This window comes from Ambystoma mexicanum, chromosome 11 (assembly GCF_040938575.1).
Source record: "Ambystoma mexicanum isolate Mex_15411 chromosome 11, UKY_AmexF1_1, whole genome shotgun sequence".
Taxonomy (NCBI): Eukaryota; Metazoa; Chordata; class Amphibia; order Caudata; family Ambystomatidae; genus Ambystoma; species Ambystoma mexicanum.
Window position 1 is genome coordinate 32,064,429 of NC_090934.1, and position 288,358 is coordinate 32,352,786.

General features: G+C 47.0%; 1 protein-coding gene across 2 annotated transcripts; it reads left to right on the forward strand.

Moving 5' to 3' along the window:
• Positions 1–14,075: 14,075 nt before the first annotated feature.
• BSDC1 (BSD domain containing 1) lies at positions 14,076–231,496 on the forward strand. 2 transcript variants are annotated; one of them, XM_069622470.1, is made up of 11 exons: positions 14,076–14,125; positions 32,438–32,498; positions 33,171–33,287; positions 49,920–50,087; positions 50,545–50,599; positions 55,554–55,669; positions 92,125–92,193; positions 92,352–92,433; positions 113,119–113,604; positions 176,762–176,865; positions 228,449–231,496. In XM_069622470.1, exons 1-11 carry the CDS (start codon positions 14,115–14,117, stop codon positions 228,476–228,478), a joined length of 1,299 nt encoding a protein of 432 aa, XP_069478571.1. In that variant the 5' UTR covers positions 14,076–14,114; the 3' UTR covers positions 228,479–231,496. The 2 variants fall into 2 exon arrangements, with proteins under 2 accessions (XP_069478571.1, XP_069478572.1); XM_069622471.1 differs by lacking the exon at positions 113,119–113,604 and having other exon boundaries at positions 228,449–228,618.
• The last annotated feature ends 56,862 nt before the right edge of the window (positions 231,497–288,358 follow it).

The following is a 288,358-nucleotide window of genomic DNA, read 5'->3' on the forward strand; positions in this document are numbered from 1 at the left end:
TGGAGGCCTGTACGAAGTGTCAGGCGGTGACGGGGAAGGCCTTGCGAGAAAGGAGGGGAAAACTACAGGTAGGTCGCAAACCCGACCGTAAAGCCTCTAGTGTCGAGGTCCCGTGAGGAGAAATCTCCTCGACGCGAAAGGCATCGGTCCAGGTACCGAAGCGATTCCCATTGCTCGTCGTCTGTGACGACAAAAATTGGAGAAACAACGCCACAGGTCCCCCTCCACCTCGTCCTCAGACGAGTCACCAAAAAGGATGAAATGCCCCACGAAACATTCGTCCTCCGAAGAGTGGGAAGCATTCAGGGTCAAAATGATGGAGGTGTTTGAGAAAGCGAAGCCTCGCTCTGCTCCTTCTTCGGAAGCCAGCCGGGAGCGTCATCGCTCTGACACTCGCGCGCCCTCGAGTCCGGGTGATCGAAAAAGGAAGGGTAGAGATCCTTCCAGGACGCCGAGCGAAAAGGACCGCTCGAGTCGAGTCGATCGCTCGAGGTCACTGACGCCGTCCGAGACCCAATGCACCTCGAAGGGCAAATCTTCGAAGAGTGCCTCGACGCCCTCGAAGCAGGCTCTGTCGACGACCACTATTTCGTCGATGCCATCGATGCCTTTGTCGACCCCGAAGCCCTCGGCGCCAAAGGCTCCAGCCAAGCCAGGCCAGCCAGAAAAAGGGAAAGACAGGGTTACAAGACCTGTAATACCCTCAGAGCCTGTAATACACCTCTTCCTCCTCCTCTCCCAGAGAAGGTTTTCAAGCCTCTCCCTAGGAAGGAGTTTTTCAAGTCCCTGACCTCAATTTTTGAGGAACAGGAAAGATCTGATGAGGAGAATGTACCTTTTGGGCTAGAATATGGCACCCCAAATGACCCAGAATGCCTGATTTCAGAAGAAAGCAGAATGAGGGACTTGGTGGAATCATTACACAATGCAAGTGGCATTGACACATCTCCTGAAAATGACTTTGGCAGACCAGAACCAGGAGAGCATGCCAGTCCATCATACCGTCAGTTAATGACGAAGGTAGTAGATTACTTAGGATGAGCTAGACCATCAGCCCAATTCATCCAGGGTGATTTGACAGATATATTGGACCATGGTCCCACCGAAGACCCAGTACTACCCTTTCATGTAGCCCTGCAAAATAGGGTGGCCAAGAATTGGGAAACTCCGGATTCTATTCCTCCGGTAAATAAATCCCTCACCTCAAAATACCACCCTGCCAGTAGCGACCCCGGCTATCTTTCCAAATATCCCACTCCCGAGAGTCTGGTCATACAGGCAGCCGCATCTTCTAACAAACTTGCATACCCTTCTATCCCTCCAGACAGGGACGATAAGCGTGTGGATGGCTGGGCACGGAAGGTATTTTCAGCTGGGAGTATGGCTTTAAAATCTGCCAATTCCATATGTGCCTTGGCAAAGTTTTCGTACACTGTGGGAGTGCATCGCAATGGCGGCAGAGCACATACCAGAAGGGGACGAAAGGGAAGGGTTCCTAGCCATCGTTAGAGATGGAAAGGAAGCCATGCAGGAATCCCTTCAATCTGGATTGGACACTGCGGATAGTGTAGGCAGGTCCATGGGCACTAGCACGGTAATGCACAGATTTGCGTGGTTACAGAAGTCGGGTTTCGCACCGGTCTTACAGAAACACCTTATGAACATGCCCTTTGACGGGTCTCACCCTTTTGGCAGCAAGGCTGACAAGAGCCTTCAGAGGTTGCAGACCTCAGAAGCAGCTGCCAAATCTTTAGGGGCTGCTATTAGGCAACCTCAGCCTTTTAGTGCGCCTGGACAATCGTGGAGGGGACGATCCTATTGTTACTACTCCTCATATGGAAAAGCGAGAGGAATGGCCAGTCAAAGGGGCCAGAGAAAGGCCACTCGCGGTGGACGAGCAAAACGTGAAAAGCCAGCTCCAGCTGCAGCCTCTTTGCCATCAACGGATGCAACAACCGCCACAAAACCACTTTGAGGACTTGCATCACAAGACACCAGTGGGAGGCAGGCTGTCACAGCATCTGCAAGAATGGCGAGCCATTACTTCAGATGTTTGGGCTCTAGAAATAATACCCCATGGTTACTGCCTTCCTTTTCTAACACAACCTCAAAGCAATCCACCAGGGAGACACCCTTTGAAGTTTTCAGACCTGCTCCTACAGCAGGAAGTTCTAACCCTGCTGGAGAAAGGTGCTATAGAACCAGTACCTGCAGCGGAGAAGAACAAGGGATCGTACTCCCCGTATTTTTTGATCCCCAAAAAGGACGGAGGACTGAGACCCATCTTGGACTTAAGAGACTTGAAAAAGTTCCTCAGGAAGGACAAGTTCAAGATGGTTACCCTTTCTCAGATCCTTCAGGGCTCTTCAACTTCAGGACTGGTTGGTGTCATTGGACCTCCAGGATGCTTATTTTCATGTGCCAATCCATCTCAAGCACAGAAAATACCTGAGGTTCGTAGTTAGCGACTCACAGTATTAGTTTTGAGTCCTTCCATTCGGATTGACCTCCGCCCAGAGGGTCTTCACCAAGTTAATGGTAGTGGTGGCAGCGCACCTCAGGAGAGGGGGATTCATGTCTACCCCTATCTGGACGATTGGTTGATCAGGGCACGTTCTGCCGAACAAGCACTGGATCATCTGAAAGTCACCTGCCACTTCCTCCACAGACTGGGCTTCTCCCTCAATTTCAAGAAGTCGCAAATGACACCTTCCCAACAGCTCCAGTACATAGGAACTGTATAAAGCACATCCTTGGGAAAGAGCTTGCCTCCCAAGTCGAGGGCTCAAGACTTTCTTCAGATGGTTTCCAAATTCCAAAATGCCCAAAATCTCCAGGCTTACGACTTTTTAAGATTGCTCGGCCTCATGGCATCCTGCATCTTCCTGGTGCCAGAGGCACGCTTGAGGATGAGATCTCTTCAATGGGCTCTAAAGACTCAGTGGTCCCAGTTCTTAGGTCAAATGACGGATCTTCTCCAGATTCCGAACAAGGTCCGACAAGATCTTCTATGGTGGACTTGTACAGAGAACATCCTAAAGGGAGAACCTTTTTGGCAACCATGGCAGGAGATCACAGTAGTGACGGACGCCTCACTCATGGGGTGGGGAGCTCATGCCAACGATCTGACAATCAGCGGCCGTTGGTCTCCATCGGAGTCCAAACTACAAATCAACCTTTTAGAGCTGAGAGCAATCAGACTAACACTGAAAGCTTTCCTGCCATCTGTCAGGGGAAAGAATGTCCTGATAATGACGGACAACACAGTGGCCATGCATTATCTAAACAAAAGAGGATGTGTGGGGTCACTACCTCTGTGCAGAGAGGCAATGCAGCTCTGGTATTGGGCAATTCAAGAAGGAATTTCTTTAACGGCAGTTCATCTAGCCGGGAAGGAGAATATGACGGCAGATGCTCTGAGCAGGCAGAGCACGGTGTCCCACGAATGGGAACTGGCTCAGGAAGTCATTCAAGAGATCTTCGCCCTTTGGGGAACCCCTCAAGTAGACCTATTTGCGACCGGAATCAACCGGAAGTGCGAAAGGTATTGCTCAAGGGAATTTCCTCCAAGAGGAGCCCTGGGAGACGCGTTCATGTGGAGTGTAATTTCCGACTATTGTACGCGTTCCCTCCGATTCCTGTCATTCCTCAGGTCATCAGGAGACTGAGACGGTTCGGGAACCAATTATCCTAATTGCCCCGGATTGGGCCAGGAGAACGTGGTATTCGGACCTTCTAGACATGTTCATCTTCCCCCAGTACGTCTTCCTCAGAGAGAGGACCTTCTCTCACAAATGGAGGGTCAGGTTCTCCACCCAGAGGTCAAAACTCTCAACCTTCACACTTTGTATCTGAAAGGCTGAGATACAAGGATTGAGACCTTCCAGATGACGTCATGGAGATGTTGCTTTCGGCAAGAAGGCCAGCAACAAAATCTCTATACCATTGCCGTTGGAGGAAGTTTTGTAACTGGTGCAGAGAAAAGAATGTCAATCCTTTTCTATGTTCTATTCCGGAAGCACTGTCCTCCCTCTTGTCCCTAGTGCATAGAGGTCTAAATGTTGGTATCATTAAAGGTTATCTTGCAGCGCTTTCCATCTTCAAACGCTCGTCGGAAGAATGCTCCTATTTCAAAATTCCTTTGGTAGTGCAATTGTTAAAGGGACTCACTAATGTGTTTCCTCCTTACCCATTCCAAGTGCCAATTTGGGATCTCAATCTGGTTCTAAAATTCTTAATGCGTGCTCCTTTTGAGCCTTTGAAAACTTGTCCATTAAGATTACTGACATGGAAAACTGCTTTCCTAGTTGCTTTAACATCTGCAAGAAAAGTGAGCGAATTGCAGGCACTGTCTTCTGGGCCACCCTATACTGTGTTCCATAAGGACAGAGTTGTGTTGAGGGTTAAACCCTCATTTTTCCCTAAAGTAGCATCTGATTTTCATTTAAGTCAGAAAATTGTTTTACCCGCATTCTATCCTCCACCTCATCTTAGTAAGGAGGTGGAAAGATTACACAGATTGGATCCAAGAAGAGCTTTAAGCTTTTACATCTCTAGGCTTTCCAACTTAGAGTGGACAACCAACTGTTTATCGGCTACACCGGAAGAAAATTGGTTCAATCAGTAACAAAACAGACAATATCATGCTGTATTGTGCTTTGCATTTCAGAATGCTACAGATTAGCACAAAAAGACCCACCAGAAGGCTTAAGGGCTCATTCCACCAGAAGCATCGCCTCTTCGACTGCCCTTCAAAGAGGTGTTACAGTAAGGTCCATTTGTGAAGCAGCAACTTGGTCTTCACTGCACACATTTTCAAAATTCTATAGTCTGGATGCTTCACCGTCTAAGGAGCTGAATTTTGGTAAAGCAGTACTATATTCAGCCATCTAAGGGCATTGAAAATTCTAACCCCTCTTCCAGAGAAATTATCCGTACTGCTTTGGAAGTCTATCTAAGATGAGGAATACGTTAGAGGACACAATCCACTCGAAGAACAAGTTACTTGCCAACTGGTAACGTTCTTTCGATTGGATGTTCCTCCAACGTATTCATCATCGCCCTCCCAGCCTACCCCTCTATAGATTTTTCTGGGTTATTGCCAACTCAACTCTCGCAAGGCTGATACCTGTCTACCAGCACAATCTACAAAGTACAAAATCAAAGGTGAAAAGGGAAAAACAGAACTGAGGCCAACGGGCGCCGCGCGTGCTACTTATATCCCCGATGACGTCACCCTCGACGGAAGCCTTCGAGGGACCATCGACTCGACGACATTGACGCACGGCACCCTCTGCCGAAAAAATTTCCGAAGAGCAACAAAGCTGGATGGAATACATCTAAGATGAGGAATACGTTGGAGGAACATCCAATCGAAAGAATGTTACCAGTTGGTAAGTAACTTGTTCATCTAACCCTAAAGCTAAAGATGAGGGCAAGCTATGACCATCAAATAATAATTACACGGTCCTAGTGGTGTCTTGTCAATATAAAAGGGCCTACACTAGTAACCCTATTGTCAATTCTTACTTCTAAATACAAATAGTGTGGGAAACAATGTTATGCAAAAGAAAAGTGTTCAAGAAATGATATGTCAGGATAGTCAAGGCGTTGGCTTCCCTTCCCCACATTTTCAGCATGAGACAAGGGTACACTCTCGAGCTTAGCAAAGTTTCTCTACCACGAGGGTGCAGTTCAAAACTTCAACATCATTGCCTTCTGGGCCAAAGTTTCTTTGCCATTCAAAGTCTCTTTTCCAGATGGTCTGATGCAATACGACAAACAAAGTTCCTTCCTCCTTAGGGTTTCACATGTACACATTCTGAGGTGATTTTCTGTTTACCCCGGATCCCCCGCCGGGCTCAGACCCACTTCAACACAAAATCTTCTCGGGTGATTTTCGCTTCACCCCGGGTCCCCCTCAGTCGGCTACGACCCACTTCAACACAAAGCTTTCAATTGATCTCCCTCTGCCTGGCTCAGACCAACTTTATGAACTTTGCCACAAATGTTCTTTACTGTATCAGCATCCAAGTCTTTCAATTGTGCACAGGGTTTTGCTTGACCCGTCACAGCACCACTTTGATCCATGATTCTCTACAACTTTTTCACTTTTCAGCTGGATAGCTTACAGACACCTTCGATTGAGCACCCACGTGGTGCCAGACCAATCTGTAAAAGGTATCTTATCTTTGTTTCAAAGGTCAATCACTCATTAGCAATTCAACTTTACTTGCGTCTTTCATTACACATATTTAAAACAATGTTTATTCCAGTGCTCGCCATTCAATGTTCCCGTTTGCAACCTTGGCTTAAACACAGACCAGTCTTGTATCGGTCTCCCCAACTCACCGGCTGTGTTGACTTCACTGACGCTGCTTTGTTTTTGGAGCCAAGGAGTTTACCACGGCAGGTAATTCTCCCGCATTGATTCTTGACACGGGACGGTCTCGGGTACTTCTGATACACAATGTAGGATTCTTCAGCCTGGTTTCCTGGTTTTACGCTTTCCAATCTTGAGGGCTCATGAAAGCAACGGTCCCTTGTCGAAAAAGGTCAAGGGAACTTCCCTCCATGCAATACCCTTCTGTTTCGTTGTATTTCTCCTCTTGTTAAACTGCCATCTTGAAACTGATGTTTCCTCGTGTGCTTTGCCTTGCTCAGAGCGTGCTCTCATGCTCTGTCTTTTATCCATGTAGGGAAGCTTAATGGAAGTCAAGTGTGTGTGATGATCAGTACCTGCCTGACCATGCCTGACCATTGTATTGGGACACATCAGGTATTTGACTCGGGTGTTAGTCAGTTTTCTCTCATAGCCGGCTGTCTGTGAGAAAGTGTTGGTGTTGTAAGGGGGGTGGGTGGTTGGAGTTCCTAAATATCCTACTTGGTAGGATGGGGTAAATGTGTTACAAAGAAGGGGATACAGAGTCTCACCATCCGGTGTCCCAATCACACTCTCCGAAGAGACCTCAGCCAGATGATCCTCCCGCACTGGTCCACCCCCAGGAACTGGATCCCAAAGTGATGGCCGTGTGGTGGTCACCTGGATGACAGATCCCAGGGGACTACTGGGTGAGCCACCTTCTGGCTTCTCACAATAGGGAGTTAATAAGGGTAGTGGAAACCCACATTTACAAATACAATTGTCAGCAAAGGGGCTAATTTTCACATTTTAGGGTGTTTGTAAAGACCTAGAAATCACCAAAGTCTCAAGCAACGCTGTGGACAGACAAAATTTCTGGGTGTTTTCACAACAGCCGTTCAAATTAGACGATTGTAGTTTAGACTTTAGTATAGGAACATTTTAAAATAAACATCAGCACTAGATATTTGCCAGTGACGACACCAATAAAAACTTTTAGATCGTTTCTACATCTAAACTTCGGTGGCATACTGCAGTGGACTGTAAAGGACCTACAAAAGTTGGTAAACCGGGAGGACTGTCTCTGAGGTAGGGTCTGAGAGCCCTAAAGCAGCCCAGCACACTGCCATGTTTACCGTGCTGATGGACTTGGGCAGGAAGAGATGGGGTGTATGTAGTCTCTGAGGATATTTCAAGGCTAAGCAGGGTCCTGTCAATGGACTGTTGAAAGGTGCAAAACGCTGAGTTGTGCTCCTGTAGAATCTGCTTGTTGTGGTTTTTGTCCTCTTGAACTGAACAAGTACAACCATACGTTCTTACAAAAACCACGACAAGCAACCTGCAAAAATGATAACTGACTTTGGCAAAAAGAAGCCCAAAGTCACTTATAATAAGCGGACCTTTAGTGAAAGAAGATAATCAGCCATTCCCAGTGACAGAGCTGTTGGTCAGGGTCTATCCGCGTGGCCACGCTGTATTTTAATTTCCATGCTGTATTTATGGCTCTAAGCATCTGTGGCTGGGTGGGGCTACCCTGTTACCCTATAGGCCAGTCCGAGCCTGGTCCCTGTCTGCAGCAGAAAGTGGTTTACCATTCAACATTGTCCGGAAGGCGAATTGCAGAACCGCTGGATTCCAGTCATGGTGGAATGTGCTCCCTTGCCAGCTGTAGTTTGGGAGTGAAGGTGGGGTACAGCAGGCGAGCCCAGGGCTTTGGATGCCATGCGCTGCAAGGCACACTTGTTCGCACAGCAGGATTTCTTTTTCCCATGTGAACTTCTGTCTGGCTGCTTGTAAGCTACTTTCATTGTCACACTATCATCTAGGGTTGCGCATTAAAGGGAGTTTTCTTTGGATTCCAACCACTTTTTGGGAAAGAAGTTCGCCAAGGGCAAGGTTTAATCCTATTAGGGAGAATTCTCATTCTATGGCTAATTTCCCTTACCTAGTGAGTCCCTCAGCAGCTTTGCTGGATTTCTGGATTTTATTCTTTGCACTTGGTAAGAGTGTGAGCTTTTCCCCCACTCTTACTTGTGTTTTGCCATGTGTATTTCATCTGTTTTTGTGATTGTGGACTCTGGAGTACACCACTTCAGTAGCCCCACTCTTTTGTGTGTTACACAGCACCTTCAGTGTAGTGACACAGGGTTGTCATTTTGACTTCCCACCGACTCCATTTCTGGGGCTGACTACTGTCCCCCGGAAAAGGGTGAAGTTGCCATTAACTTTACATAGTCATTTAACCACAGATCCAGTACACCCCATCTTATATAGAGTATTGGAAAGGGTTAATTCTTACCCCTTTTTATCTGTACCTCTTGGAGCATTGTTTCGCTCCCTTAACATTAAGACTTGGCTGGTGGCAGTGGTATCTACCCTTCAGTTAGAGAATCCTCTCCTGGGTCGAAATCACTGCTGTGCTGTAGTGGTCCAGATAGCCACCAGAAGAGCCCTCTCCTGATTTAAAGGAGTGCACCTTTTATTCATTGTTGTCTTTCTCGCTGCTGCTGGCCTCATCCCTGTGTAGCGCAGATCACTCCAGACGTCCTCCTTCTTATCCCCCCGACTGAAGCCGCAGGAACCATGAGTCTGCAGGAACTACCAGGAACAACTACCGTGGCACCAGCTCTTCTCCAACAGAATAAGGTACTGTGCACACTTGTCTTTCTCTCCGTCTGACCAGCCGGAATCGGGGTGAACCCTTTTCCTCCACGAAGATTTGTTCTTTCTTCCCTCCTTCTTATAACTTTTCCTTCCATCTGACAATCTTTACGAACTCTTGGCATCTCGAATCTCGAACTGTTCAACGTATGATCCTCGACAACTGAGCCTCTGCTCCATTGAAACTGGCGTAGGCCTATTGACTTTAATCTGTATCTTTGAACTGGTCCTTGAGTCTCCTTGCCTTGAAAAAGTTTTGCCTTTGGTTTTTATTCACTTTTCCCTTGTTTTAAATTCTTAAGTACAAAGTGTTGTTTAACTTCGTGAGCATTTCTATCCGCGAGTACACGTTAGTATCGCAACACCGGTCTGTCAAATCCTAATGTACTTACCTTGAATTTACTGGCACAAGTGGAATTGGTTGTGTGTGGTGTATTTTTCGTGTGGTTTCAAATCTATAGAAGGGAAATGTTTTATAACAGATGATTTAAAAATGAATGTACTTTTTTACTTGAAACCTTGAGTCAGTGTTTGCTTGAGTCACAGTGATTGTGGTTCCTTTGTGTAATCTCTGCTACTGCTCATATACTCTTGAGATAAGTCTGGCTGCTCCGTTACTGCTACCACTTTAACATAGTGGTACAGGCTTGTACCAAAGGTGAACTTGTATTACCTCTTGTAGTCTTAATTGTGTGTAGTGGTCCCTAAGGGCACTGCACAGGATTCTGCCTAACAAACCCTTAGGCCAGAAGCCTGTAAATGAAATCTTGTTAAAAAGGCACGCAGGACTGACATGATATGATATATGTTGCACTGTTCTTATTAAACTTGCTGCATGTGGCTAGTAAAGCGCACAGGATATGTGTGTGCTCTGTTACATGTGTAGAATGCATTTTAAAATGATGGAAACCGGATTCCCGTGGGGGTGAGGACCACAAGTAAGCTGTGCAGTCCCCATATTTGAGTCCTTCGAACAGCGGAGTTGTACAGGGGCGCTATGAAACCTACATTTCGGGGTGGGCTAAGTGGTGATGGGAGGGGCCACTTCAGAAAATAGGTGGGGCAAACTTGGAGGCTCCGTCCCCACTGTGCTACCCCCACACTCCCCATGGTCTGGTGTGGGGACCAACTATCAAATAGTATATTTTAAAGCGCAATATGCAAAGAGGTGACAGAAGTCTTTCTTGAAAGTGTCAGCTTTAAAGTTTTACTGCGTTTGTTGAAGTACATTTTTCTGAACAAATACAGTAACACTTTAACACTGTCAGTTTCGGGAAAGGCTTCCCTCACCTTGCTGCCTAACAAAATGCAAGTGCGCACATCCAGGGGTGCACTGAGGCTAAAATTTAGGCTGGGGCTAACAATACAAATGTTGGGAGAGGCGCTAACTTCATAGACAGTTGAGGAGTGACAAACATACTTGTGTAGGGGCAACTAACTTCATTACTCATTGTAATGAGACTATTCTAATGCAGCTTAAATGTGACAGTCAGTTAACTCTCTCCTTTAAGTCTGAAAACATCCACTTTTTGCAGATACTGAAGGTACTATAAAGTGTGAAAATGGCAGATGGTGTGCAATGAAAGACTCAATATCATAGCATAACATGACATAGCAGAGTGTGGGGCAGTACTCTGGATAGCCCATGAAACTTGAGTGGCTTGGAGCAACAGGGGAGAAAATGTAATGTTGGTTCTACCACAGTTAGTGCGCTGGACTAGAATCTCTGGTGCACTGACTGGATGGTGAGACTATGTCTGCTTTTCAAATCAAGTGTTAAGAGAGTGGTGCACGGCCAGTGCTGCAATAATGCAATTCTTTGTGAGAGTATTGGAACCACTAGCAGAGGAGAACCAGCGTACACTAATTTTGCACTAGACTCATAAAAACTGTCCCATTGTTCGGGTGTAAACATAATCACTTATAAGCACTCCAATTTTTGCAGCTGAAAGTCAGCATGAGATTACATTATTTGCATGGGATCACACACTTGCGCTAAACAGCGAAGCAGGGATTTTAACACACTCTGCAATTTGGGCACAGCCACCTTCTTCCACGCTTTACTTGGAACAAATATTTATGTTTTTGGTGTCAAGACCTACAATAATACTGTCCAATAGAGTTTATTTGCAAAATCCACAAATTGCACAATAAGGCATCGTGACAACATGTAACTACTTATAGCAGCAGCATGTTGGGCTAAAATAATATCAGTGTACCTTTATTTTCCACATTCTGAATGGAAAAATATAAAATTGCGAAAGGCAAAATATCAATATACCAACTATTTTCAGCACTTTAAGACACACAATAAAAGAGGTGTAAAAACTCACATAGGTTTGGAGATTTGTTGTTATGTGTGGATTTAAGAACATTCAACTAAGGACATCAAAACACATTTTCAATGGGTGCTTTATTGTGTTGCTCGCTTTAACTGTTGCATATTTGCAGGGTGACTGGAAAGGGATGACAAAGGAAACGAGTTGTCAAGTTAATTGCAGCCTGAGTTTCCCATGGGGGCTGTGAATCGGGGAGGGAAATGTGTAGTGCTTGATGAGCCGAGCATATAGCAGAATTGCCTGGAAGAAACAAAATGTGCCAAGAAGCATGTTCCTTTGAACTGCTAAAGAGTTCAGGGGCAAGGAAGCCCCCTTTCGCTCCTGGCTTCCATGATATTTTGCATCCCCCACAAATGAGGGAATGGGCAGGGGCAGAGCTACAAAGACATCACTGGCCAATCCCAGGAAGAGAGCTGTGCGAGGGCAGGGCTATCAAGCTGTATTTCCATGTTCTTATTTTTACGCTGTTGTATGGCTGTAGCCATCTGTGGGTGGGCGGGATATCCAAGTGGGCGTGGCTCCGGAGATTGCCAAACACTGCCTCCCACAAGCTGCCATGAGGATGCAGGATAGCATACAACACCCGTACAACCCTTAGGTGAACCAGCAGTGAAAGCAAGTGGCAGAGTGTAACCATAGCTCTCAACTCACACGCTATTAGCGGGTGTCACCCGCCTTATAAACAGCTGACTCACCCGCCAAGCCGCCTGCATGCCCATTTGTTTCAATGGGCCTCTCACCAGCCAAAAATAAAATCGGGTGTTTTCACCCGCCTTTGCGACATAAATGGTTGAGAGCTATGGTGTAACACCATCGCCAAGCTGCCATGGGGCTGCAGGATAGCATACAACACCCGTACAGCCCTTAGGTGAACCAGCAGTGAAGGCAAATGGCAGAGTGGTACACCAGTGCCAAGCTGCCGTGGGGATGCAGGATAGTATACAACACTGGTACAAGCCTCAGTTGAACCAGCAGTGAAAGCAAGTGGCAGAGTGTAACACCATCGCCAGGCTTCCGTGGGGATGCAGGATAGCATACAACACCCGTACAACTCTCAGGTGAACCAGCAGTGAAAGCAAGTGGCGGAGTGTAAAACCATCGCCAAGCTGCCGTGGGGATGCAGGATAGCATACAACACCTGTATAACCCTTAGGTGAACCAGCAGTGAAAGAAAGTGGCAGAGTGTAACACCATTGCCAAGCTGCCGTGGGGATGCAGGATAGCATACAACACCCGTACAACCCTTAGGTGAACCAGCAGTGAAAGCAAGTGGCAGAGTGTAACACCATCGCCAAGCTGTCATGGGGATGCAGGATAGTATATAACACCCGTACAACCCTTAGGTGAAGCAGCAGTGAAGACAAGTGGCAGAGTGTAACACCATCGCCAAGCTGCCATGGGGATGGAGGATACCATACAACACCCGTACAACCCTCAGGTGAACCAGCAGTGAAAGCAAGTGGCAGAGTGTAAGACCATCGCCAACTGCCGTGGGGATGCAGGATAGCATACAACACCCGTACAACCCTCAGATGAACCAGCAGTGAAGGCATTAGAAAACCATCACACAGCATCTGCCCACAATTTGGTGTTAGTAGTCAGAATCAGGGACGTCATTTAGGGGTCGCCAGAGGTCGCAACTGCGACCTCTGAGGTCTCCCTTGCGACCTCTGTGGTCTGCCTTGCGACCTCTAAAAAAAAAGAAACCACAAAATAAACGTTTTTTTTTGTGTGTAATGCAAGCTCCTGGGCTGTGGCCAGCACTATGTGGCTCTTTACTTCTGGAGTGGCTGGAAAATAAGACCAGGAGTGCGACAAGTCTAACACTTTCGGCACTGACCCTAAATAAGAAAGACTAGGAATACTAAATAATGTGTCTTCTGGAATTCTATACAATAATTGCTAGACTCATTAAAGGTTTATTTCAGGCACACTTCAGGGGGTGAGTCACTGATTTAGTCTGTTCTTAAACACCTCAACTCAGCCTTTCATCCTTCTGAGGTTGATAAATGAGTACTAACACAGGTTGGGTGATATTGGGTGTATATGACACATCATTATCATTTGGTTATGGAGGTCTGCTTGCATTTACAGTAATTTGACAATATGGGCCTATACACACTGATCTTAACGATAGATAAGGCGATATTTTTTGTAGTGTACAATGCTATGTGATGCCACCTCCTGTTTTGTCAAAGGGTGAAAGGTTGCGTTCCATCTTTCTGCAATATCACTTCAGGGTGGGGTCAAATGACATCACTTCCTGTGATGTCATCAGGGGGGTCAAGGGGTGTGTGATGTCACTTCTGCTACACCTGGCATTTTGGTGAAATGACTCCCTGATCAGAATGATACATCTTTAACATGTGCTGTTTGTATGTTTTGTATTTTCCTGTGACGTCATTGTTATGGGAATTATTATTTTTCAAACTTGAAAAATCCTACATCTTTTTGGTCACAGAATGTTGCCAAGTATGCATATCTATCACTTTTAGCTAACTTCCTCATTCCATGTCCCTCCCCCCCCAATCTTCTCCCTCGGTATATTATCTCTATGTACGCCTCTCTTTTAGCCCCGCCATCCCCCTCTGACTCCGCCCCCGCCCCTCTCCCCTCCTACAGGGTTTCAAGCGAATCCCTCCGTCCCAACCCAAGATGGCGCCTTGCCTAGTCTCTCGTCTCTGTCTATGATGACACGCATCCCAGCTCGGCGGGTCAAAGTTGAGTAAATATTGTGATGTCACGCTGGCAAGATGGCGGAAGGGTGAGAGGAGCTGAACTGGGGGGACCCCGGCGGGCGTCACCCTAAGAGGGGGCGGGGCAGTAGGCACCACCCAGCCTGGAAGGGGTGCCGCTGGTGATACGCACTGTGCCCAGGCCACGCTGGATGCAGAGGGGCAAAGACTGTTACCCACAAGGGGGCGCGGGGGGGGGGTAACAGCCACTGGACGCGGAGGGCAACGGCTGTCACCAGAGAGATGGGGCTGCAGACTGGGAGTGGGGGTAGCAGCTACTGGAGGAGAGTGGGAGCGCCAGCTGTCAGTCACCAGCCAGCGTGGGGGATCAGCCACCTGAGGAAGGGGTGGGGGCTGCAGCTGTCATCCACTGGATGGGGCGGGGCAGGGTCTTTCAGCCACAGGGGAGAAGTGCCATCAGCCACAGGATGAGAGGGGGGGGGGGGTGCAGCAGCTGCTGCCAGCCTCTGGATGGAGAGACAGTCAGCCATCTGGGACAGGGAGTTACTGGATGATGACTGTGGGGGTAGCAGCCACTGGAGGAGAGTAGGAACGTCACCTGTCAGTCACCAGCGTGGGGTATCAGCCACCTGAGGAAGGGGTGGGGGCTGGAGCTGTCATCCACTGGATGGGGCGGGGCAGGGTCTTTCAGCCACAGGGGAGAAGTGCCATCAGCCACAGGATGAGAGGGGGGTGCAGCAGCTGCTGCCAGCCTCTGGATGGAGAGACAGTCAGCCATCTGGCACAGGGAGTTACTGGATGATGACTGTGGGGTAGCAGCCACTGGAGGAGAGTGGGAGCGCCATCTGTCAGTCACCAGCGTGGGGTATCAGCCACCTGAGGAAGGGATGGGGGCTGGAGCTGTCATCCACTGGATGGGGCGGGGCAGGGTCTTTCAGCCACAGGGGAGAAGTGCCATCAGCCACAGGATGAGAGGGGGGTGCAGCAGCAGCTGCTGCCAGCCTCTGGATGGAGAGACAGTCAGCCATCTGGCACAGGGAGTTACTGGATGACTGTGGGGTAGCAGCCACTGGAGGAGAGTGGGAGCGTCACCTGTCAGTCACCAGCGTGGGGTATCAGCCACCTGAGGAAGGGGTGGGGGCTGGAGCTGTCATCCACTGGATGGGGCGGGCAGGGTCTTTCAGCCACAGGGGAGAAGTGCCATCAGCCACAGGATGAGAGGGGAGGGGGGTGCAGCAGCTGCTGCCAGCCTCTGGATGGAGAGACAGTCAGCCATCTGGGACAGGGAGTTACTGGATGATGACTGTGGGGGTAGCAGCCACTGGAGGAGAGTAGGAACGCCACCTGTCAGTCACCAGCGTGGGGTATCAGCCACCTGAGGAAGGGGTGGGGGCTGGAGCTGTCATCCACTGGATGGGGCGGGGCGGGCTCATTCAGCCACAGGGGAGAAGTGCCATCAGCCACAGGATGAGAGGGGGGTGCAGCGGCTGCTGCCAGCCTCTGGATGGAGAGACAGTCAGCCATCTGGCACAGGGAGTTACTGGATGATGACTGTGGGGTAGCAGCCACTGGAGGAGAGTGGGAGCGCCAGCTGTCAGTCACCAGCCAGCGTGGGGTATCAGCCACCTGAGGAAGGGGTGGGGGCTGCAGCTTTCATCCACAGGGGAGTGGTGCTATCAGCCACGGGATGAGGGGGAGGGGAATGCAGCAGCTGCCAGCCTCTGGATGGAGAGACAGTCAGCCATCTGGGACAGGGAGTTACTGGATGATGACTGTGGGGGTAGCAGCCACTGGAGGAGAGTGGGAGCGCCAGCTGTCAGTCACCAGCCAACGTGGGGTATCAGCCACCTGAGGCTGCAGCTGTCATCCAGAGGGGAGCGGTGCTATCAGCCACGGGATGAGGGGGGGAGGGGTGCAGCAGCTGCTGCCAGCCTCTGGATGGAGACTCTCTCAGCCATCTGGGACAGGGAGTTACTGGATGATGACTGTGGGGGTAGCAGCCACTGGAGGAGAGTGGGAGCGCCAGCTGTCAGTCACCAGCGTGGGGTTTCAGCCACCTGAGGAAGGGGTGGGGGCTGCAGCTGTCATCCACAGGGGAGCGGTGCTATCAGGCACGGGATGGGGGGGGGAATGCAGCAGCAGCTGCTGCCAGCCTCTGAATGGAGAGACAGTCAGCCATCTGAGACAGGTAGTTACTGGATAATGATTGTGAGAGTATCGGCCATTAGAGGAGAGTGGAAGCGCCACCTGTCAGTCCAGAGTGGGGTATGGGCCACCCCAGGAAGGGGTGGGGGCTGGAGCTGTCAGCCACTTCCTGGGGCGTGGTAGGGTCTGTCAGCCACAGGGGAGAGGTGCTATCAGCCACTGGATGGGGGTGGGGGGCAGCATTTGGCAGCCTCTGGATGGAGAGACTGTTAGCCATCTGGGACATTGCGTTACTGGATGATGACTGTGGGGTTATTGGCCATTAGAGGGGAGTGGGAGCGCCACCTGTCAATCACCGAGTGGGGTATCACCCGCTTGATGAAGGGGAGCGGCCGGGATCAAAATTAAGATGAGATGAGCAGGAGGTAAAATCAGCTCCTGGGTATCCAGCATTAGCCAGTGAGCAGGGGGAACGAGGAGCTAGTACATAGTGTCCGCATATCAAACTTGAACTCTTCACATTGCGTACTTTATGACCCATTGGCCCAGGGTTCTGCAATGTTGGGCTCTCCGGATGTTTTTGACTACAACTCCCATCAGCCCTAGCCACATTAGTCAATGGCAAAGGATCCTGTGAGTTTTAGTCCAAAACATGTGGCCAGCCGCAGGTTCAAGATTCCTGCCTTATGCTTTCCATGTCATGTAGATGGGCCGTATTGCTTATTTATAGATTGTCCCAAACCAACAAAGCTAATGTTTATCCAGCATAAATTGACCTGGGGAACCAAAAGTAGCGTCTGGTAGCTATTGGGGTCAAGCAAACCACGCGCATCTGGGCCATAAACAGGTGTTAAATAGCTCCCAGCTCCCCTCAATTTCGAACCCTGTGGGTGCGGGAGCTGCTAGCTATTAGATGTGGAGGGGCTACTTATTTCATCCACTGGTGAGAGGGAGGTGCCAATGCATGGAGGAAGGGATCGGGGCAGGAGCTGCCAGCCACTGGTTGGTAAGATGGCAGAGGCTGGCAGCCACCAGGAAGAGGTGGAGGTTTTGGCCACTGGATGAAGTGGTGGGGGCCAGAAGCTGCCAGCCTCGAGGATGGGGAGGGGGCATAGGCTTCTTCACATAGGGAGATGTCCACAGTCTGTACTGGGGGTTGTCCGTGTACACTCCAGTTTATTCATCCCTTTTCCTTTCTGTTTCGGTTTTCAGTTTGAGTCTGTGGTGTTCAAGAGCCAGATTTTTAGTAATTTCCTAAATTTTAGGTGATTTTTGGTGTTTCTTATATCTTTTGGGATGTTGTTCCAAGTGTTTGTGGCTAAGTGGTAGAAGGAGGTGCCTCCTAGTTTCTTCTTGAGGTATGGTTTAGGTTCCAGGCGGATTTCGTTGCTTGACCTGAGGGGTCTTGTTGGCTTGTAGATTATTTTCTTTTGCAGGAATTCTGCTCCCTGTCCACTGATTGCCCTGTGCGTTATGCATATTGTTTTGAAGGTGATGCAATGTTTTACTGGGAGCCAGTGTAGCGTTTTTAGGGCAGGAGTGATGTGTTCTCTTCTTGATAGTTTGAGGAGTGGTCTGGCTGCTGCATTTGGGATCCGTTGTAGTTCCTTCAGGAGGTATTCTGGAATTCCGAAGTAGAGGCTGTTTGCGTAGTCGATACTTGACATGATGAGGGCGACGATAGTGAGTGTTTTGTGTTTTGTGAGTGAAGGAGAGGAAGGTAGGATTCTTCTTGCCGTGTGGAGGAGGAAAAAACATTTCTTGACTGTTGCATTTACTTGTGGTTCTAAGATTAGGGTGTTGTACATCAGGACTCCCAGATTTTTTACTACCTTAGATGGTGATGGTGCGGTTCCCATTTCCATTGGCCATGAGATGGCGGTTTCGTTCTCTTGGTCTTTGGATATGATCATGATTTCATTCTTTACTGGATTGATTTTCAGGTTGTTGGCGGTCATCCAGTTAACGACTTCTTTTAGAAACTTGATTAGGGTTGAATGATCAGCTTGGGCGTCATCGATTTTGTAGATGATTTGGGTATCATCTGCGTAGTTGTAGCATGTGATGCTGTACCTTTTTGAAGATTCGGATAACCAGAGTCTGGTAGATGTTGAAGTACACTGGTGATAGTGAGGCTCCTTGTGGCACTCCACAGTCATTAACTCTTGGAGTGGATTTGAAGGGTTTAATCCATACGGTTTCTGTTCTGTCTGCTAGGAATGATTTAGTCCAGAGTAGTGCTGTTTCTGTTATGCCTATGTCTTCTAGTCTTTGGTTAGGGTGTCATAACTAACTGTGTCAAAGGCTGCGGAGAGGTCGAGTAGAATGAGGGCTGAGGTTGTGTTTGAGTCTGTTTGTTTGTTTATTTTATTTGTCGCGCGTGCCAGACCCGAAGGTATCGGGGCGCGGAGACAAAGGATATTTTCGGCTTACAAGTTTACATAATGTGGTACAGTAGAATATACAAATTTACATCTTACAGTATTTACATTTTACAAAATGTTCATCTTACATGTTAAGGTGTGTGGCTAACAAAGATTCATGGTATAGTACAGATGAGTTTGCAGGAATGCAAATTTACATATTGCAAGTTGCTGAAGAGGGCTTTCAAGGTTACATAGTAAGACATAGAGGAGTTCACAGCATTACATATTCCCGGTATGGCATATCGGATTTGCCTGGAATATCTAAAAAGTGAGGTGAGAATCATGAGGTAAGGGCTGTTGGGAGGGGTGAGAGGCCCTTAATCCCTTGCCCGGATTTAGATATCGTTTGATTTAAGCCAGTTAATAGTTGTTGGTTTTTAGGTCATCCCAGATGGATAGTAGTGCTGTTTCTGTTCCTCTTGCGGGTCTGAAACCGACTTGAGCTTAGTCTGGCAGGTGGTGTTTTTCTACGTATTCTTGGGTTAGTTTTCCAGGAGTTTTGCCAAGTAGGGAATGTTTGAAATCGGCCTGTAGTTGGAGATATCTTCTGCGTCACCACTTGTGTTTTTCTGAAGTGGTTTGATATATGTTGATTTGGAGGTCTTTGGTACAGTTCCTGTTGCTCAAGAAAGGTTCATAAGGTTTCTATAGTATTCTGCTGGCGTTCCTTGTGCAAGGATTGATTTGTAGATGACCGGGGGACAGTGATCCATGGGTGATCCAGCTTTCTTGCTGTGTTTTACCAGTAATGCGAATGCCTCTGCTGATATTTCAGGAAAGTTTTTGACTTTGTGCTGAGGTTCTGTGATGGGGTCGCTTTGTAGTATGGTGTGGTCGGTTGGTATGTTTTGAATGGATTGTCGTGTGTCGTAGATTTTTTTTCTTGAAGCTCTCTGCCAGGTCGTTGCATAGTTTCTCCGAGGGGTTTGGGTTGTTGCAGCCTGGTGGGTTTCTCATCTCTTTAATGTTAAACATTTCTTTTTGTGTGTTGGCGGCATTGGTGATTCTGTTATCATAATGCCTTCTCTTCGTCTTTTGAATTTCCTTCTTGTATACACGGATTTGTCTCAGGAACAGTTTTTTCTTGTTTTTTTTCGGGTTGTATTCTTTTCTCCATTCCAGTTAAATTTTTTTGTTTTCCTTTTTCATGTTGCTTAATTGTGGGGTGAACCATTTTGCCATTGCTCCTTTTTTTTGTTGATGGGGTGAATGGTTTTTCTGGGGCGATCTTGTTGATTGCGCCTGTGATCCATTTGTGTAGAAGCGCCGCTTTCCTATCTAGGTCAGTTGGCTCCAGTTCTGTAGTTGAGGGTTTGGTAGTTGCTCTTTGACGTGTTTCCAGTTTCTTTTTGGGGTGGTTGTGAGTTTTGGGGGTTGGATGCAGACTTGAGTAGGCAGAGTGATCACGAATGGGATGATGAGATGGTCACTCCCCAGTATTTGTATCGGCGGTGCCGTGGTGATGAGTTTTTCCTCTGTGAAAATTGCGTCGAGGGTGTGTCCTGCTGAGTGTGTTGCCCCTTTGACTAGTTGCCGTAGTTTCATGGTAGTGAGTTGTTTAGGGAGTTGACGTGACTGTCTTCAAACCAGATGTTGAAGTCCCCCAGGATGACTGGGTGTTCATGGTTGATGGCTATGTTGGTGATGGCTTCTATGAAGTTGTCGACGAAGGTTGCATCATATGTTGGTGGTCTGTACACCAGGATGAATGCGACGTTGGTTTTTGGGCTTGCTGTTAGGTGTATTACCATGATTTCACAGTTGGGGATGTTGAGCGGTTTGTTTGTTTTTTATTTTCAGGTGTCCTTTGAATGCTATTGCATTGCCTCCTCCTTTTTTGATTTTCCTGTTTATTTGAAGTTGGTTGGAAGGCAGCTTTGGAGTGTGATTTTGTAGTTGTCGTGCAGCCATGTTTCTGTGATGAACAGGATGTCAATGCCGTTGTCATCGAGTAGGTCGAAGATCTCTTTAGAGTGTTTTGACATGGATCTTGCGTTTATAAGATTGCAGTAGAGTTTGGAGGTGTCGTTTGGCTTGGACTTTCTTGTTGAGGTCGTCTTCTGATCGGTTTTGGGGTTTCCTTCCTGTCAATCTCTTGCTGAGGTGTGGGTTTTGGGGTGTCAGCGTCTTGGAAAAGTTCTTCGATCAGTAATAACAGTAGTTTCTTCCCCTGGCGCTGTGTGTACTACTGGTCCAAACATTTCCAGAGCCGGGGAATGGGCCCTTGTGTCTATTCCTATTTTGTTGGGAGTGTTTTTATTCTCTATTTTTTTAGGAGTATTTGCATGTTTTTAGGGAATAAAAGTGGCCGATACACCCTTTATCTGTAGAGCTCGCAGTAGAGCTTAGGAGACTTTGTTTGTTTGTTTGTTTGTTTGTTTATTTATATAGCGCTCCGGAACCGGGAGTAAAAGGGCGCTAGTACAAGTCACAAGGCACAGTACATGATAATTAGCAGCAATACTTTAACATGGGTTATATACAGCAAGTACAGGCAATGATGGTAAAGAACATCCAGTAGTGACATAAGTGCATGTACAAAATATGCAGAATATAACTAGGTCTGGCTTAAAGGTAGACTTTTAGTCAATAGCCATCCAATGGCAAGTTTCCTGAAAGACTAGAAGGATTTGGCCGACTTGATGTTCAGTGGCAGGGAGTTCCAAAGTTGGGAGGCGAGGACAGTGAAGCTCGAGCCCCCGGCTCTTTTGGAGGTGAATCTGGGCACCGTGAGATATAAAGTGTTGGAAGATCTAGTAGTTCTGATGGAAGGCTTCCTAGTGAATTTGTTAGTGAGGTAAGAGGGGGGGGGGCTAGGTAGTTGATGGATTTATAAGTGAGGCAAGAGAGTTTTTAGATCTATTTATTTATTTTTAAAAATTTTTTTTTGAATGGATAGCCATTTGCATGTGATTCTGGTGGCAGAGATATGCTCTCGCCTTGGGATGTTTAGTCTGCTTGTAGCGCATTGTTTTGAAGGACTTGGAGTTTGCTGGTAATAGCTTGGTTGGCCCTTAGGTAAAGGCTATTGCAGTAGTCTAACTTAGATTGTATGAGAGCTCTAGCTAACGTAATGCAGCTGTCAGTAGATAGAAATGGTCTGCAGGCTCTAATTAATTTTCCTGTATAGGCGGTGGCTGAGGCGGTCGAATTGACTTGTTTAGTGAGGTTGATATTGTCATCGAGATAAAAGCCAAGTGTTTTTACATTTTTGGCGACAGTGATGGTGTTGCCATCAATGATGATTTTGGAATAGTTAGGGCTCAGTTTTTGTAAGTTATTCGGTGAACCAACAATGAGCAATTCAGTCTTCTCGTCATTCAGGCAGAGGCCATGTGTGGCCATCCATGCCTGAATGATAGAGATTATTTCATTGATCCTGTTAACATTAATGTTGTAATTGCCGGAGATGGTAAGGAGTATCTGGGTGTCATCCGCGTAGTTTGTGTAGGTGACACCCAGACGATCCAGTTGATCAAAGAGAGGCTTTGTAAAGATATTATATAGGGTAGGGGAAACACATGAGCCTTGTAGAACACCACAAGTGATGGGGATGGGGTCTGCTGCTGCGACAGGGGAGAAGACCCTCATGGTTCTGTTGGTCAAGAAGGACTGTATCCACGTGACAGCAGAGGGGGAGAAATGGGCGGCAGAAGAGAGGTGGTTACAGAGTATTTTATGGTCGACCAGGTCAAGGCTGCTGAGAGGTCTAGGAGGAGTAGGATGGCAGCCTTACCCTTGTCTTTAATGTCGTCAATCTGACTTTTGAGGTCAACAAGGGCAGTTTCTGTTCCATGTTGAGGTCGAAAGCCAGATTGACGCAGACCGAGAAGTTGGTTGGACTCTAAGTAATTCTGAATTTGCACGTAAGCAACTCTGTCAAGGATTTTTAGCAGGAAGGGAACAGTGGTAATGGGCTGTAATTAGTAGGAATGGCTGGGTCCAGGGTCTGTTTTTTCAGGAGAGGGAGCACCCATGACTGTTTCAAGTTGTTGGGTACTGAGTTAGTGGTGAATGATACGTTTATAAGTTTGGAAATGAATGGGCAGAGGTCTCTAGCTGCATCTTTTATAATCCATGCTCTGCAGCTATCCCCTTTGCAATTTGACGGTTTGAGATAAGTTATAATTTTTTGCACTTCAAGTGCCGTTACCTTTTTAAAGGTGAAGCCAAGGTTAGTATTGGCGGTAGTGGGTAAGCTGGGGATGGGGGTGTTACTATTGGAGAGTTGTAGTCTTTTGTTTTCAATTTTCGTATGCAGGCTGGTGATTTTGTTTGCAAGGGCATTTTGGATGTTTGTGCACCATAGATGTTCCTTCACGGACGTGTCTGTCGGTGGATTGGGGTTTTCTAACTCCTTCAGGATGGTGAATAGTTCTTTAGCACTGGAACTAGCATTACTTATTCTTACATTGTAGGCTTCCTTTTTTGTACAAATTATTTCTTTTTTATATAGGGTGGATGCATTCATAAGATTAATTTTATGTTCCTCCTAGGGATTCGTTTTCCAAAGGGTTTCCATTTTCATTTTCTTGTTTCTTTGTATTTTAAGTTCTGGTGTGTACCACAAATTAAGATGGGCTCTAGGTTTACCTCTACGTAGTTTAAGGGGGGCAACAGTGTCCATAGCTTTAGACAAAGCATCGTTGTAGGTGTCTACTAGTAGGTTAGGGTCCGATGTGTCAGGGATCGAGTTAAGGGTAGGTAGAACCAATGGAATGAGGGCTTCTACAGTAATGTTGCGCTTATTTCTAGTCAGACATGCTGGTGTAGGGGGGCAGTGTATGTAGTGCGGATTGTTGGTGCTAATGTCAAATACTAGTAGGTGGTGGTCGGTCCATATCAGTGGTTGGGGGTCTTTGCAGATGATGTTGCAATTATGTGCAACGAGCCAGTCTAAGGTTCTGCCTTTCTGATGTGTAGGTAAGGTGTTCAGTTGAGTGTAGTTGTGTTTGCAGAGGGCGTTGGCAAGGGAGGATGCAGGAGTGTCGTGAGGGTCATTGTATCCCAAGTTGAAATCACCGAGAATAATATTTTGTGAGAGAGATTTGGATTTCTCTGCTATGAGGGAGGTTATATCTTCCTCAAAGGTACCTGTGGGTCCAGGGGGTCTGTATATTAGTTCCAAGGTGATAGTATTCTTAGGGGTAGTTTGTATTTTAATGGAAAGGCGTTTGCATGAGTAATAGTAGAGGGGAGGTAACAGATCTAATGTCAAGCGAGGATTTAAATATGAGAGCTACACCTCCTCCGCGAGCATTATGTCTGTCGGCCCTGAGGATGGAATAGTTGTCAGGGTTAGATGGGGACCTTCTGCAGCGTGAAGCCAAGTTTCTGTGGTGGCAAGGAAGTCCAGATCTTCTGAGCAGATGTCAGCGATTTCAGTGGGGTGAGCAACAAGGGATCTGACATTGAGTAGGGTTCCTTTGAGTGACCCGGTGTTTACATTAGTCTTTTTATTGGTGTCTTTGATCGTGGGAGTGGTAGGTATTTTACTAGGTAGGGTGAGAAGTCTGCAACCTAGTCTATTGTTACGGGTAATGATGTTAGGGTATGCTGTGGGGTGATGTTCTGTTGTTTTGAGTGAGTTCTGGTTGGTGTCAGGGTAGGCCTCTGTGGTGAGGATAACGCGGTTGGGTGGTAGGTTACCTGGAATGACGCTAGTTCTAGCAGTGTGGTCTGTAAGGGCACTGTGGGAGAAGGGGGGGTAGGGTGGGCAGGAAGGGCGTGGGGCAGGGAATAGGGTGGCGTCTGGGGCAGCCAAGCTTAGCTAGACCATTACTAAATGGGATGTAGCTGTTTCTACTGCATGGCGTGCAAATGGGCATGACACAGAAGGAGAGCATGATGAGGATGAGCCAGGCTGACATAATCCAGAGGCAATGTTTGGGCGTGAGTACACCAGCTAGGTTCTAGAGTTTTGTGTAAACTTGCAAAATCGCTTATGGATGGGACAGTCAACAGGCGAGTTAAGGTAACGGCTAGATTCGAATTTTGTGCAATCTGGCAAAGTGACTTGTAAATGGATCGATCAGCAAGCTAGTTAAAGTAACAGCTAAACGCAGCACAATTGCACAGTGGTCTGTGAGCGACCTTAAGGCACAACCCTATTTCACAGTGGTCTCCAAGCGACCATAAGGCACAATACAATTACAGAGTGGTCTCTAAGCGACCATAAGGCACAACACAATTGCACATGGGTCAGTGAGCGACCATGAGGCACAACACAATTGCACAGTGAACCATGAGCAGCCGTAGGGGGGCACCTGAATTAAATGATTTCCAGTGAGGGCTTGCATAGCATTTTCAGTCAGATGTCTCAATGGACTGGGCCACCTAGATTCGAAGGTTCACAGTGAAGGCTAAAGTGGCAATTTTTCAAACTTATGCAGATGTTCCCCTAGGTACCTACGTTGCAAGAAGAGGACTAGAATGCAGTATACAGACAGTAGTTCCATGCGACATGAGGGCACAGCTAGCATGTATGTGAGTTTAATGGTAGTTCTTATTGGAAGAGAGTGCCGTTTTGCAGTGCCTATAATCCTAAGTGAGGTAGAGGTGCAAACCAGAGCGGCATCCTGTCTTAAACCAAACCAAGTGACGGTATTTCTGTATGGTTTCAAGACCCTATAAACGTGCATATTGCTGCAGCTGTTTAAAAAAAAAAAAAAGTGTGCCAATTTTGTGATTTCAGATTTTTCACATATTTCATAGTCTGTGATGGTGATTTTAAACAAATGTTTTATTTGTCCTGCTAATGTTTTTTGTTTTACTCAAGTATAAAACGACCCTATCGAGATGATCATTACAAATTAGAGGTATCTCTTTGCGGACTAGTTGTGATTCATGCCGGTTGGTCTATTTACCGCGCAAAGAGCTTATGCCACCAGCTATGTGTTGGTTAGCTTCCAGGTACGCTGGTGTGCTACTTGTGACTGCTTTGTAGATGATACTTGAAGAGCCTCCTGGTCTGGAGCGGAAGCCAAAGTTGTTCACGTAGAATGGAGGTGATTCAGTCACATTTCGGCACACCCATAATAAGACGTGCTGCAGCATGGTGGACTGATTTTAGGGGATTGAAGTGAGCGTCAGGGAGCCCTGTCAGGAGGGCTTTTCCCCCCCCATCGATGAGTGAGACTACAAGGGTCTGCACTACGGTCTGGTAGTCCCGCAGCAGGATGAAGAGCTTGGTTTTGTAAGGCAGGGAGATTTGGAGCGAGGCTGTTTGACCCTTCTTGGCTATGTGTTTGTGCAAGTAAAGGCTGCTGTCAACGGTGAAGCCTACAGATTTTGCTCAATCCGAGAGTTGCTGATTGAATCCTTCTATGCTCATTTCCTTTTATCCTAATGTGATGCTGGAAATGTATCGGGGGGGGGGGGGCAGGGCCTCCTAATCCTTGTCCTTAGTGCTTTTTATCTTGTGTTCTGTTGTGTTTTCCGCACAGAAGTTCATGTGGGACTCCTGGCGGTGCAGCTCTCTCCTTTGGTTTTGGTGAACAGACCCATAGGCTATCCTTATGGCACCCATGGGTAGGGGTGTAACCCTGTGCCCCTAGTGTATGTTTTTGGGCACCTGTGGGTGACCCACAGAGCAGGGTACGGGCTGGTGGCAGCTACGTGCTGAATTGACTGGTGCCCTGAGCGTCCTCCATTTTGGGATGCCCAGGCCCTGTCATTGGAATCGGTAGATTCCTGATGGAGATATAATGGCTCCCATGGCCTCTTGCCTTCCATCACCTGTTACCTTGATCTTCCCGAAGTCCTGGGAAGCCCTGACTCTGTCCCTTCCCCCTGACTGGCTGTTGGGTGTAAGTGCCATATATGGTAGTGTGGGGAAGTGCTGACCAGACTGGCCCGAGCCTTCCCAACGACTGTATGTTGTGGGTACGCCTGTGGGTGGGACCTGGTGAATGGAGTGTGTGACGAATACGCATTCCATGTTGTGGGTGTCTAGTATCTGGTGGTTGACACAATGACTGAGACAGCCCTTCCCGGAACCGGTATGAATGCAGTGTGGAGTGTTGAATGGCTTGGTACTTGTCCCAATACACATAACTTGTTGTGAGTGTCTGGAAAGAAGTGAATGGCCTGAATGCACTGTGTGCCTGATTGGCTGGCTGCCTGCATGCATGCATGCATGCCCTTCGCCGTGATTGGATGCTTGAGTATGACCCAGCGGAATTAATGGGAGACCAACAGTATATCTGGGGACCTCTCGCTGCTAGGAATCGTGTTCAGAAGCTGAAGTCCACTACGACGAGTAACTGAAGCTTGACCTTGAAGCCCTGCTGGACGAGAAGAATTGCTGTTGCTCTCCTTCACAATCTGAAAGCTGCTGTGCCTCCAAGGACTGACCCAGAGAGGACCTGGTAAGGCGCCCTCTTCCCAAGCTACTAGGGACCATCGTGCACCAGCAGATCTTTGCCAAAGCTCCCTGGTATACGGACCTTCGACAGGCTGCCGACCCGAGATGGGGACCGCCGCGGAATCCCAAAGAGAAGCACACGGACTGTTGTCTGCCACTGTTGACGACCGCCGTCGCCGACTGGAGCCACCGTGGTCCCGTTTTGTCTAAGAACTTCATTTGATCCAAGGACGCTCTCGTCTGCATCGCCGCCCGCTTTATCCCGCTGGAGAAGGCCCGACCGTCGACGCTCCGAGGAGCATCCGCCGGTGGGTTTCCTGCCACCTAACGACCACAGAGACGCAGACGACTCGACGCCCTTGCTGGGCCACAGTTCTTCATCATCTCTTTGCGGTCCAGAACTATTGCCACCGAGGTCCCCCGCACGCCTCTTCATTGCAGGACGCCAACGCTTCGTTGTGGATGAGCACCGCTAGGAATGAAGCTGCCACTTCACCGCCGTAGTTCACCCTGTTCTCCATCGGACGTTCGACCCGTGACTCCTGCCTTATTTCCCGACGACGAACGCTACAATTCCAGGTACATTGGGGCTGCAGAACTATTGTAGAAGGAAATAAGACTCATAGAACAATATATGGACTGGGCTTGTGCCATATCTTGATCTTACAGGTTGCCCAAGTGGGAGGATCTCCACACAGAGCTGTGTTTAACGGTAGTGACCGGTATTCTGCCAATTGTTCAACCATCTTGCTTTCCTTCCTCTCTCGCTACTTCTGGTTTCCTCTTTATTGATCTGTGTGACATTCTGACAGCAGTATAGTTGATGCACTTTAATGAGATCTGATAATATTTGTGGTACCACTTTAGAACTGTATATATTTACCATTATTGATTTTCTGAGCACAAAGTGAGTTATTGTGATAGTGTACATAACCTTGAATATTAATTATATAAAGACTGTGTTTTAACTAATACAGTGTGCGGACATTCCCTTGTGAGGGCTTGTGGACTACACTGTACTTAAGAACCAGCCTGCATCACCTCCTGAGAAGCTAGGCCTTGATTGTTCGTCCATTGCTACCACAATAGAGAATCTTGGCTGGGGTCCTCTGTGCCTCTCATCTACCATATAGAGAGTGGAAGTACAGACCACCCCTTCAGTCTTCACACCTATGATAAGTTGTTGTTCGGGGGTCTAGCCTTCAGTAACTCAGTTTCATCCCTACGACTTGCGGCATACTCACCCTGGATCCAAAGTCCTCTTGTTACAGTTGAGCTTTAACAAATATATTTTGAATAATCACAACCTCCCTATGCCATATATGACCGCCTTCAAGATAGGTATTGGTTATAACCCTAGCCATAAGAAAGGGTGTTGGTAGATGCTATTCAGGTCTAGTCTGTATGGCAACACCATGGTAGAACTGTGAATATTAGAATGTCCACACTTAGATAGCATTGTGAACGTTAGCATGTCCACACCTAGATAGAATTGTGAACATTAGCCTGCGTCGCATCTAGATAGAATTGTGGATATTAGCATGTCCACACTTAGATAGAATTGTGAATATTAGCATTTCCACACTTGGGTAGAACTGTGAACATTAGCATGTCCACACCTAGATAGAATTCTGAACAGTGGCCTGCGCCGTAGCTAGATAGGATTATGAAGGCCAACAAGTGCCACACTTAGACAATACTGTGCATGTTAGCATGCTAAAGGTCAGGTAACCCACTAACCAATATAACCTCAAACTCTGCATACTTATCTCACTCAAAAACTCACACAACCATCTCTCGCACCACAAGCCGCACGCACTTAACAACACATAAGCCGGAGCAACAGCACACGCGGACTGACACCGATCCAATACCCGCACCTAAGCTCAGCATCCGGTGTATACCGAGTTGAAGCTGCCAACAGAACACCACTCCTCTCATTATCCTACTCCCTCTTCACCTTACTAACCCACCCCCCCCTTATCGTTTACAGATCCGCCAGAGCGCATGGGGACCAATTCCGTTGGTGACGGTGCGCGGTACAAATACCTTTTAACATTTAACATGGGTCCCCTGAGCAGTTACAAGAACATCTGAAAGAAGTGCTCATTCTCTTTCTGGAAAATGATTGGTGACTTTGTCCAAGCTTTAGTCCTCAAACTGGTATTGCCTTAGCCCCTGAGGTAGTCCTTGGTATGATGGGCAAGCTTTTTTATTTTATGAAAACCTTTTTATTTCAGGAACCTTCCCATGAACTCAACTCTACAGGTAAGGGGTGTATCAGCCACTTTTACTCCCTAAAAATGGCAAATAACCCCAAAGAAAGAATTGAGAGTAAAAATACTTCCAACAAAATATAGAAAACGGGCACATAGAATCTTGTGCCCCCGTTTTCACTCAAGCAGCTCCATGGATATGCTTGGACCAGTAGTGCACGTACTACCACTAGAACACACTACTATTATATGTGCCTGATTGAAAGAAGCAAACTTGTATCTTTTAATGAGCCTGAAGAACTTGGTGCAAATAAAACATTATTACAAAAACATTTCCGTTTTTCCAGTTGAAACATATTTGTACACTTTTATATAAAATACTCCCATTGGGAATTGGACTTATATCTTTACTCCCATAAAAATCTTTTTATTCCAAACTTTAAAAAATAGGGAGCAAAATACCCCTACTTCCAAATCTTATCTGGAGTACTGCATGAACTAAATATATCTACAGTGGTTTCGGGTGAATTTACCTATTTACACAGATTAAAAGGCAGATTTAAAAACACATCTAAAAGAGAATCTGAATTAATAAAACAATTGGAAATATGAAGGTTTTTAACTGGCGTTTGAGCTATCGAGAGCTCAAGGCTACAGGTCCATGAACTCATAGGCTCTGATCGTGTGATCCTGCAGACTTTATCCCTCACACCGTAGGTTCCCTGGTTTTTAATCCCAGGCCACAATAGGTTCATTGTGTTTTCTGACTGGTTACATGGGTGCAATATTAACATTCAATTCACTAAGAAACGGGGGCATTCCATTATCAGTTTCTTGGACGTCTCAAACATCAGAATGGCCTTCTGCTGTGTGAATTATATAGAAAACCAACTGACGGGAACAGGCTATTGCAGTACAGTATAGTACAGTATTTCTCTGACGAGTGACCTTTGAATAATTGTGATAATTGTTATGACCCCTTAATCTATCAAGTTAAACATATGATATCTGGATGGTTGGCCATACAAGTAACTGTATAAATGATTAAGTCTGTTAAATGGATCTGACTACAAGGATTATTGTAAATGGATAATGTACACTTGGGGTTATTTGGCACGTCTATTAATTTATTATGTGTATGAATAGTGAACGTTAAAGGGGAATTTTGCTCAGAAATTTGTTTGGTCCAATGGATGGGGCATGTATGTTTTTTTGTGTGGTTTATTTTAGCATATTTCGATCGATCGGAAAAAAATTTCCTATGCGTCATACCTTAGATTTTCTCACATTTACACATGTGAAACGTGCGCGTTGGATGCCGCCATCATGTGCTAATCTTATCCGTTGCTCTGTTGGCCTAGTTTAAGTGCCCTTGCGGAAGTAAATCATAAGACGGCCCCTAAAGCTGACATCATTGGAAGCTTATGCCCCTTGTCTCAAGGCCAGTGCATGTCTCATGTCTCCCATCCACAAACCAACCAAGGCTGATCCTGCTTAACTTCACGTGGCGACAGGGTCGAGCTCATACAGGCTGTAAAGCCGAATACAAGCAGTGCTTCATCCTAGGACCCAGAATGCTACTAATTTGCCAACCCTGCCCTGTGAAGCTAAGCAGGATCACCCTCAGTTGGTTTACAGATTGGAGGCACCATGGTAATATACATTTTTATCATGCCCAACATTTTTAAATCGTAACATTTTTGATTGAACTTAATGAAACATGCACCCTGCCCCTGATAAATCCGGCGAAGCAAAGCCGGATCAGCCTGGGTTGGTTTGCGGATGGGAGACTGCAGGGAAATACCAAGCTTAGTGATGCTGCACATGGATTGTGTTTATACTTTTTCATTTAATTTGATCACGGCTTTCTCGAGATACCCACTAGCTGATTGGTTAGAGCCTGGGCAGGTACAGGATGCAGGTTTCAGTAAGTTCAATCAAATATTTTATGATTTGAAAATGTGGCCATAATAAAAAATATATATTACCATGTCTCCCATTCATAAACCAACTGCGAGTGATCCTGCTTAGCTGCACGGGACAGGGTCGGCAAGTGATTAGTAGCATTCAGGATGCTAGGATGAAGCTCTGATTGTTATTTCAAGTGTTGAATTGATTAAATGGCAAAATCCAATCCAATGTATTGTTGCATGAACTTTATTTTTTTTTCATTAGTCTGTGTTGTCAATAGAAGAACAAGGGCCAATGTAATTGGCACTGATAGGCATTCCAACTAGGACACCCCCTTTTTTGAGAATACCCAAGTCCTTATTTGTAGTATGGGTCCCCCTATGTACATCATGATCGCAGGGCCACCACATTGCGACTCATCAGTGCTGTGCTTTGGACTCCCCTTGTGGCTGTTTGTCAACATGTGCCCCTTGTCCACTGCACCGCTCTGCGCCATAATGTGGGGCAGATGGATCAGCACCAGTATTGGTAACACCGAGTAGTGTTCACTACCGCAGTTCAATACATTAATGAATACATAAGTCTGGATGTTTAATTTTAGTGTCTTTTATTGGTGCGTCCTTTCACCATTACTTGAGTGGCAGAACCTCATGCCAATGCATTTCAGTGTCTGTCCATCGTCGGGGCTGATTCTACAATCGATGTAAACAAAAAAATTCCATAATCTAAGGATACCATTATAAGTCTAAGACATCTCATGCATACCTATCAACGGTAAAAACAATGGCTCTGGTGAACGCACCAAGGGATAAAATTAAATGCATGTATGTATAAAGCCTACTAGCACTTGTTTGCTCATGTGCAAAACATCCATGATTCTCAATTTGCAGTCAAAAATTAAAAAGTACCTGCATTGTGGTAGTGAACACTTCTAAGGTGACTCCTGAAACAGTACAATTCAGGTCTGTGGGATACACCAAATACTTATCAGGATTTACACTTAAACATATTTTGAACTATTTGTGCCCACTGAACACATTGTTATTGAGCAGATGGTGTTGACCTTTGGTGTTGGAAGGAGGATGGATATGGTTTTAGCTCAAGTTGCAGGCATGCTATTGAGGTATTGGTTCTTGGTCGTCCACTCCTGGTGCGGGTGATTGGTATCAGCCCTTGTAATGCTGGCCCGGTATAGGGAAGTGTGCAGTCTCTCATTATGGCGAGAGGAAGATAAGTCATGATAGGCAGGAGGTGGTGGTTCTTAGATTATGGAAGGACATACTGCCATTCCTGCTAACACTCTACCTTCCTCTGCAGGGAGGATGGCGGCTGGTGGAGGAGCTGGCTGCAGCACAGCTACCAGAATGTGCGCGAGAAGGTGAGAGAAGGTGTTGCCCTTGCTCCTCAATTGGTGTGTGGTCTGCTTTCTGTGCAGTTGTGTTGGACACAAGCTTCCTTTATCCACGTACCCAGTTAATGCAGCTGTTTCCTGCATGACCTTATCTGGAAACTACCCTTTTGTCTTTGCTTAGCCCCATCATAGTTTTTGGGCACCCCACCTTGCCTCTTGATTCCCAAGAACAGATATACTGCTCTAGCCCCATAATGTGTGTACTTCACCTACAGCAGTGCCATGCTCTCCTCCTATTTAACTTTGAAGGACGAGTTGACCTGCTGGAATTTGAGTATTTCACTGCATTTTACCTACAGATCTTAGCAGTGAGCACTCCGTCCAATAAGATATACTACTGGCTAAGTAACTGACCAGTTCTGTGGGAGTCGCTTATCAAGTTGCCAACAGAAGCACACCAGGGTACAGTATTACCATCTTTTCTGACAGCTGGAAAGGCCCCCAGGACTTGTCGACTCATGTCGGGGGAATTTTGTGAACACTTGCGTTGGAGTACATACACCTCCCTGCCCCTCCCGTCCCCAAGTCCTTTCACAATACAAGTCGACAGAACCTGATAGGCTGCCTAGTTTGTGCCAGTCATGGACTCTGCAACCTTACTGATTGATCACAAGCTTAGATGTTTCTATTATTTTTCAGTCTGTTGAAGCTTTCGAGTTCATCAAAAGAGACCTGACTGAGTTTTCACAGGTGGTGCAGCATGACACGGCTTGCACCATCGCTGCCACTGCAAGTGTGGTGAAGGAGAAACTGGCTGTGAGTATTTGGGACCAAGAGGGACCCAAGGTATGTGGGAGACTGCGTGCCTGTTGACCTGTTTTAAAGCCGTCTGCCCATAACGCAGGGCTTTGTGCAATAGAGTGATCTGGTAAGTATGTCAAACGAGCGAGGTGCGATAGCTCGAGGTTTGCAGACTCCTGCTATTATTGTTTTGTGCCTTCTGAGGGGGGCCTTGTAGTTTGGCTTTTGGGGTGGCTACTAGTTGGGTTTCTAGCAGGCTTGTAACTACTTCCTTTGAGATCTTAAAATCTGAACGTTCAGTGTGCTGCAAGGTTTCTGCAGGGTTTGTTGCAGCAAATGATGTGTCACTATCTGCCTTGAATTCTGTGAGGGATGTGATGAATCCTACGGACTCCTCACTGATCCCCCGCCTAAAGTCTCCTCCCAGGTGCCCAGGCAAAGGCAGATGCTTTCTGATCCTGACCTTGTTCCTCACTGATCCCCCGCCTAAAGTCTCCTCCTAGGTGCCCAGGCAAAGGCAGATGCTTTCTGATCCTGACCTTGTTCCTCACTGATCCCCCGCCTAAAGTCTCCTCCCAGGTGCCCAGGCAAAGGCAGATGCTTTCTGATCCTGACCTTGTTCCTCACTGATCCCCCGCCTAAAGTCTCCTCCCAGGTGCCCAGGCAAAGGCAGATGCTTTCTGATCCTGACCTTGTTCCTCACTGATCCCCCGCCTAAAGTCTCCTCCCAGGTGCCCCGGCAAAGGCAGATGCTTTCTGATCCTGACCTTGTTCCTCACTGATCCCCCGCCTAAAGTCTCCTCCCAGGTGCCCAGGCAAAGGCAGATGCTTTCTGATCCTGACCTTGTTCCTCACTGATCCCCGCCTAAAGTCTCCTCCCAGGTGCCCAGGCAAAGGCAGATGCTTTCTGATCCTGACCTTGTTCCTCACTGATCCCCCGCCTAAAGTCTCCTCTCAGGTGCCCAGGCAAAGGCAGATGCTTTCTGATCCTGACCTTGTTCCTCACTGATCCCCCGCCTAAAGTCTCCTCTCAGGTGCCCAGGCAAAGGCAGATGCTTTCTGATCCTGACCTTGTTCCTCACTGATCCCCCGCCTAAAGTGAGTAGAAGTGATCGACAAAGGCAATTACTGTTGCTATTAATGAACTGAGAAATACATTCTTGATGCAAAGAGGATAATTCAGAATCTTACTCTTGCTCAAGAAAGAAAAAAGTTTTATTTTCTTTGTTGAATCACTGGATTTGTGGAACTTTCTGTTATCAAGTTGGAGTTACAAAGAACTGTGTTGGACCTCTGTTGCAAACCAGAATTTCTTTTGGAACCGTGGAACAGAATTCTACTTGAATCTGGGGAAGGGTAATCGCCAAGATTATAAGGAGAGACTGTTGTCCTATTTCAGATAAAATTCTTATATTTTTATTGCCTTTGAAATGCCATGCATTACCTTACTGAATTACTGTATCTGAGTGTGAGGGACAGATCTCTTTTGTTGAAGTGTTTCCTTTAGTTAATTTTAGACTGGGAAATCCTCGCCAGGGTAGGAATAGTGAGGCGTTTATCCAAACTTTTCATTTAATAAAATGGCATCTTTTGAAAAACCTTCCCAAAGTGGTCCGCCTCACATTTCTGACCCCTCACAGGGATCTGTATTGATGTTCCTCTGTATGGTCATTACATGTGCCCTCTGCTTTGTGAGGGAAATTGTAGCCGTTTTATTTTGCTAGTCCCATATATTGGCCAGTGGGCCCTCAAGCCTGTGAAACGGTCGTTAGCAGTTCTTTAGTGACTGTTTTGTAGTATGGCCAACGTGTATTCATCTTGACCAATATGTGTGGTCTCATACTATGGCCTGTAGCATCTCTGTGAGATGGTCTGTAACAATGTCCGTTCTATTGGTCCTAGTATGTACAGTGTGCCTCAGAGTTGCGTGTGGCATAGCAGTTCTGTTGCAGTGGTCTCACAGTATGGACCTCCATGCTTTTAGGTTTGTGTGGTGTTCGTTGCATTTTCTGTAGTGACGTTTGAAGGCAAGCGTCCCCAACCAGCACGATCCTCCCCGCAATGAGAGACAGTGATGGACTCTCCCAGAGTATGAATAAGGCTAAGACAAAGTGCGGGTGAGCGTAAATGGGAGTTTATCAATCAGAATAGGGCATGCAAAGAACTCTGCAAACTCCGAGAGCGCTCTGCCTGATAATAGCAAAGACAGGCGTATATATTTACAAAAACGTCATCAAAACCTACACACTATAGGGGGCACAAGTTCAATGGGATTGGGTGGCGACGACTAGCTATAGGTGCTGCTGTGATGTGGTTGGTCTTGGCTGGAGGACGTCACTGGTCAGCCTCGTGGGATGGGCTGGGCCTGGCGGGTCAGCTGGGTTCATCTGGGCGGTGTCGTTGTGCCACTGTGGCCAGTTTCAGAGATGAATGTCTTTTCCTGACTTCTTTGCCCTAGGCCATGCACACCGCAGTCATTCAGTCATTTGCAATATTATTCTCTTTAGTAAATCTCCCAATAGGTTATACTACAGGTTAATGCAACACAGGAGGAATGCACCTTGAGAGGGGTTTGGTGGCGATTCATCAGTACATGGTTACCAGTGTCCTGTTGACCGGGTACCATAGGTCGTGGGGCTGGGTCTCAGGGCATGGGACAGACGGTACATGTCCTCCTGTCTTGTTAGAAGTCGTTATGAATGTGTTGCTGTAATGTTACCATAATATTGGGTGTCCTAATTTTACAGGGGCCATTAACCTAAGGTGATCCGGTGGGTTGTGGGGTGTAAGTTGTGTATTCAGGCGGAGGTTTACTGCTGGGCTGTAAATAATGCAGGTGGCGGGTCGTGGCCTTGGGTGCTGCAGAGGGAACTACAAATCTTTGAAGCGACTCCAGCCTAGTTGGGGGAGGCGGAGATGTGCGGAGCTGGCCTCTGCTCTCTCGTCTGGCAGGCTTCTCAGGGAGGGAGGGGGAATGGCCTTGCACACATTCACAAAGGTATCTTCCTCGTGTGTTGCCGATTTTAGGTGAAAGCATCATAAACATTTGAATACTATACAATACTCATTGAATCATTCCAAAGCTTACATTTTAACTTTGCTAAATGCCTCTCAAATATAGCCAGTCCGAGCACATTATTTGTACACTATGTTTTAACAACTACAACATTTTGGTATATGCATATACATTTGCAGTAAGTGAGGTAGTAGTGAGGTTGGTGGAGCGCATAGAAAACGACTCGCCACCGTACGTGACGGTAGTGGCACATAAGGGGCTTGGACATACACACATGAAGGGTGCATTCTCGCACGTCCTTCACACGAGCCCTCAGTATGGTTGCATTTGTCTTTCTTTGCACTCTAGCAGCATTAGTTCGGTTATGGCGCGGGACCGTGGGGTGTAAACTTTTCAATGATACGCATAACAAATAACCCCCGGGACGCTTCTACTATTTGTACATAACTGCAGTGGTGTGGGTGCTTCATTGCTAATGCCATGTGAACATGTATTCTGTCATATCTATACGTTTTACAGGTTTTCTAATCAAAGAGGTTTGTGGAGAAAATGCGCCCATCGCAGGTAGTTTTGGCATTAGTATTTGGGAACTTTTGCTTTTATCCGAGGGCCATTTTACAGTTCTTTTTCCACCCAGGCTCTGCTGGCCGGGTCATGTTGGGAGCAGTGATGCACTGCGGAAGGTGAAATGTTACAGTGTTGGTATCTTACACTAGCTCATGTCCGTCTTGTTCGTGGGAACGGGCTCACAGCGGATCTGCCAGGGAGCTGTGGCCACAGGGATAATTGAAACTCTCCAAAGGTGGGGGGCGCGCTGCAGTGCGCCGAGCTCACACCATCTTTATTAGACAAAATGGTTCCTGAGGCCTAGCTAAATTCAATATGTTTGGGCAATGTTTTCAGCAGGTGAGCCATCCACCACCTGGGCCCTGGTGGTAAGGAGGGGACGCCTGATGAGCCATGGCCCTCACCGGGGGAGGAGATGTAGGCAAGGGGGGGTCTTTTTGGACCAATCCTCCCCTACATTTCCCCCCTTTCGTTACTTAAGTAACAAATTCTTTATATCCTCCAATCTCCTGCACTCTTCCTCGTCCATTATTGCGTCATCCCATGCAGGTGTGCCTTTTATGGGCATCCATGCTCTGCATACCCCCCTAAAGCTCACACCTCTCCTAGCATATTCATCTGGGGTACAAGTGAGATATATACATCCGCTCTCTCCTTCCAAGTCTACCCGTACCTCCTTGTACCATTCTAGTATACGGGGCTCTCTAATGGTGGTGTGCCATAATTTATCTACTATATCCTTGTCGTGATACCTAGGCACTAGCTGATATCTTAGTGTGTCATCTGTTCCTGTTTGTACCTGCACTTCCTGCATAGCTTGTATTGTACCACGGGTGTTGCCCATTGTCACCATCATCATTGCACCATTCGGTACTGCGTTAGCACAACATCGAAGACCCACCTGGCACAGGCAAAAAATAAAGAGGAGGAACACCACAACCGGCATCAAAAATTTCACAGTCATTCCCAGCCATGATGGAACCCAGGAGAAAATATTGTCGAACCAAGTGCTTTCTTCCGCTCCACCTTCCATTCTCATTCTTTCTCCTAGATTATGTACTGCTTCTATCACATGGGACAGGGAGCCGTTGTCTGCGTCTTCGGAAGGTACGGAAGTGCAGCAGGCACTTCCGATTTTTCGGCAAACACCTCCATCCATCGCTGTCAACAGGTCCAAGACATACCTGTTTTGCATGGTCATCAGCCGTAATGCTCTTAGTTCCACTTTTATTACGTTGAACCCTTCTTCAGTGTCATTTGCCAGCTGGATCAGTTCCCAACGTGTTATCTGGAGCCATTTTGCGTTTGCTCTTGCCTGGATACTTGGGATGAGTGAGGCGAAGAATGTTTCTGCCGAGCTGAATAATCGATATCTGTCTGGGATCTGTGCCAGCAACTCTGACGATGCCTTTGATATGTAGTTTGATGCTCGTCTGTTTCGGGACAGCACCTCTTCCTTGTTCCCGGATGACAGGACATAGATTTGTGACTCTGCAGTTGGCTGGGCCGCGCTCTGTTGGGTGTTTTCTCGCGTCCTTTTGCTCCCATCAATGTGGCTTTCTGGGATTACCATTAGTGCTGAGTGCAGAGTGGCCATTGAGCAGCTGCCACTCCATGATTGTGGGAGGTGCAGGTATGCCTGGTTGCCACATACCCAATACGTGTCCATCAGGGCCGCTGTCCCTTTTCGTAAGTCTGGGATGGTGAGGGTCTTGTTACAGTTCTTGTTTGTCCCCATGGAGGCTTTCCCCTCTCCTTTTTAAAACACAGTTCATAGTCTATTTCTTTCTGCAGCTTGAAGTGTTTTTCAATGGCTGTTACCCAAGTTAGTTTTGAAATGTGTTCCTTCCACACTGGTGTGCACGTTTCTTCTATCCATTGCAATTTCTCTGGTGCCACACCCCTCAGTGCTTCAGCTTTACACATTACTTCTTCGTCCTTCCACTTGTTGTTTGAAAAAAGTGTCCCTTGTATTATAAAAAATGGTTCTTCCAGACATACCACTCCTACTGTCTTTGGATAGCAAGTTTTCTCGTTCTGCAGCATCCTAAAAGTAACTTCATGTGCCTGGAAGGTGTTCTTAATTCTGCACAACGTGAGATGAAGGAGACATTGGGCATCTACAATAGGTAACTCTTTGGGTAACAATACTTTGGGCGTGCCTGAAGCATGGGGAATGAGGGAGCAGACATAACAGCTTTCATTTGTTGTTTGTTTAGCTGTTGCACTCATGTCTGCATACCATTTATTAGTCTGGTGGGGGTGTCGCGGGTCTTCCATTTTATCTAGTCCTAACCCATAATACTCATCATACTTCCTCCTTCCCGTCTCCCTTTTTCATCTGTTATTTTTGTTCCTAATGTACTTCCCAACTTCATGGGCGATGGACAAAGTGGGCCCCCCTTTCTCCTTCCCGCCCCCCTTTGCCCAATCATCATATAATATTTCATGTGTTGCTGTCATTCTTTCATTTTCCCCCTTCATGTTATCTGACAGTGTGTTTTTGGCTATGGGGGCAGGCTGGCTGGTGGGGGTGTTATACAACCAGGATATGGCGGAGGGGTTTCGGTCATTTAAACTGCGGGCATTGTTATTAGATACTTTTGGCGGAGACACTGTGTTGTTTTGCATTTCTCCCTGTAGCCCTTCATTTTTCGAGATGACGGCATTGGATGGTGTGGTGTAATATCCCCATACAAGTTTAGTTCCGTCCCATACCAAAAAATCACCTTCTTTAGTATTTACACTTGCTGTTGCATTGGTCACATTAGTGCTGTTAATCCCTCCCCCCTCGTTCATCTCGATAGAGATGAACGCTATGAACCAATATGTAACCAGGCCAAACATTATTGTGAAAAACAATGTAATGCACACAGACAATCCACACTCATACGAATATCTGCATCTCTCAGCTAACAATTCTCTATATCTAATAAATATATCCGTTGCAGGCTGCCCGTTAGATGCCATGGTAGCTCCTGTTTGAGATATATAAGTGCATTAAGTGCATGAATGTAAACATTTTGTTGGCAATACCAGTGCCAGTATATACTGAAAGGGAATGGAAGCGGGTAGGGCAGTAGGGTTGGGGATTCACAGACAAGGGAGTCGACACTACGTACTTTTATCACATCATTATTTACATATAAGTTCATAACATTATTATTCTTTTTTTTTTTTTTAAATACTCTTAAATGTAATTATACTTGTCAGCAACTTTCTCAATCAGGTGCATTTCTGTCACACACAAGTTCATATTCACACATTCTTTTCATTTGCATTGTTTGCTGTTGTCTGTGCCCCCTCATCCACCTCTTCCTGCACATTATTATATGCTCTTCGTACATCCGTCAAATGTATCCAATACTTGAGGCCCTTCACTTTTACAGCCGTAGGGGTGCAAAACACCACTTCGTATGGGCCATGGAACCGTGGTGCATTCCACCGGCGCACAAAGCTCCGGACATAAATGAATTCACCCGGCGTCAGTTGTACCTGGGCTTCAGGCTCTGTAACTGACCCTGTTGTGTTCCCCTCTTCTCTCGTGAACGGTGGTGAAAGCTGCTTTGATATTGCGCGCGCTGCCCTTGTTAATTTTTTCAAGTAGTCCGTGAACTCATCTCCCAATATCGCAGCGCTTCTGTATGCATCCGAGTGTTGGCGCAGTGGGGAGTGTGCTGTGTGCATTCGTCTCCCAGTCACAATTTCGTGCGGGGACAAATGGTGGTCCTTTCTTGGCTGATTCCTCAGCTCAAACAGTGCAAGGGGTAAACAGTAAATCCAGTTCTTTTTTTAATGAAAAGCATAGTTTCGATAATCTTCCTTTTAACAGGCCGTTCATCTTTTCTACCACGCCATTACTTTGAGGATGATAAATGGAGCACAACTTATGCTTTATTCCCAATAGCGTTGTTACTTCCTTGAAGAGTTCGTTTACAAAGTGAGTGCCGTTGTCTGAGCGAATCACGTCACAAATTCCCCAGCGCGGAAATACTTCTCTCACTAGGAATTTCACAGCGCTTTTAGCATCAGGTCGTGCACATGGGCCTGCTTCCACCCATCTTGAAAATGGGCACACAACCACAATCATGTAACGTGCCCCATTACACCTCTCTCCCATGTCCGCATAATCAATATGTAGCTCTCTGAATGGCCCAATCGGTTTTGGAATTGTTCCTCTTAGTGTACGTAATGTCATTCCTGAACTGTATATCTGGCATGTTGTGCACTCCAATGTCAATCTAGATACGTGCTCCTGAAGACAGGGCACGAACCACTCTTCCTGTATCTCTGCTGCAATGTGTTGTTTCGCGTTGTGTGCTTGGAAGTGTAGTTGTTGAAACGCTATTTCTAATAATTTTACTGGCATTACCACTTTTCCTGAATTATTTTGTCGCCACAGCAAGTCTGTTGCTGATTGGCTGCACCCTCGTTTTACCCACATCGCCTTTTCATCTGCACTTGCTCCTTCCTGCAACTCTAGTATTTGTGATATAGGCATTGTATTGTACCCTTCTGGAAGCTCCTCGTTTGTCTTCTGCTGTAGCATGTACTCACCTGCTTCACATTTCTCAAAGTATGAGGCTTCTTTGGCAGCCGCGTCCGCTGCCGCTTTTCCCAAAGACACAACATCTGTGTTGGACGTATGTGCTTGGCACTTCACTATTGCTACCATGGTGGGATCTCGTAGGGCTTCAATTAACTCCTTCAGTAATTCTGCATGTTGCACTGGAGTCCCATCTGCTCGTCGAAACCCCCTCCGCCCCCATCTTGCCAGACCTCCATGTACTGTTGTCATATAAGCTGAATCCGTGTAAATTGTCACTGCGCACCCTTTAGCTGCGTGCAAGGCTTCTATTAGGGCAATGAGTTCTGCTGCTTGTGCTGAGAAATGTGATGGAAGGCGGTACTGCACTAGTGTCTCATACTCACCGTCTTCTAATCTCACCACTGCCAGTCCCACATGTTTTTCTCCTGTGTCCACATCAATTGATGCTGATACGTCTACAAAGTACACTTCCCCCTCCGTCAGGGCATTCTCGCACACCACTGTGTCCTCCCCTCTTTCTCCTGTGTAAGTTGCACAATCGTGTTCCTGCATGTCCTCCAGTGTGCATGCTTCTGTAATGAATGTTGCCGGATTCACTGTCCTGCATCGCACCACATGGATATTGGCGCTGGACAATATTATTTCATAGGCGGTTGCCCACTGTGTGGTCAGTGTACTCTTTGACCTTTCGAGTATTGCAAATAATGAATGCTCCACAAACAATGTCACAGGGCATCCCATTACTATTGTGGCACTTTTCTCAATTGCGAACGCGGCTGCAGCGAGCGAATGCTCGCACGCGAAGTGTCCTTCCATCACAGCATCCAAAGTGCCACTATAGTAAGCCAACGGTTTGTGTCCTAGGGATGTCTTTTGTGTCAGCACAGCTGTCATGAGTGTCCCCTTGCAGTGTGAGAACAGGTAAAATTCGTGCCCATAATCAGGATTTGCGAGCACTGGAGCGCTTGAAATCAACTCTTTTAATGATTTGAAGGAGGTGCTCATTTCTTCTGACCATTCTATTTTCTTGTTCTCCTGTTGGGCCTCCTTGAGCGCTTGCAGTAAGGGTCTGGTGTATGCTGCATAATCTAATATCCATGCTCGGCAATAGTTGCACATTCCCAAGAATTTCTGCATCTCCTTCACTGTTGTGGGTTCTCTTACTGATCTTATTGCTTCTACCCTGTCGGGGATTATTCTTTTTCCATCTTTTGATATTAGCTGTCCCAAGTATAGCACTTCTGTCAGACAATATTGTAGCTTTTCCTTGTCTACTTTGTACCCCTTATTGGCCAACAGGGTTAGGAGTGTTATTGAATCTTTTCTGCATGTTTCTTCATCCTGTGCACAGACCAGTAAATCGTCTACGTACTGAATAATTGTGCTTTCAACTGATAAGTTTCCTAAGTCTTCATGTAGTATGCGGTTGAATATGCTCGGGCTCTCACAGTATCCCTGTGGTAATCTGCAATGTTCATATCTCTACCCCCCTAGTGTAAATGCTGTCAGGTATCTGCTCTCTTCAGCCAACGGGATGGAGAAAAATGCGTTTTTCAAATCGACCACCGTGAAATGTGATGCCGTTTTTGGGATGCTGCATAATATTGATGCAGGGTTCGGGACCAAAGGGAACTCTTTCTGTATTACATCATTTAGGGGGCGTAAATCCTGGATCATCCTCCAAGACCCTCCCTTTGCTTTTTTAATTGGGTAAATGCATGTGTTACATGGGAAGTTTGAAGGCACTATTCTCCCTTGTGCTAGTAGTGCATTTATTGTCTCTTTTATCCCTTCTTCAGCTTCACGGTACAATGGATATTGTTTCACTCTGGGTAGAATCGCTCCTTGTTTGAGCTTTATTATCACTGGTTGCACTCCATGCAATAACCCTACGTCATGGGGGCCTGTTGTCCACAAATTATTTGGTACTAGCCTCATGTCATCATTGAAGAATGACGGTGGTGCTCCCACCACTGCCATCAGCTGGACAGGGATTTCTCTAGCCTGAATCAAAATGTCACAGGGCATTGCTATTTCCATTACTATTTCACCATCCCCTTCCGAATCTGAAAAGAGATCCTCATCAGTTAAGTCTCTCAGGGCAATATTGGCATTGGTACACAGTACTGTACGCCACTCACACCCTTCTATATCCATTCCCATCACCAAGATCCTTTTCGCAGATACCTGTACAGCCTGCAAGTCTAATGATACTACTGATCCTGGTGCTATGTCAGGGTGCACTATTGGGCGGAAGAGGAACTCCGCTGGTATTCTCCAATCCATTCTTTTTAGCTCAGGAACTATGAGGGCCAGCGTCTTTAGTCCTTCAATAAACATTCTCTCGTCCACTGGCAAACCACGTATTTCTTGTGCGGTTGTGTGAGCCTGTACTACCAGCATTACATGTAATGAGCATATTCCTGGTGTTGAACACACTATACCTCTCTCAGTGAATGATATTGTCATATTGAGTTTGCTAAGAAGATCCCTTCCTAGTAAATTTATTGGCGAATGTTCATAATACAGTAAGGGTGTTTTTACAGTTTTACCCCCTACCGTTACATCCAATGCTTCTGTATAAGGAACTTCAATTACAGCCCCAGAGAACCCCTGCGTCTCTAACTTCCGGATAGATGACGGGAACCGGCCCTCCCTAATACATGATTTCTCCGCTCCCGAATCCACCATGAATATGAACTGCTTGTCTCCTATCTGCGCCCCTACCAATGGTTCCTCTGCTGCATCGTAGGTGGTAGATAGAACTGGACACGCAAGTGTTCTCTGTGGGCTGTCCTATGCGGTGTGTCTCATTGACCCCCTTGGTTGAACACGCTCCCTGAAACCACTGATAGGCCATTATAGGGGGCTGGTGCTGGGGCTCCGTTGGCTGTTGTCGCGAAAGGGTTGCCTGGCGTGTAGTGCATGGTGTCATTGTTTTGTGGGTGATTTTGTGTTCTGCATTGATGTCCCTGTTGTTGCTCATTGTACCCCTGCCCTGCGTTTCTTTGTTGTTGTCCCATGGGGAGACCATATGGGTTCCCCGGATGGGGATGGCCATAATGTTCTACCTCTGGAAATCCGCTGTTTGGTCTGCTTCTGCACTCCCTAGAGTAATGTCCCCACCTCCCGCAGTTCCAACAACTCCCTTGCGCGCCTCTGGGACCCTGCCATCCATTTCCTCCCATTCCCCCGTATCCTTGTCCACCTCCTCTTCGGCCCCTGTACCCACCTCGTCCCCCTCGAGGGGCCCACTCTTGCCACTGCGGAACTCCGCCCTGCTCCTGCTCGTTCCACTGCCGCTGTCCTGCTCCTGCCCAATTAGTTGCCATCCTTCCTTGTATTGCTACCAGCCCCTCCTCTTCTTCATCTCCCTCCCTGCTGTGTGGGAGTGCGGCTACTGCTGCTGCGACCATCACCAACTTTGTTTGCACTAGTTTCGCTTCGTCTGCCAATCTTTTCTGCGCCACCTCCTTCTCCCTTTCTTTTATTCGCTTACAGTGGTGCATTATTATGCTCTGAATTTCAGGCCATCCTTTCGCCTCAATACCTGCTATCTTGTCGAGCGCTTTTTGCACCTCTTTTGGGAGCCCCCCTCTTTATAATAAAGTAAAATAACGATGTCGATTGATACCAGGGCGTGCCCGTTTCTGCTCTCCACATCTCTTGGACCCGAAAAATGTAATCCATAGCATCTTCCCCCGTCATTCATTGTACACTGCATTACTGACTGTAAGTCTGGGGTATCTGGAAACTTTTCCCGCAAAGCATCCCACACCCTTGCACGCACTGTGTTAAAGGAGGCCCCATCATGGCGATCGCAGTTTAATGTTACTCCCGGGAAACCAGCCTTGACCCATACTCTGTCGGCCTGATTCCCCCACTGCTGATACAAGCAAGCTCTTCACATCCCCTATTGCTAGGGGTACCCCGGCAGTGTGTTTCTCAAAGGCGTATATCCACTTGCTCGCCCTTCCGGATAACGGGGGGCAATAACTTTAGTAAGTTGGCCTTATCCATCTGAGCCCAGGCTATGTAATTCGGCCTCCCTCCTCCCCTATGTATTAGCGGGAGCTGCAACTTTCCCTTCGTTGTCGTATCTGTACCCGTCTTCACTCCTGATTTTCCTAATGATGCCATTTTCCCCACCCGGTTCCTTAATCGCCCCGTCCACTCATCATCCAGTGTCCTCATTGAGCATGCACCATCAACCCCTTCGCTTCCCCCTCCCATTGCCATACTCAACCTGTCGCTTTCTTCCAAATCATCCCTTATATCACATAGTAGCTCCTCCCTGTCTCCTGTAGGCCTCTCTTTATTTTCAGTACATCCCTCTCTTGCCTCGAGTTCAATTTTACGTGTTGGTTCTTCCTGGATTCTGAACAGTATCTCGCCTTTTTTCCACCCTTCTTCAAATGTTCTACCCTCGCTCTGTGCTCTAGACGCGTGCTCTGATCTGGCTGTATTAAGTGCGGTCTGCTCACATATGCTTTTTATCCTCGAGAGCTCGTCTTTCGCTATGGAGAGCCTTGATTCTAGATCGTCTCTTAGTTTTTCTATGTTCACCCTTGGTGTGCTCACCTGAGCTCGGTCCCTATGACTCTCGTATGGAGGGAGTGCTGTTGGCCCTTGCGTTGTGATAGTTGTCTGTGGGGGCACATAAGTCGGGTCACTGTATCCCTCTGCGGGCACTGGCTTGTTTAGTATTGGGTACAACCTGGTTACTTCTATCGGTGGCTCTTCCTCTGGCAATACCTTATCATCTTTTTGTATCATTAACGGATTGTCAGTGGTAGATGGTAGATCAGGATCTAATTCCCTTACCTTAGGCAGCGGTATTTCTTCAAACAGTCTCCAGAGGTCTAATATTTCTCTCCTATTATGCAACTGCTTCCCCTTGTATTTCAAACAAAGGCATGTGGCTACCACATCGAGGACACTCTTGTCAAATGAACCCCCTTCGGGCCATATCTGAGGCAACCCCTCTCCCTTCAACTCTGTGATCCATTGGTCATGATATTTCTTAATCCGTTCCGCGTACCCAGGTAGGTTCTTGCAAATATGTGATAAGGGTATTTCTGCCCCCATACCTTGTGCCCACCTGGTACTTGTGTATCTCTATGTATCTCGATATGTCAATACAAACGTATCACCATGTGAGTTGGTGTATTTTATGTCTTACTGAATCGTGGGGGCCTTCGTGTTCCTCCCTCCGCCTGCACACCATGAGATTGGCTGCGCACAGTCTCTATTCTGTTCTCTTTGGGGGGCACGTACAAGAGCAAACCATCAGTAATCTCAACAATGTTAACCCAAAAATCAGAAAGGTACACACTCACTTCACCTTATTACTCTTGTCTTTATAATGCTTTGTCTGGTCACACTTACCATGACCACTCAATGGCTATACATTTGTGACCATTTTTACACCACCATTACACCAAATTATCTCCTGACACATACTCTATTCACAGCTCAATTTGTCCTCCCTTTCCTCCCTGGCCGGCTGTCCCTGTCCGTCTTATGCAGATATATGTGTGTGTATATATATATATATAGCTTTGATCTTCAATTTTAGAGTAAAACTCTGTCTCTTTACTTTGTCTCTTTGGTTTTGTACTGACCCACTTTTATTTTTCCCGTAACCCTAAAGAAAAGAATAGAAAGAATAGCAGTCACTAATATATTCTCCGTGTCTCCCTTTGCCAGACACTTTTTTATCTTATTTTTCACTTCTTCATATATTCCCAGTACTAGTCGAGATAGCACTATGCCGCGCCGCCTTCCACCCCCTCTCGGAGCTAGGTTAACGTCACTTTTATCTCTTAATCACCTCTTAATCCTAATGGCCATATGCAAAGAAAAAGCAAAGAAAGTTTAAGATGGTCTTTAGTAGACCCAACGTGTCCCTTTTTACCCCGCCTCGTTCCCTGTCCTAAATCTCCTCCTCTACTCCCTTTATGATCGCTCGCACTCAATACTCATGTGCCCGTCTTGAACCGAGAGTCTCCGAAAACTGGGTCCGTTCAGGCAGTGTTGCCGTACGCTCAACAGTCAGCCCCGGCTCCGGCGAGCGGTACTCAAAGGGGATTTTTCAACCGGGATCCCGTACCCTCTCTCTGTTGAGTGCGCACTTCTGAGCGTACCGGTCGGCGTTGGCGGGCAGCCTCCCGGAGCCGGCGCACCGTGCGTATCCCTTTTCGACCAGAGATTTTCATGCCAAAAGGGGACAGTAGGGATATGTTGGGGAAAAAAATAATAATCACGCTTTCGGGGTCACCACTGAAGGCAAGCGTCCCCAACCAGCACGATCCTCCCCGCAATGAGAGACAGTGATGGACTCTCCCAGAGTGGGAATAAGGCTAAGACAAAGTGCGGGTGAGCGTAAATGGGAGTTTATCAATCAGAATAGGGCATGCAAAGAACTCTGCAAACTCCGAGAGCGCTCTGCCTGATAATAGCAAAGACAGGCGTATATATTTACAAAAACGTCATCAAAACCTACACACTATAGGGGGCACAAGTTCAATGGGATTGGGTGGCGACGACTAGCTATAGGTGCTGCTGTGATGTGGTTGGTCTTGGCTGGAGGACGTCACTGGTCAGCCTCGTGGGATGGGCTGGGCCTGGCGGGTCAGCTGGGTTCATCTGGGCGGTGTCGTTGTGCCACTGTGGCCAGTTTCAGAGATGAATGTCTTTTCCTGACTTCTTTGCCCTAGGCCATGCACACCGCAGTCATTCAGTCATTTGCAATATTATTCTCTTTAGTAAATCTCCCAATAGGTTATACTACAGGTTAATGCAACACAGGAGGAATGCACCTTGAGAGGGGTTTGGTGGCGATTCATCAGTACATGGTTACCAGTGTCCTGTTGACCGGGTACCATAGGTCGTGGGGCTGGGTCTCAGGGCATGGGACAGACGGTACATGTCCTCCTGTCTTGTTAGAAGTCGTTATGAATGTGTTGCTGTAATGTTACCATAATATTGGGTGTCCTAATTTTACAGGGGCCATTAACCTAAGGTGATCCGGTGGGTTGTGGGGTGTAAGTTGTGTATTCAGGCGGAGGTTTACTGCTGGGCTGTAAATAATGCAGGTGGCGGGTCGTGGCCTTGGGTGCTGCAGAGGGAACTACAAATCTTTGAAGCGACTCCAGCCTAGTTGGGGGAGGCGGAGATGTGCGGAGCTGGCCTCTGCTCTCTCGTCTGGCAGGCTTCTCAGGGAGGGAGGGGGAATGGCCTTGCACACATTCACAAAGGTATCTTCCTCGTGTGTTGCCGATTTTAGGTGAAAGCATCATAAACATTTGAATACTATACAATACTCATTGAATCATTCCAAAGCTTACATTTTAACTTTGCTAAATGCCTCTCAAATATAGCCAGTCCGAGCACATTATTTGTACACTATGTTTTAACAACTACAACATTTTGGTATATGCATATACATTTGCAGTAAGTGAGGTAGTAGTGAGGTTGGTGGAGCGCATAGAAAACGACTCGCCACCGTACGTGACGGTAGTGGCACATAAGGGGCTTGGACATACACACATGAAGGGTGCATTCTCGCACGTCCTTCACACGAGCCCTCAGTATGGTTGCATTTGTCTTTCTTTGCACTCTAGCAGCATTAGTTCGGTTATGGCGCGGGACCGTGGGGTGTAAACCTTTCAATGATACGCATAACAAATAACCCCCGGGACGCTTCTACTATTTGTACATAACTGTAGTGGTGTGGGTGCTTCATTGCTAATGCCATGTGAACATGCATTCTGTCATATCTATACGTTTTACAGGTTTTCTAATCAAAGAGGTTTGTGGAGAAAAAGCGCCCATTCGCAGGTAGTTTTGGCATTAGTATTTGGGAACTTTTGCTTTTATCCGAGGGCCATTTTACAGTTCTTTTACCACCCAGGCTCTGCTGGCAGGGTCATGTTGGGAGCAGTGATACACTGCGGAAGGTGAAATGTTACAGTGTTGGTATCTTACACTAGCTCATGTCCGTCTTGTTCGTGGGAACGGGCTCACAGCGGATCTGCCAGGGAGCTGTGGCCACAGGGATAATTGAAACTCTCCAAAGGTGGGGGCCGCGCTGCAGTGCGCCGAGCTCACACCATCTTTATTAGACAACATGTTCGTGAGGCCTAGCTAAATTCAATATGTTTGGGCAATGTTTTCAGCAGGTGAGCCATCCACCACCTGGGCCCTGGTGGTAAGGAGGGGACGCCCGATGAGCCATGGCCCTCACCGGGGTAGGGGATGTAGGCAAGGGGGGTCTTTTTGGACCAATCCTCCCCTACACGTTCTTGAAGTATGGATGTTGTCTTTTTATTTGTGGTATGGTCTGTAGTGGCTTTATTTCGTCTAGAAGGCGACTGAAGAGGGTTTTGTACTCTTGATAGATTCTGTGTTGGACAGATGATCTTGCTGTCCTTTCACTTGGGACCTTGCCAATCGATAATTACTTTTGTACACCATTCAATAAATCCATCTTGTTTTCACTTTTTTTCTAAAGGTGGAGAACTCTGCTGGCCCGACAGAGAAAGTGAAGAAAGGCCTCTCCGACTTCCTTGGTGCCATCTCCGACACATTTGCCCCTTCGCCTGACAAAACGATTGACTGTGATGTTATAACTTTGATGGCTACACCTTCTGGCACGACAGAGCCCTACGACAGCACCAAGGTAGGCCCCCTCCAGGGATCCAAAGTAAGATTTGATGAGCAGGAGCAGCTCCTTAGTATCGGCCATCACCTAGTAGAGAGGAGCTGGCCCGAGAGCACCAGGAGCTAGTTCATAGCGTGAAGCAAATCTAACTTTTTGCGTGAGATGCAACTTGAAATTTTTGTCAATTATATACAATACCATGCTTTTTATGCTGGATGTCTCTAATGGTTCTTTATACGATTTCCAGATACAGAAAGTAAATGACTCGTAGGTATGTTTGTGTGGCACCGATTTGCCTCAGGATCCAAAGTAGATCCTCGTAGCTGTTGGCCTCACAGCAATTTCAAACCCCCTCCTTGCGACAGCTACTACCCCAAGTGTCCCCTTTTTGTGGCATTAATTATGTCCCTGAATGATGTCTGCCTCACCATCAGACTGGGAATTTCAGTTTCTGTTCCTTTCTTTTCTAATGCAGGCGCGTCTGTACAGTCTTCAGTCTGACCCGGCCACTTACTGCAACGAACCAGATGGTAAGGCAAGCTCAGGGTGTGCCTTCTCATTTACACATTGGGATGGGGAGAGAGCTTGTGAAGTGGAGTTAAGTGGGAAAGAGGGTTCTACTCTAGCATCTATGGTGTTCATGTTTCCAGTATTGTGAGTTGCATGCATTGTTGTCCATTAAGCAGTTTATTTCAACGACTGTCACTCTGTGCACTGATCGAGCTGGCACACATCCTGGGGACACCTACTGTAAACAGTGCTTGATGTACACTGTTTGCAGTGAATGCTCAGTGTACACACTGAGCGCTGTTTGCATCGAGCCTTGGTGCAGTGTGCTGCAACTGTCACCCTGGCCACTGATAAGAGGTTGCTCTAATTGTCTCAAGTTATTGTTTCCTTGTTTCTTTGAGTGTCTCTGCACTCTAGGTGGGTTACTGTCAGCGGTTCCGGTCACTGGAGCAGGATTGCTTTGCATTTCTGACATTCTGTGTTGCGTTTGATGTCTGTGGAGGAAAGCTGCGTGTTGCTCCCAATGTTTGGGTGCCAAGACTGGGATTCCCTGAGCATTCCTGGAAACTGTTTCTGGGTTGCAGTTAATGTATATGCAGAAAGGAAGGATGCTCTGCAGGCCAAGACTGGGATTCCCTGAGCATTCTTGGAAACCGATTCTGGGTTGCAGTTAATGTATATGCAGAAAGGATGGTCTGCAGGCCCAGAGTGGGATTCCCTGAGCATTCCTGGAAACCGATTCTGGGTTGCAGTTAATGTATATGCAGAAAGGAAGGATGCTCTGCAGGCCAAGACTGGGATTCCCTGAGCATTCCTGGAAACTGATTCTGGGTTGCAGTTAATGTATATGCAGAAAGGATGGTCTGCAGTACCTGCCTGGGATTCCCTGAGCATTCCTGGAAACTGATTCTGGGTTGCAGTTAATGTATATGCAGAAAGGATGGTCTGTAGACCCTGACTGGTATACTCTGCGTCTTCATGGGCCTGGCCCCATGGTTTTGCTCCTTGGCAAAAGCAGCAAGTTGTCTTGAATTAACGGTGGTTGCTCTGTGTGTGCCCTGACTCTGTGTGTTTGTGAGTGTGCGCGCATGCCCAGACATGGGTAGTGAGTTGGGTTGATGTGTGTTGATTCACAGACACTGGTGCTGGGTTGGTGTATGTGCGTGCCCAGCCACTGATGGTGGGCAGCAGTATGTGCTGTAATAGCCCCCTTCATGATTTTGGGCACTGGAACCGATGGCCTGTCCATGTCGGTGGATAATTTCCCCTGGGGGCGGTATGGAGGAGATCCTTTAGCGCTCGATATGCGGCTGGGGACAGTCGCGCCACCTTAGACCCTCCTTATACCCCTAGATCTTCCAGAGGACCCTGTGGAGACTATGACAGGGAGTTATTCAGCTCGCAGAAGCGGGCACAGAAAATCTCAGCTTCTCCCCTGGGGACCTCAGGCGAGCTACAAATGCATATATAATTTCCCTGCAGAGGATCTTCACAGAGCTCAAATAGCCTGTGGAAGCAAATAACGAAAATGTGCACGATTCTCCTGGAGACCACCGACTAGTCCTGGGTGCACCCAGGTAACTGGCTGGACTCTGGGACCTCGCGAAACCCAAAGGGTCGCAAACGTCCCACCCCGAAAAGTCAACGTGGGCGGGAACTAAACGGTTAGAGCTTCCTTTTTATTTTGTGAGAAGTCACCCATTGTTTCCTCACATTTTGGCCTCTCTGGCAGAATTCCTGGATGGTGGAAGGTCACTCTGTTTTTTAAAAGCATCCTACCTCGCTAGGATTTCAACCTGGGTCCTGCAGGCAATCTACTGGTGAATGGCTTGCTGAGCTATCGATGGCCTGCTTTGGATATAAAGCCTGTATCGAATCACCACACCAAAACCTCTCTCGAGGTGAGCAGCAATTAAACACGATTAGTATTGGATTGCTGCAGGCACAGCTGTTTCTGGGTATTTGACCCTAATTCAGCAATACACCTGCCAGCAAACCCTCACAGAGAGGCGGCTAACCATCTGTATACAAGCTCTGATGCTCATTCCATCAGTATGGGTTGTTTGAAATTGGTGAGGGAGAGTGGAGGTTGGGGGGTGAGAGGAGTAGAGCGGGAGCGACTGTTGGTGAGCGAGTTTGGAGGAGGGACACTAGTATTGAGGAAGATGTGGTAACTATCAGAGGCAGAAGTGCTAATGAGGAGGTGGTAACATGTGAAGGTGGCATCGAGAAGGTGGCAATGTCAGTACATTAAGGTGGTATTGAAGAGTTGGAAGGTCAGGAAGTGAAGGTGGTATGGAGGAGATGCTGTCTACAGGAAGTGAAGGTGGTATTGAAGAGGAAATGGGACATAAGGATGTGAAGGTGGTGTTTAGGAAGAAGGGGGTAACAGCTGGGAGAAGAACTTCACAGAGAGGAAGATGGAAGCAGTCCCTCAAAGAGAGGCAGGATTGTCAGTGGGTGCAGAAGGACAAGCGAGTAGTAATGAGCCCCAGGAGGTGCTGACAAACTACAACAGACTAGCCAGTCGTCTGGATCGGAAGGTTCTGGCTGGTCAAGTTAGCCCTAAGAAGGCCCGAAGAAGGGCGGGAGGGAAGCACCAGTGGGACAGGGCGACTATGTTAGAGGTTGAGAAAGCAATTCTACTCCAGTACCAAGAACTACTCCCCATAAACACCAAGAGTGTGCAGACACAGAGTGGCTAAGAGGAAGAAGCAAAAGGGGCCCACGATAAGGCAGAACCAAAGGAACTTCTTTCCGCCTGTCCCCGAGTCTTTCTGGGAAGACTATATGCTGGTGTTGATATTGATATTTTATTTCTATTGTGCTCGTACACACGTGTTTCATAGCGCATCAAGGCAAGGGAGGGGAACAGGGGAGAACAAAACGAGGATCTTACTAGGCCCAGTAACATTGAGAACCGCAAGTGCATGGGAAAGGGGAGGGGAAAAGTGCATGGAAGGGGGGAGAAGTGGAAAGTGCAAAGCAAAGGAGAAACAGATAAATAATAATAAATCAATAAATAATAAAGGCAACAAACAGGGGTAGTGCAGCCAGCCAGTGGCAAGTGCTAGGTTTAAGACGGCAGACTGGGAAGGTCTGAGGAAAAAAGGGGGGGGCTGTATGGGTAAAGATACAGACCCCAGTGCAAGGGGTGGCCCGGAGGCAGTGCGGGATGGTGGCAGGGTGAGCAGGTACCTGGGCCAGGATGACAGAGGGTGGCTGGGTGCACGGTGCAGAGAGAGAGCAGATCAGCAGCAGAGAGGGGGAGCGAAGGCAGAAGAAAAGAGGAAGGCCTTGAGGTGCTTCCGGAACCGGAGATGGTTCTCCTCAAGTTTTAGAGTGGCAGGGAGGCTGTTGCAGAGGGAGGACCCAGCTGAAGACAGAGATCTACCCCCAGCTTGTTTCTTTGAAAAACGACTGACACGACTGACCCGGAGTGAGTTAGAGGACCGAAGAGCTCGAGAGGGGAGGTATTTGTGGAGGGATAGCTGAAGGTATTTTGGACCCAGGCCCCAGAAAGCCTTGTGGACAATGCAGAGGGTTTTGAATTTAATCCGTGCATTCACTGGGAGCCAATGGAAGGATTTCAGAGCTGGAGAGATACGATCCCAGGGAGTGGGGGAGGTGGGGGGGAGGAGAGAGGAGAGAACACACACCAAAGAACCAATGTTATTTTGATATCTATCATCCTGTTTAGTTTAACCCTAATAAACCAATTGAAAGGAATATGTTGATCTTGGCCCCAGTCACCTTTTGATAGCGCCCAGTCACTGGGGGTTGGCTGCTGTGCCTGTGCCCTTGGACAATGGTGGTGGGTTGTCTTGCGCCCCCCCCCCACCCCCGTACATTAGTGGCAAGTTGTGGTGTGGGTTGCTTTGTGTGCTAAAGACTGTAAAGTGGCTAAGCACACCACATCTCAATAACAAAAGTAAAGGTCAAAGTACAAGGGACTCCATTCCCAACAAGGAAGCCTTAAGCATGTTTAGCGTGCACGGGAGAAATGTGTGGCTCTGGCATCAGAAGTCACTACATAAACTACAAAACAAGTAGGCGTCCATAACTTCTGGACACTCCTGTCCCATGCACGCCTCTATATACTGACATTTCAGTCAATATTTAGGTCTTATTAATGTGTATTCAGGACATTTATGACCAAGATATTTCTACACGAATGTGCTTTACACACTCTCACTTAATGTGTTTCATCGTTAGTATGCTTAATGTACACATGAACGACTGGCCAACTCAGTAAAGTCTCATGTATACATAAATCACAACAATATAAAAAAAGACAAGCCATTAACAAGAATATTCACGCAATACATTTCTCACAGCAGTTCTTTAAAATAAGAGCTCAATGCGTTTCGAGAACTGATTCTCTTCTTTAGGAGCAAAATTACATTTTGTCTCCAATTTTCACTTTGCAACAACATTTCTACAAAATAAATAAATTCACAATATAGATGTCAGGAGTATTGTATCAGTTAATTAAGATCAATGCCTCGAAGGTCAAGGAGTGTGAGATTTTAAGTCTTAATACTTCACCTAGATTTACGGGTCACAGTGGATGGCCTTGGAGCTCTGCATACGTTTCCTTTTATTCACAGGAGGTTTGGGGGAGATTATTAGATGTTTTTCTTTTCATTAGTAGCAGTGGCTTTGGTCTACTGTGGTTTAATCTGGCTACTGGCATTGCTATGCTGCGTCTCCTCTGGCAATTGAAGTGTCTTCAGACGCTGGTGGTGAGCTGCTGTGTGGGTGCTAGTTGCTGTTGACAGGTTGCTCTATATTCCTGGATGCCGGGGCCATGTTATTGTGAGTTTCCACCGTTGTTGACAGTTAGGCATTCTTAGGGTGTTAAGTCAAAGCATACTTTCCACCTTGCAGGGACGTTTGTGCTTTGAAATGTATATCTTGGTTTCTGTCTGCGCACTACAGCCCTGATGTTGCCCTTGACTTTTTGTTGCTCAGGCCCTTCGGAGCTGTTTGAATCCTGGCTTTCTCAGTGGAGACTGCAAGACGTGAAAGGAGAGATATCCGAGTTGCTGGTTAACAGCCCTTCCATCCGCGCCCTTTACACCAAGATGGTAATGAACTGGCTATTTGCTCTTCACAGCATCTCTTTTTCCCTGCAGTGTATCACAGGCATTGGGGTGGAGTGTGCTGGTTCTGCCTGTAGAAGAGAAATGGTGATCTGGCCTACTTGGCAAAAGCCTGCATGGGAAAGTATTTGGTGACGTTACTAACCCATCCTCTTATGCCTGTCTGCTATTCGTTGGTCTGTTGGTACAGGCGCCCAACTGAATGGCACCCTGCCATGTGCCACAAATCAGATACATGGCATATTTATCCTGGCCACTCATGTGTGTATGGGATGTCTAACAATGTGAAGAGTGGATGACTGCACAGATATTTCTCCCATCTCCAGACAGTCCTCGTTTTGGGGTAAATAAGAAACCAAGTGCAGTCTCAGGCAACATAGTCTGGGATGAACCCCACTGCCCCACCCCACCAGTGCTTTCTGCTTGCATTCAGAACAGGGGGGATGGACTTGTTTGTATTTGTCTAGACCCCAAGTTAAAGTACAGGAAGATCACTCCACACCTCGGATGCAGGGGTGCTCAGTATATTGCCTTGATCTCCCTGGGGTAAGAGTGGCTAAGCAGTCAAGGCTATCGTCTCAAGAGGGGGAGCAGGATGGAGACCAGGTACAGGGTACCATACAACAATGCTCAATAAGTGTACATATGTTTAGCGAAAGCATGTGTTTAATGTGTTACAGGTGAGTTGCTTTTTAGGAGGTTTTTTTGAAGGTAGTGACTTCTGCAGGAGTCCTTAAATGTTCAGGAAACCGTTCAGCATTTGAGTTTGTGGTGTTATTTAGGTAGTTGAAGAACTCCCCAGAAATTCAATGTAATTCAATGGTAGGAACCCCAAAATAATCGTGTGGTTATAGTGAAAAGGGGATGCCAAACTGTAAGCCAAGTCTGCACTATTTATGATTGTTCTCGGTTTGCACCTTGTACTTTTCTATAGGCCCAGTGCCACTCCGTGACAAAGTCCAGCGGCAAGCCTCTGGTTAGGGGGGAAGCAAGGGCCTTCCTCTGGGAGATGTCTGTTTAAATCGTAGGCCATGTCATGCCTGTTTTGGAAAAACATATATGCACTGAAGACCTAGGACATCTTACTTACACATTGCATTATCTAGATTATTACACGTTGCATTATCTGCAGTTATTACATAATTACGAATATGGTTTACCTCAGTTGCTGACTGTATCCAAGGGTTAATATTTGATGTTCCTGTTCCTAGTGTTCGCCTAACCTTCAATCGTTCAGGGTGGACCTGTGGGTAAAAGATTAAACGCCATACTGGTTTCCCCACAGAGAATCTCACAACAGTGACTGCTGTTTGTCAAAATAAGGGGTAGTTGGACCTCAATATGTTTTCTATGTTGAACCTGCATCGCTTAGTTTGTCTCGTCACCCACAGGTCCACTCTGAATTATTCAAGAGTAGGCGAACACTAGGGCAAATGATCCCAATACTAACCATCGTGCACATAAGTCAGTAGCGAAGGTAAACTCTTCTCGTAATTATGCAAAGTACAGATCATGCAACTTGTAAGTAAGGTGGCCTATGTCTCTTATATTTATCAGCTTTTCTCTGTGTTTTCCACACGGGCATGGGGTGACCACCCACTTGCATACAAATCCCCAAAAGGAATGCCTGGTGACTGGCATTGAGTCGAAACATGTTGGAGAGCTGTTTCACACTACAGATATAAGAGGGCACACACTTAATGAAATATGAAATTAAACCAATGTAAAATCTTATTTGACCCACATGTGCACCCAAATATGAATGTAGTTTTAGAGAGGGTCAGTACACTCATTTACACTCTATATTATACATACAGGATCTGCATCAATGATATCTTGCATATATGTGTTGAATCTATGAGCACAACTATAGACTGGATATGTGAGACTAGAGGGTTTGGTGTTTGGAGGTATTGAAAAATCTGCAAGACCAACACCTGAAAAAGGCCATCTTTGTATTTCATTTATGTCAGTGGGATGTCCCATTATTCGTGAGGTCAGGTCCCTTGTGTTCAAGTGCGCTCATTGACTAGTCCAGTCTTTTTAGCTGGTGTGAAGAAGGAGCTAGTGAATGAAGGGTTTGCGTACGCTATGGGGAGGATCTCAGTTAGTCCTCACTTAGTCCCTGCCAGTGGGCACAGGCCTGCCACATGTTTCATTAAAATGCTACTAAACCGTTAAAAGATGTACATTTGCTTGGGATGGGTCTGTGGTTCCCATGTACACTCATAAACTGCCCCGCAAAGCAGTATGCTCGTGCAGAGAAAGCACACAATACTGCTAACCAGTGTCCTGTGTGCATTGAAAGACGGGATTTGACTGCATCTTTCCAAAAGATAGTGTCAGAGAACCTTCACCACACATAGAGAAGCAGATGCAGCTCCACTACTGGGAGCCGAATACTTGCACGTATGCACGGAAACATTCACTGCTGCGGTCCACATAGCAATACAGGAACGCGATCAAACCTGATCTAAGAATCGTAATTCAGGGAAGCCAATTCAAATCCCTGCACAACCCGGCTGCTCATCTACACACACCCGATCCAAGCCGAATCTAGGGTCAGGGGGGGCTTCAAGCTATTTAGAGCTTGACCAGTAGAGTGGTGTGGGTCTTTGCTGAAGTGAGAGAAGAATGCCAAAGGAAGAGGGGAAGAAGCAGAGAGTTTGCCGGTGTCGGGAGGAGAACATCAGGAGGTGTCTAGGGGGAGATGGCCGCAGAGGAGAATCGGGTGGTGTCCGATGGAGAGCACATCGGGGGGTGTCTGAGGGAGAGCACATCGGGGGGTGTCTGAGGGAGAGCACATCGGGGGGTGTCTGAGGGAGAGCACATCGGGGGGTGTCTGAGGGAGAGCACATCGGGGGGTGTCGGAGGGAGAGCACATTGGGGTGTGTCGGAAGGAGAGCCCATCGGCGGGTGTCGGAGAGAGAGCCCATCGGGAGGGGGGTGTCGGAGGGAGAGCCCATTGGGGGGGGGTCGGAGGGAGAGTGTTTGGGAGATGTATCATTTTTATGTTTCATCCCCTCTCCTAGTGAGACCCCCAACACATTTTGCTGGACGTCTGGACCTTTTTTCTTTCAACCCTGAATGAGTGGAGCCTTTTTCTCTCATTCATTCCTGTGGGCTCAGTCCTTTGGAACTTTATTCTTTGTATCCTACCTGTAACTATGGAGTCTGTCTGATTCATAGCTCTTAAAGGCATCTGCGTTTTTACTACTGCAGCACACAGCTCCTTATGGACAGTGTTGCTGTGGACCCTTAGGATCCTCCTTTTAAGATTATTTTTCTATATCCTCGAGCAACTACAGTTCTCAAGGATAGACATATAATTAGTATCTCCCCCACAACTCTATAGTCTGAGATTGGCACACACCACCTTCAGTGGAGTGCCAAAGGGATACCTAGTATCCCCCTTCCCTCTGCTCCTGTGACTTTTTACTCACATAGACAATATCCTAGTTACAGCTGGTGGCAGTGTATGTGCTCTTCAACTGTTGTGTAGTTTCTATTCCACAGGCTATGTCCATAGCCCCGGTGGTGCATAGTAAGGGCACCCAATTGCCAACTTGGGACCCTCCTTTCTTTTTTTTTTTGCCAATTCTAGTGTGGTTCTTCTTTGTTAGCCCTTCTTCTACCATTCCGGGAGGGGGGAGTTCAGTGTGTGTGTTTTGCCTTTGGCAGGAACTCTTTGGTATACCCGCCTAGGCTCCACAGTGTCTGGGTAAGCAGGAAGTGGGGAACCAGCTCCCACAGGGGGACTGGCTATCTTGATTGGACAGCCAAATGCCACTTTCTGTAAAATGCTGATAGAGATTGCAGAGGAGTGTGTGCTGGAACTGTATAAAAGGCGAGACTGCTGGAGAGAAAACAAGTCGACCACTGGAAGCTGAAGTAACTGAAGAAGACGATGACCAGAGACGCCTGCAGACCCTTTGAAACACTGAAGCGACCACTGCTGTCCTCGACCCCGTTTTCTGTGTGACAGAGGAGCTCTGAAGAGGACGACTCTTTCCCTTTGGCTGGTGGGAGCAGCCGTCCCAAGGCAAACTTTGAATTGAGCCATCTGCCGAGGTCTTAGGAGTTTCCAGAGCTGTGGAACCTCAATACCAGGAGGCCTGCTGCCCATTTCAAGTGCATTGTGGTGGAAAGGCCAAATCCATCCAAATCTTTGCCGAAACCGTGGACACTCCAGAGATCCAATCCAACTCACCCAGACCACCTCATCAGTGTGGGACTCCAGGAAGCCAATAAGATTGACCGGGCGATCTGTGTCCTTTGTTGGTGCTGCAGAAACCGCGGCAAAACCGCAGAATGAACCAAGAAGTTGCTGAAAGTCGTGCCCCATGTCCTCCCTCGAGACTGCTGCTGAGAAATTCCGTCCATTGTCAAGCTTTCCGTGATCAGACCAAGGAATCCGGTGGTCGGGTCCTAAGCTGCAACATCGCAGAGCAACCAGCACAAACATTTTCTTCTAACCTAAGGTACTGTGGGTAAAAGGGATATTGCTTACCTGATTCCAAGAAGTCGCTCCAGAGTGTTGGAGTGCACCTAGAGGTGTCCAGGGTCATCCTCTCTTACCTCCGACTCAGGCTGCTGCTTGTGTCCCTTCATCAAGTCCTTAACAGATCTCTCTCGTTAGTTGTTATCTTGCTACTTCTATAACACTAGAGACTGGAAGAAATCCACAGGAACTCTCTGTATTCTGCTGCTTGTAAAGACTTTGAGCCCTCTCTGAACTGCCTTTAGCTAGGGTTGCATTTTAGGACTTAAAAGACTTACTGGGCGAAGAAACCCTCTCTAGAACCTTGAACCAAGCTAATGTTACTCTAAGTAAATATTTTCCTCCCTTTAAGTGACTTTACTATGTGTTTGCAGAGAAAATGTATTGCGGTATGAACTGTTAGAATCCGCAGGTGCGCGTAATAACCGATACTACGATAACATTGCCTTTTCCCTTTCTAACTTTGCTACAAATGTAACTGTGAGCAAACACAAAAGCGAAAGTGCCCTTTGAAGTGTATTCTCAAGTATTCCGAAGTGTTCTTGTATAAAAGTCTAAAGTATTTAAAGTGATCACATCTTCCTCTTCAGATGAGCCTGGCTGCTCTGCCACTCTACCAAGGTCCTGAGTTCGTAGACTGATACTAAAAGTTGCAGATCTACAAACCACTGTGATGGCTTATTAAAGTCTTACTTACCAGTAGGCCTTTAGGAAAACTTCCCCTAACAGAGAGCACTTCAGGAGGTGTCCGAGGGAGAGCGCATCGGGCGGTGTCCGAGGGAGAGCGCATCGGGCGGTGTCCGAGGGAGAGCACATCGGGTGGTGGACAGAGGGGAGGTGGCCACAGAGGAGAATTGGGTGGTGGAAGGAGAGCACTTTGGGGGTGGCAGAGGAGAGCGCACCAGGAGGCGGAATGGGGAGAGACAGTAGTGGTAGGAAAAAAGGCAAGGGGATTCCTCCACTAGTGATCCACTCGATGGATCCATCCAGAAAAGTTTGTACTGTGTCTATGGTTTGCCAGAGAACCTACAGAGAAGAGCTTTATATTCCAACGTCCAAAAGAACCAAAAAGACTTTGTCAGGGAGGAACCCCATTTTTGGTGAGACCGGACAAAGGGCTGACCAGAGACTAACGTTGTAAGTTGTGAAGTAGGACATTTTATTGTTTTCAAAAGGGGGATGTGGCTGAAGCAAAATCAAAGGATTATCTCAGGAGGAGTATGTGTAGTTTGGAGTTCTACTCAATTACTACAGTTCTATTTTGTACTGTCTAGTAATTGGTAGAAAAGCTCAAATATGTTCTTAAAATTACCCTTCCGACACCATTTCTCTGTGGCTGGACACTGGTAAATGTTATATAGTTGAATCTTTAAGATTCTATCACTTTACAGAGAAGTTATATTTACATAAATGCTTTGTTGTTAACTTATAGTTTATCAGTGCATTGTTATAGGTATGTCACAGGTGCAGTGCACAGTAGCTTAGTCAGATAGGGAACCCATACATGCTACCTAAAGAGGCAACATTCTATATGATTGTGATGTACCCGTTTATGTTCATCTAAGATACCACGTTTGTTTGTTGCTGGATTGAGATGTACATGGTAGCAGCTTTATAGCTGGAGGTCCTTGTTTATACTGTTATGCTTAAATAAATACTTCATATCGTTTCCTAAGATGACTGAAGAGTGTCACTTAACATTGGCGATGAGGATCTGCGTTGTCCGAGGACCTCCAGCAGGCAACATTGCCTGAAGCGGCCGTTCCGTTCCGCGGAACGTAGTAGCGACCGGGAAGTAAGTCCTGAGCCTGCCCTGTCCGTTGCGCTTTGATCCCGTGTCCCTTCTCGTCCTTTTCAGCGCTGCTTTGGGTTTTCTTGTTCCCGAAACTTTGAGCGCAGCTGAAGTCCCCTCCTCCCTTGTGCGAACGCTTTTTGTTAAGGAGTTGTGTCCCTGCTGCCTGCTCTGAAGGAGCTACCGTACTCATACTGATACGGGCGCAAGCTAAAATGGCTTCTCCAACACGTGCAAGCTATCAGTGAGGTTACCATTTACGAGAGGAGGGGTGAAGTTTACCAAGGTACGGGAGGACAGATGCTGAACATAAGGCAGTGAAGGAAACATTCTGAACTGTAACAGAGAGTCTGCAGTGGGGCACCAAGCGGCATATGGAACGCTTATGAGGTAGTGGGCTGTAAGAGCGCAAGGACAATATTTGAAGCTGCAAAGGAGAAAATAAGGAGATTGAAGCAACCGTGTGAGGAGGAAGACACTTGTCAAGAGGAGTTTTGCATAAACCCTGAACATTTGAGCTGTATAAAATGGCTATGTCAAACCTCAGTGGTCCTCCCATGTTTATGGCGATTCCAGGCCCAGCAAAAAATCAAATGGGCCCAATGGAAATAAGGATTCTTGCATTACCTAAAGGCAGTCGGGGGGAAATATCATTTTCCGCTGACAGGAAACTTGCTGTGCTGATGCATCATTTGGGCTATGAGGGTCAGAGAATTTGTTAAACCCTTCCGCAGTTGGCGAGTGTGGGTGAAGGAGACGAGATGTCTGAATTGGGGAGTACTTTGGCTAGATTGGATTTACATTTTAATCCGAAAACTAATATTGACCTCTAGAGAGATAATTTCCGCATGAGGATTCAGGAACCAGGTGAATCAGTGGAAGAATATATCACCGCTCTTCGTCAATTAGCATCACATGCAAATTTCAGGGTTCGCATGATGAACATTTACGTGATCAGTTTATGACGCACTGTAGTGCCGACCGCATACGCGAAGAAATATGGTTAAAGGACGAACCTAGTTTGGATGAGGTGTTAGTTATCACCCGCAGGGTGGAACATTCTTTGGCATGCATTGCTAAATTGGCTAAAAAGGAGTTAACTGATGCGAAAGTCGGATATTGTAAACGTCAATGAGCATAAGAAAAAGAAAAAAGGGTAAAGAGAAAGAGAAGAAGTCGCAGTTAAGGCGGCGATAACAGGTCATGGAAACAGAAGAGTGAAGAAAAAGGAGAGAAGGGAGAAAAGGAGGAACGTTTATGCTACCGATGTGCAAGCAATTCTAATTTTGCTGCGTCTATGGTTTGTCCTGGGAGGAGAGTGATTTGTAATAAATGCAAAAGATGCAGACATTTTGCGAACTGCTGCCAAAACTACCAGAGTAGCCTGAAAAAAGTCCTATATGTGAATGAAGAGGAAGGAAGGAAATCTTCGGATGATGAAAATGAATTTTCTTTAGAAAATGTCATTGTGAACACTATAACTAATGTTGTGGGTGATGTGGACGATGAATGTGAACGCCCGTATGCTGATATTACAGTAAATGGGAGGCAAGTGCGTATGATGGCTGATTCAGGGTCAAAGATTACCTTAATGTCAAAGGATGTATATGAAAAGGAGGTGAAGGGTGACATTCGCAATCTGAGCAAACCTGACATCAGTCCAGGAGTTTATAACCAAGAGCCCATTGAGTTGTTGGGATATAGCATAAATAAGTTTGAATTTAAGAATCAAATGTGTGAAGGAAAAATATATGTTGCTAAGAAAGGTCTCACTTTGTTGGGGGGGAGGGAACAAAAGAAACTTAAAATCAAACTTGACCCAAACGCATGTGAGCAGGTTTTGCAAGTTAGTGATTCTATCATAAGCAAACACCCCAAAGTTTTCAAGAAAGGGATTGGAAAAATTAAAGGTATCCAACATCAAATCGTGTTGAGAAAAGGAAGCATGCCTGTAGCGGCAAAGCTAAGGCCTGTGCCACTGGCAGTAAGAGAAAGGGTTAAAGAGGAGCTTTCCAAGATATTGTCTGATGGTGTTATTGAAAAAGCAGGAGGTGTAGATTGGGTATCGTCATTAGTGGTAGTGAAAAAGAGTTCAGGGGATCTTCGATTGTGTGTGGATCTACGACAACTAAATAAATGTGTGATGGTGGACCGGCATCCGTTACCCAACATGGCAAAAATGCTATCGAGGATTGGTCAGGGCAGAATTTTTTCTAAGTTGGATATGGCATCTGCATACCACCAAGTAAAACTAGAGGAGTGATGCCGCAAATTGACAGGTTTTATATCGCATGAAGGAGTTCTCCAATTCAGGCGTATGCCATTTGGTCTAGTGTCTGCTTCAGCTGTTTTTCAAAAGATTATGCATAGACTTTTGGGTCACATTGACGGTGTGTACTGTTTCCAGGATGATGTGTTAGTATGTGGGGAAAAGTGTCGAGGAGCATGACTGAATTTTGGATAGAGTACTCAAAACATAATGGAATTGGACTGAAAGAGGAGAAATGTAAGTTGGGTGTTGAGAAAGTTGAATAATTAGGACATGAGATAACAGCCGAAGGGGTAAGACCAAAGGAAAGCCTTGCGGATGCCATAAGAAAAATTAAGAGTCCAGAGAATGAAGCCCAGTTAAGGTTATTTTTGGGAATGACCGAATTCTATCAGAAGTTTGTACGGAATTATTTCGAAAAGGTGATTGAGTTAAGAAAAATGTTAAAGAAAGGATGTGATTTTGTTTGGAATCTTGAATGTGAGAAGGAATTTAAGAATTTTAAGTAGGAAATAAACTTAGCCCAACCATTAGGACATTTTAATACATGTCGCCAAAGTAAACTTACAGTTGATGCGTCTGAGATGGGGATTGGTGCAGTGTTATCCCAAGTGGATGATGAAGGGAAGGAGCACATCGTAGCTCATGCGTCGCGAGGCCGGAGAGGGGCAGAATATCGCTACTCTGTACTGGAAAAGGAGGTGTTAGCGTGCCATTGGGCCATAGATTTAGGAATTTTATTTGGGGCACGCATGTTGTGTTGTGTACGGATCATAAACCATTAAAAGAAATCCTAGAAAACAAAGGTTTGGATAAGGTTTCCAGAAGAGTTGCGGGTTGGATTACTCGAATGCAAGGTCACGAATTTTCAGTCAAGGTGATACCTGGAAAAGAAAATGTGTTGGCAGATTGTCAAGATTAAGAAGTGAGGAAGGAGTGGAATCGAGCTTTGAGAGTAATGAAATGGAAATGGTGTTTGTCAACATAGATGGCTGACTGAAGAGTGGCACATTGGCGACGAGGATCTGCGTTGTCGGAGGACCTCCAGCAGCCAGCATTGCCTGAAGCGGCCGCTCCATTCCACGGAACGTAGATGGCTGGATGAGTTGTGCAAGGATGAAAAGTTAACATTGGTGAAAACATATGTTCAGTCAGGTGTATGGCCCAGAAAAGCGGAAATAGAGAATGGTACAGAACCATTTTGGGAAGTAAGGAATGAACTCTGTGTGGTGGATAGTATTTTATTCAGATGGGAGCGGGCTGTTGTACCGAAGTCTTTGCGCAATAGGGTTGTTGATCTAGCACATGTGGGACACATAGGCATCACCAAAACAAAGGGAGTCTTAAGAAATGATTACTGGTGGCCAGGATTCGAGAAGGCTATTGGAATTTGTTATGTGCAGGAAAGATGGAAAAGGAGAGATTGCCAAACAACAACCAACGGTGGAAGTTAAGGTACCTAATGGAGTATGGAAGGATGTTGCCATGGATATCTTGGGTCCGGTCGAGTTGGGATGTGGACGAGTAAAATTTGTTGTAGTAATCGTAGACTTATTTTCACGGTGCTGTGAATTCGATGTGGTTAGAGACACATCGAGGGGAAGCTATGGTGAAATTTATGCAGAAAATAGTTTCAAGGGATGGTGTTCCCGAAGGTGTGATGGATAATGGACCGCAATTTACCAGTGAATGTTTCAAGAGATATTTGAGAGTGTGTGGAATCAATCACAAGAGGACATCGTTGTATCATCCAGAGTCGAATGGTTGTGTAGAGAGAATGAATAGGTGTATTATGGAAAGCATTTGAATGGCGAATGAGACAGGTTGTGATAAGAAGGTTGCCTTTCAGGACAGGATATTCGGTCTTTGCATGTCACCACACTCTGTTACAGGCATATCACCTTTCAAACTGATGAGAGGTCGTAAACCCAATACAGTGGTTAGCCCACCTTGGCTGGCTAGAAGTAGAGAGAGTGAGTATGTAATGGATGGTGTGAGAAGAGAAATGAAAGGAAAGAAGAAGTGGATGGAACGGGTGAATGCGAGGAGTGAAAAGAAACCTTTAAGTATTAAACGTGGAGATCTAGTCAGAATAAAGAAAGGTGTTTTAAAGAAGAAGGGAGAACCTCTCTATTCTGATCCTGTGAGAGTGGTGTCTGTTTTACCAGGTGCGATACGGGTAACTGGAGGACAAGTATGGAATCTGAATCGTGTTGCTATGGTGAGGAAGCTTAAACAGTAAATGGAATGAAGAAGAAAGGAGGGGGATGTTATATAGTTGAATCTTTAAGATTCTATCACTTTACAGAGAAGTTTATATTTACATAAATGCTTTGTTAACTTATAGTTTATCAGTGCATTGTTATAGGTATGTCACAGGTGCAGTTCACAGTAGCTTAGTCAGATAGGGAACCCATACATGCTACCTAAAGAAGCAACATTTATATATGATTGTGATGTACCTGTTTATGTTCATCTAAGATTCCAAGTTTGTTGCTGGATTGAGATGTACATGGAAGCAGTTTTATAGCTGGAGGTCCTTGTTTATACTGTTATGCTTAAATAATTACTTCGTATCGTTTCCTAAGCTGAGTGAAGAGTGTCACTTAACAGTAAAGTTGTACCCTCTCACTCGACCCCCCCCCCCCCAGCCCCCAACCCCTGTTCCTCTAACTAGTGTCTTTTGTATGTCACTTGGTCTATGTGTAAGCAGAGAGGAAATCCCTGTTTCTCTAACCAGTGTCTCCTGCTCTATGTGTAAGGTGTAAGCAGAGAGGGAATCCCTATTCCTGTAACAGTGTCTCTTCACTGTCACTTCTGGGTGTAAGCAGAACAGGAATCCCTGTTCCTGTAATCGGTGTCTATTGACTGTCACTTGCTCTCCTTGTAAGCAGAGAGGTGATGGGAGCGTTCCTGTTCAAGGCTATTGCTTATGGAATACCCTTCCTCCGAACATCCAAATTCTTTTGGCCCTAGCAAGGCAGCGGACAAGGTAGCTCTTGCTCTTAGACCTCTTCCTCTGTTGACTGCTGCTTCACAACTACATTTATTGTTAACACAGTACTTGTGCCTAGATGCAATTTAGTTTGTGGTTTTGAGCATGTAGTGCTCTGAGGCTGGTGAGTGAGTGGAGCACTTAAAATATCCCCAAGCAAATAAATATTATAGTACCCAAACTATTGCCAGGTTCCATCTCATACAGCAGACATTTTAAGTCTCACTCGACGAGGTTCGAGGCTCACACCTTGGAGTTCAGAGTGTCTCTAGATTTCCACATACAAATTAAACCTTTTTTGAGCTAATTACCCTAATAATGCTATAGTATGCTTGCAAGAAACCAGATTAGTATAATAATGCCCGCCCAAATAATTAAGAGCTGACTGAGACAAAGTTCCATTTTTTGAGGTTGCAAAGTGGGTTTAGAAAGGTTTAGCAATGGTTGGAGTTAAGTTGTCGGGACTCCCTCTCTCCTGCGCACCTGCTTGTTGCTTTTTACTAGATCTACCTGCAGCATTAATCCTGGTTTGTCTAGGGACCAACTCCAAGGTTCCTGTTTGGTTAGATGCTTTGTGGGGATGACAAATCCATGGATCGGTTTGGCGCTGGTTGGATATGTTAGTCCATAGTGTCCCAGTTTGTGCGAGTTCGTAGAATCAATGATTACGTCTTATTGTTTCGTCATTACAAGCTTTGTTTATTTCTTGGTTGGTTGGCACCAAAAAGAACATCATTGTATTAATGAATGACAATTTTTTGACATGGTGAAAAAACAACAACACAGCCGACGCGCGTTTCAACCTTAGTCTTTTTCAAGGCCAATTAAGTTTGAAGGTGACTTCTGAAAAAGTTGAGGGCTGATCCTCCCAGGTAAGGGCGTCAGGGTGGCTGGATAGCCAGACGGTGCCGAGTTCGGCCTGAGCTTCTTAGACGGGGTCTAGGGACTAAGGTTGAAACGCGCGTCGGCTGTGTTGTTGTTTTTTCACCATGTCAAAAAATGTGTTTGTGATTAGGGATTCTTCGACTAGAACTAGAGTGGGGGCAGGGAAATGTTACAAGTCAATCCTTGAGGCCAATCCTTGAGCTTCTGAAGCTGTGCCTGAGCCACCACTTAGCAACACTTCAACCCATGGGTCAGGATATAAAAGCAGGCCAAACTTGGGTTTGGCGAGGGAGTTTGGAGGGGTGTGCAAGATTGGAGTGGGTAGAGGGAACATTTGAGAAACGCATAATCTGCAGTAAAGAGTAGAGAAATTAGGAGGAGTGGAGGAAGACTAGAAAACCATCACGATAAATGAGGCAGTGAAGACCAGTTAAAGGTAGAGACTGTGAGGAAGGAAGGCAACCAGAGAGGAGGAAGAGCACTAGTGCCATCAGGAGCGGGTGGGTGGATAAAGCAGTTGGCTGTAAGGTTAGGAGATGGGTGGAGTCAGAGGAACTGAAGGTGGAGAGAAGCCAAGGCAGCTGGGTGAAAGTCTTATTGGTCTGCGGGCCAGAGCTTGCAGAACGCCGACCTAAACTACCTTGAACAAGCGAGGCAAGCGTAAGGCTACCCTATAGCTATAGACGCGATCTGGTGTCATTGGCAATTCCACAACCAACACAAAACCACACTTGGCCAACAACTGCTAATCCTGAGGCTTCTTTGGGTTTTTGAGACCAATGGGTATTTCAGAGGTGTTGAACCCAGAACAAAAGACCGAATGGCGAACCGTCCCTGTGAAGGGATCCTAAGACCAAGAAGAAATGGCCTTTCCACACCAAAGTGACATCCACTGCCCCTGTGGATGCTTTTATAGGGTTTATTTGAAAAAGTTTGTAAACAACTTTCATTATTGTGTGTGTTTTTATATTGCGCACTGATCCCCAACGTGTATCTCGTGTCACCCTCCAGAGATCCACATGCTGTTGAATATTTGTCGACTTATTGTGTAGGTACCCGTGCAGTGGACCAAAATGCAAGGGTTAGAAGTTGCAGATGTACTAGAACATAGAACCCATGTTCTTGTTTATCACATTAGGTGGTTGGGTAGTCTTATGGGGGTGGGTGGAGTCATTGTAGGTGCATCTTGAGGCTTCAGAGGGCCCCATGAGGACCATCGCTATTGATATCTGAAGCAACATCCATCTCTTGCATCACCCACACTACCTGGGCTGTGGGGGTGTGCAATGCACATGCAAATAGTGAGGGGTGAATGAATAGAACCCGAGAACAGAAATCGGGCCTGCTTGGCAAGCCTAGTGAAGTCTCTACGCCTGTTGCTCTAATTGGCAGTAAACCACCCAGTGGTCACCTGTGCCAAATCTCTTGGGTTCGATATTGACACCTCTCCTTCAAACAGCACTTGGAAGACACCCCCTGGGCCTGGTGCGCTATAGAAATAAATAAAATACTAAAATACTAAATACTAAAATACAAACGGTGTGGAACCAACATTCTCTCCAGCGCAAAATCAAGCCCTTCATCCTAGAAAACAACTTCAGATCGGCTGTCCAAGATTTGCTCCTTCCATCTCAATCGTGGCAATCCCCTTTGGAAGGCCTTCTGATGACTACCCTGGCACCCTTGTGATGTGTTCGAATGGTGCAGCATGACGATCAAAGCCTCCACAAATTCGACCACCTTATCCCGACCCTCATCGAACTACGCTGGGCCCCACTGCAAGCATGTATCCTCATCAAACCTGCTTCATCACCTACAAGGCTGTCTCTCTGAAGACCCGAAGCTACCTTACTGAGAAACTCCTCACCAGAGGCCTACAATCCGCTAGACGTAAGGACACGTGCAGACTTGAACTCTGCCGGTGCAGGAATGAAAGACACAGAAGACCAGCGTTTCGGTCTACGGCCCCAAACTCATGAACCTCCTCCCCATCAACATCAGGCCCTTCCCCTCGGTTTTACATTTCAGGAAGGAACTCCAGTCCCTCCTCTTCAAGGAATGCCTCTCCCAAACGCATGGAACCCCACACCCTCCTCTCCCCACCCAACCAGAGACTGAGTGATTTGCTCCACGCCGTTTCCTCTCCTTGTTGCTTGAAGAACGTTTGCTGCCAAATTTCCTGTCCTTCCCCTCCTCTTCCCCCGTTGTTAGTTCCCCGCTGCCTTGTATCTGCTTCTTTCAATGTGCCCTTCCCCCTGTGATGGGTAAAGCACTCTGTTGCTTCCTCAATAAATACCCTAAGAATAATAAAACTGGCTGGAGTAGTTATGTAGACACTGCTGTGTATATATATATATATATATATATATATATATATTTTATTTATTTGAACTTTTACTTATTTACAATAAGTTTTATCAAAATTTCGCCTCATCTTCAGCGAAAGAAAAGAGATAAAGCTTCACCAACTACATAAACATCCCACACTAACTGGTATGTAGCCGTGGCTGTTATATGAGAACAAGGAACTAAGACATAGCCTTTGAAATTGACGCCCTACGCCACACCACCCTTGGGCCCTTGGCGATTTATCTGTTCGAATGCGAGTTCGAGTAGTTTGACCAGTGCAATGGTCCATCTTGTTTTTTCGCCAGAGATCAGTCTGTTCCACAAATCGTATCCATAGGTTTTCCACCAGCGATGGGAGGTAGATGTTTCTGTTTGCGTTGGTTTTAGAACAGTCACTCACCATGTGTTTAAGTGTTTCAACAGATAAATCCTCCTTACATAGGCAACATCTCTTGCCGGTTGTGGTTCCTCGAGTTGCTATGATATCTCGGGTCAACAAAAGGTTCAATCTCGCTTTCATAGCATATATTCTCATCTTCTTGTCTGGAAATTTTTGGCAGTAGATCATCAGTGTTCTCAGTTTATTAAAAGCCGGTGGCAGGTGGCTTAAGAGTTTGTTCCCCACCGCTTTCTCTATTGTCAGGATCCAGTCCATCTCTTCCATTTTTCTTTTGATTCGATCTGGGTTTTCCTTCAGCTCTACTTCTGTGCATGCTATTAGTGCTAGATCGGCCTTTCTGGCCTTGACCCATTTTTTGAAAACCTCACAATTGCCTGTTTCGATTTCCTTCTTCATGAAGTTAAAAATGGGTAAAGTATCCAACATGATTATTCTCCTGTACAGTCTCATGGCGCTTTGATCTACCATCGACGCTAGTGAGACTAGCCCCAGCTCTCTCCTAATGGCCGGCATGCCAGTTGATTTCGGAAGGCCCAAAAGTGTTTTCCAAACATAGCCCTCTAGTTTGCTCCAGAGATGGCGTGGTATATACAGAGAGGCTTCCATTCCATATGTCATCGCGGGAATAACTTTAGCCTTGTAGAAGGTTATCGCTGGTACTAAGGAGACCTTTCCAAACTTGGAGTCAACCGCTCTTGTCTGGGAGGTTAGACATCTCACTTTTTCCCACAGTTGGTTTTGCGCACTCATGTCTGTTCTTGAACTGTCCATCTGGACCCCTAGATATTTGATATTTTTGTCAATTTCAATTTTGGTCTTGTCGAGAAACCAATTTAGTTTTTTCGTTGCTTTGTTGGTTACTTTTTCAATTCCCAAAATTTTGGTTGTTGTTTTATTTATCTCCAATTGGTTTTCAGCGATGTATTTCTCCAGGTTTGCTAGTTTTCTTTGAAGCCCCACTTTGGTCTGATCTATTTAGATGACGTCATCGGCATACAGAAGACGTGGAATTTCCATTTTCCTGATTTTTGGAGGAAAAGCTCTTATTTTACTTTCAGAGAGCTGGTAATCGCCTAGAAACGCTATGAACAAGGCCGGGGCCAAAGGGCACCCCTGCTTGACCCCTCTGTTCACCACTATCTCCTCGGAAAGTGCGCCTTGGAGGTTTAGTTTAACTCAGATTTTTGTGTGCGAGTGAAGAGCTTTTATGGGGTCGAGTATTTTTTTCGGACAATTCCAACCTTGAAGTTTCAACCACAATCTGTTCCTGTTGATCCTATCAAAAGCTTTCGAAAGGTCAACAAAAGCCACGTAGATCTTTGGTGCACCTTCTTTGACTTTGGCTTTCAAGATGTTTATTATCATTAGGTTGATTGTTGTACAGCCATTTTTTTGAAAGCCAGTTTGTTGATGGTCTTTTGAAGGGCCTTCTTTTTCCCAAATTCTGAAGCGAGCTAGCAGGAGGGTTGCATAGATTTATCCCTATTATGTCCAATAGGGCTATTGGCCTGTAGTTCTCCGGTTCGTTTCTAGCTCCTTTTTTGTAAATCGGGACTATCACCGCTTTCTGCCATGACTCGGGGATCCTCTTTGTTCTACCGCATTCGACGAAAATCTTGCTGATCATTTCCGACCATTGTGTTGGGAACATTTTTAAGTCCACATTCGTCAACCCATCAGGACCTGGGGCTCTCAATGTTTTAAGTTTCCTTATGGCTGCTTCGATGTTTTCTGCATTCGAGAGGTCTTCCCAGGGTGTGTTGAAAACCTGGTTGATCATTGCTGGGCCTTGATTTACGCCTTCGAATTTCATTGTAAAATAGTTGATCCACCTTACTTCCGCCACGGCATTACACTGGGCTGCACTTTGAGGGCTATTCTTTGCTTTTATCAGAGTCCAAAATTTGTTGGATTTTTGTGTTTGAAGTTTGCTCATCATGTTCTCGGCATCGTTTTGATATTGAGCTGCTCTGCGTGGTTTGCGCCAGGTGTTATAGCTTTTCATTTCCAGTTGCCATTTTTCCCAATCCTCAGGGGCATTTGATTTCTTCGCTATTCTTTTCAATCTGCGGCCCACCTTTCTTTTCACAACCAAGTCTTTGTCATAGGTATGGTTCGTATGCTCAGGTTTCGTTAATTTCTTCTTGCCCCTTACTTGGAATGACAATAGTAGAGGCAGGTAGTTCGGTCTATCCTTCGTTGCGTTCAAGACGTCGCCGTTGACCCTCTGCTCCCAGGCCTGTTTAATTTGCACGATATCTTGTTCAGTCAATCGTAGCCGGGTCTGTTGGAGATTTGTTTCAATGGCCAGATCGTAAGAGCTTGGCTTCAAAATTCCTGTTTGCCATGTACACATCAATAAGTTATGATCACTGTGCACCGTTTTTTGCACCTCGAAGCCCATCCGGTCTTGAATCAACCCATTAGAGACAAAAATATAATCAAGAGTTGCTTTTGAAGAATCACGCTCCCATGTCGGTATGTTCACTTGGTTTGGGAACAAGGAGGCGGCGTTTTGGATGTTTCTTGAGGCAATAACTCGTTCCACGCCTTGCCTCTCTCGATGGTACGATCAGAGCCTCCCAGTGGTTGGACGGGTCTTTGTTGGTCGACCGCCGTCACCGAGCATTTGGCGTTGAAATCACCACAGATGATAAGCTCAATTTTGTAAAATTCAACGTAAAGCTGGTCTATCATTGCACTCATGTTGGAACAGAATGTTTTTATCGACATCCGCTGTGGATTCCAATAGCAATTAGCTATAGCCAAGGGATTTCGCAGACCATTTTGGTTCTTGTCATTCAATTCTGGCCGCGAGGTCAGAATGACCAGCATTTCATAGGACTCTTTCCACTTTATGGGTTCACTCAGACCTGTTCCTGTTTTGAAGGCAGTTAAAAGACCCGATGATGGTCTACCTAACAGGCCTTTCAATGCTGGTGATATCGTCACTGTGAAGCCATCGAGAGCCGATGGGTTCAGCAACCAGGTCTCTTGCAGGTCTCTTGCAGACAAACTGTCAAAGACCCAGATTGACGTCTCCAGCTGTTGTGAGATGAACATGTCCACGCTTCATTACAAGTTTCACCTAGCCTGGGGCCTGCTAACCCCAGACATGATTGCACTTGGTTTACAAGGAAACTTCAAACAATATGGGGAGAGGGAGAATAAACAAGTTTCCTTTGAACTGATGATAATTCTCACCCGCCCAAATTTGCTGCCATCCTTGTTTCACCATAATCTAAACGACTACCAATTCATCACACATTGCCTCCAGTCGCAATCTGAGCAAATTATTGAAATCCATAAAGTAACGGTCAATTGCCCTTAGGTGTCGCTTCGCCCCAGGTGTATTACTCAGCTGCGAACAGATGACCGAATTCTCCTGGCCAATAAATAAAACCTCCCATGCACTTAAAAAGATTGCATCTCCTTTCCACAATCCTGCCAAGTCCTATAAACCCAGTTTAGCTGTAATGGACCATCTGGTAATGGTGTTGCCTTCCCCCAAATTCCAACCTTGAAGAAATAATGTTTTTCCCAGTCACACACAGTTTACCTCGCAAACCCTGACTGCAAGGCTTGGCCAAACTAGAACAACACATGGCATACAGATCTGTACATTCCCCATGTACCCCAAACTGTCTTCAACATGTATCCCTTGAGACCCCCATGTATGTATGTTGGTACATGCATGTTTTAAAACTACTGCGTCCCCTTCACAGTGGTTCCTTCATGACAAATCGCCTTTCTCGCATGCGCATTATGAAGCTTCTTGCCCAGTTTCTAGGTGCTTCGTGGCACACCATATCCATATTGTATTTTACAGACGATTTGATATTTATCTTGCTGCGCGCGGGAAATCTAAAATGTATCAACTTAAACACAAAGAATCAATAAAGTAACACAGATCCATTCACATTAACTATGCTAGATGCATATAAAATTCCACCGCTCACTCGGTCACCAATATGGCACGCACAACGTGAACCCATCTTTCTCATTGTGACCTTTGCTGACCACCCCAGCATATGCTTCTGAACTCTTTTTACTGGCCTCGTGTCTCACAAATTGCATGTTTAAGGACTGGAGGGGGGAGTATCGTTGCTTCTGCCTCCTATATGGTAGGTTAAAGGCACAGAACAACCCCAGCAGACCTCTCAATGTGGTAGCTATGGATGAGCAGGCCAGCCTTAACCTTTCAGGAGGTGATGCAGGCAGCTTCTTAAGTACAGTGTTTCGCCAAAGCCCCCACAAAGGCATGTCTACACACTGTTGGGTGATAACACAGCTTTGTTATATAAAATAAGGTTGCTATCTCTACCAACGGTATACACATATAAATAATAACACTTTGTACATGGAACGACTTATTCAGAGAATGCTAAATATATACACTCTATGTAGTAACACACACAATTCAGTAAGAACTGCACTAATTGCAGACAGTTTTAAATGGCAGGTGAATTCTTAAATAAGGTGTAACCAGCATAGACTAGGAAAGAAAGGCAGAATTATTCTGAACAGTGGCAGAATGTTATCTTTAGACAAGACGAGTAATTCTGAGTGAGGATCCTCCCCCACCTGGACAACCTGTAATGGAAAAGTTTAGGAGTAACTTAAGTTGTCTTTTCCAGCCCAGTTCAATACCGTTTGTACCTTCTCTTAAAAAAGTTTGTATCACCCCATAGTACCTGAGAGGCCACAGGAAAACGTGATCCAAGACGAATCTAGGACCCCTGAACGACTCCTGAGGCTAGAAGATGCTCTTCCTCGTCCTTTGGTGCCTTGGCAGGTGAAGTGGCAAAGTTTCTTGGCTTTACTCGACGATTCCCTCTGAGGATGGGACTCCCTTTGGAAGAAGAAGCCTCTGGGATGCAGAGTCCAAGAACAAAAAGGAACTAGTCTTTCACAATGGCAGAAGTATGGCTCTTTGCAGTGCTCTCCTTTGGTCGACGATTTCTCTGACTGTAGAAGGCCTGTGAAGAAGAAAGCTGCGGTGTTCTCCTTAAAGGCTTGGTGGATGAAGATGAGACCCCTGTGACCCTTCGATGACTTCGGGCGGCGATGGTTGCATAGGTCACTTTTGGTGTCGGGTTTCTAAATATCGCGGTGGTTCGACTTTTGGTTCTTCGGTGCTGCAGCGGCAACATGGACCTCTGGATGGCTTCTGGCGACCTGGACTCCACCACTGGAGTGGACCGCGGACCTTGCTAAGTATGGACCCTTGGGACGACTTTGTTAGCTTCTGGTGGCGGGAAACCCACCGGTGGACCTTCCACGGCACTCCACAACTCTGGGCTTTCTTCGGCGGGAAAAAGTGGTCAGTGGTTACTGCAAGGATGTCCTTTCAAATGTTCCTAGGCAGTGTGGAACTTTCACAGCTCTGGGTGTCCAGCAGCACCAAGCCAGGTTACCCCCTCTTCTGGACGGTAGACAGCAGAGACTTCCAGCAGTCACGAAACACACCTTTAGACCCCAGGCAACACCAATGGACTGCTCTGGCTCAAGATGTCCGGCACTCCTCTTCTGGACTTCGAAGACCCCATTCTCCGGGTTTGCAGGCACACAGGACTGGCTTCCAGGATACTTCAATGAAGAGTAGCAGTTTTGCACGATGGTCCCTTGTAGCTCGGGTGGAGGTCCTCTCTGGATTAGTCCTTGGGAGACACGACAGCTCTCATATTGGTGAAGAAATGCAGCAGCAGACTATTCTTCCAGCTGGGCTTCAAGGAGCAGCTTCTTCTTGCTAAGCTTCAAATTCAGCTACTGAACAAATTGCTGGCCTTCCATCAACTGAGGCCATTGACCCTGAGGCCGTTCACCCTATTGACCGTATTATTGCTAACTAGGAAATCTGCATAGAAAACATCATGATTTGCACATAGGCCAAACCCGCTGACTGTTTGCGTGTCGGTATTGCCCGCAATAAATTACATCGCCATTACTTCGATAAGTTTATTAAGGTAAAGAAAAGTGCTATGCGCAAAGAATTACAGAGGCTTGCACCAGTGGAATCGCATGCGACTGGGTATGCTCTTGGGGTTAAGGACACTAAAAATGCCTACTGTAAATGGTTGAAGTGGCACAAGTATCCAATCCAGTGTGCTCACAGGCGGGCCTTAGTACATCATCCCTTGTTAATGACACCAACAAGTTTTGGAGTGTTATTAACGGAACTCAATCACAAGCTAGTGACGTGCATGGGGTCTCTGAACAGGATCGGAATTCTTATATTGAACTTACAATTTGGGTTTGGGGGATGGGGGTTGAAACTGGGGACGTAGAGGCTGAAAACCTAACAGTGGCCTGATCTTTTTAAAAATATTCCAACTTCTTGGTGGGATTGAATTATTGTCCCTGTCCACAAAAAGGGTAGTCGCACAGAACCACGTAACTATCGAATGTTGACTATGCCTGATGTTCCAGCCAAGATCTTTATTATAAGAAACTGGAGTATGGGCTGAGAGCAAGAATGTCATTCCGTACAATCAAACTGGGTTCCGTAAAGGACTAGATACCACCACTAATGCCTTGGTCACTATTAGCCAAAAGGCTTCGCTCATGCATAAGATACCCGTCTACGTGGTGTACATCGATTTTTAGCGCTGCTTTTGATACCGTAGACAGGGGCAGGCTATGGGGGGAAACTTCACTCAAGAGACATCCCCCCCCTTGGTCTGCTAAAAATGATCATTGCCTTACATCAGCAAACTCGGATCAAAGTTTGCATAGACCAACGTGGCCTGGCCAGCTGGCTTCCAACTCGGAAGGGGGTTAAGCTGGCACCAATGCGTTTTAACCTTTATTGGATTTGGGCGGAGCCCTTGCTAACATCTCCTCTTTAGCACCTAAGTTAGGAGTTTCAATACAATGGATGGGTTATGCAGATAACCTCGTCCTCTTTGATCTTTCACCTGGTGGGTTGCAATCCTCATTGAGTGCCTTACGAACATACTCCAAAGTAAATTCCCTTAAAGTGAACATCGACAAAACCACGATAATGATCTTCAGTCCACCCAATAAGAGGTCAAAGGGATTTGAGTGGCAGATGGCTGGGAATGTAGTCGCGGTAGTCAATGACTACAAATATCTGGGTTAGAATTCCAAATTGCGTGTTGACATACATTTCGACCGCACTAAGACTAAGGCTAGCCAAATAGCTGGAGCCATCGACTCATTTGCTTATAAGGGAGGTGGATATGCTGTTGGAGCCCTATACAAACTACCAAACGACAATCCTGCCCATTATGTTATATGGCTCTGTGATCTGGGCCCACCTGAATGCGATTGAGCTCTCTAAATTGGAATCCCTCATCCTAAAAAGATTGCTGAGGCTGCCTTCCTATACTGGAATTTGAGCTTGTGCCAATTCTTGTTCGCTACCATTTGATTGTTCTTATAACTTACTGGAAGCTTGTAAACTCCCCAGCTGCTTTGTTGAACAACATAATGCATGGTGTATCATTGCCCAGAGCAAGTCCTGTCTGCCAGTTCATTCTGAACATCAGGTTCACGGCAGCTAGGTGGCTTGGGATGGCTCCGGAAAATGCACATACTATGTCACTGAGCCAGTTTAAGAACACAATGAAAGCAATTTGTTATCCACTAACTAACTTGGCCTGTAAGGGCAATGCTGCTGTCTTTATGGAATATATCCAGGCAAGGAGTGTCTCTCCAAGTTACATTAATCTTTTCCTGGGCAACTCACTGCTGTGGGATTACCTTAAAATCAAATTTAACGTTGTCAAGTCTTGGGGAAATTATGGGAGCTTGGGAAAACATTCCAAGGAGCTCCCGATATTGTCGATTGTGTGGGGAGATGGCTTTGGAATCTGCTAAGCATTATTTAATGGCATGTCCCTCTGTTTGAATGTTACGACAATCCGCGATGAGGTCGGCAGGTATGGATTTGAATTTCTCGGATGAGGCAGTATGGACGGTTTTTATGAATGGGCGAGACCAAGCCTGTATTGTCTGTTTCATTCTTTTATGGAAAAAGATTGCTAATGTTATGGCCATGTTGACTAATTGATCCTGTTGACTTGCTGTAATGTATGGGGGCGGGGGCATGCAGGATGTAGCACTGCAATGAGTTTAATTATGATCTGCATATACCTTTACTGGTACATGTAAGGAATAGGTTGGTGGTAGCTAGGGTGCAAGGGATTGTACTGCATTGGTGGCCCAATAAAGCTTTCTGGTGGCCATTGGAGTACCAATAGGTTTTATTTAAACCCTGCTCCTGGCCATTTTGTTTTTTAGCACTTCCTTTTGTCTAGGTGACCACGTGGTGGCTTCAAAATGACCGTACTGACCATGTGGGATCTTTGTGAGCTCATTGTGGCTGCCTCAATATTGGTCCTAATTGTTTTAGGCTTGTAGTGACACCTAAACTATCCCTACACATTTCTGTTGGGGTGGCTTTGGCTGAGTGGCAGTCCCAGTGACCAACCAGAATGGTTGGTCACCTGAGCCTCCGCCCCTTTTTGTGATTGGCTCGCTAGCCTGAGCCCATGCCCTCTTCACTGGTGGTATTTAAGTTCTGCTCTGTCCCCAACTCGCTCTTTTTTTGCTGATTTGTCCTTGTAACTTGGAGGTGGCTGGTCTGCCGACCTGCTGGGGGAGTTTTCCCACAGATTCCCACCATTTTGGCCGTTTTTAAAGCCCTCACTTGGCGATATTTGCTCAGTACAGTGGCTGGGCCTTTTTCAGTTTGTGTTTTATGCAGCCAGAAGTCCAGTCCGGATTTCTTGAAGACTCCAGGTGACTCCCCACATCTGTTGGTTTACGTCCTTCACTTTGGGGACCATTTCTGGGCCCTTTTAACACTGGGATATTCTGCTTGGCTGCGGGGTGCTGTGGGCGCTCAGAGAATGCAAATTCATTTTTGTGTTGGATCATCGGTCTGGGCCTTCTGAGAGTGCCACTAGCCATTGTCCTCGTCCTGGGTCTGTTGCTTTCATACTGCTGCCTTTGTTCCCTGTTCTCCAAGGGGACTGCCTCGCCCGATCTTTCACTCCTGGCTTGCAGGTAGAGACCCTGGGAGGAGCTTCTGCATTGCAGAGGCTTTCGTTGGCTGAGGATTCAAGTCCTCGTGAGGCAAATCCTACACACCGCACCAGTGGAGAAGAGCTGCCTGCTTATGGGGTTGTTTTGGGTCCCTAGAGCACTTTCCGCCAAAACTGCTGTCTTGAGTACTTACCTTTGGGTCGTAAGAAGGGCGATTATTCCCGATACTCAATGCTTGGCCTCCAGCTGGCCTGTGGTAGGCACTCCTGGGAGGTGAGTCCTAGCCGCTATTCCCTATAGACTTGATTTGGGGGTGGGGGATCCTCCTGATCTGCGTCTTCTTTATTTGGTGTCCCTCTTCTGACTTTTGGAGCACTTCCTGGGGTTTGATTGTTGTAGCCTCTGCACCTGTGGGGTAGAAATGTACTTCCTTCAGTGTGGATGGTCCTTTAATCTTTACCATTCTCTCTTATGGAAGTTTGAGCTCGACTGTAACTCTCCTTTAAAGTGACTCTGGTGTACTAACTGCTCCTGGACATTTACTGGATCCCCCAGGGGTTAATTGAGCTCTAGAGTAAAACTCACAATTTCAATACATGCCTTTTGATTTTCTATCCATGTTTAAAGTCCTCCCTTGCATTTCTGCACTGGTAAATGTATCTGAAACACTGTAACTGGTAAAACTGAGTATATTTTTCCAGGCTATATAGAGGTAACTTTAGTTGAAATGTTAATTTAAGCTTAGTAGCTTTAGGTAATGTTCACTTCTGTTTCATCCTCTCTGAGGCCTTAAAGTATTGTACTGGGCATTAATACTGTAATAAATCTTCTTAGCCTTCAAGTAGTTGGAAAACAATGCGGTCAGAACAATGTGCAATCTGGGCCTGTGCAACCATGACACTCAGTCAAGATGAGAATTGCACTGGCTGCCTATTTGCCATCACATTTCTCATAAAGTTTTGACTTGGTCATATAAATGCCTTACCAACCATGCCCCCAGCTACCTAGCTAACGCTACTACACGCATTCTGAGGTCCAGCGAGCAATTTAGACTGTCTGTCCCCTCCCATAAAATGAAACATTTTAGTGGCCAGTGTTTTTTCCGTTCAGACCCTGCTCCTTTGGAACTCTTGCAGGCTTCCGAAAGGCTGTGAAGACGTTATTTTTTAATTCTAATGATTAGATTGGCATTGCTTTTGGTTTTCTGTGCTGGTCCTGACCCCTAGTAGTGGCCCTCTTTCTTGCAGCGCACTGAGTCCTTTGGGCATGTTGCGCCTTATACAAATTCAATAACATAACATAACATAACATAGGAGGTTTAAATTAATGGTGTTGTGTTTTGGGCCTATGGATTGTGAATCTATTTTTCCTTTGGGTTGAATTGTTTCCCTTTTAAATCCCACCCCCTGCTCGGTGTTGGGTGCTGGCTACCAGGCCTTGGGCCTTTCACACCTGCTAGGTGTTGGGAGATTTTACCAAAGTACTGCCTGGGGCAGGACTTGGGAAAGCCCACCTTGGGTGAACAGGGTTATACCTCTCAGCTTTGATCTGAACTACTCAACAGTGGGCTTCCCTAAATTCTGCCAAAGGCAGTACTTTGGTAAAATCCCCGAACAAGTGGGGTTACACCGTTGGGGTCACATTGAGGCTTTGGGACACCAGTGTTCAAGAAAGATATCTTCTATTTGTATTTATTTATTGGACATTTGTATGGCGTGTATACAACAAAGTGCTTCCAAGACAAAATGAGGGGGTGAACAGGGGAGGATAAAACAAGAAAACGGTCCTCCTAGACCTTGTGACATTCGGATCGTGCAAGTGCAGTAAGTGAGGGCATGGGGGGGGGGGAGAGGAGGCCCTGGGGTTGAGGCAGGGTTAGTGCCAAGGGAGCCCATGGAGGACGAGTGTGCAGGGAGGCAGTGTTAAGGGTAAAGCGTGAGGAAAAGGGAAGGACCAATCTCTAGGTAGGCTGTTTAGGGCGAGGTGCCTGAAGGCAAGTGCAGGTAGTGGGGTACTACAGAAGATTGGTAGATTGGTAGGAGTAGGACCCGATCACCCTAATGCTGGTTGAAGAAAGTTTGTAAGTGTAAAATAAAACTTAACAAAACAGTGTGGAAAACTATAAGCAAGGAGGCCCTTGTTCAACTCCAGTTAGAAACACTTAAAGAATTGTGTAAAAAGAAAGGCCTCCCTTGTAAAGGTAACAAATCAGAATTGATTTAATTGTTAATGGACTTTCGGAAATCCCCAAGTAAATCTATATCCACTAGATCCAACATTGACTTCGATGAGGACTTTGAGGAAGATTGTGAAATGAATCTTGATCTGGAGGATGAGGATATAGACTTGGATGTAGATGCAGCACCAGCTGGAAATGTACCTCCAACCTGTGACCTCACAAGCCATTCCTCCTGAAATACGTTTGGAACTGGAGAAACAAAAAGCCAGGATTATTTATTTATTTATTATTATTATTATTATGCTTGTATTTGAGCATGGAACGAGCTTCGAGAAGCAACAGAGCGCTTTAGAGGTATACGCCAATACAGATACATAACTATGCTTTACAGAGATGTACAATATTACAGATGCATAACCGAGTGCTTTTCAGTGGTAATAGCTGAACAGGTATCCAGCTGGGGGTAGGATACAGAGGAGGACAAGGAGGGGTACCGCTGTACCGGAGAGGAGGCGGGCGGGCAGTATCTAACAAGTCAGGGGGCGCGCAGGTTGACGTGATGGCCTAGGTGTTGAGCAGAAGACTCCTTGAAGAGATTGGTCGTGAGTTAATTTCTGAATTGTAGGAGCGTGGGGCCGAGTCTGATGGGGTGTAGACAGAGAAGGCTTGTTTTCTGGTACTTTCCTTTTTGCAGCAGCGGATTTCAAGTCTACATGTCCTGGCTTATGATGGTGCGCTGTCCGCCGGAGATGTAGAGTTTCTCCGCGAGGTAGCTGGGTGACTTGACGGCAACTGCCTTATAGATGATGCTGCAAGACTTGAAGGTGATTTGTGCATGCAGTTGGAGCCAGTGAAGGTCGATGAGGGCCGGGGTGATGTTGTCGTATCTGCGTAGTCCCTTGATGAGGCGTGCAGCCACGTTTAGGACACTTCTCAGGGGCACAAGGGAGGATGACTGGAGGCATTCGAGGAGTGCGTTGCCCCCATCCAGGTGGCATAGGACCAGTGCTTGAATGGTGTATCTAAAGCTATCTGGAGGGAGGAACGACTTGACTTTTCACAGGAGGGAGATCTGATAGCTATATTTGTCTTGAAGGAGAGGTGTTTTGTTGATGTGAAACCTGAGGGACTTGGCGCAAGAGGTGAGCTCGGGTGTGAAGCCAGAGTTCATGGTTGATGGCCAGGTCTGTATGTCTGGGTGTTCGGTGTTGTTGGTGAGGAGTAGGAATTCGGTCTTGGAGGGGTTGAGCTTCAGGTATGCACTCGACATCCAAGAAAGGATTAGCAAGAGGCACGTTTTGAGCCTTTGGAGGTCCTTGATGGAATCGATATTGCGGTATAACTTTGTGTCGTCTGTGTATTGGTGGATGTTGATGTTGTGTGTGGCAAGGATGGCTCCCAGCGGCTCCATGCATAGATTTAAGATCACTGGGCAGAGGATGGAACCCTGCAGGACTCCACAGGTGGTGGGTAGCATTGGTGATCTGGTGTAGGCCATCTGAACAAACTGCTTACGGTTGGCGAAGGAGGTCTTGAACCAGTGTAGGATAAGGTTGCTGATCCCCATTCACTTATCTATGGTGTCCGTAAACGCCTGGTGGTCTACTGTGTCAAAGGCAGCCTAGAGGTCTAGTAGAACCAGGATGCAGGGGTGGCCGCCGTCCAGGATGTCGAGAATATCATCGACCACCTGTATGGTTGCTGTCGCTGTGCTGCATCTGGGACTGAATCCGGATTGGTAGGTTTGGAGGAGATTGTTGGTGTTGATGTGTTGCTGCAGTTGTGCGGCTACCGCTTTCTCAATGACTTTACCTAGGAAGGGAAGATCGGTGACGGGGCGATAGTTACATAGGTAGTCTGGATCCAGAGTGGGTTTCTTTAGTAGAGGGAGGATTTGTCCTGTTTTTAGGGTCACTGGGAAGGTGCCTTGAGTTGGGGTGCTGTTGATGATCTCTGGTTAGGGAGACGGGTAGTATAAGATTTTACAGATTAAATTGTAATTGGTGTATAAGAAGCCGGAACTTGGAGGAAAAGAAATGAAACATGAGAAAGAGATAAGAAAGATGTCTTGTGTTAACTTTTCTTCAGTTTCAGGGTCCTCTAGTGTGGATGCTTCTAGAAACAAGTTTAGTGAAACCTCTGTTGCCGATCCTGAGGGAGGTTACCAAAACCCCTGTTCCAAAAAAACATTTGGCAAGTATGTGGTTTGTGGGTTTGGTGTCCATGTGAAAGGGGATCGCAGATGTACGGGCAAATCCTTGTGTATCCCTTCTGTCTCCTTAACCTTCACACACGAGGGAGAAACTCCTATGACTGTTGCAGTCTTTCGCCTTCTAGCTCAACCCATTGGCGTTCAGGCTAGAGTTACTTTAGTGTTGCTTGGTTGGTTACTAGGAACATAATCAATTCCATCGCTGCTAACACCTAGTGTTCTATTAAGGACAGTGCTCTCGTAAATGGTCAGGAAACGTCTGTCATTAGAGACACTCGGGCCAGCATCACAGTGGTTGATGAGTCTGTACTCATAATGCCCGTCATCCTTAAATGCAATGATATGACTGTCAGGATTCCTGTCAGTATCTAGGCAGGTGGGCAATGACCTAAAGAGCATAGGTGCTGTCTGAAACACAGTAGAGCCCCATTCCCACGTCGAAAGACAAGGGCTCAAACTAGAAGGGCTTGAGAGGCCACCTTACAGGACCTCTCCAAAGAGACCAAGAAGAAATTCAGTGTGTCTCAAAGGCAAAAGGCCCCAAGCCCAAAACCTCCAGTAGCAAAGCTTAAGGTGATCCTACCTCCAGCTCAGGCTGAGGCCACTAAATCCCCAGAAGACCCACCTACTGGTGACACAGAGGTGGTGGAGGTTCAACCTTGTTTGGAAGATCTGGATCCTAGAGACCATGCTGACCTGCAGACTCTGCTTGGAGAAGCTGGACCCTCTAGGGCAGACTTCAGCAAGGGACAGAGTGTCCCTCTCTTGAAGGCTTGTGCAGGCAAGTTGCTTCCCAACTTGATGGCCAAGATCGTGGGAAGCACAGGCTCTGTTAGGAGGACGGTCTCCTATATAGTGAACCTTTAGAATCTACTCCAGGGGACAAGACACTGGTTGTTCCCAAGGCAGTAAGACCTCTGCTTTTGTAGTTGGCTTGTGAGGTGCCTCTCTCCATTTACTTGAGTACACCAAGACTGGCAAGGGAAGTCTCTCTTTGTATTTCTATTGGCCCCAGACGGGTGCAGCAGTAGACACACACTGCAGAAGCTGCCACACTTGGCAGTTGTCTGGCGAAAGTGGTTGCCACTCCCAGTTGTGGGAACTCCTTTTGAGACGGTTGGGTCTGACATTGTTGGTCCCATTGAACCTCCCACTTTCTCGGGTAACAGATGTATTCTTGTTGGAATGTACCATGTCACTAGAAACCCTGAAGCAATTCCCATGAGAACTGTTCCTGCTCAAGCAGTAGCAAAGGCCCAACTAGATCTTTTTTTTTACCAGAGTAGGATTTCCCAAGGACGAGATCTCTGACAGGGAGACCAACTTTGTCCCATTGCATGCAAGCATGTGGAAAACCTGTGGTATAACCTAGAAGTTCTCAACAGCTTACCATCCTCAGACCAATGGGTTTGTAGAGAGGTTTAACCAAACTCTGAAGAGCATGATGGGAGCTTTAGAAGAACCCCTTTGCAGGAAATGAGACCTTCTACTGCCATGGCTACTATTTACTTATAGAGAAATAACTCCAGCAGGAGTGACCTTAAGCCCCTTTTGAGCTTGATAAAGGTGGGACTGGAGATTCTTGCACCTTCCAAACCAGTGAACATCACTATGTGCTAGACCTGAGAAGGAGGATGGCACATATGATGTCTGAAGCAACAGAGAACCTGAAAGCAGAACAAGCCCTGGTGAAACCCTGGTATGACCAGAAGGCTAACATGGTTGAGTTTACTCCAGATAAGCAAAGCCTTACAAGATAAGTGGACTGGACCATTCATTGTTGTAGGCGAACTTGGAGAGGTGAATTATTTGGTGGACTTGGGCAACCCCAAGGAGGCCCCTAGGGTCTTCCACACCAACCGTCTGAAGGCATTTGTCCCCACGGCAGAAATGGGTGCTTTGCTGGGCCGGGTTGGGGGAGGAGGGGCTATATAAAGGTGAAAACAATGCTTGACCTTGGAGTAATTGCACACTCCAATATGCTACGGTCTATCCCAGTGGTGCTAGTACCAAAGGCAGGAACTAAGGGGCTTAGATTTGGTGTGGACTACAAGGCCTTAAACGCAGTCACCAAGTCTGATCCCCATCCTTTACCCAGAACAGATGAGCTAGTGGATAAGTTGGGTTCGGCTAAATTACTCAGCACATTTGGTCTGACATCAGGCTATTGACAAATGGCTCTGACTGACCATACCAAGGAGAAGACAGCATTTCCTGCTCCAGAAGGCCTCTTTCAATTTAGCTTGATGCCTTTTGGGTGGAAGAATACTCCAGCCATCTTCCAGAGGCTTGTAAATCATGTCCTGAATGGGTTAGAGAACATCTGCACGGCATAACTGGATGACATTGCAGTGTTCATCCCCAGTTGTGAAGAGCATCTTTCACACCTCAGCCAGGTGTTGCAGGCTCTTCAGTAGGCCAATCTGACCATCAAAGTCAGCAAGTGTCAAGTTGGTCAGAGTTCTATGGTCTATCTTGGACATGAAGTAGAAGGGAGTGAAATAAAGCCCTTGCTTTGTAAAGTACAAACTGTACAGGACTAGGAAACACCCCCTACTCAGAGCCAAGTGAGATCCTTCTTGGGACTCTCTGGATAGTCTAGGAACTTCGTTGCTGACTGTGGAACACTAGCAGCAGCCCTGATCTCTGTATCCACTCCAAGTAGATGAAATGGACTGAGGAGTGTCAGTATGCCTTCCAATGTCTAAAAGATGCCCTATGCAAAGCTCCAGACAAATCGCAAGCTTTCCTTCTACAAACTGATGCACAAGGTACAGGAATTGGGGCTGTTTTAAGTCTGATTGATGACAAAGGCAGAGCACCCCATCTGTTTCATCAGCAAGAACTTAAAAGATAGAGAAATGAGGTGGGCAACCATTGAGCGCGAATGTTTTGCCATTGTGTGGTGACTGAAGAAGTTTAGACCATACTTGTATGGATCTACTTTCAATATTAAGAAAGACTGACCACCAACCTCTTAGATGGCTGATGCACATGAAGGGGTAAAATCCCAAACTGCTCAGGTGGTCTATAAGTTTGCAAGGGCTTGACTTCACCATGGAGCATAGGTCAGGGTCACACCACCAGAATGCTGGTGGATCCTCCAGAAGGTATAACCTACTGGAACAAGAGATTCATCCAGGAGTAGATTAGATCCCCCAGACTAAGGGACAGGAGGAGCCGGCGAGTGTTAGGGAACATTTCTTTCTTGTATGAAATCTCCACTCTTTGCGAGTCCCCCAGCACTGTTTTGCTGAACACCTGTTTTTTTGGTGCAAATTCTCCTGAGTGAGTGGTAACCTTTTTTTCCCCACCCACGCGCTCCCCTTTTTACTGTGTTATATGAACCGTTTTAACCACGTTTTGGTATTTCTGTTTGGAGGCCTGCTTTCCTCCATCTTTTTGGCATGTACAATTTCCTAAAGGAGCACACAGTGTTGCTGGGAGCTCATAGAGCTTTTACTTTGTTTATTTATTCTCCGGGCTCACTCTCGCAGTTACCAGGGGAGGAGGTTCCTTTTTATCTTACCTGTGCTTTATTTTGCGTGATCAGCATACCCCACCTTATGCGAAGTTCTAAGGGCAAACATTATCCCTTTTCTCACCTCGAACCTTTTGGCTACTGTGACAAGCCTGCTGTTCAGTGTACCTTTTTGCACAACTTTCTGTGGACTTTGGTCGCAGGCTGTCTTTGCAGCTGCGCTAGGCAACACAAGAGACACCATTAACCAAAATGGTGAATTTACTTTACTAGGCCCTGAACATGATGACTTGCCCTTTCTGGGTCCATCTTCTATCTATGTGGGTGGGGGAGGATTCTCTGGTCCCTTTGTCTTCGGTGAGCTTCCCAAGGAAAGCCTGCACAGCTTCTCTGAGTGACTGGCAGGACAGGAAGTGGGGGAGGTGACCAAAACTCACCTGGCCTGTGAGGGTGCAGAAGGAGGAGACTGACACAGGGGGCATAGTGGTAGCTATAGGCTTTTATTTGCAATGAAAACCAAAGAGAACACCTACCTCTCCCTGCATTGAGGTGTTTCCCTGCCTCAAATAAAATACTAATGAAACTGTCAATAAGAGTCCACTTGAAACACTTGTGTTTACACAAGTGATTTCGCGCCTTGAAACACTTGTCTATAGGCGCGTTATAAATGCCATATATCACTGCCTGGTGTCAAACATGTCCCCATCTCTGTCCCTTACACTTGTAAGTAAACAGTTGTACCCAAGTTCTTGGTCCAGGAGAATTACTTCCACCTCCTGGACTGAGTGGCACAGTTCTGGCTGAAAGTTCTCCAGCAGGGGCAATGGCTCCCTTCCCATGGTTACAGTACTATAAAAAGGACGCATATCCTTCAACACTGCATCACAAAGTTCAAGACTTTATATACCAGGGGGAAGGACTCCCTTCCCTTGGGTGCTTTGGTGTTCCTTGCAGGGTGGTTTGCCAGGAGAGTGACTCCCTTCTCCTGGTCCTTGTTAGTTATGTTTCCCAGCTTGCAATGCCAGAAGCAATGCCTCCCTTCCCCTGTCTTCTTTAGACTCTATTTCCCAGCTCACAACACCAGGCGGAAATGACTCCCTTCCTATGGCCTTTCTTAGGCTTTTTTTCACAGTTCACACCAGGGGCAATGACTCCCTTCTTATGGCCTTTCTTAGGCTTTTTTTCACAGTTCACACCAGAGACGACCCCCCCCCCTTCCTATGGCCTTTCTTAGGCGTTTTTTCAGAGTTCACACTAGGGGCAATGACTCCCTTCCTATTGCTTTCTTAGGTTTTTTTCACAGTTCACACCAGGGGCAATGCCTTCCTTCCCCTGGCCTTTCTTAGCAAACAAAGACCCAATTGTACTGCGGGTCCCTGACCTTGGTTTCTTTCTCCAGTTGCACTTTGTATGCTTTTCTGCCAAGTACTACGACACGAAAAGTGGTCTGTAACCTTTTCTTGTGGGTGTAGGTCCCAGACCTGTTCTTATTTATGACTTGCTTTTGGCAGACCTGGTTCACTCTTCTGCCAGGTAGTAGCACAAAGAAAACTTCCAGTGTACTGTCTTTCGCTATTTACTTTGGGAGTGTTTTGTGACCAACCACTGTGCCGAGGAAGATTCTTCCTGATGCGCACTTTCCCATTCTTAACTGGGATTCTCGCACCAGGCCCCCATCCAGACTCAACTCATCTCCCGCTACCCGCTTCTCGCAAGCTCTTCACCGGATCTCTGCGGGGCAGTAGGTCTTCATTCTCACTGCTCTTCTCTCGGTGATCCTGCACGACTCTGCGGTAGGGCCCTGTTTGCTCTGTGTCACGCTCCTGTCTTTCCAGCCCCAATTGTTTGTTGTAGCTTCACACCACCGGGACAAAGATTTCATGCTCTCAGCTTGGGGAGCGGGTTACTCGCGGCTTCCTTGATGTTCTGATGTTGACCTTCACGGGCTGGGCTGCCTCTTCTGCAGGATGGCTGCGTCCTTTCATGGAGTCCTTCCTCTATTTTTATATTCGCTGGTTGGCATAATATCTTAAATCCATTTTTAGTGTCTTTGGTCTTTCGACTGTTATTCCTCCGTCTCTCCTCCTCATCCCAGTACTTGTTATAGTTCTTCCTTTGGTAAACCATGTTATTCCTCGCCTCAGTGGAAGCCACGTCTTTGGTCCTACAGAAATACATGAATTGGATTGGGACAGGACTGGGATTTACAAGGTGGGGAGGTGTATATGGTGGTGGGTGAGCGTTATTGTACCACGTCTCCCTTGGATGTTCGTCCCTGTCCCTAGAGTTGGAGTCTCTCCCCATGAGATCCTTCTGCTGAGTAACCCCCAGGGGGCACAATCGGTAGCGGCCTCACCTACCTGGCCTCATGTGAAGGGGCTCCCCATCGGGTAGAAGTGATGACATCCAAGGACTCGTCGCACTTTTGCCCTTTAGTGTGCCTGACTGAAAGCAGTTCAGACTGAGGCTGGCTGTCCCCATTGGCCAACTACCCCCCCCCCCCAAGTTTGAATGGTGCATGCATCATGATTGGTGGGTGCAGCTGGTGTTCCTGGATACATTTCGAGTTCCTGGAGCTGAAAGTCAGTCGGCCACTGTAACCAAAGTATCTGATGAGGACGAAGGACACCGCCACAACTTCCAACACCCACCAGAGCCTGTTGCAAAACCGCTGCTGCCTGACCTCGACTTCCAAGCGACAGGAAAGATCTCAAGGAGACAACTGCCTCCCATAGAGTGACGGGCATAACCAGACTAGCTACAATTTGCCTGGAAGAGCTGTGACTTCCAAGGCCTGTAATTCGCCAATACCATGGGATCCTGTGTGCATGGCTGTGGATCGTCTGCAGAAGCGCAGTTTCGCCTTAAACTCTGTGGGCACCCTACTAAGCCTGCAGCAACTCGAGCCAGCTCCAGAAAGTTCCCTCTGCAGAGGCGAGAAACGGAGAAGAGTTGACTGCTGTGACAACCGTTGCTCCACCGAGCCTGAAAAAGGCACCAACCAGCCAGAACCATGAAGATCCTTTGCTGGGCAACTGTCTGCACGAGAGCTGTCGCCAGATCCACTGAAGTCCCCTTCTTCTGTTGCCAAGACATAGAAATCTGTGACTGGGTTTGCTTTCGCCTCGCAGCGGGTACCGTCCTGCAACAACAGCTTCTTCACTTGAAGGTATTGTCGTTCTCCTAGTAAACCTGCTTGGAGCTTGCTTGCTTGATCCTGATACTCGGGGGGGGGGGGGGGAGTGGGGGGGGGCTGCAGATAGTTTGTATCTTGCACCCCTCTAGGTCTCTCTAGAGTTAGATTGAGGGGACAACAACCCATTGTGCTCTAGTGAGAAGTCCACCTGCCCTGGGACACTGCACATTGGGGGGGCGTTCCTTCAGGGGGGTCCTCCTAACCTCCCTGAGCCTGTGAAACCAACCGTTGTTACTTACCTGCAACTGTAGGGAATCCAGAGGGATCCTACCGCTCTTCAGTGTACTTTACTTTTCCTGCCTTTTCTGCCAAACCGCTGGTCACTGGTGTCAGGCGGGTTGGATACAAAGTTACAAGAGTTTGGAACAGTTTGCATAAATGTTTCAGGTGGTTTTATTATGTGAATTGTTTACCCTACAAGTAATTCTGAACATACTTAACCTATGAATGTCCTTGGCTTATCTGTGTTAAGAATATTGCAAGTACTCTTACTGTGAATATGTTTCTGTACTTGAATGAACTTAGAATTCTAACAGTGTGCCTTAGTGTGTATAAAACATATATATTTCTTTTTACTTTACAGTGAATTTTTCCTGTTCTGAGTTCTGTACTACATCCCTCCTCCCTCCTTAGACCAAGCCTGGCTGCTCGTCCATTTCTACCAAGCCTTTGGATAGTTCAGGCCAGACCTGAGAAGTGTAACCCTGTTCACCAAAGGTGGGATTTCCTAAGTTCTGCCAGAGGCAGTACTTTGGTAAATTCCCCTAACACTACGGTTGGGATGTGTCTTTAGGACACTGCACTTAGTTGTGCAGGCTACATGGTACTTACCTACTCGTGAGTTGTATAGAATCCTGGTTCTCCACATCCCCTGGTTATTTTATTATGGGTGCGGGTCCTTTGCAAAGGACCCTTGTATAGAAATTGGGGTTGGGAGAGTCCTTGAATAGGCATTCGTGTTTTGATACATATACTTGGTGTCTTTTTAAATACTGTGCATTCATGTTTAAAGTACTTATTGGAACTAATAGTTTTATCTGTGTGACTCTATTAAAGTATATATTTTTCAGTTTATCGGTTTCTCCACCATTTTGCCCCCATTCTTGTCTTTCTACTATTCTGATTTTCATGTTTTCTTGTACCTCTTGTCGTGCTCTTCTTTCTCACAGGTGCCAGCTGCAGTTTCACACTCTGAGTTTTGGCAGCGCTATTTCTACAAAGTGCACACCTTGGAGCAGGTGGGTTTTCATGTCACCCCTGTATAGCCAGTGTGAGTAAGTGTGGCAGATGTCAGCCGGCCCTTCTCTGAAGCGCGTTTCCCTTGGGAGAGCATTCCTTTACCTTGTGCCGCCTGCTCTGGCGAGTCTCTGGTTTTATCTGGTGGTTATCGTTTCAGGATGAGGCACGGAGGTGCGCCCTGAAGCAAAGAGCCGAGCAGAGCGCCCAGGAGGAGCATTGTCGCTGGGAGGAGGATGATGGTAAGCGACCACCCCCTTTCTGCTGTAACAGGTGTACTATTGAGCCCCTCCCCCTTTCTCTCATGGTGTAGGATGAGTTGTGAGCCTCATGGTGCTGTTATGGTGGGATGCTGCTCAGCTTAGGTCACCCACAGCCCCTTCCCACACGCTTGTGCAATGTCTGGCCTGCAGCACAGGGCACTGGTGGGGCGCCATGGGATGCAAACAGAAGGACGTGTGAGAGAACAGGAGAAAGCGAGAGGAAGAGAGTGAGGGGCGATACAAAGGAGGGTCTTGAGAATGGGGAGGAGGGGACTAGAAACTGGGGAAGAATGGAGGGTGAGAGCATCAAAGCGGGGGGGGGGGTGAGAGGTGATAAAACCTGAAGAGCGGAGAGGGACCGAAATGGAGGTAGAGAAGAGGGCGGGACAGTAGTGGTGGGGGGGTGGGGGAGACAACCAGAGACAGGACTGGGAACGAGCTTAAAGCAGGAATGAAAACGTCCAGAAAACTTTATTTCAGCAGAGTTTATTGGGACAAAAGGCAGTGGAAGGGTTAAGTAAGAGGAAGCTGAGGGGGAGATGAAGGAATGCAGAGAGAACTGCAGGGCGAGAAAGCAAAAGAGACAGATCAACGGTGATTGAGAGCAAAAGACGGAGCAGGAGGGGGCCAGACCGACAGAGAGAAACGTCACTTGGAAGGCTAGGAAGGAAGATGTAGAGAGGGCGGCTGAGAGAACCGTGAAAGAGTCTGTTTGGGGGAGGAAAGAGGGAGCCCTTGGGGCCCTGTCCTCCCCAGTGCTCGAAGTGTACGAAAAGTAGCAATGGAACTATGTCCCCTGTTAGCCTGCACCCACTCCCCAAAAGCCCATCAACACACCGCCTCCCACACACAATAAAAAACCCAAACACTTGCACCTGCTGTTTAAGAGAACGTGCAGTGCACTGCACTGAAATGCAAGTTTCTACTTTTTCCTACCCTGTTGTTTTAAAACGAAACCGTTCCGGAACGGTTTCTTTTTAAAATAAAAGTATAGGAGCTGTAAAACTTAATTTAAAAAAAGTAGAGGACAGGGCTCAAGTCGAGGGTACACTGGGGTGGGGGGGCGGAGTCCACCCACTTTTTCAGAGGGTGGTCTCAGCAACATCCCTCCGTCCCCCCAGCTAAAATGAGAAACGAAACATTGAATGTCCTCTTTGAATTTATGAAATAAAGCCATCAAGTTTGCAGGCCGGACATGTCACCCTGCACTGTATAATCTGATGAAAAATAGCAAACAACTAAAGGTGAAAGGTCGCATTTCGGTACTGCAAGTTCCAGGGAAAACATTTGTATTGGTTCTTGAAGTTTAAACCATGCACACCTTTTAACGTTTTCAAAAACACTATTGAAAGAAAATCTCCTCTCTTGGTTTTGTGCGTGTGTTGATTTTTTGAAAGGCAAATGCCATTATCCTTTGCAATTTGGGTGGTCATGCAAAGCCAGTTTAATGAAATGTGCATATTTCACCTAGATATGCTAATTTCTGAGACGCCACATGCCTTTGCATTTGTTGATCAGTCCCCTCACTTCTCTTGGTCCTCACCCATGAGCACGGGAGCACCTACCCCATCCCCGCTCCATCCTGCACACTCACAAGGCATAGTAGGTTTGTCTCCCCTCCCCCACTGCATTTTAATATTTCTTTATGTATTTAGTTTTGTATTCATTGTTTCACATCCCCCCTTGTCCCCTCCCTGTTGCCTTGCGGGCGCTTTGAAACAGGATGTACTTCCTGTATAAACGCTTAACACGCAAACAATAAATAAATGGAACTGGCGCAAGATTGTACAATTGCAAGAAAAAGAACGAACATGGGAGATGGTGTGAAGCAAATGTGGGTGAGGAGAGGGGGGAGGGGGTAATAAACAAGGGATCAGTGACAGGGAATTCTAAATGGGAGATAATTATGAGGGTGTGCCGCTTTGCTACAGTGGAAATCCCATCCTTTGTGCCTAACCTTTTGAAGCAGTCTGCTCGGGGCTGTGGGGTGCGAGTCTGCTGGAACAGACCTCTGCCTCAATCCGACACACACGCACACACACGCACACGCGCGCACACACACACACACACACGCACACGCAGTTCTTGGACTCATTTTACTGCGCCTCTATCAAAGTGCCTCACATTGACTTTAATGGGGGACCACTTTCAAAGCCATCAGATTTCACTCCGCTTGGTGACTAACAGGTCTAACATGTTGAGGGGGGGATAGCTCTCGAATAAAGCACTGGTTTTGATAACTGGGAAGCCTGAACTTTGAAAGTTGAATCCCGCAGTAGGGCTGAGATAGCCTTTCTTCCTCCTAAAGCCGATAAATCGATAATCGGAACATCAGCTAATAACATCTGTTATTACAGGGCTTTAAAGCGGGAGAAATCTGACATGAAGCGCTATATAAGAACACAAATTATTATGTTTGAGAGGGTGGCCCTATTCGTCACTTGGCATGCCAACAGCTTCTCCCAGTGACTATAGGGATGGTGTTTTTGGGCCGCTGTGCCCACCCCCCGTGCCCCCTTCCCCGACCATCCTTCCAGTGACCTCGATGACCAGTGAGCCCAATGTGACATTTTTTTAATGGGGGCTGGGCAAAACAAAATGTGAAGGCCACTGGTGTAAAGTGCTGGATTGTCCCCTTTAGGGGATACCTATTTATTTTGTATGTTATTGAATTTATAAAGCGCTATACGCCAAAGCGCTGTAACAAAACCAAACCGTACAAGTAACATTGGATAGATTAGAAGTGCCTTTAATGTGAGTGCGAAAGAGGGCGAGTGAGGAAGAACGAATATCAAGAAGGACCTTACTGCAAAATGTAGGTGCTAATGCAGAAAAGCAGGGAAATCGGGGGGGGGGGAGCACAAGAGGGTTGAGGAAAAGAGAGAAGAAATTGGGAATGGAGTGAGCGGGAAGGAAAGTAGAAGGGGATTAAGGGGGAGAGCTATGGGGGAGCCTGTCCGTGAAGTCAGTAAACAGAACTCATAAAATCAAATGGTAAACTGGATTTGAAGGAAAGCCATTGCAGGAGAAATAGTTGTGAGGGGAAGAGAAGAGAAGGCATATAGAAGAGCAAGCTGATAAGCAGGGACCAAAATTAAAATGCGATGAACAGGAGCTAAAAGGCAGTTCCTGCGATCCATTATCAACCAGTGACCAGGAGCTACTACCACTGGGGAACCAGGAGCTAGTACTTGACGTTCTGCAAATCTAACTTCCACATAAGACGCAGACATATCACTTTATGTATTATTTATGACCCCTTATGCTTTAAATGTAGCATAGATTTATCCTAATGCTTATTTATAGATTGTCCCAAATGCACATTTAAATCCACATAGGTGTTTGTTCGGCCTCATTTGGCCTGGGGAGCCAAAAGTAGCTCCTGGTAAAGCTGACCAGGCTCTTCTAGGCCAGAAGCAGGAGCCAAATAGCTCCTGCTCCCCTCGATTTCAAACCCTGGGAGACCAGGCAGAAGTTAAGAGCAGTAGAATAGACCAGAACAAATAAGGGAATGAGGATTTTAGAGCCAAGAAAGGACCAAAAAGGACTGGCTAGACGGATACTACGAGGACTGTTAGGGGAGTTTTTGAAGGCACCCACTCATACATGTGTCCTCATAAAAATGCAAAAGTAAAGATAAGACACCCCTTCAGGGAATGAGACCAACAGATGAGTTGCAAGGATGACAAAGTTTATATAAAGAACTCGGCTGCCCGGGCAGCACATTATAAGAAACTATTTGATCATGGGTTACTTCACTGCATATAGTAACGAGTCACAATGCTGATTGGAGGGGCCGTATGGCGCAGCCTGCTCTATAGGGGATGCCAGGCTGCTGCTTGCCAGTCGATCTTGTGGCACGTGGTTCAGCTGGGCTCATCTCCGCAGTGAAGGTCGGGCGAACAGGCGATACACAGCTAAACAACAAACTGATAATACAAGAATAATGGCGAACATCAAATCCTTGCATTTACTTAGTGAGGATGGACTCATATATTGGCATTACGACCTCTAAATTCAGGGTTTCAACGATACTGAGGTTCCCGCGCCCAAGTGTCTCCGCCTGGGGGTTTGATCTACTGTTTACTGTCCCTTGTGCCTCATGATACGAGCAGACATGTTGCTTTAGGGAGAATATACTGCTAGGCGGGATTAGAGTTGTGGTGGGTGTCCTGGACTGGTCAAGGCAAGGGGGTAAGATTTGTATCATCATGAAAGAGATTGGGGGGTCGGGGCTGATGGACCCTGGTCTGGTGGGGTGGGGGTTGAGAGGGCACAGACAAGTTTGGTGGAGACAGATAAGTGCTGGGGTCTGCTCCGGTCTCGCGCTCTGCAGCGAACACATTCTACGGAAACAATATTAAACATTTGCAACAATAAACGGCTGGACTTCAGTGAGAACAAGGCTCGTGCGGAGCAGGTCTGGGGTGGCGTTGGCTTGGGTCTTCTGTGCGAGAAGCTGGGGTGGGGAGGGCTACGAGCAGCAGAGGGATAGCTTTTCGGGCCTAGTAATAGATGGCATCGGCTCTAATACAAAATGGTGTCTGTTCTCGGGAATATGAGCTACGTTATTTGTATAAGTCTCTGTTGTATCCTAAGGGGACGCACCTTGGGGGTGGGTGGCTCTCACCCCTTCGCTTACACGTAATTTATTTACAGCGGGAAAGGTGAGGGGGGATAGGACCATCTCCTTCCCAAATTTTCTCTAAAGTCCTACTTGCAGTAAGACTTTAAGCTATCCCAGTGGCTTGTAGATCCCCAACTCTGTCTGTACTAGCTTAGGACCTTGGTAGTGTGGCAGAGCAGTCGGGCTCATCGTAAGAGGAAGATGTGAGCTGCAGGTAAGTACTCCGAATCTTAGCTAGACGGGCACAGCAAAGAAACACTTACACATATTTTTATATAAAAGATATATATTTATTATAGTTACACCGGAATCACTTTTAATACTTTAGACGGTAACTGTAGAACACTTAGGAATACTATATAATACACTTCAAAGGTGTCAAGTAGTCCCCCCCCCCTTCTGTCCGTTGTTTGCCGGTGTCTTCGATCGCTGCCTTCTTGCAAACGGACCTGGTCTTGAACAGTGCTGCTCGAGTCTCGTCTGGTTCCAGGTTGCGTTTAGTTCCGGGAACGCAGAGTCCAGGAATCCGGGAGTCTGGGAAATGCTAGTAAGGCTCGGAATCAGGAAGGGGGATGTTAGGGAGAATTCTCTGTTTAGGCTGAATTTCCCTACCTAGTGAGTCCCCCAGCAGCTTTGCTGGATTTCTGGGGTTTATTTTTTTTTCTCCTGCCAAGAGTGAGACTCTTTTACCCTCACTCTTGGGCATGTTGAAGTGTGTTTTCTTGGTTAAACCTTGTGTTGAATGGGCTATGGGGTCTTTTACTCCATAGGGCCTCATGTATTTTTTGGATGTGGGTTACCCCGGATGCCTAAAGAATTGGTTGGTATGTATGAGCCTAAGTTGGATGTGTTGGATTGGTTGTCTCTGTTTGAATATAATCATGGGCTCCAGAACATCACAGGAAATGACTTACTCACCTGGTTGTTCTCTAGGCTTCCCCCTGTTGCAACTGATGTGGTAATGGAGATGGGGGAGGAGGATAGGAAGGATTATCAATGTGTGAAACTAGCTTTGATAGCTAGGTTTGGGAAGACCCCTTCCCAGTATCTTAAGAGGTTTAGAAGCCTCAAAAAGCATGATGGTACCCCTTGGGCTACCTGGGTGAGTGAAGGGTTGAAAAACTTAGAGGGATGGGTTAAGGGTTACAAGGTGAACACTTATGAAGGTATGAAGAATTTGTTTATGTTGGAGACTATTTATGATGCCTGCTCTCCTGAGCTCAGACAACACTTGGCTGATTCCAGGGAATTAGATTCCCGGAAACTAGCTAAGGCTGCTGACTTGTGGGTTGCCAACAGGGCCACTCACAAGGATTCTGGGGTCACTCAGAAAAAGGATGAGGGAAAGCAGCCACCCAAAGTGAATCCAGAGAATTCTAATACCTCCCATACCAAAGAGGGCCACAAACAACCAAATAACCAGGGTAAACCCCAGGGTAAACCACAACAGGCTAGTGTACCTTCTGGCCAAAAACCAGAAGGGGGTCAGGACAAGCCACCCTTTCAGAGAGCATTTGGACAATGCTATATCTGTAAGGCTACTGACCATATCAAAGGGGATCCCAGGTGCAAGGGTAAACCTGCAGGGATCAGCACAGTCTCCTTAGCCTTTACTCCAGGGGATGAAGTACAGATGGCTAGTGCCCACTTTGAACTCTTTGCTGAAGAACCCTTGGGTCTTCAAGCAACTGTAAACTTAGAGCCTAGGGGTCTGGTTAGTCCCCAGAATAGGGTTGTGTATAACTCCCTACCTGGTAACTCTAAGGTGTATTATGTGGACAGTGTTCTTGTCAATGGCCAGGATACTCCTGCCAGGAGAGACACTGGGGCCAGCAGAACCGTAGTGGATGAAAGCTTCTTTCGACCTGAGGATGTGGCTAAAGCACCCAAAGGTCCCACTAAGATGTCTGGAGGCCCTGTCCAAATGGTTCCTATTCTAACAGCCCTCATTCAGTGTAACAACATGACAGTGAGGATCCCTGTCAGTGTTCAGACTGAGGTACCTGGGAAGGTCCTGTTGGGGAATGACCTAAGAACTCTAGGAGTAGTGTCACATACCCCCAGGCCTCCCAGTATGGAGAAGCAGAACTTAACCAAATTGGCTAGGAAGACTACCTTGAAGGACCCTTCTAAGCCTGTGGGACCCTCTACTGAGAACCCCACTACAAGCCCTGGTTTTAGTAAGTTGACCTCTAACCCAGGCACATTTCAGGATAGTATGCTAGGAACATGGGAGCCCCAACCAAGCTCCACCCTTGTTCCCCTAGTTTCAGAGTCTCCGACTCCCCCTGCTTCTGAGGAAGAGGTGGATAGACCAACTAGGCCCCTATCTGAACCTGAGAGAACTGGTAATTCTCAGTGCTGGTGGAAAACCAGAAAAGAAAAGTCTAAGGCCAGAAACCTTCAGACTGTTGGATCTTCTACTGAAGACCCCAACTCAAATCCTAATATTAAGGGGGAAACTCCTAAAATAGGTAAGGGTAGATCTAAGAGGAAGGGGAAGCAGGCACATTGCCTAACCCCAACCCCTCCAACCAAGAGGCCTAAGACCCAACCTGCTCCCACAAGAGAGGTGGTGAGGAACCTTGGAGGCCCCTCTAGATCTAAGGGAATCCTTTATAAGGACCCCTTGAAAAAGCCTAACATAGGTTCAGAAGTTGTACCAACTTCTGAGGGACTGGTCAACCAGATCCCCTATAATACCAAAAAGACTAATGTTCCTCAAAGGGTTTGTAGGTCCTTTAGCTTGCAAAAGAAAACCTTTGAGTTCTCCCTTAAACATAGGTCAGGGTGTCACCATCAAAATGCTGATGGACTCTCTAGGATGTATATCATCGACTAGAGGTATGAGGTTCATCCAGGAGTGGATTAAATCCTCCTGTCCCTTAGTCTGGGGGGGGCGAGTGTTAGGGAGAATTCTCTGTTTAGGCTGAATTTCCCTACCTAGTGAGTCCCCCAGCAGCTTTGCTGGATTTCTGGGGTTTATTTTTTTTCTCCTGCCAAGAGTGAGACTCTTTTACCCTCACTCTTGGGCATGTTGAAGTGTGTTTTCTTGGTTAAACCTTGTATTGAATGGGCTATGGGGTCTTTTACTCCATAGGGCCTCATGTATTTTTTGGATGTGGGTTACACAGCACCCTCTGTGCCGTACCCCAGGGGTGTCCTAGGGACTCCCCAACATAGACTCCATACCCTGGGACTAACTACTGTCTCCCAGGGCATGTAAAGTCACCAAAGACTTTACAAGTCTTAAATCCTGAACAGAACCAGTACAAACCATCATATTGTGGACGTACTGGCTGGGGCAATTCGATTGCCCCAGGGTCTGTTAGTCGAGGGGGCACGTCTCCGTCCCCCCTGATCGAGTTTTGGCTGGTGGCAGTGGAAACTACTTTTTATATTCGACCGCGAATATTTTCCTATGGGATTTCCCATTGTTTTAGGCTAACACATTTAATTATTTATTTACGGTAGCCTTAAACATACCGCCGGTTTATATATTTATTATTATAACTCCGGTTGGGATTTTTTGCCAAAACTTGATACTAAAATGGCGTTGGCGTTCGCCTCTGTAACTCTGACCCAAAGTGGAGCCCTTTGTCACACTTTTGGCGGGCTTCTCCACAGAAGCCCTCCAAAGTGGTGCCACTCTGTCTGGGGTACTTAGGAGGGGTGGAGGGGGATTTAGGCACCCTGGACTGAGTTACCTAGGTAACTCAAGTCGCACTCCGTCCTGATTGGCCCAAGTGGTGAGCCGGCCGGCTCACCACTTAGCATGGTTGAGTGACAGCTAGGCTGGGTGAATGGGGGTTTGCTGCATAAAAGCAGGGCTTTGGGGACTGGAACTTCAGAAGTCGCCACAGGACCTAAGAATCCAACGAGGGACGAGCTGAGCTGATCTGCTACGACGACACCGCCGATGGAGCCCTGCTGAACCATCTCACCACTTTTCCCGACGACCGAGGAGAACTCTTAACGGAGTGGCTCCTTCCCTTGACTGGTGGGGACAACCAGTTTTCACCTTCTTTCCGTTCTTCGAGGTATCCCGTGGCCGCCTTGCCAGTGCCAAGCACCCCGGCAACCGGAACCCCACCACTTTTACCCCAACCGCGAAAGTCGGTACAACCCTTTAACCGGAGGACTCCGCGCCTGGTTTCTTCCCGGGCAGTGCAACGACCTTCTTCTTCAGCGAGATCTTCTTCTCCCCTGACCGACGTCGAGCCTTGCTGCCACTGCCTGGAACAACTGCCCCCGCTGGAGGATCCTTTCCATTAAGGTACCGTGTTCCGCCTGGCTCCCTTGCCACCGACTGTACGAGGTAGTTTTAGCCCTCGGCTTTCGATCCTGGGATTGCCTGGGACACTTTGGCTAAACTTTCTGAGCCTCTCTAACTCTTTTCCGAACTCTTTTGCAAGACTCTGAATCCCTACCAACTGTGTGATCTTGGGCACGTTTTCGCTCTGTCTGCTCTAAGAGTGGGCCCTGCTTAGTGACTTTTGCTCACCTGTGACTTTGTGCTTCTTTGAGCTTACCAAAAGTGTTCTTGACCTTAGAGTGGTGTGTTTATCCTAATTCTGCTCTTTTTCCCTCCCTTCTTTAACCTACTAGAGTGTCATCTAACGTTAAGCGCTCACCTCTGTTTTAATTATGTGGTGTTAACCTAGAGTTGTCTAGATAGGAATAAGGATTGGGACTGCTTTCCATATAACTGTGTTTGGAGTGTTTTATTATATTTTGCTAGAGTGTTTTCAATTTGTGTGTTCTTAAAAATAAATAACTATATACTTTTGAAACCAAGCTCTGGTCAGTGTTTGCTTGTGCTATTGTGCCTGAGTACATATTGTGTATACTTTGCATACTGCCTAACTCTTCTTGAAGGAAGTCTGACTGCTCAGCCACAGCTACCAGGTAAATCTGGGTGGTACAGACTGCTACCAAGTGGGTTTACTGCTATACCTGTAGTCTTAAATCTTTTGCAGTGTTCCCCAAGGGAACTGCACAGGTTTCTGCCTAACACTGGTGTACAGCGGTGGGATTTGTATTGAGTATACATTTTATTGTGCTCTAGATACCTTAGTGCAACTAACCACAAAGCTTAGCACTGTAAAAATAATCCTCTAACATGTCAGTTATAGAAAGCTATAGTCAAGAGTCCCTTGCAGACAAAACTGCTGATTGTTTAAGAATGCTCTGTAAACATAAGGATCTCCTGACTAAGGGCAAGAAAATGGAGCTGATTGAAAGATTGTTAGCTAACCAAAGTCTGGGTGATGGTTCAGAGGAACCTACCACTCCAGCAACTGTAGATGACAGTATTGAAATTAACATGGAGCAAAATGTTGATGATTCTGAGGAAGAGTCAGAAGAGGAGGGTGAGGCTGTTGTGACTGTCCCCCCTAGGCCTCTGCCTGCTCTACCTGCTGTACCTACTGGACCTTTACCAGGTCCCACATTTAGTCCTCAGTACTTTGAACTGGAGAAAATGAAACTAGAATTGGAGTATAAGAAACTTAATGCTCAAACTGACAAAGAACTAAGGCTAAGGGAAATGGAGCTCAAGTATGACTTAGAAATGAAGAAATTATCTGTTGAAAATGCTTCTCTCTCTGGCTCATCTAGAAGTTCCAGTCCTAAAAGACCCCGGATGCCTAAAGAATTGGTTGGTATGTATGAGCCTAAGTTGGATGTGTTGGATTGGTTGTCTCTGTTTGAATATAATCATGGGCTCCAGAACAGCACAGGAAATGACTTACTCACCTGGTTGTTCTCTAGGCTTCCCCCTGTTGCAACTGATGTGGTAATGGAGATGGGGGAGGAGGATAGGAAGGATTATGAATGTGTGAAACTAGCTTTGATAGCTAGGTTTGGGAAGACCCCTTCCCAGTATCTTAAGAGGTTTAGAAGCCTCAAAAAGCATGATGGTACCCCTTGGGCTACCTGGGTGAGTGAAGGGTTGAAAAACTTAGAGGGATGGGTTAAGGGTTACAAGGTGAACACTTATGAAGGTATGAAGAATTTGTTTATGTTGGAGACTATTTATGATGCCTGCTCTCCTGAGCTCAGACAACACTTGGCTGATTCCAGGGAATTAGATTCCCGGAAACTAGCTAAGACTGCTGACTTGTGGGTTGCCAACAGGGCCACTCACAAGGATTCTGGGGTCACTCAGAAAAAGGATGAGGGAAAGCAGCCACCCAAAGTGAATCCAGAGAATTCTAATACCTCCCATACCAAAGAGGGCCACAAACAACCAAATAACCAGGGTAAACCCCAGGGTAAACCACAACAGGCTAGTGTACCTTCTGGCCAAAAACCAGAAGGGGGTCAGGACAAGCCACCGTTTCAGAGAGCATTTGGACAATGCTATATCTGTAAGGCTACTGACCATATCAAAGGGGATCCCAGGTGCAAGGGTAAACCTGCAGGGATCAGCACAGTCTCCTTAGCCTTTACTCCAGGGGATGAAGTACAGATGGCTAGTGCCCACTTTGAACTCTTTGCTGAAGAACCCTTGGGTCTTCAAGCAACTGTAAACTTAGAGCCTAGGGGTCTGGTTAGTCCCCAGAATAGGGTTGTGTATAACTCCCTACCTGGTAACTCTAAGGTGTATTATGTGGACAGTGTTCTTGTCAATGGCCAGGATACTCCTGCCAGGAGAGACACTGGGGCCAGCAGAACCGTAGTGGATGAAAGCTTCTTTCGACCTGAGGATGTGGCTAAAGCACCCAAAGGTCCCACTAAGATGTCTGGAGGCCCTGTCCAAATGGTTCCTATTCTAACAGCCCTCATTCAGTGTAACAACATGACAGTGAGGATCCCTGTCAGTGTTCAGACTGAGGTACCTGGGAAGGTCCTGTTGGGGAATGACCTAAGAACTCTAGGAGTAGTGTCACATACCCCCAGGCCTCCCAGTATGGAGAAGCAGAACTTAACCAAATTGGCTAGGAAGACTACCTTGAAGGACCCTTCTAAGCCTGTGGGACCCTCTACTGAGAACCCCACTACAAGCCCTGGTTTTAGTAAGTTGACCTCTAACCCAGGCACATTTCAGGATAGTATGCTAGGAACATGGGAGCCCCAACCAAGCTCCACCCTTGTTCCCCTAGTTTCAGAGTCTCTGACTCCCCCTGCTTCTGAGGAAGAGGTGGATAGACCAACTAGGCCCCTATCTGAACCTGAGAGAACTGGTAATTCTCAGTGCTGGTGGAAAACCAGAAAAGAAAAGTCTAAGGCCAGAAACCTTCAGACTGTTGGATCTTCTACTGAAGACCCCAACTCAAATCCTAATATTAAGGGGGAAACTCCTAAAATAGGTAAGGGTAGATCTAAGAGGAAGGGGAAGCAGGCACATTGCCTAACCCCAACCCCTCCAACCAAGAGGCCTAAGACCCAACCTGCTCCCACAAGAGAGCGGTGGTGTGGAACCTTGGAGGCCCCTCTAGATCTAAGGGAATCCTTTATAAGGACCCCTTGAAAAAGCCTAACATAGGTTCAGAAGTTGTACCAACTTCTGAGGGACTGGTCAACCAGATCCCCTATAATACCAAAAAGACTAATGTTCCTCAAAGGGTTTGTAGGTCCTTTAGCTTGCAAAAGAAAACCTTTGAGTTCTCCCTTAAACATAGGTCAGGGTGTCACCATCAAAATGCTGATGGACTCTCTAGGATGTATATCATCGACTAGAGGTATGAGGTTCATCCAGGAGTGGATTAAATCCTCCTGTCCCTTAGTCTGGGGGGGGCGAGTGTTAGGGAGAATTCTCTGTTTAGGCTGAATTTCCCTACCTAGTGAGTCCCCCAGCAGCTTTGCTGGATTTCTGGGGTTTATTTTTTTTTCTCCTGCCAAGAGTGAGACTCTTTTACCCTCACTCTTGGGCATGTTGAAGTGTGTTTTCTTGGTTAAACCTTGTGTTGAATGGGCTATGGGGTCTTTTACTCCATAGGGCCTCATGTATTTTTTGGATGTGGGTTACACAGCACCCTCTGTGCCATACCCCAGGGGTGTCCTAGGGACTCCCCAACATAGACTCCATACCCTGGGACTAACTACTGTCTCCCAGGGCATGTAAAGTCACCAAAGACTTTACTAGTCTTAAATCCTGAACAGAACCAGTACAAACCATCATATTGTGGACGTACTGGCTGGGGCAATTCGATTGCCCCAGGGTCTGTTAGTCGAGGGGGCACGTCTCCGTCCCCCCTGATCGAGTTTTGGCTGGTGGCAGTGGAAACTACTTTTTATATTCGACCGCGAATATTTTCCTATGGGATTTCCCATTGTTTTAGGCTAACACATTTAATTATTTATTTACGGTAGCCTTAAACATACCGCCGGTTTATATATTTATTATTATAACTCCGGTTGGGATTTTTTGCCAAAACTTGATACTAAAATGGCGTTGGCGTTCGCCTCTGTAACTCTGACCCAAAGTGGAGCCCTTTGTCCCACTTTTGGCGGGCTTCTCCTCAGAAGCCCTCCAAAGTGGTGCCACTCTGTCTGGGGTACTTAGGAGGGGTGGAGGGGGATTTTGGCACCCTGGACTGAGTTACCTAGGTAACTTAAGTCGCACTCCGTCCTGATTGGCCCAAGTGGTGAGCCGGCCGGCTCACCACTTAGCATGGTTGAGTGACAGCTAGGCTGGGTGAATGGGGGTTTGCTGCATAAAAGCAGGGCTTTGGGGACTGGAACTTCAGAAGTCGCCACAGGACCTAAGAATCCAACGAGGGACGAGCTGAGCTGATCTGCTACGACGACACCGCCGGTGGAGCCCTGCTGAACCATCTCACCACTTTTCCCGACGACCGAGGAGAACTCTTAACGGAGTGGCTCCTTCCCTTGACTGGTGGGGACAACCAGTTTTCACCTTCTTTCCGTTCTTCGAGGTATCCCGTGGCCGCCTTGCCAGTGCCAAGCACCCCGGCAACCGGAACCCCACCACTTTTACCCCAACCGCGAAAGTCGGTACAACCCTTTAACCGGAGGACTCTGCGGCTGGTTTCTTCCCAGGCAGTGCAACGACCTTCTTCTTCTGCTCTTCAGCGAGATCTTCTTCTCCCCTGACCGACGTCGAGCCTTGCTGCCACTGCCTGGAACAACTGCCCCCGCTGGAGGATCCTTTCCGTTAAGGTACCGTGTTCCGCCTGGCTCCCTTGCCACCGACTGTACGAGGTAGTTTTAGCCCTCGGCTTTCGATCCTGGGATTGCCTGGGACACTTTGGCTAAACTTTCTGAGCCTCTCTAACTCTTTTCCGAACTCTTTTGCAAGACTCTGAATCCCTACCAAAGGTGTGATCTTGGGCACGTTTTCGCTCTGTCTGCTCTAAGAGTGGGCCCTGCTTAGTGACTTTTGCTCACCTGTGACTTTGTGCTTCTTTGAGCTTACCAAAAGTGTTCTTGACCTTAGAGTGGTGTGTTTATCCTAATTCTGCTCTTTTTCCCTCCCTTCTTTAACCTACTAGAGTGTCATCTAACGTTAAGCGCTCACCTCTGTTTTAATTATGTGGTGTTAACCTAGGGTTGTCTAGATAGGAATAAGGATTGGGACTGCTTTCCATATAACTGTGTTTGGAGTGTTTTATTATATTTTGCTAGAGTGTTTTCAATTTGTGTGTTCTTAAAAATAAATAACTATATACTTTTGAAACCAAGCTCTGGTCAGTGTTTGCTTGTGCTATTGTGCCTGAGTACATATTGTGTATACTTTGCATACTGCCTAACTCTTCTTGAGGGAAGTCTGACTGCTCAGCCACAGCTACCAGGTAAATCTGGGTGGTACAGACTGCTACCAAGTGGGTTTACTGCTATACCTGTAGTCTTAAATCTTTTGCAGTGTTCCCCAAGGGAACTGCACAGGTTTCTGCCTAACAGGGGAAAAGGGTCAGGAGTGGGTAATAGCACTGGGACAAAGGAAACAATACCGCAAGCTACGAACACACGTCTGAGGGCTACTTTGCAATAGCATTGAGACGCGCGGAGCCACGGAAGGTGTGGTCTATAAATAGATCACGCCACGTTCAGCGCATGGAGCAAGCAAGGGCTTCAGCTCTGGACGGCCATGTTGGAAGTAGTACGGAATCTAAGCCCCATTGAGACAAGGGCGAGGAGGTCCAAAAGGGACGTGATCTGAAGTTCATGACAGCATGCCTCCTCCGAAGGCTTTTTCCTCCAGGTTTGCCCCGGGTGTATTAGGTGAAATCTTCTGAGCAACCGAGGAGCCTTGATATTTGAAACAGGTTCCCAGGTCCTTTCGCTAGGAGGATAGCCTTTCCACTCCACTTTGTATTGAAGATGGCCCCGCTTATACCTGGAGTCACAAATCCGGGACACCTCGTATTCCAGTTGGTTGTCAACCAGTAGAGGAGGAGGTCTACTGGATTTTCGAGAGGATTGGATGTAGGGCTTCAATAGGGATGTGTGAAAAACTGGATGAATTCTTTATCAGGAGTCGGGTAGCTTGATTCGATATGAGACAGGATTGATGATAATCTTGATGGGGAAATGGACCATAGTAGCGGGGAGCCAGCTTGTTTGGTCGCAAGTGTCAGGGGAGTAGCTTTGATGACAACCACACTCGGTCACTGACCGTATAGGAAGGACCTGGTCTTCTCTTGGAATCCGCATACCTCTTGGTCTGTAATCTGGCTTTCTTTAAGTGTTCTTTAGCCTCCCGGTGAATGTTGATAAGAGTTTCGATCCAGGAGTCAACAGTAGGTACTGGTGTAGGGTAAGGAAGAACTGAGGGTAAAACCGATGGATGGAACCCCTGACTACAATAAAAAGGGCTGGTCTGTAGCGGTGAGTGTTCAGAGTTGTTGTAAGCGAATTCCGCAATGGGTATCAGGAGAGACCAGTCATCCTGGACCTTGGTGGCGAAACATCGGAGATATTGTTCCAGGGTCTGATTTGCACGTTCTGTGGCTCCGTTGGTTTGGGGATGATATCCTGAAGAGAGGGCACGTTGGATTCCTAAAATCCGACAGAGGTGTTTCCAGAATTGTGAAATGTATTGGGGACCCCGGTCAGATATGATCTTGGAAGGAAGCTCATGTAGTCGGAATATGTGTTCCAGAAATATTCCAGCTAGCTCTGAAGAGGAGGGTAGTTTCATCAGTGGCGTAAAATGGGCCATATGGGTGAACAAATCTATGGTGACCATGATGGTAGTATATCCTCGGGAAGGTGGTAACTCCACTATGAAGTCTGTAGCGATGATTTCCCATGGTTTAGTGGGCTGCAGAAGAAGACCCGCCGGTCTTTTGTTATGTTTATTTTGGGCACAGATCACACAAGCCTGGATGTATTGCTGTACGCCAGACTTCATTTTAGGCCACCAGAACTGTCTCTGTATGAGACGGAGGGTGTTGGTGATACCTCGGTGCCCGGAATGGAGTGTGTCATGACAAAGGTTTATTATTTTCTGCTGTAACTTCCGTGTAGGAATGAGCAGTGCATTGTCCTTGAATAAGTAGCCTTGCTTGGCTCTTAATTTCCACTGGTTTCTTCTCGAAATGTCCTTCCATATTTCCGAGGATTGGGTTTGCGATCAGACATCTTCCAGGAGGTTAACTGCTTGGGCTACGAAGATCGTGGGAGAAAACATTTTAGGATATGCCTTATCTTCAGTGGTCACGTAGTCAGGACGATGAGACAAGGCATCGGCGATCAGATTCTGTGATCCAGGGACATTAGTGATGTGGAACTGATACTGGGCGAAAAAGTAGGCCCAACGTGCCCGACGACTGTTCCTGCACTCCAGTGACTGTAGAATCTGAAGGTTTCGATGATCAGTACGGACTTGGACAGGATATCTAGCTCCCAGAAGTAGGTGTCGCCATTCAGTGAAGGCTTGGCGAATGGCTAACAGTTCCTTTTCCAGGACGGAATAGTGTGTTTCACTCAGAGTTAAGGTTCTTGAAAGATAAGCAACGGGGTGTTCCAAGTCGTCCTCCATTTTCTGCTTCAACACTGCTCCTATAGCGTAATTAGAGGCATCCGTTTCCACTAAAAAGGCTCGACTTGTATCGGGTTGAGCCAAAATAGGAGCTTGTGTAAACTCGGTCTTCAAACGCTGGAATGCAGTTTCTTGTAATGTTGACCAGACAAAAGGGGTATCCTTCTTTAGCAGAGCCACTATAGGTTGTACAATCTCGGAAAAGGTGGCGATGAACTTTCGGTAGAAATTGGCTAGTCCTAGGAAGGATTGGACTTGTTTCACGGACATGGGAGTAGGCCATGCGAGAATGGCTTTTACTTTTGAAGGATCCATGCCAATCCCCTCTGGACTAAGGATAAATCCCAGATAGTGCACAGAGGTAACGTGAAACAAACATTTTTCAGGCTTGGCTAAGAGGCGATGTTCCCAGGGTCTTTGTAGAACTGCCTTTACATGTCCTTCATGCTTCAGAAGATCCTTGGAAAAAATCAATATGTCGTCCAGATAGACAATGACGAAGAGAAACAACATGTCAGAGAACACCCTATCCATAAAACGTTGGAATACTGCTGGGGCGTTGGCTAGTCCAAAGGGCATGACCAGGTACTCGTAATGGCCAAAGGGTGTTCTAAAGGCGGTCTTCCACTCGTCTCCTTCCCGGATACGGATCAAATGGTAGGCACCCCTGAGATCCAATTTGGTGAATATTACTGCACCTCTCACGGCTTCCAGGATATCCGATATCAAGGGTAGTGGGTATCGGTCCTTAAGAGTGCATTGATTTAGGCCACGATAATCGAGGCAAGGTCGGAGTTCCTGGGTATCTTTCTTAGGAACAATGAACAACGATGCGCCTGCTGGTGATTTTGAAGGTCTTATGGTACCGTTTTCAAGGTTTGTATCCAGATATTCTTTGAGGGCCTTTTTCTCGGGTTCGGAAAGGATAAACATCCTACCGAAAGGGATCACTGCCGAGGGTTCCTTTTCAATTGCGCAGTCTTCGGGTCTGTGTGGAGGTAAGGCCTGGACAAAAGGGCACTCTCGCTTTTGTGTTTGTTCGCGGTTACATTTGTAGTAATGTTAGAAAGGGAAAAAGACAAGGTTATCGTATCATCGGTAATTGCACTTTCATCCGGTTTTCAACAGGCTACACAGTAATGCATTTACTCTGCAAACATATAGAAAAGTCACTTGAAGGGTGGAAAATATGTGGTTAGTGCAACATGAGCTTAGTACAAGGTTCTATAGACTGTTTCTTTGCCTAGCAAGTCTGTTAAGTCCAAAAACCCTAGCTAAAGGCAATTCGGAGAAGGCTTCTCCGCAGTTCCTGCAGATTTCTTCCAGTGTCTAAAGTTTAATGAAACTGCAAGTTAACAACTAACAAAGGAGACCAAAACAACTGACTCGTAAAGGAGACACAAGCAGCAGCTTGGGTCAGCGGTAAGAGGGGGTTACCCTGGACACATCTATGTGCACTCCAACATTCTGGAGTGACTTCTTGGAATCAGGTAAGCAATACATTTTTCCACACAGTACCTTGAGTTTGAAGAAAGTGCTTGTGTTGGCTCCTCTGCAATGTGACTCCATAGTACAGGCTTATTATAAAGAATAGAGTTCCAAAAGACAGAGCCCACAAGAATGAATGAGTGGAAAAAGGCTCAACTCTTTCAGGATTTAAAGAAAAGGTTCCAGAAGTGCAGCAAAAAGTGCTGGGGGCCTCACTAGGAGGGTGGATTAATTACAATAAATGATAAATCTTCCTAACAACGACAAGCACAGGACACTGAAGACATTTGAGGGGGAAAAGGGTAGTCAGGAGTCTAAGAGGACTCTGAGATTGCGAGCTGAAGAGAACAAAAATAGGAAGAGAATGTGGAATAAAAGAGATGAACAAAGGAGGGAGCGACAAAGGGATTCTAGTGGCATGAAAGAAAAGAACCGCAGTCTTGGATGCATTAAGATGAATGTAGTAATTTGATAGTCAGAAGACATGAAGACAGTGTCGATTTAATTGTGTCTGAGTAGGAGGAAAAGAAAAAAATGGTTTGAGTCCCCATAGAAGTAATGTGAGAGACCGTGAGAAAAAATTGTGGCGGGAGGAGTTGTTAAATGAAAAAAGGGGGGGACCAAGACCAGAATCTTGCGGGATGTCAAAGTGAAGGGAAGGAGGACCAGCACAAGCAACAGAGTGCGATCAGTCACATAAGAGCAGAACCAATTGTTTACAGACCCCTGGATCCCAGGAGAAGGAAGAGAATCAACTGGAATGGAATACAGTGAAAGGATCAGAGGGGTCCGCAGTAGGATGAGCTTTAGAAAGCAAGTCTAAAGGTTTAGTATGAATGGAGGATAATGGTGGTAGAAACTACAGAGGGGCTAGAATCCGATTCACAAGATAAGGTAGATGAAATGGAGGAGCGAAGAAGAGTTACCTTTGAGTCAAAGTAGGTGGCGAAATCAGCAATGCAGAGACAAGAAGAAATGGACGTATCAGCAGGGAGAAGAAATACTGTTAAGAACTTGGAACATGTGCCGTGTGTGAGAAGAAGAGGAGGAATTTAAGAGATCAGGAAAGTACTTTTGCTTGGCTAGAAATAGAGTAGAGTCAGAAGTGTGTAAGGAGGGTAGTATAGCAAGATCCAAAAGGGAGAATGATTTCCTCCAGCGATGATCGGCCTGTCATAGTCGACGGAAAGGCACATAGCGCAGGGAATAACAAGGTTCTGGTGGCTTACCAGTTTGAGAGAAAGGGTAGGAAGAGTGGAGAGAGTCCAGTGTGTCTTGCAGACACCCAGTCAGTAGTGATGCTATACTGTCAGCGGGAAGAGAAAGCGAGCAAGATGAAAGATGGAAGGGATGAGGCAAGGGCAGAGATAAATGCAGAAGAATCAAAGCGTTCGAGGTGTGACAATGAAAAGTCATAATAGGACTGGAGGTAGGAGGAGGAGGCGGTAGCAACAGATGGTCATAGGAATAAACAGCAAGGGAACAAACAGAAAAACTAGATGGCGTGATAGAAAAGACGAGATCAAGAGCGGATCCGGAACATGGGAAGGGGGGAGTAGGAGACTGAAAAAGATGATCTAGAATAGAACAGACTGGAATAGTAGAATGCGTAGAGGAGAGGTGCAGATAGAAATCACCAAGGAGGATCAAAGGCAAAGTGGAGGCAAGATTAAGGATAGAAGAGTGTTGAGGTCTTTGCAGAAGGACTTTGCAGGGCCCGGGGGACGGTAGATGACTTGAAAGGCACAGAATGTGGTTTGAGACGTGGTACTCCGAAGGGCAGATGTGCTCAGTGCTGTTGCCAGCTGTGACAACTGGTTGGGCAGTGAGGTTGCTTTGCAGCTTGTTACTTCGATTTTAAGCTTATGCGTAGCGCTCTCCCTCATGTTAATTGTCCACTGTGCTCGATGTCAAAAGTGCTAGAGAACGTATACATTTATTTAAAATTTGGACTGAACCTTTCATATACCTTGTTGAAATTATAAAGCCTGCCTAATGAAATATTGACTACTCTCATGAAGAAAGGAGTGTGCTGAGTGAGTGATCCTGTGTGTGCCTCTTTTCTATGTTTCTCCTACCCATGCACCATTGCCTTAGGTAGGCGATTACTGACGGGCAGGCGGTTTAATGTGGCTGGGGAAATGATTGTGAAGCTCAGGTGGCTTATGCTGCATCCTTCTCCGGTATATTAACAGGTGGTGCCATGCTATCCTCTTAAGGAGAGTTTTGATAGGTAGGGTAGTTAAGGGCTTATGTGTAATCATGGTATCCCCCTCACTTTCACAGCTAAACGTGTCCATCTTGCTAACACAAGTGTTAAGGTGGGGCTTGCTGGCAGAGCTTACATTTTCAGTTCACCGTGTGATACTAGAACAGTTTCAGGATCCTCATTGTTTAGCAAGCTGGAGAAGGGCTCTGTGCCCACTCTATACTGCGTGTGGATGCTGGACGGGGACAGGGTTGAAAGATTCCTTTTCCAGGCCTTTCTGGTTGGAGGAGTCTCCTCCTTGGGAGGTAACTGCTTCAGTGTGTTGTGCTTTTGTTATTTTCCACCTTTTATGAGCTGCTGGAAAAATAACCTTTCTCTTTTTTTCTACAGAGGAGTTTGTGGGTGTCGCGCCACCATCTCATCTGGATTTAGCACATCCTGGAAAAGAAGCAGCTCCTGTTTCAGCAAGCAAGGTGTCCATGTCCCCTGTGAGCTCCACTGCTGGACTAGAGGAGCAGGAAGTGCTGCATGCAGACCCCACAGCCAACGTCACCAGCCCTTCTGAGAGCACTGAGAGCACCATTTCGCCTGTCACTCAAATCGCCAACCCAAATCTGGTAGCTGCTCCAGCACATATTAGCACTGGACCAGTGGCAGGTGCCGATCTGCCCCAGAGGCTGCAGAAAGACTGTCCTGAAGACCCTGCCTTGAGAGTGTCGCAGCCTGGATGCTCCCCTGCAGAGCTGGCACAACCCATGGTGCAGTCTGAGGCCAAAGCTGGTGCAGCAAAAGCCACGGCGAAAGAGGGTGATTTACGGGTCTTTGAGCTGAACTCTGATAGTGGCAAATCCACTCCTTCCAACAACGGCAAGAAAGGTTGGTGTGCAGAAGGGCAAGGGAAGGAGGGAGTGGTGTGAGGGTTAACTGATGGGATACCTGAAAGAGAGGCCAAGGGTGCTATATCCAGGTGTAGGCTGGAGCCAAAGGACCGCAGAGCATAGTTTATAATGGCACAGGTACAGTTGAGGGTTCTAGGAGCACTGCCTGCAGCAGAATAAGCACATGCGAGAGCCCCTTCATCGCTTCCTATAACACTGCGTACAGATGCCCTCTGTGCCCCTCTTCAAAGGTACCGGTGCCTCTGCTCTGGTATCTGTTTGTTGTGCAGGTAATTGTGTAGGCAGCTCTTTGCCTACAACACCAGGGGTACAGATGTCACCAATGCTGGGGATACTTTGTATATCTACCTGTACTTCCTTTTTTGTGAGATCAGCACACCCCACCTTATGTGGTGTGCTGAGGTGAAACATTGTATCCCTTTTCTCACTTCGCCAATAACTTTTCTAGGCATTGTCCCGTTTCCAAGACGAGCATGTTCCCCCCCGAGCTATCCTCCTGGCCTCTGTTTAGAGTGAGAGAAGAGTTGGTGTGTAAGGCAGCCAGGATATTAGTGACTAGCTGAGGACTGTCGGAGTGGGAGTTAGTGCAAAACAAACGAATTGGTGATGAATGGATTTATGTTATTACAAATGGGGTGGGCATTCCAGAGCTCGAGTGTGGGAGCGGGTGGAGTGTGGGGTAAGGAGCACTGGTAGGGAGTTGAGAAGGATAAATAAGATTAGACAGCGAAGTTGGCCTGGAGAGCTTTTGAGGAGGGGGGGAAGAGGTGGGAAACATTGAGGAAGAGGTGAGGGTAGTGGGATACAATGATGAACTGTAGGCAAAGTAGTGAGGAGAACGAGGGTGCAGAGTGGTGCGCAGCGAAACAAGTGTTGTGTCGTGGGGAATCTAATGGCTAGGAAAGGTTTCAGAAAGGCAGAGGGACTAGGGTAAACAAGGGAGCAAGTCCACTTTTAAAATGCAGGCCTGCCGTAAGTGCAATTCCTAATTAGGCTTAAGAAGGGCACGTTGTACTGCTGTGTACACTAAAACCTCAAGTCAGACGTCAATGTTTGGTAGCCGCTTTGCAGTGTTCAGTTAATTAAGCTTACTAGCTTGCATATGGTGTGACACAGGCAAATATCTGTGACTAAAGTTTGAAAGGTCTAGTGCCCTCTGTTATCTTCCTAGGCCGCATGCCTGAGAGAGGGTGGCAATAATTTGGGCTTAGCCGTGCCATTGTTGCTGTCTTGCCCATTCCATTAGGGATTTTAAACCGTATTGTCCCACAGCTGATGTATGCATGTATCAGTATTTCTAACGCGTGAACTATCGCCGAAAGGCATCTAGACTCTCAAAAAGAAAAAAACAGAAAGAACAATGTTCAGATTTCATGGGCCACTAAAACAAATAAGTCTTCACAGCTTTGCTAAAGCTCAAGTGTTCTGAGATCTCTCGAAGCTGAGAAGGAAGTGTTCCACAATGCAGAAGCGAGAACGACCACCTGAATGGGTTTCACGAAACCCCAGGATCCTCAATAGAAGCTGGGAGGTCTCAAAGGGATATAGCGCGTCAATTTAAATTGGCCTGATTGATGAATCGCATGATGTACGATACACAAAACTTTAAAGTCAGTATGACATTTCACAGGAAGTTAATGAAGTTGTTGGAGTAAAAAGGAAGAGTGAGTTAGCCTTGCTGCTCCCAGGGCTAGGCGTGCTGCAGAGTTCAGTAGAATCGGGAGACGCTGTAACAAAAAATGTGGCTGGCCTACATAGAATCTTTTTCAGTAATCCAGAGAACCCATAATGAAAGATATCACAACTGTAGAGCGAAGCAGGTTTGTCATCTCGCCCTGTTGGTTTATGTTATGTTAGCGGTACTTGTATAGCACACCGTCGCCAACGGAATTGGTCCCCAGGCGCTCTGGCGGATCTGTAAACAAGAAGGGTGTGGTAGGGTTAGTCGGGAGGAGGGGAGAAGGAGAGAAGGAGAGTGGGAGAAGTTGTGTGCTGTTGGCAGCTTCAGCTCGGTATACACCGAGGTCTGGGCTTTGGTGCTAGTATCGGATCGGAAGAAGGCCTCGAGTGCTGTGGGTGAAGTTTGTGTTGATGCAGTGTGGTAAAGTGCGTGCGGATTGCTGGGAGAGAGATGGTTGTGTGGTTTTGTGTGGGTTTAAGTATGCAGAAGATTGAGGGTTGGGTTAGTGGAGTCTGTATCCTGGTTCAGGTACTTATGATTCTGTTAGAGTTGTATACCTGTGGGTTCGGATGTTGCTGGTTTCTCATGGGTCGACTTGATTTGGTGATGTTGCGCTGATCCAACTTATTGAGTATAGTTGGATTGGTGGGTGCGTCTGAACCTAATCTTCAGGTGGGGGACTGGGTGGGTAATATCTATTCTCAGGCAATCTAGTGTGACCCTGGTCGGATAAGGCTTTGAGTGGTTCAGGGTCAGGGTCGTGTTGAAGTGTTGTCCTAGTGGATCCTTCTTGGTGAGCGTGTGTATTCAGACGTTCGTATCCTTCTGTCCTGACTGGTTCATTGATTTCCGTGGGGTGAACTTCCTTGGGACTGTTTAGTTGTAATTTTGTATGGTCGGGCATTGTGCTACCTGCTTTGTATTGGTGGACCGTGTGAAGTGATGAAACATTCTGTTTCTCACCCATTGCATTGGGCCCGTGATGCAGTGCTTCCTTTCCCTCTCTGTTTTGTTCTTAGGGGTTTTGGGGAAGGCCATAGTTAGGCCCTGGTCTTCTTGATGATTCGTTCTAGTCTTTTTGTCTTGGTTTGCTAGGTTTACTGTCTCTGGTCGTATTGCGACTGTCTCCTGTTTGGTCCTTTAGTATGCCGTGGGATATTTACCTCAGATTTTCCCATTGATTTATCGGTGCGTATCGCGGTGGCTCTTCGTTCATTGATGTTTTTAGTTATGTCGGTGCCCCTGTGGCCAGTATTTCTAGTTATGACATGAAGAGCCAGGTTTTGTGTAATTTCCTGAATAATAGGTGGTTTCTTGTGTTACGTATGTGCTTTGGAAGGTCGTTCCAGGTTTTCGGGGCTTGGTGAGAGAAGGAGGATCCTCCAAGTTTTCTTTTGTTGTAGGGCTTCGGTTCCAGGCGGATGTCCATGCTTGATCTGAGCGTTTTTGTTGGTTGATGTAGGCGCAGTTTGTCTCTTAGGAATTCAGCGCCTTCGTTGTGTACTGCTCTGTGCGTAATGCACATTGTTTTGAATTTTATTTGTTGTTTTATTGGTAGCCAATGTAGTGTTTTCAGCGCTGGTGCGGTGTGTTCTCTTCGGGGTAGTTTCAGAAGTAGTCTGGCTGCCGCGTTTTGAATGCGTTGTAGTTTTTTTAGGAGTCGTTCAGGCATGCCTAGGTATAGTTGCCTTAATGGTCCCAGATTAAAAGTTGGCCATAGTGTGTCATGAATTCTATGTCGAAGGTTCAGACCTGTGGTTTTCAAGTTTAACATTTTCAGGTACTCAAGCTCCCATGTTGTCCTTTGTGTGCTATTTGAGAGGCCACCTTTCAGTACCATCACAACCTCTCGAAGTGTTGACCCACTGTTTGTTTTGTGATTTTGAGATGGTGTCTATGATATATGATATGTCATTTATAATGCGCCTGCACACAAGTGTTTCTAGACGTGACAAGACAATGGAGGGAAGAGAGAGGAAGGACAAGAAAAACGATCTTACTAGGCCATGTGACATTCAGATTGTGCAAGTGCAACGCAAAATGCAGGGTGGAAGGGAGAGAGAGAGAGGGAGGGAGGGGGTGGGAGTGAAATCGGGGCAGCATTACTCCGAGTAAGTGCAGCCAGGGCAGCACAGCTCTGGGTAAGTGCAGGGAGGTAGGTGACTGTAGGGGTTACAGTTACAGCCCCCAAGTGACCCAAATATACTATCAGCTATCTTCAATGATACTCTCACCAATGCCATAAACCCCAATTGAAAGCAAGAAGGAAACAAAATCATTTCACTGCAACTCTTGGTTCTCGGAAGAACTCCAAACCCTCCGAGCTCAAAAGCGCGAGTCGCTTAAAAACTGGCAAACGGATCAGAGTGATCTAAATAAGAGCCTCTTCAAACAAATAGCCCTCCAATATAAAAAAGCCATTTTAGCAGAAAAATCCAACTCCTTCAATGATAGGATCTCAAAGGCCAACTCCCAAGCTAAAGAACTATTCGCAATCTTTAATGAATTAGTCACTCCTCTGGGTACCACTGACGAGATAACTAAAGACAAAGCCTGGTGTGCCAGCATTCAGTCCGCCATGCTCAAAATAAAACTCCTCCAGAACAAAATCCCAAACCACTGCGAAGCCCTCCCAAACCAAAAAACCAACCGCCCTACACAAGACGAGCGTAGTAATCTCAATCACGCTCAATTCTCCTTCAGAGACGTCACTGAACCTGAGATCCTTAATCTTATCAAAAACCTCAAACCATCCCTCTGCAAAGCAGACATTTGCCCTCCCTAAATCATCAAGGAATGCGCCAATGACCTAGCACCCCTGATTACTACCTTCATTAACGCATCTTTCCAAACAGGAACTGTCCCAAACAATATCAAGGAAGCCTGTGTGCGGCCACTTCTAAAAAAAGGCCACACTTGACCCAGCGCAACCCAACAACTGCAGACCGATAACGACAGTCCCGTTACTCCTAAAACTCCTGGACAAAGCAGCTCACATCCATATCCAATCATACATAGAAGCTAACTCCATACTAGGCAAAAGACAATCTGGCTTCCGTGTCGGGCATGGAACAGAACCCGCCTTATTAGACCTAAAAAATCAAATCTCACAGATCATGGACAAATGCAAACCTGCCTTGCTCCTCCTCCTCGATCTATCAGCTGCTTTTGACCTGGTAGATCACCAAACCCTCACCACCCACCTCACCCATTCAGCCCATTTCTCTAATCAAGCAGCATCCTGGATCACTTCCTTCCTTGAAGGAAGAGCCATGAAGGTCTACTCCGACACAGCTAACGCAGATCCTACCACTATAAACTGCGGTGTCCCCCAAGGATCTTGTACAGCCCCCACCCTCTATAACCTCTTCACAAAACCCCTCTTCGACCTACTTGACTCCATGGGTGTTGCATATACAAACTATGTAGACGACACTCAAGTACTTTTACCCCTATCTGGACTCTATCACCAAGCCGCCACGGCCCTTCACAACATCTATGCCACTATCAAAGCTTGGATGGCAATCAATGGCCTCTGTCTTAACGGGGAGAAGACTGAAATTCTCATCCTGGGCCAGACAAACACATTATCGAAACTAATCCCCCAATACAACAACTTCAACATAGACAACTCAACCATCTCCGTATCATCCTCTGTCAACACTCTAGGTGTTCACATTGATGCAAATCTATCAATGAACAAACAAGTCAGCGCCATAGCCTCTGCATCAGCGTTCAGCACCAAACTCATCAATGCCATTAAACCCTACTTATCCACCCCCAACCTCTTGGCCATAGCTAGAGCAACTATAGGAGCCAAACTCGATTATTGCAACACCCTTCTAGCTGGTACCTCCGCCAAAAACATTCACAGACTGCAAACCACACAAAACAATGCCCTCAGAGCCGCCATGAGCATCCCTAGAAGAGACCATATATCCCGCGCCAGACGTGAAGCACGGTGGCTCCGGGTCAAAGACCGTATTACTCTGAAAATCCTCACCATCACTCACAGGTGCATCAACAAATCCGCTCCAGCATACCTATCTGAAGCAATATCAAGGACCCCATCCACTCGCCCCACCAGAGCTCAGTACACCAACCATCTACACATACCACGCATAAAGAGAGCCACAGCGGGAGGTCTAGGCTTCTCCTATGTTGCACCGGAACTCTGGAACTCACTCCCTGCCACCCTAGGAGCTGAAACTTTATTTATTTTTTATTTTACATTTTTAAAGCGCTCACACAGCCCACGGGCATCGAGGCGCTGTTACAGGAATTGTTTGTTTTTTTTAGTTGCGTAATTGTTTTTTTTGGTCTTAATTACGTATTTATAACGCGCTTAAAAACCCAGAGGTTTCTAAACGCGGACCCGGGGATCGAACCTGTGTTGCTTCGTGTCGTCTTGCTTCCAAGACGCGCACGTTGCCACTGAGCTAACTTCCATCTCTGTCTTCCGCAACAACCTCAAGGCCACTCTCCTCAACTAGCAAGTGGAGGACTGCCTCCTCCACTTCTGCCATGTATATTGTAATATAACACAAATGTAATATAACTATATTGTAACCTGTGTATATATACTGCTAATGACCATGTAACTAAGTAACTAAGCTTTGTACTGTAACAAGTGCCACGATATCCTCGGGCTGTTGTGCACTATCTAAATACGAATAAAACAAAACAAAGTGCGCGGTAGTCCCGGAGGAAGTGTAGATGACACTGCTCATGGAGGAGCCTGGTACCCAGTGAGACTGAGGATAGCCAGGCCACCTGCATTGCAGCAAGTAGGAAATTCAGTTGGGGAGGCAGAGGAGAAAAGGAAGGTCTTGAGCTGCTTCCGGCACTTCAGGCGGTCCGGCTCAAGTTTGAGAGTGGCAGAGAGGCCATTTCAGAGGAATGCAAATGCAGAGGAGAGAGATCTACCCCCTACTGCCTGCTTGGAAAAGTGCCTGGCCTGCAGGAAATTAGAACTAGAAGACTAAAGGGCTCTAGCAGGGAGATATTTCGGGAGAGGGAGTTGGCTGTAGTGCTGGCCGGGCCCCAGAACGCCTTGTGGACGATGCAGATGGTCTTGAACTTTATCCTTGCAGCCACCAGGAGCCAGTGGAGAGATTTCGGGGCTGGAGTGATACAGTCCCCGAGCTTGCGGCCACGGATAAGTCTTGCAGTCCTGTTCTTTATTAGTTGCAGAGGGCGCAGAGTAGCGGAAGGTAGATTGAGAAAGAGGCTGTTGGAGTAGTCCAACCTATAAAGCTTTGTCCTTCCACTTAGTCCTGGCAAGTCTCAAATACATACTTTCCTTGCTGACTTTTCTTGCATTGGATGAGACCTGCAACTTGGAATGATTTGCATTTCTGTGTCCCTTCTGTCCTTTTTTGGTTTTGTGGAGTTATGGGTTATTCAGTGCAGATTTATTGGCATGTTTTGCAACTTCTAAAATTGCATGGGTATGTACCAGGTCTCGTTTGTTCTTGATATGGTGGAAAAGCACTTCTGATCAGGGATGTTTCCCATTGCTTGTATGCAATTGTGGGTGTTTTCTTGAAAATGTCTTGAAGCTAGTCATCCCAGGATGTGTGGTTCCCTAACATTTGTATTGATTTATGTTAGTGCTGGATTATAAGTAAGCACAAAGGGTAATTGTTCTTTATTTCCACCGTCTCTGTATCGTAGCAGATTGTCTGTGGGTATTTTCAATGCACAAATAAATTACCTTTCAGTTGGTCTGGCTGTTTTACCTATTTGCAAGAAAGATATGTGTAGATTGTGGTCAGTTTATTTTTGAGTTCTATAATGTGCTAACTCGCGGGGGTGCCGCTTTAAAGCACCGGGGGGAAATGAAGCAGAACATGGAGTACAATATAAAGACGTGACAAACATACAGGCAATAGGTACATGCAATGAGATTACACGTCCAATTAGTCTGCTTAGTTACAGTTTCTATCGGATATGAGCTGCCAGTTGGGAGGGGGTACACTGTGTGGTTGATGCTTTTGCTAAGGCACCATTGGTTACAGAAACACTGGTGCTTTCGGTTCATTCATATTACAACAAACCCAAAACAAGTGGATGTAGGTTAAGCTTTCGCAGTCCCAAGGCAGGCAAATTCAAGCTTGTCATAATGTCTAAATGAGGCCCTGCAGCAGAATTTCTAGTCGTAAAGTAGAAATGGTTTAGAGTCTAGAATAAGGGTAATTGAGGGTAGGGATGATGTTTTGGTCATTCTATTCGGCATCTTAGTTGGAAGAAGTTCATGGAGCCAGGCTTTCACGTTCTTTTTGAAGATGCATTCTGCTTTCAGGGTTGTTAGGAGGTAGGTCCGAAATTCTGGATCAAATGCTGTGCTCGATATATCTGTTTGTGTTTTGAACCTGGGCGTGGGTAGGTTGTAAACCTTGTATCTTAACAGTCTTGCATGTATATTTGTTTTCGTAAGACTTCAGGTATTTTGGCGCACTGTTAATGGAGCATTTAGAAAGTAATACAGTTGATTTTGTGTGCTATTCTCTTTGCAACGAGGAGCCCGTTGAGTCTTTTTAGGCCTCGTGAGATATGCTTCTATGTCTTGGGTCGCAAATTAAGTCAAGCTGCTTTATTTTGTAGGAGTTTTAGTTGTTTTTTGTTTTAGACCTAGATTGAGACTGTTACAATATTCTAGATGAGCGAGGAAAACGGTTCTGGTCACTGTGATGCTGCAAATGCATCGGAGGGACAGGGCCTCCGTATCCTTGTCCTTTACTGCTTTTTATCGTGTGTTCTGTCGTGTTTTCCACGCAGGAGTTCATGTGGGACTCCTGGCAGTGCAGCTCTCTTTTGGTTTGGTGAACAGACCTATGGGATACCCTTATAGCACCCATGGGTAGGGGTGCAACCCTGTGCCCCTAGTGAATGTTTTTGGGCACCTGTGTGTGACCCACAGAGCAGGGTACGGGCTGGTGGCAGCTCCGTGCTGAAATGCCTGGTGCCCTGAGTGTCCTCCATTTTGGATGCCCAGTCCCTGTCATTTGGAGTAGTAAATTTCGGATGGAGACAAAATGGCCCCCATGTCATCTTGCCTTCCATCACCTGTTACCTTGATCTTCCCGAAGTCCCGGGAAGCCCTGCCTCTGTCCCTTCCCCCTGACTTGCTTTTGGGTGGAAGTTCCATATATGGTAGTGTGGGGGAAGTGCCGGCCAGACTGGCTGGAGCCTTCTCAACGACTGTATGTTGTGGGTACGCCTGTGGGTTGGAACTGGGTGAATGGAGTGTGTGACGAATATGCATTCTATGTTGTGGCTGTCTAGTATCTGGTGGTTGACACAATGGTTGAGACAGCCCTGCCCGAAACCGGTATGAATGCAGTTTGGGGTGTTGAATGGCTCGGTACTTGTCCCAATACACATAACTTGTTGTGAGTGTCTGGAGAGAAGTGAATGGCCTGAATGCCCTGATTGGCTGCCTGCCTGCATGAATGAGCATAGTCGTGATTGGATGCTTGAGTGTGACCCAGCGGAATGAATGGGAGATCAACAGTATATCTGGGAACCTCTCACGGCTAGGAATCGTGTTCAGAAGCTGAAGTCCACTACAACGAGTAACTGGAGTACCTGAAGCTTGATCTTGAAACCCTGCTGGACGAGAAGAATTGCTGTTGCTCTCCTTCACAATCTGAAAGCTGCTGTGCTTCAAGAACTTACTCAGAGAGGACCTGGTAAGGCGCCCTCTTCCCGAGCTACGAGGGACCATCGTGCACAGCGGATCTTTGCCTAAGCTCCCGGTAGACAGACCTTCGACAGGCTGCCGACCCAATACGTGGATTGCTGTGGAACTCCAAGGAGAAGCGCGCGGACTGTTGTCCGCCACTGTCGACGACCGCCGTAGCCGACTGGAGTCGCCGTGCTCCCGTTGCCTAAGAACTTCATTGATCCAAAGACGCTGTCGTCCACATCGTCGCTGCTGTATCCTGCTGGAGAAGGCCTGACTGTCGACGCGCCGAGGAGCATCCACCGGTGGGTTTCCCGCCACCAAAAGACCACAGAGACGCCTACGACTCGACGCCCTTGCTGGGCCACAATTCTTCAACTCTTTGCGGTCCAGAACTATCAACACCGAGGTGCCCCGCACGCCTCTTCTTGACAGGACGTTTACGCTTCCCCGTCAACGAGCACCGCTAGGAACGACGCAGCCACTTCACCATCGTAGCTCGACCTGTTCTCAGTCGGACGTTCGACGACCCGCGACTCCTGCCTTAAAGGGAGGGCACTCAAGAAGGGTTGTCGATTTCCCCGACGAGGATCGCTACAACGCCAGGTACTTTGGGGGTGCAGACCTATTGGAAAGTCTAGTGGGAATAATATATGGACTGGGCTTGTATCTTTCTTCTACAGGTTGGCCAGGTGGGGGAGGGGGGATCTCCACCCAGATCTGTGTTTAACGGTAGTTACCAGTATTCTGCCTATTGCTCAACCATCTTGCTTTCCTTCCTCTCTCTACTGCTGGTTTCCTCTTTATTTTGATCTGTGTGTCATTCTGACCATGCGCACTTTAATGAGATCTAATAACGTTAGTGGTACCACTTTAGAATTGTACATATTTACCATTGTTGATTTCCGAAGTACAAAGTGAGTTATCGTGATCGTGTATATGACTTTGAATATTAATTATATAAAGACTGTGTTTCAAACCATTACAGTGTGTGGACATTCCTTCGTCTACCAATACTAGAGAATCTTGGCAGGGGTCGCTGTGTCTCCCCTCTACCGTATAGAGAGCGGAAGTACAGACTCCCCCTCCGGTCTTTACAGTCACCACAGTTACCCGTGTCATTTCCTAGTAGGTGACAGTTCTCTTAAGGACGTAGAGCTGGAAATGCATGTTTTTGGGATCTAGTGATTCCCTATTTTTGTTCTTGTGATAGTTGGTCAAAAACAATACCTAGTGTCTTCGCCCAGTCCGACAATGTGGGTGCAATGCCCATGCGGTGGCCTTTTGAAAGGTAGTGTGGCCAGGATTGGGATACCAAAGAAGTTAGTTTCTATCGGAGAATAATTGGAAAGATTTTAAGAAGAGTCTGATCACGTCAGCTAAGCTTTTAATGCAAACATTATGTAATCATGAGGATTAGATTATCCTTGTAGGGAAGGGGAACATTGCGCTCAAGTCTCCCCTTTTATTCCCCTTTTACGATCATCAAGGTAGTTGGTGGTCCACTTCAAGACCGCATCTATTCACAGCTGAGCTTCTAAACTTTGTGTCACTCTCTGATGGTGCACTGTATCGTAGGCAGCAGATAGATCAAGGAGTACTAGGGCTGTTGGTGTATTGTTGTCAAATTCGACCGCATCACCCCGACACTGCATCGATCTGCGCTAGCTTCCGCTGTAAGCACGCATCGCCTTTATATCCTGCTGCATCACCCTCAAGTCCCCAAGCTACATTGCTGAGGAACTCAGCATTTCTAGAGGCCTATCCACCAGAAGCAAGCACATTTGCAGACTTTAACTCTGCCGGTGTAGAAAGGAAAGAGCCATAATACCACCCTTCTCTGTCTTTTCTGGAAGACTCCGAAACCTCCTTCCCATCAACACCAGACGGGTCCACACTTCCTCCTCTCCCTGCTGTCTCAGATGGCAAAAGAATCACTCTGCGCCTCAAGGATGTTTCAATGGTTTTTAATGGAATTTTTGTGGGCCCTGTGGTCGTGCCTTGCTCTTGTCTAGTGTCGACCCTCCTCTCTAACCCAGGCATTCGTAAACCTGGTTAATGCTACTGAAGTTGACTTCTACGGTCTGAAAAAGACTTGTACTACTGGTGATGAGCTAAAAGTTGTCGGTCTAGACTCAGGGATTTCCTAAATACCCCTACTCTACCCAGTTGTTTCTGATTTAATGGGGTTTGGATAATTCCTTACAATGACTCAGATAGATTCTTACACGCTCACTCACACCTCTCCCTGTACTACCCTTTCTTCTGTTCTACTCCATCTCACTCCTCCCACCGCTCTTCTGTCCCTGCAATGTTCTTACCTTTCCTAAATACTGCCTCCACCCTTTGATGTGACGCTTCCTTGAACTCATCCTCCTCCCTCTCTTACTCTAAAACTCCCTCCTCTGCACTACCACTACTCCCTAGCTTCTGGTAACCGATAAGGTTTGAGATGGATGACCCTTCCAGTTAGTGGACTATGCCTTGGACTCTCCCAGGGTTGGTCGAGAAAACATCTGAGACGGCATTGAGCCATGAGGCGAGTTATTGGTTCTCTGATGCTTAGCCCCAGCGGTTTGAAAACAATCCGTACTTCCCGTGGTAGGGGATGGTTCAGAGTAATTTGCATACCGCACCAGCAAATGCGGATTACTATTCTCTTGCCACTCCTTGAGCTTGGTTTATGGTAAAGTTGACAAGACTTCCGTTGGTCAGCCTGTTACACTTATATGGCCCATGCACCTGATAGTTTGAGTGGTGGCTGTTGGGGAGAATTCTCATAAATGTGCTAATTCCCCTCTACCTTAGAGCCCTCCAGCTCTTTTGCTAAACTTTGGGGCTTTGAACTTTTTTTATTCTGTTAGTTTTCTGTGTTTATTTCTTTTGGTTATGGAATTTTAGACCGCTCCATAGGCATCTTTACGCATGTCACACAGCACCCTCGGTGCAGTGACACAGGGATGTCATTTAGATTCCAAAAGTTTTAAATACCTTCTCTGGGATGAACTCCTGTTTCCCGGAGAATGTTAAGTTAAATTGACTTTATCGAAATGGCTGGTGGCAGTGGTTTTACAACGAACTACCATGATTTTTCCCAACCGCGAACACCGGTAGCTAAAAATCACAGGAGCCATGTTTTTCAAGATGGCGCCTTAAGCTCCTTTGTTTAAACAGGTCACGGTCCTCTTTTTTCACCATTTCTTTTTGTAAAATTCCTTCTAGTGTTTGTCTCTGCGTGCCAAACCAGGTTTGGTTCCTTTGTTTCTATGCCTTTGGCGGGCTTCAGGACTGAAGACTGTCTCTGGTGCCTGAGTGTCTGTGATTGGGCAAGAAGTGAGGGAGGTGCCCGGAACTCCCTGTGCTTAGTCTCCTAGGAGACCCAAATGCACTCGGGAGTGAATGGCTGGCTGACTGTCCGGCAAGGACAGCCACCCTGCTGGGTGAGTGGCAGCTAGGCTGGAATGAAAGGGAGAAAACTGTTTAAAAGGCGAGTCTCTTGGACAGGAAAGCAGAGTCGAACACTGGAACGAAAGAACCGAAGACGAGCTGGAAGAGGACGGCTGCCGCAACTCCTGGACCGTTGGTTTGCCCGGTGAGGCCCTGCTGCAGGTCCGAATTGCCAAGTTCATCTCGACAGAGAAGCCCCTTCAAGGATGACTTCTCCCTTGGAGTTGGTGGGAGCAATCAATTTATAAGCCACCTGGATTACATTCTCGGAGCTGGTTAGGATTAACAAGGGGGAAGGACACCAGCTTGTGTGCTTGACAACAGCTACTTGAACCGAAGATCTGCCATTTGCCGGCTTGTTTGACCCGTCCCGTGCAGTGCAGTAGTCCCCCAACGCCCTCCCTCTTGTCTCCACGACTGAAGCTCAGGAACTGCGAGATCTGCAGGAACTGCCAACTGCGTAACCTTGGCCAGGACCCTTGTACTATCCAAGGTCGACTACTGTAATGCCCTCTATCTAGGTACTAATCTCTGCAACTTAAACAAGCTACAAATTGTCCAAAACAATGCGATCAGAGCGGCCCTTAACATTCCTAGGCGCCAGCATATATCTGACACCAGGCGCAACCTGCACTGGCTCTCTATCCCACAGCGCATCTCCTTGAAGTCCTTGGCTCTCACACACAAATGCCTCCACAACCAAGCCCCTCGCTACCTGGCAAACAGATTCTCTTTCCACAATTCCACCAGACCTCGCAGAGCGGCCCAAGCCAACTGCCTTGACATCCCGCGTTTTAATCTCCAAAGATCTGGTGGAACCAGCTTCCCCATCCTGGCAGCCAAACTTTGGAACTCACTCCCCAATGACCTTAGAGCAGAACCTTCCTTCCTGAAATTCAAATACCTTACCAAAGCATGGCTATCCGCCCAAGACTGCTAACACCAGCTTACTGCCCTACTTGCACTTTGACTTACTCTGCATCCCTTATTAACTATCCTGTAAATCACTGCCTTATCGATATTCATTTGAATGTATATTTTGTAAATTTTGTAAATCTTCCTGTAATAATCTTGTAATACTCTGTCACATTGCCTTGTCATGCTTTCATCTTGTTGTAACTAAGTTAAGCGCCCGGTTGCCCCTGGGCCTGGTGCGCTATAGAAATAAATAAAATACTAAATACTAAACTGTCAGGAACCAACGTCTTCAGCTGCATCTTTTCTTCTTATTAACGTACTGTGCCAACCCGATTGAGAGAACGTACCTCTCGCAGTGAAAGTTTGTGAAACTTTCCCAACTTGCAGGCCTAATCAGCTTGTGACCCAACATATGATTCTTTTTCGTACAAGCTACTTCTGAGAACTTTTGGAAAGACTTTAACGTTTACTACAAGAACTGCTCTTTCCTATCCAAGACACTAGTCCATTGACTTTGGCCTAGGCCTATTGAACTGAATCGAGTCCTCTAGTGAACTGAAACTTTTTGCACTGCCTAAGAAAGTATTTGTGATCTATTCTATTAACTTGTGCCTTTTTACTCCCATTCAAAGTAACTGAAATGCTATTTTTCTCCTATTTCAGGGGAGCCTGATTTACTCAGAAACGTATTGGTTTGGTATTGAAGTATATTTGAGTATGATATTAAGTTGCCTCCTTCTAGTGCATGTTTTCTAAATGACTGTGTAATAAATTAATACACGTTTTACCAAGAAACCTTGAGTGCAAGTGTCTACTTGAACCACTGTGATTGTAAGACCTCTGTGTAACCTCTGTTACTGCTCACATTCCCTCTTGAGATAAGCCTGGCTGCTCGGCTTGCTACCACAAACTGTGTAGTACAGACTTATACCAAAGGTTGGCTTTGCTTACACCTGTAGTCCTAATTGTATGTGGTGGTCCCAGAGGGTACTGCATGCAATTCTGCCTAACAGTGGCAGTAGGACTATCACTTGTTCTCCCTAGTTTCCCAATTGTAGTTTTTTTTGTTTGCTTGTGTCCTACTCCATATGAGTTCTCACCATGTGTCAGACCACACCTCCATCTCTTCCATGGTATTCCTGATCATGGGGTGATCACTGGTTTGGCAACTGTTTGGACCATCCCACTCCACTTGCAAGATATCTACGACATCCCTGGGATTTTGCCCAAAGACCAGTTCAAACAGGGAAAATCCTGTTGAAGCTTGAGAGGGGTTTCCTCACTGGGAGGAGGGCCCAGAGAATAAAGTGATTCCATTCATATCTGTCTTTGGAAACTAATTTTCTTAGCAGGTCTGGGGATTGTAACCGGAGGTTCGTAAGGTTTTGATCTTCATCAGAACCTTCGTTTTGGTCCTCAACCTTGACATGAAGCTACTTCCTTTGTCACAATTTTGGTGTGGACCCCCACTAGTAAAGGGAGTGAATAAGTACCTTCAGTATAGCCTTGGAGGTGTTGCTTCGCACGGGAAATGCTTCCCGGTATCCGGTTGTGTAGTAGACTATGAACAGGATATAGCGGTTTCATGATTTAGAGGTATCTGGCCGCCACACTCCATGTATACTGATCCAGTGAATCAGCACCTCCTATTCTTCGTAATGGCTGTAGGGGTACCCTGGATGCCTCATCCGGTGAAGTCTTCTGGCAAATAGCACAGCAGGTATAAAACTATTTTGTCTCTACATATATTCCCAGCCAATACAACTGGCTGAGCAGTGGGCTAGTCTTGCTTATGTAACAAATCTAAGGGTTCATTTCACACATATAATATTCAAAAAACAATTTGACATTAAACACTCAAATTAATTTTTCTTTGTTTCCAAGATAAAAATATATTTACTTTTCAAATGGCCCAACGTGTTTCGAGTATGTCACTCTTCATCAGGGGCGAGAGGAATTTCAAAATTGATTCTGCAAAAAATATTAGAAAATATTGGTAAACAAACTCGGTTTGATGTACAGTTTTCAATCAACATTCAGTTGTGTATGCTAATGTTTCTAGATATGTTATTGTTGAAGTCACAAACAATATTTGACATCTTATTTACATGCTGTATTTCAGCATACTGTTGTACGAGTCTTTTGTTAAATATAGAGTGATCAAACTCTTCAGAAGAGTGTAAGACCTCCTTTAACACAAATTCCACTGACTAACGAGTGTATCATAGCATTTGTTTTTTAGTGATCCAATCATTTCAATAGTAGATCTAAATATTACATTAATAGATCCTAAACAAAGTTCAAGTTGGCATTCTACCTAGGGACATAATACACTATTTTTGACCCGTTGTTGTGCTATTACTCCTCCTTAGCGACGGGCTAGGAAGCGACTATTAATATTACTAATGGTTTTGGACTAAACATATTTCTTTCAAAAGTCGAACAAGAAGAGCCTAGAGACCATAGGGGTGCTGTGGTTTGGACTAATATGGATAATCAGAAAATCTAACCAACCTTGTTGTCGGTTTGAAGATGGAGTAAAAGTGGTCCAAACTTCCAAGTGCTGTTAGTTAAGTAAAATCCTTAACTTCGAAGGAGATTGTGAATACCTACGTAACAATTGTTTCTGTAAAAAGTAATGGGCTCAAATTAGTAGGCCATTTGTGCAACAATGTTCATGGTGTTTGGATGTAGCCCCAATTGCGCTTATCTCGGGAGGATAGGTCAGCGGCAACGTGCTTGCCTTGGAAGCAAGACGACACGGAGCAGCACAGGTCCGAGCTTAGACACCTTTTGATGTGTCCTGAAAAACATTTGTAGTCTTAATCAGCATTAATTGTTTTCTTAAAATAAGAAGTGGTGCCTAATATGTAGCTGATTCTTACCTAAGTTTGGCGGTAGTGTTCTTCAGGTAACAACGAGCCTCCAGATCGTAAGCCAATTGCCTCACTTGTTGAGGGGCTTGATGAAGGTGTCTTTATTCTAAAAACACATACGCGCTTGTTGAAACAACACTTAGATTGCCAGAGATGCGAAAACAATAAAAATGTCTTAAATAAGCATGTGTCTTGCCCCGATTTTCTAGACGAGGTGGTATCTGGCTTGTAGCACTTGGCTATGGGCCTCTTGGGTCTGTGTTCCATCAAATAGTCCCATGGAGCTCGAAATACATCTAAAAAGTACAGGACAGTTAGCCTAGAGCGTGGAACACACAGAGCGAAGCTACATTATTTAAATGCAGTAAAATAGACTTACTTTTGTCTCCATATCTCACTGTGAGGATTTCCTGCGTAGCTAACGGCTGCCGAAGTATCACTGCAGTCATTTTGCAAGAAGATCGGAAATGTATGTACCAGCGAGGTAGTTCCGCTCATGCGCGAATGCCGTCACTGTACTGTACCTAAATGTAACCTGGTATTCGAACCCTATTTTTATGGGTATACCATATTGTTACGGTATCTTGGTATCCTAGGAGCCACTGGAAATGTACATGTAGTCCTTTCCAAAGTAATATGGCAGTTTGTGTATTGGTGACGTCATGTGTGAAATGTCGTCACTGATAAACAGCATTGTAAACAGTGTGTAGCCCTCCAATGTATTGGAAGTTACCGTGACTATATCTCCATGTTATTACTATAGATGGGCACTTCTCTCAATTAAAAGAGAAACAAGTACAAGTTGGTAGTTAGTGCAAGCCGGTATGTTTGACATAATAGCGCAGTAACAACAATGGGAGTCGAAAGGTAATCACCTTCTGTCTATACCACAATTTTTTATCACAAACTTTGTTGCCATAGAGAATATCCAAAATAGAAGTATTCGTCCTGAAGAAAGCGGCTAATAGCTGAATCCCGCTGAAACCGGTTGACCGATCCTGAAGTGGCACTGGATTTATGATCCAGACCCCGATACCCCATATATAGAAACATAGGGGACGTTTTAGAAGCAAATACAATCAAGATTTTCTACCTAACTTAGGGGTAGATGAATAGGAATATACCTTTTTAATATCCCTCTGACTAGAGATCAAAGGGAACTGATATTGTTTTATTGTAATTCCCTGCACGTTATAAGCCATACAGACTGGAGGCGGCAATATTAAAGGCAGAGACCGACCCCCACTACGTATGCACTTACTTTTAGAAGATAGGAAAGTGAGGAGAGGGAGAGGACCTCTACATCCCATTTGTAGTCGGCACATCACCTTGTGCTAGGGCTTACGGAATGGGCTATGAGGTGACTTACCCGTAGGGCTATTTTAGTCATTGCTAAGGACCTAGCTTGAGGAATAACTTTTTAACAAATATCCTTCTGACATAATAGCGCGCCTGTGTGCGATACCATTGTAGACAATGTATTATAAAAGTAATGTGATTAGCGTATTTTATCTGTGTGTAGTTCAGGTATTGTACAATGGTAAGACCGGTAATAATAGATGGCCGCTAATAGGTTTTGGAGTTTAAGACCTTCAAGAAGTCTCGTCACAGTGAACATGCATCTGTGATACTAAATTGTTGTTTTATGTCAAAGGCAAAGCTGTGTCCAAAGATGTATAAAACCGTACCTAGTCGAGGACTTTTGATACAAGGTATCCAGGATGGCATTGAAAGCAAGCGTCCCCAAAAGGCATTACCCTCCCCGCAATGAAGGGCAATAATGGACACCCCCTGTGAGGGAATGAGGCCAAGACCAAGTGCGGGTAAATGTAAAAAGTTCTTTATCTAATCAAATAATAATGCAAAGGACTCTTCAAGCTCCGAGAGCGCTCTGTCTGACGATAGCAAAGACAGTCTTATTTATTACAAAACTTCGTCATGAAACCTACACACTATGGAGGGCACATAGTCTTGGGGATTGGGTGGCGTCGACTAACTATAGGCGCAGTAGTGACAAGCAGCTCCATGATTGGTGGACATCAGCAAGGTGCCAAGGTGGGGCGGATGGGTCAGCTGGGCTCATCGGGGTGGGGCGGGCAGGCCAGGCACGGTCAGTGTCGTTGATGGATGATTGCCCTAACTTTCTGCCCTTGTGGCCACACACACAACATTCATCCGTTTTGACGATTCCAGTTGTCCTGTAAATCCTGCATTGTGTTATTCTAAGGGACAATGGGACACAGGAGAAATGCATATAATGTGAAGCTGTACCAATACATCGGGTGTCATACACTTGGGTACCGGGTCGGAGGGCACAAGGTGAGCTGCCTTGTCATTCGTGTCTCGTTAGATGTAATTAAGAATTACTTTATGATATGTTAGTACAGGGTTGAATATCTGCTCCCCAAGGCCCATTAACTTGGGGTGAACCGGAGTACCACTGGATCAACGAGGGTGTACCTCTGGCCCCTTGGGGCGGTGGGGTTTAGGACCGGGTTGTAAATAATTCATTTGGCCTACCATGGCGGTCTCGGACATGGGGGAGGTGAATACTTGAAGCGGGTCCAGCAGAATGAGGGGAGGTGAGGCTGTGCTTCTCGTGCACCAGCTAGTCCTGGCGGGCCTTGGCGGGAGGGGAGGGGAGATGGCCTTGGGTGTTTGTGTGTGTGAGCCATTCTCCGTGTCTGGGCTGCACACTATGCGAAACGAGGAGACGATTAATAAAGTTAGTAATAGTAGAATGATCACACATGTCTAATATCTATGCATTTGTGTACTATTTCATATATGACTAGGTCTCCTGGACCTATCCTCCCATACAGCATGTATTTCTAGAAGATTAAATGAAAAAGTCGTTTTAGGGAGTGATAAATAGGTTGACTTCCAGGTAGTCATGACGGCTATTGATTGGATGGCTATTACCATAATCTGATGAAAGAGGTAAACTACAAGATGGTCATGACCGATGTCCATTGAATGACAACCTCCATAGGGTGTTAGGTCACTGTTTACCCTTTAACAACAACGGTGCCCCGCTTATTGAAGGGAGAAGAATTCTATTTGTGTGCCAGTATGTAGAGATCGACTTACTAAATGTATGTGAATCACATATCGGCTTACTTGTTTGCGGCCCCTGTACTGTTGTTGTAGGGGATGCTCATGGATATTCTAGATTTAGAATATTTATTGTGCTTTATATTTAGAGCAATATCATTGTGGCGGGTGGTTCGCTGCAGCCGAGGGCGTCCCCACAGGATGAGGTGGGGTGGTTCCATTCCATGATCGCCAAAGCTTCCGAACCTTTCCAGCTTACGCCCGAGCAGACCAAGAAGGAGGGTTTCCTGTACCAGATGCTTGAGACAAAAAGGAAGGCCAACATGGCAGTACCCCTGCTGGACGACTTGTGGGAGGAGGGCCTGGCTCTCTTGAAGAACCCATGCACGGCCCGGTCAAGCGGGACAGGCTGGAGAAAAAGTACTGAGCCCGCACCCAAGTGCCTATGGTCACAACCATCACCGAACTTGGTGGTGTCGGCGACTACGAGGAAAACGTCATCGAATCCTTCATCGTCATCAGTTCCTCCGGACTCCATGGGATGGGAGATTCTCCAGCATGAGGTCTGGCATGGATTCACAAGCTCATGACTATTCCCAATTGTCAGTCCAGGAATCCTCAGTAAAAGAAAAATCAATTTCACTTTCACTTACAAACTGTCTTTCGAATGGATTGTGTCCTCCCACGTATTCCTCATCTAAGATATATCCTTACCTTTAGGTTTCGCCTCGGAAAACTTTTCCTCTCTCCAGCAGAGGGTGCTCCACTCGAGGCGTTGACGTCGATGCCCCTCGGCGGCCTCTGTCGAGTGTCGACGTCATCCGTAGTATACTTGCCTCGAGCGCGCCCGTTGGCCTCAGTTCCGTTTTTCCGTTAGCTTCGCTTCGGATCGAAATAAAACGGCGCTTCAGTCAGAATTATGTCGTCGTCTTCGAACCTGTCTACTCCGAAAATGGGTTTTAAGAAATGTCTAAGGTGCGGAAGAAAAATGTCGCTGACCGACCCTCACCGTAACTGTCTCTGGTGCCTCGGGTCCGAATATCGGATCGTCGACTGCGGTTCGTGCCAATCTGTGACCCATAAGGCCTTGAAAGAAAGACGAGGTAAACTGGCGGTGGGGGAGGAATCCTCGAAGTTTTCTTCGAGAGGGAAGAAAGACTCGGCTGAGTCTTCGGCAAAACGCCATAAAAAAATCCAGATCGAGGAGTAAATCAAGGCAGTCCTCTTCTTCTTTGTCCAAAAAGGCGAAGAAGAGACAACACCGATCTCCCTCTTCTTCGACTTCGGAGGAAGTTATTGTCCAACTAAACATGACTCCCCTAAAAAGTGGGAAGCATTTCGAGAGTCGATGATAAAAATATTTGAGAACGCGGCCCAGACCCCCTCAAAAACGTCTGTTGAAGTTCATGCCTCTACTCACAAAAGAAGTGACAGAGGAAGGTCTAAAACTAGAAAATCCGACCAGAAATTGTCGAGGGTGTCTTCTAGGGACTCTTCCCAGACACCTAAAAAGACAGACCTTAAGAAAAAGACCCTAGATGTTGATACGTCTTTAAAGACCTCGACTAAAACATCTTCGAAGCCTCTGTCGAAGGCTGTCGAGTATAAAGGGTCAACGACCCAGCAGAAAAAAGTCACGTCGAGTGCTTTATCGACGACCTCGAAGGCTCCTTCGACAACGTCGACTGCCTCGAAGATTCCTTTGACAGCATTCGTAGTGCCTTCGAAAACATCGAAGAATACCTCGATAACATCGAAGGTAACGGCCACGACTTCGACACCATCAACGCTTCTGTCGACGTCGACGCCAATTACAGGGTTGAAACCTATTCCACCCAGAAAGCAGACATGATTTTATCCAGACGGTGTCGGCTGTATATGGAGAAATGTCCTCAGAAAATGAGGAGGATGAAGAATATAATGAACCTGAAGTTTCATCAGCAGGAGTAAAATATGGTACAATAGAAGTTCCTGAGGAATTAATCAATCCTCAATCAAAAATGCAGGACTTGTATGAATGTTTACAGTCTGCAAGTGGACTAGATACGACGTCCCCTGAATACGAATTTGAAAGACCAGATCCAGCAGAACATGCTGATTTGGGTTACAGAAAACTTATGAATAAAGAAACAGAGTTTATGGTATGGGGTAGGAATTCACCTGTATACCAAGATGATGATATGACAGATATTTTGTCAGGAGGTCCTCGACCAGATCCCATACTTCCCTTTCAGATTGCCCTGCAAAGGAGAGTAAATGCTGCTTGGGAAAGACCGGAATCTATTCCAGCAGTAAATAAAAATCTGTGGCAAAATACAGACCTTGTAACTCTGATCCAGAGTATTTGAGTAAGCATCCTTCTCCGGAGAGTCTGGTAGTGCAGGCAGCCACATCAACAAAAAATGCTGCATACCTACAATTCCCCCTGATAGGGATGACAAGAAGATAGATACATGGTCAAAAAAAGGTCTTTACAACAGGGAGCATGGCTCTAAAGTCCACCAATGTATCTTGTACGCTGGGTAGATTCAATTATACTCTGGGACTGCATGTCAGCGGCAGCTCAACACATCGCGGAAGGAGAGGAACGTGATGGTTTCCTGTCCATAATTAAGGATGGTAAGGAGGCTTCGGGAGAATGCCTTCAAGCAGGTTTGGACACTGCTGACAGTATCAGCAGGCAAATGGCGTCTAGTGCAGTGCGACGCAGATTTGCGTGGCTAAGGAAGTCAGGTTTCGCACCAGATGTTCAATCTAGACTTCTTAATATGCCATTTGACGGCTCGAGGTTGTTTGGCAGCAAGGCGGAGGAAAGTTTGGAGAAGCTGCAGACCTCCAAGGCAGCGGCAAATTCACTCAGTGCCGCTATAAGACAACTTCAGCAACGCCCCTACACAGGCTCATCTTCCTGGAGGGGTCGTCCTTTTCGTTATTATTCCTCAATTGGAAGAGGAAGGGGACAGGCCAGTCAAAGAGGGCAAAGGAAATTTCTTCGGGGGCGAGGAAGAGGTGCTAGATCTGCCCCGGCAGTGGCATCTGCCCCTCAGCCGCTGCTGGAGCTGCCGCAAAACCACTCTGAGGTTTTGACTCGCAAGACCCCAGTGGGAGGCAGAATCTCACAGCATTTGAAAGAATGGCGACGCATTACTTCAGATGCTTAAGCACTGGAAACAGTATCCCAAGGTTACTGCCTTCCCTTTCTAAAGAAACCTCAGAATCACCCACCGGAATACAACCCTACCAAAAACCCAGATCCGCTCCTGTTGCAGGAAGTTTTGACCCTGCTACAGAAAGGTGCAATGGAACATGTACCTGTAGCTGAAAGGAACAAGGGTTGGCATTCTCCATACTTCCTCATTCCAAAGAAGGACGGAGGACTGAGACCCATCTTGGACTTGAGAAACTTGAACAAGTTCCTCAGGAAGGACAAGTTCAAGATGGTCACTTTTAGATCCTTCAGGCTCTCCAACTTCAAGACTGGTTGGTATCATTGGACCTTCAGGATGCTTACTTTCATGTGCCAATCCATCTCAAGCACAGAAAGTACCTGAGGTTCGCGATTGGCAACTCTCACTATCAGTTTCGAGTTCTGCCATTCGGGTTGACCTCCGTCCCAAGAGTTTTCACCAAGTTGATGGCAGTAGTGGCAGCAAGTCTCAGAAGAGGGGGGATTCACATCTACCCCTATTTGGACGATTGGATGATCAGGGCACGTTCTCCAGAACAAGCCCAGGATCATCTATCCAAGACTTGCCACTTCCTACACAAACTAGGGTTTTCTCTGAATTTAAAAAAGTCAAAAATGATACCATCACAGAAGCTCCAGTTTATAGGAGCAGTCTTGGATATTTGTTCGGGCAAAGCCTTGCCGCCCGAAGAGAGAGCTCACCACATTCTGCAGATGGTGACAAAATCCAGAATGCCCAGTATCTACCGGCCTTCGATTTTCTCAGGTTGCGCGGCCTCATGGCATCCTGCATTTTTCTGGTGCCAGAAGCCAGATTGAGGATGAGATTCCTTCAGTGGGCCCTCAGGACTCAATTGTCCCAATTTTCAGGGGAAATGACAGATCTTTTACAAGTTCCAACCAGGGTAGCACAGGATCTACAATGGTGGGCTTGCAAGAAACCTATCCTAAAGGGAGAATCTTTTTGGCAACCCTGGCTGGAGATAACAGTAGCAACGGACGCCTCACTCACGGGGTGGGGAGCTCACACCAATGAGCTGACAATCGGCGGTCATTGGTCTCCATCGGAGTTCAGACTACACATCAACCTATTAGAGCTGAGGGCGATCAGACTAGCTCTGAAGGCCTTCCTGCCCTCTGTACGGGGAAAGAATGTCCTCATGATGATGGACAACACAGTGGCCATGTACTACCTCAACAAGAGAGGAGGAGTGGGGTCACTGCCACTGTGCAGAGAGGCAATGCAGCTCTGGTTCTGGGCAATACAAGAAGGGATCTCTCTAGCTGCCATTCACCTAGCAGGACAGCAAAACACAGCGGCAGACGCTCTGAGCAGGCAGAGCTCAGTTTCCCACGAGTGGGAACTAGCTCAGGAAGTCCTTCAAGAGATCTTCACCCTTTGGGGAACCCCTCAAGTGGATCTGTTCGCGACCATTGTCAACAGGAAGTGCGAACTGTATTGCTCAAGGGAATTTCCCCCAAGAGGAGCTCTAGGAGACACATTCGTAGTGGAGTGGGAGTTTCCTCTTCTATATGCGTTCCCTCCAGTCCCTGTGATCCCTCAGGTAATCAGGAGGTTGAGAAAGTTCAGGAAAACCATGATCCTAATTGCTCCGGATTGGGCCAGGAGAACGTGGTACCCGGACCTTCTCGACATGTCCATCTGCCCTCCAATACGTCTTCCAAAAAGAGAGGATCTTCACTCGCAAGAGGGAGGACACATTCTCCATCCAGAGGTCAACACACTCGACCTTCACACATGGCTTCTGAGAGGTTGAGATACAAGGACCTTCCGGATGTTACAGAGGTTTTGCTTTCGGCCAGAAGGCCAGCAACAAAATCTTTGTACCAGTGTCGTAGGAACAAGTTCAGTAACTGGTGCAGGGATAAGAAGGTGGATCCCTTTGAATGTGATATTCCAATGGTGGTATCTCTTCTGTTACATTTAGCTAATCTGGGGCTCCAGGTTAAGACAATAAAAGGATACGTAGCAGCGCTATCTATCTTCAAGCGCTCGTCAGAAGAAAAGTCTTATTTTAAGATACCTTTTTAATAATACAATTTCTAAAAGTTTTAAACAATGTTTTTCCACCAATACCTTTTCATGTTCCTGTGTGGGATTTAAATGTGGTACTTAAATTTCTGACATGTGCACCCTTTGAGCCTTTACATGCTTGCCTGTTAAGGCTGCTTACGTTAAAAACTATGCTTCTAATTGCATTGACATCAGCCCACAGAGTAAGTGAGTTGCAGGCACTTTCGAGTGGTCCTCCTCACACCATCTTTCATAAAGACAAAGTTGTCCTTCGAGTCAAACCCTCTTTTCTACCTTAAATAGTTTGACTTTCATCTGTCACAGAAAATAATTCTACCTGTGTTCTACCCTCCTCCTCACACAAGTAGGGAAGAGGAAAGACTACATAGGCTAGATCCCAGAAGGGCTCTTAGCTTTTACATCTCAAGATTGTCAAAAATACGTCGGTGTGAGCAATTATTTTTGGGATACACTGGCCGTAAATTAGGATTAGCTGTAACCAAACAAACATTATCAAGATGGATAATCTTAGCCATAACAGTGTGTTATAGGCTAGCTGGAAAAGATCCCCCTGAGGGTTTAAGAGCTCATTCAACTAGGGGCATAGCAACTTCAACAGCACATAAGAGGGGTGTCCCTGTATAAGACATTTGTGCAGCAGCCACATGGTCATCCATGCATACTTTCATCAAACATTATGCTTTGGACTCAACTACCTCTCAAGGAGGTCTATTTGCCAAATCTGTACTACATTCGGTACATGACTAAAAAGACATCTGTACTCCTGCCTCCAATAGAAAACTGCTTTGGGAGTCTATCTAAGATGAGGAATACGTGGGAGGACACAATCCATTCGAAGAACAAGTTAGTTACCAACTGTAACGTTCTTTCGATTGGATGTTCCTCCCACGTATTCCTCATCAACGCCCCCCCCCCCACCCATCCTACCCCACAGTACAGTTTACGTGGTTTACACTCTAAATTCTTTTAAGGCTTGGGTCAATAAGAGGCACACTTTTGTTTATAACGCATGGGCTCTGATACACGAAAAAAACAGAACTGAGGCCAATGGGCGCGCTCGAGGCAATTATACTACGGAGGCCGCCAAGGGACATCGACGTCACCGCCTCGAGTGGAGCACCCTCTGCTGGAGAGAGGAAAAATGTTCCAAGGGGAAACCTAAAGGTAAGGATATATCTAAGATGAGGAATATCTGGGAGGAACATCCAATCGAAAGAACGTCACAGTTGGTAAGTAACTTGTTCTTCTCCTCTAAAGCAATCGTTGAGCTCTGGGTCATACTGCCCCCAGCCAATAACTGCATCCGACCTAACCGTGAAGGCCCAGGTGATCCAGGCTAAATCATCCTCAACTATCGAGTTGGTGGCGGCCACCCTTTTAAAGGCGAAAGGGGCTGACCCATCCAGCCTCGATGGCAGCCAGAGTGGCTATTCCTCCCAGGTGGAAGGTTTCGGCCAAACCGGTGGAAAAGACCCCAGAGAAGAGGATGCTGTCCCTAAACCCGAGACCGATCCCTCAGGACACAAAAAGGGGTGGGGGCAGGGGGTGTGGATGTGCTCCAGGGCATGGATATTTCTTCTTCCGATAAAGAGGACGTGGTTTCCGTCCACACGAACCCGGAGGACGTTGGTGATGACGACGTAAACGTCAAGGAGGAGGAAGTCGCAGAAAGTGGTGACGGCGTGAACGCTGACAGGGATGGCGTAGGCGATGGGCCCAGCAAGCCTGATCCCCCGACACCTCCCAGAGATTTGACACAGGACATTCTTTCGACTCTCCACAAGCTTGTGTCAGATGCAGAAGAGGATTCCGACGTTGACACCGGGCCCACCACCGCCAAAGAAATGGAAGCAGCACCCTACGCTGCCTCACCAGCCGCCGCACGTGCCTTCCTCCCCTCCTAGGGATATGGGGGTGGACACGGTGACGACTGACACCGACGGCGACATCTCCCCTGCTTCTCCAGCGGACAAAGTGGATTTGTTCCACGCCATGGTCGCCCGCACATCAGAACTGGACGATGTCTGGGATGAGGGCTTGGCACTGCTGAAAAACCCTGCCTCAGTCCCAGCGAAAAGAGACCGGCTAGAGAAGAAAAAGTGGGTGCCAGAGTCTGCACCCAAGTGTCTGCGGTTGCAGCCATCACCAGACGCGGTGGTCTTGGCGGCTGCGCGGAAGAAGTCATCCTCGGTCTCTGTTTCCCCGGACAGGGAAGAATTTGGATGCTGTCAGGTAGGAAGGACATCTACTCAGTGACTACGATGGACAAGGCGGCAAACGCTTTAGCTACCCTGTCGAGATATGACCAGGAGTTATGGTACAAGATGGCCCCGCTACTGGAATTCATCCCCAAGGACAAACGGGTCAAGGCGCTGGAGATCCTCCAGGAGGGCGAGGTGGCATCAGACCACGCCATCATCGTAGTCCTGGTCATTGCAGACACAGGGTTCCGCCAAATAGGGAACGGGATCTGCCTCAGTCATCTTGGCTGGTTGAAGGCCACCAACTTTAGGCATGAAGTTCAGACGAAGGTCCTGGACATCCCGTTCGACGGGGACCATCTCTTTGCAAAGGCAGTCGGTGAATCGCTGCAGGCCATCAAGACCGGCACAGAGACGGCCCATGCTCTGGGCACGCTGCAACAGCACCATCTGTACTTTCGTGCCTCAGCAGGAAAGTCTGGCAGATTATTGAAGGGTTTTGGTGGAGGATTTTCCTTGTACCGCCAACCCTCCCGTTCCACGACCCAGGAGGTTTACAGGGGTCGTTCCAAGGCCTTCGGAGGTGGCCGTCGTAGCTCCCAAGGCGGCACACAGGCCCCAAAGCAGGATTGAACTGGCCAAGAAGTGTGGCCCCCACCCATGCACCCCAGTGGCAAGCCGGCTGGCGAGTTTCGTTAGCGTGTGGAAAAATATCTCCACTGATCGAAGGGTGCTAGATGCTCTCGCCCATGGACACACTTTGGAGTTTCAGCAAAAGTGTCTGCATATACCACCCATGGCTCGGCAGGAACAACACACCCCTTAGCTGCGGCTGGAGGTTTGGGCCATGTTAAGAAAGGGGGCGATAGAGCTGGTCCCAAAGCGGCTCCGGGGCTCTGGAGTTTACTCCAGACCGGCGCCTGGAGGCCCATTCTCGACATATGACGACTCAACAAGTGCATCAAGTCCCAAAAATTCAGGATAGTCATGTTGCAGCACGTGCTCGGCCAACTAGAGGAGGGAGACCTCTGTCGTCGCTGGATCTAGAGGACACGTACTTCCACATTCACAAAAAACATTGCAAGTTCTTACGCTTCGCCGACGGGGAAAGCACTACCAGTTCAAGGCCCTTCCCTTCGGACTGAAGTCGGCCCTGAGTGTTTCCGATGTGCCTGTCACCAGTCTCAGCCCATTTGTGCCTACACGGGATATATGTGTAGTGTAACCATACCTCGACAACTGGCTCATCTGTGCCAAGTCCAGGGAGATCGCCGTCGATCACACAGAAAGGACCGTCTAGCTGCTGATGGATCTGGGGTTCTCCGTAAACTATCCGAAGTCCCGCTCTGTTCCTGGCGTCCAGGCTCAACATGGTCTCAGGATAGCATCCATTCTGGGCTGGGTGCAACGGCTGTTACCACTGAAGATCGTCACAGTGAGGACCAACAGGTCGTTGCTCGGCATGTTGTTGTGTATCTACCTGATCAGACTCTGCAAGTTGCGGATGCGACACCTTCAGGAGTTCCTGGATGCTCGTTGGATCCAGGTGTCTGGAAGCTTCGCAGGCAAGATTGTCCTCGACGTGGAGCTCCGTCGAGTGATAAGGTGGTGGGGTGTGCGCTCCATCATCCCCGGGGGCACAGATTTCCAGAGCTCTCCTTGCCAGGAGACGGTCACCACGGACGCCCTGGAGGGCTGGGCAGCACACACCGGACGTCTCCATGCTAGAGGCCTGGAAGAGAGGGATCGCCACATCCGATACTGCAGACTTGGATGCCACAGTCACAGCACAACCCCAGCAGGATATAAAGCAGGGCAGGAGCCGGAGGAAGAAACTGGGATGCGAGAGCCTAGGCGTGACCCCATCGCGATAAACTAGCATAACAGGAGCCCGGGGAATGCGATGGCGAGACCACGGAAGACCCATGGTGGACAGCCAGTCTGACAACCATCGCTGATACCACTGTGCATAGTGAACTGCAGGGTGACTGGCCCCTCGTCGGAAGACCGGGACACCGGAGAGAGAAGAGAGACTGTAAGGAGGAGCACACCGACGAAGGCAAGGTGATGATGGCCCGAACCCTGAGGGAAGGTCACAGAGGAACAAGTCTCCCGAAGGTGTTCTCCTTCATAATAGAAGGTAACGGGGAAAACGGGAATAAGGGGAGGCAGAAAAGGGATCATTATATCCCACAAATAACTTGTCTCAGTAGAAGTCATGAGACAAAGTTACCCTTGAATCAAATGAGCCTAAACTGTTGGGTATCAACAGAAAGAAGGAATATTAAGATTAAAGAACAGTGGATGACAATACCCTGGGGGATAAAAGGGGAAAGCCACTGGATATTTTGTATAAGAAGAAGAAAACATCAAAAGGGGAGAATATTTTGAGTGAGAGCTCAGAGAAATTAGACAATTGACCCAATTAAAGAATCAAGTAGGCGAAAGCAAGCTGAGTTTTAATTGGCCTCGAGAGAAAGACTTTCTGAATAATAGTGTCTTCCCAGGAGATGCTGGAGGCAGCAACCAGAAATCTATAGCTTGTAAAAGATTCCCAAGAGGAACCATCATTGGAAGAGTTACAGAGACTGATCCAAGAAATCATGAGACACTATTTGAGGGTTATAATATCATAAACGAATCCTACATACTGGTACTAGAAGTACCTTTAGGGGAAGGTAGTCATTCTCCGGATAAAAGCTTGTTTTCATAGCGGTACGGTCAGTTAGGGTAGTTGGACAGTGTACTTTTTCCTTTTGGACATTGACGACTGACTGACGAGCACCTTAGTTTAGAAATCTAGACAAGGACCACCCATAGAAATGGAGCAAGTTGAGTCATAAGCTCATGAACCTTATCCACAAAGAGTTTGCGTCCTTCTGACTCGCCACAACCCTCATGCAAACTGTTAGGATGGCCATCAGTGCAGGCCGAAGTTGTAAGGAAGCATTAAGGAGGAGGGTGTGTGCCTACACGTTACCCTGCATTCCACCACAGGGTTAGTTATTTTCAAAATGCTGTGAAGACGGAAACCTCACACTGGCGCGTGCCTCATGTGTTTAGGCTGAGCACGCTTTGTGGAGTGGGTCAAACAGACGAAGGAAAGCCATGGCGAGCAAGCCACCGGAGATGTAGGAATGGTATTACCTACTTAAGAAAGCCATTAGGGAGGATTTTAATGAAGGGAAGCTAGTGTGTTTTTAAGAAAGGGATTACGATTCCCCATGGTGTGAGATTTTGGGGGGAGTATTTGAAGATGGCAATGTATGGCACAAGAGAAGGCCAGCTGAAAAGACATGCAAAAAAGAGATTTGTGTTGAGTCGGGTATGGAGGGGAAGTTGTTATGGGTTACTTAGTCTTGCTTTCACCTGCGTGAGGTTACTGTGGATAGTGAGGAGAGGACATGATTCTGGAAGCATTATGGGGTCCAGGCTTGGCATTTGGAGAAAAAGCAAGGGGTGTATTGAGTCGGTTCCTGGGGGCCTTATTTTCTTAGCTGGTAAAGATTATTTTAGGATAATCCTCAGTGTGGGCCTCTTAACTTGATGTAACAAAAGTGTGCCTATTCCAATGTGCCTCCTGAGGTCTTGGAATGTGGGTGTTAGAATTTACTAGACTACAATATGCTTATGCTGGCCGAAACCAGGCTGGTTTCCACAAGTAAATGTGAACTTTGTTTTATCTGTGGTGTCAAGCAAAGGGCATGCCACTTTCTGTGTTACGGGAGTATCTGCAATCCTGCTTTGGTCCATGAAGTATATGCTGCTATTTGTGTAATGGACCTAAGTAACATTTGTAGCAACCTGTAGTGTAGGAACCGTCATAAGTCTAGTTTCTGTTTGTACATACAAAAGTGGAGGCGGGAGGAGGGGCTTGAAAAGGGTGTAGGTGTTACCACCAGTGACGGAACCTGATCTTTACTGGAACCCCAAAGCTGTAATGCCTAAAGAAATTCTTGGCCTCTCAAATAGATTTCTTAATGGGGATGTAGTGTTCCTTGGACCGGTCTTTTCTGTTCATAGGGTTGTGCATGGAGCATTCAATGGGCCTCGTTACGACCCTGCCGGTCCCGAAAGAACGGTGGCGGTAAAACCACTGCCACCGTTGTTTTCGGACTGGCTGCTAGAGAGTCCTGCAGGCGGGAGGTGTCACTCCCGCCAGGTCTGACCTGGCGGGTTTAACACCACCCGCATGCAGGCGGACATGGAAACACTGGCTCCGTCATAGACGGAACTGGTGTTTCCATGGTCCCCATCCCCATGGAGTCCTATGGACCTCCATGGGAATGGGGATTTACAGAATTCCGCCTCCGGAATTACCGGGTCACTGGGGTTGTAATGCCCTGGTGATTCTGGCAATCACGGAGGCGGAATGGTAATACGAGTCCAGCGGCAGCCTGCTGGTTTTTCCAGCACGGCTACCGCCGGACACGTAATGAGGCCCAATGTGTCCTAGAGTGTAGTCTCTGGAGACGTCTGTCCTTTGTACCCAAGTTCATGTCCTGTTTGATTTGATTTAAAATTTGTGTTGCACGTATCCCCAATGGAAAACCAAGCAGCGAGCCGCATCTAGGCACAGATCTTAAGTACAGTTAATGAACACCCATAACCATTCACAAGGCAATATTCAAACAGATATGTTTTAGATGTTTTCTGAAGGCTGTCAGAGATTCAATCTTGCTTAGATGTTGTGGTAAACCATTCCATGTGCGGGCACCATCCACTGAAAACCTTCTATCCCCCAGTGGACAAATCTAGAGGTGGAAACTACCGATTGATTTAGAGCCATCGATCTCAAGGATCAGCTGGGGGTATAGATTTTAATTGTTGACACGAAGAAGGTGCAAGGTTGTGTTATGCACTTAAAGATCAAGCAGTCATTTAAGTTGGATTTGTTGGTGGACCGGAAGCCAATGTAGTTTCTTCCTGGATTCTGAAACTGATTTATTCCACGGTAGTGCAAACACTACACGCACGGCAGCATTCTGCGCTACTACAAGATGTTGCAACAGGTATTTAGGGCATCCATCCAACCAGGAAGCCATTACAATAGTCCAGCCTGGCATTAACCAGTGAGACCACCACCTTTGCTCGATTGCCTTCTGAAATGAGGGGGGGAGTGGTTTCAGTAGTTTCAGCTGAAAATAAACTGATTTAACCATTCGGTTCACCTGCCGATTGTAACTCATGTCTGTCTGCCAAATGCAGCCCAGATTCTTAACAAAATGTGTATACACTTCGGTGTTACCAAATATCGGTGGGCATGGAAGCATCTGGGCAGTGCTACCGAGATGCTTTTCAGATCCAAAGATAATTAGCTTGGTCTTATTGGGGTTCAGCTGGAACTTGTTCTTTATCATCCACCCTCAGACTGCCTCTGCACATTTCAGAATATTGGGGCTCATTACGAGTCTGGCGGTAGCCGTTCCAGTAAAACCAGCAGGCTGCCGCCGGACTCGTGTGGATTTACTGGCTCTGGACTTGCCGGAAATTACTGTGGCATTACAGCCACGGTGATCCGGCATTCTGTAAATCCCCATTCCCGTGGAGTCCTATGGGACTCCACGGGAATGGGGAAGTGGAAACATGGCACCATGTGGTTAATGGTGCCGGTGTTTCTGCCTCCGTCTGCGGCCAGTGGTTATGCCCGCCAGGTCAGACACGTTCACAGAACTTGTATTTAGCCGGTCTGGAGAACTGTGCCGGTGCGGTTTTACCGGCACCGTTAAATCAGGACAGGCTAACATGTAATGCGGCCCATTGTCCACTGCCTCCATTGGCTGTTTAAAGGCTCAAATAGATCTGCGTGTCATCCGCATAGGGATGATGCTGCAGGTTAGACTGTGGTGAATATAAAGATTAAAAAGAACCAAAGGTAGTGAGGCGCCCTGAGGGACTCCGCAGATTGTGGTCCCATGTCAACCTGCTGTGTGCGAGCGCTCATAAAGGAGTTGAGCCATCTCATTGCCTCCTGAGAGACATGTGCTAGTTCCATCAGTCTAGCAGGACGCTGCCGACAAATGCAACATAATGAGCATGCTGACATTAGCGCAGTATGTCATCCCATACTTTAATCAGCGCTGTCTCTGTTCCATGTCCAGGCCTAAAACCGGACTGGAATGTGTCAAGAATTTCGTTTGCTTCCATATGTTTTTGTAGTTGCTGAGTCACAACCTTTTCAAGAATTTTCGTTGGCCACACCAACACAGCAATTGGGCGATAGGTGTCCAATTCATGGGGATTCAAGCTGTGCTTCTCTAGAAGTGGCATCAGGTAAGACCTTTTTTAAGTCCTATGGCACCCATGCCTGAGCCAACGAGGCATAAACAAAGCTTTGCATATGTCCACTCAGGGCTTCAATATGTTTCTGCGCTAAGTACGCCGGAATTGTTTTAACTATGATTTGTTGGTTTTAACGCTTCAATTAATTTTTTGATAGTCTCTTTCTCTACTGGAGAGAAATTAAACTCCACAATTGGGGATATTCCCCCTACCTTATGCTTTGTTATGACGGGACTATTTCCCCTTGAGGGTTGACTAACCAAGTTTACTCTTATCTGTTCCACTTTGTTAAAGAAGTTATTAAAACGGTTGACCATTTTCACGCTGGGTTGTCCAGCTTCACCAGATTTCCAATGACCATAAAAAGTTCCTTGGGTCTATTTTGCGCTATGTCGGTCTGATTTTGTAGGCTTAATGCCTTTTTCTGTCGGATCTCCTCTTTGTAGCTTTTTAATACTGATTTGGCTTCCCTAGACTGGGTTAAACACCATCTTTTTTCGGCTGATATTTTCTCTGAAATTCTTTTGCACTTTCAACGATAGGAGGTGAGAATTGAGGTGCTGGTTCACAGAACAGGATGAGTTTAGAGCCAGCCTGCAGATATGCATGCCAATTGGACCCATTGCCCATGGTAAGGCTGTGCTAAAATGAAGCATCTCGAAAGTATTTAGTGGCATGCTTAAAAAAACGTCCCTACAAACCTGGACACGTGCAGTGCGAAAGGGAGAAAGCTGCTGTACTCGTTGAAAGCATTCCACTAGCTGGCATTTGCATTGCGGCATCATGGCGCTCGGTACATACATTCACAAGACACCGCTGCTTGTAGATCCTGGCGGACATAAGGAAAACGCGAATCTTCGTATTGTAGACCACACGGCTCATATAAAAAGAACACGAAATGTCCTGTAACCGTGTGACGCAATAATCCATTCATTTGAATGTAAGGAAATAGATATGACCATAACAATAAAAACACTGAATTACATGTCATCTAAAGACATGGCACTCAGCAAATCTGTAAAGTGCAACAGTGCATTATATCGTGCATTTAGAGAAACTGTGCATATCTAATTGCACAGACGGCAAATGGCAGAAATAGTGTGCAATCACAAGGCTGGCACTACTGTAGGACCATGGACCTGGGGTAGGCCGGAGGAAGCTGCATCCCTCTAGATTTCCACTGCCCCCCCCCCCCCACCCTCGTAGTAATGCGGTATGCACTGCCTAAGTCCTTTGTAATCTGCTCTACTGGGTAGGGCCTCGTCGCACGCATTGAGCTGGGATTTCCGGAGGACTCTGCATGACGCCATACTTTGGAGGCTGACCCAAAGGACAGCAATCACAGGCTTGGGCCGCACAGGGATTGGCCGGTCCGATAGCACAGCGAGTAGAGCGCTCGCTTTGACATCTGTGCAGAGCCTGCTGACGCAGGATGGAATCCCAGGCAGGCCAAACTCAGCCTTTCATCCTTCCGAGGTCCATACATGAGCACCACACACCGTGGGTAATATTAAGCAGCGCTCAGATACCTGAGGGTTCGTAGCTCTATATAAATGCTAAATTAGCAAGATTGTGCATAATCACTTTCAATACCTAGCAAGGCGATGGCAGTGTCCCCCGCAGTCTTCAGGCACAGTACTGATGCAGGAGGCACGGTGCGTGCTCGCAGGCTGGTGTGTGGGATCGCTACGTCACTCCTTATGGCTGCATGACCTGTGGGAGGCAATCGGGTGGTGCAGTTAAAGCATGCAGGTTAGTTGTGAGTGACGCTAGAGAGCCCCTCATCTAGCTAAATATACCGTGGGTAAAGAATTTACAGGCATCAAAGTATCTACTGTGTTTGGATGTATTGTATAAAAAGTGTCATTTCATATTTGCATCCATCCATTGAAGGGCAGAACATTTGTGAGCTCAAAAATATTTGCAGTATTGCACAACAAATGCAGTTTCATGCCTGCATTAAAGACTGATAGACATTTTAGCAATTGTGCATGACACCGATTTGGGCAAGTTGTGTGATACACTGTGATATTGCAGCACTGTATTCAATTATTTCTCCTCTGGATTCGAGCTTTACACTCCTCATTGTCTCCCCACTTGGGTCTGCATGGTGCCATCGCTCCTAGGCTCGGGGCGCGTCTTCTCAGTTCTGCACTGACCTTAATTTATTGAGCATTTGTTTGGCGCCTATACAACAGAATGGTGTTTCCAGGCGCCACAAGGAAACAGTGGGGATACTTAGTGATTGTGCCAAGGGGAAAGTGAAGGCAAAGTGTTACCTGGCAGTTAGGCAGCAGACCCTGCTGCTTGGAGAAAGCGGCTTGTTTTTATGCAATCTACTACTCAAGCCTGGGAGCTCGGCATGGGTAGTCTGTTTCAACTTCCCCATAAAACTTTCAACAAACCGGAACGTGGAGGCAAACTGGCTGTTGGGCACTAAATTCGGAAGTGGGTGAGGCTCCCCTATATATTGATACTGAGTTGGCAGCAGGTGCACTGCTGGCTGCCTCTGCCACTTTTCGCCTACAGGCACTTTGGAGCCGTGGTGTTTTTATTTGTACGTTTTAACGTCAGTCCATTGGTTGGCTACTTTTAAATGTACTACTCTTTGGAGCAACGCCAAGGCTTTGGTTAAGCTGAACTGAACTGTGGAAGATTCCCTATGGAATTGCTGCACGTGCATTTGGTAGAGACAACTGCTGATCCTGCCTCTTTCAGAGGATCTGTAAACATGGATGAAAGAACTTTAAACTGTTCCTCTGGAACGCCATCTATGGAACCGTCCCTGACGGACACTCCCATTTTAAATATGGGCTGTTTAAATAGGGACTCTTTGGACCTGGATGCCTAGATGTTCTTAATCAGGCCACACATTTTGGCGGGTCTCAAGAAGCCTGTTGCATATCTTTTTCCCCATGGGTCTGTATTATTCCAGATACAAATTTGTCACAATCGCCTCCATTATACATGCCTGATTCTCCTAAATCAGAGGCTGCAGTTGGCTCTTTACTAGACTTGTATTCTCAGGCCTCGCTTTTAAATATAGGTTTTTGCTCGACGATGGGTACCCTTCTACATGAGACCCCGAATATTCCCAGAACGGCTCTTCATGCTTTAAGTTTGACATTGGCTCAGCTGGCCAAAACCTCTGACGCTACTGCAGATGAATTTCGGGAACAACGTGAGACAATCGATATAATGACCTCCAAAATGGCATTCTCATAGGACTTCACGGCTGCATTCCTACAAGCCCAGCACAAACTTTACAAGGGAAGCCGTCCGTCACTTTCAATTATGATGCCTCAAGGCTCCCCTGTCTTGAAAATAACTTTGCATCAGGTCTCGCAGTTGCATCTAATTGATAATTTGGGAACAAACCATATGACTGAATTTAATAACCAGGTACGATCATTGCCTATGTATGATCTTCCGGTGTTGAAGGCTTTGGTGCAGTACAAGTCCTCATCAAATGAGAATGTTGAAGCTACTCATTTTGCGATACAACCTACAGTCACTCCTGTCATTGCATCACATGGGGTCTTGGGAAAGGCCTCAGTAACGCGTGTGGGCACCATTTGTCCTAACATGAGCGACATAGCTACCAACACGGTTGCCGTTTTATATTTTACTTGGAAACAATAATAATATGAAGACCCTCCCTAAACCACGTAATACAGGGTCCCACCAATTCCTTCAGAATCTGGGGCGGGCTGGTATCCTGAGCCCTACCCAAGAAGACAGTAGCTTTGTGGTCGTGGAGGGTACTGCACCTTCGAAGGAGAAGGATATAACCGAGTCACGGGAAGTCTATGCGCAATCTGTTTCATCACCAAAGAAAGTTAAACACAAACAAAAACACCTTGAAAATATTGAATTAATGCAGGATCAAAAAATATCTAAAGCCATTGTCAGATGTATCTGTTGCCCGAAACTTGAGTGCTGTAACAGTAGAAGAGTTTTGGGGAACCTGCTGATACCTTTCTGGGTGCCTTGGAGGAAACGTCTCCCTTATCTGACTTGATAAACGAGCTGTGAATATCAATATGAGAAAGACTGGATGTCGCTACCATGAGTTCACATGCCCCCTTACCTGCAAAGCTAAAACCTTTGCCCAGGGCCACTGGTGCTTTAAAAACGTCTAATTTAAAAACGTCTAATTTAAAAGAAGGCTAATCTCCAAAGGCTAGCCAAACCTCTGAAGTGGTTTCATTGAATACACAGTGTGTGATGGCCAGCCATGCATCAGAACAGAAGCCCATGGCAGTCTCACCTCTTTCTGATGTAAAGGGTTTGTCGTCAAACCAACGCGTCACTTTTGCCCAAGTCTTTTCCACATTGGAAGATAAAAGGAAGAAGTGATGTGACTCTCTATCCTCATCTCAAATGGAGGTCTTAACATCAAAGCCTCAAATATGTTTGAAGGTACCTTTTTATGACGTTGGAGGAAAAGAGGTCCCCTCTGAGTGGGAACACTTCTAGCTTCCCAAAGAGGTGGGCTAAAGCTCTTTCCCCCATAGACCCATGTTCTGGGCACAATCTTATCCAAAAAGTGATGAGGAAGGAGGGTGATATCAAACAGGGCCCTCGGTCAACCATCAAAATGCAACAAGTTACTTACCCGTAACTGTTCTCCAGCATGGGGTCTGGCATGGATTCACATGCTCATGAATATTCCCCGTCGTCAGGCCGGGAATCCTCGGTAAAAGAAATGGTTTCACTTTCAAACTGTCTCTCCCATAAACCAATCACTGAGCTCTGGGTCATACTGCCCCCAGCCAATGACTGCCCTCTCCCTAAGCCCCTCCTCTGGCATACATTCTCTGATTTGGTAGCATGTAAAGTGGCAGTATGCCCAAGAAGAGCCACAGAGGGGCAGGAGGAAGGGTTCGCATGTGAACCCATGCACGACCCAAGCTGGAGAACAGTTACAGGTAAGTAACTTGTTCCTTCTCCTGCATGGGGTCTGGCATGGATTCGCATGCTCATGAATAAAGAATACATACAAACACAACCACAGGAGGTAGCAAGTGTTAGGGAGAATTCTCTGAAATGTGCTAATTCCTCTATATCCCCCAGCACCTTCGCTGGATTTTGAGGATTTTAATTCTTTTACCTGGAGAGAGGTGGACCATTTTTCCCACTCTGTCATGTATTTTTGCTATTACTTGAGCACTGTTTCTTTTGGTTTTGGAGTCTGACAAACTCCATAGGCATCATCTTTACATTGTGTCACACAGCACCTTCAGTGCAGTGACACAGGGAAGTCTTTCAGATTTCCCAAAGGTTTACAGAACAGTGAGGTGAAATTGACTTTACTTACATTGTAGCTTTCTAGACCCAGCACATACTATTTTACAATAGGGTGCTGGAGAGGTTACTTAGTGTACCCTTCGTCTAGTTTCTAATGTAACATTTTTATGTTGCCCATTCCTCGATGAATGGCTGGTGGCAGTGGTTTACTTTTAACTACCGTGGTGTGCTTTTACCGTGGGCTGCGTTCCATTTGTTGTCAAAGTGGCCCCGGTCTTCTTTTTTTCTCCATTTCTTTGTGGAAATGACCTTCCTGAGATTTACTCTGTGCGCTAAACCTGTTTGTGTCCCTTTGTTCATTTAGTCTTTGGCGGGATTCACAAGTGAAGCCCGCCTCTGGCTCCAGTATGTCTGGCGGGGGCTGGAAGGGAGGGAGGTGCCCGACACTCCCTGTGCTTAATCCCCTTGGTTACAGGAACGGACTCAAATGTGATTGGCCGGCTGGCTGTCCAGCAAGGACAGCCACCCTGCTGTGTGATTGACAGCTAGTCTGGAATGAATGGGAGAAACCTGCATAAAAGGCAAGGCTTTTTGGCTTGGAAGGCAGAGTCAACCACTGGACGAAGGAATCTGAAGAAGAACTTGGAAGAGACGCCTGCTGCAACTCCTGGACCGTTGGTTTTCCCAATGAAGCCCTGCTGCTGTGCTGAAGCTCCACATTTGCTGCGACTAGAGAAGCCCTGCAAGGATGACTTCTCCCTTTGAGTTGGTGGGACCAATCAACTCCAAAGTAAGCCTCTCCGGATATCCTCTTGAAGCTGGTTGTATTTCCACGCAGTTGCTGGAACCGAAGAGCCAGGGAGAGGAACACCAGATAGTGTGCGTTGCTTTTAAGTTGGCCAAGAGCTTCAGGAAGATCCTCCGGACTCACAGGAAGCAGGACTGTCCGAGCCTGAGCCACCTCACAGAGTGCTGGACCCCAGATGCAAGGAAAGCCCATCTCAACGGCCAAGAGTCTGCAGTAGTGGTATTTGCTGAGATGCGAGGAGCTGAAACCGTGAAGTGCCACTGTTGCGCTCACCTGATATCCACGGGGATGCCACCCAGCTTTGGTTGGATGATTTGCGCACTCGAACCCTCTCCTGGTCCCTTGGTAAGGCCTCTGGTTAAAGATGCGTCTGCAATATAGGAGAGCTGGAGTCAATACCAGATTGACTTCACTGGTGCAAGCCTCCCTGTGGGAATCTAGGTCTACTGCGACTCCGTAGGTTTGCTGTTAGTCTTTATATGCAGTTCTTATGTTCCTCTTAGTTCAAATAATAATGTCTTGCTTCTTTCCTTTTAGGTATGGAAAGGTATTTTGGTGTTGTCATGCAGTTTGAAGATGAGCATGGGACGGTTGGCGAACGGGCAGTGTGCGCGATGCAGTCCGGTGAGTAATGCACGGCGCTGTTTCGCCTTTTATATTGCTAACCTGTCTCTTTTCTCTCCTTGCAGGTTGCGATGTTCCTCGCCGAGCGCCGTAATGTTACAGCAATGATACTGACCAGGAGATGACTAACCAGGTAAGAATTGTGTGGCTTTCTTCATTCGGTAGGAAACGCGAGTAAACACTTACTAATGCTGTCTTTCTTTCTCCTCTTTCCAGGTTATGGTATTCCAGGATGCATGCGGTGCTGGATGATGGAGTTCGTACCTTCAGGTGAGTGGAACTGAAGTCGGCGATGGTTTGAAGACAGGATACTGTTCCAGGCAAGTTTCGTAGTGTTCTTTCTCTCTCTGCAGGTCCTTGGTTTCAGGTAAGATGGCATCAAAGAACTGGACACGTTGAACGTTGCGCCGCCCACAGCAGAATAACACAAAGCATGTTCTGCTGTTTGGGTGCGGTTTAAATAGTCTCAGGTAAAGTAGTCCAGGTAAGATAGTCCCAGGCATGCCACACCCAAAGTAGTCCAGGTAAAGTAGTCCCAGGCCTGCCACACCCAAAAGACTAGACCGCATAGCTCAGCTCCTTGTAACTGAGCTATGTGTGTGCCTCCATGTTGGCTGAATTTCCGCCCCTCCCCCCCAAGTTAAATAATCCCAAGTAAATAGTCCCATTCTAATGTTGGTCTTCATGATGGTTATGAGCCTGGCGCCAAAGGCGCCAGGACTGACTCCAGGAGAGTCTTGGATGAGGTTTTAAGGCCTTTGACCTTTCTCTAACTGGAAGGCTGACTTGCCAGTGAGGGCCAGGGCAAGAGTCATGACAGCCACTGAATAGAAGTTGGTCCTTTTTCTTTCGCCGACCATCCCGTTTCAGTACATGAGTCCTCCAGACGTCCTCCCACTTGTCCCCACGATTGAGGTCCAGGAACACAGGATCTGCAGAGCTGCACAGGAACAGAAGCCAGCTGGAACCATTTCTTCTAACCAAAGGTACTGCACAGTCTAAGATAACTTACCTCCTTGTTGTGTAGCCTCACTTGCTCTCAGTGGAGACTTGTCTTGGTTGCTTCTGTAGAGTTGTTAACAGCTTCTTTACCTCACAAGCCTAATCAGCTTATGGCCCTACTTTTTTTTTAAATTATTTTTTTTATTTGTAATGCGCCGGTAACTCGCGAGTTTCGGGGCGCAGAAACATGGACACGAAGACAAACGAAAAAGGGATGAGACCGTTCCTAATGAAGTCCAAGGTTTAGTGGGTCAAGGAAGGCGAGGTCAATTAAAGAGAGATGTTTTCACTTACTTACGAAAGCGTAAGTAGTTGGGTGCTTTCCTTATGTTTGGTTTATTACTTTGGTTTCTTCTTTTCTACAAAGACTTCTAAAACATTGTACAAGACTTTTACCTACCTGCAAGAATTGCTTCAGCTCACCTAGACTTTTGTCCAATTGACTTTGGCCTGGACTGGCTCCCTTAATGACTGTTCTTCCCTCTGACTTTCTGTTTGGTCTTCCTTCCAGGAAGAGGGAGGGTAACTTACTTTGCATTGGCGGTTACCGAAAGAACTTACCTGCTTCAGAATATTTGTGAGAGCTCTTGTTTTATTCTAATAACCTTTTTCTTTTATGCTCCCGAGTATTGCTCTAAATGCAACATTGATATATTAATGTCCACAGTGTGCTAGCTATTGTCACCTGAGGGTGTATGAAGTGTCTGTGTGCCATCCTAAATGGGTATTTGCTGATTTAGAGAAACTAAGAGTGTGTATTTTGGAGTGTATTTGTATGTTACTATTATATTGCCCCTTCTGAAGAAGGCTCACTCAAACTGACTGTTAAATACATTAATAATTGTTTAATCTAGAAACCTTGGAGTTTATTTGAATACTTGTCACTGTGAATCTCTGTGTAACTCCCCTACTGCTCACATTGACCCCTCTTGAGATTAGCCTGGCTGCTCATCACGCTACCAACCTGTGTAGTACAGACTTATCCCAAAGGTTGGGTTCCTATTGCCAGGAGGTCACGGTTGTTGTAGTGCACCCAAAGGGTACTGCATATGGTCTTGCCTAACAGCAAGGCTCAAAAGAAGTAATTACTCTTACCTCCGAACCAGGCTCACCTTCAAGAGAACGGGTTGCGTAGCACTGCTTGGCCGACGCTGGACTCCTCTGGAATCCCAGACGACAAAGTAGAATCTCGTAAAGTCGTGCATAGACCTCCAAGTAGCAGCCCTGTAGATGTCCAGCAGGTGCACACCAGACAGGAATGCTGTCTTTGCAGCGATCGCTCTGGTGGAGTGAGCTCTTGGACGGCCAGGCAGCAGTGTTTTCACAGGACCAAAGTTCCCAAAGTTGTGACGTTTTCTGGAAACTCTTGGCAAGAGAGCAGCTCCCTGCTGAGTGAGTAGGCAACAGTGATTTTGACGCCTGCCAGGTGAAACGGAATGAGAAACCTCCTCTGGGCGATGGCCCAGTGCCACAAGTCCTGTGCCTCTCTTGTGAGCGCTGTGCATCAGGCTCTCCTCTATTTTCTGATGTAGAACATTGTATTGGTATTGTCCGTGAAGACCCTCCCCACTTTGCCCTTGAGGGACGGAAGCAAAGACTTGAGGCCCAGAGCACTGCCCGCATTTCCAGGACATTGATGTGTAGATCCCTCTCCTCCGGTAGCCACTGGCCTCTGGCATGGAGACGTCCGGTGTGAGCTCCCCAGCCCTCCAGGGAAGCATCCGTGGTGACTGTCTCCTGGTATGGGGGGCTCTGGAAATCCATGCCCCCAGCAATGTTGGAGCGGACGCCCCACCACTTTATCGCTCAACAATATTACTCGTCGAGGACTATCTTGTTGATGAAGCTTCCGGACAACTGGATCCTGCGAGCATCCAGGAACTCCTGAAGGGGTTGCATCCGCAACCTGCACAGTCTGATCAGGTAGATCCATGACATCATGCCGAGCAGCGACTTGTTGGTCCTCACTGTGGCGATCTTCAGTGCCAACCCGGCGTGTCACTTTACCCAGTATGCACGCTATCCTGTCCTCCGACGGAGTCGCTAGGCAAGAGACCGTGTTCAGCCTGGACCCCAGGAACAGAGCATCTTGCGATAGAATCAAGCAGGACTTCGGAAAGTTTACGGAGAACCCCAGATCCATGAGCAGCCGGATGGTCCTCTCTGTGTGATTGACGGCGATCTCCCTTGACTTTGCACGGATGAGCCAGTCATTTAGGTATGGGTACACATGTATCCATTGTAGTTGTAGATGGGCCGCCACTGATGCCAGCCACTTCGTAAAGACTGGTTGCAGACTTCAGTCCGAAGGGGAGGGCCTTGAACTGGTAGTGCTTCCCCTGTGCGGCAAAGCATAGGAACTTGTGATGTTTTTCACGAATGAGGACGTGGAAGTACGCATCCTCTAGATTGAGTGATGACAGAGTCTCCCTCCTCCAGTTGACTGAGCACGTGCTGCAGTGTGACCATCCTGAATTTTTGGGACTTAATGTACTTGTTGAGTCGTCGTAGATCGAGAATGGGCCTTCAGCCCCTGTTCTTCTTAGTAGAAAAAGTATCTGGGGTAAACTCTGGAGCCCAGGAGTCGCTTTGGAACCAGCTCTATCGCCCCCTTTTTTAACATGGCCCGCACCTCCAGCCGCAGCTGAGGGATGTGCTGTTCCTGTCGGCCAACCGGTGGCATCTGCGGACACTTTCGCTGAAACTCCAAAGTGTGTCTGTGGGCGAGAGCGTCCAGCACCCATCGATCGGTGGAGATGTTTTCCCACATGCTGAAGTTTGCCAGCCGGCCTCCCACTTGGGTGCTGGGGTGGGGGCCCGACATCTTGGCCGGTTCAATCCTGCTTGGAGACAGGCGCGCCGCCTTGGGAGCCTTGACAATGCTGGCCACCTCGTAAGGCCTTGGAAACGACCCCTGTAGGCCTTCTGGCTCGTGGAACGGGAGGGCTGGCGGTACAAGGATGTTCGTCTGCCCATATCTTTCTATGATTTGCCCGACTTCCCTCAGGATGAACGAAAGGATGGACGGTGCTGCTGCAGCGTGTCTAGGGCACGGCCGCCTCTGTGTGGGTCTTGATGGCCTGTAGTAGTTCGACAGCCTTTCCAAAGAGATTGTCCCTGTTGAACGGCATGTCCAGGACCCTCGTCTGAACAGCCTGCCTAAAGTTGGTGGCCTTCAACTAATCACGACGATGGCGGCAAATCCCTGTTCCCCATCTGGCGGAACCTCATGTCTGCAATGTCCAGGGCCATGGTGATGGCGTGGTCATACGCCACCTCGGCCTCCTGGAGGATCTCCAACGCCTCGACCCGCTTGTCCTCGGGGAGGAATTCCAGTAGCGGGACCATCTTGTACCATAACTCCCGGTTGTACCTGGCCAGGATCGCTAAAGCGCATGCCGCCTTGACCGTCATAGCCGCTGAGTTGATGACCTTCCTACGCATAGCATCCAACTTCTTCCCTTCGCTGTCCTGGGGAACAAAGGTAGATGATGACGGGTTGGATGACGACTTCTGCGTGGCCGCCGAGACCTCGTGTCTGGTGATAGCTGTGACCGTAGACACTTGGGTGCAGACTCTGACAGCTGGTCTCTTTTCGCTGTGGGTGAGGCAGGTTTTTTTCAGTAGGCCAGGCCCTCATCCCAGACGTCATCAAGGAGAGGCACTGCCAGGAGGTTTTCCGTTTCGCCTCCTGGTGTTGATTAAAGGAAGCCCTCCTTCTTCGTCTCCTCTGGTGTGAGCTGGAAGAGTGCTGATGCGCTGGTGACCATCGAGTGGCATGAACCCACTTTGCCCAGGGGAGAAGCCCTTGGAGGCGGAGAGATGCCGCCGCCGGTCTGTCGTTGCTGTGTCAGTTGCCGTATCCCTAGGGGGTGTGGGGGAAGGTACTTGTGGCGGCTTGTGACGCGGCGTAGGGTGCTGCTTCCTTGGCTTCGGTGAGCCCAGTGCTGGTGGTGCCGTTGGCATCCTCTTTTGTATCTTCGACACAAGCATTTGGAGATTCGAAAGAATGCCCTGAGACAAATCTGTGGGTGGTGCCGGGGGAGCAGGCTTGCTGGGCCCAGCACCTATGGCGTCCTCGTCATCTTCGGTGATTTCCTCCTCGATGTTCCCGTCGTCCCCAACGTCCTCTGGTACTGTGTGGACGGAAACCATGTCCTCTTCATCGGAAGAAAAATTATCTGTGCCCTGGAGTTCTTCCTCTGCCCCCCCCCTCCCCAGCACCCCTTCCCTCTTTTGGTGTCCTGAGGGTTCAGTCTCGTGCTTAGGGACGGCACCCTCTTCTCTGGGGTCTTTTCCACTGGTTTGACCAAAGCCTCCTGCCTGAGCGGGAGAGCCACTCTGGCCACCCCTGGGGCACCCTGAACTGGGTCAGCCCCTTTCGCCTTGAAAAGGGCGGCCGCCACCAACTCGATAGTTGCGGACGATTTAGCTTCGATCACCTGAGCCTTCACGGGCAGGTTGGACACCTTGCCATGTGGCTTGGCCTTCTCCGGTTTCTCCCGCAGCTTCCCCGGGGTAGCTGACTTCCTCTTCGACGAAGAACTGGAGCGATGGCTGGAGACAGAGGCCGATGGAGAAGAGGAGCACGCCCTGCCCGCCACAAAACCCGCTTGCGCAACGACCCCGTTGGAAACAGACTCGCAGTGCTTGGCCTTGTCTTGGACCCCCATGGATGAAGCGCTCTCAAAGGACTTAGAAGCCTGCTCAGACTGGCCGGATCTGGGTGAGGCATGCCATTTTGAACCACACGGGGTAGAGGCCTTGGTTGAGCCACGCCGCCAATCTGCTCTGCCGATCCTTGATGGTGCACATGGTAAAACCATGACAGATCTCGCAATCCTCCTCCTTGTGCGTCGGATGAATACAATAAAGGCACTGGGAATTCCTCAAACCGCAGCTGGTGGAGGGATCGAATCGGGAACCCCCGTCCTTCTCCTCTGACATGACCCGGCGTACAGTGTAGGCTCGATGGCCTTCTGGAATCTTTGAAGAAAAAACACTCAATGATTCTGCCTTTGAGGGGCATTGAAAGACACTGACCAACGGATTCTTGTTAGCCGGATGAAGCAACCAAAGGGCACACGGGCTCCATCGAACAAAAATAGGAATTTCCTAGCAAAAAAGCACAAATGCAGAAAAGCTCTAAGAGCAAAACATGAGGAATCCCAACACTTGGATGTGCAGTAAAAATCTGGGGATGGCTGCCAGAGGATGTGCTTCAGGAGAGGGCAGGCATTGGCTGGGGGCAGTATGACCAAGAGCTCAGTGATTGGTTTATGGGAGAAAGTCAGTTTGTAAGTGAAAGTTTACTGAGCATTCCTGGCCTGACCACAGGGAATATTCTTAACCATGTGAATCCATGCCAGACCCATGCTGGCGAAGGGAGTGATGGGTTTACGGGCTTCTTTTTTTAATTTTTCTGATCATACTCTAATTTTGAAACGGGTATTAATGGATCGGTCAACGCCCACTCCTCCTCCCCTAAGTCGCTGTCACATCATGGCTGTGTTTTCAGAGATTCCTAATCTTTGATTAATATCAAGTGACATGGCCCAGGTGGAAAGACTTAACCTTGTAAAATTTTACTCCTTCTGGTGTTTGGTAAGAAATCTGGTGTTGTTAGAGTTAGTCCTTCCTGACATTGGGTTACGATGTAATGCAGAATCTAGAGGAGAAAGTTGTTTGGGGGGGATCTTTGCAACCTGACTTTACCTTCTCATGCAAATTAGCCTGAATTGGCTTCACGTTACCCTTTGTCGATGAGTGTAAATTCCGATGTGGAAGGAGTACGTTGTTTATTTGACCAAAACTTGTTGTAAGTGCGCCCGACATACGATTGGGACTCTATTCTATCGCCTACATGGGGGCAGGTCTGGTACCTCCTAGTTTGATTGGAAGACCTCGTTTACTTTGGCCTCATGGACAGTACGTGCCATGCGTGGCCTCATGGGATAGTAGAGGCCATGCTTATCTGACAACAGACTTTGCATTTTTAAGATCTTACTACTTTTTGTCTCTACAGCAGACTTGGCAAACGTCCCTTCCCTTAGTGAATGGGTTTAGTGTTCTTACTGTGCATGCATCAGAGGGCCCCTGTGGACGTCCGTCGGGAGGTCTAATGTGTGAACTGAATTATATGGTTCTTTCAGTGAATAAAGTTGAAACTAATAGAAAAGATATCCAGTTGGCTAGGCTCAACCATTTTCATGGTGTGGTCGCTGGGGTAGTTGTTACATTTTTAACATATATTTTAACCCAGAGTCTGGGGATATAGTGCCTTTCCTAGATGCCTTGTCTGATCTCATATCAAATGTACTGGACGAGTCTCCAACTGGTGTGGTCATTTCAGGTGATTTTATTAGTGAATGCTTAGACTCCCATCACTATAGGTTGAAGGACAGAGTAAGTGCATCTTTACTGGCAAAGGAAAGGGGTAAACTCACTAGGGCTGTGCTGAAAGATTGGGACTTGACTTTGCTAAATTGTTATATAATGGGGGATTATCCTCATCATTTTACATGGAGAAATGGTTCCTTAAAATCAACTTTGGACTATGTTTATATCTGACGGTTTAAAGCCAGGACTTAAACTTCCAGCTAAAGACAGCAAGAGTAGAGGAAGAACTTGAATCAAGGTGGAAGGAATTCCAATGGCCCGATAATGGCCCATGGTTATCAACCTACTCTTCTTGACCGGCGCCTGCCTTCTCATTAACTTCCTCCATTCTCCTGCTACGCCTCCTCGCTAACCTCTCCACCACCACCGACGAGAGTACTATGCCCCTGTACCACTCATCAGAAAACTTTCAAAAGGTGGTAATCAGCTTCACTTAGCTACTTTGAACGCTCGTTCTGCTGTCAAACACTCCTCTGACATATGTCTCCTTCCTGAAGACTTGGACTTCAATGTCCTCGCAGTTACTGAGACATGGTTCAAAGCCAGCTCCGTTACTGCTCTCGACACTCTGCTTCTTGAGGGCTACAAACTACTCTCCAAACCACACCCAGCCTGGAGGTGGAGTGGCCTTGAATTTCCCAGAGTGGGTTCCTGCTTCTATTATACCTACTCAATCCTACACCTCTTTTAAATGCCTTGTCTGAAGGCTTGGGGTCTCACCTATTCTCTCACTCACCTATCCCTAGGCCTCTCTTCCTCTCTGAATGGGCTGACCTCATCTCCTCCCTGTTGACCACTACTTCCAAACTCCTCCTCCTCAGTGACTTCAATATCCACCTCGACTCACCTGAATAAGCAACCTCACGGTTCTGTGACCTCTGTGATATATAAGTCTCTTACTATTCTTCCTTCTGGTCTGACCCACTCAGCCGGACACACTCTGGATCCCTTCATCTCCGGCGACATCCCCATCTCTAACCCGGTTACCATCCCCCCCTCTCCTGGTCTGACCACACTCTCCTCCCACTTGGGGCCCCCTGTCCTGGCCGCCTCCCGCACTGCCAGCCTCCTTCACAGTTAGTCGACTGATGAAGCGAGTGTCAGTCACTGCTTTTGCCTCTACTTTCAGCCCCCATTCCACCCCTGCTTCTGATTCTCCCTCTGTCCTTACTAACCTTTACCTCTCTATCTCTAACACCCTTGACATCCTTGCCCTGTCATGAGGATCCGCCTGAAGCCTGCCTCCAAGAGCAACGGATGGTAGAACTTAAATGTAGCTTCTCTGAAACAAAAGTGCAGAGTTGCTGAACGGAAGGGGCAGATCTTGGGTTCACCCTCCGACAAACTGGTCTGTCTGCTCCAAAGGCAATATTGTTTTTTGAGAAGAAAAGGGCCCACATCCAAGTCTGCATCTCTGGAGCCACTAATAACACGGCTGAACTTTTCCAAATCTACAAGGAACTCACCAATCCAACTGTAGTCTCCACCTCTTTCATTGTTCCCAGGCTCTCTGCACCACTTTGGCCTCCCATTTCACCTCCAAAACTCAGGACATCCTGTCCTCACTCTCCACTACTCCCATCTCCACTCCTGCGTCTGCCTCCCTTGGCCCCCCTCCAACTGCCCCCCACACTCTCCTCCCTCCTGCCATAGCACCCTAAAGCTATCTGCTCTATGGAGGTCTCATCCAAACAGGTGCCTCCCTGCTCTTCTAGAACCATTAAGGACAACATCGATCTCGCCGCAGCTCTTACCGCTTACCGATTTCTTACCGATTTCTGGTACCACTCCTTCGCCACTTGCTCTTTTTCTATATCCCTCAAGCCCTCCCTTGTGCACCCTCTTATCGCCCTACCTCCACTACCCATTCCTGGGTAAATTCTTGGAGAAGTTGGTCCTCCCCAATTGATCTTACTACTGAACTTGTTGGTTGCCTCCATGACCATCAATCTAGATTCCGGGCATCCAGAGGCACTGAAACTGCACTCCTGAACACCCGTGAAGACATGCTTGAAAATCTTGACTAATTCTCCTGCTGTTCTCATTCTCCTCGAACCTCTCCTATGCCTTTGACACAGTCGACCATTCTCTTCTCATAAAACTGCTCCATGATACCCTCAGCATCATGGACCGGGCACTAGATTGGCTGGCTTCTTTCCTCACTAACTGCCCTTCCCAGTTGTAACTGAGCTCTTTCTCCTCCACCACCTCACTCTCTACCTGCGGTGTCCCCCAGGGCTCTATCCTATCGCCGTGGCTTTTCAATGTCTTTCTTGCCCCTGTTGCTCACCCGATCTCCTCCTCTCATTGCCAGTGTTGTGCTGAGGAGACCCAGATTTCCTTCAAACCTCACTCTACTACCTCTTCTTCCTCCTCTCTCATCCCGATTGTCTGACCACCATCCAGGCATGGTGTACGGCTAACGATCTACAATTAAGACAGAGATCCTTCTCTTTGGGGCAGCTGCACCCTGTTTCCCCCCCTTGGGCCTCTACCCTCACCATCCTGTGAGGCCAAAAACCTTGGGGTGATCTTTGACTCTGCTCTCTTTCACCCCTCACACTGTGGACCGTGTCAAAAAGGCTGTTAGGCAAAATTTGAATGCAGTACCCTCTGGGAACACTACAAACAACTATGACTACAGGTATAGACAACCCAACCTTTGGTATAGGCTTGTACTACACAGTTTTGGTAGCGTGTTAAGCAGCCAGGCTTATCTCAAGAGGGGAAATGTGAGCTTTGGAGACCTATGACAGTTGGATCGAACAAAACAACACCTGCAGAGGTCAAGATATTAATTTGGAGGTTACCCAATTTCGGTAGATTATTTTATTAAAGATATCACCTAGGTCACCAATATATATATCTATATAATACAAAATATGCTAAAAAGGCAACCTTGGCGCAAACCCTGCTGGGTTTTAATCCACGTAGTTGAGTTACAATTTTGGTCTAGACAAACCTTCACTTCAGTAGCTGATCATGCCAAAGGGACAGCCCAATTGAATACATTTTTCCCAAAGTAGAGTCCTGTTAAAAGCCTGCGTGATATCCAATGTTAAAAGCCTGCGTGATATCCAAAAAGACTCTTTCGCGGTTGGCCTGGACTTGCAAAAGATGTATAGCCAAGCAGTTTTGTGCTGTACTCATAGCAGGTCTGAAGCCTGATTGAAATTTGTCTCAGCAGCCTATAGAGGCTGCCCACTGCTGCGATTCCCTTAAAATAGGTGCCCCAAAGATTTTACTAGAGGTGTCCAAAAGAGATATTGGACGATAATTCCTAGGGATTCATCCATCAACTTTTTTGGAAATGACAAAGCTTTTTTCCACGATGCAGGCAGCAGACTTGCCTTCAAAATGTTCTGAAATGAGCCCCATAGTATTGCTGCCCATAAGTTGGCGTTTGATTGTAGGTAGCATTAGCTAACCCGTCTGGGCCAAGGTCAGTGGATGCTTTACTATAATGGCTGAACCACCTCTACGTCCAGTCAAACTTGGACCAACACATGTCCATGCTCATTCCAAATATCCCCCTTCCCCCGCCCCCCAACTACAGGCCCCTGCTCGGAGTAGAGCTCAGTATGGACTCGTATGGAAGGAAGCATTGAAGGGCGGGTTCCCTAATCAACCACCAAAAGGAGCGAGCATCTTTTCGAGTAATCGTACCAAGAATAGCCTCAGCATCCGCAATGTATTGACCAATGCAATGATTCTTTAGACTTTTTTTATAATTTTGTTTTAGAGCGTTGGCCGCCAAATTGTAACTATTAAGATGTCTTGGGGTTCTTTATGATATGAGATGGCATTTATAATGTGCCTATACACAAGTGTTTCAAGGCGCGCCGAGGCAAGGGAGGGGGAACAGATGGAAGACAAACAGCGATCCTACTAGGCCAGGTGTCATTCAGATTGCGCAAGTGCATGGGAAGGGGAAAGGGGGAGAGGGGGAGGGAGAGGGGGAGGGGCGAGTGCAAGGGAGAGGTGAAGGGGAGAGTGCAGTACAAGGGATAATAGACTAATAACATAGTAAGTATGGCCAGCTGGTGGCAAGTGCAAGGGTAAGTGCAGACATCCGGTGTCAAGTGCTGATAGAGGGACTGAAGGGGATACAGGGACAGTCCAGAGTGCGGGGGTTGCCAAGAAGGCAGTGCAGGTGTGCGACTGGCGGTGGAGGGGACCTGGGCCCGAGATCAGCGGGTGGCCAAGAAACCAGTGCAGTTTCAGCTAGGGGTTCAGCAGGGGAGAGGAGGAGAAAAAGCAGAAGCAAACAGAAAGGTTTTGAGTTGCTTCCGGAACCGGAGATGGTTTTCCTCAAGTTTGAGGAGGCTGTTCCAGAGGGAGGCTCCACCCGAAGAGAGAGAGCTACCGCCAACTCGTTGCTTGGAGAAGCGACTGAGCCTGAGAGAGTTGGAGGAGGAAGAGCGAAGAGCTCGAGAAGGAAGATATTTAGGAAGAGAGAGTTGAAGGTATTGAGGCCCCAGAAGGCCTTGTGTGCAATGCTGAGGGTTTTTAACTTAATCCTTGCAGTCACTGGGAGCCAGTGCAGGGATTACAGTCCTGGAGAGATATGATCCCTGGGCTTGAGGCCAAGAACATGTCTTGCAGTCCTGTTCTGAATAAGTTGCAGAGGGTGGAGAGTAGAGGTAGGCAGATTTAGTAGGAGGATGTTGTTGTAGTCCAGCCTAGAGAGAACCGGAGCTCTGGAGACAGTGAGCTTCTGGGGGAAGGAGAGGAAAGGAAGAATACCTCTGAGGAGGTGTAGCTGGTAGTGTGACTTCTTAGAGACGTCAGAGATGTGAGGAGAGAAGGAGAGTGTGGACTCGAAGATAACCCCACGGTTTTTGACCTCGCAGGGGGGTGCAGGAGGAGGGCCAAGAGAGGCCGGCCAGAGAGAGACAGGGAAGGACGGGGCGGGTGTGCCGATGAGGAGAATCTCAGTCTTACTGGCATTAAGGCGGAGCTCGAGGGACCGACAGAGATTAGAAAGGGAGAATAGTTGGCTGAGGGTAGCCTGAAAATGAGCTGAGTATCATCCGCATAGCACTGGAAGTTGGGGCAGAGTACTGCAATGCGGTGGGCAAGAAGTGCCAGGTATTGGTTAAAGGAATGTTTCCTCTCAGAAAGTATGTGTTTGTGCATGCTTCCCCTGGTCGAGTGGGGAAACCACCCTTCAGGAGCATACAAATTATGTGAAGCTTTTTGGACTACTCCATCATACACAGGCAAGTTTAACAACAAATCTTTATCTACTCCCGAAATTGGCAAAATATTTTCATTAAAGTGCTTTGCCAGGAGTGATTTCTTGTGTAAAAGTCAACAAAGACATTGGCCATATAATGGTCAATCTCCTCAACATTTAAGTCCAGGGACAGAGATGGTAAACAGTGGTTACTTGAAGTCCTATTAATCGCCTCCATGTTGGTACATTTCCAATACAAATCATCAGATATAAACACATAGCTTTGCCAGGCTTTTGATAATTGACTGTCTGCTTTTGCTTTGTTCCAGTATCATTGGCCATTTGGGTTGGCTCAGCGACAGTAAACCACACTGTTGTGTATTTGCACTTTACAAAAGTCCCATAACATGACCTGCCCAAGAGGCACGATTTCTACAGAAGCCCACCCATCGCCAAACTATCTCATCAGAGAATGGCGGCCAGGACCCAGCTGCACTTCGGACCCCTGAACCTAACCCACCTGCTCTCCTCTGTGTGCCCTACTCAACACTGGATCCCTGATCGCACATGTACATGATATCTTCGACATGATCACCACTAATAACCTGGACATCCTAGTGCTTTCGGACACCTGGCTGACGCTCCCACCTCTGGCCCAGCAGGGTCACTGACAGTCCCAAATGGCTACGCCCTAATCCACGCTGACAGAGCCCTGCGAAAAGGGTGTGGGGTAGCCATTCTCTGCAAGGACACTAACCCCCTCCACACCATAAACTCCTCCCAAATACCCAACTGTGAATCAATTTCTGCCAAAATTAAACATGCGCATAACTGCTCACTGACTATCCACCTCATCTACTGGCCTCCCGGTCCTCCCGCTTCCTTCGAAGACAGACGACAGCCTCAACCGACCTAAAGCCCACCACCCAGGTACTAATCTTATGTGACTTTAATCTGAGATATAACAACCCCTCAGGCACAGAGTCCACCGCACTGGCCAGCGCTGTAGCGGCTTTAGATTTCTCACAACGTGTCACCAACCCTACCCATGCTCTTGGCCGCACACCTAGACCACAATTGCAATACAGCCATCCTCTCCAACCTCCAATGTTCTTGTTCGGACCACAATTCCATTACTTTCACCATCCCTCCCCCCTCCCACACAGACCAGCCTGCTCGTAAAAGGCAACTACCTCAACGACTACCACTGTCATGGCACGCACCACTCAGAACCGTACCAGCACCTGCATCATTCCACTCCTTTTGCTTCCTGAACCATTCGCCAAGAACTCCTCCTTGTTTAATGACCAATACAACAGTCTGCTCAGCATGACTTTAGACCACCTCACTCCTCTCAAAGCCCGAAAGCTCAGGAACCACAAACCCCTGAACACCTGGTTCACTCCCGAGCTTGGAGCCTCCCGAGCTATGAAAAGAGTGGCAGAGGCCGCATGGCACAAAAACCCAACCATGGCAAACAAAAAGCGATTCACCAACGCTTCCAAAGACTACAGACAAGAAATTCACATTTCCAAAGCAGCCATCTACAACAATAGGATCTCCAAAGCACACTCTGGCTCACGCAAGTTGTTTGCCATCCTCAGAGAACTCGAGACTCCCTGCACCCCCCCCCCCCATCCTCAAAGACCATTCCTGGTGCAAAATTGGCCAAGATACCTTTAATAACAAAATCACATGTCTACGGGAGAAGATCACCATCAAACGATCTACCATCTCTTCTGCAACCTGTCCCTTCCCACACTTGGAAGGTCTTAGTAACCCCCTGGCCGAATCTTACCCATCATTTCAGTTTCTATCCATCAGCACCACCGCACTCAGCCACATCATCAAAAGCCTTAAACCCTCCTGGTGTAAAGGCGATACATGCCCAGCCCCTGTAATAAAAGAATGTGCTGAGCCAATACTCCTGTTCATAACCACCGTCAACTCCTCCTTCGCCTCTTGTGGTTTTCCCCAAGCACTAGAGTCCTGGATTTCCCCACTATTAAAAGAAACTTCCTTCAACCCAGCCATCCCCACCAACTACCGACCCATTGCCACCGTCCCATTCCTGTTAAAAATCATTGATTTTTTTGTTTACTTACAAATCCAGGAACACCTAGACTTCCATCAGATACTAGGCAACCGGCAATCCGGTTTTCACCACAAGCACGGAACAGAGACCTCCCTACTGGAGCTGAAAAATTAACTGGGTACATCCCTCGACCAGGGTAACCTCACGCATCTTATGCTTCTAGACCTGTGCGCAGCCTTTGACTTGGTTGATCACTTGACGCTCTGCTGCCACTTCTCCAACGACGCAACCCGCTGTATTGCCTCCTTCCTAGCCAACAGAACCTCACAAGTGTTCGCCAGCGAGGCTGCCGCCATTCCCACAGCCAACTCCTGCGGATACCACAAGGATCCTTTGTCTTCCCCAACCTTACACCAAACCCCTCTTTGATCTCTTCGACTTGTTACTCATATCGTACACCAACTATGCTGACGACACACGGATCCTCATCCCCCTCACAGGTGTTTACACACAGGACACGCTCAAGATTAACTCTACCTACGAAACCATCCAGACCTGGATAGATGGCCACGCATAGCTTGTGCTTGAACGATGAAAAAACACTGCACCTCCTTGTTGGCTCCCCATTGCGCCTAGCCAAACTTCGCCAGTCGTACAAAACCTTCACCATTGATGGGCTTTCTATTCTCGTTGCCACCTCTGTAAAATGTCTAGGCGTTTATCTGGATTCTTCCTTCAACATGACACAGCAGGTCAATCACATAGCATCACCATCTGCCTAAGCCACAAAGCTCATTACCGCCAGTAGACCTTTCCTGTTCAGCAACAACTGGCTCGAAGATGCGCGTGCCCTTATCTGCTCTAAATTGGACTACTGCAACTTACTGCTTAGTGGCACCTGCACTACAATTTGTAGTCAGTACAGAGCAATGCGCTGCGAGCCACACTTGACATTGGAAAGCGTGACCATATCACAGAGGCGTGAAGATCCGCTCAGTTGCTCTCAGTCAAGGACCGAATCAACTTTAAGATCCTGTCAATTATGCATCGATGCCTCTTGAACAACGCTACCTCCTAGCTGGCTAACAAAATAGAAAGACACTCTCTAGCCAGGCCCCTGAGATCAGCCTCCAAACATTGTTTCTCCGCCCCAAGATTCAACCGTAAGAGAGCGAGAGGTTGTAGCTTCCCAGTCCGTGCTTCCATTATCTGGAGCGATCTCCCCTTTCACCTGCGAGACAAACCATCCTACAGCATCTTCAGGAGAAAGCTAAAAATGTACTTATTTAACTGACTGCATCTTTGCCCCTCTGAATCCCCCACTGCCCCTCTGCCTGAATGTCTTCTGAAATGGCTATCTTCTTACCTCTCTTCTCGTTCCTTTGCTTTCTCATGGGGATGCCAGACCTCTCCTTCCTTCCCTCTCATCTACGGAGTTCCTCAACGCTCTGTACTTGGTCCTTTCCTCTTCTCTCTTTACACCTCCCTCATTGCTCCTGTTATCTCCTCCTTTGGTATCTCATCACTTCTATGCCGATGATACCCAACTCTTTCTCTCTTGCTCCTCCTTCACACCTGACCTCCACCTTAAACTCTCCTCTTGTCTCACAGCCATCAAGAACTGGATGTCCTCCCGCTTCCTCTCTTAACACTGATAAAACTGAAGTCCTTTTCTTCCCTTCTAACACTCTTCCTCCTCCCTCTCCTCCCCCTTTCATCCACTTTCCTCCCTCCAATCCCCCTAGCTCCTCCCATGCTCGTAATCTAGGTGTTCTATTTGACTTTTCTCTTACCTTCTCACAACACATTTCACTCACCTCCTGCACCTGCCGATACCACCTCTACAATATTCGCAAAATCCGTCCCTCTCTCACATTCCACGCTACCAAACTCCTTATTTCCCCTCTCATCTTTTCCCGCCTCTTCTACTGCTCCTCCTTAATCTTTGGACTTCCTGCATCTCAACTTGCCCCCCTTAAATCCATTTACCACTCCGCTGTTCGTACCCTTTGTCTCCTTACCTCCCGTGACGCCATGTCCTCTTCGCTCTCTCACCTTCGCTGGCTACCTTTCCACTTACAGCTAAAATTTTGCTTTCTCTGCCTTGTTTTCAAATCCCTACATGGTCTTGCTCCTCCTTATCTCTCTTCCCTTCTCACCTTTTACTCCACCTCTCGCTCCTTTCGTTCCGCTGACCATTTCCTCCTCACTGTACCTCCTTCCCCCTGTGCTTCCTCCCGGTTCCGCTCCTTTCAATTCCTTGCTCCTCTGCGCTGGAACTCACTCCCCCTATCAATCTGCTCTTCCCCGACCGTCCCCTCCTTTCGCACTTCCCTTAAATCCGTCCTCCATTCTCTACCTTGAAAGCCCCCCGCCCTCTCTTCTCCCCCCCTTCTTTCCCTCTTCTTATTCCTCTCTCTCCTCTCCTATTTCACACTCTCTCCCCTCCATTTTCACTCGTTCTATCCTTCTCCTGCCCCCCTCACCAATCCTATTCCCACTCCTCTTCCCCTCCCCCTCAGTTAATTGCTCTTTGCACTGTTTTGTTGTAGAATGATTCAAGATGTAATTTTTGCTCCAAATGTTTTTTGTTGTTGTTCTTTGTATTAAGTTGTTCCATTGTACAGCGCCTTGGTGTAAGGCGCTCTATAAATAAATCAATCAATGTAAGCAGTGCCTAGATGCCCACGGGCCAGGTGTGCTTATACAAATCTCAAATTAAAAAAATGAAGGAAAGATGGCACCATGAGCTGTTTGTGCATGCAGATTGTGCCGTTGTGTTGGTGTGGGTGGATAGCTCAGGGGCAAAGCTTTCATCTTCGAAGCAAGACCACACTAGGCAGCACAGGTTCGATACCCTGTTTAGAGGCCGGACTCCTGCATGAAATGTGATATAAAAAACTTTTATTTTTTGGCAAGTTACCGGGTGGCTGTCTTGTGTGGTTCTTTGAAATATTCCCTATGACTGTTGATGGGTCGGGGGGGTGAGTGCCGGAGTGGACTGTTTTGTGGTGGGTTAGTGGGAGATGCAAGTTTCCATGATAATGTATGTTAACCAGGAAGGTGTGTCGGAGCAGGTGTTCGGCTGCAAGGTGCATGTCTGGCTACCTGTGTGGGAGTGTGGCTGGTTGTGTGTGTCTGTGTGAGGTGTAAGGTGAAAGGACGATGAATGAACGGATTAGTGAGTGGCAGTTGGATAAAAGGTAGTCCATGTCTGTTGCACCTTGACTTGCCAGAAGGTCTTCGTTTCTATTGAATCCTGTTACTAGTTAGTCATGATGGAGAATTCTCAGAAATGTGCTAATTCCCTCTACCTTAGAGACCCCCAGCAACTTTGCTGGATTTTGAGGACTTGATTTTATTTTTTTTACCTGGACAGAGTGAGACCCTTTTTCCCACTCTCTCATGTATTTTAATGTGATTTTGAACTCTGTGTTTCTTTTGGTTGTGGAGTTTGACAAACTCCATAGGCATCATCTTTTACATTGTGTCACACAGCACCTTCAGTGCAGTGACACAGGGAAGTCTTTCAGATTTCCCGAAGGTTTAAATATCTTCTCTGGGATAAACTACTATTTCCAAGAGCAGTAAAATGAAATTGACTTTACTTCCATTTGTAACTTTCTAGACCCAGCACACACTATCTTACAATAGGGTGCTGGAGGGGTTACTTAGTGTCCCCGTTGTCTAGCTTCTCACGTTATTTCCTCACTGAATGGCTGGTGGAAGTGGTTTACTTTTAACTACCGTTGTGTGCATTTACCGCAAGCTGCGTTCGAAGCTGCAGTAAAGCACCCAAGGGTGCCATTTTTGTCAAAATGCCCCTGGTCGTCTTTTTTTGCCATTTCATTGTGAAAAGGTCCTTCTTGAGATTTACTCTCCGGCGCCAAACCATGTTTAGTCCATTTGTTCATTTTGACTTTGACGGGATTCACGAGTGAACCCCGCCTCTGGCTCCAGGGTGTCTGGCGGGGGCAGGAAGCAAGGGAGGTGCCCGAAACTCCCTGTGCTTAGTCTCCTGGGAGACAGGAATGCACTGTTGGGTGATTGGCCAGCTGGCTGTCCTGCAAGGACAGCTACACTGCTGGGTGACTGACAGCTAGGCTGGGATGAATGGGAGCAAGCTGCATAAAAGGCCAGGCTTTTTGGCTTGGAAGGAGAGTCGACTACTGGGCGAAGGAATCCGAAGAAGAACTTGGAAGAGATGCTGCTGCAACTCCTGCACCATTGGTTTGCCCCTGTGAAGCCCTGTTGCTGTGCTGAAACTTAAATTTGTATCGACAGAGAAGCCCCTGCGAGGACCACTTCTCCCTTTCAGTTGGTGGGACCAATTCACTCCAAAGTAAGCCACCTGGACATCCTCTCGAAGCTGGTCGAGTTTCCACTGCAGTCGCTGCTGGAACCGGATAGCCAGGGAGAGGAACAACAGTTTGTGTGCGTTGCTTTTAAGCTTGCCAAGAGCTCCAGGAAGATCCTACGGACTCCCAGTAAGCAGGACTGACCGAGCCTGAGCCCCCTCAACAGAGTGCGGGAACCCAGATTCAAGGAAAGCCCATCTCGACAGCCAGGAACCGCAGTGTTGCTGTTTGCGGTAGACGCAAGGAGCTGAAACACTGAAGTGCCACTTGTTTGAAGATTGCCGGTTGCAAGCGGTGACCATCCCATTGTAGTGCAGGAGTCCCCCAAAGTCCTCCCTCGTGTCCCCACGACTGAGGCTCCGGAACAGCAAGATCTGCAGAGCTGCACAGGAACAGAAGTCCTCTGCTGCACTTTTTCTTCAACCTAAAGGTACTGTAAAGTCTAAGAAAACTTACCTCTTGTTATGTAGACACTTGTCCTCGTTGCAGACTTGCTTGGTTGCATCTGTAGAGTTGCCATCAGCTTCTTTAATGCACAAGCCTAATCAGCTTGTGGCGCTACTTTGATTTCTTCTATATCTTCTATTCTACCAAGACCTTTAAAACATTGTGAAAGACTTTCTACTTACCTGCAAGAAGTGCTTCAGTTCACCTTGACATTTGCTAACTTAAACATTGGCTGGCCTGGCTCCCCGAATGACTCTTCTCTCCTCTAAGTGTTTTTGCCTTCCTTACAGGAAAGGGTTAACTGACTTTGTATCGGGGGGGTTATTGAAAGTACATACCTGCTTGAGAATCATTGTGTGAATACTTGTTTTACTTTTCTTTGACACTCTCCTAAGAACGTCTGAATGCAAACAGTGATATATTAATGTCCACAGCTCCCTAGCAATTGATGTCACCTGAGGGTGTAGGTAGTGGCTGTGAGCCATCCCAAATGGGTATCTGCTGATTCAGAAAACTAAGAGTGTGTTTTATGTTTGAAGTGTATTTGTGTGTTGTTTAACATTGCTCCCTTCTCAAGAAGGCTTACTATAACTGACTGGTAAATAAATTAATAATTGTTTACTCAAGACATCTTGTGTGTAAGAGTGTATTTGAATATTTGTCTCTGTGAATCGCCGTGTAACTCCCCTACAGTTCAAATTCGACCCCTCTTGAGATAAGCCTGGCTACTCGACCACACAACCAACCTGTGTAGTACAGAGTTGTACCAAAGGTTGGGTTCCTATTGCCAGGAGGTCAGGATTGTTGTAGTGCACCCAAAGGGTACTGCATACAACATGCCTAACAATGACAAATGCTATCCTGGAGCCAAGGTGATATTAGGGTGTCGGGTTTTCCTGCTGTATTTGGGGTGTCTCGGAGTCTTTGTTAGTTTGTTCTGCCCTCTGGCAGGGTATGTGTGAACGCTGCCCCTGTTTTGTGTAAATTTCAGCAAGTATGGTGGACCTACACAGCACTGCAAAGTTGCCATGGTACAGAACCGCCACCAATGCTGACTTGCTCCATTGGAGTGTTTTGCTTAGCAAGTAATAGAATGTGTTGGTTGTGATTTCTGGGCTCCTATCATGGAAGGCTTTTGGCCAATAGAGGGTCTTTAATTGGAAACTACATTTGACTGGGAACCCGTGGTGTGTCCCGGCTGATGATACCTTTCCAGGCTCCGCAGGAGTCTGGCTGCTCTGAGTATTTGCCAAGGTTCTCTGTGGGAAAGACCTTGCATGATTTATCAGATTGACCTTCTGACCATTGCTTTGACATGTTGTTCCATGATAAGGGCGTTGCCCATAACAAAGCTGAGGTCAAGGGTCAAAAGTAGGGATTAAATTATTATTTCTTTAAAAACCTAAATGACCTACAAAATGACAATTTTATTATATTTCGTTATAACTAACCATCAGTTATTAACATGTTCATATTTATTGTATTTATTTAATAGCCGTTCCATCATTTGAAATTTCACTTTTGGCTTCGAGAATGTTTTACTTTTACGTCTTTTCTTTTATTCAAGATTGTTCGCATAGAGCCTTCCTTACTCCATACTGTGCTCCTCAAGCGTCTTAATCCCTCAAAAGATTCTAGCCACAATTCCTCCTCACCATTGCCCTCTTCACCCACCTTACCCCTTTTCAGGCTTTGTCCTCTGTGACCTCTTAGGTTGCAGCCACTGCAGACCCCTCCTCTTCCTTTCCTTTCTACCTTTCATTAGGGCACCTCTAATACCTCCACAGTGAACAATGTAGCTAACTTCTGACCCTTGGTGTGAGAGTAACACCAACCTGCATTGCTGTGAACCTGCCTGCGCCCTCTTCTCACTGTTGCTCCTCTGTATTAGTGATCTCATCATGTGCTTTTTTTTCCATCCGTGTTAGGGAGAATTTTCATTTCTGTGCTAATTCCCTTCACCTTTAGAGACTCCAGCTCTTTTGCTGGACTTGGGACTCTTTAATTCTTACCCTGGAGTGAGTGAGACCTTTTTCTCACACTCTCGTGTTTTTACCTAATTTCATTTTGAGTTTCACTGTTTTTGGAGTCTGAGAAACTCCATAGGCATCTGCTTTTTTTATGCTGACACTCAGCATCTTCAGTGCGTTTGTCACAGAGAAATCCTTTAGATTTCTCATAAGGTCTAAATGCCTTTTATTGTGTGAACTACTGTTCCCAAGAATAGTAAAGTGGAAATTGATTTTACTTGCACTTTCTCTTTGTGGTCCCAGCACACACCATCTTATGTGGAGTGCTGGCGGGTTACTTAGAAGCCCCATAGTCATGTAACATGTTTTTATGTTATCCTCACTACTTTAAATGGATCCAGAGTGCAGGACCGAGGGAGCAAGGAAAGCCCAACCGGTATCTGTTCCGCATCAGCGCTGTTTGCTAAACGCTAAACCACAAAGTGCCGCTGAACCGAAAAGAGGCCTTAGCTGCTGACGGCCTTCCTGAGTACTGCCGCAGACATCCTCCCTCTTGTCCCTATGACTGAAGTTCAGGAACAGGTGTCGCATCGCTGTTGCAAGACGGAATCCAGCTTGACCACTCTTCTAACCAGAGATGCTGTTTAGGCTTAGGGTACTTACCTTATTACCTTTAGCCACGCTTTTCTCACTTGGGAATTGCCTTGGCTTACCTTTTTCGAGTTGATTTCAACTCTCTTCTCACAGGCTTAACAGCTTGTGACCCTACAAGTGATTTTTCTAAACTCTCTAACTTTGTGCAAGACTTTTTGTCAAAGAAGTGCATCAGATCTGTAAACTGTGTCCAAATGACTTTGGCTGTCCTGGCTCCCTAAAGGCACTCTTCTAAATCCATTGACTTTGATATGGTTTGGCCCGCATAGGTGGTAGTTTGTGTTATGCTGGTAATGCTGGGAAAGACTTATCTAGACTTCATTGGAGGATTCAGTTGTCTTCACAATTGCTGAGAAATTGTTCTAACCTTTTTACTTCCCTAAACCTATCCTTTTTGCAATTCAGTGTCTACAAAAGTGTATTGGTGCGATATATAAATGCAAATGCTATCCTTGTGATTGAAGTCACCTCCGGGTGTAGGAGTAGTGTATCAAGCATATCTAAAGATTATTCACTGGCTTTATTGATTCTGAAAAGTAATTTTATTTAAGTGTATTTGAATTGTTACACTATTTAAAACTGACTTTAAATAAATAACTATTTATAACTGAAACCTTGAGTGAGTGTTACTTGGCTATTTGTGTTTACGGATTTCAATTATACAGGTCTAGAGCTTACATTTACGCCTCTTGAGATAGGCCTGGCTGCTCAGTCACCCTACCAACTTGTGTAGTACAGACCTACACCAAAAGGTGAGTTACCTAATACAAAGCAGATAAGTGTTGTGTACTCTCATCCAGTGTGACTGCACCAATTCTTACCGAACTGCTGCTGATCACTTTGCCCTCTGGATGACAGAGAAGGTCAAAACAATCGGGGTATACAGGCAGGTAGCAAATGAGGATTAAGAATGGCATAGAAGAGTTTCGGATATAAAGCAGGCCGCGCAGTTGTGTACTAGCACCCTGCATAATCTGTTTTACCTATGCACTTATGTCATGTGCCCCCTGTACTTTTAGGCTCCAGCACCGATGTCAGCGAAGACTGGGAGAAGGAGTTTGACTTGGACATGACAGAGGAGGAAGTCCAGCTGGCCCTGTCGAAGGTGGATGTAGCTGAGGAGGTAGGTGGCCTCTGAGATTTGTGACCTTCCTGACAGCGTAGTCTTCAAAGCAGTGCAAATGATACTTCACCATGTATTACTAATTGGTTTGTGGCATTATGAGAGATCTGCATTGCCCCTGTGCATCGCTCCTTGTTGAAGCTACCATATACAATTAGCATGTATATACAATTAGCATCTATTTCACTGCGACCATTCCATTTGGTAAAAAATAAATGAATATGAAGTACACATGAAGTGTGTCTGGTAGACATTGTGAGAAAAAGGTGGCTATTGTGAGTAAACCGTGTCGGGCCTGCAAAGACCAGTGTGCAATTGCATGGTGTGATGTCAGTCAGCAAGGAAAGGCTTTGATTGAACCATGGTGGGTGGAGCTGTGGCTGCGCCTGGTTCTGTCGCTCACCGTTTCATGCCAGAAGCCATTGTTTCGATGAGTCCCTGGGACTGTATCCTCGGAATGGAAAGCCTCAACATTCCAGGCGAAATCGTGCACCTATCGGAGAGATTACACATTTACAAATCCGGGCAGCTAGGTATGCCAATTTAGAAGAAATATCTCTATTCTGCAGAGAAAGCACCATACGAACCAGGTGAGTTCCAAGAAGGATTAACTATTTTGAGTCAATTTGAGTATAGCAGGATGTGTCTAATGTGAAAACTGCAAATGAGCTTTGCCTAAGGCAAGCTGTCATCTTCCGAGCGCAGGAGCCTGCGTCGGGGGCACCCGTTTCCCTGAGGTGTGGGAGCGGTGCCCTTTGCTTACTCCATATGATTCTGGGTCTAATGTGACATTGAAGCCCGAGTGAGGCACTGTAGAAAAATGCTAGCACTGACTTGTGGGACAGAGAAACTGTCTGCCTGGTGTCTTCAGTTTCTGAAATCCTTGATCTCACTACTTCATCTGCACGACTTCTCTGATCATGAAGGAGACAAGTCATAGGGGGATGCTGGAGTGACACAAATTCTTGATGTTCTCCAAATCAAGGTAAGTCATTTGGTCTTAATGGCTTGGTATGGATCCCTAAAATCCCTTTTAGTAGACCTCTTGGCGGATGTCTCCACATGACCAATGAAGTGGAGGCGTATGCAAGCCTGTAAATCTGTCTCACCTGCCCTGTGCGGGCAAGTCCCCACCATGACTGAGTGCCTCTGGCCTCCCCACCATGACTGAGCGCCTCTGGCCGTTTTGTTGGATTAGCAAAACAAGTTTGTCCTGCTGACTTTGTAGTTTGGTCGCTCAGCAGTCTCGATATGACCAAGTCCTTCCTTGTGTTCCAACCATGAGCATCATTTATCCTACAATGGCAACATCGCCGCAGCCTGTTGATGACTCCTATTTCAATAAAAGTACTAAAAAATGAAAGTGTTGGGTATACCCCATTTCGCCAATGTGTACAATGGGGAAGGTTAAGAGTGGCTTCTATGGTAGACCGGGTGTACGCTATATTTGTATATGTCTTTCACCCTTTTCATGTCTCCATGACCTACTCTACCCTAGCACATTCACCTCCAACCACATATTCACTACAGCTTTGAAGAGGCACTCACAAAAGGGGCTCTCTACCAAAGACATGCAAATAAAATCCAACTCTAGTGGGTGCTCCTAGTATTTTTTTGCTTATTTGAGGTGCTTGTAATAGGCATCGAGATGGATGGATCCGCTATGCTACCTTTGTCTGAATGTTCTGTGCTACCCACAGTGCTGCCCTGTACAGAAGCCATCTTTAGATTTTTTTCCCCTCCCATTGGTTAGATCCCTCAGGAAGATTGCATAAGGGGAGCCTCAATACATGTAGGAAACTAAAATAGAACTGGAGTTGTGGAGGTTTTCCTAATAGTCCAAGGGCAGGTTATTTCAAAAAGCAGCCTATGCAGCTTTAGTGTTTCTGGCCCATGGACGTATCTCTAATTCTTTGTTGTTGCCCTGATTGTAATCCTTTCTTTCCATATTTTAGGGAGTTTTACACAAGTTTCTATCCGCGACAGAACTTGGAAAAGCCCACCTTAGATGAACAGGGTTACACCTCTTAGTTTAGGCCTCAGCCACAAAAAGGTTTGGTAGAATGCTGAGCAGCCAGGCTTATTCTAAGGAGGGAGGAGGGCTGTAGTGAGATACAAAGAACCCCAAACACACACTTACTTCAAGAAAACACTAATACACTTAGACATTTATTATATACACAGAGGCAGAGGTGATAATTCACAAGTCAAGTAAGTACTTTAAAACAGTAAGGTAATACACAATCACTTATTCCAGCCGGTCCTAATGAGTCCAACCCTATCTAATGCGAGTCTCTGTGTTCAGCTGGGTCACTGGGCCACCAGTGGCCAGGGGTGGAGCAGGAAAGACAGGAGAGCAGGGTCAAAGGTCCAGAATGGCTGAGCCCTGCAGGCGTCTTTCAGTATTGCAGGCAAGTAAAGTTAGTTTTACACCCATAAGGGAATCGGGGTTTTCCTTTGTAGGAGTTCCCCAAGGAGCAGTGTCCCAAGCAGGGTTAGAGTGTGATGAGTAGTCCACCCCAGTGTAACTCTATGGGTGACCTTGAGGGGTGCAAGATAAAGCTATATGCAGCCCCCAGGATCAAGCAATCAACCCTTGGGTATGTTATACCATGGCTAGGTCAGTACCTTAGTTAAAGAAACGGCTGCTGCAGGACAGTTCCAGTGGTGAGGTGACTGCAGGTTTTTAAGTCTTGGCGACAGGAAATGGGGGCTTCAGTGGATTTGGCAACAGATTTCATTCAGACGGACGCCCAGCAAAGGATCTTCTTGGTTATCCAGCATGGGGTCTGGCATGGATTCACATGCTCATGAATAGTCCTAGTCGTCAGGCTGGGAATCCTCGGTAAAAGAAAAACCGTTTCACTTTCACTTACAAACTATATTTCTCCTTTAAAGCAATCACTGTCCTCTGGGCCATACTGCCCCCATCCAATGACAGTCCTCTCCTCAAACCCCTCCTTTGGCAGCCATCTTCAGATTTTTTAGACGGAACATGTTTCTATTTTTGTTCCAAAAGAGCCTGTGTGCTTTTTTCTCCATCTGCTGACAGCAGGGTTCAGCTGTCGGTGAATTTCAGCACCCCTCCAGGGCGAAGATCATCAAAGTTTCCAGAAGGCAATCGTGCCTACTTTGTGCCCTCAAACCATGACGCAGGAAAAGGAAGGAAGATCCCTATTAGGCCCTGCATCAAGTGCGGTCTATGGAATGTGTTTGCTGAAGTGAAACGCCTGCAGTGCCTCTGTCTGCATCCAGACCACAAGGAAGGAGAATGCGAGATATGCCTTGGTTTCTCCAAGAAAACAACAAAGGACAGACACAGTAGACTGGCGTGTGGCTGAGCGCCAAGGCCAATGCCCCATGCTCCAATCAGTATCATGCCTCACCCTGGACCGGCTGGTCCGAGGAGTGGTCTTCTTAGTCTTTTGAGGGCGCCTCATCCGTGGGAGCCCAAGACAAGGCCAAGAACCGCCAGTCCGGATCCACCAGGGTCGCAGCAGAAGCGGTTCCCACAGTGGCCAGAGCGTGTTTGACATCGCCATCCGTCTTCATTGCCAGATGGCAATCGAGCTCCTCCTCCAAAAGGAAATGTCCAACCCGGCTAAGCTGCAGGAGATGCTTGAGAAGCCACGGACGGAGGAGAAGGCGGCGGAACTGCCCAAGTAGGTCCAATCGGCGCAGGATAAGTCTTTGTCGATGATGGAGCTGGTGGTGGCAGATGCTCTTACGAAGGTGAAGGGGGCTGACTCCGTGAAGGTATCCCCCACAGGGCAGATGGTGTCCCTGCCCCTGAGGCGTGAAACCGCCGCAGTGACTTTGGTGAAGTCGGCTGGCACACCGGAGAAGGTGATGCCGTTTCTGAACCCGGTTCCAACCCTTCGGTGGGAAAAAAAGGGGTGGTGGCAAGGAGGACCAGCCCCAGGCCACGTCCCAGGCCATGGAAGTTTCATCCACGGACAAGGACCTGGTGTCCTTACACATGGTCCACAAGGACGTGGAAGAGGACGATGACTGTGGCGCAGGGCCTAGTGTTCTGATCACGCCAGTTCAGCCGAAGGATGAGTCTCGGGACATTCTGTCAACCCTCCACACCTTGGTGTCGGAGATTCAGAAGAGGATGCCTCAAGGCCCGGTCCCAATGTTCCCCCAGTCTCCAGACCCGCCGCCAGCAAAGAAGGTGCAATCTGACACCCCCATTTCAGCCTCCACATCAGGCTCTCTTCCCCCAGTGGACACGGGGATGGATACGGCCACGACAGCGACGGACGACGAGATAGTCGCGGCGGGTCTCTGCAGCCTCTGGTGTCCCCAGTGGATGAGATGGGCTCCAACAGGCTCCAAATAGTACAAAATGACGCGCTCCACGCCGCCCTACACATTCCCAAAAGTGACCATATATCTCAGCCCAGACGTGGTGCCCACTGGCTCCCAGTCAAGTAAAGGATCAACTTCAAATCCTCACCCTTACGCATAAATGTATCAATCTCTCTGCCCCACCCTACCTATCAGAAACCATAACCAAGAACATCTCTGCCCTCCCCAAAAGGAGCCACCATGCAAACAAACTCGGCGTACCTCCATAAAAAGAGCCTACGCCGACTGCATTCGCTTACCCCCCCACATAGCACCCAAACTCTGGAATGCCCTACCCAACGCACTCAAGAGCAGAACCCTCTCTGTACTATTTTTGCAAATCCCTCAAAACCATGCTATTCATATAGCCCTACACAACACCCTAGGACCCCAAGCTCTCCTTGTCCTTCGAAACTCTAAGCTGAACTGTAAATGCAATTTCTATGTATCTCTAAGATTAAGCCTGCCTCCCTCTGTAACCAGCAATGAATATCTGTAACAGCGCCACAATGCCCTTGGGCTGATGTGCGCTCTACAAATACAAATAAATAAATTGGGTTGTTCCATTACATGTTTGCCAGAGCCTCCAAGCTGTTCCAGCTTGTGCCTGAAGAAACCAAGAAGGAGGGTTTCTTGTATCAGAGGTGCAAGGCCAAGAGGCAGACGACCATGGTGGTTCCCCTTTCGGATGACATGTGGGAGGAAGGCCTGGCCTGCTTGAAGAACCCTTGCACGGCTCCGGCCAAATGGAACAGGCTGGAGAAGGAGTACCGGGTGCTGGAATCCACACCCGAATGCCTGAGGTTGCAACCATCGCCGGATTCGGTGGTTTCAGTGGCTGCGAAGAAACAGTTGGCTAACCCGTCATCGTCTTCAGTTCCTCCTGATAGTGAGGGGAAGAAAATGGGCGCCATGGGAAGGAAGGTGATTTACACTGCAGCGTCCACCATCCAGGCGGCCAATGCTCTGGCGATCCTCGCCAGGTACGACGGGGACCTATGGTACAAGCTGGGTCAAATATTTGAGTTCCTCCCTGACAACAAGAGGATGGAGGCAATCGCTCTCTTCCAGAAGGGAGAGGTTGCATCGGATCACGCCATTACTGTGGTGCTGGACCTTGCCGACACAGGGTTCCGACAGATGAGGAACCGTGTTTGCCTTTGTTGTCAAGGCTGGTTGAGGCCACAAATGTCTGCTAGGAGGTCCAGGCTAAGGTACTGGACATGCCTTTCGACATGGATAACCTTTTTTGGAAGGTTGTCAACAAGTCCATGCAGACCATCATAGCGGATACAGAGACGACCCGCTCCCTGGGCACACTCCAGCAGCAGCGCTGCTTTCGCTCTTCCAGAGGAAAGTCGAGCAGGCCGTCAAAAGGTTTCTCCTCATCGTACCGACAGCCTTCCAGATCTACGAGTCAGGAAACCTACAGAAGCCGTTCTCAGGCCTACGTGGAGGAGGACAGCGCTGCCATCGCCTGCAAGGCAGGACGCCAAGGCTGAAGAAAGCCTGAACCGGCCAGGACATCGGGCCCCCACTCGTGCACCCTGGCGGAAGGCCGGCTGACTAGGTTTGTCGCAGAGTGGGAAAAGAATGGGAAAAGATCACCGACAGATGGGTGCTGGAGGCTCTCGTCCAAGGACATACCCTGGAGTTTTAGCGCAAGTGTCCGCAGATCCTTCTGGTGGCCCGTCGGGAGCAGCACATCCCTCAGCTCTTGGAGGAGGCACCAGCCATGCTGCATAAAGGGGCGATGGAGCTAGTCCTCCAGTGACTCTGGGGCTACAGAGACTATTCCAGATACTTTTTTTGTCAGAAAGAAGACAGGGAGCTGTTGGCCCAGTCTGAACAAGTACCTCATGTCTCAAAAATTCAGGATGGTCATGTTGCAGCACATGCTCTGTTAACTAGAAAGGGGAAACTTCTTTGCGTTGTTTGACCTAGAGGACGCCTACTTCCACGTCCCCATTCACAAGAAGCACCAAAAGTTTCTGTGCTTTGTAGTGCAGGGACAGCACTACCAGTTCAAGGCACTACCTTTTGGTTGGAAGTCGGCCCCAAAGCGATCACGAAGTGCCTGGCCAACCTGCGTCTAAGGGGGATACACGTATATACCTTGACGACTGGCTCATCCGGCCCCGTTTGCGAGAGTTGGCCGTCAGACACACAGAGGCGACTGCCAAGCTGCTGATGGATCTGGGATTCTCCATCAATTAGCCAAAGTCCTGCTTGACACCATCGCAGAACGTACGGTTCCTAGGAGCCAGACTTAATACAGTGTCATGCCATTCAAGGGATGGTGCAGCGGCTATTGTCGACGAGGACGGCCATGCTGCGAACCATCAAGTCGTTTCTCTGCATGTTGTCGTCCTGCATCTACCGCATCTGGCTCTACAGGTGGCAGATGCACCCTCTTCAGGACCTCCTAGACGCCTGCTTGATACAGGTCCAGAAGCTACGCAGACAAGATCACACTGGACGACGAGTTCCGTCAGTCGATAAGAACCCTCCTTTCCAGGAAACGGTCACCACTGACCCTTTCCTGGAAGGCTGGGGAGCCCACACCGGGCGTCTGCACGCCAGAGGCCGGTGGCTGCCAGAGAAGGATTTCCATGTCAACATCCTGGAGCTATGGGCAGTGTTATGGGCCCTCCAGTCATTCTTTCCATCTCTGAGGGACAAGGTGGTGAGAATCTTCACGGACAACACCACCACAATGTTCGACATCAGGAAACGGGGGCACTCGATCCCCAGCCCTCTCCAGGGTAGCGCAGGATTTGTGGTGGTGGGCCGTCGTACAAGAGATGTTACTCGTCCCTCTTCACCTAGTTCGAGTCAAGAACACCATTGTGGACTCCCTCAGCAGGGAGTTGCGCTCCTGCCACGAGTGGGAACTTCAGCAGGGCCAGGTGGACCACATCTTCGCCAAGTGGGGCAGGCCCCAGATCGAACCGTTGGCTTTGGCGGCGAACTCCAAATGCCAGATGTTTGCCAGATTCCACCAACCAAGGAGCATGGGGAACGCATTCTCCTTCGGTGGGAAGGCCTGTTTCTGTATGCGTTTCCTCCGTTGCCTCTCCTGCTACGAGTCATCAACACACTCGCAGTGCCAATGCAGGATAACACTCATTGCCCCAGCGTGGCCACGGCAGATTTGATACCCAAACCTTCTCAGCCTGTCAGCGTCATCCCCGGTCAAGCTGCTGGTAGTCCCGGATTATCTTGCCAGAGAAGGTGGCTCAATACTGCATCAAAACCCAGGGTCACTGAACCTGAAGGCTTGGCTCCTGCAGCCCTAGAGTTTAGTGGATACGAGTTCCCTGCAGACTGCAGGAAGATCCTTGCCAAGGCGCTGTCAACTTAAGTGCTACGGTCACAAGTCGAAGCGTTTTGCGATGTGGTGCCGTTTGCAGAAGATTACCCCGCTGAGGGTCATAGACCAGCAACTTCTTCCATAATTGCTCTCCTTGGCGAAAAGCCGGTCTGGCACACGCTTCTATCAAAGTTCATCTGGCGGCTATCTCCCTCTACACCAGGTCTCCAGGAAGATCTTTGCTTTGGCCTCATCGACTCATCAAGGAGTTCCTCGAACACATTTTTTTTATCTTTACCGTCCGTGAAGGCTCCTGCCCTGTCGTAGGAACTCAACGTGATACTGACAAGGATCATGGGAGCCCTGTTCGAGCCTTTGCATCAGGGCCCTCTCAAGTTCCTCTCATGGAAAATGGCTTTCTTTGTGGCCATCACCTCTGCCAGGAGGGTAGGGGGAAGTCCAGGCCCTATCCTGAAAACAGCCCTACCCGACTTTCCACAAATCGAGGTTGGGGCTGCAGACGCACCCCTCTTTTATGCTGGAGGTTCCGTCGGAATTACACCTCAACGGGTCTTTGGTGTTATCAGTTTTTTCCCCAAAGTCTTTGTCACCGGTGAAAAGTGCCTTGCACTTGCTGGACGTTGCTCGTGCCCTGAAATTGTACTTGACATGCACAAAGAGTTTTCGGAAGACTTCCCAACTGTTTGTGAACTTTGGACCTATAAACCATGGGAAGGCCTTGTCCAAGGCTTCTCAAGGTGGCTCTCCGGGTGCCTCATGCATTGTCATCGATTGGCAAACCAACCGATGTCTGGCTGTCCGAGAGTCCACTCCACCAGAGCGATCGCTGCAACAACAGCGTTCCTGGCTGGTGTGCCCCTGCTGGACATCTGCAGGGCTGCTACGTTGAGGTCCACATACACCCTTGCAACGTTTTACTGCGTTGACCGGGATTCCAGGGAGGAGTCAAGAGTTGGCCAAGCAGTGCTACTCAACCTGTTTGCTTGAGGAGAGTCTGTTGCAGAGGTAAGAGTTCATTACTTCTTTGAGCCTTGCCACTTCCCGTGGTTGTGTAATGTTGTACGGCTGTGTGTTCGTTATTCATGAGCATGTGAATCGTGCAAGACCCCATGCTGGAGAAGGAACAAGTTACGTACCCATAACTATTGTTCTCCAGCATGGGTCTGGGTTCCTTCAAAAGACCAAGCCGATCATAAAGAAAGATAGTTTCTTTGTGTTTGTAGCCGCTGGAAGAGAAGGGGACACTATCTCTAAAGCAGTGATTTCCAAATGGATTGTCAACTGCATCCAACTCAGTTACTCTCTTGTCAAGAGAACATTGCCCTTTAAGCCGAGAGCAAACTCAATTCAGGCTATGGGGCAACTTTAGCCTTCATAGCAAATATGCCTTTAGATGTAATTTGCAAGGCTGCCAATTAGAGTTCTGTACACACCTTCACCCAACATTATCTGGACATACATTCTAGGGGTGATGCACAGGTGGGACAAGCAGTGCTGAAACATCTCTTTGCAGCGCCAACCCACCTCCTTCTATAAGTACTGCTTCCTAATCTATGCAAAGCATGTGGTTCTAAGCAGATCCACAAGCCTCGGAATGGATACATTACTCACCGTAATCGTATTTCTGATGCTTTTTTTCTGCTCAGATTTACATGCGCCCCTCACCCCCTTCCTCCTCTCTTGGAGAAGAAGATGCCTGGAAAAAAGTAAAAAGCATAGATGTTTCAAACATCAGGGTCTCTACTTAACACTTCACGACTCCCTCTTGTCAGAAACAAATAATCGAAGGGACCTCAATGCGTGAGGGATCATAGGTCCAGGGTACGTCATACTAGGGATAGTATTAGTCACACCCTGTCAACGTCGCTTTTCGAACTACAAAAACGTAATTTGTTATACGCTGCAACTTCCAGTAGATGTCGGCCTATGCAAAGCATGTGAATCTAAGCTGATACAAGCATCAGAAATAACGATTACGTTGAGTAATGTATCCCATATATCTGCTTAGATCACATAGGCCGACATCTAGTGGTAGTCTCGGAGAATTACATGATTTGTTTCTGAAACTCAAAAAGGGACGTTGACTGGGCGTGTTAGTAATATTATCCCTATTGTGGCGTCTACTGTACCCATGGTCCTTCACACTTCGAGGTCCCTCAGGTTGTTTTTTTCCGACATGGTGGTCAGTCGCTAGTTGCAGAGTTCCTTTGTGGCTAACGCCTTTCATTAGACAGTTTCCATTTTTAGACTATCTTTCTATCCTTAAACTGCCTGCTTCACTACAAACTGTTCCGGCCTCTTTTGACGGATGGCCCCATCGTCGACGACGTTGAACTGCCTCGACGAAAGAAGACCGCGGCCTCCACAGGCCTCACTGAGCCTCGGCCCATCAGAGTAGGGGGGAGTAGGAGGAGGCCATATACTTCATAACCTTTTAGAGAATGTCTTTTCTGATCCCTTATCTTTCCCTTTGTCACGCTGCCCTCTCCTTTAAATGTTGCCCTTCCTGCAACCGGAAGTTTCCTTGGAAGGACACGCACAGGGTGTGCAACCACTGTCTGCCAAGGGACCACCTTTAGAAAAGCTGCAAGTCTTACAAACCTTTCCGCCCAAAAACATAAGGACTGCTGAACCAAACGCTGGGCCGGCCACGCCATGCAGGCTGAGGCCTCCATAGACGAGGCGGCAGAATCCAGCGTGGGCAGCATCGATGTCCTTGGTGACGCCAAAGGCGGCCGAAGGTTCGATGGAGCCACTTGTGCGGGACCCCGGCTTCCAATGACCAGGCCAGCAGCTCTGTGGTGGAGACACCACCCGGCAGCTCGGGCACACACACTTCCTGCTGCATAAAGCACATACCTCACGGCCGACCATCGACCTCCGAAAGCCACGCAGTGTCAAATGTAAGGGAGGCATTTTATCACAAGTATGACACTGACACAAAAGTTACAATTTGTAAAACCTTCATTGAAGTTTCAATGGGGTTGGAGAAACTCCCACTTTGCACTGTTTGTTTGTTTATAGCGAAGATGGGAGTAGCCTTGACCATCAAATAATAAATTAAACAGTCCTAGTTGAGTCCATCAAGTCAAAATGGCCTACACTGACAAATACCTAACGCCTTCCCTATATCTTGTACACAAAGGAGAATATGTATGCAAAGGAAAGTCGGTGTTCAAATATAAAGAATAACTGTGGCTGAGTCAGCTCTCCTCCACATGTTAGACAGCACGGATTAATGCGGTCCCTGTAGGCAAGATGACACACTTTGGCTCTTAACACAAAGGCAGTTCAAGACGTGGATCGAGGCCCGTCTGGCCTTCCACGTTAAAGCCTTACTTTCCAATTTTCAAAACACAGTTCACCAAGTGTTCACGTCGGTCCCCCTCTGTCGGGCTCAGACCTCTTACAGCAAAACAAAGCAGTTACAGGGGTTCCCTTCACCAAGCTTATTACACCTTCGGTCTCCCTCAGTCGGTCTCGGACCGTTTCCTGATGTCGAAGTCTTTTGAATGTGCATGGCTTTTTTAGACAGACCTCCGCAGGACTACTACGACTTTCCAGCTTTCAATTCACACTCCTATGTTATCTGTCCCAGTGCTTCCTGGTCTTGGTAGTTCACTGTATTATGCACAAGTTCAACGTTCACCTTTATACTCTCCCCTTTTCTCAGGGTCAATTTCAATCACCCTCGCTTTTACAGTTCATTCATTTTATCGCTACAAACTTTTCCCTTTTCACAGAGACCTTCGAGTGGGATACTTCCTCTCGCCGGACCTCTCTGTTACTCAGTATCGCTGACTTTACAGCTATCGTTATTTCAAACTTCATTTGCGGGTCTGCCTTTCTTCGCGTCTCATCCACACGTGTGCAGCTTTCAGTTATGCGATATAATGTTGTACTTCAATCTTTCTTCAGCAAGCACCAGTCTCTTGCGACGCTTTCCAACTCACCGGCTGTGTGCGGTTCTTTCTTGTCTTTACTCTCTTCCAGTTTACGAGTTAAGGTTAGTACCACAGTCTTGGCCTCGCCTCCCCAACTCTGCCGTTCACCTGGGAGGGTCGCTGGCGTCCTTGAAACACAATGCAGCGTTCTTGTTTGGGATTCGTCCTTCTCCACATGTCTTATGCAGCCTTTTGGAGGCAAGGACCTCCTGCAGGGAACTCCTGGGGTTCTCCACCCGTGGCTCTCGTCCCCTGGTCTGTTGCTCTGCTGTAGTAGGTTCGCCTTCTCCCTGGAGGTTCTGCTCTTACTAGTGTTCCACCTTGCGCAGGGTGTGTCTCTACATTCCGCCTTTTATCCGTGTGAGGGGAGCTAATTGGCATCTGATGTATGCTCTTAGAGTCAAGTGCCTGACCCATTTAGCGTTTCATGTCCAATGCAATGTGTAAGAGTTAGCATTATTACTCTGCCACGCTCTTCCTCAGCCAGTGTTTGTGTGGAAAGGGGGGGGTTGGGACATTGTAGGATCCTATGAAATAGGATGAATCATGGATAAGAAAAAGGGAGGAATACCATGCTTCGCCGCCCCCACTCCCGGAAGACGTCTCACCCAGGTGATCCTCCTGCACTGGTCCACCCCCAGGGTCTGGATCCAAAGGCGATGGCCGTGCCCTGGCCACTTGAGAGAAAGTTCCCGGGGGGGCCAGCAGGTGCAGCAGCCTTTGGTTTCTCACACAAAGGAGAGTAAGTTATCCCTGTCTTCTCTCCATCACAATCTCATTCGATGCAGGACAGGCCTCCGAAACAGGTGCAAAAAGCTGCTTCAGACACTGTGGCTAGAAATGCCCTCCTTTCACGTGCCGAAGGGCATGTGTCGAAAGGCGCTTTGGCGTTCCCCGTCCCCCTCATCAAAATTGAGCAAACTGATCAAGAAACGTGCCCAACCACCCTTTTGAAGGTGAAAACATTGAAAACAACCAAATCTTTGACGCCTCTATGGTCCACGCCCCCTTCCTGCATAGATGGCGGCCCTGCCACTTCCATAGACACCCTTACAGGGGCCATGCACCACGAAGTTCAGGCTCCCTTACACGATTATGATATCACCAGCTTCAGTATAATGAGCTTCTCCTGAAGGCTGCTCAACATTTTAAAATATACACCCAGGAGGCCCAAATCAACAAGCACTTTGTGGAGGACATCCTTTGTGACAAGAGATCCGCCACTCAATTTATCTCCCTCTTACAATCCATTCAGAGGCATACCCAACCTTCTCTTCTCACTCCAAACCTTACAAGGGCAGCACACCCTCATATTGAAAAACTGTTCAGACCAGCACCTACAAGACCCCTTAGTAATTACACCTATATAGAAAGGGCAGTCACCCCGCTGGCCTCCACGGAGGCCCCCCCAGATAAAGAGAGTAAAAAGATCTACACCTTTGGCAGAAAGGTGGCTTCCTCGGCTGCCTACCAAACTAGGATAGCCAACAATACTACCCTCCTGTCTAGCTATGGATGCCATAAATGGGTCGAACTGGAACAACAGATCGAAGCAGTCCCTGAACCCCTGAAGTCTCCACCACTTAAAACTGTATCTGAGTGCAATATGAATAACCTAGAAGCCGCAGACAACGCAGGTTGCATCATAGCTGAGGGCACCCTAATCCAGCGCCATGCCTGGCTTAGGCAGTCCCGTTTCAAATTGTAAACACAGGCCATGTTCCTCAACATGCCCAGCTTGCCTAATGCCCTGTTCGGCAAGGCAGTGGAAGACGCCCTGAAAAGTGCCAAGGAAGAATGATACCCACAAATCTCTTGGTCAACTTACCAACAATCCGTTTGGCCATAGGGCGTCTTCCAACGCAAGAAGGCTTTGTGGACAGGGCGCTCAACGCTCCTCTGGTTATAGCCAGGGTAACTAGTCCTCTTCCCGGGGAAGCTCACAGGGACAATCCTCCTCCTCAAATTTTCAAAGAGGCTATAAAAGGTCCAGAAGCAGAGGTAGAGCCTCCTCAGCCAGGAGCTCCACCCCACCCAAACAATGACACCCGCTCCAGGTCCCCTCGCATGCCACTCCAGTAGAAGGTCGCATCTCCCAATTCACTCATGTATGGGAGGAGATCATATCGGGGTGTTGTCCACTGTTGGTGTGAAGATATTTTATAGAACTTCTACAAACACCACCTGCCAAAACACAGGAAAATGACACTGGAAGAAGGGTGCATATTATTGGAGGAAGTAAAAGCCCTGCTGAAGAAAGACGCCATAGAGTTTGTCCCAGCAAACCAGGTAAACAGGCTATTTATTCAACGTACTTCCTTGTACCAAAGAAAGACCCAACTATAAAGACCCAGACCTGTGCCCAGCGAACACGTATGTGAAGCCTCAAACATTTTGCATGACAACGCTTCATGAGGTAATCCCCTCCTAAAACAGCGTGATTACATGGCAACATTGGACATGGCATATGCGTACTTTCATATTTCAATGTTCCCAGCGCGCAGAAAGTATCTGAGCTTCCAAATAGCAGCGGAACACTACCAGGTCAAGGTGCTCCCTTTTTGGCGTAGCCTCAGCCCAGAGGGTATTCACAAAAGTACTATCAGTGGTAGCGGCGCACCTACGCAGACAGTCAATTCCAGTGTACCCTTATTTGGACGACTGGCTAATAATAACAGGGGAGTCGCCTCAAATTTGCAAATAGTACACCCAAAGAACAATCGACCTTCTGTACCAATTGGGATTCTCCATTGATGAATAAATCAAGTCTTACACCCAGTCAAACAAAACCATTTCTGGGAGCAATTATGAAGACAAAGGAGGGGCTTGTCTCCCCCTCAAACGACAGAGTACAAACCATACTGTCGCATACCTCATCACCTAGCCGGTTGCTAGATACCCGTAGGCAAAGCAAGTGCGCCTGCTGGGAATGATGGCTTCATGCATTTATCTATCATTATTTATTTGTTTTGGTTAATAGAAAAACCTTTACAAAATGCAATTCATAACAAATCAATAAGAGTTCATTACTTAAAACTATTACACAGATCATTCCTCTAGAATATTTAACATATTCAAGAAATACGTGATTCATTTAGCTGGTTTTACAAACCAATTTTAAAAACCTAAGTACCGTCAGGATTAATGACTGATTTTCCATGCAAGATATTCATCTAAAATGCAACGAGAGGAATCCATTCAGTATTCGATACATATTTGCTAGAATGATCAATTCTTGGACTTCTCAATACAGGACCTAAAAGCAACAGATGATACCGCGTTTTTACTTCCTCTTTATTTTGACAATGTCTACAGCTTGATTTGATTTCCCTAACAAGACTTCTCATATTTAAAATGTTGTTTGTTAAAAAAACATGAAACCTAAAAAGCATAAATCATTCCGCGGTCTTCTGCTAAGAAAACATTTCAAATGTGGTTCCATCAGACATGGCTCTTTATAGGTAGACACAACCTGTATATAAAGACTCGTACTTAATATTCCCACAGTGTTGGCCCAATCTCTCAGTTGTAAAATGTTCTTAACCTTTAAAGGCCTAGTCAAAAGTAGGTCCAGTGATACTCCTGCTGTATACAGTGTATGCAGACTCTCCTTATGTAATTTATAAGTGTATTCTTTTTGAAAGTTTCCTGTTTTAACGTCCCTACTCATTAAATGATTTAATGTACATTCAGAATGTACATATAGTTTCTGCATTAGATTGAGTCTCTTCCAGACACCGATACTCTGAATTGAATATAAGCCCAATTCATAGCAGAGAACTGCGTAAGCTAGATGTTTAGGTATATAATATAAAACAGACCTCCAAATCAAGGCCTCATGGTAGTTGAGTTCAGCCACAATCCAAGAAGGAACAAACTCCAATCCGTAACGAAATCTAGGCAATCCTTTTTGCAGTATAGAATTGACAGTCTACCATAGAAAACTTTCCATATCTCTTGTCTACATATCTCAGTTGAATAGCAAGTTTTCTAGCCTTTGCCCTTAAATAATTTCTATAAAAGCTCTTCAAGGGATTTGTAATAATCGGGTAGCCCAGATGCATCATATTAGATTTTACTTCCAGCTTGATTCCATCAAGATACCAAATATTTTTGTTTTTGAGTTGCTTAGAATTTGACAATTTTAGGATAATAGTTTTATTAGGATTTATTTTTAGTTATTTAGAGACCTATATTGATCAAATGCCCTAATCAATCTTTCTAACCCAATAGGGGTAAGATCAAATAATACAAAGTCGTCTGCATAGACAGTCCATGCTATTTGTAGGGTTCCAATCTTTGGTGGAACAAGAGAGGCTTCCTCTAGAGCTCTACCTACAGCGGCCACATACAAATTAAATAGAGTTGGTGCTAATATGCAACCTTGTCTTAATCCAACAATCTGAGGGACCTCGATGCGTGAGGGATTGTGGGTACACCGCACGTCACTATAGGGATAGTATTACAGACACGCCTTGTCGATGTCCCCTTTTCGACTACGAAAAACAAAATGCAATACTCCGCAGTGACCACTGGATGTCGGACCTATGCACAGCATGTGAATCTAAGTAGATACAACCATCAGAAATGCTTTTACGGTAAGTAATGCATTGTCATACTTAACAGACCTCCTGGTATGCCTAGTTTATCTAATTTTTGCTATATTTGGTAATCCACACTATCAAACGCCATGGATAAATCCATGGATGCAACATAGACGGGCTTGGAGTTAGTTTCCCAGGCCATTCCCCGTAGACTACACATCAAAGGACCACCACAGTCTGTCCCCACGGACCTTCTAAATCCAATTTGATGATAATCAAGGATTTTATTCTCAGTACACCAAACTTAGATATGCTTGAACAGTATTGAGGGGAAGATCTTGGAATCAGCGTCCATGATTGCTATTGATCTCTAGTTTACAGGGTTAGTTCTTATCCCTTTTTTGTAGATCGTTATCACATAGGTCTTCCAACTCTCTGGCATTTCCTTTGACACCAAAATGTCAGCAAATAATATGTATAAAGCTTAAGACCATATGTCCACATTTTGTTTTAAGAGGGCATTAGTTATTTGGTTAGGACCCCCTGCCCTAGAGGAACTCACCTTCAGAATCCTCCTCCCAATAGATACAGTCGAAATACTACAGTTCCAGGGTTTGTCTTTGCTCTCCTTCAAACTGTAGCAGGATATCCCCTCACACACTGTTAAAGCAATTTATCCAGGTCTGCTCGGGGATAGGGTTTGTTTGCCTGGAGCATTGGTTAGTCTCAAATTGGTTTTGTTCACTCCAGAGTCAAGAACCAATTCAGTCTCCGGAGAGCCCATGGTCCCATCCATTCTTGCAGCAAGATTTCGTAATGGTTCAAAGCGCTCTTCAATATTCGTGTTAACACTCGCACCAATATTAAATTGGATATTAGATGTCGCCTGCGTCCTCTCAGATCAACCATCCCAGGTCCAACTTGGGTCCTTCCTTTCCTCCATCTCCCTCTCTACCTGCAGTGTTTCCTATGGGTCTAACCTCTCACCCTGGCTTTTCAACCAATACCTGGCAACTCTCGCCCATCGGAAGGCCATTTTCTGCTCCAGTTTTCAGTGCTATGCTGATGACACTCATTTTCAGGCTTCCCTCGGCCACATCTTCTCCTTCTCTCATCTCTGATTGCTTGTCTACCATTCAGGAGTGTTGTGCCGCCAATGATCTCTGCCTGAATGCCAGCAAGATGGAGATCCTCCTCATCGGCACACCTTCACCCTCCCTTTCCTGTCACTCTCTGGCTGGCCTCCCTTGGCTCTCCGCCTACCCCCACTTGCGGGGCCAAGAACCTCTGGGTCATCTTCGACTTTCCTTTTCTGCCCATATCTCTGATGTCTCCAAAAAGTCAAACTTCCAACTGCACCTCCTCGGAGGTATTCTGCCTTTCCTTTCCTTCCCCCAGAAGCTCACTGTCTCTCCAGCCCTGGTTCTCTCTAGGTTGGTGTTTGGGAGAATTCTCAGAAATGTGTTAATTCCCTTCTACCTTCGCGACCCCCAGCTCTCATGTAATTTTAATGTGATTACATTTCTAATTTCTTTTTAACTTTGGAGGCAGACAAACTCCATAGGCATCATCTTTACGTTGTGTCAAACAGCACCTTCAGTGCAGTGGCACAGGGAAGTCTTAGATTTCCCAAAGGTTTAAATACTTCTCTTGGTGAAACTACTGTTTCCAAGAGCAGTGAAGTGAAATTGACTTCACTTACATATTGTAACTTTCTAGACCCACCACACACTATCTTACCATAGGGTGCTGGAGGGGTTACTTGGTATCCCCTTTGTCTAGTTTCTCATGTGACATTTGTATGTTTATTTCTTAACACCATTTAGACAGACAATGTATTCAAATTACTTAATCCTATGGTCCGAGTCCCCATGTCTAACTAAATGTCCCTATATTCCCTAATTGGCCCTCTCTACAGGTAAGGGGCTTGCCCTCGGGGTTACTAATATTACACCTGTCAAGGGTACATGTTAGGCGGAAACCTGTGCAGTTCCCTCTGGGACCACTGCAAAAGATTTAGGACTACAGGTGTTTGGCAGTAAACCCACTTGGTAGCAGTCTGTACCACACAGATTCACTTGGTAGCTGTGGCTGAGCAGTCAGACTTCCCTCAAGAAGAGTTAAGCAGTATGTGGAGTATACAATATAGGGCAATTCTTCACAGTAAGACAAGCAAACACGCAACGAGACTCAGTGTAAAGATATTAAGGTATTTATTTATAACGGAACATCTATGGAAAACACTATGGCACTATCACGGCAAACACTTCAATTACAATTACTCTACGAAGAAGAAACGATCAATCCCCCTAACAATATTTCGACAAGTCTAGGTTCTACCAGCATCACTTATTTGCAGACAGAGGTGTATGCCTCAACCTAGATGGCACTTTAATATTAGATAGGACGGGAGAGAAAAATAAGCAGGTTACGAAATCAACACAGTTCAATACTTCACAGGAAAAATGCAAGGTAAGAAGGCAAGAACCACAATAGATCATAAAGTTCAGAGGCCAGGCCCACTCGGAGAGAGGCAAGGCGATATGTTCCAAAAAGTCTCTTAGTGGAAATGCGTTCGAGTCTTTGTAGCAAATTGTTATCGGCAGATTGAACCAGTTCAGAACAACACGCTAGAGAAAGCTTGGAGGCGACCCAACGGAAAGGCGAGGATTAAGACACCTCACTCGAACCGGTCGAAAGGGAAGCCAGGCGGACACAGTACCTTGTTTGTGGAGAGACAGCTCCGGCGGGGGCAGTTGTTCCTGGTGGTGGATGCACGTCGGGTCTTTGCCAAGAGTAGAGATGATCTCGTCGCCGAAGAAAGTGAAGTCCGGTGCACCACCAGGGAAGAGACCAGCCGCGGAGTGCTCCGTCACAAGGCACCACCTTTTGGTCGCGGTACAGGGGTAGTGGCTATCCGGTTGCCGAGGTGCTCTGCACGGGCAATTTGACCACTGCGTCCTGAGGCGAAGAAAAAGCAAAGGGGACTGGTTGTTCCCACCAGTCAGGGGAAGAGACTCTCCGGCAGGGAGATCTCCTCTGTCGTCGGGAAGTGGTGAGTCGGTTCCGCAAGGCTCCACCGGAGGTGTCGTTGTGCAGGTCGGCTCAGCGTTACCCTCGTCGGATTCTTAGGTCCTGTGGCCACTTCTGAAGATCCAGTCCCAAAAGCCCTGCTTTTATGCAGAAAACCCCCATTCATTCAGCCTAGCTGTCACTCAACACACGCTAAGTGGTGAGCGGGGAGGCTCACCACTTGGGCCAATCACACCAGAGTGCGACCGGAGTTGGCAAGGCAACTCGGTCCAGGGTGCCTAAACCCCCTCCCACATCCCTGTGGTAAACCAGACAGAATGGCACCACTTTGGAGGGTCTCTGTACAGAGGCCCGCCAAAAGTGGAACAAAGGGCTCAACCTTTGGTTTAGGAGTCACAGAGACGAACACAGACGCCATTTTAAAAACGGAGTTCTGGCAGAAAATACCATCCGATAAACTTATTTAAGATAAGTAGACCGGTGGTACGTTAGAGATTAACGAGGAAAAGTATCAATCTCTAACAATGGGACGAATCCCATAGGGTTATGTTCGGGGTCGAACATAACAAGTAGTTTCCACTGCCACCAGCCAAAACTCGACGAGGGGGGACGGGACAGTGCCCCCTCGAGTAACAGACCTAGGAGTAGTCGAATTACCCCTACTAGCACGTCCACAATAAGATGGTTGGTACTAGTTCTGTTAGTAAATTTAGGTCTAGTAAAGCCAATGGTGACTTTACATGCCCGGGGAGACAGTAGTCAGTCCCCGGGTATGTAGTCTATGGTGGAGGTCCGCTAGGACGCCCCAGTGTTACGGCACGTAGGGTGCGGTGTAACACACATAGAAAAAACATATGAGACCCTATGGAGGAAAAGACCCCATAGCCCATAGAACACATTGACATTCAAAGGAATTACACACATTCATGTCCAAGAGTGGGAGGAAAAGAGTCTCACTCTTGGCAGGATGGAAAAAACAAACTCCAGAAATCCAGCAAAGCTGCTGGGGGACTCACTAGGTTAGGAAATTCAGCCTAAACAGAGAATTCTCCCTAACAGTACACAAAAGGAGGTGAAGTCTATCCCTATCCTTGCTCACTACTTTCCTGTCTGCTCAAATGTTGCACACATCATCAAGGTCGACATTTTTACTTTGTCATCTCCTTGGATCTGTGTGGCTTACAGTACTCAAAGCCTTGATTTTACTAATCAAGAAATTTCTAAAACCAAAAAACGGCTACCAATCTTGTTGGGGCTGCTTATCTTAAAAAGGTGCTACTATGTCTGTACCGTGTCTACCACTTCCGTTTGTATCGAACACGGGATCTAGGTCATCACTCCTGGATCTGTTGTCTACCGGTTTCAGCGGTATCTCATTACTTCCCGCTTTCTTCAGGACATATACTGATTTTAGCGTTACTGGTCTCAATTATTAATAACAGAACAGCAGAGCAGAAAAACAACAACAACAAGAATGGTGACTATTCTTGTCCTGTGTGGCCACATTTATAGCTTGTGGATCCTTTTCCCCAATTTTCTGTAGGCTGTGGCATTCTGGTCACGTGCCCTAAAGGGAAAGGGAAAGAGAAAAGGGGGTGAGGGGTGTTTGTTTTTAATCTAGTGTATGTGAATTAATACCACATATGGTTGCGTATCAGGGAGGATTTCTCACCCGTCTTCTCTTCTCTTTTGTACAGATGATCTTATGTGTGCTTTTTCCCAAACGTGTAATTCCGGTATCTGTAAAACATTCATATATTTGTTTTATATTTATTTTTTTATATAGGAATATCCCTTTTTGTCTCACCACTGCTTACATGGTGTGTACCTGTATCTTCTAGGGTCTGTAATTTCCTATTCTCCAGTTCTTTTCATCTCCCCACCCGTGTGCGTGGTTATAGATAAGCCAGGCTACTGCCTTCTCGCCGTGCTTCCCACTGACTAGAGACAAGGGAGAAACACATTGCTTCTATTATGTGTATGCCCGGCTTCTGCATATAATTATAGCGCCAGCTCTATATTTATCCACCATTCTTGTAGCCTATGCCCAATCCCACTATATTTCTTTTCTGTTGTTCTTACCTAGCGTTCAAGTTCCACAGGCACTACTCTGCTGTCTCTAGGGCAGCCGCCATTTTGGAAAAGCTCCTATTTATATACACAGTGGTCTCGTAATCACGGGTCACTCTGTTTTGTATCGCTATGAATCTAGGTAATTTGTTCTCTCAAGTAATGCCTCTGATTCCTACTTCTAAAGGTTTGACCTCTACATCACATTGTCCTGTTTTTCGCATAGTTTGCGGTGTTCGTGTCAGCTAGGTTTATGAACTACTGCTGACTCTAGGTGTCATGGGAAATGTAGTTTTTGGCAATGGCTATTTCGTTTTTTATCTGTTAGTGCCAAGGATCACCTCTTAGCTAATTGGTGCAATTCCAACACTTGAAAGCCCCTATCCTTAATTTCCATCACGTTGTCCTGTTTTTCGCCTCGTTTGCGGTGTTCGTGTCAGCTAGACTTTTGAATTACTGCTGACTCTAGGTTTCATGGGAAATGCAGTTTGTAATTTGTATGTTACCCTTTCTACAATTAATGGCTGGTGGCAGTGGTTTACTTTTTACTACCATAGTGTGTTTTTACCGCGGGCTGCATTAGCAGCCAGGGTAAGGCAGCCAGGGTAAGGCACCCATGGGTGCCCATTTCGTCAAAATTGCCCTGGTCTTCTTTTTTCGCCATTTCTTCTAAGGAAGGTCCTTCTTGAGATTTACTGTACGCACCAAACCAGGTTTGGTCTCTTTGTTCGTTTTGTCTTTGGCGGGATTCACGAGTGAAACCCGCCTCTGGCTCCAGTATGTCTGGCAGGGGCAGGAAGTGAGGGAGGTGTCCGGAACTCCCTGTACTTAATCCCCTTGGTAACAGGAATGCACCCAAAGGCGATTGGCTGGCTGACTGTCCGGCAACGACAGCCACCTTGCTGTGTGATTGACAGCTAGTCTGGAATGAATGGGAGAAACCTGCATAAAAGGCGAGGCTTTTTGGCTTGGAAGGCAGAGTCTACCACTGGACGAAGGAATCTGAAGAAGAACTTGGAAGAGACGCCTGCTGCAACTCCTGGACCCTTGGTTTTCCCAATGAAGCCCTGCTGCTGTGCTGGAGCTCCAAATTCGCCCCCGAATAGAGAAGCCCTGCAAGGACGACTTCTCCCTTTTGACCTGGTGGGACCAATAAACTCTAAAGTAAGCCATTCTGGACATCCTCTCAAAGCTGGTTGCATTTCCACTGCTGCTGGAACCGAAGAGCCAGGGAGAGGAACACCAGATTGTGTGCGTTGCTTTTAAGTCAGACCCGAGCGCTAGGAAGTTCCTCCAGACTTCCCTAATGCAGGACTGACCAAGCCTGAGCCACCTCCACAGAGTGCTGGACCCCAGATGTGAGGAAAGTCTGAAGTGGTGTCCGAGAACCGCAGTGTTGCTATCCGCTGTCAGATGCGAGGAGCTGAAACACTGAAGAACCGCTGAATTGAAGTTTGCCCATTGCTGTCCGTGACCTTCCCATTGCAGAGCAGGAGACCCCCGGACGTCGTCCCTCTTGTCCCCACGACTGAAACTCAGGAACAACAGGATATACAGAGCTGTAAGGGAACAGAAGCTAGTTGGAACCATTTCTTCTAACCAGAGGTACTGTAAAGTCTAAGAGAACTTACCTCTTGTTGCGTAGCCTTACTTGCTCTCAGTTGAGACCTGTCTTGGTTACTTTGCAGAGTTTCTTAAGCTTTGCCCCTCACAAGCCTCTCAGCTTGTGGCCCTTCAAGTGTTCTATTTTCTACAAACATTTCTAAAAACATTGTGCAAGACTTTTTACCTACCTGCAAAGAAGATCTCCAGCTCCCCTTGACATTTTACACTTAACATTGGCTGTCCTGACTCCCTGTGAGGCTCTTCATACCTATGACTTTGTGCTCTGGAAGGTGTTTAACACTACTTACCTATGAATCATTCGTTAACATTTGTTTTATTTCTCTATTCTATCTTTTACACCTAACGCAGTATTGCTCTAAATGTACCAGTGATAAATCAATGTCCACAGTGTCCTAGCTATTTAAATCACCTGAGGGTGTAGGAAGTGTCTGTGTGACATCCACAATGGGTCATCTGATTTGGAGAAACTGAGTGTGTTTTAAAGTATATTTAAGTGTTACATGTTTTGCTCCATTTCTGAAGAAGGCTTATATAACTGACTGTGAAATAAATGAATTGTTTTATCAAGAAACCTTGAGTGCAAGTGTTTATTTGGATAACTGTATTTGTTAAACTCTGTATCACAACATTACGGCTCACATTGTTCCCTATTGAGCTAAGCCTGGCTGCTCGACCACACTACCAAGCTGAGTAGTTCAGACTTAAACCAAAGGTTGGGTCCCTATTGCCAGGAGGTCAAAGTTATTGTAGTGCACCGAAAGGGTACTGCATACAATCTTGCCAAACAGTTGGATTACTGCAACAGCCTCTTTCTAAATCTACCTGCTGCTACTCTCCGCCCTTCGCAACTCATCCAGAACAGCACTGCAAGACTTGTCCTTGACCTCAAGCACTGGGCTCATATCTCTCCAGCCCTGAAATCTCTTTATTGGCTCCCAGTGGCTGCAAGGATAAAATTCAAGACCTTCTGCATTGTCCACAAGGCTTTCTGGGGCCTGGTTCTAAAATACCTTCAACTCTTCCTCTGTAAATCCCTTTTCTCTCGAGCTCTTCGCTCCTCCACCTCCCAACTCCCTCAGGGCCAGTCGTTTCTCAAAGAAACGAGCTGGGGTAGATCTCTGTCTTGGCTGGGGCCTCCCTCTGCCTCCCTGCCACTCTGAAACTTGGGGAGAACCATCTCCGGTTCTGGAAGCAACTCAGGACCCTTCCTCTTTGCTTCTGCCTTCGCTCCTCCTCTCCCCTGCTGGTCTGTTATGCTTCGGCATTGTGCACCTGGTTACCCTCCGATTTCAGACCCAGGTACTTGCTCACTTTGCCACGCACCCACACTGCCTCCTTGCAACCCTTGCACTTGGGTCTGTATCTGTAACGCTTCATCCCCCCACTCTTCTTTTCTGCACTTATCAGACACCCCCTGTCTGTGCCTTTAACCTAGCACTTGCTGGCTGCACTACCACTTTTGTTGTTTTATTCCTTTGCTCAGCACTTTCCACCGCTTCCCTTCCCCTGCACTTTCCCCCTTCCCTGTCCCCTGAATTCGTGCATTCTCAATGTCACTGGGCCTAGTAAGATCATTGTTTTTTTTTCTCCCTTGTTCCCCTCCCTTGCCTCGTCGTGCTCTGAAACACTTGTGTATGAGCGTGATACAAATATAATATCAATATCAATAAGTCTTTCTCCCTAGCTTTATTAGCTAGGGCGAAAGCTCAGGGATGAAGAGATCTCTCTTCGTAGGAGGTATGTCATTTAAAATATTTATGTAGACTGTCATGTAAGACTGTCGGAAGTGCTAGTGCGCGGGTCAAACTATCGCACCTTTTAGTGAACACCAACGGCCCTAAAATAGTCTTTTCTAAGAGCCATGGTCCGTTCTCTCCCTTTCATGGTTGGGTCCAACAAGTATACTGTACAATTCCACATTCAATGATAATAGACCTCTTAACCACATCCAGCACAACAAATCTAGATAATACACCCACAATTCCTGTTCTTGTCATGCTGGGCAAAGTGTATGCCTACCGCTCCTCAAGTCACTTTGCCGGCAACCCAGCAAACAGCCAACAGCACTTATGAAGCACTCCGGAATGCACGTGCGCGAGGCTTGGAAATTAAATGCTGGTTCGTTTGTGCTTGCGAGCGGGCTTAGATCGTGCACAAATTAAACATTAAATAACATATTGTTAGAGATAATCGCTGTCCATAAGGTTTTACATAAACATGCAGGGAGGCACACACTCTCAAGTCTATCCAGGCTATCTCCAAAAATGTTAGTGGGCACTCAAGCAGTACATGTTCCTAGTCTCACAACAAGTTCTAGGGGAACTCAGTGCTCTAGCAGACTCTTTAAGCAGAAACCCCCTGCCAGAGGAACACGAGGCAAATCAACAGAGGTATTATAGACAAAATCCTTTCCCAGTAGGGTTATCCTCCCTTAGAACTGTTCGCCACAGGCCAAAACGAACAATGCCCAGACTTCCGTCCAGGTTTCCCCAACCAGGATCCAAGAAGGATGCCCTGTGGATGTATTGGTCAGGGAAGTTTGCCTGCGCTTTTCCACTGACCCCACTCCCGAACAGGAAGGTGCCCAAGATGCACCAGGAAGAAGTCACTCTAATCCTGATCTCTCCTATGTGGGCAAGACCACCTTGGTTTCCACATATGTGCAATCCAGTCAAACTCCCGTGCACCTCCATGCTGTCCCAACACGAGGGGACAACACTCCATCCACATCCTCAGTCTATGAACTTGGCAGCCTGGTTCCTGAAGTCATAGTTTGGTCCCTTAAATCTTCCTCAAAGGTGTATGGATATTGTAAAGGAGGCACAAAAACCCAACACCAGACACTATTACTTCAGCAAGTGGGAAAGGTTTGTGGGATGGTGCAGATCAGTCCTTAAATTCAATTGAATGTTCACCATCCAACATTCTACACTGCATGCTCTATCTGCTAGACTCAAACCTAGTATTCAATTCTATCAAAGTACACCTAACGGCATTGTCCGCATACACCCCCTCGCAAAACAAGTTTTCTTGGTGTAAAATGCCTGTTATCAAGGCTTTCATGGAGGGAGTAAAGAGATTATACTCTCCCATGTCTAACCCTCCACCTGGTTGGGACCTTAATGTGATACTCTCAAAACTCATGGGTCCGCCCTTCGAGCCTATGCGCACAAGGCCAGGCTGAAACATTTAACATACAAAACTGCTTTTCTAGTAGCCATCACCTCAATAAGACGAGCCTGTGAGCTACAGGCATTATCTGTACAAGACCCTTTCATGATAATACACAAGGACAAGATAGGTTTTCACCTAAATTCATCTCCAGGTTCTATGTTGGCCAATCCATTGAACTACCTACTTTTTTCTCCAAAATCCATCTAACTCAGTTGAAAGTAGCCTCCACACATTAGATGCAAGGAAGGTGGTCTTGTACTATGTAAACAAAACAAAGCCTCTAAGGAAAACAGATCAGCTCTTTGTTTCCACAGCTCCAGACAGAGAAGGTCATCACATCTCTAAGAATACCTTTGCCTGATGGATAGCCAAATGTATACAGCTCTGCTATTCACTTTACAAAAATACCCTACCTTTCACTCCTAGAGCTCACTCTAGCATTTATTGTAAATGTCCCCCCAGACGCTATTTGCAAAGTAGCTGCTTGGAGTTCCATTCATACGTTTACACAGCATTAGTGCATTGACATGCACTCTAAAGCAGATTCACAGGTGGGACAAACGGGGCACAGGTGGGGCACCTTTTAAGAACCCACTTCCTTCTCTAGTTATTGCTTGCTAATCTATGCATAGCATGTGATCTAAGCAGATCCACAAGCCTCAGAAGGCATACATTACTCACCGTAATCGTGTTTCTGCTGCTTGTATCTGCTTAGATTCACATGCGCCCACCCTTCCTCCCCTCTTGGATTTGAAAGTGCATAGATGTTTCTTGCTCTGTCGCTATTTTCTGCGTACCACGAGTGCTACACTTCATGCAACCTCATGTCAGAAACAAAACAATCTGAGGGACCTCAACGCGTGACGGAGCATGGGTACAGTAAACTTCTCACATGGGATAGTATTACTAACACACCCAGTCAATGTCCCTTTTTGAGTCTCGAAAACAAATCATTTAATACTCTGCGACTACTTCTAGATGTCGGTATATGTATAGTATGTGAATCTAAGCTTCAAAAATATGATTATGGTATGTAATGATTGCTATATGTACATAGTAAACGATCATTGCAGTAGAACCATCAAATGTTTTTCCTAGTAGCCAAAACTTTTTTACATTTTCCCTTTATAGAATCACTGACTTTATTGCAAAACTTTGATGGGTCAGTTCCTTGTGTTCCCTGAGGGGGGGATATATGGGGGTGGCATGATCCTCCGATTGCCCTTCTGTTGAACAGGAGGACATATGGCCTTCACTTGCTACCTTTTTGAGAACTAACTTCAAATCCTCTTGGTGTAACAAAATTTGCTTTCGCAAGACATGTTTTCATAAATGACAGTAAGACCACTATCATTTAAAAAAAAATGCTAGTTGCACCTATGTTTATACTTCTGGCAACCTAGTCTCTTCTGTGCAATTTATCACTTCCAAGACAAAGTACAAAAAAAGAGTTAAAATAGGCGAATTCTTCCCTCCACCACATTTTGCAAAAAGTGTAAATATCTCTCATAATTTGCAATGGATTCCTATGAATCCATTTGCTTGTAAAAAGTCCTAAAACAACTGACTCTATAGGAATCTACAAGTTTTATGCCAGCATGAAAATATGCTGGTGTAAACCTAAATGTATTTGCCAGTGGATTGGAATGAATACAGATGATCAAAGTCGACAAGACGAGGACCTACATGAAGGGGGCAAAGATATGAATACAGTCTTCAACCTGCATATGAATGGAAACTTGAAACTATCCCTTTGACAAATCTACAGGAATGACGAGCCTAAATTGGCCTTGCCATTCTGAGTTTGATGATTCGTGGCATACCATAGTAGTCAAACTCAGATGTCCTTAACTTTTTGAAAGCCTTTGCAGAAATAACCCATCTAGTTTTGAGGCGAGAACAGCAAGGGAGGCCCACTCGGTAGACCAGGGGTCTACAGCCTTTGTCTCTCCCTTATGGTTTGGACGACTCCCCCCTCCCATCATCCCTAACCAGCATAATCAATATCCAGATATCATGGGAATTGCAGTCCAAACCATCTGGTGATCCAAAGGTTGCAGACCCCTCTGCAAGGCAATTCTTCTATTAGCCCCCTTTTCACAATATTTTCCACCACCTGCTATACTATCGACTTATCTTTGCGAGGAGGAGCTCTTAATCTGTGTTAGCAAATGTGAACACCCACCAGGATGACCAAACATGGAATTTGAAATTCCAAAATGTTCATACTTTTTCTTGGAGCTGATCCCCGTTCCACTGAGTGTTTCAGGTAACTGCAGATGTCTTTTTATTTTTCTCTTGGGTACCCATCATTTTTTCTGCTGCTGCTTATTGTTTGTTACCTAGTCACTGGGAAGGTTGTCTTTGTCTCAGTCTCTATAGCCTTTCAGCCAATTAGTATGGTTCCTTTGATTTATCTTTGCTGTCTCGTTGGTACACCCTGTAACTCAAGTTGCCTATGCGTTTCGTTGTCTGATATGGTCTGCGCCACTGAGCCAGTAATCTGCTCTCATGTTTGGGCTTTCGCACAAGAACTGTGGGATATCTTTGAATGTCTGTAAGACGGTCTTCTTATCAGACCAATTATTTTGTCTTGTGCTTTCTCCTCGTTTTCTCACACTGATTTTAATATGTATAACGTACAAAATGACCACTTACGGGATGGAAATGTACTTCTACTAATTTAGACGAACTAGCCTGCACATTTTAAAAAAAAGAATTTATATACATCTCTTGATATGCCTGGCAGTATAACTTGGTTAATTTAGATATATAGCAGTGCATACATGGAAATGTACTTGGATTATCTAGAACAACCGAAGACTGTCCATCAGGAGAATTGTTATCAATAACATATTACAATGTGTGTGTGTGTACTAGATGAAAATATCTTCCTGTTAATTGCAGAACCCACAACTGCAATCAGTTGCTTCATGATAGTCTGGTCTCAGCTCACTTTCCTCGCTCAACCTTTTAGAGCAGAGTCACTATAATAGTGGTCAGAGCCCAGCAGATAAAAGTAGCTTCTCATGCCAGCAAACGCGTATTCACTGACATAGTCAAACAGTCTCCAACCAACACATAACTATTAAAGATATTACAGTAATAGTCCTCTATGCCAAAGACATTTTTGCCTTACAATCTAATGTACAATTTTCCGTAGAAGTTGCACACTGTCTACTGAATTCCCAGACAGCTCACACAGATTTGTTCACCACGTGCAAGAACTAAAGATACCTAAACCGCCAATCTGGCACCTACGGAGGATCATGGGGCAGTGTGTTGTTGGACTGGTGCGGGATAGTTCCTGCTTCTTTTTCCTTGAATCTGATGATTGATCATCTAGAAAGTGAGAGCGGCAAGCATGACTCTAATACTAATGGGCATGACTGCTAGTAAGGCGCACTCGCCTACAAATCATGCCAATAGCACCATACGCCCAGTTGCATGTTTTTCAAATACTTCACTCGCTATCAAGGAAAGATGACTCAACTGATTCAAGGAATATGAATTTAGCACATTGGTTCCAGAAGTCCTAGAATGTGGTCTATTAAATATGCCTCCGACATGCTTCTACATTTTAAAGGAATTCCGTAAACCCAAATATACATTTATTTTGTTAGTGTAACAAATGGAAACGTTTTGTGGTATAGTGCAAAATATAATCTTTTACTTCTTATATTATTCATATTATATTCCAGCGGTTTTTCACAAAAGATTTTTTTCTTAGTGGCAGCATACAATACATCAAAACATATGTGACGGGAAGTGCCATGGATCTAGAGAAGCGATTACACACCTCAGTGGCCAGAATTGCCTCCAGATTCGATCATAATTTCCTACTGCATTGGCTAATCCTCTTATTTTGAGTTCATACACAAATGCAAAATTACATTTGCATTAAAGTTGACCTTCTTAATGGCTATTATTTCAATAGGACGCGTTAGAGAATTATAGCTCTGCTTAAAGAAGCACCTCATTTATCTATACAGATGAGCACATACTTGTCACCTGAGGTCATAACATCATGTTTGTTACTGATGTTAATGTTACAGCTTAATACAACCTGTACTGCTTAATCCAGAAGCACATTCTATACGGTCTACTGGAGCAATGCTTGTGTTCCTAGCCAAAATACAATTGCCTAACATGCACATTTTCAGCATGGGCATCAGTGCATACGTTCAGTACTGTATGGGCGTTCAGTCAAGGGCAGACAACCAGGCATGACCAGTAGTACTACTAACCTTTTGTAATGCTGTCCCAAATAACTATCGACCCACCACTCACCTGACTATAAGACCTCTCTGCAGCCAATGGAGCTTGCAAATCGAAAGGTTATGTGCCGCAAAAGGAAACCATGACTTCCTGAAGCAGTATTTCTGCCGCTTGCATCTGTTTTAGATTCACATGCACCCCACCCTCCCTTGACATTGGTACAGTATGTAAACAAAGTTTAAATTGCCTACACGCCCTGGCTAAGTCGCTTTTTGAAATTGAAACATAGTCATGTAATACTCATGTATGTAATGTTTGTTATACATATTTATGCTCTTGAGAGACATATTGGTATAGATGTGGTTTTAACGACATAGATCACATTTACTTCAATGTGCTACACAAAAGGTGCAAAAACAATGATTCTAAAGATGGCTATGGCGCAAAAATGCATTGTGGGTTGTTTGACCTCATACAGTGATCCTCTTATCGACGCCAATTACTAAAACATTCATTAAACAAACTGAAATACACCGGATCACTCGCTTGAAGGCAGACTATGCATGGCATGTTTATCTAATACTGCTACGAGCTGCTAACATATTAAGAAGGCAACATTGATCTTCTTTATCATATTTTCGTGTGCCCTATGAACTTGTTGATTAGAGGCTTACAACATCACTAGGGATACCATTGGGTATATTAAAGTATATGTCAACTTTTCTCAAACTTAACCATATGTGGAAACTGTGTTTGTGCTTTGTCCGTTCCTGTGTGAGGGTGTCTGCATTTTGTGGAAACTGTTTGCATGAGCGTTTGAAATCAGCCTGCATATTGTGCATTCCCCTGCGGCAATTGCACCTTGAAATATTTCAGTTAGCACAGCTAGATTGAACTTTGTAGTCAGCTTAGTCAGACGCTTTTTAGGCCATTTGTATCCTTGCAGCCGGTTTTGTTATACCCTTAGCTGCTCTCTGCCAATCGTAAGCTGCTTGTATTGATTTATTTATTTTAATTTGTAAAGCGCACTACAGCCCAAGGCCATCGAGGTGCTGTTGCAGAAAGTGTCTTAGTCGCAGGTAGTAGGCTTTGCTCATGGTTACAGGGAGCAAAAGCCTTACGGGGTGCAGTGACGCAAGTATATAAGTGATTGTGTTTTCATAAATAATACATTAGCAGAGCAGGTTACATAGCATGGCTAAGGTAGCTCACAGTGGTCAGAGGCAACCAAGCCAGTTGGGTCAATTTATACAAACAATAGTGTTTTGATGGCTTTCCTAAAGGCTGTGTGCGAGTCAATACTGCTCAAGTGCGGTGGAAGGGAGTTCCAGTTGGTTGCAGCAATGAAAGGGAAGCTTGACCCTCCTGTGCGAGTCCTCAGGGTCTTAGGAATGGTGATACGGTTTGTGTATGCAGTTCTAGTAGGTCGGTCTGTGGAAGGTTTGGCAATTCTCTGTGAGAGGTAAAGAGGGGCAGTGTTATGGAACTATTTGTCGGTGAGGTCAAGGGTTTTAAAAATGATACATTCCTTGATGGGGAGCCAATGGACCATTTTCCTGGTTGCTGAGATGTCCCTTTTGGATATGCCGGTGGCCGCCCTCAGTGCATTGTTTTGTATAGTTTGTAGTTTTCAAATCTGTTTTGCAGATGTGCCTGCCAGGAGGGCGTTGCACTAATCAAGCTAAGACCTGGTTATTGCTCTGTCAATGGTGAGGCAGTTCTGGGTCTAGCTGCAGTGAGCAGTTTAGAGTGGTAGGCTGCAGCAGACACTATGGCATTGACCATTGAAAGGTTAGAGTCTAAGTAGACCCCCAAGGTTTTTACCGCTTGTGAGACAGGGATGGTAGGATCTGTACTTTTCATCGAGTTTCTTTAGGGTTCCTGGTGAGCCGATAAGTAGGATTTTGGTTTTTTCACTGTTAAGACATAACCAGTTTTCTGCCATCCACGTTTGAATCATGGCGTAAATGGAGTTTAGGATTTCCTTGTCGGCCTCATAGTCACCAGATAGGGGGATGAGGACCTGCGTGTCATCAGCATAATTTGTGTATGTGATGCCTAGTGCGTCCAGTAAATTGAAGTGAATAGTGGCCTCATGAACACGTTGTAGAGGGTGGGTGAAATGTAAGATCCTTGTGGGACTCCGCATTTGATCAGATTAGGGCTGGCGCAAGCTTGGTCAGAAAAAACTTTCATGGCTCTTTCTTGGAGAAAGGAAGTGATCCAGGCTGTGGCGGTAGGTGAAAAGTTGGCAGCTGAGTAGAGGTGGTAGCATAGGGTATCATGGTCTACCAAGTAGAAAGCTGCAGATAAGTCGAGAAGTAGGAGGAGGGCAGGTTTGCCTGCGTCCCTGAAATCATCAATCTGGTTTTTGAGGTCCAACAGTGCAGTTTCGGACCAATGACCGGGACGAAAGCCAGCCTGTCGGAGACCCAGCAGGTTATTCGCCTCTCGGAATTTGTGGACCTGCAGGTAAACTGCTTTGTCGAGGATTTTCAATAAAAAAGGCACAGTGGTGATGGGTCTGTTATTCCCTGGGATGGTAGGGTCGAGGGAAATTTTTTTCAGAAGCGGTCCTACCCAGGCTTTTTTGAGGCAGGCAGGGACATAGCCTGACGTGAAGGTGGCGCTGATAAAGGGCGTGATGAAAGGTGCGTGGGTGGAGGCACGTTCTTTGACAAGCTGGGCTGGACAGGCATCTCCTTTACAGTTAGAGGGTTTAATAGATTTAAGGAGGGCTTCGACTTCCTGTTCGTTCATTACCTTGAAAGAAAAGGAGGGAGCGTCACAGTAGGTGTTACAATGGAGGTTAGATATTTGATGTTTTAGGGCTTGTTGGTATTTGATTTTGTTTTGAAGGATGTTCAGCTTGTCCAGCATGGCATCCTGGATACTGTTACACCAATCCTCGTTTCTAGTAAGGATTTGCGCGGTGGGAGCTGGCGTTTCCAGCTCTCTGAAAATTACAAAGATCTCTTTAGAGCCAGACTTTTAGTGTTTGCTATCCTAGTGTTGAACAAGTTGGACTTGGCTTTAATAATGGCAGCTTTGTATTCTTTTGAGATGGTCTGGAAGGATAATTTGGTGGAGTCACTTGGCTTGGCCAGCCAGGCTGAGTGTCAAGTTATTTTCGTGGCGCGTAACTCAAGAAGTTCGGGGGAGAACCACACATTGGAGTGTTTATTGCGCTTGGCTTCTCTAAGGGTAAGAGGGGCTATGGTGTCCACCGCTTGGGTGATGATGCAGATGTAGGTGGAGGCATGGGTGTCCGGGTCATTGGAGAAGGGAGGCTTTTAGGACATGCACAAGGAGGGGTAGGAGCCTTTCCTTGGTGAGCTGGCAGGAGCTTCTGGCAGGGCAGGTGGGAGTGGAGTCAGGTGTGTGGAGGGTCCATTGGCTAGGTTAAGTTCGAAGCAGATGGAGTGGTGATCAGACCAGGGAATGGGTTAGATGGATGAGATAGATGGGGGGGTGGCAGTTGTGGTGGGCGATCCAGTCAAGGGTGCCACCTTTGATGTGGGTGGCCTTGGTCACGGTTTGTTTGAAGCCTAGGGTGGAAAGAGATTTGTTGAGGGTGGCTGCATGGGGGCCGGCTGGGTCGTTCAGGCCTAGGTTGGGGTCTCCGAGGAGAATAGCTTTGGTGATTTTCTTTAGATTGTGAGAGATGGCATGTAGGAGGGCATCCTCCGGCAATAAGTGACTGGCCCTGGTAGACGGTACATAATGTGGAGGGAATGGTACAGTTGGGGGATGGGTTGACTTTAAGGAGTCAGTAGCTTTACAGTCGCTGTTTGAGCCTATTTCTCCATGAATCTTTCTGATAGGTATGGTCTCTTTGGCTATGAAGGCTACCCCTCCACCTTTCTGAAGGGTGCGATCTTGCCTAAAAATTGTGTAGTCCTGTGGGAGGGCCAGGGTAAGGGCAGGTCCCGAAGCTTTGTGAAACCAGGTTTCACTAATGATTAGTAGAATAAGGTTGCAGCTAGTGATAGAATCGTTAATGTCTAGGCCATGGGCAGGCAACAACCGGGCGTTAATCGGGGCGCAACTGAGGGTCAGAATACTGAAGTAGTGGGATCCTGCAGGAGTGAAGCTGGCCCACCTAGCCCCCTAAGCCTGCCTGCTCAACAATGCTGCTTCTTTAAAACTATTGGCCAGGCAAACCCAGGGGAAAGGGGAATGGATAAAACAACAAAAGATAAGAACTCCCACTGCAGGTACTTCAGACTGTCTTCCTGGAAGGTTTTGGCTCAGATGGGATGTTCCTAAAAGGAAAATACAACTTTAAATGAATCTGTTCTTTTAATATCTTTCTGACTACACTGTTATATATACTTTCTCCAAATAACAATTACCTGTTGCCTAAGCTTGATTTGCCAATAGGCTGCTTCAGAGAGATCTATGTATGTTGCTGTGTGGCTGACTGTATCTACTCATAGAGCTTCCTCCTCTACTTGTCTTTCTGCACTCTTGTTCTCTTTTTCTTGAAATCATTTAATACATAATATCCATATATATATATATATATATATAATATTCGTTACCTTATGTAATTCAGAAGACTCTTTATAAAAATGTTGGAATATTTTCAATTTCCAAAAATAATATGCAGCGTGCTTCTCTAAAATTGTTTCTCACTAGAAAATGTTCATTTCAATAGAACACTCAGAAACCGCTTCTGATTCGAACTTCAAAAACAGTCTCCACTTTACTTTCTTCTAAACCGCGCATGGAAGTCCACAGTAATACGCGACGCACACTCGGAAACCAAACGAAATACGAAAATGAGGTTAGCTCATTAATTGACTAGTGTTAAATGTTAAAACACGGCGAATACCGTCCGCGCGCCTAGTTAGTAATAAAAAATTAGTTTACACTTTAAAATAAAAAATCAAAAAAAATATTTCTTCATGAAAATTTTCATCCAAAATTAAGTTAAAAAAAATAAACGAATGTACTTTTCCCAAGTCTTTCTATGAAGTTTCAATTCAACATATATTAGTCTTCAATTAAAATACAGAAGTCCACTTAGCTTATCAGTGTTCCTAGGACTTGACTCTTCACTGGCTCAGCAAACGGAGTGATACTGGATTTCTTCAACTGCAGACTGATCCACCTGTTAACTAAACTACTATACTAGGATATCTTTGGAATTAAACAAATAGATACTAAATCCTTTAAAAAGGAAACTTTAATTTAAATTTAACAGGAGCTGATAAATATATGACCTACTCGGCTACAAACTTTAATGAAAGGCAGTTGAAAATTGCCATGAACATTCTAAATGACATCACAATGCTGTATGTTGTAAGCTAAACCAATCACTACTGTAAAAGTGTTCCACCGTCTTGGCTTGGGGGCATTTCATCTTTCTAATTGAAAGTTAGTTAAGGGAAAATTGAATAATTTGAAAAAGAAATGTCCTGTTCTCTAAACAGAATTTATTCAGCATTTCAACCACTCTCTCTTTCTAACTTTCCTGGAAAGGTATTTGAAACTCCCTATTCTCTTAGGAATCTTATCAATGTGAGGTACCAAATGTGAAAACCTGACACTGAGTGAGCAGGGGTGGGATTTGGGTAAATCAGGGGTAGGTGGAGGGTAAATCAGAGGGGGGATGGGTTCCAGTGGCTGCTGAGGGGGAGCAAGGGGCACATAGAGTGGCTATATTGGTGTTAACTGGAACAATGGAGGCAGCAACAAGAGGCAACATGGGGGCAGTCAAATTGGTAGAAATAACATTCGAATTTGAGGGCACAATGGAGGCGGCAGCTTGAAGGCAACATGGAGGCATTCAAATTTGCAGAAACAACAATGTCTGAGTTTGAAGGCACAGTGGAGCCCGCAACTGAGGGCAACATGGGGGCAATCAAGTTTGCAGAAACATCAACATCAGAATCTGAGGGCACAATGGAGGCCGCTACTGAGGGCAACATGGGGGCAATCAAGTTTGCAGAAACATCAACATCAGAATCTGAGGGCACAATGGAGGCCGCAACTGAGGGCAACATAGGGGCAGTCAAGTTTGCAGAAACATCAACATCAGAATCTGAGGGCACAATGGAGGTGGCAGCTGAAGGCAACATAGGGGCAGTCAAGTTTGCAGAAACAATAATATGAGGCATACTGGATGCAACAGCATGCTGCAACATAGTGACAGAAACCCTAGCAACATGGGGGGTGTAGCTGGTGGGCTTGATGGTGGTTAGCTTTACTTCTAGTAGAGGTGCGAACAATGTCTCTTTGAGCTTCCTTGCTAGTTTTGGAAAACTACATTTCCCAAGTTGCAAAGTGCGTTGGCCAGGCCTGCATTCGCCGGTTAGCATCCGGGGAGCTCCGGGGTTATGGCAGCTCGCTGATTATTCTTTTCTGTGTACAATTCTTGTTAAACCAGACTTACATGAGTACCTGGTGCCCCGCCTATACACGAATCACACTGTATGAGGCTTTCGCCCCTTGCATCCCACGCACTTAATATGACTAGCAGCCCGGGAGGACAGCCCCATAGGGTGCATGCTACCGGTCACTCCCCATTCACAGCAGACAAGCCAGGTCAGTCTTTACAGGACGGCTCGCTCCGCTTTTCCCTTCTTAACACAGATCCCTCCTGCTTCATGGAGTTGAAATTGAGGATCTTCTGTCCTTTGAGGCACCTGACTTTCTGTTAATCACTGAATCTTGGCTCAATAAGTCCATCCCCTCAGATGCCACCCTGGCATTCTCATCACAGTATAACTTATTGCGGAGTGACCGGCAGGGCAAAAATGGTCACTTGATCTCTTGCATGGCACCTGACGATTTTGAGTGTCTGGTAAGGAAAAGTTAAAATAAACCATAAGGTATCCCTTACTATACTTGCGCTGTATCGACCACCTAGAGCTATGCCCTCTTTTGAGGAACAATTAATCAGCCTTTTAAACATCACTAAAGCCAGTTCCCCCGTTATTGTCCTTGGCGATTTCAACCTTTGGGAAGATGACACTTCGGACAAACCGGCTTCTTCTTTGTTAGTAGCTTTAGGCTTCATAGGGTACTCACAAGCAGTGAGCAAACCAACACCCATCGCTGGACACACTTTTGATTGGATCCTCTCACACTGCCTGTCGGTGTCTGACATCTCTGTTTGAGCATGTTCTTGGTCTGATCACTTCCTTGTGTCCTCACGGGTTCATCCTCCTGCCCGTCCTCTGAGGATTAATACCATTCCTAATTGTTATGCAAGATTATATGTAGTAACCCTGTGGGAGACTACACCAGTCTTGTACTCTTGGCAATAGGGAACCCAACCTTTGGTATAGGTCTATACTACGCAAGTGGGTGGAGTGACTGAGCAGCCAGACGTATCTCAAGAGGGGTCAATGTGAGCTGTAGAGGTGCAACATAGAGATTCACAGTGACAAGTGTTCAAATAACACTTATACTCAAGGTTTCTTATTAAAATAATTATTCATTCATTTAACAGTCAGTTTTAAAATAAGCCTTCTTTGTAAAGAGCAATGTGTAACAATAAAATATACTTGAAACATACATCAGTTAAGTAAGTAGATACTATTTTGTGATGTCACACATACACTTCTTACACCCTTAGGTGACTTCAATAGCTAGGACACTGTGGACATTAATATGTCACTTTAGCACTTAAATGCAATAATGAGGTTGTGGAAAAAGGAAAAGGTTTAGGGAAGGAAACAAAGGTTAACATGTTTCTCTAAACAGGCAAGGACTTTACAATCCCCCAATGAAGTATAGGTTAACCATTTCCCAGCTATACAAGCCCTTTATGTATGACTTTTTGAGGGACAGATGAACACAAAGTCAGAGGGTAAGAAGAGTCTGCAGGGAGCCAGGACAGCCAATGCCAATTGAGCAAAGTCTAGGGGAACACAAAAGTCTTGCACAATGTTAAAAAGATATGTGTAGAAAAGAATCACTGTCGGGCCACAAGCTGGGAGGCTTGTGAAAAGCTAAGATGCAAGAAACTCTGCAAAAGGTAGCTACTGAAAGTCTCCATTGAGAGCAAGCAAGCTCGAAACACTTGTGTATAGGCGCTTTCTCCAGCATGTGGTCTGGCATGGATTCACATGCTCATGAATATTCCCCGTCGTCAGGCTGCGAGTCCTCGGTAAAGAAAAAAATCAGTTTCAGTTTCGTTTCTGAACTGTCTTTCTACTAATAGCCAATCACTGGTCTCTGGGTCATACTGTCCCCAGCCAATGACTGCCCTCTACCTAAGCCCCTCCTCCAGCAACAATCTTCAGGTTTTTACCACATGTTCAAGTGTTGAAAGTCCTTGTGCTGTAGTTCCCGAGCTTTTACTGCATATTGCGTTTTTTTGAAGAGTTTACTCTTATTTTTTCGGTCAATTCGAGCCTCAAGCTCCACCGATTCTACTTCTGATCAACGGGTACCCATTTCGGAATTTTTTACGCCCCTCAAGGGTGGATTTTTGGTGAATTACTCTTCTTGGAGGATTCCGGAAGACCTTTGAGGCCTACTCTGCTTCGGACATGGCCCAGGACAAGGGAGATTCGACACCTACTGGATCCAAACTGTTCAGGAACTGCCCAGGATGTGGATTACAGAATGTCTTCAAGGAAGATAAACACTTTCGGTGCCTCTACTGCCTTCACGCCGACAAGTCGCACGTGGAGGCGGACTGTGCGTTCTGTAAGAACATATCCGCCCAGACAATGAAGATACCACCTCTGGGTACTCGGCTCACCAACTGGCTGGAGGGGAAGAGCCCAGCAGCAGGTGAGAAGAAGTCCGAGCGGTCTTCTAAGACCTTTGAGAGTGCTCCGGCGACGGGGGCCCAACAAAGCACTGCGAGTCCGCGGGCACCGGGAGTGCCGTTGGTTCGGGCTCCTCAGATGCCATGCAGAGCGCGATGTCACTGACGCCATCATCCACGAGCCAACGCTCTGGCTTGGGGAAAAGGAAGTCGGAGAACCCAGGTAAGGCTCGCGAGAAGCCCCGGTCGATACTGACGGAGAAAGCCAAGGGGGGGGCGAGGCGGTAACTCCCCCCCACCCCCCTCTCCCCCTCCTCCTAAGGTGAAGGCCTCAGGCGTGCCCAAGGTCATGAAGGACCCGATTCACCCGGCGAAGGCATCGATTGATGAAGTTGTGGCGGCCGTGGCGAAGCCTGCGGAGGCTACCCCATAGGTGACGACTTCTGGGCCTAGAGTTCCCCTGCCACCCCAGAGGGAAACATCTTTCCAGCCTATTGAGAAGACCCCTGTGAAACCCCGGGACGAGAAAGGGGGGGGGGCACGATGGCCCTAACGGACACAGATACCACCTCTGAGGATGAGCTGGCTGGCGTCAAAGCTATCCTGGACAAGAAGTTCGATGAGGTCAGGACCTACGGGAAGGATCCCGACGAGGCGGACGAAGAGAGCGACAGTGGAGCCGACGAGGAGCCGCGGGCCAGGGAGGAAACGGGGGAACCCGCGCCCCAGCCGGGAGCAATCTTGATGGCTTTGCAGACCCTGTGCACGGAGATAAGGACAAGGTTGCCCTTACCCCCAACGAAGGATTCAGCAGTGCTTGGACCGTCGGGGAGCCCACCAAGCAAGCAGAGGCGTATCCAGCCAAAATTGGCTCCTTCCACACCATGTTCGCCAGGGCATCAGAGCTTTTGCAGCTATGCCTCGAAGAGCAGAAGAAGGAAGGTTGCCTCTACCAACGATGGGAGGCCAAGAGGAAGACCATCCTCTCAGTCCCATTACTGAACGAAGGACTTGTCCCTACTGAAGAACCCGTCCACGGCCCCTGCGAAGAGGGACCAGTACGAGAAGTAGTATTGGGTCCCAGACTCCGCTCCTATGTGTCTCAGAGCACAACCGTACCTGGATTTGGTCGTCTCAGCGGCGGCTGAGAAGAAATCGGCAGGGAAAATGGCATCAACTTCCACTTCCCCATCGGACGGCGAGGGGAAGAAGCTGGACGCCATGGGACGACGGGTCATCTCGTCGGCAGCAACGACCATCAAGGTGGCCAACTCCTTTGCGATCGTGGCATGCTAGGACAGGGAGCTGTGGTTCAAGATCACTCTCCTCCTGGACTTCCTCCCAGACGACAAGAGGGTGCAATCGCTTGGAATCCTGCAGGAAGGCGAGGTGGCGTTGGACCACGCAATCACAGTGGCCACGGACATCGCTGACACTGGCTTTAGCCAGATGGGCAACAGCGTTTGCCAGCGCGGTTGGCTGTCAAGGCCACCGATTTCTGTCAGGACGTGCAGACTAGGGTACTGGACATGCCCTTCGACGGAAACAACCTATTCGGGAAAGCAGTGGATTAGTCGCTACAGGCCATCAAATCTGACACAGACGGCCCATGCCCTAGGCACTCTTCATCAACGACGGCTGTCCTTTCGGACCTCCAGAGGCAAATCTCAAGGTGCCTCCAAAGGGATTCAGCCGCAGTTTGTCGTACCGCCAAGCTGCCCGTTCCTCATCGCAGGAAGCCTACAGAGGCCGCAGCAAGACTGGTGGATACCGTCGTCGTCGCCAAGGAGCCCAGGTTGGCAAGGCCTCGGCGAAACAGGATTGAACCGGCCGGGGCGTCGGGCTCCCACCTAAGCACCCCGGTGGGAGGCCGGCTGGCGAACTTGGTCGGCGTGTGGGAGTTTCTCCATCGACAGTTTGGTGCTGGATGCCGTGGCCCACTGGCACACTCTGGAGTTTCAAAGAAAGTGCCCCCATTTCCCGCCTGTGGCCAGGAAAGAAAGCCACGTTCCACAGCTGCTTCTGGAGGTAAGAGCCATGCTGAGAAGGGGCACGATAGAACTTGTCCTGAAGAGGCTCCGGGGCTCCGAGTATACTTGCGGTACTTCCTCGTCCGAAAGAAGACCAGCGGCTGGTGACCCATCCTGGACCTTCAGCGCCTCAACAAATACATCAAGGCCCAAAAGTTCTGGATGGTTACCCTTCAGCACGTGCTGGGACAGCTGGAGGAAGGCGACTTCTTATTGTTGCTGGACTTGGAGGATGCTTACTTTCACATCCCCATACACAAAGGACATCTAAAGTTCCTACGTTTGATGGTCCAAGGGCGGCACTACCAGTTCAAGGCCCCGCCCTTCGGGTTGAAGTCAGTCCCAAGGGAGTTACCAAGTGCCTGGCACCGGTGGCAGTGCGGCTGCGCCTGCAGGGGATCCACGTGTACCCCTAACTGGACGATTGGCTCCTCTGGGCAAAGTCGCTGCCGTGGGCTTAGTCTGGAAGACAGGAGTTCAGTTTTAGCCACAAACACCTTCTCTCGGGGCCCGCCTCCCAAGTGTTCCCCTTGCGACCCCCTTGGAGCCTCTCTCACCTTGTATTTCGATAAGGGGCGCTCTCCGTCCTGGCGTTCTGTGCAGGGGCGCGTCGTGGCTGAGCACCTTTCCGCCGAGTTACTTCACTGGCTTGGGCCCGGGAGTCCAGGCCGGCTGCGACTCCACTCTTGAGGGTAAGTCTTTAGTTTAAAGAAGTGGTGTCCGCAATTGTTGTTGACCTCCTCCTTCTCTCGTTGATGCAGAAGGGTTGATGGAGACGTTGAGCTGATGGAGAGGGCAGTGCTCAAGTAGGTAAGTGAATGCAAGAAGCGCGGCGCTATGAGCGTCTTTGAATAAGGCTAACCTGTGCTATCCTTCCTTGCAGGTCGCCGAGACGTTCCTGGATGAAACGTGGCCAGATGGAAGCAGAGCGTAGAATGGAAGATGTCGGATCGGCGATAGAGTTCCAGGAGAGCTTTGGTAAGTAAGCGGAGCCTAGAGGCGATGGAATCGGAAGATGAACGCTTACTAACTGTCCTCTTCTTGGAAGAAGACGAGTTCCAGGGAAGGTTCCGGATTGTTCGAGGAGCTGGATGCAGAGCAGGTAAGAATGAATAACGGTGGTCGTCTTCTTGAAGATCTAGGCCAAGGATGCTGCGAGCAGGTCTCGGTGAATGTCACGCTGCGAGTGCAGAACAACGCGAAGCGCGTGCCTCAGCTCGGGCGTGGCTTAAATAGCGAGCAGGTATCCCAGGTGCCATCAGGGCGGACCACGCCCTGAATGCTAGACTGCATGATGCAGTTACACGTTGGTCCTTGTGAGGGCAGCCATGTTGGTCCATTGCCCAATGGAAACTCTACCTGCCATATGAGCCTGGCACCAACCGCTCATATGTCCTGGAGCCAGTCCTGGCGCCATATGACACAACGGCACCAGGACTGGCTCCAGGACAGCCGAAAGGGGCATGACTGGGCCCCTTGGGGCCTTGCAGGAATACTGTGGCGAGGGCCAGAGGCCCTGAGTTCCCAGCCCAGGGGTCAAGGTCGTGACAGCATCCTGGGCAAGGTACAACAGCTGTTGACCTTGGGAGTGGCCAGGGTGAGGTCCATCAAGTCCCTGCTCGGCATGTCAACTTGCACCTACCTCGTGTGCCTGTGCAGGCTGCGGATGCGACCACTGCAGGAGTTCCTCAACGCCCGTTGGATGCCCCTGGCGGGCAGCTTCGAAGACAAGATCTCCCTCAACGAGACTTTCCGTCAAGCGATCCGGTGGTGGGGCACCCACGTGCATCTCGCGACAGGCAAGGACTTCCAGACCCCAACGCACCAGGAAACGGTGACGACGGACGCCTCCCTGGAGGGATGGGGAGCACACACCAGAGATCTCCACGCAAGAGGCCTTTTGCTCCCGGAGGAGAGGTCCCTGCACATCAATGTCCTGGAGCTCCAGGCCGTGTTCTGGGCCCTCGGGTCTTTCCTTCCGTCCCTCAAGGGTAAAGTGGTACGGATCTTCACCCACAACACCACCACAATGTTCTACATCCGGAAGCAGGGGGGCACCAGATCCCCAGCCCCATCCAGGGAAGCGCAGGATCTGTGGCACTGGGCCGTCGCCCAGGGGATTTTCCTGGTACCTTTTCATCTGGCAGGATTAAAAAACACTGTCGCCGACTTGCTCAGCAGGGAGTTGCGCTCTTGCCATGAGTGGCAGTTTCGGCAGGATCAAGTGGATCTCCTATTCCGACGAATACGCAGTCCCCAGATCAACCTGTTTGCGACGGCGGCGAACACTAAGTACCAGAGGTTCGGTAGCAGGTTTCCCCAGCCGGGGAGCATGGCCGATGCATTCTCCTTTCCTTGGGACAGCCTGTTCCTGTATGTGTTCCTTCCATTGCCGTTGCTTCTGCGACTCATCAGTCAACTCAGACGGTCCCGGTGCAGGATGATCCTCGTCGCACCGGTGTGGCCGAGGCAGATATGGTTCCCAGTCCTCCTGGACTTGTCGGCGTCCCCCCCCCCAGTCAAACTGTTGACAGACGTGGATCTTCTCGCCAGGGAAGGAGGCGCCGTCCTACATCACGACGCAGGATCGCTGAACAGGCCTGGCTCCTGCAGCAGACTGCAAGGAGGTACTTGCAAAGGCCAGGGCGTCCTCGACTCTTAAGTGCTATGGACATAAGTGGAAGAGGTTCTTTGTCTGGTGCTGTGCACAGAAGATCAACCCTCTGCGGATTACAGCCCCTCAAGTGCTGCCGTACTTGCTGGGCTGGCACATGACACCATCAAGATCCACCTGGCGGCTATGTCCCGCTACAACAGAACTCCGGGGCGGTCGTTGCTGTGGTCTCACCGCCTGGTAAAGGAGTTCATGAAAGGACTGTTCCGCTCGTTCTCGCTGGTGAAGGCCCCAGCCCCGGCGTGGGAGCTCAACGTGGTGCTGACCAGGCTCATGGGTCCCCCAATTCGAGCCCTTGCATTCGGCACCGCTGAAGTTCCTATCGTGGAAGACGGCGTTTCTTGTGGCCATCACCTCCGCATGACGAGTGGGAGAGATCCAGGCCCTCTCCTGTAAACCTCCATACCTGACCTTCCACGAGACAAGGGTAGTGCTGAGGACGCACCCCTCCTTCATGCCCAAGGTGCCGTCGGACTTCCATCTCAATGAGCCCTTGGTGTTACCTGTTTTCTTCCCGTCGCTTTTGTCGCTGGCTGAGAGGACTTTGCACTCGCTGGATGTGGCTAGAGCGCTGAAGTTCTACGTGGACCGCACAAAGAGTTTTCGGGAAGACATCACAGCTGTTTGGGGACTTTGGACCTGTGAAGGGAAGGCCTTCATGAAGGCTTCCATTTCCAGATGGCTCTCCGGCTGCATCATGCACTGTCACCGGTTGGCGAACTGACCGTTGCCCGGCTGTCCGAGAGACCATTCAACCAGAGCGATTGCTGCAACTACGGCGTTCCTGTGTGGTGTGCCCCTGCTGGACATCTGCAGGGCTCCTACGTGGAGGTAGACACACACCTTCACGAGATTCTACTGCGTCGACCGGGATTCCAGGGAGGAGTCCAGATTCGGCCAGGCAGTTCTGCGCAACCTGTTCGCTTGAAGGTGAGCCTGGTGAGGAGGTAAGAGATGCTTAATGTTGACTTTTTGAAATGCTTAAAGTTGGTTGTGCATGTGTGTACTGCTATGTATTCTTGTATTCATGAGCATGCGAATCCATGCCAGACCCCATGCTGGAGAAGGAACAAGTTACTTACCTGTAACTGTTGTTCTCCAGCATGGGTCTGGTATGGATATAACCCCCTTGTTATAGTGTCTACGGTTTCCAGCAGCAACTCTGTGGAAATTCAACCAGCTCCGAGATGGATGTTCAGGCGGCTTACTTTGGAGTTGATTGGTCCCACCAACTGAAGGAGAGAAGTCGTCCTTGCAGGATCTTCTCTGTCGATGCAAACTTGGCGTTTCAGCACAGCAGCAGGGATTCACCGGGCAAACCAACGGTCCAGGAGTTGCAGCAGGCGTCCGCTTAAGAGTTCTTCGGTTCCTTTGTCCAGTGGTCGATCTGCCTTCCAAACCAAAAGACTCCCCTTTTATACAGTTCTCTCCCTTTCATTCCAGCCTAGCTGTTACTCACCCAACCGGACAGTCAGCCAGCCTATCGTCACAGAGTGCATTTGGGTCTCCTAGGAGACTAAGCACAGGGAGTTTCGGGCACCTCCCCCCTTCCTGCCTCCCCCAGATACCCTGGAGTCGGAGGCGGGCTTCACTCGTGAATCCCGGCAAAACGAACAACTGGACCAAACCTGGCACCCATGGATGCTTTACTGCAGCTGGAACACAACCCGCGGTAAATGCACGCCACAGTAGTTAAAACGAAACCACTGCCACCAGCCATTCAGTGAGAAAAGGGTAAGAGAAAAGGGTAACATACAAATGTTACATGAAAAGCTAGACAAAGGGGATACTAGGTAACCCCTCCAGCACCCTATTGCAAGATGGTGTGTGCTGGGTCTGGAAAGTTACAAATGTAAGTAAAGTCAATGTCACTTTACTGCTCTTGGAAACAGTAGTTTAACCAAGAGAAGGTATTCAAACCTTTGAAAAAAGATGATGCCTATGGAGTTTGTCAGACTCCCCAACCAAAAGAAAGTGTTCAAAAATCACATAAAAATACATGAGAGAGTGGGGAAAAAGGGTCTCACTCTCTCCAGGTTGAACTAAATCAATTCCTCAAAATCCAGGAAAGTTGCTGGGGGTCTCTAAGGTGGAGGGAATTAGCACATTTCTGAGAATCCTTCCCAACAGGAGCCCAGTGAACTTAGTTTTAAGGATGGGCAATACATTCTCAGGAACAACTTTTTTTTTAAAAAAAAGGTTTAAGATTGTAGTGAAATTAGTATTCGGAGAATTCTCGCTTCTGTGTTAATTCCCTTCTACCTTAGAGACCTCTAGCTCTTTTGTTGGACTTTAGGACTTAGATATTTTATCCTGGAGAGAGGGACTCTTTTTTTTCCCCCCACTCTCTCATGTATTTTCATCTGATTTGGACTCTGTTTCTTTTGATTTTGGAGTCTGACAAACTCCATAGGCATAATCTTTTTGTATTGTGACACACAGCACCTGCAGTGCAGCGTCACTGAGAAGTCCTTTGGATTTCTCCTAAGGTTTAAATACCTTCTCTTGGGTAAACTACTGTTTCCAAGCGTAGTAAAGTGAAATTGACTTTACTTACCTTTTTCTCTTTGTAGACCCAGCACACCCCATCTTATATGGAGTGCTGGCGGGTTACTTAGTAGCCCCTTTGGCTACTTTCTCATGTAACATTTTTATGTTACCCTCACTACAGTTAACGGCTGATGGCAGTGGTTTAATTTTCCTGCCATTGTGCATTTTTATCGCAGGCTGAATCCTCTGCTGCAGTATTGCACCCATGGGTGCCAATTTTGTAAAAATGCCTGGTCTTCTTTTTTTTGCCATTTCTTGATTGTGAGGTTTTTCTTGGGTTTTACTCTGAGCACCAAACCTGGTTTGGTCCCTTTGTTTATTTTGTCTTTGCCGGGATTCAGTGATGAACCCTGCCTCTGGCTTCAGCGTGTCTGGCAGAGCAGGAAGCGAGGGAGGTTCCCGAAACTCCCTGTGCTTAGTCTCCTTGGTTGCAGGCATGCACCCAGAGGTGATTGACTGGCTGGTTGCCCTTGGAGGACAGCCAGCCTGCTGTGTGAGAAACAGCTAGGCTGTGAATGAATGGGAGCAACCTGCATAGGAGGCGAGGTCTTTTGCAAGGAAGGCAGAGTCACCCACTGGACAAAGGAACCGAAGAAGAAACTGGAAGAGAAGCTTGCTGCACCCTCCTGGACCGTTGGTTTGCCTGGTGAGGCCCTGCTGCAGTGCTGAAGCTCCGATTTTCGTATCCACTAGAGAAACGACTTCTTCCCTTGGGTTGGTGGGACCAACTGACCCCAAGATAAACTTGAATGGAACAACTCTCCCTGCTGGCTGTACTACTTTGCTGCTGCTGGAAAAGAGTGCCAGGGGACAGGAACACCAGGAACGAGTGCATCGTCTTTAAGCCGGACCCAAGCTCCATGAAGATCCAGAGGACCCTCCCAAAGCAAGGTGACCCAAACCTGAACCACTTCAACAGAGTGCTGGACCCCAGAAGCAAGGCAAGCCCATAAAGTGTCCAAGAACTGCAGTGGTGCTATTTGCCGGTAGCTGAAACCGCAAAGTGCCGCTGATCTGGATTGCCCATTGCTACCGCCAACTGTCAAATCGCAGTGCAGGAGTCCCCAGACGTCCTCCCTCTTGTCCCCACGACTGAGGCCCAGGAACACAGGATCTGCAGGACTGACGCAGGAATGGAAGCCAGCTGGACCCCTTTTTCAGACCTAAGGTACTGTCTAACTAGGGGTACTTACCTCGTGTTGTGTGTATATATGATAATATATGACATTTATAAGGGGGTAGAGCCAGGGAGAGGAACACCCATTTGTGTGCGTTGCTTTTAAGTTGGCCAAGAGCTCCAGGAAGATCCTCTGTACTCCTAGGAAGCAGGACTGACCGTGCCTGATCCCCCTCAACAGAGTGCGGGACCCCAGAAGCAAGGAAAGTCCATCTCAACAGCCAGGAACCGCGGTGTTGCTGTTTGCAGTAGACGCAAGGAGCTGAAACACTGAACAGCCACTGAAAGTGAAGTTTGCCGGTTGCGACTTTTGACCGTCCCAGTGCAGTGCAGGAGTCCCCCAACGTCCTCCCTCTTGTCCCCATGTCTGAGGTCCAGGAACATAGAGATCTGCAGAGCTGCACAGGAACAGGAGCCATCTACTGCACCCTTTCTTCATTTTAACGGTACTGTACAAAGTCTGAGAGAACTTACCTCTTACTGTAGAGTTGCTTTCATCTTCTACTCACAAGTCTAATGAGCTTGTGGCCCTACATTTGATTCTTCTTTTCTTCAAAGACTTCTAAAACATTGTGCATAGACATTCTACTTGCCTACAAAGAAGTGTTTCAGCTTACATAGACATTTGCCTATTGACTTTGGCTTAGCCACTTCCACTGAATGACTCTTATTGGGGGATCTGAAAGTATTTGCCTGCTTAATAATATTTGTGGTCTCTTGTTTGTTCTAAGTAATCTTTTCCTTTGACGTATTACTATCCTGGCTGCTCAACACGATACCAAAACTGTGTAGTAAAAGCTTATACCAAAGGTTGGGTTTCCTATACCTGTAGCCAGAGTTGTTTGTAGTGTTCCCAGACGGTAATGCCTACAAACTTTGCCTTACAGCCCCAACAATTTGATAAGGCCCCTGACCGGGCCTTTTTTCTTGTGGATACCTTGAACAAATCCGTCAATCTTCTTGCCCACTTCAAACCAGAGTAATCAAACAAGCTTCCTTCAAGAACTCCTGGTTTAACCAGTATATTCTTGACTGGAAATACTCTAAAAAGGTACCAGAAAGGAATTGGCGTGAATCTCCCTCGCCATCTACGTTGGCCTTGTACAAACAAGCTACACAACTACTAAAGGCAGGTATGGCCGCTAAAACCACTACCTTCAATAACAGCATTTCTCGGGATAAGTATAGCTCTAAAGAGCTTTTTTCAATCCTGAAGGAATTCGAAGGAAAGACAGTTGTGGGACCAACCCCTACTATGGATTCAAAGTGGTGTCAGGCAATCCACGATGAATGTAAACAAAACATTCTTCAACTTCAGGAAGCTATCTGTGCTGATCTGAAGGGCTATTCCACTTACGGGGGTGGACATTTCCATATCCGGGTCCAATCTTAGGCCCACCCCAGCCCTTAAAATCAATGAGTTCACCTTCTCCCCTTGTACTGAAAATGTGGTTTCCCAGATTATAAATTCTTTGAAAACTACCTTCTGTCATGAGGACGTTTGTCCCTCAAGGGTGTTTAAAGATTGTTTTGACATCTTAGTCACTTGAGTTACCAAGTTGGTGAATTTATCTTTCTCTGACGGCATGCTACCTCAATCTTTTGAAGGAGGCCTGGATTACGCCACTTCTCAAGAGCAGCAGCTTAGATCCATTTAAAGCTGGGAATTACCACCCCATCACAAATGTTCCCTTTTTGCTTAAATTGTTGGACAGAGCAGCCTTTTTACAATTCCAGAGTTATATTGAGATAAACAATATTCTCGGCCCACACCATTCTGGCTTCCGAGTCTGACATGGCACAGAGACCGCCCTTCTCTATTTGAAATCCAACCTCTCCCTCATTGTGGACGATGGCCACCCTGCCCTGCTGATGCTGCTGGACCACTCTGCGGCCTTTGATCTCGTGGATCACTCCCTCCTTGTCACCAGGCCACGAGAGGTGGCAGGCTGTTCCAACGCGGCTGTTCAGTGGGTTGCATCTTTTCTGGGACCCCGCAATGCTAGGGTCGCACAGGGATCCTGTATCTCGCCTACTCTTTTTAGCATTTATATCCTGCCGTTCTGACATTTCTCGATGACCTGGGTGTGCAGTATGCAAATTATGCTGACGACACCGAGGTTGTCCTGAAGCTCTCGTTTATCCACACACAGGACACGGCAACCATCAATATGGTCTATGGCACCATCCAGGCCTGGATGGCAATCAATGTGTTGGTTTTGAACAAAGACAAGACTGAGCTCCTGAATGTGCCACGGGGCCTCGGCTGAAAAAGGTACCTGCAGCTTTCCAAAGTTGTAAGATAGCTGGTTCCATCATTTCAGTGGCGAAAAGTGTTAAGACCCTAGGGGGTATGCTCAATGCCAATTTTACCATGATTGGCCTCCTCCGGGCATCTTGTGGCTATGTTAATAAACTTATCAGCCGCATCCGTCCATTCTTGACTTCTGGGAGCATGTCCCTTCTTGCTTCAGCACTGATCAACTCACGCCTGGATTACTGTAATAGTTTGTTTCTGGGTACTTCCCAGGCAAACATGGCAGCACTCCAGTCCAGATGATTCAGAATGGGGCAGTCGGGGGTTCTGAAGTGTCTAGCCAGACGAGTTGACATCACTCATGCTAGGAGGGAGCTTCATTGGCTCCCTGTGAAACACTGTGTTACTCACAAGGCTCTAACGCTGAGTCACAAATGCCCCTGTTATATTTGGGAACATTCCAGGGTCTATCAATCCGGCCACTCGCTTCGATCAGCTGGTCAGGCTAACCTCCAACAACCTAAATTCAAAATGAAAGGGTTTGGCAGTACCTCATTCAATGTCCAGGCCCCCGTGCGCGGAGTGCACTCCCTGCCGCACTGAGAAAGCCAGTTTCTCTTTCTGACTTCAAGAAAAAAGTGAAGACTCACCTTTTCAATCTTGCATAAACTGAACTTCTCCTTGCTCTCCTTCTGATCCAGCTTTCTGTCTGTGTTGTGTGTGCGCACCCTGACACCTACGGGTGTGTGGCGCGTTATAAAAATAAAATAAAAAAATATTAAAATGCGAGCACAGATCTACAATTATACATTTTATAAGGCCTCAGGCCTTCATGGATTTAATGTAAAACGATTTAAATATTTCCCTAATGGGTAAAGAAGGAATGACGGGGAGTGTTTGTAGTGGAGTTATTTGCCTTCCATGACAGTTGTGTGCCTTCCGCTATGCAGATCTTATTAACAATGTGCACTTTTCCGTTGCTATGTGATATATCACTGTGTGTCCGAGAAAATTGCTTAAGCAGCAGATCCTTAGGAACATTACCAAAATATGGATTGTATAAAAATTGATTTTCTCAGGATGTGCAAACCCTGAAACACATTGGACCCAGGATTCTACTGTGTCTGCCCTGCATGACATCTAGTGGTGTGAAGTGTTTAAAAACTCCCTGTTCCCAAATTGTGGCCTGTTGGATCCATTGGCTCAGCTGCTGTTTTCCAGTATTAGTCAGTGCAGAATGTCCTAGAGAGCAGCATGCATCACTAGAAGTCTGTCCCCTGATGACATCACTTCCATAACGTCACTGTTTCTGGGCAACCCTTCATCTTGCTGCCGCGCTGGTTGATCTGTATGTGGGAGGTTTGCTTTCTGACTTGTCAACCTGTATGAGGAGGTGACCCTGTCCTCCTTGTGGCTCATCATTTAACTGATCAGGCTGGCTCCTTTTAGTTCTCCACGCTCCCTGGATCGAGTTTTGCAGACTGGCTCTATTGCTTTCATTTGATATTATAAGGGGCAGCTCGTGCTCTGTTTATGTAAGAGTACCCAGGTTTCTCTTGTGGTTGGTTGAAATTACTGTCTGCTCTTCTGGGCTACCAGATTTCTTAAAAGGCTACAACCTTGATTGGGTGGGATGTGCGGCTTTGTTGCTTGGAAAAGGATAAGCTTCATTTTGCCATCTGTGATTGAAGGAGGGTTTTTCTGTCCTCCCCCTGGTTTCATGAGGGATGAGGTGTGTTCTTCAGCACTTGTGATGAGATAAGCTTTCTTGACATTGTACACGATAGGATGGGTGCTGATTGGATAAGGTGTTTTATTTTAGCACTCCTGATTAGATGACCTTTCCTAAGCTTGTCTCTTTCTTGCAGCTTGAAGAGGAGTGGGAAGACTGGCAGTAGGAGAAAAAGGGGCCGAAGTGACCGTGTGTATATATGTGAGAGACCAACTCCATCTATCGCCGCTGTCTGCTATCTCCAGTCCAGCTTCACTTGCTGCATAACCTGATACCACAAGTGCCCGCTTTGCTACATCTGGAGCCGGAAGCACAATTGGAACATTATTTAAAGGGCAGGGCGGTGGGTGAAAGAGACTTTCCTTTTACTCTGGGTAAAGAAGCTGGGGCCCTTGGAACTCTACCCCTAAGCTGGGCAGTAAGTGGTGAATATGGACCATCTGTACTCTTTCTCCTGTGTCTTCATTTCTTAAGAACCATCAGAATCACTGGAGTCTGGAGTGTACGCAGCTGCGGTTCCTGCTGGTGTTGGGTGCCTAGACTACACGAATAACCACAAATGCATTGCTTTGAGTCGAGATGCATAGTGTCTACATGGCATGGTTTACCTGGGCAGTACTTAGCAGCGCCACTGAGTAGCATAACCAAAATCTCAGCAATATCGGTCAGTTTAAAAATTGATCTCTGATTCAGACACCCAGACTATTTTATGCTCTCTGGCTTTCCTGATGGCATAGAATAGTTAGCGTGTGGATCTGAAAATACAATGGCTGGAAAACCTTTGATATGGGTGAGAACATTTCACCAGGCAATAGTAAACTGGTCAAAAGTCCTGATGACCCGTGGGCTGTATGACTGGCCATGTAAGTGTGATTGTGTGAACTAAAACAATCCATTCAGTGTAACGAACACTCTAGAACCGTGTTCTCCTTATTTGCATTGCGACACCGACCTTGTACGCTGTAGCGCTCATGATCGCTGAAATGAATGGCGCCATCTGTGATAGATTCAGGAGATCTGCACGGCAGAGTCTTGAAGTGGAACATTGCTGTTTCCTGTGGGGGTGTTGGGTAGCAGGTGAGTCAGGCACACCCATAACCCATCTCTTTAATGGATATATGTAGAATATATGTACTTCCTGTTGGAAGAGCGGCTTCATGGTGCACTCTGATCAGTCTCGGCAGAGTCGGATATAGCAGGAAACTTGGGGGCTGAGGAGGTTGTTAGTTCATGTCTGGGCTGTCTCGAATGTGGTTGGATGGGGCATATCTGTACTTCCCGTTAGGAGCTGAGGCCTTCTCTTGATAGGGGTTGAAGGGCACAAGTCTGCTTCTTGTTTGATGGTGCACTCTGACCAGTCTCGGCAGAGTTGGATATAGCAGAAAACTTGGGGGCTGATGAGGTGTTTAGTTCATGTCTGGGCTGTCTCCACTGTGGTTGGATGGGGCACATCTGTACTTCCTGTTAGGAACTAAGGCCTTCTCTTGATAGGGGTTGAAGGGCACAAGTCTGCTTCTTGTTTGATGGTGCACTCTGACCAGTCTCGGCAGAGTTGGATATAGCAGAAAACTTGGGGGCTGAGGAGGTTGTTAGTTCATGTCTGGGCTGTCTCGACTGTGGTTGGATGGGGCACATCTGTACTTCCTGTTAGGAGATTAAGCCTTCTCTTGATGGGGGTTAACTGGCACAGGTCTGCTTCCAGTGATCGGGTACACTAGTGCCCTCCTCTGCAGTGACAAGAGGTGGTGATTGTCTCCTTTGGGTGTGAGAGGTTGGGATGCATTCTGAAGGTAGGGCATCTGCAGTTCTGGGATTAGGATCTCTTGTGCCGGACACTGGTGTGGGGGTGTGAAGCTTTACTTCGTGTTTGTAGGGTAAGTCGGATGCACTTAACAGTTCCTCAGCAGTGGGTGAAGGTGGTACACTTTTTCCTCTCTGGTGGCAGGAGAGATGTGTGTGCTTGAGTTGGTAGGCCGGGGGGTGAGGGGCATGTTTGGGAGGACAGCAGCACTTGACCTGTCTCTGTTGTGGATGTGGGAGGTGGTGGTCATGGGTGTGGGATGCTCTTCGCTCGTAATGCTGCAGGAGCTAAAAGCTAGGTGGCAATGTTGGCAGTCATTTAAACTCCCCCTCAACTTGCCTGACCCTCAGATCACCATTACTAGTTTCTCAAGATACCTTTTCTTATTGGCACAGTGCCAAATTCTGTAGCCAAGAACGTGCTTGTTTTGTTTGCTCTCCCTCCTTCGCAAGTGCAAAAGACTACAGCCTGACACTACACTGAGGGTGGTATACCTGCATACTTGCTGCCCACCACCAAACAATAGACACTTTTCTTTATTTATGCTTGTATAGAATGATAGTTGTTCTTTCTGGGTTTGGAGGGTATTGTGACAGGCATGGCCCTGTGATATTGTACTTGCCTCATGGGGGGAAGGATGTTTCTCATCTGTGAGGGTTAATTTATAGTCTGAGCTGGTCCGGCCGCTGTTTTTTAGGAGCACGTAAATCCTGCTGCTGGTGGACACAGTATCACATGGGAAAACCAAGTTTTCAAGTTTTTTTTTCTGCTTGTTGACCTCTTTATTTATGTAGAAAAGTAATGAAACCAGACGCCTACAGAATTAGTAATTTCTAACACCACTGAGGATAGAGCAGGGGCAAAGTCCCATGGGTTCACCATGCCCATTGCAGGGTTTCTTTGAGATGGGAGGTGGATTATGAATTTACCTTTCAGGGCTCCGTATCTTTTCTTTGTCCCATCCTCCTCCTTTTCTGTTTTGGATTGCTGTCATGCTAGGCCACTGTTGCGTTTGAGATTTAGACTGAACCTGGTTTTTAGCTCTTCTTGTGATTCATCAGCATGTTTTGGACTTCACTCTACTTCCCGATCCAGGACCCAAATGTCTGCACTCCCAGCCGAATACTAGGTCTGCCTTAAGTGGAACCAGCTGATCCTGTCCTTAAATTCAGAATCTTACAACATGCCTTTTCCTCATTTCTTGTCATCCTTTCATTCTCTTCTGACCTTTTGGTTGTTTGTGCAATATCTGCTTTAAATTATAAGCTCCTCTCAAAACAAAACGAAAAAAAGAAGAGGAATCTACAGGCTGTTTTGTTAAAACATTTTCCTGAACCTTTTGCACACTCGTAATAAACAGCTATTAAAGAACTTTAGACTGTCCTGCTGCCTGAGTCCTGGTCTTTTGTTTTGGGTGTGCTATATACAAGTGCAGCGAAGTTGGATTCATTTGCTTGAGGTTTGCCAGGTTTTGGAATGGACTTGAGGTGGCTGTGAACTTAGCCTGGTCTCTTGTCAGTGAGTTCGACCTCTGCCGCTGGTTTGGGTTGGCCGTCCATACTCGCTGCCTGCACACGGACTGTGTTGACAGTCGCAGAGGTCCATCGCTGCCCATGGTTTGTGGTGGGACAGTATTTGTTGAGGTAATTGGTTGCTGGTGGGCTCTAGAATGTTCCCGGGTTGGTTTCTGCATGGCTCTCTTTTGGACTGAATTCTGCAGTACTATTTCACTCTGGTTCCTTAATTGGGGGTATTATGGAGATTTATCATTTGTATACTTCATCCGCTCTCCTAATGAGACCCCCCAGCACTCCTTCTGGACTTCTAGACCTTGTTCTTTCAACCCTGAATGAGTGGACCTTTTTTTTTCACTCATTCGTTCTTGTGGGCTCTGTCTTTTGGAACTCTATTCTTTGTATCCTACCTGTACTATGGAGTCTGTCTGCTCATAGCTCCTAAAGGCATCTGTGTTTTTACTACAGCAGCACACAGCTCCTTATGGGCAGTGTTGCTGGGAACCCTTAGTATGCTCCTTCAAGATTATTTTTCTATATCCTCAAGTAACTACAGTTCTTAAGGATAGTCTCTCCCAAAACTCTATAGTCTGAGTGATTGGCACACACCACTTTGAGTGGCAAAGGAATGCCTAATATCCCCCTTCTCTCCGATCCTGTGACTTTTCAGTCACATAGACAATCACCTAGTTATGGCTGGTGTCAGTGAACGTGTTTTTCCAACGTGTTCTTCAAACTATGTCCATAGCCTCGGAAGTGCTCAGTAGGGACACCCAAGTACCAACTTGGGGCCTCCCTTCTTTTTTTTGCCATTACTAGGGTGGCTGTTCTTTGTTAGCCCGTCTACCATTCTTGGAGGGGGAGATCAGTGTGTGTGTTTTGCCTTTGGCGGGAACCCGTAGGTATCCCCGCTTAGGCTCCAGAGTGTCTGGGAAGGCAGGAAGTGGGGGGCAGGGGGAGTCTTCCACCCCCCTCTCCTGTGTCTACCAGAGTGCCTGAATAGGGCCAGCTTCCACAGGGGTCTGGCTGTCCTGATTGGAAATCCAAACGCCCCGTTCTGTAAAATGGTGAGAGAGATTGCAGAGAAGTGTTTGCTGGAACTGTATAGGAGGTGAGGCTTCTGAAGTGAAAAGCAAGTTGACCGCTGGAAGCTGAAGTAACCGAAGATGATGATGTACCAGAGACGCCTACAGACCCTTTACAACACTGAAGCGACCACTGCTGTCCTAACCCCATTTTCTGTGCGATAGAGGAGCTCTGAAGAGGACGACTCTTTCCCTTTGGCTGGTGGGAACAACCAGTCCCAAGAAGTACTTTGAAACAAACCTTCTCCCGAGGTCCTAGCAGTTTCCAGGGCTGCAGAACCCCAATACCAGGAGACCTGCTGCCAATTTCGAGTGCATCATCATGGAAAGGCCGAATTGTCCAAATCTTTGCTGAACCCGTAAGGACACTCCAGAGATCCGATCCAATTCGCCCAGATCTCCTCACCATAGTGTGGGACTGCAGGAAGCACAGAGGATTGACGATCTGTGTCCTGTGTTGGTGCTGCAGAAAAGGTGCCAAAACCAGCCAAGAAGTTGCTGAAAGTCATGCTACAGGTCCTCCCTCGAGAATGCTGCTGACAGATCCCGTCCATTGTCCTACCTTCAGTCGCCAGACCAAGGAATCCGTAGGTCGGATCCAGAGCTGCAACATCGCGCAGCATCCAGCACAAACATGTTCTTCTAACCCAAGGTACTGTGGGAAAAAAGGTATTGCTTACCTGATTCCAAAAAGTCCCTCCAGAGCTTGGGAGTGCACGTAGAGGTGTCCGGTGCAAACACCTCTTACCTCTGACCCAAGCCACTGCTTCTGTCCCTTTCTCGAATCCGTTTTAAGGTCTCCTTTGTTAGTTGTTAACTTGCAGCTTCAATAGCTCTAGACATTGGAAGAAATCCACAGGAACGCTTCGTTATTCGCTGATAGTGAAGACTTCAGGCCGTCTGCGAACTGCCTTTAACGAGGGTTGTGTTTTTGGACTTCAAAGGCTTACTAGCCGAAGAAACTCTCTAGAACCTTGAACTAAGCTCATGCTACACTAACTAACCATTTTCCTCCCTATAAGTGATTTTACTATATGTGTTTGCAGAGTAAATGTATTACTGTGTAAACCGCATGAGTGTGCTGTAACCAATAATACAATAACATTGTCTTTTCCCTTTCTAACGTTGCTACAAATGTAACTGCGAACAAACACAAAAGTGAAAGAGCCCTGTGAAGTGTATCAAGTATTCCTAAGTGTTTTAACGTAAACATCTGAAGTATTTAAAGTGATTCTGGTGTAAATATAATATATACTTTTTATATAATTATAAGTGTAAGTGCTTCTTTGTTGTGCCTGTCTAGCTAAGATTCAGTGTACTTACCTACAGCTCCCATCTTCAGTTTAAGATGAGCCTCACTGCTCTGCCACGCTACCAAGGTCCTGAGCTAGTACATACTGATACTAAAGTTGGGGATCTACAAACCACTGGGATAGCTTACTAAAGTGTACTGTCAGTTGGACTTTAGGAAAAATCCCCTAACAGGGGGCAAGAGGCTGTGATTGTGACAGTGATTTGGGAAAGGCTTGGATTGTTTGTTCAGGTCTCTTTTTGACACTTACACTCCTCCTAACTATTGAACCTATTTTGTTTGCTGTGGTAGCAGTTTGAGGAAGAAACACCATTCTCAGTTGCTGGCAGACAGACAACTAACCAAAGGATCTCCACCCATCCTTCTCAGTCCTTTGTAGGTTTGTCAGCCTAGATCAGTGGTAAAAGCATAATGCTTTACCATCAACGTGATTCAGGAAGGCTTAGTTCTTAGCTCTCCCTTCTTCACTCAGGAACCCCTGCTCCTTCGGTACGCTAGGCTAGAAAACTGTAAAACAGCTGTAGAAGTTAGACGCCTTGTTTCTAAAGTCCATCTGGTGTGGGACTTCATCAGACTTATCTCCTGGTATTAGGGACCCAACTCTTAATATAGGCACGTACTACATAAGACGGTAGAGTGGCTGAGCAGCCTGGCTCATCTTAGGAAGGAGTAATGAGACCTGCAGAGCAGTACAGTGAAATCAGTACACACAGGTATCCAAGTAAACACTTACTCACTCAAAGTTACATTAACGTATATGTATTTATACACAAGGCACACAAGAAAATGAAATGTAGTATGCAGCAACTACTAATAATATTCAATGTGAAATGAAATTAATTTATATAAGAAAAAATACTGCAGTTGAGTAACTTTTTCTATGCTTTACATATCCAGCACACAGAGTGACATCGATTAAGGTTAGTATCGGCACTTCTACATCACCTTTTGCAAAATTGAGTTGGGAGTGCGTTTCAAAGTTAGGCAGACCACACCTAGCAACTGTAAATAACAAGTACACTCTCCTAGAGGGATATAGCCAGTCTGTTTCCTAGCAATAAGTGTTCACAATTAAAACCTACGGAGGAACCAGCATTGCCAAAGCCAATAGGATCAATAGATGGATCTTTGGGAAACCAGGACAGCCAATGTTAAATGGACAGTTCCAGTTCTGATGAAGATCTTCAGAGGAAAAGCTAGTTAAGTGGTATTACCCAAATTGTTCGTTTACAATTGTTCGAATGAACAATTGACCGAATTTAAAGGGTCACAATTGACCCTTTCACAATTGACCGTATATATATATATTTCTGAGGCTTGTGGAATCTGCTTAGATCACATGCTGTGCATAGGCCGACATCTAGTGGAAGCTGCGGAGTATTACAGTTTGTTTTTCGAAAACGAAAAAGGACGTCGACACAGGGCGTGCCAGTAATACTATCCCTAGTGTGACGTCCACTGTACCCATGATCCCTCACGCGTCTAGGATCCCCAGATTGTTTTTTTCCGCCATTCTGGTCGGAAGCACTTCATCGGAGTTCCCTGGCTTTGCCATATTTACACTTTAAAATAATTCTAATTTGCTCCATTTTCTCACCCCTACGTCGACCAGCATCTCGACGCCGAACCAGGGAGGAGATCAACGTCGAGACCCGACGGATTGGGCCTTGAGGCTTCCGCCTCGGCTCGGGCCTGGGCCGCTGGCCTCGGCCCTACAGTAGGGAGAGTGGGGGGTGGTACACTTCCACACTCGGTTAGAAACACCTTCTTACCTACACACACTTGCCCGCTGCCCACAGGCGCGTATGGAGGGTACGCCCTTTCAGTTTTGCCCCAAGTGTAATAAAAAATACCCTTGGGTAGATAAGCACGCTACGTGCAACCTTTGCCTGCCCAGAGACCACCCCGAGGCGGGTTGCAGGGCCTGTAGCAGGTTTAAGACAAAAACTCTTAAGGACCGCTCCACCAAGCGTTGGGCCCACCACGCCAAGCTAGCAGCTATGGAGGCGGAGGGTACCTTCAGCGACGGCAGCGACGCCGGACTTTCGGACGGCGAGGGCACCAAGGCGTCGAAAGACAGCCTAACGCACGTCCCCGGCCTCGGAAGGTCGTCCGTCCCGGCGACTATGGGGAAGTCCCCCGGCGACAAGAGCGTTACACATACACACGCTAAACACAAAAAACCCACCCGAGATTCGACGTCGTCGAAACCTCGGAAAGAGGCACAAAAGGAGCGGTCCGAAAGGACGTCCTCTGGGCGGTCCCGGTCGAGGTCGCCGCACGACGTCAGGCAAGCCTCCACACTTGCACATAGTGCCTCGCCCATTAACATCACGGAAGATCACTCGTCCGGAGACGAACACGGCTTCCATCCCCAGCCTGCACCCCAGGGAAAGGGTACATCACTTGGGAGTGAGGAGGGCCCAGTTTCGAAGCCTAGTTCGAAACACAGGGATTCCACCTCCGATCCTCGACGCCAGGCGTCGAAAGATAGGGGCAAGGGTAAACACACTTCCACCCACGGGGAAGGGGGTAAGCAACAAAGGAAACAACCCTTGCAATCCCCCACAACAATAGAACTGACTTCCCCGTCCAAGTCTTCTCAGGGACAGTCCATAGAGAGTTCCAGCAGGGTCACCCCAAGCTCAAAACTCTGGTCATGCGAGGACATTGACAGAGTAATGTCAAGGATGTCCTCCTTAGCAAATTTCTTCGAAAGACACCCTGACCAACTACTAGCCTTAAACCCTCAGGAATCTTCTCCCTCAGGTTCAAGGGACCCTATCCCTTCAAATAAAAGGCCCCGGGTCGAGACACCAGTAAAGGCTTCAGAACCCTTCGAGGTCCAACCCTATTCTTGCCTTTTCCCTACAGGCCAAGGACACTCTTCCCTTATAGAGGGCCAGGATTTTGAAACACCAGAAGATCTCGCAGTGTCAGATTATTACGGGGAGGACGAAGACGAGGATGAGCCAGAAAATAGCCCGGATATTTTCAGAATGGACTCACCAGTCGAAAGGGAAGCCCCAGTGTCTGATTCCCCAATAGATAATCAGCCCCTCCTAAATGAACTGCTCTCTCGGGCAGCTAACCACTTCCACATAGACACACAAGGTGTCCAAGAAGAGAGGGACTTCGCGGAGGAACTAATTGGGGAAAGGAAGACAGTAGCCCAGACCATTCCCATCCTGAAATCTATTCAACGCAGAATAGCACCATCCCTTGTCAACCCAAACTTGACAAGACCTGTAAACCCGAGAGTAGAGAAGCTGTTTAAAGCAGCCCAGTCGGACCCTCTATATATTCGAGGCCAACTTAAGCCAGACTCTCTAGTCGTAACTAACACCCGCAAAAGAGCTGGAACCCCATTATCTTCCTCGGAGGCCCCCCCCGACAAAGAAAGTAAGAAACTCTATGGTTTTGGTAGAAAAGTAGCTTCCACGGCAGCCTACCAAACCAGAATCGCGAATTCCACCACACTGTTGGCCAGCTACAACTGCCATCAGTGGGAAGAAGTGGCAGCACTAATAGATTCCGCTCCCGAACCCCTTAAGAGCCAGCTATCTCGCATTTGTGCAGAGGGAAGAAACGTCTCAGGCTGCATTTTAAAAGCAACTTTCGACGCCGCAGACAATGCGGGTAGAATTATAGCAGAGGGGACTGTCATCAAAAGACATGCTTGGTTGAGGCAGTCGGGATTCAGAGCAGAAACACAAGCTGCACTCTTAGACAAACCAGTGGAAAGTGATCTCCTGTTTGGAAAGGCAGTCGAGGACGCACTAAAAAACGCTAAGGAGGAATTCGACACCCTCAAATCCCTTGGCCAGTTAACTACAAAACCACCTAACCAAAGAGGGAACGGCAATTTTCGTCGCCCCCGCGGCCAAAATTCCAATAGAGGAAATAGCTATTCCCACACCCAGGGTACACAGTGGAACACCAACTCACAACAGTCTACCCAGGGGTATGGTAGGGCTAGTAGAAGAGGACGTGGTAGAGGCAGAGGCAGCCCCAGTAAAAGAGGCGGCACGCCTCCACCAAAGCAGTGACGCTCATTTCAGGGTCCCTTCCCATGCAACCCCAGTAGGGGGACGAATATCCAGCTTCACCCAGGCATGGGAAGGGATAACATCCGACAGATGGGTGCTGTCGACAGTATCCAAGAGGTACTGTATAGAACTACTGCAACGTCCCCGAAACCACCCTCCAAGACAAAAAGTCCACTCTTTAGAACATCAAAAGATCCTCCTCGAGGAAGTCTACAATCTGCTCCTAAAGGACGCGATAGAACTCGTCCCAGGACACCAGGTAAACAAGGGTATCTATTCAACTTACTTCCTTGTGCCAAAGAAAGATTTAACAATGCACCCAGTATTGGACTTACGGCCTGCCAACAAGTATGTCAAGCCCCAAAAATTCCGTATGACCACGCTACAAGAGGTAATCCCACTCCTAAAAAAGGGGGATTACATGGCAACCTTAGATATGAAAGATGCCTATTTTCATATTTCTATGCTCCCGGCGCACAGAAAATACTTGCGCTTCAAGGTGGACAGTCGCCACTACCAATTCAAGGTACTGCCCTTCGGGATAGCTTCAGCACCAAGGGTATTCACCAAGGTACTGGCGGTGGCAGCTGCACACCTACGCAGGGAGGCAATCCCAGTGTACCCTTATCTAGACGACTGGCTCATAACGGGGGAAACCCCAGGAATCTGCAGATCAAACATTCAGAGGACTATCGACCTCCTCCACGAATTAGGCTTCTCTATCAACGAGAAGAAGTCAAGTCTGGTGCCAAGCACCTCAAAACAGTTTCTAGGAGCTATCCTAGATACTCAGAGAGAATTGACCTTCCCCTCGGAAGAAAGAATTCGGAATATACTTCTGCAAATTCCGCATTATCAGTCAGGTCAACAGATAACAGTACGCAAAGCTATGCGGTTACTGGGCATGATGGCGTCATGCATTTACCTGGTCCCCCACGCGCGTCTGCGCATGCGTCCCATGCAGGAATGGTTGGCGAAACAGTGGTCTCAGGCAAGTGGTCAGTGGGACGATCTAGTGGTCGTTTCGCCAACACTCGTACAGAGCCTACACTGGTGGACAAGAGAGAATATCGCAAAGGGGAAACCCTTTTACGATCCCGAAGTACAGGCAGTGGTTACTACAGATGCATGCCTGACTGGGTGGGGAGCTCACCATCTCCACCACACAGCTCAGGGTCTCTGGTCTCACTCAGTAGCCAAGAACCACATCAATCTGCTAGAGCTTCTGGCAGTATTCCGTGCGCTGCAGGCGTTCGAGCCCCATCTACTGAACTTGTCGGTGCAGATCAGGACGGACAGCACGACAGCCATGTTCTATCTGAACAAGCAAGGAGGGACTCGTTCACCAAATCTGTCCAAGCTTGCCCAGAAAATATGGATATGGGCACTCAGACGGAACATCTTCCTGTCATCGCAACATGTTCCAGGGGAGCTCAATTCCCTAGCGGATGCTCTAAGCAGAGACCCCCTCCCAGAAGAACACGAATGGGTCCTTCACAGAGACGTAGTAGAAGATCTCTTCTCTCAGTGGGGTTTCCCCACTATAGACCTATTCGCCACAAGCGAAAACAAACAATGCCCAGGATTTGCATCCAGGTTCCCCCAAACAGACTCCCAGGGGAATGCCCTGTGGATGAACTGGTCAGGGATGTTTGCGTACGCTTTTCCACCAACTCCTCTCATCAGGAAGGTGGTGTACAAAATGAACAAGGAATCTATGACGCTCATCCTAGTTGCTCCCATGTGGGCAAGACAACCATGGTTTCCACACCTACGCAGGATGGCGGTGTGCGAGCCCATCAGACTCCCAGCCTGGTACAACCTTCTGTCCCAGCAACAAGGTCAAACACTGCATCAGGAACCCAACTCTATGAACCTAGCAGCATGGCTCCTGAAGTCATAGAGTTTGGACATCTCAAATTACCACAGAGGTGTATGGACATTCTAAAAGAGTCCAGGAAACCAAATACAAGACACTGTTACTTTGACAAGTGGAAAAGATTCGTTATCTGGTGCCAGAATAAACAAATCAACCCGGTTGATTGCACTCCTTCCAACGTTTTAACATACATGCTCCACCTGCTGGATGCAGGGTTGGTTTTTAACTCTCTCAAAGTACACCTGGCAGCCCTCTCGGCTTACACCACATCCCATAACAAGGTCTCGTGGTGGAAAGTACCAGTGGTTAAAGCCTTCATGGAAGGAGTAAAGAGACTTCACCCTCCTATTTCGAACCCACCGCCAGGATGGGACCTCAACGTGGTGCTAGCTAAGCTCATGGGGCCCCCCTTCGAACCCATGCATAAAAGTAGTCTCAAACACCTGACTTATAAAACGGCCTTCTTAGTAGCCATTACCTCCATAAGAAGGGTCAGTGAAATTCAGGCTCTGTCAGTGCAAGATCCTTTCTTTACTATCCACAAGGACAAACTGGTTTTACGCACACACCCTAGGTTCTCACCAAAATTCATATCCAAGTTCCATGTAAACCAGTCCATCGAGCTTCCGGCTTTCTTCCAAAACCCACAAAGCTCGGCTGAGGTGAAACTACACACCCTAGATGTGCGTAGGGCGGTCTTATACTATGTAAATAAAACCAGACCGCTAAGGAAAACAGATCAACTGTTTGTCTCCGTAGCTACAGGCAGAGAGGGGGATCGCGTCTCTAAGGGCGCTATCTCTAAGTGGATTATCAACTGTATACAGCTGTGTTACTCTCTTTCTAAAAAGACTCTGCCGTTTACACCAAGGGCCCACTCTACTAGAGGCATTGGGGCCACTCTGGCTTTCATTGCAAATGTTCCCCTCGACACCATTTGCAAAGCAGCTACTTGGAGCTCTATTCACACTTTTACTCAGCATTACTGCATTGACACTCATTCCAAGACAGATACACAAGTGGGACAAGCGGTTCTAAGACACCTGTTTGCTCATGACCCTTCTCACATCCCACCTCCTGCTTCTGGTACTGCTCGCTAATCTATGCACAGCATGTGATCTAAGCAGATTCCACAAGCCTCAGAAGGGATACATTACTCACCGTAATCGTATTTCTGATGCTTGTATCTGCTTAGATTCACATGCGACCCACCCTTCCTCCCCTCCGAGAGAAGGCGCATGGTTGCTTGTAGTCTTACCTTTCTGTCTATCTGCTTGGACTATCTGTACTCACGCTACTCCTCATGCTACCTCATGTCAGGAAAAACACAATCTGGGGATCCTAGACGCGTGAGGGATCATGGGTACAGTGGACGTCACACTAGGGATAGTATTACTGGCACGCCCTGTGTCGACGCCCTTTTTCGTTTTCGAAAAACAAACTGTAATACTCCGCAGCTTCCACTAGATGTCGGCCTATGCACAGCATGTGAATCTAAGCAGATACAAGCATCAGAAATACGATTACGGTGAGTAATGTATCCCATATATATATATTTCTGAGGCTTGTGGAATCTGCTTAGATCACATGCTGTGCATAGGCCGACATCTAGTGGAAGCTGCGGAGTATTACAGTTTGTTTTTCGAAAGTCGAAAATGGGCGTCGACACAGGCGTGCCAGTAATACTATCCCTAGTGTGACGTCCACTGTACCCAAGATCCCTCACGCGTCTAGGATCCTCAGATTGTTTTTTTCCGCCATACTGGTCGGAAGCATCTTGCGGAGTTCCCTGGCCTTAGCCATACTTTTGCTGTTATTATAATTATAATTCTTATTCATTCCCTTCCCCACCCCAACGTCGACCCTCGACCTCGACGACGGCTGGAGAAGTCATCGACCGTCGACTGCTGCACGACGGATCTGGGCCTCGGAAGGCCGCTGGCCTCGGCCCGGGCCTAGTAGGCCGCTGGCCTCGGCCCTTACAAGTAGGGAGAGTGGGGGGTGGTACATACTCTTCACTCTTATATATTCCTACACTTAGCAGCCCGCTGCCTTAAGGTGCGTATGGAGGGTACCCCTTTTCAATTCTGCCCCAAGTGCAATCGCAAATACCCTTGGGTCGACAGGCACGCCACGTGCAATCTCTGCTTGCCGAGGGATCACCCCGAAGCGAACTGCAGAGCGTGTAGTAGGTTTAAACCTAAGACACTTAAGGACCGTTCGACAAAGCGTTGGGCCCACCACGCCAGGCAGGAGGCCATGGCAGCGGAGGGCGCCTTCAGCGATGGCAGCGACGCCTTACTTTCGGACGGTGAGGGCATTATGGCGTCGAAAGACAGCCGGCAAGCGCAGGTCCCCGACCTCGGCAGGTCGTCCGGCAGGGCGGCTATGGGGAAGACCCCCGGCGACGCAAGCGCTACACACCTAACACACACTAAACACACTAAGACCAACCGGACCTCGACAACGTCGACTTCCCGGAAAGAGGCACAAAAAGAACGGTCCGACTCGGTGTCCTCTGGGCGCTGTCGATCGAGATCACCTCACGACGCAAGGCAATCATCCACTCTTGCCAAGAGTGCCTCGCTACACACATTAACGGAAGTTCGATCGTCGGGAGACGAAGACGACTTCCACCCCCAGGCCGCGCTCCAAGATACCGAGACCGCGGTTAACACCAGTGAGGCCCCACGCCCGAAGCACACAGATACCTCTCCAGACCCTCGGCGCCAGGCGTCGAAAGTCTCTGGGGCCTCCAAGGGACAGGGAAAACATTTTTCCACGCACGGGGAGGGGGGGAAACAGCGTAAAGCACAGCCTTCCACTCCTGTAAAGCCATCCTCTCACCCTAGGCAGACAAGCAAACACAAGTCTACCCTGGAAAAGTCCCATAAATCAGCACCTACTAAAGTAATACCCTGTTCCAGGGAATGGTCCAGTGAAGACATAGACAGGGTTATGTCTAGAATGTCGTCCTTGGCTGATTTTTATGATAAGAACCCAGAACATTTTCTTTCATATAACCCTCACCCTCAGGCTCCTCCGATCCTATCCCGCTAAGTAAAAAGCCCCGGTTCGAAAGACCTGAACCCTTCGACGTTCAGCCTTACTCCACTCCATATTCTACTCCACTCCCCAGTTACCAGGGACAAGTTTTCCCTGAAGAGGACCAGGAGTTTGAAATTATGGAAGAACAAACCGGGACAGATTACTATGCAGATGATGAGGACCTGGAGGAGGGAGAAGATGAGCAGGAAATTTACAGAATAGATTCCCCAGTACAAAGCGAAGCCCCAGTTACCGACTCTCCAGTTGATAACCAGCCCCTCCTTAACGAGGTTCTCGCTCGAGCAGCGGAACATTTCCACATCGACACCCACGGTGTACAGGAGGAAAGGGACTTCGCGGAGGAGTTTGTAGGAGAGAGGAGACCGGTCGCTCAGACCATCCCTATCCTCAAATCCATCCAACGAAGAATAGATCCTTCCCTGGTGAATCCTAACCTCACCAGAGCTGTCAACCCCAGAATTGAAAAGATTTTCCGGGCAGCCCAGTCTGACCCTCTGTATATAAGGGGACATTTTAAACCAGATTCCCTAGTGGTTACCAACACTAGAAAAAGGGCTGGCACGCCCTTATCTTCATCAGAAGCTCCTCCCGACAAGGAGAGCAAAAAACTTTACGGGTTTGGCAGGAAGGTAGCCTCAACGTCCGCCTACCAAGCAAGGATTGCGAATTCCACCACCCTGTTGGCTAGTTACAACTGCCATCAATGGGAAGAAGTCGCGGCGCTCATTGCCTCTGCTCCAGAACCGTTAAAGGGCCAGCTGGCTCGAATCTCGGCAGAGGGGAGAGCCGTGTCTGGTTGCATTTTAAAAGCAACTTTCGACGCCGCGGACAACGCAGGGAGATTGATAGCAGAAGGTACTGTTATCAAGAGACATGCGTGGTTACGGCAGTCGGGATTCAAGACAGAAACCCAGGCTTCTTTAATAGACAAGCCAGTGGAACCCGACCTATTGTTTGGGAAAGCGGTCGAAGACGCACTTAAAAATGCCAAAGATGAATATGAGACTCTCAAATCCCTTGGCCAGCTTACCAACAAACCCCCTAACCAGAGGGGGAACAGTAATTTTCGTCGCCCACGCGGCCAAAATTCGCAAAGAGGCAACTATGCCCAGGGACAGGGTACACAATGGAATAACAACCAGCAGTCTACCCAGAGTTACGGCAGGGGTAACAAGAGAGGTCGTGGAAGAGGCAGAGGCAGCCCCAACAAGGGAGGTGGCACGCCCCCACCAAAACAGTGACGCTCAGTTCAAGGTCCCTTGTCACGCAACCCCAGTAGGGGGACGCATTTCCACCTTCACCCAGGCTTGGGAAGGGATCACCTCAGACAGATGGGTGCTGTCAACAGTATCCGCAGGATATTGTATAGAACTACTGCAGCATCCCCGGAACCATCCTCCACGACAAAGAGTGCACTCCCTAGAGCATCAGAGGATCCTTCTCGAGGAGATCGCCACTCTGCTAGAAAAGGACGCGATAGAACTCGTCCCAGGACACCAGGTAAACAAGGGTATCTATTCAACTTACTTCCTTGTGCCAAAGAAAGATTTGGCAATGCGCCCAGTATTGGACTTACGGCCTGCCAACAAGTATGTCAAGCCCCAAAAATTCCGTATGACCACGCTACAAGAGGTAATCCCCCTCCTAAAAAAGGGGGATTACATGGCAACCTTGGATATGAAAGATGCTTATTTTCATATTTCCATGCTCCCAGCGCACAGAAAGTACTTGCGCTTCAAGGTGGACAGTCGCCACTACCAATTCAAGGTACTGCCCTTCGGGATAGCTTCAGCACCAAGGGTATTCACCAAGGTACTGGCGGTGGCAGCTGCACACCTACGCAGGGAGGCAATCCCGGTGTACCCTTATCTGGACGACTGGCTCATAACGGGGGAAACCCCAGGAATTTGCAGGTCAAACATTCAGAGGACTATCGACCTCCTCCACGAATTAGGCTTCTCTATCAACGAGAAAAAGTCAAGTCTGGTGCCAAGCACCTCAAAACAGTTTCTAGGAGCTATCCTAGATACTCAGAAAGGATTGACCTTCCCTTCGGAAGAGAGAATTCGGAATATACTTCTGCAAATTCCGCATTATCAGTCAGGTCAACAGATAACAGTACGCAAAGCTATGCGGTTACTGGGCATGATGGCGTCATGCATTTACCTGGTCCCCCACGCGCGTCTGCGCATGCGTCCCATGCAGGAATGGTTGGCGAAACAGTGGTCTCAGGCAAGTGGTCAGTGGGACGATCTAGTGGTCGTTTCGCCAACACTCGTACAGAGCCTACACTGGTGGACAAGAGAGAATCTCGCAAAGGGGAAACCCTTTTACGATCCCGAAGTACAAGCCGTGGTGACTACAGATGCATGCCTGACTGGGTGGGGAGCTCACCATCTCCACCACACAGCTCAGGGTCTCTGGTCTCACTCAGTAGCCAAGAACCACATCAATCTGCTAGAGCTTCTGGCAGTATTCCGAGCGCTAAAGGCGTTCGAGCCCCATCTACTGAACTTGTCGGTGCAGATCAGGACGGACAACACGACAGCCATGTTCTATCTGAACAAGCAAGGGGGGACTCGTTCGCCAAATCTGTCCAAGCTTGCCCAGAAAATATGGATATGGGCACTCAGACGGAACATCTTCCTGTCATCGCAACATGTTCCAGGGGAGTTCAATTCCCTAGCGGATGCTCTAAGCAGAGACTCCCTCCCAGAAGAACACGAATGGGTCCTTCACAGAGACGTAGTAGAAGATCTCTTCTCTCAGTGGGGTTTCCCCACTATAGACCTATTCGCCACAAGCGAAAACAAACAATGCCCAGGATTTGCATCCAGGTTCCCCCAGCCGGACTCCCAAGGGAATGCCCTGTGGATGAACTGGTCAGGGATGTTTGCGTACGCTTTTCCACCAACTCCTCTCATCAGGAAGGTGGTGTACAAGATGAACAAGGAATCGATGACGCTCATCCTAGTTGCTCCCATGTGGGCGAGACAACCATGGTTTCCACACCTACGCAGGATGGCGGTGTGCGAGCCCATCAGACTCCCAGCCTGGTACAACCTACTGTCCCAGCAACAGGGTCAAACAGTGCATCAGGAACCCAACTCTATGAACCTAGCAGCATGGCTCCTGAAGTCATAGAGTTTGGACATCTCAAATTACCACAGAGGTGTATGGACATTCTAAAGGAGTCCAGGAAACCAAATACAAGGCACTGTTACTTTGATAAGTGGAAAAGATTCGTTATCTGGTGCCAGAATAAACAAATCAACCCGGTTGATTGCACTCCTTCCAACGTTGTGACATACATGCTCCACCTGCTGGATGCAGGGTTGGTTTTTAACTCGCTGAAAGTACACCTGGCAGCCCTCTCGGCTTACACCACATCCCATAACAAGGTCTCGTGGTGGAAAGTACCAGTGGTTAAAGCCTTCATGGAAGGAGTAAAGAGACTTCACCCTCCTATTTCGAACCCACCGCCAGGATGGGACCTCAACGTGGTGCTAGCTAAGCTCATGGGACCCCCATTCGAACCCATGCATAAAAGTAGTCTCAAACACCTGACTTATAAAACGGCCTTCTTAGTAGCCATTACCTCCATAAGAAGGGTCAGTGAAATTCAGGCTCTGTCAGTGCAGAATCCTTTCTTTACTATCCACAAGGACAAACTGGTTTTACGCACACACCCTAGGTTCTCACCTAAATTCATATCCAAGTTCCATGTAAACCAGTCCATCGAGCTTCCGGCTTTCTTCCAAAACCCGCAAAGCTCGGCTGAGGTGAAACTACACACCCTAGATGTGCGTAGGGCGGTCCTATACTATGTAAATAAAACCAGACCGCTAAGGAAAACAGATCAACTGTTTGTCTCCGTAGCTACAGGCAAAGAGGGGGATCGCGTCTCTAAGGGCGCTATCTCGAAGTGGATTATCAACTGTATACAGCTGTGTTACTCTCTTTCTGAAAAGACTCTGCCTTTTACGCCAAGGGCCCACTCTACTAGAGGCATTGGTGCCACTCTGGCTTTCATTGCAAATGTTCCCCTCGACACCATTTGCAAAGCAGCTACTTGGAGCTCTATTCACACTTTTACTCAGCATTACTGCATTGACACTCATTCCAAGACAGATACACAAGTGGGACAAGCGGTTCTAAGACACCTGTTTGCTCATGACCCTTCTCACATCCCACCTCCTTCTGGTACTGCTCGCTAATCTATGCACAGCATGTGATCTAAGCAGATTCCACAAGCCTCAGAAGGGATACATTACTCACCGTAATCGTATTTCTGATGCTTGTATCTGCTTAGATTCACATGCGACCCACCCTTCCTCCCCTCCGAGAGAAGGCGCATGATTACTTGTAGTCTTACCTTTCTGTCTATCTGCTTGGATTATCTGTACTCACGCTACTCCTCATGCTTCCTCATGTCGGGAAAAAAAATACAATCTGAGGATCCTAGACGCGTGAGGGATCTTGGGTACAGTGGACGTCACACTAGGGATAGTATTACTGGCACGCCTGTGTCGACGCCCATTTTCGACTTTCGAAAAACAAACTGTAATACTCCGCAGCTTCCACTAGATGTCGGCCTATGCACAGCATGTGAATATAAGCACATACAAGCATCAGAAATACGATTACGGTGAGTAATGTATCCCATATATATAGGTTTTGGGGGGTTTGGTGTTGGGTCAGGGGTTGTGGGGGGTTCCCCCCCCACATATATGTTACAATTGACCTTCACAATTCGGTCAATTGTGAAAAGGTCAATTGTAATTCGAACAGTTGTAAAACGAACAATTCGTATACAACCAGTTTACAACCAGTTAACTAGTCTTGAAGAAACACAGGAGCCCAAGGGGAGACTGCAAGACCTGCACAGAAGAGTTGAGGTCAACTCTCAATTGAAGAACAAAGCATTTCCCAAGCCAGGAAGCACCAAAAATGGCACAAGGTAATTACAACCCAAGCCCCACAGTACCTTGAAAGTGAAGAAGAAATTGTAGCTGGCTTCCTTCTAGGTGCAGCATTGCAGACCTTGATTCCTGCTCCTTGGTCGAGGTGGCGAAAGGGGGGACCTTTGGCGGGCTTCTGCAGCAGCTCTCAGGAGAAGGGGTCGGCAGCAATTGATTGAGCTCACTTCAGCGGCTCTTTGTGATTTTGGTGCCTTTTTCTTAGCGACAAGAAGAAACAAATATGGCGGGTTGAATTATCTTTGATTACTCAGTCCTGAACTTTGGTGAAGAATTTCTGCCTCTGGAGGTCCACACGGATGCCTGCAAAGTTTCAGCCGGATTCGATCTTCGGAAGATAATGCACTTGTACTGGTCCAGGTACCTTGGGTATTAGGATTCTGCAGCTCAGGAAAGTTGCAGTAAATTGGGGGATGGCTCAAAATGAAGACAGTCTTGAGGCTAGTTGGTCCCACCAGCCTAAGGGAGGAAGTCGTCCTTGGCATCCCTGTCGATGTGAAAACTGGGACAGCACAGCTGCACGGCTTCACCTGTGCTTCTGCGTTTCTGGAAGGTGCTGCTGGTGTGTCTGCTCGTCCTCTGCTTCATATTCCATGTTCCAGTGGTCGACTCGCTGTAGTCCAAAAATCCTCACCTTTTATGCTGGATCCCAGTCATTCACACATTCAGAGCGGTCAATTACCTGTGGGTTGGCTGTCCTGCAGGACAGCTAGCCTCCCAGTTAGAACTGGTTTCAGCCAGGCATACCTACAGACAAAGGACAGTGAAGTTTCAGGTTCCTCCCTCACTTTCTGCCTTCCCAGGCACACTGGAGTCTGGGTGTGCTTCATGGCCGAAGCCCGCCAAAGGCAAAACTCACAAAGGACTCAAACTTACTTTAAATGATATAAGAAAATCCCAGAAGGAACTGACAAACAAAAAATGGCGAAAAAAGAAGACGGGGAGTTTTGAGATAATGGTCACCCATGGGTGCTGTACTGCAGCTGAGGGCCCAGCCTGCTAGTAACCTGCACAAAAGGTAGTAAAAAGAAACCACTGCCACCAGCTATTTAAGTTAGTCAGTGTAACAAAAAGTTACATGTGGAGTGGGATTTGCAGTGTAATCCCCCGCCACCTGCACCCCACATAAGGTGGTGTGTGCTGGACCCACCAAAGAAAAGCTAAGATAAGTTTATTGTTTTTGTATAGCGGCCCAAACCCAGGGGTGCCAAGGCACTTTCGCTTAAGGATATGGTTACAGAAAGTGCATATAAATACAATGTTAAAAAGTAGGCAATCCAGGTGCTTGGAAGTGCAAGAGATGCATACTAGGGAGTGCTTGCCTCATGGTGCGGGGACCTACATCATAGTATATGTCAGGACATATCAGGGCGGTGGCTACATACAAATGCGGCGTCAAACTAGGCAACAGAAACATGGTGCCTACCCCATGTTGCAGGGTGGCAGCTACATACAAATGCAGAGTCAAAATAGGTAAGCAGATACATGGTGCCTGCCCCATGTTACAGGGCGCCAGCTACATACAAATATGGAGTCAAAATAGATAAGCAGATACATGGTGCCTGCCGCATGTTACAGGACGGCAGCTACATACAAATATGGAGTCAAAATAGGTAAGCAGATACATGGTGCCTGCCCCATGTTACAGGGCGGCAGCTACATACAAATATGGAGTCAAAATAGGTAAGCAGATAGATGGTGCCTGCCCCATGTTACAGGGCGGCAGCTACATACAAATATGGAGTCAAAATAGATAAGCAGATACATGGTGCCTGCCCCATGTTACAGGGCGGCAGCTACATACAAATATGGAGTCAAAATAGGTAAGCAGATAGATGGTGCCTGCCCCATGTTACAGGGCGGCAGCTACATACAAATATGGAGTCAAAATAGGTAAGCAGATACATGGTGCCTCCCGCATGTTACAGGACGGCAGCTACATACAAATATGGAGTCAAAATAGGTAAGCAGATACATGGTGCCTGCCCCATGTTACAGGGTGGCAGCTACCTAAAAATGCAGAGTCAAAATGGGTAAGGAAATACATCGTGCCTGCCCCCCTTGGAAGGCGGCAGCTACATACAAATGCAAGGATTAGTAGAGAGTGGGTGGGGGCGCAAGCACTACCACTACAATACATGCGATCAGGGGGGTGGCTACAGAACAACACTGGGGAAGTGAAGGGGGGGTAGACTCTTCGAGGGGGTGAATGTGAGGGGGGGCATACAAACTACTGCATGGGTGACCATAGCGTGGGGGGTAGGATACACTACATACATGCGGCCAAGGGGAGGGGGAAACGCATACTAAAGCATATACGACCAGGGGAAGGGGTGAACACAACAACACAAGCAACCAAAGGGGGGGTATAGTAAGTTATCTTACTATTCTTGGGAACTGTAGTGCTCACAATAAAAGGTATTTAACTCTAAAGAAAAGTCGAATGGACTTTTCAGTGACACTGCACAGAGGGAGCTGGGTGTCACAGAGCAAAAATCAGATGCCTATATTAAACATATGGAGTTTACCAGACTCCATAAAACAGTAGCACTAGAAATCCCAGTCAGAGTAAAAGAATGGGTGAATGGCAAAAAGTTCCATTCACTCAGGAGTGTAAAATCAAAATAGTCCAGAGTCCATCAAAAGTGCTGGGGGTCTCTCAGGTTAAAGGTAATTGCCACAGAAACTGAACATTCTCCCTAACATGCCCCAGTAAGCATTTGAGTCCTCTCATCTGTATATGTTCCTTTTTTTCTCACTCGGGGGGGGTCTGGTTCGAGAATACCTCTTGGCACTCCACCTCCTTGTTTGGGTCTTCATGGTGCTAGTTTTTGTTTGTATTTTTTCTTCAAGATATTTTTTCTTTTACAATGTTTTCTGAAACTTCGCAGGGTGCTTTTTGTTTTTATATATTTTTTAAAAATAAAAAACCCCCGGGTAATACCATATATTACCAGCTACAAGGTACATATCTGGTGCATGTGTCGATTCTTTTTTTTTTTTTTGTTAAACTAATGTTACTCGGTTTTTCCAACAAGTAAACAAACATACGATAACTTTAACTTATTAAACTTAACCCTTCCCCATTCAACATGGAATAATCCAAAACCCTCCCCCCGATCAAACAGGCTACAATAAAGACCAACCTTATTTCTAGACGGAAAGGGACTAGAGAAAAAAGAAGAGCGAAAGAGTAAAGAGAAAAAGAAAAGAAAAAACCTCCAATATTTTAAATATAAATATATATACCACATAAAAATCCGATGTAATCAATTTCAGCAAATATATACATAAAGCTAATCATAATCATAGATGTACGTGAAATAGAAAATGTATTTATCTTCTAACTTCCTCTCTTGAAACTAGTTCAATCCAGCTCCAAATTTTCTGAAAAACATATTTTTTCTGCATCGTTAACACCTAGTCAATGTTGCATATTGAAAACATTTCTTCCAACCATGAGGCCACTGTTGGAAATCCAGTTGACTTCCAATTTCGCAATATTAGCTTTTTTGCCACTGGTGCCCCTTTTAAAATCCAGGTTATTTGATGGTGTCCCAAATCTTCCAGTATCTTATCTTCTCATAGAATCAATGTCTCAAAGTCAAAATCCAGATCCTCATTCACCACTTTGTTCATTAATTCAGTTCTCTTTTCAAAAATCTTTCACCTTGTTACATTCCCAAAACATATGTTCTAATGTTCCTCGAGCGTGGCCACAACCCCAACAAGTGTCTGTCAAACCTAAGCCTTGATTATGCATTCTAGCAGGTGTCCAAAATACTCTGTTCAAGATCTTTACTTGACGGGCTCTCCTAAATTAAATTGCATCCTTTTGATATTTCCACAAAGACCCTCCCATCTTCCTGGCAGCATTTCCTCCTTTAGGCAATCCGCCCATGCTGTCAGGATCCCTCCATTTCCCTGTGAATTCCTGCTTAACATGTTGTACATCTTAAACGCCATATATCCTTGATAGCCTTTTATCTTAATGGTATTGATTAAATCTGAGTTGTCTAGTTTTTGTAGATTCACTGCACGTTTCAGACCCTGATACTTGCCATAACTGCAGTCATTAAAACTGTATTTTACTTTTATTTCTTGAAATGTTCTCCACTTTCCCCTTCAAACAGGTCTTAGATTTTTTTAAATTCCTGCTAGATACCAAAGTATCCAGAATAATATTTTGTTTTTCATTTTAATTTCAGGATTCAACCGTATTGAAGTATTTATTCGTCCTGGCCTCAATTGAATAGCAACTTCAAATGCCCTTCATGTAGATCTCAGAAACACATTCAGGGTAGAGTGATTCCCATAGTCTGCATTGGTGGATGTTGGGACTGCCCAGGTGCTTAACGATCCGACCATGCTAGTCTCTGCGCCTGCCCATTCATCCACCTCTTCTGCAATGAACGGCACAATATGTCACAATGTGAATGCCTGATGGTAACGCTCAAAGGTTGGGATGTTTAAACCCCCCACCCCCTATCATTCTGTAATTGCAGCTTTCAAAGCTTCAGTCCTGGTGTCTTTTTTTTCCCCACAAAAATGATTGGATTATACTATTCAATTTCGTCATGGTTGATTTCTTTACTTGCAGAGGGATCATACTCATGATATAGGTTATCTTTGGTGTTATCATTTTAATAGGATTCACTTTACCTCCCAATGACAATTTTAGTGAATCCCACCGCTTCAACTCAATATTATTTTTTGTATTATCAAGTCCATATTCAGGCCCATCATCTCCTTGATATTGTTTGTGATCCAAATCCCTAAATATTGCAACTTAACAGGGCACCGTTTGAAGCCATGGTTCTTTATCAGCTTTCTGCTGGTTGACGGAGTATATGGCAAAGCTTCTGATTTGTTTGAATTTATCGTATAGTTTGAGACAAAACCAATTCCTCAATCAACTTCATCAGGGCTGGGATTGAAGTTGCAAGGTCTCGAATAACCACTAAAAGATCATCGGCATACAACCAAAGTTTCTGATTGACTCCATTAAGGTTTATTTCAATGATTATATTATCCGCTCTTATTGCCTCAGCCAGTGGTTCCATTGAAATCACAAATAGCAAAGGAGATGGTGGACAACCTTGGTGTATCCCACGCTGCAAGTCAAATTTGCCTGAAATTCCTCCGTTCGTGTTAATCTCTGCCATTGGATTTGTCTAGAGCACTCAAATCCAATCCATGTATTCAGAACCAAAATTAATTCTCTCCATAGTTCTCAGCAAAAACTCCCACTGAACCCGATCCAAGGCCTTTTCTGCGTCTGACAAAGCCACTGAGTCCATTTGAATTTTTCTTGATTCTTCCAAGGTAGGCGAAAGCTTTCGCATGTTTGAAGCTGATACTCTCCCTTTAATGAAACCTGCTTGGTTCGGATGTATTATTCTCGGAAGAATCTTTTCCAATCTATTTGCCATGATTTTTGATAATATTTTGCTATCTGAGTTAATCCGACAAATAGGTCTATAACTGCCTGGTTCCAACTCCGGACATCCTGGTTTTAGGATCCAAGATATTGTAGCATGCCTGAGCGTCAGAGGTAAAATACCCTGTTTTTTACTATGTGCAAACATTTCCCTGATCAGACTTGGGACACTTTCCGGCATTTCCCTATAAAACTCAGCCGGTAGAGTATCAGGCCCTGGGCACTTTCCTAAATTCAAGCTCCAAATTGCCTTCTTAACTTCTTCTAAAGATATTTCAGTATCTGAACTTACTTTCTCTTCCTCTGTAATGCCTTTCAACTGCAGGTTTGAAAGAATTGCTCCACCCGGTCTGGATCAACTCCCTGGGATTCACTGTATAATAATGCTTAAATACATCAAGCATGACCTCTTACCCTCAGACAGCAAGCCAACAATCGTCTGCATTTCTCACCCCCTTCATAATATCTACATTTAGTCCTGGAAACTACACATTCCGCCTTTTCGCTTATAATGTTGTTAAAATCATATTTCAACTTCATTAACCTCATCTCTTTCCCACTATCTGCTAATCCCATCACCTCCTTTTCCAAATCATTAATTGAAACATTCAGTGCTCTCATTTAAGTGTCTCTTTTCCTGTTTTTTTAATTCCAGACACTCTCATGGCTACCCCTCGCATAACACACTTGAATCTCTCCCACACCATGTCAATTCCCACTTGGCCGTTCATGTTTGCCTTGATATATTCTTGTGCCTCCTTCACTAAAATACTCCTCAGTTCCTCATCTCTCAAAACGGTGGTGTTCTTTCTCCAAATATTTGTTTTGCCTAGTGAGTATAAGTGAGAGTTTTAATCTCACAACTCCTGAAGTTTTGTGTCACCACCCCCCCCCCCCCGAGTCCAACAGATTGTCTATCCTTGAATAGATATTATGAGCCCCCGAGTGAAAAGTGTACTCTCTCCCTGTTGGATGTTCCAATCTCCAAATCACAGTTCAAGATCCTGCATAAATAATACCAAAGCTTCTCTATCCTTTTTCCTTCCAGCTCTCAAAATCTGGCTACTCCTATCCAAAAGTGGGTCCACCACCAGGTTAAAACTGCCCCCTACCATCAAGTTCCTACCCCCTATATCTAATAAAAGGAGACCCAATTCATGTATACATGGCCCACTGTTCATATTGGGAGAATAAATGTTTCAAATTATGAAATCCAACTCTTGGATCTGAATTGAAACTGTTAGCCAGCAACCTTCTTTTTCCGCTTTTGATCCTGTAATAGTTCCTGGAAAGTTCTTTTTAAACAATGTTGTCACACCCCTTGAATTCTAGGAGTAATTGGAATGGTACGTCTGCCCTTCTGAACCTCTCTCAAACCTTGCCTCTCCGAATCTGTTAAATGTGTCTCTTGTAGTAAGATGTCTGCTTTTAAATGTTTTAAATGTGAGAGTACTTTTTTCCTTTTAATTGAGTTATTTAAGCTGTTTATATTCCAAGACACTATATGCAAAGAGTCAATCACATTTTTCCCCAGAGCTGCCATAACCCTTGAAAAGTCCCTGGATGAACTTAAACCAAATTCTGATACAAAAACCAAACAAAATAAAAATATTGACCAATACAAGACAATCAAAGAAAAACACACTCCAACTCGGGGCTGTACTGCGTTTGCAAACAGTTTTTGTAACTGTATTCAACTTACCTAATGGACCACACCTCTCCCCATATCCCTAAACCAATTATCTCATTCTCCAAATGTATTCCAAAGAGTAATATTTGATTGTCTTCACTTGCAAGTCCCTCTTTTTCAGAATCTTCTTTTGCAAAATCAATAAACTATATACAATGTAATGTGATTACAAACTCCATAGGTAGCCTAATAGATCTCTTCTATTGTTTGGATCAATATTACCTTCTCCCCTATGGATGGATAGTTTGTTTAATGGAAGGACTTGATAAAAAACAAACCTGTCTATAGTGCCTTAACCCCTATGGGAATCATCCGATTATCCTGCACATGAGAGCCAAATCTGGAAATTTCTGTTATTGACAGAGCTGGTACCTGTAGAGCTATTCTGTGGATTCCCACCCAGGCTAAAAGAATAATCAGCCCTACTATAGCATAGGCTTGGCGTAAAAGATGGAAAGAAAGGGAGACTATACGGGACCCGCACCTGCACTTCCTGCCTTACCCCAATCAATGCCATGGTACCTTAGTTGTTTATGGGGAACAAGGAATTTCCACACACATGAATAAATCAAATACTTTTCCGCCCCGAAAGGGTAGGTGCAGTGAGGGGTAGGGTAAATTGGAGAAAGTTCAAAGTCTAGATATAAACCTGTATTGATTCCTGTTAAAGTTAACCACTTGTTGCAATGCTAAAATAGAAATAAGAAGCTAATAGAGGCTATGGATTTGCAAATGTTTATGTTCTCAGCTTGTAAAACGAAGGACCGGCCAGACTCTAGAGACGGGGGTGAACAATTGCAGCACAGGAATGTTTCCCCAAATGTGGGAAGCAGTCCAAACACTCTGCTTGATTCTGGTACAATCCATGGTGGATACAGATTATGATATATAGTATGCTATAATAGACCCGCCCAATGAACCTCACAATCATCCTGGCTTGCTCGCTATTGTTTACTTCTGTACATGTTGTTCCCTTAACCAGGTTACCATGGGCTGATTAGGGAAGTATTATTATAGCTACATGTAATGCGACACGAATCTCCAGTAATCCGCTGGTGCAACTATCCCCCAATGTTGCTGTCCACCGCTGCTGTACATCTTAAACACACATTCATTCTAATATAGTAACAGCTGTTTGCCTAAACCACCAGCGTTGAATGCCCCAATCTTGCGAAACTCTTCCAACAAACCCGAATATGAGCATTCTTCCACCTGAGTATCGTGTATTAGAGTTAAGCAGTCTGAGGATGGCAGTCTCGCGCTTTCAATTTGCCTAACTATGACTTAACTCTACGCTGGCGGATGCTAAACATACGGTACATGTCACAGGTTTCCCCCTTTCTCACCTGTTTTTGCTGCTTGATGGATTCCGTTGTAGAAGTTTTCTTCCTTATGGTTCGGGTCTTGTACAAGCCCACTCAGCCGTCTTCGGCTTACAGTGTTCGTTCAACTTCTTGTCCGGGATCGATAGTAAACTCCAGGAAATCCAGGAAAAAATAAGGGGAAGCACTCGGAGGCGGGTGCACGGATTCCGGGAGAAGGTTGGGTAAGAAGGAGAAGGGATAGAATGAAGCAAGGGTCCGGGTACCAGGAAAGCAACAAAGTTCAGTGAAAGTGAACTACGGAGCACACGTCTAGCCACAGCTAACAGTAGTGTTGAGACGTGCGGAAGCGCAGGGGTGTGGGTATTTTATCGAGCGTGCTGCAATGAACGTGAAGGCTGGTAGGCAGGGTTCAGTGTTTGCGGCCATGTTGGTAGTACAACAGAGTGCAAGCCCCGACGTGGCAGGGACCAGGAGGCCCAGAAGGGGCGTGTCCGATGGGTCATGACAGCATGCCTCCTCCGAAAACCCATCCCGCCAGGTTTGCCCGGGTGTATGAAATGGAATCTTCGGAGTAACCTGGGGGTATTCAAATTGGAGATGGGTTACCAAGTGCGTTCACTGGGTCGATCTCCTTTCCATTCCACCAGGTACTGGATCTGACCACGTTTATATCTGGAGTCACATATTCGGGAGACTTCATATTCCAGTTGGTCATTGACAAGGACAGGGCTAGGTCTGAGGTTAGTCCGAGAGGTCTGGATGTATGGCTTTATTAGAGATGTATGAAAAACTGAATGGATCTTCTTCCAGGAATCTGGAAATTTGAGGCCACTGGTTTGATGATTTCTTTTATAGGAAAAGGCCCTTATTATCGGGGAGCCAGTTTATTTGGCCGTAGATGTCGAGGCAGTAGTTTCGGGGATAACCATACTGGTCTTCTCTTTGAGTCCGCATAATGTTTGGTCCGATTCCGGCCTCTTTCTAGCTGTTCTTTGGCTTCTCTTTGTACATTGATAAGTGTTTCAATCCAGGTATCTACTGTAGGAACCGGTGTAGGATGGGGGAGGACAGAAGGTAGAACCGAAGGGTGGAATCCCTGGCTACAGAAAAAAGGGCTGGTTTTAGCAGCCGAGTGATCCGAGTTCTTATAGGCGAATTCAGCCACAGGTATTAAAAGGGACCAATCATCCTGGACCTTGGTAGCAAAACATCGAAGATATTGTTCTGGTTTTATTCACACGTTCAGTAGCTCCGTTGGTTTGGGGATGATAGCCTGAGGAGAGAGCACGTTGAATTTCTAGTATTCGACAAAGGTGTTTCCGAAACTGAGAAATGTATTGGGGACCTCTGTCTGATATTATCTTGGAAGGGAGACCATGAAGCCGGAATATGTGTTCCAGGAAAATTCCAGCAAGTTCTGATGAGGATGGTAGTTTATACAGGGGTGTCAAATGAGCCAAATGAGTGAACAAGTCAGTGGTGACCATGATAGTCGTGTATCCCCTGAAAGGTGGCAATTCCACAATGAAGTCTGTAGCGATAAATTCCCAGGGCCTTGTTGGTAGTGTAGGCTGCAGTAGGAGACCCGCCGGTCTCTTGTTATCATGTTTGTTCTGACTACAGAAAGAACAGGCTTGGACGTACAGCTTTACGTCAGTCTTCATTCTAGGCCACCAGAATTGCCTTTGTATGAGACGGAGGGTATTGGTAATGCCACGATGTCCAGAGTGAAGTGTATCGTGGCAAAGGTTTATCCTTTGTTGTAGTTTCTGTGTGGGAATGACTAAAGCATTATCTTTGAACAAATATCTGTCCTTGGTTTTCAGATTCCATTGATTTTTCCTTGAAATGTTCTTCCAGAGTTCAGAGGACTGGGTTTGTAAGCGAATTTCTTCCAGGAGGCTGATTGCGTGAGCTACAAATATCGTATGGGGAAACATCTTAGGGACTGTCTGGTCTTCAGGAGGTTCATAATCAGGCGTCAGCAATTATATTCTGCGTTCCAGGGACATGGTGAATCTGGAACTGGTATTGGGCAAAGAAGGCCTAACGGGCTTGACGGCTATTTCTACATTCCAAGGCCTGTAATACTTGAAGATTTCGATGGTCCGTGCGAACCTGGACCGGATGTTTTGCTCCTAAGAGTAAATGACGCCACTCGGTAAAGGCTTGACGGATGGCTAACAGTTCCTTTTCTAAAACAGAGCAGTGGGTTTCACTGGGAGTTAAGGTCCGTGAAAGCTGAGCAATAGGATGTTCCAGTCTGTCGTCGAATTCTTGTTTCAGAACAGCTCCAATGGCGTTGTTAGAGGCGTCTGTTTCCACTAAGAAGAGCCGATTGATATCAGGTTGAGCCAGGATGGGAGCTTGAGTGAACTCTGTTTTCAAGCGTTGGAAGGCTTCCTCCTGAGCTGTTGCCCAATGAAAGGGAGCGTCTTTCTTCAACAAGGCAATAAACGGTTGGACTATCTCGGAAAAGGAAGGTATACATTTCCTATAGAAATTAGCTAAGCCCAGGAAGGACTGGATCTGTTTCACGATGGTCGGACTTGGCCAGTATAGTATAGCCTGGATTGATCCATTCCAATACCTTCTGGGAGAATTTATACTCGTTCGTGCACTTGTGCGGCCCGAAGTTTGTTCCTGTTTCCTTCGCTCTTCCCTTCTGTATGGCTGCTCGAATTGTCTTCATTTTCTGTTGTCAAAGTTTGTGCCGACTTGGGGTGTCCTGCCATCGGTTTTGTTTTGAAAGTGCTTTGGTTCTAGTTGTGTAATGTGACTTCTTCGGCGAAACCCTCTTGAGTTTTCCCAGGTCGATTTGGAGGGACTGAGGCTTTTGTATTGCCTGTAGTTTAAAGCCCAGGTGGTGCAGATCTTTTGTGACGTCTGTAGAGATATCGCGTATTGCATTATTTCTTATGTGCAGGTATGCCTTAGCTCTATGTTCCCGGTGATATGGTTCAATCAGCTGGAATTCTTTGGTGGTCAAGTGTCGAAGCGTGCTGACTTTAGCCAGGATTTTTAGCACCATTTTCCTGTTCAGCACAATGTAGCCTTCCTTAGATGAGATGTGCTCCAACTTGAAGGTTGAGGTTCCTTTCAGTTTTTCGTCCATCCCGACTTTGCCCTGGCTACCACGGTGGGAGATGTTGCTCAATAAGTTGTGGTTCGGTGTTCTCTCCCGGAGCGAGTTACATTTGCATGATCTTCTCTTTGGCTAGGTGGTGTTATTTGATTGGGTCTTTTTTTTTCCGAGATCTCCGGCCGTATTCGTCCGGGACCTCTGTTGAGGACACTTGCCCGCTTCTTCTATTTGGATTTGGTCATCATAGTGACACGACAACGGTTTCTTTGAGGAGGAGGAAAGGGCTTCCTTATCGTTGGTCATTGATTTTTTTGGTGAGTCCGGAGTCTCCTCCGATGTGTCCAGATGTTGAGAAAGATTCATCAGTTCACTACCTGCCTGGAAATCTTCTATCATTTTTGTTGATTGGTCAAATTTGGGGTAGGCTATCCTAATGGCCTTCGGCTCTCTTGTCGGTTCCATCAGCCCTGCTGCTTTGTCTTCGTGGGCACCGTTACTGGGTACCAGCAGTACCTGGGCTGGGATTTCCGCAGTTTGTTTCACTATATCGGCCGACTCTGATTTATTCCTCTGATTTCGTTTCTTCAGTGATAGTTTCTGTGGAGGGTCAGTAGCCATAGGCCCTTTTTTTGTTGGAACTTCCAACATTGCGACTGTTTGTTGTGTTGTTATTTTTGTAACAATGGGGGCCAGGTCCTTCTGCTTATGATCTTCAATGGTTTGCGTGGCCTTTGAGGATGAAATGATAGAATTTCGTGCCTTTAGGATCCTTTCTTTGAGCTGTTCTTAGAGTTTGGCAATTACCTCCATGAAGGATTGAGTCCTGTTAGGATTTGATTCAAGAGCTGTTAGATAGCCTTCGATGAAAGTCATTTTAGAGGTCATTGTGGCTATCATTGTGGTATTGTCTTTTAAGGCCTCAGATTGACTCGTAAAGTTTCCCAAAAGGGGCTAAAGTGATTGTTACTGTTGACATTAAAGAAAGTAAGTCAATTTTTATACTAGGGGAGTCCTTTTGGACAGATGCTGAAATTTCGCTTAGACGTCTGCTTTTGGCCGGTGTGTGTGTAACCCTTTCAATTGATTGCTGGGACAATCTATCTGGAAGAAATATCTCCGGAGGTGTCGTTAATTCTTGTTGCTGACCTAGGGCTGAGGATTGAGACACAGGATTTCCTCGGGCGCTGTCCTGTATGTGAGGTCGGGTCCACGCATGTCGTTCATCTGCTTGTTCCTGGCCTGTTAATGGCCCAGCCTGGCCTGTTGCAGGTATAGTGGTACCTGACTGATGTGCTACTCCTTCGTCCATTTGTGGGACTGTTCTTTTTTCCGTCGGTTCGATATTTGGGTTGGTAGCTGGTTGCTTGGAAGTAGTTAAGAGTTGGTTCGGGGGCACTATTTCCGATATGAATCCGTCGACAGGTGCCTTCTGTGCTCGGGCTTTTTGGTTCGGGTCCTGCGTAGATCTGCTTTGGTCTGTTTTGCATGATCTATTCACCGGTGGGGGCTCTTGTATAGCCTCCAAGATCTCTGCGTCCGATAGCTCTGCCTCTTGGTCCAGTTTCTGTTTTTGCTGTTTAAAAAAATATTCCTAAGTTGGATGATATCAGTGGAGTTGGGAAACACTTAGACCCCACCTGAAGTTTGGAGCCCCCCTTGCGATGTTTTTTAATAAGCATTTTGTTTGCAGGATTTTTTATTTTGAAGTTTCCTTTTGGGTTAATTCCCTTTGGTGGGAGGTTTGCTTTTCCTATAATGCTGCCATTCCCTTTTTCATTAGAGAGAGACTGAGCCAACACGTTTACAGCGTTTGTTGCAATCTTTGTGGTAGTCTCGGAGGCGTTTCCATGATTTTCCGGCCCCTCTGCAGCGTTACCCTGATATTCCGACCCCACTGAGGAATCTAGGTGGTCGGCCTGTTCGCCGTGATGTATTTCAAAAACGGCGTCATCTGAACTCCGTGATTTGTGTGCAGTGGGCTTGTCTTCCTGGGCTGAGTTCAGGGAATCATTAGAGCTGATCCTTATTGGTATTCGGAGGTGGGATGATGGGGGTTGAGTTCATGCCACTGTGGATCTGTGCTATGGTCGACAGCCTAGCCATGAGAGTGGCCTGTGTCGGCACGTCTAATCCCACATCGGAGGTACGTAGTGGGACAAAAGTAGCTTGTAAATTCATTTTTCCAGATACTGTCGCATCAAACAGCTCGTGCTGCTTGGTAGCCTCCGGCCATTCGGGCCCCCACCGAGGCCGCCCTCCGACAGACTCAGGCGCGGGGTGCCACTCGTCAATACGGTGGGATGGCCGTGGGTTGAGGAATGGGTTGGCGATAGCCAATCTCGATGAAGAGGTGATTTTGATGGTTCCAAGGTTGTTGAAGCCGGGTCCTCACCTGACGTTGATGCGCGGCCCGCGGCACCCTCAGCCGCGTCCTCGATCCTGATACACAGTGCAATAAGCGCTGGGGTCCATTGTGGGTTAGAGGGTGATGGCGTTTGAAGGTTATTTGTCATAACTGCGGCCTCCGGTGTTTCCGTGCCTGCCTGATGCGCTGCCGGTGACAGAAGCAGGTCGGCGATTGGCCGTGATGGCTGGAAGCCCCTCCCTACCCCAACCTCAGTTATCGATTTGCAGCTTCTCAAGTGGCGTTTCCCCGACTCTGCCTCACTGGAGGAAAGTGGGGCCATCCTGATTCAGGTCAGTTCAGCTAGTTGAAGGTAGGGGAGAGTGGAAAAGAGTTTCGTGTGGCCTTCACCAGGATTCTAGTTCCGCTTTATTGGATACTAGGTACTAAGTACTAAGTGTCACGCAGGTAGAACAGTTCCCTTGATGGAAATCGTAGTTGGAGGAGGGGTGTGGGAGGGAAGGGGGGGGAACCGCTTAGCGCTCCTCACGGACTCCGGACACCAGACACACTGCTCGCTCACCGCGCATGCGCGGTGTATATGAAGGTGGAGCAAGTGTTTTTTGCAGAAATAGAAAGCGGACTGGAGCAGGAAGGTAGGCAGGCTTCTGCTTCAGCGGTAGAACTCAGGGAGAGCGTTGAACCAGCAGCCTGTCCTCTCGACCTCTCACCAGACACACTGCTCGCACACTGCGCCATTGTTATTGTGATGTCACTCGACTGCACTGTTGTGGTTGCCTCAGTAATGATTTCAGTCAGTGCCGCAATAATAATCTTGGCCTTGTACCCTCAACATCAGCTGATCTCTCCTATGGTATTGGAATTCTCACATTCCACCAGTGGATGCTCTCCATTCACTGACTATTTTCAACAAATATTTGTGGTTTTAATCCTTCCGACGCCAGCTGATCTTCAGCGGTCGTGGGAAGCATTCTATTACACAGGCGGAGGCACGCGGTACATGCGTGAAGCCTCCGGTGACTGTTCATGCAAGGATCAACTTTTTAGGTACAAACTACAGTTGCATTTATTATGAAGTCCTTTCGCTGTATTTTATTATAAACGTGTGCGTGCATGCTCCGCGTTGATTGTGTTAGTAGCTACAGCCGAACTTAGAATATTTACACGCAACAATGGGACTAAAGATAATCACGTCACATGCAAGCATTACAATATTAACGTGCGCGTGCCCTGCAATGATCTCTTGGTTGCAACCATAAACTTTTGACATTAAACGTACCCGAGTGCTTTTTATTAACCCTCCGACCACCAGTCTTCTGCACTAAATCGAACATGTACTTCGCCTGCCACTTTGGATCGCCGCGATTACTGAAATTGGCAATTTGTCTGAACGCAAAATCCAATTCTGCATTCTACCTTCTCTATTATTGCCCTTATGACTCTGCCAAGCAGTGGAAGCCTGCGCGACCCCTCGGAACCAAACCACAGGCCTCCCCAGAACACTTCCTGAAATCTAGAGGAAGGGAACTAAAAATATGCGTTGTCTCTCTGAAAACCAACCTAAACCTCATTACGTTGCATTTCATTTAAAATTTAAACACATGAGGATTCCAAGCAGTAATACAGCGCCATTTTGATATATATACATGTTATTTGAATTACATTGAACCACCTATTTACAGTTTCAAACCCAGTAAGGTGAACCTGTAAAGTTGTACCTAAGTGAAATAACCTACACTTTATACTACATGCATACAACCACACATTCAAACCAATATTTATCCATATTTCCCAGAAACCCTCCTAAGGCCCAGGATTTTAATGGTCTCCATAGCTAACAATCTATCGCTTTGCCTCCTCTGTAGATTTAAGGCCCTTTGGAAAATATATCTTAAGAATTGGTGGTTTGACTAGCTAGTACAGTTTTCAATTATTTTTCCTTTGCCAAAGTCTTTCCTTCCAAGAATGTTCTTCTTTTCTCTGCTGACTCTTTTGGGTAGTTTGGAAATATTGCCAATTGTGACTTATTATAAAAGACTTGCCCCTTTTCTCTTGCTGCCGCCAGTACCTTCTCTTTCGCCTTAATCCTTGTAAAGACCATTAAAATGTGTCTTGGTTTTGTGCTATCCAATCTCCCTACTCTCAAGGCGTAATCTAAATCCCCTGGGTTCAAAGTTCCTTGACCATACATTTGTGACAGTATTTGTACTAAAGTGCCCTCTATTTGTCCATCTTTAGTCGTGTTTTCAGGAAGGCTCATAACTAAGGTTTTGATTTCTGGATTTGAAGTCCATTGTTAAGGCTCTAATCTTCATATCTTCTAAGTCCCTTATTAAGTCATTATATGCTCTGTAACTTCCCGATATCTGTGTAGAAAGACCTGCAGACTCCTTTTCTAATTGTCCAACTCTTGCCTCAAGATTAGTCACCTTACAATTCAAATCCGCAAACGAGTCCTTCATTTCAGCAACATCCTGGGACACTTTCAGGAGCAGAGAGTAAATGTCCTGGGCACTGGGAGTCTCCTGTGTCAGCTTTAGTTTTCTTTGAAGCAGTGTTCTCAAGGCAATCCTCCTCTTTTTGGTATTGGTATTCATTGTATCTTTAGATTATCAAAGATCAGGAGCTCTTCTTTCAAGCTGCTGCCTGCTCAGCCAGCATCCCGGAATCTTGCATGTGTCTGTTCTCTGCTGTCAACTCGCTCAGAGCAGGCATCACGTTCTCCATCCCTCTCATCTGATTTACGCACACATTCTACCTTGTCCCCTTATGGTTTGACTCGAGTATCAGCAGGCCATAGGAAGATGGCACATTCTGTAGACAAAGGTGTGCATTGTATACTCAACCAGCACATCTTGGACATTAAGTGTGAATCTGTCCCAGGTTCCGGTTACTGAAAGCCCAGTCTGATCTTGTCAATAAGCCAACCCGCTTGAGAGCTTTCGACCTCTTGGCACACGTGTACCTTGCAGGACTATTGGCGTGCAGGGCTTAACCATCAATCGTTAGTACTAAGACAGAATTGGCACAATACTTAGGGCTTAAAGACTGTGTACCAACTCCGTACGGTATTGGGTGAATGAATCATATTGTATTCACCGAAATAGAAAAAGATTGCTTTAGAAAGGCTGTTCAGAGACCGCTCAGAGTGATCTTTCTAAATCGAACCGCCACGCCCCCGATTGCACACGAATGCTTGCAGAGGCTGACGGGCATGGCGGGGCCAGAAGAGGGAAATTGCTGGCAGCCCAGGTAAGTGGCTTTGCATGTGTTTTCGTGCCAACATATATGTGTATGTCAGAGATGTAATTTCACCAAAATGCCATGGGTAGTGGAAGTGACATCATACGACACTCTGATGACCTCACAGGAAGTGAAGTTATTTGACCCCACCCGAAGTGACGACATCATGGGAAGTGATGGAACACGACCTTTCACCCTTTCACGAAAAAGGAAGTGGCATCACATAGCATTGTTCCTAAGTGCATTACGGAAAACATGGTTACGATATCACTGCATGTGATAATTTCATACAACAATGGATCACCATATGTATTGCTAATATCAGTGTGTATAGGCCCATGTTACCAAATTACCGTGAATGCAAGCAGACCTCCAAGGCCAAATGATAATGGTGTGTTATTATATAGCACTTACTCCTAAGCGCTTTATATAGAACAAAAATACATACAATATCACCCAACCTTTTATGGTACTCATCAACCTCAGAAGGAGGCAAGGCTGAGTTAGCCTTGCCGAGATTTGAACCTGCAGATCACACACATCGCAGCAGTGAGTGCTCAACCCATTGAGCTATTTTACTGACTTTAGAAACATAAGCAATTACATGTATGAACGTTCTCAAAGTCGTAAAGCAAATCTCACTCTGTAGTGGATACCATTAAACTGGTAACAGATTTGACTGCAGGCCAATTCATCTGCAGGTCTGGGGCAAAGTTGGTCACATGTCAAGCCAGTGTGGATCTACTTTTCAGGCTTCAGAGGTTGGCAAAATACATACCATTGGGAGGGTTCATAACTGTGTATTAAAGAATTTAGAGTAGCGCAGGAAAGTAGCGCACTCACACGGCATGCCATACTCTGGACACTCATTACCTCATACATGCAAACAAACATCCTGAACAGCATGCCAGGGAGATAGGAAAGATGCACGTTAAAACAAAGCATTAATTGTGGCACAATGAAATCAAGGGCCACTTGATGTGCTATGGTCAAGCGTTTCTACACTACAAGCTTTTAGGCACAAGTATTTTGTCAAGTAAACGAGGACACTGGGATGGAATGTCTTGTGATGATTGTAACCAAGACTGCGGTAGAAAAAACATGCAATAACTGCAACTTGAGAAAAGCAAAATACACAGTCCGAATGGTTGCTTATTCTACTCTAAATGCTTTTTGGAAGTTTTTCTCTGATTGTGAATTTGAGGTGTTTAAGAACAGACTAAATCTGTGACATCCCCCCTAAAGAGTGCCTGAAATAAACCGTAATGAGTCTAGCAATTATTGTAAAGAATGGCCGAAACACATTATTTGTTATTCCTATTCTTTTTTATTTAGTGTCACTGCTCATAGTGTTACACTTGTACAACCCCCTACTTTTTTATTTTTAAATGCCAGAACAAGAAAGTCAGCCTCAAGAAATCACAGGAGCTTCCATTTAAGAAAAAAAAGATGTTTAAAATTGTTTAGGCGTAGCAAGGGAGACCTCAGGGGTCGCACTTGCAACCCTTGGAGACCCCCAAATGAGAGAGAGATATATACAGTGGGCGAGGCGGTGGAGAGTATATGTGAGTGTTTGTGACTGTGTTAGTGTGTCCATGGTGGGGGTGGGTAGAGGAGGAAGGCTTTAGGCAGTGGAGGAAAGGGGATTTGGTGGATGAAACACTGAGATTTTCAAGCAATTCATACAGCATGTTAATGGGTGGGGTGTTCGGGTCATGGAAGTGCCATATTTCTGCATATTAGAGGCGGCACAAAATCGTCCAAATTTTAGTCTGTGTGTTTGGCCTTTAATATGTGGAAATATCACATAGAACCCTTAGTACTAGTTTAGCTTGATCAGATTAAAACTGAATCGCGCAAAAAGGCCTGGTGTTATCGAATATTATTTGAGCTCTGCTTCTTCCGTAAACCTGCTATTTGCCTACTGTATCCATTGGTGTAATTGCCGCATATGAGATCTGATTCTCCTAATAGTTGCAAATGTACTCTGGGAGAAGGAAAAGGAAGCATCTTTCAGAGCATGAAAAGAGGAACACTTGTTTGAAATCATTTGTAGTGGAGACTATGCCATTCCAAAAAGGAAAAGCACCATAAGAGACTGAGAAACCCTTCATATTCTATGGAGACTGTTGCTACTCCAGTTCTTGAGATTGCAGACTTGTTTTTTTTTCTTCATGAAAATTCCTGGGTGTTATTCAAGACTAGAGCATGGAATCTGTTTCTGTTGGTTTAGATTGGTCACAGTTGGGCTAAAGAACACGCCAAGTCCTTTAGATGGTTCAACTGATTTTGATAAAATGTATTAGCAGGGATGTAAGGGCTCTGCCTCACTCTCCTGTCTAGATGAAGCAGTTTCCTCCCTAACTCGGGTCTCCCTAGCCCAAGGTAATTTTTTTTAGAGATTATTGACCCATACTAAGTTATGCTTTGCTGTTACTGAGGGCCTAAATTCAATCACCTTATCGTTCTAATCTACTTCCTGGACTTCCTAGACTGGACATACACTACAGTCAAGTTTACCTCTAAGGGGTTGTAGGGTTGTGCCTTTGAGACATGCAAGGCCCACTCTCCATCCTTTCATGCCCTGATGTTCCTCTCTGTATCTCTCACTCTTATTTCCACCGCCTACTACTTTCTTCCTTCCAACTCTACCCACTTTCTCTCCTGGTACTTTCATCTTTTGATACTGCAAAGTTTGTCTTCTATGCTATGCATCCACCCTCCAATGTTACTCTCTCCTAGTCCTGTTACTCTCCCTTACCACGCCACTACTAAGTTCCACTCTCTACTTGATTACTACTCTCCCTTCTCCAGTCCTAATTTCTCCTCTACTCCACTACTAATCACCCTTCTGCATTCAACTACTACCCTGTTCATTCCACTACTACTACCCTGTTGATTCCATGTCCATTCCACTACTACTACCCTGTCCGTTCCACTACTCCCCTCTCTACTCCACTATTATGCCTCTCTCCATCACACTACTACTCTTCCCACTATCACTGCTCTTCCCTCTCCACAGTATGCAATTCTCCACTATCCATGCCACCACGAATATTCACCCCACCTTCTACTTAATCACCCTCATTTCACTCACTGTCTACACCTCCTCTAATGCTCTCGCTCAACTTACATGCACGCTCACAACACAGTACCCATTGCTCTCAGTAACCGATATCTCGCCTGCTCTACAATTCACCTGCATGCTCTTATACACCATGCTTTCTCCTTCTGATTTCTTGGTCTGACACCTCCTCATCTGACCTCGCCCAAACCCTCCTGTGTCCCTTCTTTTATCCTCCCCCGCGTCTTCCATTGGATGTCTTTCCTTAACCAATCTCTTTTGATGTTTCCGTCCGGGTGGAACGTGTGTTACAAGTGTCAGTGTTCATAAAAAGGGGTATATGGTTCTCCTTTTTACTGTGTGTGTCTGTCATGCCAGAAAGATAGCAGCCTGTGTTGGGAAGTGCTCCAGGTCGTGTCAGGGGGCTGCATCGCAGCGAAGTCCAAGGTAGGTATTGGGAGGGCGTTGGGATCTTCCACAGGCCACTCTTTGGCACACTTGTAATAGTCTATCATTGTACTCTGTTGTGGATGTCTGAGTGTGGCGTGTGCTGATGACATTTGGTAGTGCGCAGCGTTCCTTGCAGCTGCATGGACTCTATGCTGCTCTGCTTGGCAGCCCTCTTGTTGGGAAGGAACCAGGGTGCTCCCGAACCCCAAGCGCTTTAGAGTTAGGCAAGACCTCTTTAAGGCGCTATAATGGACTGGGCGAGAGGATGGGCACTGGCAAGCCTCTCTCATGCAAACATAATCGCATACACGGACATAGGCAAGCACTGAAGGTAGTTATTGTCTAAATATAAGGTGCAATTAACTATTAGTTGGCTAGATTTGTAATGTCAGATCCCAGGCATTTTAAAAGCTTAACTAGTGCTGTAGATGAGTCAAACTCCCCCTCCTTCCCACAAGGAATGTGGCATGTGGGATTCCAAATAGACCGCAAGCTTAGTGTGCAGAGTCCGCCACCATGGCCAGCACAAACTGACTCACAAGGTGTCCACTGTCCATCAAGGGTCCATGCGCGTTACAAATAGGACTAGCATGTTTTGTACGGCAAAGTGCATTTCAAAATAAAAATGATCATTCTAAATTGTGGAGGAAGCTACGGGACCCAGATAAACGTGAGCAGGATGAGTGGAATATGGCTAGAATGACTGGAAAATGTTTCATTTTTCCTTGGGCTAGGTCTCAAGGTTTGTAGAAGTCTGCAGAGCTGCATTGTGTTTTTGCATAGTAAGCAGAATGGTGGAAAGCATGACCTATAGTGTGTTTTTGCATAGTTAGCAAAATGTTGAACAGCATGCTCTGACAAAACCGCTGACGGTGAAGAAAGAAGGCTGTGGAGTATCCTTATTATGGAACAATGACGGATTGGGATGAAGCCATGATCCAGCTCCAGTGACATCACCATGGCAAGCTAGACATATACAAACCCCTGCTTGAGACCACTCTGGAAGGAAAGGAACTGGTAGAGGGACAGGAGAAGACCGTTCAGGCAGCAGAGTCCTTTGCTACCATCCTCATTTTGTAATATGTGGCTTGTTATCCGTACAAGATCGCCTTTTTGCCTTATTTCCCTAGAGGGGTGTATTGATTCTGATATGAGCATAATTAGGACACTCTTACAAGTGGTGACTATCCTGCTGTGATCCCAATTCTCCCCCTACTTTGCTGAAGTGTTCCAGGCCACTTCTCCAGGAAAAAGAGCCACGCCCACCTACAGCGACCAAGCCTACAAATCAAAAAACACTTGTTTTAGAAGGAGCCATTTTAATAGAAATCCTCTCTTCTCTCTGAAGCAGGGCGTGGTCTCAAAGAAAAGGATAGGCCGGTATTGGACCCTGTAACGTAAGAAACCCGGGTGAACACACACATGTAAGTAGACTCTTGTAAGAGATAACACGAAGGGGACATATGTGTATGACAGTATGTGAGGTGTGAATGGATGAAGTACGAGGTCAAAGACATAGAGTGGGTAGGACTTTTGGTGATGTGTTAAGGTGTTGATTGGATAGGATTCCGGTGATGTGTTAAGGTATAGATTGGATAAGAGTTGGGTTATGTATTGAAATTGTCATGTATTTCTATTTTTCTACTTTTTATAATGGAAAAAGGGAGCCTCAGTGTGTAAAGACTGAGAAGAAAAGGAGCCTCGGCGTATAAAGACTGGAGGATAAGGAGCTATGGTTGCAGAGGTGATGCAAACAGTCTCCCACTGATTTATTGTGGAGGCAGAGTTCTGGGAAGGTGTTGATGCCCCAAGAATGACTTTGTGGCATTCGAGCAGCTACATGTCCCCTTCCCCTGCTCCAAACATATTGTGGCAGATCTCGTATATTGTGCCAAACCTCCAGGAGAGCATTACACAGTCTTTCATGCCATAGTTTTAACACAGGGATGACATTACAGGGCTGTTCAGTGAATTGCATATAGATTTTGCAGATATGGGAGAAAGGTGCAATGGATATAGGCACCTTATTGTGGTGATTTGCCCCTTTTTCAAGGTGGGTGGAAGCAGGACCATGTGCACACCCAGATGCGAAGTGTGCAGCACGGTTCCTGGTCCGAGAAGTGTTTCCACGATGGGGCGTGTGCAAAGTATTGAGATCGGATAATGGCCCACATTTCATTAATGCGCTATTTCAGCAGTTTGCAGCTCTATTGGGCATAAAACATCATATGACGTATGATTTATTAAATGGGTTGGGCTTTGACACCATTTCTGACATTTAGCATTCGGACTCGGCTAATAGCTGGTACTTCGATATGCGTAATGTGGGAAGGAATGTGATGAATGAAAGCTGTTATGTGTGTGCACTCATCCCGCATGCGTCGGGGGCTCCTAAGGTTTTAGTTCCATGTCCAGTCCCAATTATAGAGGCACAATGGCTGGTACATCTTGCACTATGTAGTATAAAGGACACATTCCAGGCACAAAGCGTGCAGTTGAGGAGCATCGATCTAGACCCAGCGCTATGCAATGGCAGTACGAAATGCAGCAAGTGTTTACAAGCACCATATTTCTCCTTGGGAGGTCACTCGCATGTCAACAACAAATGTCAGAGTACCACAGTAGCCGGGCCCGGCAGATTCGCTATTCTCGGCAATCCTCACTCCTACTCTTACTTGATCTCTTTGCTGTTTTTGACATGGCTGACCATTCTCTTCTTCTCCATTCCCTTTCTTATCTGGGCTTTGGTGTCTCTGTGGTAAAATGGATTCGTTTTTACTTGACAAATTGCATTTAATCGGTGTCCTGAGCTGGTCTTTATTCCCCTACTCTTTCAATTCAGTATTAAGTTCCCTGGGTCTCCGTCCTGGCTGCCCTATGTGTCTCTCTCTCTATACTATTCCACTTGCTTTTCTTATTTCTTCCTTTGGTCTTATCATCTTTATGCTGACCATACACACCTCTTTCTTTATTTTTCTCCTATTCATTTTACTCTTACTATCTGTTTTCTTTCAATTCAGTCGGCTGAAAGGGATGTCGGCTCCCTTTCTCCATCTGAATCCCTCTAAGACTGAAGTTCTTTTCTTTCCTGCCACTGCACTCCCTCCCCTTTTCCTCCCCCCTCCATTTCCTTCCTCTTCTCTTCCGATTTCTTTTTTGGCACAGAATCTGTCATTCTTGACTCCTCTTTTTCTCCTCATATTTCTGCTCTTTCCCGCTTCTGCCAGATTCAGCTCTTCAATATACGGAAGGCTAGACCAATCTCTTTCTTTCTCTGCTGCTAACTCTCTTTTCCTCTCTGATCTTCTCTCGCTTGTTCTACTGCTCCTCTCTTTTGCTTGGTCTTTCTGGTGACCCATCTTTCCGCTCTTCGCTATAGTTCTAATATTTGTCTTCTCTCTGTATTCTCATGTCACTATTACCCCTGCTCTTGCTTCTCTTCAATGGGCCCCCTTTGAGTTGAGGCTGTTGTTTAACTTCCTCTGCTTATTGCTTAAATGCTTGCAAGATCTGGACTGTCCTTATCGTTCCTTTCTTTGGCCCTGTCACGCTCCCTATTTCTCACTGTTCTTTATATTTTTCCGTTTTCCGTTCTCAGCTTAAGTCTCACCTTTCTATTTAAATTATGCCTTCTGTTTTTGTTTTATATTATTCATGCTGCTCTTATTTTTTCTGTACAGTGCTTGGCTGTATTTTTTATATATATATATATATATATATATATATATATATATATATATATATATATATAATCAAATGAAATGTGGATACTTATGTGACGCTTGTAAATAATTTCTAAGTTCTGTCATAGGAAGCGATGGGCCTCAGTCGTGGTAATACTATACTCATTAGAAATCATTTGTACCAAATGTGAGGGTTCAGAAATGCGAGACGGACACAAAGGTAACGTTTCTTCAAAGTCTGTAATTTATTCAAAGTATAAAGGGTTTTGATAAACGCCTAACTTTCTCTAACCTAACAGAGAGGTCCCTACCTAGCATGCTAAAACCAAAGAAAAATTACCTAGTGTCAAAAATACCTCTGGCCCTCACACTAATATACACAATCAAATTTTACAAGGAAAATATGGCTGACCTTTGGTTCAACAAAACTGTTTTGTAATTCAAACTCAAATGTCCTTGCAAGTATTCCTTGCAGCCAGGGTTGTATTCCCTTCCCCTGGATCAATTCAGGAATATTCAGATTATAGTTCTGTTTCAACAAAGTTCTGTTCAAAGAATTAGAAAAGTATTTTTCAACCTAAACGTCTTTCTCAGACAAACAAATGTTCTTTTCCCCATAGATGGCTGACAGTCCAAACAACTCAATATCATCCACAATATCTCTTGCAAGGCAAAATTAACTTTCTCCCCCAAATCACAGGTTCCAAAACAAAATGCATATGTTCTGTTATCATATAACACTTTCTTCAAAAGAAACCTTCTTCTTATCAAGGTAGCACAATACTCTTTTTTTTTTTTTCTTCATAAAATAAAACTTGTTAGGATGGCAAAAAACATCTTGTCGATTCTACTGCTTATTAACAAATGATAAAGTACATACAGTCTCTTCATTGAACAAAAGTTCTTTTCACATACATTTCTGCCACAATTATAGCAACCCATTATCTTCTTCCTGGTCCACTCGCCTGCCAGGACTATAACTATTATATGCCCTTTCCTGGTATACTAGCCTGCCAGGAAGAAATCTCCTACAACTAACTTCAAACTTGATAGTATGATTGGTTCCAATATTCTCCCCACCAATCTCTCTTGGAAGGTGGTTTAACCAACAATAGTCACTTCTTATACACTTTTGGTTCTAGACAACTTGTGTTCCAGTTTTCCCTAAGCTGGGAACAATATGTGCAAGAATTATTCTTAAAGGATTTCTCGATGGCTTCACAGCCTTTGGATTGACAGCAGTTTAGGTTACAATATTCCTCCAATTTCAATTGCAAAAAGGAAGGGTTGTTCCTGTGTCGCCTTAGTCTAATTTCACAATCACTTTGCTGTTGACAGGGTGAGATATAGGTCTTTCAAAAAGTATCTCTCTCAGAGGGGGTTTCATACTTCAGTTGCTTTCTTAAGGTTTTTTTCCCCAACTTCTTGGCTGATGATAATGCTATTCATGAACTTTTTCCAGTGGTTGTCTTAATGCACATTTCTCATAGCCTCTTGGCTGTAGGCAGTATTGGTTTGAGGCTTCCTTCACTGGTAGTTTACCCAAAGTCTTTTGACAGCCTCTTAGCTGTGGGTAGTGTTGTACACAAACTTTCCCCTGTTGTTTTCCCTTATGAGGCAACTTTCCTCTTTGACACTTTGTTTTGTCTTCCTTAACTGTTTGATATTCCTCAAATAAGTTCTGCATTGTTTTATCAATAATTCAGTATTCAAAACTTGGTTTCCTTAATAGTCTTCGAGCATGGAACGCCCCAGCGTTAGCCTTACCTCTGCCAACTCACTGATTCTCTGCGGCGGCTCTAGCTGGCTCTTCGGCTTCGTAGCAGTCCTCCTGCTTCCGTTGGCTTACTTCCTCACCTCTAATAGTCTCTGCTAAGTAATGCAGCAGTCTCTGGGGGCGAACAACTGCCCTGTTGATCTTCCGTTGCAATGCTCGTCTGCCGCACACTGTTAGGGAAGCCTGTCGTCTCATCTTGGCTTCCTTTTAGTACGCTTTCTCCCACTGCGCGTACTCTGCAGTCTTCCTTGTTTTCCCTCGTCGGGGTGTCTCCTGCAAGCGGGCTTCTCTCCTTGGCTGCCTCTGCACCTTGGTTGATGGTAGCTCTCCCAGCTACTCTTCCCGCATTGCCATAAACTGCTCCACAACCATCTTCCTCTGCTTCACCTTCACTCTCGAGCTGGATTTTAAATATCCCGCTCAGGTGTTTCAGTTTGCAACAACTAGACCGCACCTTTTGAGTATTCACCATTCTGAGTCCTCATTGCCTCTAACCTCCTCATCTTCCTCCCATTACTTTTAGCATTGTGGCAATTGAAGTCCATAGTTAAAGGTGTAACATTTAAGTTCTATGATTTTTCTAATTGCATCAGATTGTTTTATATACTGAGGGGTTAGTAAAGTAAGGGGAGCTTGAGCTTGTGGAACAAGTCTGCAATTTCACATTAGAGGGATTGGTACATTAATAGTAAGCCATTGAATATTGGGGATGAGTTCATCGTCATCCTCAGAGAAGAACAATACCGCACTCAAGGAAGTCATCACATCTCCCTGACAGCCATCTCCTCCCATGTGATCCTCCCTCACAGTCAGGATCAGCTAGCGGCTGCTTTTCCGTGGCCACATGGGAGGAGACGTTAGGCAGGGGTTTGGTGATGACGCCACAGGATTTATTACATAAAACAAAGTTAGGTTCTCCTGTAGGGACGGGGCAGCTGCTGGCCCTAGTCATCCACTAGGATCCCAGGGAGGCTGTTAATGCTCAGGTTTCACCACCAAAAGCCAGGCCTGTGTAGGACTTTACACCTGTAAGAATAAATGTGCAACATGGTGGGAACTGGGGGAGAAGAGGCAGAGGGAGTCATGCAGCCCAGCTCCTCGAACTCAGATGGACACAAGCAACCACCCTACGGTAGGTTAGGGCCACTGTGGCTAACTGCTGTCACTATTGGCTCCGGGGTTGGAAGCGAAGGCGTTGCAACTTCTGATGGCTACTTTGACATCTTGATTCAGAGCTTTCAGTATCCATCAGCAGCCTTTTGGAAATTGATCACCACTTGGCTGGGTTTAGCTCAGACCATTGTAGGGTATATCCCAGGCATCAAGAGCAGTTGAAGTGACTGCACATGGTCTGTAGGCAAACGGGTGAAGTGGCACAGGTTCCACCAGGGCTTCTATTCTAGGTAGAGGGCAGCAGAGCACCAAGGCTTGAGGCGCATACCCAGGATGCACTGAAGGATTCATGAGAACCCGGCAACAGGTAAAGTCGCACTCCGGAGGTGTGTGCTCCAGATGCAGGATCACCACTCCTCAAAGCTCCAGGACTTGACTCAGCGATGTAGGACGCAGAGGCTGACCAGTTCAAGGGAAGGAGGCACAGTGGAATGTCTGCACTGCCAAGTGAAGAGCAGACTTTTGCCTTCTGGACGGCTTGGTCAATGGTGATTCCAGCAACTAGCATTCTTATGACGTCTTGGCCTGTGGCTACCTGGATCAAGTGATTGATTGCCGATGGCGCCAGATTGCCTCCTGATATACATGATCTTGGGCTAGCGGTCCAGAGCCCACCAATGGAAGGACTAGCAACATTCAAACACTGAGTGACTGTCCAATCATCGACAGCCAGCCCGTGTACAGCCATGACTCACATAAGATGTGGCTTTGCGTATTTAAAACTAAACCAGTTCCAGGCACACAAAGGGCTTACTTCATGCTATCTGATCTGTGTGCCGAGATCCACTTACTGCAGGAACAACGGGTTGGAGATGCATTAGGTCTGGACAAATGCTTGAGCATAATCACCAAACTGGTGGATGTTAAAATAGCCAGTGAACCCAAAGAAAAGGTGGTAGCAGCAAATGCGCACCTGACCGCACGCCTGGTCCAGTTCAAGATCCTTTCTGCACCTCAAACATAAGTTATTTTGCAAAAGGTGGCGACTAGGTCAGAGCTGGTCCTACAATGATAGAGGTTGGACTCAGTCGCCTGCAGGCGTCCCATCTCTACTGTCCACAGTAGGAAGCAAAGCAAACAATGGAACAACCAAGCAAACCCATGGCAATGCCAGATGTAAGAGCTTCAAGGGCAAGGACGGCTTCATAAGAGACAACCCAACAGGGATCGGCAGACCCTAACACATACACCATTTTGGAGGAATGGAGGAACTGGAACATCATCTGCTGTTTTAAGGGCTTTGCTGACAGAAGCAAGAATTCCTACAAAAGATCACAAATAAAGGTACTAGCAAACATTTTAGGAGTCCAAGATGTATCATTTAATATATCTACAGTGACTCAGATCCTTTCAGACTGTATATTTTGCAGGGGGGCGGTTACCGTCCGGTTTGGGTTGGCTAACGTGTACCTGCGATCATGTATACTAATTTGTAGTGAAGCTCTGTCATACAAGGGCATTGCAGTTTACACGGATACTAGGCATAATACATGTCACTTGCATGATACTTGGCTAGAACCCGTGTGGATGCCCTTTAACCAAGTAAAAGCCAGCCAAGTAAAACCTGAAGGCTATATCCCTCCACATTGTGTTGCTAATCATAGAATGTCTTCCCTCATTCTATGACAAGACTGGAGGCGAGCATTATGCTTCAACTTCTTTAATTACTACTCTTCACAGCAGTTTCAACAAACTCAAAACTATAACAAAACACTGAAAACAGTCTGAACAGACTTTTCCTTCCTTGAACTACAATCCCCATAGTCTCTGTAGTCCATCCTACTCCAGCTCAGTTATGACCATATCCTGTCCCTGAGCTCCTTCTCTTCTTTTACTGCTCTTCAAGCAGATAAGTGACTTTCTGTTTACCTCTTAGCCTAATGTGGGTTGGATTACATTTGCGTAGGTTTTGGGGTATATGGGGGGTTTCAGGTGCCCCCACGACAAGTTTACACTGAGAAGTTGGGTTTAGAACAGTAATTATAGAGTTTTGATACGTTCTGAGACGGAACGGCGTTTCGGGTCGGAAACGCCGCATTCACGCGACTTCGCGGAGCTTACTAATTAGCTGCTTCGCAGCAGCAGCGGGATCTCCGGCGGCCACCAGCCCCGTGCCGCACTACTGGCACTCGAGGGGTGTCCCGCCGGGCCCTGGAGCTCCCCGAGCCTCCCTTCACCCAGCGGGGAGCGGACAGGCTGCAGCGGGTCCCCCTCCCTTGTGGAGGAGGAGCCGAGCGTCGAACACGGCGAGCCCTCGCAGAGGGCTAGGAGGAGTCCCCCCCCCACCCTTGGGGGGGCGGAGCTTGATTAGCGCTGAGCCGCGGGCCCCCCTCCCTTGTGGAGGAGGAGCCGAGCGTCGAGCGCGGCGAGCCCTCGCATAGGGCCAGGAGGAGTCCCCCCCACCCTTGGGGGGGCGGAGCTTGAGAAGCGCTGAGCCGCGTCGCTTTCACTATGCGACGCGGCTGCAGCAGGACGAATTGCACGATCGGAGCGAAACGAAGCTCCGGGAGCGAGAGTGCTGATTTCCCCACGCGCGCGTGAAGCGCCCAGCAAGCGGGAGCCTGCAGAACCTCAGAAGAGGCAGCAGGAGCGAGACCTTCCCAGAAAAAAAAAAAAAAAAAAGTATAAGGTCCCAGCGAGCTACCCACAGCTGGCTTACAAGACTAGCAAGCCACCACAGGCATGGTATACTAAGAAGAGTCAGGTGCAGCCACATACAAAAAAAAAAAAAAGGGAAATATTTGGTGACTTGGAAGAAGTCTCGGAGGAGCATCCTATCAGGAAGTGGGCAGCAGAAGACACCTGCACGCAGGTTCTGAGGCACGCAGCACCCCTTATCATGTCTGAATATGAGTGGAGTGAGGAGGAGCAGTCCCTAGACTTGGCTGCAAGTTTCAAGGAGGTGCTGGGGAATTCCCTGATAGATGCGGTGGCTCAAGGGGTGAGACCCTTACAGGAAAGGCTAGAGACACTAGAAGCTATGCTTCATCAGCCTAAGGAAAGCACCAAGACGACTCGCAACTTGCCCACGGAACCCCCTGGAGCAGGGGCTAAGGGGAGTATTCAGGCCCGCAAGAGGAAAGCCTCTGCAGACCCCCAGGGCCCATCGGATGGGGCAGAAGATAAGGCCCCGGAGGTCGCCGACGCTTTCGCGAAGCTGAAGAGAGCATATTTGCAGCGTCAGGCCGTGCCGGACCTCATGACCCCCTCTCCCGGGGAAGATAATATGGGAGATGATGACCCAGGCTCGGAAGAAGAGCCAGAGGAGGAGGACTTATCCCCTCAAGAGCCGGAGGAACCAGTCGAGGAGGAGTGGGCGACGCCCAGCGGGGGAAAGAAAGCCCGCAAAGAGAAGCACCTCGATGAGGAGCAAGATGATATGTTCGATCCGGACGCCATCAGGAATCCGAGATCTTCCGACTGGCAGCCTTCTCCAAGAGTGGCTCAGTACATGACAGCAGGCTCAGAAAAGCATTGGATAAGGAAGTTCGCCAGCGACTCCGTGCAGAATGTCCCAGACCGGACTTACCGGGGAAGGTGGCGGAAGCCCCCGAATTGGATCCAAAGATGCTCACCTTTGTTTCAAAAACCAATAAGGGATTGATAGATCATGGAAGAGTTGCCAGGAGAAGGTCCTGGACTTAGCCGGTCCGCTCGCTAAGATCATGGACTTGGCTGAAAGAGCGAAGGACACAGGCGAGGAGGTGGACCCAGAGGCCCTAGCAGGATGGGCACAAAGGGCAGTTTGCCTCCTAGGTAACGCGAATTGCGCAATAGCCTCCGAGAGGAGAAGAGGATTGCTTCTGAAGATAGACTCGAAGCTCAGTGACCTGGCATCCTACGAGGCCGGGGAGACAGCGCAAGGCCTCTTGTTTGGTGAGACTTTCGGGAAGGAGATGGGCCGATTTGTAGGCACATACACATCACTGGAGAAAGCGCAAGCTTCCATCCGCAAGATCTTCCCGCAGAGAGTTTTTGCCGGGACCGGTCGTTACAGGGGTCGCTCGACCGGTCGCCAACAAGGAGGCAGAAGGCCCCCGAATCACAGGGCCCAGTACTGGGAGAACAGGCAGCAGGACACGTTCTTCCCGGCCAGAGGTCGTAATAACAGAGGACGACGAGGTAGAGGCTTCGGACGAGGCCAGGGGTTCACACCAGGTAAGAGCGGTAACATACCCTCCAGTGGGAGGGAGAACAAAGAGGTTCTGGGGAAGCTGGCGCGCGCTTTCCAGCGATGCCTGGATTTTGCAAACCGTCAGAGGTCTGCAGCTAGAGTTCATCCAAGACCCAGTGCAGTCAAGAGCCCCCCAGCGCCAGCAGCTAGCAAGAGGGGAACTGGCAGCCCTCAATACCGAATTAGAGCTCTTAGTGAGGAAGAGAGCCATAGAAAGATGCCCCGGGGTCCCAAGTTTTCTCAGCAACATGTTTCTCGTTCACAGGAAGGAGAAAGTACGCCCAGTAATAAATTTGAAGGAGCTGAACGGATGGATAGTTTACCATCATTTCAAGATGGAAGGAATCCATCAGCTCAGAGACTCCCTGAGGGAGGGAGACTGGCTAACCAGGTTAGACCTAAAGGATGCCTACCTCACAGTCCCAGTACAGGAGCAGTTCAGGGGATTCCTGGCTTTTCGCTGGAAGGGACAATTTTGGCAATTCAGGACTATGCCATTCGGGCTTGCGTCAGCGCCTTGGGCGTTCACGAAGTTGATGAAACCAGTAGCCGCAGCCATCCGAGAAAAAGGAATTCGGCTGATCATATACTTGGACGATCTATTGCTTCTAGCGGAAGATCAAAGGGCACTGGAATATCAGACGCAGTGGGTTCTAGACCTCTTGCAGTCACTGGGGTTTCTAGTGAACACAGAGAAGTCAGATACGAAGCCAGCGCAGAGGTTGGATTTTCTCGGCTTCATCCTGGACACGAGGAAAGCCACTCTGGAACTTCCAGCAAGGAAGATCCGAGATATCAAGAGAGAGATCAGAGCATGCCTAGGGAAGAGAGTTATATCTCTGAGGACCCTAGCGAGGATTGTGGGCCTCCTGGCAGCCTCAATACAAGCTATTTTTCCAGGTCCCTTACACTATCGAGCTTTGCAAAGATTGAAAATCAGACACCTGCAACAGGGGCTGAGATATCATCAATCGATACCGCTAGATCAGGAATCGATCACGGAACTGGAATGGTGGTTGCAGAATATGGACGCCTGGAATGGGCGTGCCATATTCGGGGACAGGCCGGACCTCGTGATAGTCAGACACCAGTCGTATAGGATGGGGAGCGCGATGCGGAGAGTTGCAGACTGGAGGGAGATGGAGCGCAGAGGAGCTGAACCTGCACATAAACTGCTTAGAGCTTCTAGCAGGCTCCTTCGCGATAAAGACATTCACGAGAGACAGAGTGAAGTCTTGCGTCCTACTGAAGATGGACAACATATCGGCAGTGCGCTACATAAACCACTTAGGAGGGACGAAGTCCAGGTTGCTAGCCGAGCTAGCGAAGGATTTCTGGCATTATTGCCTGAGGACGGGGACATCAGTGACAGCGGAGTACTTACCCGGCACACTGAATGTGATAGCAGATTGGAACTCCCGGTACCTCACAGACTCCAGCGACTGGAAGTTCGATCCATCAGTGTTTCAGAGGATAGCTCAGAAATGGGGCCCGTTACACACGGATCTATTTGCGTCTCGTCTCAACGCCCAGATACCCAGCTACTTCAGCTGGAGACTAGACCCAGACGCGAGAGGGACGGACGCATTCTTGCAAGACTGGACAGGCGGCACTCATTACGCCTTTCCTCCGTTCATGATGCTGAGCAGAGTGCTGGCGAAGTGTCGGAGGGAGAGAGCAGAGCTAGTGCTGATAGCACCGTTGTGGAAAGCCCAAGTGTGGTTCCCGACGCTGATAGAGCGGTTAATAGACCAGCCGAAGATCCTCCCGGAAGGGGAACAATTGCTCACGGACCCAGCTGGGCAGTGTCATCCTCTGAGAATGAAGAAGACACTCCCGCTCATTGCGTGCAGGATATCAGGAGACGATGGGAACTGCCAGGCATTTCGATGCAAGCAGCAGAACTTATTGCCGAATCCTGGGCTCCATCGACTCGGAGGAGCTACGACGCGGCTTGGGCCAGGTGGACGAGTTGGTGCAGAGGGAGAGGTTTTCATCCCATTTCTGCTCCTATAGTGGCCATACTGAATTTTCTAGCACAACTGCTGCAAGAGGGAAAAGCTTTCCGCACTATTGGAGTGTACAGATCAGCGATTTCCGCTGGTCATATGCCGATTGAAGGTGCACCAGCGGGTGAACATCCAGCAGTCTGTAGGCTCATTCGAGGAGCTAAGTTTAAAGCGCCACCGGTTCCCAGATATACAGTGCTATGGGACGTTACGAGAGTTTTGGAATTATTAGAGAGTTGGCCGGTGAATAAATTTTTGTCTCTTAAGCAGTTGTCAGGCAAATTGGCGATGCTGTTATGTCTCATATCCTGCAAGAGGGTGTCAGATGTTAGAGCTCTGGAGATCAATAGGAGAGCATTCGGACCAGAAGGAGTGACCTTCGTAGTAGTACAAAGGACGAAATCAAGTACATCCGCAGTGCACTATCCCTATTTCCCCAATAATGTCAAATGGTGCGTAGCTAGTTGCATCAAGGAATACGAGGCCAGGACGGCAGACGATAGAGCGAGTAGTACAAGTCAGTTGTTGATAGCGCGTAGGAAGCCCTTTCAGGCGGTAAAGACAGCTACCATAGCGAGATGGGTCAGAGAAATGCTGCTAGCAGCAGGGATCGATTTGCAGCAATTTGGTGCTCATTCAGTGAGGGGGGCCATGGCGTCCAAAGCATATAGGACAGGGGTTTCCTTGCAAGATATTATGGCAGCAGCAGACTGGGCGAATGATCGCACATTTAGGGAATTTTATTTTAAACCAACAGAGTATGGCGAGTGCAGTATTGGGACAGCTTTGAACAAGCATAATGCTCGCCTCCAGTCTTGTCATAGAATAAAGATTACCCCTGCTAGCTGCGCAGGGAGTATTAATTCTATTAAAGACTAGGAGGCGAGCATTAAATTCCCACCCGAGAGATGTATTGTGCATATTATTGAATGTTTGTATATGATAATAATATGAGGATGGCAGCAATACATGGACACCTCCCTGAATTTTCTGCTTTCTATTATTTCTAGGAGAGGAGCAGAAGAATAATTGAAGTGAGAGACTAGTAGAAGTCATTGCCTGAGTTGAAGGAGTGCGACATTCGTTTGGAGTGGTTCAAGTCATTGCCAGTTGCAGGACTAAGTGTGGAGTTTTCAAGGGGACTTTCAGAGCGAGTAAAAGAGAGGAGGAGCTCAGGGACAGGATATGGTCATAACTGAGCTGGAGTAGGATGGACTACAGAGACTATGGGGATTGTAGTTCAAGGAAGGAAAAGTCTGTTCAGACTGTTTTCAGTGTTTTGTTATAGTTTTGAGTTTGTTGAAACTGCTGTGAAGAGTAGTAATTAAAGAAGTTGAAGCATAATGCTCGCCTCCTAGTCTTTAATAGAATTAATACTCCCTGCGCAGCTAGCAGGGGTAATCTTTATTATGGATCAATCCAAGGCTGAACTTGTGCATAACCTTTGCAGCACTCCGACCCTAATTGCTAACCTAACACAGAGAAGAATGTCCAGGCAAGCTCTTGAGTCAGTATATGGGTGTGTTATACATGTCCCCCCACCACCACCCCCCCGAGTAAGATCTGACAAATGCCAGTGCCGACATATGCGGCAGTCTGGGGCTAGACCAAAATAACAAACAGGAAGTAATTAGCTGGAATAAGAAACAAACCCAGGGATCCAGACTGGGTAACATGATTAAAGGGACATGATGTGATCTGTATGCAGGAACTTGACTTGTTGAAGGCAGTTGTCTTCTGGAACATTAGTGCAAGGCAATCGGGTCTCGGGCGCCGAAGTGCGGGTAGTGCAACATTGATCCAAAAGCGGCTTCCCTATAGGGTAAAAAGACAGGTCTCTGATAATAAAGAATGTATTAAAACCCCCTTAAAAACGAAATCATGCCCAAGAGAGAAACGTTCGATCATTAATATTTACATTCATCCGAAGGAGAATTTAGATGGATTGTGGAGTATAAGGGGCACCCTTAGGGAGTGTCTGATACATGATGTAAACACCAGCTGTTTGATAGTGGGGGACTTGAGTGTAAAATTGGGAGCAAAGGAGGATTTAGGTGAGATATTGGGGCAAATAGTTGAAGCTTGCAGTATCCATGGGCGTAGTATATTCCTCACAAAACAGGATACGAGGAGACGCATAATCTATGATTTTATGAACCGGGCACTTTCCGATCTGGGGAGCGGTCCTCTGTGATTGATTATGGGCTGGTGAATTATTTTGCATTTAAAAATATCTTAGATTTCTCAGTTATTAGTCGGCCAGAGAGCGATCAAAATCCATTGTTAGTTAAATGGCAAGTGACAAAGAGATGATTTCCCAGAAGCAGCAAAGGAGAGCCAAGTACTAACACATTTAGGCAAAACCAGCCTAAATCGAGAATTGATCACAAGGACGTTACGGAACGAAGGCATCTGTCTCTTAAAATCAGCACTATCTAACCTTGATAAGACAGATAACTATACTGAAGGTGTGTTTGAGGAGTTTGTCCAGGATATCGCAGGTGCTCTTACTCAGAAGCAGAGGGCGCTCCAAGAACAAGGGCCAAGAGGGGATCTCACGCAGCTTGGTCCATCGTCGATTGTATAGCTTCAAAATGGAATCTGTGCCAGGTAGCCACAGTGAGATCTCTAAATGCAGGCAAAATGCACGAACTTAAACTTAACTACACAAATCTGTAGAAAAGCTAAAGCTGCCTATATAGAAATACGGTGGGAACTATTAGATAACAATATTCTTGAAACTAATACTCAGGTGTTCGGGAGAGTGGTGGCAAAACGATAAAAGCCCAGTTGGTATGGCGCGCCAAATATGATCACGCTTGAGGTCTGCAATAGCCATTTTCAGGGATTTTATTTAATGCTAACCAGGTTGATGTCTCCAGGAAAGGCGTGGGATGCCCGGCCAATGTAAGTCCACCCGTTACAGCAGAAGAGGACACCATTGCCTTGCTAGCAGCCAAAGGGGGGAAAGGAGCATGGGCAGACAGCGTTAGAATTGAGGTCATTAAGTGCTTCCTCAAGTGCTGGGTCCCTACCCTGGTAAGGGATTTTAATGCAATAGCTAACGCACAGGTACTGCCTGCATCGTGGAAAGAAAAGGGGGCATGCCGTGATCCCCAATGCTACAGTCCGCTCTCTTTTCTGGATTGCTCAAGCCAAATGTTTACAAAATGTATTCAGATTAGGCCAGAAGAATGGGCAGAGTCCAATAATATCCTCTCTGACAGGCAGGCAGGTTTTAGAAGGGGTTGCAGCACGGTGGACCCCTGCATGGGGTTGCAGCACGGTGGACCCCTGCATGGGGTTGCAGCACGGTGGCCCACTGCATGGGGTTGCAGCACGGTGGACCCCTGCATTTTAGCTGAATACTTATTCAGAAAAATATGTTCGGATTTGGGAGGGGTGTGTGTTTGTCGCATTCTTGGACCTGGGAATAGCATTTGGGTCTCTAGATAAGGCAATTCTCTGGAAGAAGTTGAACCATTTAGGAGTACCAGAAGGGTTGCTCCAAATGATTCAACTCCAATATGCAGAAACATCTGTTGCAGTACGATGAGCGGGCATTTGCAACTAATAAGGGGGTCAGGCAGGAGCACCTCCGCACCACACCATTATTTATTTAGTTTCTCTCAGACTATAACCCTGATAATGCCAAGATAAAATCGAATCCACCAGTTATAAATAGATCCACTTATGGGGCATTATTGTATGCGGACGATATGGCTCTGATAGATTTAGCACAGAGTGGTCTTCACTAGAGGCTACGGCTCTGATAGATTTAGCACAGAGTGGTCTTCACTAGAGGCTACGGCTCTGATGGATTTAGCACAGAGTGGTCTTCACTAGAGGCTACGTCTCTAGATTTAGCACAGAGTGGTCTTCAGTAGAGGCTACGGCTCTGATAGATTTAGCACAGAGTGGTCTTCACTAGAGGCTACGGCTCTGATAGATTTAGCACAGAGTGGTCTTCACTAGAGGCTACGGCTCTGATAGATTTAGCACAGAGTGGTCTTCAGTAGAGGCTACGGCTCTGATAGATTTAGCACAGAGTGGTCTTCAGTAGAGGCTACGGCTCTGATAGATTTAGCACAGAGTGGTCTTCACTAGAGGCTACGTCTCTAGATTTAGCACAGAGTGGTCTTCACTAGAGGCTACGTCTCTAGATTTAGCACAGAGTGGTCTTCAGTAGAGGCTACGGCTCTGATAGATTTAGCACAGAGTGGTCTTCACTAGAGGTTACGGCTCTGATAGATTTAGCACAGGGTGGTCTTCACTAGAGGCTACGTCTCTAGATTTAGCACAGAGTGGTCTTCACTAGAGGCTACGTCTCTAGATTTAGCACAGAGTGGTCTTCACTAGAGGCTACGGCTCTGATAGATTTAACATAGAGTGGTCTTTAGTAGAGGCTACTTTATGCAGACAGGGTTTTTGAGGAACTGAAACTCTGGAAAAGAAAGATTGTGGTGTTTGGCAACAGCAAAAAGAATGATGCCTGGTCTATAAATAATGTTAGTAATTCAATAAAGAACACATACAACTATTTAGGTATGCTGTTCCATCGGAATTGCAGCTGGGCGCATCCTATTAAAATGGTGTCAAGATTGATCCAAACATATTTTTAGAAGTTTGAAATGATTTTACTATAATTTCAGGGAGGAGGGGGGGCTGGACAAATTCCTAAGGGTGATGGGGGCTCAAGCCCACTCCTCTACATTATATGGGTGCGAATTGTGGGGTTTTGCTAATTGCTCCAGACTTGACACAGCCCAAAATGAATTCCTACACAAAGGTTCTGGGCTGGGCCTCGGCGCACTAGGGGATGCCATAAGGACTGAATTGGGGGTACTCAGCATTGCAGTTCTTGCCAAAAGCAAGTTTGTGGAGTCTTTTGTAAGAAGTGTTAAATTTGAAGTTAAAAACTCATATATGTAATGGTATACATGGCACCAACACGGGAATAGGTTGGCCAGATAATGGGGCATTGTATTTGGCTAAATGTGCAGCCCTGCAGAGCCGAAGCGTGCCCTCAAAGCTACGGCGGCTGAGCTTGAACGTTCTTGAGGAGAACCATCTCCGGTTCCAGAAGCACCTCCAAACCTTTCTCTTTGCTTCTGCTTTTTCTCCTCCTCTACCCTGCTGAGTTCCTGGCTTATACTGAAACTGCACCGGTTTACCTGGCCACCCTCTGATCTCGGGCCCAGGTCCGCCAGTCGCACTACTGCACTGCCCTCCTGGAAACCTCCGCACTTGAGGACTGTTCTCTGTATCCCTACAGTCCTACCACTAGCACTTGACACCTGATGCCTGCACTTACCCTTCTCCCTTGCACTTGCCACCTGCTGGCCATACTTTACTTTATCTATTCTATTCTCGCATTTATTGCACTGTCTCCTTCCCCCTTGCCCCCCTGCACTTCCCCTTCCCCCCTTCCCATGGACTTGTGCGATCTGAATGACACTTGGCCTAGTAGGCTCGTTGTCTGTCTTTCCTCTGTTCCCCCTCCCTTGCCTCGTCGCGCCTTGAAAGACTTGTGTATTATAAATGCCATATCATATCATATATATCAAGTATGGTGAAAGGATATGCACTCTATCGTCAATGTCATTCTTCGCAAAAACAAATGTTGAGAAGAGTGCAATTAGTACGTTGAGATCACTGGTGCACGGGAGGATAATTTTAATGATTCATCTAAATATTTTTCCTTTGGCTGCAGAAATGAGTTGGCTGAGGGGTCACAAGGGTATGAGGAGCATTTTTTTTTTTTACTTTTTTTGTTAACACCTGCTAGGAAAACATTTTATAAATGCTATCAAAGATAACTGGGACCTCAACGTGTGTATTCTTTAATGTTAATTAGTACCCGGCGAGGGCACAATCAGAATGAAAGAGCTATTCTGATTGGCCCTCGCCAAGTCGTTACCGGGCCGGGAATCCCTCCGTCGGGATTCCACGGCCTTTGTCCCCGGAGGGGGGCGTGGCATCCCCTCAGCCAATGAGGAGGCTCGAAGCAGGGCCATCTCTGCTCCGAGCCTCCTCAAGGCTGAGAGGCTACCTTCGACCCCGCCCAGGACAGAGGGAAGGCTTTTTTTTCCCCCCTTACCTCCCTCCCCACCCCACTTACCTTCTATGCCTTGGTCCCCGGCGGGGGACGATGGCAGCCTCCTGCCGTGTGAAGACTCGGAGCGGTGCCATCCCCGCTCCGAGTCTCCACACGGCTGGAGACTTCCATCGTCCCCCGCCGGGGACACAGGTACGTTTTTTTTTTTTTGTTTTTTTTTCCCTTTCCCCTCCCTTCTGCCCTTCAAACCCCACTTACCTTCTTTTTTTTTCGGGAGCGGACGCGCTGGAAATGCTTCTGTTTCCAGCGCGTCCGTTCCCGATGGCCCCCATGGAAAGGGAAAACGGACTCTGTTTTCCCTTTCCATGGTGGCCATTTTCTTTGACACTTCAGGAAAAAAATGAAGCTTTTAGTGCCCCGGTCATGCAGTTTTTCCGGGCCCGGGTACTAATAGCTAAATGCCACTCGCGGCGGGGGCATTACCGACTCTGGTAATTGGTAATGCCCCGGGGCCTTCGTTAAGGCCCTCGCTTTGCTCGGGGCCTATAACGAAGGCCCCGGGGCATTACCTGAGTCGGTAATGCCCCCGCCGCGAGGGGCATATTGCTTAATTACATACATTTTATATCAGATGTTTGTACATTCGTAAGAGAGGGTTTTATAAGATATGGAAGACCTGTTTAAACACATCTTGCTGCTTTTGAATAGTGGAATTGGCTTTTGAAAATGGCCGAATTAGTTTTTATGGTTTCCATATATTGTTTATCTAGTGTTCATGGCTAAAGCTGGATAGAATGTGCTCCTTCCTTGCTGCTTCTTGGG

Coding starts and splice junctions, on each gene's coding strand:
- BSDC1 (XM_069622470.1), top strand. Junction 32,499..33,170: donor ACCAGAATGTGCGCGAGAAG/GTGAGAGAAGGT, acceptor ATTATTTTTCAG/TCTGTTGAAGCTTTCGAGTT. Junction 55,670..92,124: donor GCGCCCTTTACACCAAGATG/GTAATGAACTGG, acceptor TCTTTCTCACAG/GTGCCAGCTGCAGTTTCACA.